Source organism: Manacus candei, unplaced genomic scaffold (assembly GCF_025592945.1).
Source record: "Manacus candei isolate 608988 ecotype Guabito, Panama unplaced genomic scaffold, ASM2559294v1 h1tg000014l, whole genome shotgun sequence".
NCBI lineage: Eukaryota > Metazoa > Chordata > Aves > Passeriformes > Pipridae > Manacus > Manacus candei.
This window is the reverse complement of record NW_026138062.1, coordinates 64,372,298-64,618,663: the sequence shown is the minus strand read 5'-3', so window position 1 is coordinate 64,618,663 and position 246,366 is coordinate 64,372,298. Positions and strand designations below refer to the sequence as shown.

Sequence of the window (246,366 nt, the reverse complement as noted above, 5' to 3'; positions counted from 1 at the left end):
TATGGTAATTTCCTTTTTCACATATTGAAAAGTAACATTCAGTTGTACAAATATTTTTCTTCCTCAGATTAAACTAAAAGCTGGATTTCTCAATTACTTTGGTCATCTTTAAATTACTTGGAGTAATCAAACATTTGTTTGAAACTCCTCATGAATCTTTGGCTAACATTTAATGACATTTTAAAAAAAATCCCAAACTTCTTTTACTTCCCATGTGCTAGAAGTCTCTTTTTCTTTTCTATCCTTTATTTGATTCTCTCTTTTTAGTCCTTACACATGGTACGTGCCAGCTTCATTGACAAATGTGTACATGAGCAGATATCTGTGATTTTTGGCTCAAGGAATATATAGTACAATACAGCATACTTAGGGGACTGCAAAACTGAGCACAGAAAATTATAGGACAACCAGTGATGAATACACAACCTAAAAGGAACATGTTTGAATGTTTAGAGCTTAAAAAGAGATACCTTAGGTTTTTGGGGTTTTTGTTAGCACTTGCTCTTCTCCACCCCTAGAGAATACAAATTTTTTTATATAATTGTCATTCAAATTTAGAGCATGTAAATTTATGATTTATTAGCGTTGACCTTTCCTTCCCCTTCTTAGCTATGAAATTTTGAAGTTTATAATACAAAACAATCCTCAAATGCTTACTAAATTCTAAAAAAATACTGAGAAAAATAGAGAATTCTCCCTTCCCATCTCCAAAAAATTGAAACCAATCATTAACATTGCATGAGAATAACATAAAAACTCTTGGTGCATTACAGATTGATGTAGTTCTCAAGCATGTACTAAAAGAAATATCCTGCTTTCAATAATGTGGGAAAATAGAAAAGCATTTTCACTTTAAAAAAGACATGCTGCAGAGAGGGATCGCAGAAGTTTCATGACAGAAGCTTTTATGGTCTTTTAGAAATGTTTTTCTAGGAAAAAAAAGTAGTTACACACAAGAACTATTAAAACATTGGATAAGCCCTCTCGAATCAGTGCTTTGCTTATGATTTACAAGACCCTACTCAAAGCAAGAATCTGGCCTATGTAGCCCATTTATTTACAAATTAAAGTGGAAGAGGTGAACATATTTAAGCTCTTTACTGGCATCACAACCAAATGCACAAGCCTTCCTCTCCTTCCCTGCACCAATGCTGACTGACTGAATGTGCTGTCCATATATGAGATGATCACAATGTAGTTGTACTTCATCAAAGATGATGACAGCCACAAGGAACAAGGCTTTTGGATGATTCATTGCTTTGGAGACTAACTGTGCAGCACTGATGGAGACAGCTCGCCTGATGCCCAGCAAAATACTTTTTGAAGAAGTATACACATTTTTTCCTCGCCTTGCTTTGTTCATTTTTGGAACTTGTGCTCCAAAGTGCAGACCTGGGGGTGCTGGCTGACAGCTGGCTCTGCATGAGCCAGCAGTGTGCTCAGGTGGCCAAGAAGGCCATCCTGGCCTGTATCAAGAATAATGTGGCCAGCAGGGCCAGGGCAGTGATCGTTCCCCTGTACTCAGCGCTGGTGAGGCCACACCGCGAATCCTATGTTCAGGTTTGGACCTTTCATTACAAGAAAGACATTGAGGTGCTGGAGCGTGTCCAGAGAAGGGTAATGGAGCTGGTGAAGCGTCTGGAGCACAAGTTTTATGAGGAGCAGCTGAGGGAGCTGGGGTTGTTCAACCTGGAGAAGAGGAGGCTCACGGGAGACCTTATCGCTCTCTATATCTACCTGAAAGGAGGTTGTAGCCAGGTGAGGGTTGGTGGGTCGGTCTGTTATCCCAGGCAACAAGTGACAGGACAAGAGTAAATGGCCACAAGTTGCACCAGGGAAGGTTTAGATTGGATATTGGGAAAAATTTCTTCATGGAAATTGTGGTCAGGCATCGGAATAGGCGGCTCAGGGATGTGATGGAATTTCTATCCCTGAATGTGTTCAAAAAATGTCTAGATGTGGCACACAGGGATACGGTTTAGTAGGGAACACAGTGGTGCTGGGTTACTGGTTGGACTAGAAGATCCTGGAGGTCTTTTCTAACCATAGTGATGAGGTTATGATTCTAAAGCTGGTGACTTGAGCAAACTGTTTATGGCCTGCTAAAACAAAACTCTCAATGACCAGTTTGAACAGGCATGGCAGTGACTTGTTACTTGAAATCAAGTTTCACATATGCTTGAAAGAAATATTTGTCTGTCTTTCAGGTTATCAAGGAAAGTCTTGAATGGGTTAGGAGTCTGTCTAGGAAAACATTATGACAGCAAAGCTTCATAGCTTGCATTCAGCCCTTTTTGTGTATTCACATCACTAAATATGCATGAAGATCCATGAACAGAGATATGTGTCCAGATATGGTACACATCTAGGGAGCAGTAAGTCCATATAGGAAGCTGTGCAGGATACAGGATGAAAACAAAGTTGTATTGCACCTAATTGTGTGATAAACTACTGACTAAATACAACTAGGGAGAAAAATGAATTTTTAAAAGCTACAGTTGTGATTCTGCAAAAGGACATTTTGGTTCTCTCATTCAACGCTATGGATGCGTCCACTGGAAATGACCCAGCAAGTATCTTATCACAGACTCTTCTAACTGCACCACAGCATCTCTTGACTTCTGAATGCATAAAAGAGCCACATCCTCAATGAGAGCTGTTAACCGTTTCCAATGAATAATTCAACGAGCTCCAGTCATGAAACCCACAACAACCACTGCAAGGAAGATGAAGTATTTTTGCTGCCCATCATTATGTATGTTCATGCCACAGGGATTTTTCAATTATTGAACAGTGTAGAATTGCCTTTGTTTGCAGAAACTGTCAATTTGAATTGTGTGGCTTCTATACATTCATTTATGTTTGCCAAAGGCTGCTTGACATTGGCTTGGCTTTTTATTCCTTTGCCACATGAAGGTGCAGATCAAAAGTACTGAACGATTACTAACATTTTATGAAGCATCTTAGGTTGGATTCTTTAGCTGTCAAGCCATTTCCAATAATTTCTTCAGATATTTTCTTATCAGCCCTATTAATTTTGTTTTCATTTACCAACGCTAACATTATAAACAAGTGCTAATGTTACCGAAGTTTAAGTGACACAAGTAACAAGAAATGAAAGGTGAAGTAGCTAGCATTAATTTTATAAGCTTAACTCAAAAATGTTGCTGCTTTTATTTGATTCATGTTGAAATTCAACCCCCAGCTTAAGAAGGAACTGTAGATTCAATTTACAAAGGGTATGAGAATGGTTTGAGCAGGCAACAATATTTTGCATCCATATATACTGAGCTTCAGTTTGGTGATATGAACAACTTATTTTAGCTAGTGATGACAGAAATGAAGGAGTTCCTGATGTGTGAGCTTAAAGACAAACATCTACCATTTCCTGGGGCACCAGCAAGAATGAAAACACACCTTGCAAATTACTGTTATGTGTATTGTGGGGCAAGAGCCTCTGCATTTAATTTATTTGTGAATTGTGGGAAGAAATTCAAGTTTGTTTTATAATTATAATTGTGGTGTAATCAAGTCCGTGCCTGCTTGTACATCCAGTGTCTGTATGCACTTAATTCCTTGGGTTCCAGGATTTTAGCAGATTCCTGGTTAGTTTTTGCACAGAAGAACCATTCGACTGGTAAGACAAAAATGGACATGAGGCCCAGTGTTGACCCCCTCCTAGTCATCATCACAGCAACACACATGACCAACCCTCTCAGGAGCTATTCAGGAAGGACCTTTGGAAAATGCTAGATTCCCCCAGGTAGATCCCTGCTATGGGCAGAGCAATGTCTATGCTTCAGTGTGCTGATGAGCACCCTGGCTGGGGATCTGGCTGTCCCATGGACTCCCCAGACAGCTCCTGCTGCATAACTGACCAAGTTCTGCATAGGTGAGACTCTTGGAAATAGTAGAAATGTTTCCTGCAGGTGCAGAAATGGTCACCATGTCTTGAACAGTTTGGTGCTTTGTGTTTAGATAATCAATAACCATGGATCCAGTGCTGGTACAAAGCTCTTACAATGGAGAATCCTGTTGCCATCCAGACTCCAAAGGGAAAAATCGGAAAAAATGAAGTGATATTGTTATATCTAAGGATTTCCAGAAACTTACAAAGATTCTACTAATTAGTACTCTGCAGCAAAAAAACCCCAAACATTGCCCATTAAACATCATACACCTTTTCTATTTCTAGATGTGTGTAATCATTGCATTTTTTCCTCAGTCCTGTAGTCTGTGGTATAAACATCAGAAATGCATAGTCACCCTAAGATACCTGATAACCATCCATCACTGGATAGCTGTGATATGGGTATCCAAATCTAATGCACTTACATGCCAGATGCATTCCTGAGACAGGAATGTGTGTATCCATACACATCCACACTCTCGCCAGATGCATTCCTGAGACAGGAATGTGTGTATCCATACACATCCACACTCTCTGCTGACCCAGCTTCCTTTTTGTGAACTGCAGCCTTTACCTTCCACGTCTGAACTCCTTCCTTAGAGAGACACCTAAGTGAGAGTTCCTCCTTTAGTAACTGGCCCCTTGCAGACATCACCCTTGCCAAGTTCACAGTAGCAAACCTGAACACACAGCCCCTAAGTGAAGGGAACACAACCATCACCACAGGCTTTCCTGAGAGAGGCAGAACATAATCTCGGATCAGCAGCCTGGGACAGCTAACCCAAAAGTCCAGTAAAGCAAACTACAACATTTAGTTATTGCTGGGGCTGCTCACACAGCCCCCCACCCTTACAGCCTCTGTGGTAAGATCTCAGCCTTGTGCAGTGGCTCTCATGCACACACTGATGCTTTCCCTGCGTGAGTGTCTCTTGGCAATCCACAGCAGGCTGAAAAAACAATTATTTGATTATATGATACAACAATCACTCATGGGCCTCATTTCTCCTAGGAGAAATGCATTTGAATATACACTGTATCTGACACCATAACACCAATGCAGGTGGAATTATCCACCTGTGGTAGAGTTAATTTAACTTGTGGTATGATCCTCTCTAGACACCATTTCCTGCTATCTGCTTATCAGTGTATTGTTCAAAGGTACAAAAGGACCAGTGGCAGAGGGATTAGTGAAGGGACTCATGATGAATACAAGGTTGTGAGCAGTCACTGTGTCCTGTTCCTGACCTTTCTGATAATACATCACTTCATAACTCAGAGATATTTATGACATCCCCATTACCTAAGCCCATTTTCCCCCTTCTAATTTGCATAAATCAGATTGACTGTTATACATCTATCCTCTCCATAGACATTACGACAGTGCTTCTAAAAATTTTTAAATAAGGTAACTAACAAATAACAAGCTCAGTCATTACCAAGTTCAGCTGCAATTCACGATCTTATCTTCAGAAAACAGTTTGTCCTGCCACAAGCAAGCCAGCGCAGCTCTTATTCCTTAAAAAAAAATCTGGTTTTCCACGTAGCTATGAAAAGAAACATACAGATACTCTTCAGGCTACAAATACCACAGCTTTCTTCTCAGCTTCTGCAAGCCCTTGTAAGCCTGGGGAATCAGCTTCATCTCTTCGTCCTTCAGCTCTCTACATACAAATCTGAGTCCTCTTTCTCCTCTGTTTTCCTGCAGGACAGGGTCCCTCCATCCTACCCACCAAGCCTAGCAGAGCTGGTTATTGCAGTCATTGATATCCCGGTGAGGCAGCGTGTTTAAGTCACGCCAAGCAAAAGTGCCAATTTCAAAGCCATCCTGGCTTCAAGCCATCATTGTGCCTGTGGGATCTGACACAGAGACACAGGAAAATTCAGGCTGGAGGCGACCCCAGGTGTCTCCAGTCCAGCCTGCTGCCTGAAGTGGGGTCTGGCACAGAGGGTTCAAAGCCTGAACGAAAGTGAGGCAGAGGCTGCAGTGCTGCTGTGCCACCAAATCATCAAGGATGTGTCAGACTAGGCTGGGAAGAGGTGAGAGGAGCCACAGGCCAAGTCTGACATCTGGGGACACAGACTGGTCTGAAAACGATGGACTGGCTTTAGTAGAACAGGAAATTTATAACAATGGAAGCATCATTTTGGGGCTACTAAAAATAAAAGAATTCATGAGCATAACACATGAGGGAGAAAAAATACATGGACCTACTGCGCAGGCAACACATTTCAACAAAGTAGGATGTTTTGGTCAACACCACCCTTCACCCAACCCCTTTTGCAGCTCTGAAACAGACTTTCACCCACATGGAGGTGCAGCTTGGAATGAAAAGGTACTTTGCTAACAGGAAATAGTGAGGACTTTGGGTTGCTCACCTGGGGAGATTTTCAGAAAGTGGCCTGACACGATTTTGGGTTGTTTTCATCACAGTTATTTGTTTGGGAATTTGTGCAACAACAGTAACAGTAACACTGTGCTTCTCTTATCGTTTTTCTTCTGTTACTCTTTTGTCATAAAAATACTTGTTGGCTCTACCATCCAACTTCATCTTTCTCTGGCTGCTACCCGAACCTTCACTGGTGCAGAGCCTTAAGGACCTTATGGCTTGCCTAAGACAACTTCTTTTCTACAGAGGCCCATTAAAAAGCTCATGCATTTTACTGGGTACTTATCATGTCCTTGTGACATATTTCTCATTATTGTAACCTGAAATTTCATTTCCATGTCAAGGACTCTCATATCTGTCTTAGTGATTGAAAAACCATAAACTGCTTTACATTTCCTAGGTACCTTTAGGACAAATAAAAGCTGAATCAGTCCAGGCTTTCATTCTCAAATGCATCCTATAGGAGCTTCAAATGGGTGCTGTGTGTTCTGAGTCTCAGTCCCCGACCACTGTAACATATAACTAACAAAAGTAGCACTTGAAGCCTGAGCAAAGATCATGTCTGCAGGGAGAAAAGTCATACTGAGATGATTTTCAATTAGCTTTTTAATTGGCCATACCGTGAGAAAGACGGGGCTATTTTTCAGAACACTGTATTTTTTCAACCAGGTCTGTTGGCAGCTTCCGTAAAATCAAGCCTTTGGACATGATCACTTATGTGGAACACCAGTTCCATGTAAAATAAACTCTTCTTTCATCAGCATCTTCACAATATGGCTGCCAAAGAGCATGAAAGATAGTTCAGCAGATATCATAGAAACTTTACTTGCAATAGATATGAGAATGCTAAAGGAGGAAAGATTAATTTCAAGGTTATGGTGCTAATATGCAAAACCTTTTTAAGGGAAGAACTCTGACTCTATTTGCAATTTCGTATCTGGGTGTAATTTGCTTATGTTATTAATGGTCTAGGTAGACACTTCTCCTGAGCCTTGACATCCATGTGTCCTAGCAACTACAACTTACTAGATTTATGTTCTGTACTTAAAAAGCTCCCTTGGGACTCTGTGCCTCTGGATAAACTCTTTTGGTTTTTATTCCTGAATTTTCTCTGACTTTCTATTTATCATATTTCCCCTTTCCAATGGTTGCACTTGGGGTACACAAGTGCAAACCATGCTTATAACAAGCAGGTATCATGCACTGAAGCAAACAGTTTGGCAAGGCTGAACTAAGAGGTTCATCAATTAAATTACTAGCACTGAAGGGAAGGGAAATCTGACCCAAAAATCCCCCCATAAACTCACATAGCAAATACACATATGCCTCAGATTTTGGACTTAATTCTTGTCTTTTCATTGTTATAGATAACTAACTGCAAACACCCATACCTTGCTCAGATATGGTTGTGGAGACAAAGAACTTAAGTTTGCATTAGAATAACAGTAAGGGCAGGCTTCTGAATAGAGTTGGAGACATGTGCCAAACTCTAGGAGAGTGCCACTTTCTACCAGGAAATCTGGGTCCAGCATGCAGTGCAATGACTCCACTGGAAAAATAGATAAAATAGATTAGGTCCTAACAAAACAAATAATCAGATTAAATGTTATTGTGGACAGGTTTCCACTTATTTCTTTCCACTTATTTCTAAGGCCAGAACTGAAGTGTTGCATAATAGGGTTTACATTACACAGAACTCGTGTAACACCGAGAAAGTTTGTAGCCATGCAAAAAAAAAGTCATTTTTTCTAAGCCTCTAACTTATTATTAGGTGCTCTAATGAAGGGGTTTTCCTTTCATCAAACACATTAAGTGAGAACAGGAGAGCCTTTCCCACTGTTCTTGTTTTGCATTACATATCCGTTTAAGTCAAGTCAGGAGTGTAAAGAGCCCACGCTGTTTCTAATGAAGCCATAAGCATTTTAAAGTGAGACAGAAAAAACCCTGATTTATAATCAGGACAAAATCCTTATTTATTAAAATTAGCCATTCTGGCTTTAACCTACAGAGTAAAAACTGGAATCATGTGTTTTTACGAAGACAAGGATAATTACAGCAGAAATATAAGCAAGTGAATCAGCAGCTTCTCATTTGAACAAGTGAAACCTGCCAAGTGTCTTAGGCCTATACAGGTTAAATTTTAGAGCATATTTCATTCCAATATTGTATTAAGATCAGTGATTTATTTCATCCAGGTCAACAATCCTTGCTACCTTTTCTTGAATAGCAGGGATCACATGGAAGGCAGGTTTCTTACAGGCAAAGACACTACACAGATGGATTTTTTAAATGCGTCAGAGATTGATTCTTAAAACCTCACTCTTTGCTTTCTCTGCAATCAAAACTTATCACACACCTCTGAGCTGATATTCTATTTAAAGTCTTGAGACTGCAAATAGCCAAAGCTCCTTTCCTGCAAGCCTTCATATGATTTTGTTACGTTTTCCATTCTATTACGTTTTAGCAAATTGCCACACTTAAACAAGTTGTTTTGACATGCTTTTAGAAGGGTCTGCATCCACCATAAGGACAGGTTTATAAGAAGTGTGATATTAATTTTCCTCAGTCTCAGCATGCTTGAAGAAGAAAAAAAAAACAAAAAGAAGCTATGTGAGTTACCAGCCTCACCACTCTTCACCTGGGCTCTTGCAAAGACAATGGACAGTAAAACAGTCTCAGAGTCATATTGAGGTGGATTGAGAAGGGGAGAGCAACATGATCCAAAGAGACAGAGATGCTCAGCCATTTCAAAAACAGGGATGCAGGTTTCAGCTTTCAAAAGACTAGTGCATGCAAGCCTGGTTACCATGAAAACTGTAGACCTTTGGTGATAGTTGAGGGACCTGTAGCACCTCCAATAAAAATACGAAGAAAATGCATCCAGCTACTTAGAAAGCAACCCTGCTTTGTTAGTACATTTTAAGCAAGTCTAGTCCTTTATGCTGTGGTGCCAGAGACTTTGTGCTCTGGCCCTTGCAGAGAAGGAATACAAAGCTCTAATATCTCTTTTTCTTTCAGGATCAGGAAAAATCAGCAAGCCCTGAAAAGATCTTAACAGACCAGCTCATACATAGGTGTCTGTTTTACACTCAGAATAGAAACTGAAGGAATCAACACAAGAAGGGGTGTTGCAGGAGTGAACAATAAAAAAGAAAGAAAAGAAACTAATAACATTATCAAGATATAAGAACAAATTAATTGAGTCAGGCCAGAATTCATAACTTGTGTGCACACTCCCTAGATACCTATGGTCATTTTGCCACTCTTATTTTCTAATTAAGATGAGTCAGCAATGTCATCTACTTTCATCCAGAGCTGGGATACATCTCAAGAACATTGCTCCAGGCCCAGGTGGGTCATTTTGTCTTTGCACACCTCCAAGAATCCACTTCTGAAAAAACCCAAAGTCTTCATTTTTTAGAAAATTTGTTTTTTCCTCTTTATCATGCAGTGTTTACATTGCCAGGCAGCAGCTGCTGCAGGCAGATAAAACATAGTTTAGCCTTACAGTGTCACATCTATCTCAGCTAAATTATTGCATTGCTATGATCTTCATAGGGCAAGGAGGTTCAGTAGCAGAAAGATGTTGTTGTTTATGAGACTCTAATGATGACTAGTTTAGGCTAAATCAAAAGCCAGAGAGTACACTGTATTGCTAAGTCTTTGACACCATTTCCGTAGCTGCTTGCTAGCTTTGAAAAAAATGTCTTCTGCGTATGGTTAGGAGCAGAAGTAAAAGCCTTCCATAATCCTGTGCTAGAGTTAAGCAATACTAGATTCAAATGTTTCATTTGTTATCTAAAAGTTTATAATTTGTCTTCGGTTCAGATTTCTCTGCAGAAGCAACTAAGTTTACCCATAACAAAACAGATCCTTACAACATAACTCAAGCCCCAGCTGTTTAAACAGCTTTTTTTTTTTAAATGAAACAAAAACCTAACAAAATACACCGCCCAAAAACCCAAACCAACCAAAAAAAACCCCAAACCAACACCCAAACCAAAACAAAAAAAACAAGAAACAAAAAATTCCCAACCCCCCAAAACCAGGAGCATCATCAGATCTATTTTGATCTATTTAAGAGCCTTTTTTGCAGCATCTGTTGCAAGTTCAGGTTAATTTGAATATGAGCAGAAAAAGCCAGAGAGGCAATGAGCCCCAAAAGGAGTGAATATGTGTGGCACATGTTAATCCTCCAACTTGCTTAAGGATTCAAATCCACCAGGGAGCACAAATTCCATCCGTGGCTCTGCTGCAAATTCAAGGCTTGAACAGCGAACCTTGCTGTGTGCAGCAAGGTGAGCACGGACAGCATCCTGCCTTCCTTCTTGCAGCAGAACAAAAATAGGGAAAGCTGAGACTGCCCAAGACTGGGATTGGTGCAGTTTCTGTTCCAAACAGCCTTGTTATACCCATCAGGCCACAGTGACCTCATGAAAGTGTCTGCACAGTGAAAACCAAGAAAGCCTTACCTGCATCTTTTGACATGAGAATACTGAGTGTTTTGGTTGGTTGGTTTGAGGCTTGCTTTTTTTGCTTTTCCCCTGAATTCGAAATATCTTACACATCTTGCATGATAAAGGAGGCTATAGGAGCATGAATTTAATGGAAAGAAGACTATGGCATTTTAACCAACCCTATTGTCAGGAACAGCAGCGTAAAGTGAAATGAGGACCATGGTAATTTAAGCCCATGAGGCCTTCAATACACAATTTACAGCTCATCAGTAATCCACCCTTGGCAGTCCATGAGTGGGGTTGCCTGTGCTGAGATTTGGTGACAGAAGTTAAAAACAGTAGCTATAAAACTGTTACTTTTATCTGGGGAGAGCTGCTGTCAAAAGCTCTTTCTGACAAAAGCTATTTCTGTCAAAACAGAGACTGCACAGCTACATAGGCATTTGGACAAGGTTTTATTATTATTTCTCTTTGATGAAGTTTCACTTCACATTCACGTTCTTGGAACTGAAATCTTTCCAGTTTTCTTAGAAAAAAAAAAATTAATTGTACTCAAACAAATTAGGGATTTAAATTTGAAAAAGCAAACTGTAGTATTGGGAAGTCTCCAGTGGGCTCTCCCACCTTCTGTTTTCCTGAGGCTCTCAGTATCCTGCCAGATAGATATGTGTCATGAATACACAAAGGGTAAGAAAGTCTTATCCACTGCATACAGAAAATAATACCATGCTTGGCTGGCACAGCAAGCTGCACTATTCTGTCATTGTATTCATAGCATGAAAAGAGAAAAGCAAGACACTGAATAAAGGTATCAGGTGTGACACTTCCTCAGCATAGACCTCCCAGTATGTCACCACTTCTATCTCTAGAACAGAAACAAAATCAGACTACAAACCCACAAATTTCAATCCATTCATGTTCCTGAATCTTTTTTTCAGTTACCAGAAGAAAGCCCCTTTATGAGAAAAAATTTCTCTTTCATTAGATGCATTACTGGCAGCAAGAACGGTTCTCCTGGGTACCAGCCTTCCACCAGCTTCTGTCCATCCATGAGAATAAACTTGCAGTCACCCACCTGTCACCTCCCTGCTCCCTGCTGGAAAGACAAGGCTGCATCCAAAATCACATCACCAGCCCCTCTCTCTGTTGCCAGGCCCCACATTCATGCCCACCACTTGCCAGCAGTCCGCTCTCGAGTGTCAGCGCAAAGACCTTTGCTGGGACTGCTGGTGAAAAGGATCCACTGCTGACAGAGGACAGAAAACAGGGAACAGATTCAAATCTCAAAGAAATACCTCAGGAGGGAAAAAGGGCTTTATTCAACAACAGCTCATATGACAACGGCCTGAAGAACACTCCCACCTGAATGCTGCTGTCTACCCAGTGGCTACACAGGACCATGAATTGCGCCTCAAACCAAGGCATTTCTATTCACACTAAGGCAGGTTGAAGGGGCCACAAGAAACAGCAAAATGTGAACAAAGATGACTCCTTACACATTCAGATTTTCCCTGTTGGCTTGCATGTCTAACCTGAGACAGGAATCAGCTCCTGCTGAATACAGGCTGACAGCTCGGTGGGGCACATTTACTTTGAATAAGGTGAACAAGGACAGTAACTCAAAACTGCCACAGTGGCAGATTGGAGGTCCGTGCAAAACACAACACATGAATTCAGTGTGTTTCCTAATCACAGGTCAGTGTTTTGCAAGCTGACAACCTTGGGCTGTCAGTCTGTTGACAGTAGTAGCCTGTACATGTGTTGGGCTGCATAAGGCTGAAGGTTCCCTATTCCACCATGAGAAAGCCTATCTGTCTCCCTGGTCCTAGTGCTGAGTTTTACCTTCCCAGCTCCAAGTGCTTTCCTGATTACCTGTATGTAATTCAGGTTTTCTTCAACTGCTTTGTGCCATGGATGATATTTAAAAGAGTAAGTCGTCATCTTCTTTTGTCAGCTTGTGGTGTATTTCATCTCCCATTATCTCATAAAGTGACAGTTTGATTATAATGTAATTACTTTTTTTTTAGTGAACCTAGTGCATAATTTTGATTTCCAGATGGGTTTATATTCCTTATATTTAAACTCATTATGAACAAGAAGACTGCACAGGAAAAATACAAAGTAAGCTGCCTTATTTTTTCTTTAAAAGGTGAACATTTTGAAAGGCCTACAAAGTGAGGGAAAATATACCAATGTCACATGGTAGAAAAGATTAATTTCAAACATAAGAGCACAAATGAGCTTGAGAGCCCTTCGAGGCATTTACATGGAAATTGAAAAAATAAATGTTTAATTTTCATTGCTTGGAATCTGGTAAAATCTAACAGGCTAAATAGCTTCTATATCCAAGAATCGAGAGCAAGGATCAGAGAGCAGCTCCAAACGACTATGGCAGGGGTTGTGCCAGTTCAAAAATTGGTGAAATGAAAGTCTTTTTTATACAGTCAAGTCTCCAAGCCTCCTGTGTCTGGGTACTTGCCAAGGAGCTCGTTTGCAAGTCAAGTATTATTTGTTGATGCTAAGAAGCACAAGCTGATACATTTTGCCAAAACATGTGACAAGAAAATCCATGTAAATCAGCAGTGCTTTGCTGCAGAAACTGTGGTTCCTCTCTGAAAACTGTCTTAGTAAAATGGCACCCTGGGGTCTCCTGTTTATTGCATCCCAGTGACATCCAAATCAAACATGATCAGCTCAGACGCAAGTGATAATGATTTTTTTAACTGCTGCTGCTTTGAAAATAGAAATAAAATTGTACAGTCAAGACGTGCTTTCTGGCTTACACATTGGCAGTGTAGATCCTACAACTGGTATTTAGTCAATAATCCTTTTTATGACTCACAATGCAGTTTCTTTTCTATCATCCTGTTTGCAGTTTATTGGCATTACGGGAAAAAACACATTCAGAAGAAAAAAAAAGTAATCCCAAAGCCAACACATTAACTTGCCCCAAAATTGAAATTAGATCCTCATAAGGGTCCATTTCTTTAGCAATGCTTTTACATCTGCTCAAGTACTTACTCATGCATCTCTTCTGTCCAAACTAGAGGTGCAAGGCAATGTATTATGTCGGTAACGTGTTTGCTTTTTCTGAAGCGAGAAATTGTTTAAATAAGAACTAATAGAATTGAACATTTTACAGTATGGGTGTAAAACAGAAGCAAGAGTACCATGAGTATATCCACTTCTTTTGTCGTTTTGCCACTCGTGACAGTGCAGATGGGGCTGGATAATGGTGACATTTGAAGTTTGTGACTTGTTTAACTTATCAGCACCACCAATCAGGCTGCAACCTGGGAGCAAAGGACCTGCTGCTGCAAACTGCCGTGATTTCCTCTTGCAACAACTCAGGCCTCTTCCTCTTTGACCAGAGGTTGGTTCAAAATATATTTCCTGAAAACAAACAGATTATTGCTTTAGAAATATATATATATATACATATGTTCTTTTTTTCCCCAAAACAGTTCTAGGCTCATTTTCCTGTATTTCTAAGTTTTAGGCTGCTGATAAGCAGCTTAATATGCTGTAACAAGAATATTGCTTGCTTTTCATGCAGTATCTGTCCAGCAGTTCTCCTGGGACACTTTAAACTAGCATGTAAGATTTTGATATTCCAGGCACGTATTCTACCTTATTCTATTGCCTTGCCACAGACCTCAGTACACCAACTTAATTGTTCATTTGTCTGGGCCTGTCAATTCCTCCATTTCCACACTCCCCCTTCAGCATGAGCCTTCTGTTAGGTGGTGGGAAAACTCAGAGATTATCGCATACCACAACATCATTTATTTACTCTATCAAACAGGAACTATTGATTGATTCAGCTTGTTCAATAGTAAACCTGCAACATTATTTTAGCAAGAAATAGCTTAGTTCTACATAAGAATTGGACCCTAGGAATTCAGATGAAAGATATGAAACACCGTTGCTTTACTGTTACCTTTTCAAGTGAAAAAATTAACACTATAATAACAAAATCTAGACATTGTTAAGAAAAGAAAAGGGGAAATCATCTGAGAGAAAAATCAGAGATAAAAACAACTTGTGTTAAAGCCTAGCAGCCCCTGGGGGTGTCATGAAAGCTTATGAATAGATGAAGCATTTCTAGTAATTACAATGAATTGAACAAATACTGTCAACTTCAGGTTTGCCACAAAATAGCTTTTAAAAAAAAGGACAACTGAATTTTAAATTTTTTATTTTTACTGAAACCAAGTCATTGTCTCAATTAAGTGACTAGGATCTGCCTAGCAGAAAATCTCTTTTGTGTGGTATTTTCAACACTTAAGAAATAATCCCAAATAATTTTTTCTCCTTTTTCTTCTTTTAAACACATTTCCTACACTAACTATTCCCTTCCTCCTCAATCAACTCAGATGAGCAGTTTTTGTAGATGATCTACAGAGCATCAGAAAACCAGTATCACTATTGAAATTACCTTTAAAAGAAAAATAACTGGAGGAAGTCAGACAGAATTCAAAGACTCATGCTATTGCACATTCGAATTTCATTTTAAAGCCCACAGTAAGACTTAAAACACTGTCCCTGCAGATTCCTCCAGACTCCGCTTCCACTTTGTTTCTCTTTTGCCACATATTTTGGTTATTAATCAATGCTGAGGCATCAGATTTTTTCCTGCTCTTCCAGCAGAGGCCACTGAACAGCCCAGGGACATAAACACCGACAGGAGGCTGTGGCTGTAGACTTTACACATCTACAAAACAAGGATTTTGCAGAGTAAAGCCATAGATGGGACTGGATAAGGCAGTGATAAAGCTGGGACCCTTCTCTTTATCCAACACTGAAGAGCAGCTCGACTTCAACTTGCCTGACTCTTTTGCCCACCTTCCAGAAATATGAGTAATAGTTGAATCTGTTTCCTTATGTATTTAATTATTCCTTTGTTTGGTTTCATTCCAGTCTGAAAAAGAACTGAAATAAAAATTATAATTATGATGGCAAAAAGGACATTTGAAAGCAGCACTTATCAAAATTTCTATTGTAAAAGTGCAAAGGATGCATCTTGAACTAAGGCCACAGCATCGGTCCTTCAGGTTGTAATCCAAAGCAGCCTTCAGCTTCTTCATATCAGTGTAACATGAGAAATTTATTCACAAGTGGCACTGGACTAGATAATTTTGCAGTTGTGTTCTCCTCAAATGTAGAATTGGTCCAGAGGTCAGAGCCTTGTCCAGCTAAGCAGCCATCAATATGGTGACAGTTTTACAAAACAAAATGCTGAAGTTTCTGTTAAAAAACAACTCCATCAAAGGAGAAAAAAAAATATGTCAAGAGTCTTATTATGTGACTACATTAAGAAGATTTCTTTAATCAATACATGGTATACAGTCCACATAATTCAATTTGAGAAAATTTTAACTAGATTATATCTTGGCAAAGAAGACCTTTTAGGTCATTTTAAACTCAATTTTTATCTGTCCAAACAATGAACTCTAGAAGGTTAAGAGATTAGCACTTCAGAGTATGTTTTAGTGCAATCAAAGCTTTCCTGAGAGGAGGCTATTGTACTGAAAATTGTCAGAATCTTGTCTGGATTATCATATAGACAAGAAAAACCCCAAGAATTAATATCTGACACTTTTCTCTGACAAGATGAAATAAGGCACAGACAAAGTGCTAAAAGAAATGCAGACAGTCATTTCCATTAATGAAAAAGCTTACCTCAAAGTGGTTGAAGGAATGCTAGGAAAAAGTAAAGTAACCATTTCCCCAGCACACAAGTATAAAGTGAAGATAATATAAATCTGTAAGAAGTTATTTAAAATATAAGTAAATATCTTATTTTTCAGAAGTAATTCTTGACTCTCTTTTTAGTCATAAATGATTGCTATCTTCCTTTGGATTTTTTTCTTTTCTATGTACGTCAAAATCACAACCCGACTTTTACTCTGTGTTTTTGTTTTCATCTTTAGGGGAAAGTAGCATGTGCAAATCCCAGCATTTCTGTTCCCTCTGGCTTGCATTTCCACACACAGAAAGTGGGAGGAGGAAGAGAACTGAGAGGCAGCCTGACCTGCTGCCCTGCCAGAAGGGAGGATCCCATCCTATGTGTGTCAGTTTGACAGTCTTGTGTCACATGCACTCTTTTGAAATCACCAGCAGCTGAAATGCCACCAGGTCCCCGGGAATTCTGCTTCCAACCTCCACCATCTTTCCTCACCGAGAAGTTTTATTTTTACTTCTAGTGCAGGGAAACCCACTCCCCCCGAGGATGGGGAGAATTGAGCATTTTCTTACCACCACAGTCCTTTACCTACCAACAGGTCACCATGTCACCTGTCTCACTAATCTATACCAAACTGTTCATGTCCTCCAGCCCTTTCTGATGCTGTCCAGTCTCTGACCACCTCATGGACACGGGAAAAGCTGCCTTGCAGTGTGCTGCCCCAGCTCTGAGACCCCATGCCCATGGTGGGGGCACAGGGGTACATGCAGAAGCCAGGCCGACAGCTCCAGCAGGCACTTTGGGTAAGGAGCAGCTGCTGCAGCAGAGCCACCCGTGCCTTGTCCCAGTGGGACACAGGGTGTCCTGGCTGTGCACTCCATGAGAACTGGGCAGTGCTGCAGCTCATGGTTCTGGACCCAGAGGAGGCTGCTGTCCTCACTGCTGCAATCTGCCATCATTCAACAGTGCAGCCCATCAGCCATGAGGGAAGGCTGATGGACACACCAGCTGCTGAGGAACAGCCCTACAGGACTCCTTGGGGAGCCACAGCCCTGCAGCTTACACTCAGGTCAGCAAGAATTGCAATCCAAGAGCCTTTTGCCTTTAAATTCTCTGGCTTCACCTGGCATTTGAGAAAGGCAAGCTGCTCCATGCTGGCATGGTGTATAGGAAAAGCCTATGGGAGCCTGGGGAGAATGGCTGTATTCCTGCAGGGACTCTGAATGGAAATCCCAAAAAACATTAAAACCAGGAAATGGTGGTGTAATCCCTCCATATTATGAAAACCACTACAGTCTGCATTTACTGTGAATGCTGTATCAGGCTGCAAGAAAGTTCTTTTGCTAGTGCCAGCAGACAGCCCATGTGTCATCTCCAGCCATCAGCCTCATTACTGTTTCTGGAGGGTCTGTTTTCCTACTGCCTGACACAGTCACATGTGGCTTACTTACATTCTCTGTATGATGAATAGGTAACTTTGGTTATCCAGAAGAAGGGCAATTAAAAACAACACAAGGCCAACCAGAGATAAGTGAATATTAAAGCATCTGGGCAGACCAGGTGCTTGAAGATATCACTGAAAAGGTCTTCAAGTAAAAAATAAAAAACAAAACCCCAACAAATTACCACCTTGACAGATTATTAAATGTTTAAAGCTTCTGGCAATAAAAGCTGCTAATAAAGAAACAGTGTAAACCAGAAGACAACAGTAGAAACAGTACTTATACTGCAGACTGATTAAAAAGCACACAGCTATAATGACTCTAATCTATTTTATGAGAGAAACTCAAAGGTTCAGCATTCAAAAAAATAATCAATTAGGGAGCAGGGGAGATGGAAAAAAAATCTATTTAAACTGAATTCCTAAAATCAAGTGATAAATCAGTCATGAATAATTGTAGGAATTACTGCAGCTCACCATGTTTTGATAACACTGGCTACTCCATCAGAGACTGAGGAAAAACTGCTCAGTTTCTCAGCATCCAAAGAGACTCCACAGAGTAGTCTGTGAGAAATTGTTGTGCTCAACAAACTGTGCTACTTGGCTGGAAGAATATCCAGCATGACCAAAGTTAAGATCTTGGTTTGGAGAACTTTTCTTGTTACTCTCAGTTCAGTGGCACCTAAGAGGCAGGCTCCTTAACTCTTAACCACTTTTAGATATTGTCTCTTTTCCTCTCCCTGCTCTTCCTTTACGTTTTTCCTCCCCCAGATAGGAGGTGTTCACCTATCAGCTTCTCACAGTGATGCTAGCTGAGAAAATGCTGTTCTTGGATATCTGCCATGACTCCTTTCCTCTGCAGAAGCCAAGGAGTTCAAAGGAAGAACATGAGGAGGATGCATGGGAAAATCTGTGGTGATTCCCAGCCCTTCCTCTCACAAAGCACTGTTCCTTGGAACAAGATTTGTGTGCTTGAACGTGGTATTTCACACACTCCTTCATGCTCATGGCCAGGCAGCAGGATCCCACCCCTCATCACTTCCTCTCTCCTTAGCTGCTGAACTTGGATAGCTTCTGCCTTGGGGGGAGGGTGTCCTCCAGACAGGCACTTATGTGATGAAAAGCCAGCTCTCACCCAGCCAACTGTTCCTGCTCCTAGGAAGTGATGCTCGCTGTTAGGTAAGGGAAGAACTTCAGGTGATGCACCCCCTGCCCCAATCCAGTGCAGGGTGGTCCCTGGGCAGCACAATACTGGGCTCTCCCTCCCCTTGGCTTCTCCACCCTGTTCCCTTCCAGATTCCTCCCACCACATCAGCTCCTCGTAACTGCACCAGTGTTCATGGTCACCTGCCCCTCTGAGAAACTGCCCTCAGAAGGGAGATTGTTTTCACTGCACTATCCCTGGGTCCTGAAACTATTGGCAGGGAATCAGCAGGAGAGACAAAGACCGGTGTGGGCAGCAGCCTGGACTTGGGTCAGATTGAGTGTGCAAAGAAAAAAACTTGTATTGAAAACTTTCTACACCTGAGCAAAGAACTGTATTATTCTAAAGGTAAAAATATGTTACTCTGTTTCCCTATTTGTCTCCTCCTTGTTCATTCTAGTGAGATTATTTTATATATTAAAAAACAGGGCCTTTCAATATCTTTTATTCCTGTAGCTCTTTCCTCCACTGTTCCATTTGCAAAAAATAATTTGAAACATAGAGAACCTGACACTATCAGGTATCTGCCCTCGAAATATCAGAGAAAAAGCCCCAATAGCTTCCATTCCACAAATATTGATATGTCTATATGAAAAAATCTTTCATATGGGCTCTTTTTAGCATGGTGGTGTTGGAGACTTGGTGTGACTGACATGTCTTGTTTGCTATTACCCCCTTCAAGGCCTGTGTGTGCCAGGATGAGATCCCTGCTCCTCCATCTTGTTCAGAAGATGCTGAAATGCTTCTGAGAGCAGAGGATTGGATTTGACTAAATGCACCAGATGCAAGGATTAAGTATGAAATATAAATAGCAAGAATGTGGATCAGATCACATGAAAAAGCAATCTGTGTGTCAAGATAAAAATATAATTTCTCCTTTGATGCTTTCCTACGTAATTTCTGGTTTTGTATTTTAAACAAATACATTAAAGGAATTTTTAATATTGTGATTGAGCACCTCAACTTTCTGTAAAGTAGGCATTATACCCTTAACAACCAAATATTTAAATATTCAATTTCAGAAGAAGGGGAGAGATAAACCAACTCCAGGAAGGACTTAGCTGTGCTAAAGCTAAGTGCAACTGCAGCATCTCCCTACCTGCCTTCAGCAACTATGCCTCTCACCTCTGGTATGTTCCCAAGCTCTTCTCCAGAGAGCTTTCTACGATGCAAAGAGGTCAATAATACAAATAATTAATGTCAAGTGGCTGTCAATAGATACTAGGTCTAAAAACATAGCACATGTAAACCCATATTAATTAATTGCATCCCACTCTGAAATTTGAACAGTAAGCAAATTAGGAGGGATAGTATGGTGATAATGATCAATGCTTATTTTTTCTGGGGAGACTGTTGAGAAGCAGAGCGGCTTTGGCTGCAGATCATGGAGCTATTTAATGATGAAATACCGTGTTAATGACCATCAGAACAGATTTAGAAGCTTCAAGCTTTAACAGCTGTCCCTAATCATTTATCACTTACACCCCAAGAAATGCAGCAGCAGAGCCTTTGTCTCCTTCCCACTAGGTGACTCTCGCTTTTGGGGTTTTTTTCCTTTTCACAGTCAGATGCCAGCTCACTCCTCTTCCTCTCATTTTGCTTTAGGCACACGATGCAACTCCCAGAGGTCTGCTGGTATCCTCTGTACCCCAAACCCAACCTCGAAAGCTCCCTCTCAGACTGAAATGCACGTTTGTCTCTGGCGGCCTTGCTCCGTTCTGCGGCGTGCTTCGATTGCCAGAGCAGCCAGCTGGGGCAGTAAGTTAGAGAAAGACCTCGTTCCCATAGTAACTCATTTTCTCTACCCACTCATTAGATTAACACATTTTAGATCAAAGGTAGACATGAAAATATCTCAGAAATGATAGTCCAAGGCTTTACTTAAATACGAACTAAATCCACTGCACTATCTCAAAAAGCACTGCTTAATATCAGCACATACATCTATAGCTGCCGTGCTCATTGTGCTCTCCTACCTCAAAGTTGTCAAAAGCATCGTGGATACTTCATTTTGTTGCTAGTTTGCAGGCAATTGTTTAAGTACACAAACGAACAGGTACTCCCCACTATCAGATCAGAGCTGCAACCAAGCGGAGAAGTTCACCGTCTCTGTGATCAGCTCTTGATGCACTCAACATTCAGGTAATGTTTGCAACTTTGCTGCAGAAAAGGTCTGATTCACACTCCCAGTGTGAGCAAATCTCTTATCAGTTTCGCCTGCCCCAAATTCTATTTTGTTACACTTTTAGTAGTCCAGCATGCATTGACTTAGTGGAAGTTCAAGCCCAAGGAATAAATTCATGTGCCAACACCATGTGTCCAGAAAATACAAAAAGCCTTTGGGCTGCTTCTGCTCCATCATCACACAGCAACTCTGCCATGCACCAGAAAGAGCAAAAAACAATCCTGATACTGCATGGATTCTTTGCCACTGAATATTTCCAATAATATTTTCTCGCAAAATAGGCAGGATACAAGGTTAAGGGATGAGAAACCCAGAGCTTTATGTAGTGTTTCTTTTTTGGTTCTGGATTAATTTTTTTTCCCCTGAAGTGCAACTCTACAGATGGAATATGAGCCAGTTCTTTTGATTCCCTTTCTTGTCATTCCTCTCTCCAAACTGATATTATGGTTCTCAGGGGGTTTCACCAAATATATATGCATACTTACACAATACGTTCAATGTATGCTGCTTGTGCAAACTGCAGTTGGTGTAATGAGTCCTGAACATGCCTGTTATGTTACTGTAATGAAAACACTAACCATGAGCTTGGTAAAAACACTGTCTTAATCCTTTGCTGAGATCCAAGTAAAGACTACTTAAACCTAACAACATAATTCAGAGGCCGACTCACACTGGTATTTTCATGTCAGTGTCCCCTGTCCATTTTTGTCTGAGAAATAGGACTTTCCCAATGACAGCCTGCAATTTCACCAATCTGTTAGAATCACCAGGAATTGAACTTGGCTCTTTTTTTTTTTTTTCTCTACACCTCTCCTTGTCAGAAATCTCATTTGTCAGCTGTGCAGCCTTGGTGCTTCAGCTTGCCCCAACAACATCTCACCTACTTTTTCCTTGGTATAGCTCCTCACAAAAGTGCAATTTGCAGGTGACAAAAAATAATTCTCATCTCAGAAAGTTGCCCCAGAGTTCCGTGAGAAAATTCATACAAAAGGTGTGATGTATATTAAGAACTTAGATGAGCCAATGCTGTTCATCATTTCTAACAGCAAAGTCAGTGCAACCCTTTGCCTGGTGAGGTGGGGGCAAATGTTACGTGTGTCCCAATTAAGATCTCTCACATCAGATATTGTAATGCCCTCACCTAATAGCTTCACAGTACTGACTCATTTTAATTGTTCCTTCATTTCCTTTTGTCTCATTTGGCTCTCTCACAGTCCTTCCCTTATCTGCTTTACTCCTGTAAAGAAAGGTATCACCATATTCTTGGAAGATAGCTCACATAGACTCTACAGTGCTGGATGGTGCATGACTGGGTCTTTGCTTTTGTACTGGGGGTTCTCTGCTGCTTTCTGTCACCTGGGGAGACTGAAACTCAGTCCTAGTTTTCAAGTAAACTGCAGATGAAAGAGACATTGCCTGCTTTGTTGTGCTGTAACCTTAGGCTAGAGCTTTAAAATATATATGATTTTGGTCATTAAAAAAACTGTAGCTTTTTCCTGTCATTTATGTTCTCTATACTTTGTGCCTCATTAGAAACATGAGAGGAATCCAGGCACTACAACAGGATAGAAATGCCAGCCAGCAGCCATTACATTTTGAGTGTTAAAATGCACACAGTAAAATGGTAGTTGAATGCAAAGAACAAACAGTTTTTCTCTCAGCTTCTATTATTTTCTGCATTTTAACTATAGTAGTCAGAATAAAATCACAGACTTTTGAAATGATGAAAGGAAGCCCAGTGGTAAAGCTGACCATGAATTTTAAAAATTCTGTTACTTAATAACTGTAGCCCACTGGTTCTTCGCAAGGAAATAGGTGCCAGCTGTGCCACTACCCAGGCAATAGTCATTCTCTGAGACTCATCTCCCTGCTTCTTTTTGTTGGTAGAGGAGAACTGGTTAAGCTGCCCTTTTTCTATTGGGAAAAGCTAAATACCCTGCTCTCCCAAGGCAGGCAGGCAGGCAGCTCCTGGTCTGTGTGGCCACACAGGGAGGGAAGGGACACTTCCTGCTTTGAACTACGTGCTGTTCCCTCAGGAAATGGTTACTGCCATTCTTGGGGCACAGCAGAGGGGGGTCATACCTTTGATCATCAGATACCAAGGTAACATTGACTGGTTTTCCTCTCTCTGCAGTCTGATATGTTGCTTTCCTCATTTTAAGCATCCAAAAACAAGAGAAGAAAGACAACTGCTTTCCCCAAAAGAGAAGTCTGCAAAGCACTCGTGCTTGTGTGAACTCTTTCTCTTGCTTCTTTTCACAAAAGGAGATGGCCAGCAATTAGAAGGCAGGCAGCGCTTTGGGAATAATTCTGCTATTCTCTCTGTTTTTGGTGTTTCAGAAGTTTCTGCTCAGTTAAATTCCCACAAACAGCAGACGGATGTCCTTTCAAGTCTGCCTCTGGACCAGACTCAGAGTCATTCATGCCTGGGAATAAGAGGTGCTTTCTACTTTGCAGGTAGAAAGTAACATACTACACAGATTTTCAAGGTTAACAGAGCTCTTCAGGGAGCCTGAGATTTTACTATAGAAGGTTAAACTCTGCTACACAGTGTGTTACAGGCTAAGGAGGAGGATAACATTCCTTAGTGTTTCTGAGGCGGTCATTTTTCAACCCTTACTCAAGATATTGGTGGGGCGAGCTGACCCAACCCCAAAAGAGCTCCATCTTTCTCACAACTCCCTATCGTTGCAAATACAGAGAAAACTCCAGCCACCTTCTTTTAAATCTCTCTAGTTCCCTGCCAGCCCAACTTGCTGCAGCATGAACACCTTTCTATCCCCTGAGCCAAGTGATTTCACAGCTGGCTGACAGGAATGGTGCTGCACTGACCAGGATCTGCTGCTTAGCCCTGGCGTCTGCGTGTGCACATGCAAAAAGCTTATTTTAGTGTCTTGACTTGTATCCCCAATTTACACTTACTACAGCTTTACTTCAAAGTGCTCTTGGTCCTGTCACAACCTACTCATTTGTACTTCATGTTTAACTGCACGACTACACAGAGTTCCTAAGCAATAACCAGCATACACCCTTTTTTTTTTTTTGGTGTAATTTTCTTTCTTTAATTTTTTTTTTTTTTTTTAAAGTAGACATTACCCGAGCTGCTCCCAGTAGTTAAACCTGTCTCTGATTAAAATGTCATGCTCTGGTACATGCTGTTTGTGTTCAGCCCCTGGGACCCATCCACAAAGTCAATCAATACATCATGCAGAACACAGATTACAAGAGGTGCCACCCAGCCACCTTTGTGCCTGCAGTTGCTCTCTCTCTCTGGCAGCTCTCCCAGCAGCCCTGCAGACGGCAGACGCAGCACAAGGGAGAGCAAAAGTAGTTTATTGGCAGAGATGCACACTGTAACACAAATTGCAGGCAGCTGCCTTAACACATCCTGACAAGGAAGCTCTGATTGGGCTTGACACCTACATGATATACAACTCTCCAACTATACAGGTCCTGAGGGAGTGCAGCAGAGGCCTGCTGCCCGGGAGAGATGCAGGTTAACATGCCAGGAGTTAGCCAGCACTGCTGCTCCCTTGTTAATATAAACAGCAGCAACTTGCCTTAAAGAAGGAAGCACAAAGTGACCTTCACCGCCTGGCAGTCAGCAGTCTTAAATCCAGCAACAAACACTACACAATACCTTACACGTCTCAGAATGGTTTTTAAAGAGAGCTAGAACATAATAGCTGCCTCCCCCACTGTACCTCAATTCACCCTTCGACTTTGGCTATTATGTGTTTTCTTGCTAAAGCTTCTGTGGCAATTTCCCCAGCTGCCTGATGCCTGAGGGCTGTGTCAGCTGCACAGCGAGTGCCTCCGAGGCACAGGCATGCTGTGAACTAACACTGCAGGATGGGGCACACAGCAGCCCCCCTTGCACGTACGTGTGCCCACTGCCCAGCTGAATGCATTTGCTTCCTGAGGTTGCCAAGTGCTACTGAGCCAAACAGCTCCTCAAACTGTTACTCTCCTAAAAGAGCAGCCAAGTTCAACACGAGGGTGTTACCCTGCAGATCAAGCAGAAAGATGCTGGCGACTTCAGCGAGGCAAGGATTATAACAGAGCAGGTGGCACTTGTAGGAGTACATGCCTGGCTGAAGCAGCCTGCCAGCGTGCAGAGCTGCTCACCAAGCATCTCCACGAAGGAGTGAAGCAATCCTGGATGAATAACCTCCCACCGAACTGTCAGACAGTGATTCACTTTCCTGAAACCAAAAGGCTTTATAAAGGAAGTGCTTGAATTTTAGTTACCTGTTTATTAAAAGCGGTTTGAGCCGTGGTGAGTGATTTCAGGAGGTTTCAGGTGGTTCCAGCATCTAAAGGTGTTCTGGACCTTGGCATTGCTTCCCGCCCCTCTTCTGACATCCAGTATTTCCTCTGTAGTGGTTGCCTGTATCCTATCAGCTGGTTTTCATCTTTGTCTCCTAGCACTCATGATGTAAGAAAACATATTCATAGGTTGTGACATTCTTCTCCAAACTGCCAACTGCTGACCCATCCCTGCTCCTCTATAATTTTTTTGGATGAGACCGGACTTCTCATAATGACACAAATCAGCTTTATCAGCTGATATCAGCCTTCTCAAGCAATAGATACTGATTTTTTTCTGAAGCTGTAAATCCACAGTGCCCAATGTGTGACAATGACATATATTTTTATATTTTGCTAATATTGCTCTAACTCTCAGAACCACTCTCCCATCTTGGAGAATGTGCAGTTGGCTGGTGACAAGTGTCACATTAGGAACCTCGACCACTGCAGCAGACTGCAAAGCTCTGCTTGACCACATCTCCTCAGAGGAGCCTGGCCTTTGTCCACCACAGAAAATCACAGCATCTCCACACTGTGATCCAGCTGACAGAACAGCTTCCTGCAGGGAGATACCTTAATAGTGCTTCTCAAGTTCAGCCTGACAGCTGGTAACACACACAGGCCCACTTGGCATTCACCTTCCATTTAGCACCATGAAAAACCTGCCGTTTGACACACATGACAGGTACCACCAGCATGAGCCATCAGCTGAACAGTATTTTTATTCCAAGTTACCCAACACACAGTACTTTATGAAGAGTCTCTGATTTAGGTCTATATACATATACAAAAAAGCATTTCAGCCAAGTACCGCGTTGGGTTTTTGTTTAGTTTAATTTTGGGTTTTGGATGAATGGATGGAAAAGGGATAGACAGGCTCATGCAAAAAGAGTATTAGGAAGCTGTCAGCTTCCCTTCGCTGTGATTCATGTGGTCCTGAGACACAAGGTAAAATCTTACATTGAAGAGTAATATAGCAAACCAAGATGTGCTGCACAAAGTCATTTATTTTTGCTCTTCTATTGCTTCTTAAGTGACAGTCACTTAATAAAGAAAATTTTTGGGAGCTCTGTGAACAAATGCACTAAATGTACAATTACATTAATTTTATTTCCAGTCCCATCACATCCATGCCATTGCTCTTAAGGCCTCTCATCACAATGGGACCAAGTATCTTCAGGTATGTGCTAATATGTTATCATTGGTTCCCTGATAAATAAATTATGCATAGGAAGGCAGCTTTTGAGTCAGATTCTGTGTTAACAGTCATTCAGCTTCAGAAGAGGAAATTCCATTAATTAAAACATATTTCAAGGTTGAAAAAATATAAATTATTTTGATGGTCAGGTGGTCAGGTTTGAAGTACATTTTTAAATAAAAGGAAGGGTACCTCTTAATCTTAACAATCTTCATGTTTATCAATCACCAGAAAGAATTAATGCGTGACCCAAAAAGAACTTGTTTGGCCTTAGCCTCATAGTTTGCCATAGTTAATATTTTGTAACGCATCCTGAAGAAACCACCTGGGGTGTCTGGGATACATACTTCGAAAGAAGGAACTCCCTGCAGCCTCATTACATGTTTTAAATCCTGATTTACAATTGAGAACATTTAAACGGGATTTTACCTAGCTGAAAGAGCAAATTTAATTCAGCTACTGAAGACTTATGTCCTCAGAATTTTGAAGTTCTCCACTATAGTATGAAACAGCCAAATAAATCACGGTGGAGAACCATGTTGTTGTTGTTTGGTTTTTTTTTCCCTCCAAAATGTGCAAACACAAACACCAAACATCCCCTTGCCCCTTAACAAAAGACAAAGAGGAACAAAACTCCTGACTTTGCCCCTGTGGAAATGGAGGAGAGCCCAGCTGTGCTCCACATGGGGAGCTGCCTGTCAGCAGCTGCTTGGCTGGGAGGCTGTGCATCTTTGTGTCACACCTTGCTCTGCCCTGGGCCTTCTGGGTGGCTGGGGACACACACTTGTCACTCAGTTTTACAGAACAGCGTGGGAGTCAATGTCCCTTACCAGAGAAGCAACTTGTGATCAGTTCACAAAGAGCCTCTGCTTCAGCACATGTAAAACAAGAGTTCATATTGCTGCTGGGTTGGTAGGCCCCGCGAGGCCAAACTCTTCAAAAAGCCCCAAGTACTTCCTTTCTAACACAGGAAAAGCCCTGCTCCAGCAGGATTTGCCTTTTCAGGGCCAGCACGCTGTGCTCAATAAGCCCAGCTGCCACCTACCACTGCTTGAGCGCGGGGCTAAGCCTGTGCTTTCTCCTGTGCCTGGACTTGCCTTCTGCCAGGGAATACAGGGAAAGTTGCAATCTCAGGCTGACGCTGAAAGGTTACGGAGTTGTCATTGCTCCAAACCAACTCTTGCCCCATCTGCTTCCCTAGCATCTGTTCCCATAGCAGTTCCTGACTCCCCCCAGCGAAGGAAATTGGTCTGCTGCACACTGTCGGTACGGAAAGGATAGGAAAGGAGGAAGCAAAACTGGCGCTGTACCAAGCTCATAAGTATTGTCAGGCCTGTTGAACAAATCTGTTCTGCACAGGGCACAAATCACTGGCAATGATGAAATTTCTACCTACCTCAGAGATCCCTATGGAAGTGCCAAGCACGAGTTTCACTTTTCTTCTTCCTGGACAGGCAGAGTAGCAGTGATACGCGACTGCACTGGGAGGAATAGTCACCTAAAGTCATTTGTGAATACAGTAATATGTGACTTACTAAAGAACCTGAGACATTTTGATTAGGTCTAATAACCTCACACCTTAACAGATGCCATAAGTATTTCTATAGTGAAAAAGAGCAGGAATGGGATGTACATGAACAGCGATAAAGGGCAGGGAAATGTAAGAAGAAGCAACTAATTTATTAGTAATTGATATTAAGGAAATACAGAATAATTTGAAATACAAAATTAAACAATTCAATTGCAGTCAGGAGCCAGTTCATGTTTTAAAAAGGTATGTGAACTTACAAATGCACACACAGATAATAGTGTCAAGATTGCCCAATAAAAATGACAAGAAAGGGCAAAACAAAACCAAGGTTCGATTTTGCTCACCAGAGCAAATATAATGTCCTGGCACTCAGTAGCAAACTGTGGTGACTGGGCTCCTAGTTGATGCTTTTGTAATGCCAGGGGATCAACTGTGATGTTCTGAGCACTAGGCAGCGGCAGCAGACAGTTCAAACATCTGAACAAACCCTTCTTTCTTCCAAGTCTGCTAAAGATCTGGACCTGTAATACCCCAAATTGTCATTAAATAATTTAGTCTTTCCTTTCAATTCTCAATCACAGAACAGGTACCGCATTTAATTAGTGTCTCAATTATCATTTAAATGTTTGCTCATCAAGTTCAATAAAGATCAAGCGGCTGAATTTTGAGACAAGTGGCTCTGTCATCAGTGATCTCCCAAGGGGTGACTTATTTAAAGGTTAGAAATTCATGCAAAGAGTTCTGAAAAAGCATTTAATCGGTATAAATTCTTTTGGTTGAAGACCCTGCCCCTGTGAGCAAGTGTTCAGTTCATCTGACCTTAATGGATTAAGATGTATTTCATGTGTCACAGGAACAGACTGGTCCTAAGCTGCACTCAGAGGCTTCTGAGAGGTCATATCTCTCTAAAAATATTTTCTATCAAGCAATTATACTGTAGAAAATTAGCAAGTGATTCACTAAAATAACCTAACTACACCAGCTGCTGAAATAAAGAGATAAAAAGGTGTGCAGCTGCAATTTCAAGGAGGTGTTCTAGTGGCTAGAAATCTGCTTCGCAAAAGAAAGAGTCTTAGATTTGCTTGATCTCCTTCCAACCACCAGTCATCAGCCTATTCCATGAAATGTTTGTCTCTAATCACTGGAAGGGAAGGAAAGGAAGACAGCAATGAAAAATCCCCAAACTTATCACACCTTTTTGAATGAAGATGCATCATCTTTGCTTTTATCTCTGGGCCTCCTACAAAGTCTGGTACTTGCAGAAATATACAAATTTTCTTTCAGCTTAGGCTTTTGCAGCAGCATTGGAGATGAAGAGAGCAGAGTTCTTGAATTTCACAAGCGTTCTTGAATTTCACAAGCAAGATACATAAGGAATTCTTACTGCAAAGCAGGCACATTATTTGTAAACCAAGTGTTTCTCTTTTTCAAAATCCTACTGGCCTCTAGTTGCCCCAGGCATTCCCTCAGAGCTCCAGCTAAAGACAGGACTTCTCAAGCTACCTCTTATCTTATTCTAGCCTACTGCTTTCCAAGGCAGAGTATCAGCTGTTAAGCAGGTCCTTGCCCTCAGTTCCCACATGCACTTATTACCCTACTGTTGGCTAAATCAAGAGGCACATCACCAAAACAGTCATACAAGTAGACAGTCTTGATTAGTGCCTCAGAAACCTCATATTTAACGTTTGTTGCTCAGTGATTTGCAAGGTATGTATTGCCTCAGGTTTCAAATCATTGGCAAAATGGCAGAAACATTCAGCAATGCTGAATCAGAAAACATCCATTGCTAGAAACTCACCAACAACCTCCCATCAACAACTATATTGGGGTATGCCAGCAAGCAGACCAGTTGTGAACTTATCCATTTTCTCATAACACCTTGCACTATCTAAGTAAGGTATTTTTGTTTTGGAGTTTTTGTCCAAAGCCAAAAATCAGATGTCATATGGCATTTATAGCCAAATGTTTGCCAAGCAAACCATAACAATTCAATTTTTTTTTTGTTCATCAGATATGTAATCCTACAAAGCAAAAAACCTAATTTCACCAAGGCCATCAATGCATGATTCAGATTTACTACAAAAGTTTTAGCCCAAGCCTTGTGGACAGAGTTCTAAATCAACTGCTTCATTAAACTATTCAGCTGCTGAACTAGCCAGTCCACAGTTCCCACTCACCATTTCACATTTATTTACTACCACAAGCTTTACCTGTTTTAAGCAGAGATTTGTTTAGCTGTCTGCAACCAATTATATTTATTGCAAGCTTCTGTCACAGGCTTTTTCCTCAGAATTTTGCCAATTACAAAAGAGGTTTAAAGATCAGCAAACTCCAAACTAATATGGCTAAGATTACAATTCGTGCTAATGACATTGAACTAAAACAGCTTGGCACCAACTGCAACGATGATATGAAATAGGGCTACACAAATAATTGATTTCTCAGATTGGTTGTTAACTTAACAAAAAATATTTTTCCCCTAATTAGAAGGATTGTACCTTTGTCTTTAAAACCCCCAACGAATTAAGACAAGTAAGTTAGTTTTGCTGGTGCTGAAATAAAGTGCTGTTTCCATGTTGATGATTTTAACCCATACAATGCAGTTGAAATGCCACAAGTATTATTCACCAAAGAAAGGACAGTTTTGTTACCCCAGTGCTTTGTTGCATTGTCTGCTCTAATTTCTAGGACACTCCGGGATCAATAACCTCTGAACCAGATGAAGGGCTGTAAGGTGCTGGGCTATGGCACACCTCCAGCTCAGGCAATTACCAGCTGGCATAGGTGTGTACAGGGGAGGAAAGATTTTCCAAGGTGAAAAGGATTTTACATCAAGGATTTTACAAACTTCTCACAGAGAAGTCTGCACCTCTAACTCTTTTATTTGGTGTTGGTTTGTTCAGTGATTTAAGAGTTATAGATCCATGAGTCAGTTCCCAAACATTTCAGGTCGAGGTTATCATTGAATCATAGCCTTTGTGAAATGCCCTGTCTCACTTTTCATGCAGCATTTTTCTTTCCTACTGTTGTTTGTACTGTTGCCTGAGCACTGCAAGCAAGCCTCTCAATACAAGAACAGTGTAACTTTCCCACCTCTCACTGCATAGAAATAATTTTGCCTTCCTTCATCCCCATACTCGGTGCATTAACATAGAGCTCATTCAAGACTGACAGTTTCTTATTTCTAAGCAAGAAGTATTGTAGAGGTGGTGGAAATGTACAGTGCTGTAGCCAGGAGAGAAGAAATATAGGCAGTACAAGCTAACCCCTGCTAGATAAATATTTGGGCATCACAATCCCTAATGTTGTCTTAGATGGTGTTTGAAAATGAAATAAAATAATTGTGGGAAGAAAATAGGGGGACACATTCTTTCCATCTTCCCCGTGCTACGGTTTAGCCCTCAGCCTACCACTTAAAAATGTTCTTACCTAAGCAGAAATGCTACAAAGAAACTTCCCAAAGCCAAAACCAATCTGCAGCCTGAGGCAGGGCAGAAAGGGAGTACCCTGTTTGGCTGCAGCCTGGCTCCTGTGCCTCCTGAAAAGGTTTGTGCACAGGGTGCTTTTGCTTTGCATCTGGGTAATTAAGCCTGTTACCTCCAAGTAATAATGCAGGAGTAGGTATGCAGACTATCCAACACCTCTTTAGCAAGAGAACAGGCTTATCTCTGCTGCATTTGCTCTAAGGGCAGGCTACACCTGTTGTAGCCGGGAATAGGCATTTCCATCTCATCTTGGCATCCCCGGTGAGGCATTTTAATTATCGCAGTTCAGGGTTCAAGCCTTAGACATACCTTCCAGAAGGAAGATAATAAACAGTGCAGCATCCATATCTTCAACACTCTGTAATTCAACCGCTGTATGAATATGTGTGTTTAGGGGCTGAACCCACCCTCAGGAAGACGGAGTTCCTGTGAGACTGCCAATACAGCGTCCAGACATTTTGGGATAACAGGTATCAAGCTCCCAAAGGAAAAGGCAAAGTGCAGACATGCCAGCCCACCTGTTCATTCAAAACTGCTTTTGAACAGAAAGCTGACTGCCACAAAAATCTCACTCTAAATCAGGAGAAAAACAATTATTAGACACACATATTAAGGGTGAATACTAATCTCTTGCTGAATGCATCCTCCCTGTTGCTGCTGTTCTGCAGTACTGAAATTTCTTTGGTCTTCTCTCTTTTATAGGTGAATGTCTTACTGATGAAGACCTCTAAGACCAGCACATTTCCTTCGGTAGAGCTCAAAATATTTGATCAAATGAGACTGGTTTCAATATTCTTATTTTATATGTAAGAAAACGGAGGCAGAAGGAAGTGATCTCTCAGCAAATCAGCAGCAAATCTTGAAAGAGGGCTCAGAGTCACTCAGCTCTGCCTCAGCACTTCAAGGAGGCCAACCCAGCACTGCCTCAGCCCCCAGGCTGGAAAAATACACCTCTGTCTGTCCATCCATCCATCTGCCCCGGGGCATCTGCAGGGCAGGGACCACCCCATGGGCTACAGTGGAGTCTCTTTAAAGGCTCCCATCAACCTTACCTATCATCAGCAGCCCACAGTTGAAAAAACCAAATATTAGTCCTTGGAAGCAATATCTTTTAAAGGGTAGAGAGAACAGATGTCCATGTGTTACAGTTCTAATATAAATATCAAGTCCATTGCTTCTGTTGCCAGGCATTCTGGTTGTGACTTCAGTTTTCCCACAAAGAGAGCGCAGAAGCAAAGCACAGATGGGGAAATATTAGTTAAACCACCAAAAAAAAAAAAAAAAGATATTGCTGTTTTTCTGCAAAAGGAAACAACATTTTTAGAAAACACAAATGTAGTTCCAAGCTAAGGGGTTAATACTTTTTTAAAATTCAAATGGAGTGGCAGATCAAATTTATAATTAGAATTTTAAAGGATGCAAAGTCAAGACAGCAATCCTTCTGGCTTCTGCTATGGGAATTGCTTTTAGAAAAATCAATATATATTTTTATATTCATGAAATCTGAGGTAAATCCTAGAATAGGGGTTGAATCTGTTCCTGCTTCTCTAGAAAATTTTTCACATGGAGGAAACGCTCTGATGAAATTTAAAAAATCAAAAAAATGTTGATTTTTTTTTTAACCCCTTCCAAGAAATGACAACTATTTTCCAAAAGCACTCAAGAGCAAAAATATTATTTTTCTGGGTGCTTTTTTTAAACTTACCCTTTTTTTTTTCACATGAGGGTACGTTTTCTCGAATTTTCAGTCTTCAAGATGATCTATGCACTGTTAGAAGTCTTCTGAAAATATACACAGTTACATAGAAAATTTTAAAGGTGCACCCCACAGTGTTAGTGAGAATAAAAATCTTCTCTAGTCTGAAGAAAAACACTGGATGGTCATAACCAAAGAGTAAACCATAGGAGGGACTGAGAGACACATTCTAAAGGAAAAAAATGGGGCAAGGAGCAACACGTTGGCAAAGAAGCAGCTTTGATAAGTATAACCAAGACAGCTGTTTTTTACATGCTACTTATTTGCAGCCTCCAGACCTTCATGTTCTGCTGCTTGTACATGGAAAAAGTATGTTTTACAGTTTCTGTTACCCTATGGCCTTCACCTCACAGGACAACAAATTCCCAGCAAAACAAAGGAATTTTGAAGTTACGAGACTGCAGCCCAAAAAAACAAGTGGTATCGGCAAACCCAGTAATCAAATAAATGGCTAGCAGTGTAAGTAGAAAAAGAAAATTAAAAGTTAGGACCTAAAAAGGAAAATTAGCATCAGCAGATGTGTCCGAGTATGGAAGAACTTTGTCAGTATTTGTCAGCAGGAGGCAGTGAATGCAAAATGGAATATAGGAGATTACACTCGAACAGAAAAAATAAAATTGCTTTACAGGGAGTCAAACACTGGAACATGTTGCCCAGAGGAGTTGTGGAGTCTCCCTTCTTGGAGTTCCAGTCCTGAACAACCTTCTCTAGCTGACCCTGCCTGAGTAGGGGAGGGGACTAAGTGGTCTCCAGAGGAACTTTCCAACCTTAACCTTTCTCTGTGTGAATTTGTTTAATGGGTAAAATCATATCCCTGAGGCAGCCCTGTTGCAGGCTACCTGCCTTAGTCCAGTGACTCTGGTCCAAACAATAGACACCTACTGCTTCCAAAGTTCATTTGAACTGCACTGACACTACCTCATCCCTTGAGAAAGCAGCGAAAGAAAGTAACTTTTTTTCTCTCAGATTGTTTAGTAGGGTCCTAGGCTGACTGCCAAACTCTTTAATTTCTTTTCAGAAAGTGAATCAAACAGATTTGTAACTCTAACCCTTCCCAAGTCTGGGGCAACAAGCTGTCATCAATGTGACGAGTAGGTTTACGTCACTGGTCACTGAGTCTTTGTCCACTCTGTGAGATTGCTCAGAAGGTGATTTAGTATAATAAAACACAACTATGTTAAAGGTTTTTCACATCACTCTTTAAAAACTCAGCTGGGGCTAAAATAGATCACAGGAGTCAAGCAGTAATTACTGTCTTTTTCTGCTGAGTTGAGCTAGTTTTGGATCACTGACCAACTTATCATGTTTTCCTTTCACAATTAAAAAAAAAAAAAGAAACAAACAAAATGAAAGGAATCAGTTTACAGGTGAAGATAGATTCCGTAAGCTAAGTTTGTTTGACTGTCAAAGATCAGACACTTGCAGCACATTTTATATGTAGATTTGCTTCAAAACCTGCCCTTTATCTCAACATGTGTCTGATAACCTAGAGAAATCAACTGATAACATTGACTGTCTCAGTGGGGAAAAACCCAATGAAAAGAAAACAAAATGTACCTCTTCTAATAACTAATTATCAAAGCCTACAAAGTCACACAAGTTGTCTCTTGTCAGATGTCCAGCAGAGAAAATTTTGTTTCTTTTTCTGAAAAATAGCTTAATGAATGTGATTTCAAAATATATACTAATGCTCTTATTGCAAGTTTATTTCCAAGTATGAATCACCAGCAGAAAGGCAGTTTGAGAGATTTTAAGGGTAGGAGCTGAAGGCAATGACAGCCCAGCGTGTACTTGCAAATGGGAGGAGTAGAAATCAAAGCCTTTGCCCTCTGCTTCATGGCTTGATTGACCTGGCAATTACACAGGCCATTGCCCTGAGCTGCTGCAAACTTTCTTCCACAGCACTGAGTCTTATTTTCTAAGGGTTTACATTCCTGATCAGACTTTTTTTTTTCAATAAGCACCTCTTTTCATCAAGCAATGCCTGACATATAAAGAGTGGGGTAGAAGCAAGGAAAGAGAAATTATGTAGGAGCAAATTATAAGTGTCCAAGAGCAAATTGACAGTGTTTGTTCAGGTGGAAGAAAATCATATTAAACACTTATTGTGTTCCAGAACATCACAGGGTGACACATTGTTGTGTTTTATCAAGGTATTGTATCCTTTTTCAAACCAAACCCATTGACTTTCCATTGTTCACAGACTCAACAGCCATATGAAGGCCATCAGTTTGGATTTAAAAGCCAGTGAATCATTTCTGCTCGCTCTGTACATAGTCTGGTCTTGCCCTTTAAGCTACAACTTCTGTACAGAAATTGGAGGTCACATATTCAAATGACTGTGCTGCAAGTGAAAAAAAGATACACAGCTGCTTTAGCAGCCCAGGTATTGAAAATGAGGAGTATAGAAATATATTTTTATTCCACTTGTGTCGCTAAGGGAAAAAAACGTTTCTGAGATTCTCCAGTAAGATTTTGCTACAAAAATATTCCAACATTCTGCAACTGACTACAAAGGAACACACATTTATTAGTCAATCATACTCCTTCACAGCCAAAAGGAGTGCCAAAGACTGATGTGCTTACAAATGAAACAACAGCAACACCAAGAATAGATAACTTTCATTTTCCCTTGTGGTCCATTTTGAAGTAATTAGACGCTAATGCTTTCTAATGGTACCCACAATCTGTTTGCTGCTCTTGCATGCTTTGACAGCTTGGGATAGGCAGAGTTGAAACTTTTTCCTCATTGAGGAACATTTTAACTTCAATGAAGGAGATGCAAACTCTTATTTTAAAGAATAGAGAAGAATTCAAATTCTGCTCGCAGGCAGTAGAAAAATTACATACTGTACTTTTCCAGTTCCACTGGGAAGTGAAGAAAGGTGCTTCTCCTTTCTAACAAAGTGAAGGAAATTGCTTTGGGCAGGGCACTGACTAGACCAGGGCTCTCTGTGTCCTGATTAACCACTGGCTGCATCAGTCTGGACATCATTTTAGAGGCCAGAGCCAGGGGTGTGAGGGTATCCTGCTGCCAGGTGCTGACAAAGTGCCAGGCAGCCTCTCCAGCCTCTGGTGGCCACAGCACTCACAGCACTGGTGAGGGCATGGAAGGGCTTAACTGCAAATAGGACTTAACTTATAGATCCTTATGTCTCTCCTCTCTATATTTGGTCTACTGCGATAACCATCACACAAGGCAAGCAAGAAGGGCAGGAATGGGGATCAGTTGTCATCCTTGTTTAAAACAAGTTCACAACACACGTGTCCCAAGCCAGTCCCAAAACAGTTCCTACTGATTCAAAGGTTGTGACAGTCAGCCCATGCCCGAGAAGGCTGTAGACTGGCAGGGACATAAGGATGAGCATGCAGCTCCTGAGAGCTCCAGAGACCCCCTGACCTACAGCTTCAGTCTCTCTGGCTCAGCTACCCTCACACCCAGCCACACCTGCAGCAGCAGCTGTCTGGCATAGCAGCATCAGTCTGGCACAGCAGCATCAGTCTTTGGCACACACCTCCCCTTGTACTTTTTTATTTTTAACTATGTCCTGGAGTTGGCTTCTTGAAATCACCTGGATGTTAGTCACCATCAGTGGAAAAGCAGAGGAAGAGCTATCCTCAGAAAAACGGAAGACAGCATACTAGGTAGCTGTTGGTCACATTTACCACTAAAAGACTGACCACCTTTTAATTCTTCCTGACACAAGGGAGGGGCAATCCTGCCAGGTCTGAGTGGCAATGACAAGCATTAATTTCTATGACCACCTGCCTTTTCTCCCTACCCTGGCTCCCCGCTCCCTCCAGCCTGCCTCTGTCTTCAGGCCCAAGGACACTCTTTTGGCTTGGCCAAGCCCCTGGTGCCCTGCTGTCCCAGCCAGGCTCCCTGGGTATCACCTTGGGGCTCCTGATAGAGCCCACTGCTGTCCCCAGCTCAGGACTCCCCCCACACTCAGGCAGCCCTGCTCCTCCTGCACCCTCAGAGCAAGGTCACCACTGCTTTCTCTGCCTTCCACCAGGCCACTGCACCAGGAGCAGACCATCAGGAAAGGGAGACAGCTGCTGTTACACGTACTGCTTGGAGAAGCCCACCCCTTCCACTGTAGGATCATCCTACCTCAGTGTGGATGAGTTATTCATCTACCGAAATGGGCAGCCTACCTGTGGAAAAATACTTTTTGCTTTGCTGTTGCATGAGCCACCACTGATACAGCTCTCAGCACAGGGCTTTGTTCTACTTCCAAAAAATTCCCAACTGCCTGTCATTTCACGCTCTCCTGCCTTCACCTTCCTCATCCTCCCTGTTATTTCTTTTGCATTTGACACCTTGTCTTCTTCCTCTACAAAGAAGTACAGCCAAATTGCATAAGCCTGTTGCATAAATCCCAATTGCAAACCTCAAGATGCCTGTCATGATGCCTTGTTTCTGGTATTCTCTTCCCTCAACACCCCTCCATCCGCCCCCGACCTCCTGATGTTCTCTAGCTCTCTAAATCTTCAGACAAGAGCTATCTTACTATCATTTTTCCCCTGATGTAATGCCAAAGGCCAACTACCTTGCCAGGTTATTAATGGCAATTATTACAATTACAAATTCAAGAAGAATTATTTTGCAACTAAATTAAACATCTAAAGTAAGGGCAAGTACATGTGACGAATACCCAAGAGCTGTCAAATCTCTGCAATTAGTACTCTGTTCAGAGCAAAAGGAAAAGCCTCTGAAGCAGCACTGAATTACAGATCTTTGTGTTCTTTTATTACAATTTTTCATTGTGGAATTGGAGAGAATATATATCACACAAGAATGACCGCTTCCAAGGCTCCTGTGTGCATTCACTACATAAAATCTGAAACTTCAAAAAACTTATTGAATGTTTACCAACCCCACTAGAAAACAACAGTCTTCATTTCCATTTTAGGCAATTTGTGTAAAAAATCAAAGCAATAAAAACAAACAACTCTGCTGCAATCAAACCTACTTTATTTTTTCCATTGTCTGTTCCCTTCACCATGTTTAAAGCAGGAACAAAAGGCTTTCAGACAGGGCTTCAGTATGCATGCCCAATCATGAAAGACAACTACTTCTTTTATCAGCAATGTATTGATGAGTAGACAAAGCTACTATTTTATTTCCCCTGCTAAGATGGAGATAAAGCAGTGCATCCATCAGAACTGCATACAACCTCTAAACTGGCCAGGCAGTGGGATCAAAAGAAAAAACAGACATGACTCTCCATCTTAAGACATTTGTTCAAAGCCACACTTTTTCCTTCCTCCACAGAGGACTTTGTAAAAACGTTTCAGAGGCTGCTGAAGATGCAGCATGACAAACAAACTGAGTAACAAGAAAGCTCCATGAGCGAAGTCATTCATGCTAAGCAACCTTTACTCCCCTGTTTGACAGTAAAGGATGTGGAGCTGCACCAGATGGGATAGAAATTTCCCCCCTGGGATCAGAGACATTTGTTCATCAGACATTTGTGCCAGCACAGAGGAAGTTGTGCCAGGAGAAGACATCATGAGCATTTGATTCTAGCTGCATAGTTTGTCTCTAGTGCAGGCAGCATTTCTTTACCCTCCTGTAAGTGCTGTTTCAGCAGCGCTGTAAGGACTTGCAAATTAGACAAATAGTTCCTGCTAAAAGTTGCCTTAATTTTCACCTACATCTTTCTGAGCTGTAATCTCAAGCAGCGAAAGAACTTTTAATGGTAGTAGCTGGGAGCTCAGTTTTTAAGTGTCATCCTTGTTATTGACCTTTCTATATAAACAGTGGAATCATAGAATATCTCAGGTTGGAAGGGACCCATAAAGACCACTGAATCCAACTACATTTGATATATCCATTGGACAGATTCAGGTCAATCAAGTGATTGGAATACAAAGAGTTAGGCATAAAATAAAATAAACCATCTAAATGATTTTCAGTCTGCAGGGAACACCTCTGGCTAGACAGAGTTGGCTGGAGTTGGGAAACTCACATGGCAGGAAGAAAATAAACAAGTGTATTCAATTAAGAGCAATCCTAAAAGCATAGCTTTTATAATTAAGGTATTATAAAGGAAACCCAAATTCTTCAGAGATATAAGAAATACTTAGAATTCCAGTGTTGTTTGTCTGCCAGTCAATTCTCCGTAGAGAATTTTCCTGTCAGCCAAGTTTAAAGGCCTGGGCTCCAGACAAATTGACTGCTCATAAAAAGAAAATCCATTACATCAGAACTTTTCGCTGTATGGTGAGCTTTGACAGGCTGGAGAATGATGTCCCCCACAGAGTCAAACCATGTGTAAGAACAAAGCCCATATGGCTGTGTTGCATTGTTCTTCTTTCTCTCATCTCTCTCAACAGATAATTTCCGAGCTTAAATTTGCTAAGATCCTTAAACAGAAAGAAATCCTGCAAAAATTGCCATCTCCAGCCTTACTGACATTCCTCAAAGAGCAAATTGATACTTGGAATCAAAAGACTTCTTTCAGGTCATAGCTTTTTAAGGAAAACATGGTTTTCTGTAAAAATTACTGTACTCCATCTCGTACTTTTCACCTGGTCATTATTCAGGCTGTAGGCTTGTTAGCACGAGGACTTCCTACAGGCTTTTATAGCCTGCTAAAACTCCCAATATGCATTATGGCCTTCACACATTAGAGCTGCACAATACTATTAATAACAGAAAATGGAAGGGAAATTTACTGACAAATTACTATAATTGAATACACACAATCCACTAACAATGTTTTAAGAGAAAAATATATTACATATAAGAAAGAAATATCATTTTGTGTTATAAGAAGGGACTGAAGTCAGTAAGGCAGAGATAACAACACCTATTAATTATATCTATTCCAGACAGACTCCTTCCTGGCTTGTTTTTAACTTTCATTAATGTGGACTCCACAGCTATGCCACTGTATGCCACTTTCACTGAGGCTTTGCTGCCTTTATCATTAGCAAGCTTTACCAAAGTCCTGAACCTCCTGTGTTGCAGTATATGCTGTGCACCAAGGACATGAAGGAAAAAAGTAAAATTCCTTTATATGGCAATATCCTTTTAGGTATGTGAAGGCTACTATTACACGAATCTCTCTGACTGATCTTTCTCTTTCTGAAAGTGTGATGTTCAGATCTGTATATAGCACTTATGTTGCAGAGTAATTTGAGATATGAGCTAACAGCAAACATCTTTATAGATAATACTTCCAGTTACACTATTGACTATTACATCTTTGTTACAATTAGTGCAAGCGAAGACACAACAGATCAGTGTAGCTGGAAATCAGATCCTGTGGTATAAATTAAATTTAAAAGCTCTTAGCCTCACACTTTAAAAGGACTCTCAGTATTACAGCAAGATGATTCATTAATGCTATCTCTTTGTGTTGGAGAGAGATAACTTCCAACAGTAAAGACTTCCCAAATTTTTTGCCACTGATTGTCACACTGTTGGGGTGGAATTATAAGATGTACATCTGATTTTTTTATACTGTGTTCAGCAACTATTATGAAAGGAAAATCCATGTCTTCAAGGATGTTTCTGATCAAACACATCCCCAGAGGTCTCCAAGAATCATGACCATTGCTTATTTGGCATCTTCACCTTCAGAAAATGAGGTGGGAGAGAGAAGCAGCCACAGAGCTGTTAAGCTAAGTGGATTCTCTTACACCACCACAACACAGTATTAGCAGGAGGCACAGCAATTGAACTGTGGATAACCAAACTACCCAGGTATCACAGACCAGAAAGAATGAATCACAAAAAATGGACACAAAGCAAAACAGATCCAGCTCCTCAGCAAAAGACCAGGAGGTATAAAAAATATCAAAACTACTTCTATAAAGAACGATGAAAGTATTTCTGTTAATCTATTCCCAACCACCAACCCCCTAGTTACAGCTTTCTCAGGTTTCTTGGAGAATTGGCTACTGAAATCAAACAGATGACACAGTTTCACACTGATTACAGTGGCACAGTGTGCCAGTTTCCCTCTGTCCCTTCACTGATGTGCCCAGGAACTGTCATCTCTTGGAATTTAAAGCCAAGGGTCACTCGCGTAGTGGAATGCACTTCATGTCTTTCAAAACATCATTAGGACATAATCACTCATCATTTCCAAATAAATCAATCATACCTCCAAGGCTGAAGACTTAATGCTATACTTTATGCCTAACCATCTCCCTCTAAAATAGACTCTCTCTCCAAGAAACTGTCTGCGGGAGGAATATATATCTATGTCAGACCAGCTTCCAAGTAGCACTGAGTTCATTAATTCCTGTTAAATTTTCCTTTATATTTTTCATAAGTGTTTCTCCACTCCTTGCCTTTGCTCAAATTCACTAGACAGATTACCATGACCCAAAGTTCTACCATATAACCCCCGGAATCATTATGAGAATATGTATTGACTTTTCACTTTGGAGCAGAGGCATAGTTTTTTGTTTCTTGTTTTTTATGTTTGTTTCCATCATTCATCTCATCTGGGAACAGAAGAATAATTTAATGTCTACCTACAAATTCTAAAAAATCTGTGAATAATTCATGCACTGGAGGAGACCAAATTACCACCCACCTGCACCTGTGGATGTCAAGGGATTAATAATCATTAATAAGCTCCACGTTCTCTTAAACTGCACTACTGTAGCACCAAATAATACATTTGATCAGCGTCACTGTCAACTTTGGAAAGAAAAACAGGTGCATCACTGGAAGGCAAATGTTCTTTTCTAGATTAAAGAAAATTCATGAGAAGGGCACACTGTGGATCTCCTCACCCCAGACTTTGAGGTCAGCAACTCATTTCACAGGAGAAGAGCAGCATGCACTTATCTCACAGCTTCAACCTGGGAGTCCATCTTTGCATTAGGGGAAAAAAACAGATGAAAAATACAACTCCCATGTCATGGAGTGTAAAAGGAAATCAGCATTTTCTTTTTTTGTTACCAGTCAGTGAAACAGGTCTGTCTGACCCCCTTCCACACACACTGAGCTGTTCAGCTTGAGAAAGTACCAGCTCCTGCTGCTAGATCAGACCAATTTCCTCCTGCCTGCTTTGTAGGCAAAGAGAAAAAATTTATATCCTAGCAGCCCTCTCACTCCAAGAATGGAGCCTGAAGTGTTGTCTCCATTGTGACAGTGGAGCTCAGGTCTCTCCAGCAAACAGGGTGCCTGGTGCTACATAATGCAGAGCTCTGTCACATCACAAGGGTCTTTGCCAGGTTTTTATACTAACCACTGTGAATTCTGTAAGTGTCAGCAATGCAAATGATATATTTGATCCAGAGTTGCTCCCTTTTGGAGATTCAGCACACCAGGATGCCCCCATCCCTCATCCTGAGAGAAGCCATGCTCCTGGGGTCTCCCTGCCCTTCCCCCAGGCTTAGGGGCTGCACTGCAGCCAGGAGGGTCTCTCAGCCCTGCACCCACCAGCTCCCCAAAGAGACACACCCAGCTGAGGACTTGGAGCTGCTGCACCAGCCCCTCCTCCTCCATCCCATCCTTGCCCTGCTAAGGGCTCTTGGCTGCACACATCACCGTGGGACAGGCCCAGGGACACTGCCTGGAGCACCTCCTGCCCCGGGCTCAGCCTGCCACAGGTCCTGAAGAGAAGGCACCGAGGGTGCCCTCCAGGTCAGTCCCAGCTGCACATGGTGTGTGTCCAAGGGCAGCACTCGGGTACTGCAGGCCCTGACCAGTGTTCTGCTCAAGAAGTGACCACTGATACCCCGAGCATGAGCCTCTCAGGTCAGCACCAAATTTACCCTTTCCACTTACCCCAAATATGTTGTCCACAGTCTTCAGCTGTTTATATTTGCCTTGTTTGGGGTTTGTTGGTTTTTTTTGTTTGTGGGGTTTTTTTTGTTCTGGTTTGGTTTTTTTGGGGTTGGGAGGAGGGGGGAGGGAGGTGTGTTATGGCGGTTTGGGGGTTGTTTTTTAAGGTTTCTACCCTATGGATAAAATATCCCCCAAATTCAAAATGAGATATTGAGAATATAAGGAATAATTAGTTTCCAAATATTTGCAAGGTAAACAAGGAACATTTCACTCCCCATGGCCTTAAGTACCAACCCTCAGTTTCCATTAAGTGTCTCAGTGTAAGCTGCTAAAGCATTAAAGTGTAGAAGTAGCTTCTCTGAGAAGCCTAAGACATTGTATTAAATCCATATAAACACATTAGGTTTTGATTGCTACTTAGGAATAGTCACAATATGTAGCTCTAAATTATTTAACATAATTGTTTACTCGGTAATTTCAGGTGCCAGCAGCAGGTAAAGACAGATGTGTATGACCTAAATCATCCTAAAATATCATGGCTACTGGAAGCTATTTACAATAGTGCTTTCATGTGAAAGATGCATGCTCTGGAGTTGGAGTACTTCTCAAGGAGGTCAGAATCAGTATGGACAGTGCTGTGTCCTTCACATCTCCTTACTTACTGCCTTATTGCATTGTTGTTCCTAATCAGTCAGTTGGCTTTGAGGAAATTTGTGGCTGGTTGTAGCTGATGCCAACTTCATGTCAACCTCCCAGTTCCATCACATGGCTGAAATTACCCATCTGGAAAAAAAAAAACTTAGAAAGAATATACTAGGAACATCTAGTGCTTCCCCTCCCTGCAAATGGGATGAAGCCAATCAACTGTGAACTAAACTAAGAGCAGAAATTGGCATGAATTATGCAAACTATCTCAACTGAACATTTTTTTCCCTTCACCATATCCCTGCTTTACCTAAGGCAGAAAAATTCTTTCAGACAGCTGTTATTTTTTTTGGCTTCTTTCATACATCACCAGGAACGCCTCCCACTGGGTTGCTCAGGAGATTGCTAAAATAACATAAGTAATACAGCACAAGTATTCTATCATTAGTCATCGGGATGAAGATCATTCTGGCTTTGTCTACTTCTCTCCGTGATTTCTTTCACTGCATCAGTACAGTCCTTTGTTCTCTGTGAACACACTCATCATTCTTCAATCCTCGTAGTACCCATGTGACAAGTTATTACACTCAAAGCCTTATTATGGGCAAAAGGGGAAACACCTCATTTGGGAAGCCAAGAATTCTATGTTAGACTAATTAAAATCCTAACAGCCTAACTAAAATACACTAAAGTGTTATTACAGTGCAGTTACAATGATATCAACCTTCGGAGTCCCAGTTATCTAAACAACACCATGTACAGCTCAGCAATAGAGTCAAAGATTGCTATACAAAAGTGTCCTCTGACAAGCTCTCCCTTGTTCTGCCCCTCTGGCTATCAAGTGTGACAGTAAGTTAGCCCCAAAGTCAGCCTGGGGAGAAGGACAGGGGTTTGAGTTTGAAATAATTTGTTAGCATCCCCAGTCCTTTGCTAGAAGGAGCATCATGTCCACGATAGGGTTTCTTCCTCTCCTTTGCTGAAGAGCATGTCATCAATGGTTTTTTCCTTCTCCCTCCAGGGCTCACATTTGAGTAATTTAATAAATTTTCTAGGATAATTGTACACTTAAATGTTTATTCTCTGATGTGGAAATTGCTATTGCATCCAAATTTGCTATAGGTAAGAAATTCTCTCCATAAATTGAACAGCTCTCCTCTTTCTCTTTGTTACCACTAAAACTGGTTTTGTCCAGCTCTACAGTTCTTTAACTGAGCTGTCAATAATCTTAAGTTTCCAGTATTATTCTTTGCCCCTTTCATTACCATCTCATGTCTCTACTCCTCTGCATCACATCCTCTGACTTTTTTATGGCCTCTACTGTCATACCACACCTACATTATCCCACATGACTTTATGCTACAGCAATAAATGTTTCATTTGAATAACTGCTTCTTATAATTGCCTATATAAAATTAAGGTAATTCCTAATGCTTATATGAAATTAAGCAAGAGCAAAACAAATTAGGCAACAGCTTCCTTGTCATGAGGAAAAAACAAAACTAACAAAAAAACTGTCATTGATAAACAAACAAAACTAAAGCCCTAGGATGGCTAAGGCAAAATCAGACAAAGCCTAACACAATTCATCCTGAGGCCTTACAAAGTAGGCAGGTTATAGGGCTATAATGACCGAGATATCCCACTCTTCCCAAAGCATCATAACTCAAGTCTCAGTGTCCTAGAGCTTTGTGGGCTCTTGAAGCCATTGAAACATAGTGGGCACTTGTCTGTGTTACTTCCAGTCCCATGTGGCCAGTTACATCCCTTCACAGGCAAAGAAAATGCCTAGGAGGTAATTAAAAAATGATTTAGGGAAACACCCCAGAACCCCACCACCCCAGATCCAGCTATAAATAGATATGAATGCACCAGGTTCTTCAATTTGCTCCAGACAGTCTCTGGTTTGCTTTTGCTTCTATAAGTGTAGATAAAATTGAGAGGGGTGGAGAGCATGTCTTTAGCAGCTGGAAAGGGGGAAACTGTGCATCTCCTGAACAGAAGGTGCAGTACCAGTCAGTCAGTTCTATGCTATTACTGGTTGGGCACCTATCACACTTGTTAGTCAGCCAATTATGCTTTTTCTTTTCTGCTGGATTCAAGATCTTGAAAGTTTATTGATGTATGTATCATTTGTGCTCATTATGACAAAGGTTTCATCTACGTAAGTTGTCACTTGGTTGTGTTTGTGGCCTCACTTTACCAAAGTTTGCCACCAAATTTCAGCCAAAATTGTCATCAGTTCTCCTGAAATACACCAGGTGAAAACAAACTCCAGCTTTAGCAGAGCACAGAACAGGCCTATGTGACTTTTCAAGCATCCCCTCAATATCCATCCCCAACTAGGACTGGGAGGGGAAGCTGCTGGTCCACTTTCATCTCCTGAACACAGTGTTTCATGGACAATATCTGAAGCCTGTAAAGTATTTGCAGATCTTCTTCTCATTTGCCTAGACTAACTGGCTTCCACAGAGACTAAATATAGTGGATCTTAATCTACAAGGCTGTGAAAAAGTCAGTCAAGTCCTGACAGCATAAACCAAATAAAATAGGCTCTTTTTCCCTCCCAAGTATAATGTAGTTTAGAGAAGCAGATGTTACCACCTTATGGCAGAGAAAAAAGGCCACATTTTCAGGCAAAACAGCCCCTTAATACATATTGAAGAGCCTGCACAGTGGAACACTTGGTGCCATCCAGAAAAGTCCAATTTGTGAAAGCAAGTAATTGCCTACAGCTATCTTTTGAGACCTTGAAGGAAAGAAGAAAGCCATTGAAGAACGTACCCTTCTATGCTCAGCAGGGCCTGCAGTGCTACATCCTCATTATGCCAGGCACCACACAGAGTGCAGCTTGTAGAGAAGACTGAAGGCTGTAAGGAGATCCTCTACAGTTACATATATTTACAAAACCAGAACAGTCGCTCCATTTTGAGCTAAGCCTATTCACTTTAATCCAATCTATACTTGAATGAAGCTGTCCTTATTCAAGCTTCCATGTCAGACCAATCCAACTCTGCTTTTAAAGAATTGTTGAGGGGGGAAGGAGACTCTTGAGACCCTCCAGTTCAACCCCTGCTCAAGCAGGGTCAGTGGGAGTGGGTTGCAAAGGACTGTGTCCAGTCAGGCTTTGAATACCTCCAAGAATGATGACTCCAAAACCTCTCTGGATCATCTGTGCCAGTGCTCAATCACCCATATAGTAAAAAAGTGTTTTCTTATGGAATTGGATGGAATTTTCTGTGTTTCCGTAGTGCCCACTGCCTCTTGTCCTGCCACTAGGTACTACTGAGAATAGTTTGGCTCTGTCTTCTTGACACTCCCATCAGATATTTATACACAGTGATAAGATCTCCACATGCTTTCTCTTCTCCTGGCTGATGAGTCAAAGCTGTCTCACAGCCTTTTCTTATGTGAAAAATGCTCTGTCCCTTTAGTTATCTCCATGCTCTGTCCCCTTAGTCATCCCTGTGACCCTTTGCTGGACTGTCTCCAGTATGTCCCTGTCTCTCTTCTACTGGAAAGCCAAGCCTTGGACATCTCTCCAGATGCAGCCTTGCCAGCTGAGCAGTGGGGAAGGATAACTTCCCTCAGCCTGCTAGCAGCTCTCCTCCTAATGCAGTCCAGGATGCTGATGGCTGCCTTTGCCATGAGGGTGCACTGCTGGCTGGCCATCACCTTGCTGTCCATCTGGACTCCCAGGTCCTTGTCTGCAAAATCACATGATCTGTGATTTGAGCCTATAAACACACATGGGTGCAGGAGAGAATCCTTGTTTCTTGCAGTGAACACTTGTGTCCAGAAGATGTGCAAGTGTCACACTGGGGTAATGGCACCAGGTGGCTGGAGTAGCCAGCGTGCTGTACCAGCATTCATTCATCACCCCTGAGATATTTGGTATATTTTACTTTCCTCCAAAGAACGGCAGGGAGCAGATGGAAAGCTTTTCAACACAACTAACTGGCTGATCCTCCCTGAAAGCTCATATACTATTCCCATAGTCTTCTGAATAAACTACTGTTTCCAGTGGGTTTGAGAACACCTGGCTGCCCACATGCTTGGCATATATGCAGTAAAATGAGCTCTTGATCCAGAAGCTGAGAACATGTCTTGAAATTTCCAACAGCAATCAGAACCACCTATAATCTAAACCTGAGAATCCTTAAAGGGTGCATTTAAGCCAAAAACTTCCCTGGCTGGTATGGCATCGTGCCTACGCTGTGTTTATTTCCTGTGCTTCAGACTCAGATTCAGCACCAGGCTGAAAACATCCACTGCTGAAAGAGGACAAAAAGCAGAATTAGTCACATTCGAGCATCCACACCTTCTTCAACTTTAAGAGCCTTTCGGTACTTGCCACATTGTTTCCCCTTTCATCTCTGTACAAGTCATTGCTGATTCACAGAGGTAGAAGAGGAAAATAATGAGGGAAGCGTACATTTTGCAACACTAAAAAAGAGATATTAGTGTAAAGAGCCCAGCTGGAAAAAGCAAACAACAGAAACACAATGAAACAGTTATGTTTCTAGTGGAGCCTTGTAGATCCTCCCACACACTCACAAAACTCACCCTCCGGGTCTGTTTGCAACCAAGTTGCAATCCACCACATGCCATGAGGACCTGAGTCTGCTCTGCATGACCCATGTGCACAAAACTCAACAGCAGTCCTCTTTTTCAGTTTATCTGAGAGAAAAAATCTGTGGTTTCTCTGCATACTAGTTGTGCTGAGCCAGGGACAAACAAGGTGGAGCACTTTGGAGTGGCTTCCTGCTAATGAGCTAAGATTTCCAAAGTGGGCTCAGGCAGATGAAGCTATAAAAGTACTGTAATTCCAATTCATTGGCCTCTAGTGGAAATGAAGCAATGAATAAGACAGCTGCTTAAGAGTTATCCAAGAAAGAAAACTATGATCAATGTTTGTCTTATTGCCTTAACATCTTCCTTTTTTTCTTTTATATAAGGCAATATGTGTGTTCAAAGTAACATTCAAAGAAAATATTTCGTTACTCATTTTTCTTCCATCCACAAAGCTAAATATCATCTACATCAAACAAATGTATTTCTGACCTACTGAGGCATGTGGATATGCAATGAGCATGTTTCCTCTCCCTTCAGTTTAGCTATGGTGCTGAAACGATCACACTTTCCACCCACAAGTCCTTCAAACCTTTAACTTCATACAACATCCAAAGTAATTCCTGCATGATCTAAACCAAGTTTGTAAAAGCTGTCATCATTTCTCATCCCCCTCATATAACTCGGTTGTTTGATCAACATGCCATGAAATAGCTACACTAAACCATCGACCCACTTGGCATGTAACCAGTGGGCTGAGCAAGGAAACCTCCCATTGCTTTAGTGCCAAGGGACGTGCTTCATCTGCTGCTTACAGTATAATACAGCATTTTTTTCAATACATCAGTCATAGTCTATATTGGGGTCACAAGTTCTTCACAGAATCAGCTCCGCCTTTCAGGAGCAGCAACCTCTGAGCACCAGCCAGAGGCTGGTACTCCATATCCTCTTGCATTCACAGAACTGAGTCAGGCTCCTGTGCAGTGGTCAAGGCACAGAGACACACTTTTTCTGGACACAGCTCATGTCAGCCCTCTGATTCCTCTGGGATCCTGCCCAAATTCTTCAGCTGCTATAGCTGAGGGAAGAAAGGTGTGGAAACACCCCTCTCCAGTAGCAAAAATGGAGGCTCAAATTCAGGCAAGTCCCATTCTCTAAATGAAGCTGAGAGGGATGCAACCCTTTGTTCTAAAACAATAGCTGCTCTGTCAAACACTTATTTTAGCTTATTTTCTTAAGGCAGAGAGGCTTCTTTGAGCCCTCTGAGACAAGTTGCACAAACCCTGGGCACATGCTAGATAACCTAACACATGCTCACAGCAAATTTTTTACCACAGCCACGTATTTCTCTTGCAGCCATATAAGCAGAAGTGTGAGGCTACTCTTTAGCCATGTTTTTACTTTCCAGAACAGTTTCAGATATAAACTCTAAACAGGAATATTATTGTATTTTGCAAAATTTTTTAATATTTTCTCTCCTGCACTGGCATCAAAGGCATCACCTAGATCCACAAACCCCCTTCACTTAAATATCAGTAGATAAAGCAAAGTGAATAGATGCAACATTTTTACATATATAGAACCCCCTAATGTTTGGCCAGGTAGTTTTGTTGGAGGAAGCTGTGCATGTCCATGTTCCAGCCTCTTGCACCCACAAGTATGCCTTTATCACCAGTTACAGTCCTTGCAGACTCTCCCTCCCCTCCATATTTACCAGATGGCCCAGCTGCTCACCTGTTCCTCCTCTCTTAACCAAGTTACATTTTGATTTTGTTTCTTCCACGCTTCTTGCTTGACTTTTTGCAGCTGGCACTTCTTTCTTCATCTGTTACTAGAGGCTATCAGGTGGTGTGTGACTGATCCATCAGCACCCTCCATGATCTCACTGTGACCTACAAGAGCTGACTAAGACATCTGTATGCCTGGGCCATGTCCTCTGCTCCTCTAGAGAGCTGTTGTCCCGTTGCAGTCCCTCTTTTGAACATCTAAACAAAGACAAAGCCAATGAATCCTCATACAAACTGCTCATGGCTCTACACCAGATTTCATGTTACATGCTCTGAGACTGAAAAGTCTCATGACGAAGTCTTCAGGCCCTATTCTACTAATGGAAAAAATTAAATGGGAAGGGGAAAGGGAAATGAAATGGAAAGGGTGAAAGGGGAAATGGAAATGAAATGGAAAGGGGAACACAACGACAAATTTTGAAGAATCCAACCTGATCATCAGCAGAAAAAATTAAACTTCATGTGCAATAAGTACCCTGGCATCAGTGTGCATTGCACAGCTAAAAGCATGCTTGAATTAGAAGTTTCTGAGTTATTTTTCAAGTCAATCCCTGTAAGAGGCAACAACAGGTTTTTACTGACATTTTAGTATTGCAAACAATTTTTATTATATTCCCTCATGTACTCCAGCAGCTGTGTTAGCAATGCCCTTGATAATAGACTTCAGACTCTCCAGTTTGTTTGCATCTGCTATATTTAGGTTTGTTGTTCAAACCTCTCGATCTGAATATTGGCATGACTCATCAATTGTTGGCAGCGTATTATTATAACCAATCAGCATCTTACAATTAGAGACAATGGCTTCTGAATAAAATTAGTTGACTGGAATCCTTTTTGAGCCAGTCAGCAGTAGCCATCAGAGAAAAAGCTTAATCATTTGTAATTTTGTGTTATTGATCCCAAAATGCTAGAGATAAAACACCGCTGGAAAACTTCCTGGAGATTATGTCAATACACACTGAGTATTAACACAATCATTTTTAAGAAGCCAGACACAATGAGTCATCCCTTTTAACACATTCCTGGACTTTGGAATTACCTGTTATGATTTCCATATCATTATTTACACTAACTGAAAAGCTTACCTTTCTCCCAAAATACTAATTTTAAGGTTTCACAGGAAAATTCTGCCTGAGCAACAGTTCCCCGAGTAGTTTCATTAAGTGTCCAGATCTATTTGACTTTGCAACCACATGGGAACTTTGCTACTACATGTATGAGCTCCACGATCAGCATTTTTGGCAAGTTCTCCTACACTGCAATTTGTTCTTGATATAACTTCACAACAGAGATCAGTCAGTGCAATCTTTGGACTTTACTGCCTCCGGCATGTCTGCCCAACATAGCCTGTGAGAAGATTGGAGTGACACACTACACCGGTGGAAGCTGTGGCATTTGGGGAGAGGCAGAAGCCTCCAGCTTTGGGCACGCTCTGAAGTTGGGTTAGCCAGGAGCCCTGCCTTCTTTCAGGGATAACACACTGCTTGTCGGCTGCTGAGTGGCATTTTGCCACCAAGAGGCAATCTTCCAGCTTCCAGTGCTGTCTACAGGCATGTTTCACCTATAATTTGGCAAGGCAAATTGTTATCTGGCATGGCAAAAAGGTTGTTGACTCCAGGTAGAAGCTATTTTAAAATGCTTTTATGTCAGTATAATTTTTCCTCATTTCCACTTCTACCAGGCCATAATTTTAAAGCTCAATACAAAGAAAAATATATCACCCTACTATCTTTCCAGAAGAACTCAAATGGCAATTAAACCAGCATCTTAACCAATACATCTTTGTTTGCAAGCCCAGCATATCAAGCAGTACCTTCAGAGCGTCAGTGAAGTTTAATTGATGGCACCACCTTCCCCAAGAAGACAGAACACCTCCAAAAAAAGCTGTAGGAATTCTGAAATATAATTTTTCAAGATTTCACACTCGACAGCATTGATTATTAATGATTTTAACTCATACGCGGAATTTGCTGTTTGTCAGCTCAAATCGTATTAACTTCATCTACGAGCATCCCTCGCAGCCTGTGACACCATGACAAGCCAGGGCTGTGTACAGGCTTCACATCAGTGTGGGTGCTCTGTCTGTAGAGCAGCCTCCCCAGGCCAGTGTCCTGAGCCCACGTGAGTTTTAAATGCCATCAGTCATCACTCATGCTCAAATGACAGCACAAAAACCGTAACACAGAGCGTGGTGCTTTTTTATTTATTTTCTTTTTTTTTTTTTCTTTCCCTTCACCCATTCAAACAATGCCATTTAAGCTCTGCTTTTACTCTAGTCATTGATGGCAGTCCAGCACTCAGCAGTAGGGAGATGAAAAAAAGGTACAGGTCAATCCTGGACCTAGCTTGCTGCAAAACACAGGAGTACAGATTATGATGCACTATTGCTAGACCAGCAGGGCATCTTCCTGAAGGCCTCACATTGCAATGTCACTCCTATGAGAGTCTGAACATCTTATTTTGAGACACACACTCTCCTCTGGGACATAGCTATACACTGTGGAGAATTTGTCCCTCCTTCCCACATGCCAATTTAGGGAAATGAAATAGAATGGACATGGTTGATGTGCAGGGAAAATACATCATATTAGTTTTCACAAATGGCAGATTCTGGAACAGACACTTGGGCTATTAAGATAGTTTTAAAAGAACAAATAGAAATACAGCCAGAATGGCAGTAAATGGATTTATATCAAGTCATAAAAAAGCAGAAAAGTAGCAAGCAGGTTCAGACTTCAGTCCAAAAATTGTTGGGACAAACTCACAGTAATACAACACTGGACAGCAGGATTCACAACAGCAGCATTAATTTTACCCTGAAAAGCTTACCTGTTACACATTTACCACCACTGTCAGCCAAATCCTAGCCATGATATCAAGTGTGACATGAGTGAGTTTTCGTATGCCAGACTTTATCTTTCATAGATGTTTCTCTCTTGACATTTCTATGCAATCACATTATGAGAACATGGACACACATGGATTTACCAGTTCCTCAGCCTTTTGCAGGATCCAACACTTGTACAATAGTTATTTCCATTCTGAACCCAAGTCCATCATTTTCCCACACGATATTTTCCTCTTGCTTTACTCATAAGTTCCAAAGGAAGTGGGGAGGAGGAAGACCACCTCTTCCAAAATATCCTTTTTCCAGGGGAGAGTAAGCTGTTTGAACATGGGCTGCCTGAGCAGTTCCTGAGGCTGAACAGTTTCCTTGATGTATACATGACAGCACAGGATTTCAAATGAGCAACTAAGTGCTGGAAGTGAATAAATAATTCAGTAGGAGAGATGGTGAGTGTGCCATTCAGTAAGATTAATTTTATTATGAAAGAAAAATGTTCACTGGAGATTGTGGGAAAACCTTTTGGAGGACAGGTTTTCTACCAACTAATGGTTTGTGCAAGGACTGCATTGGTTGACTTGTATTTTAGAGCTGTTGATAAGAAGTGGCTCTTTAATGTGCATGTTCACATTTCTAAAATGCTGCACTGCTGCCATGAGCACCACTCATGGAGTCCACCATGTCCTGTACAGCATCAATCACACACTAGGTTGCCTTGAGCTCAGAGATCATTCTGTTAAGCTTTGGGAGAGATAATAGCAGTTACAGATTCAAGCCTAAACAAATCAAGTTAATAGATTTGTTTCCTTAGTAGGGGGGAAGGAGATTTCAAATCCAACTTTTACAGGTAGCAAGCTTATGTTCAAACATCTATGCAGCAGAACACATCACCTCATGACACTATTGTCCTTTAAAGAGCTTTTCTGTAATTTCCACTGAGCTTTAATGTCTTCATGGAGAATAAATCTCAGCCACCAACACATGCTTAAATTTTCCACCACTGATCCCCGTGAGCAAATGAACCAGAATTTCTGACAGAGTTCAGCACTGCCCATGGAAAATTCCACTTTCTTCCCATTTCATAGTCTTATTTCCACCTGTCTGTGCACTGTGTAGTCTCTTCCGACTGCACTCGGTACAAGGCATATCTTGGCCAGATTCTCATCTTGGGTACAGCAACACAAACCCAAACAAACCACTATATCAATGAATATTTACTTTGAGAAGCAGTTCCACTTTTAGCCCTCTAAAGAATTACTGAGTATTTTCAGATTCTAGCAGAAATAGATTAGGACCTGAAAGTTTAACTAGATTCAAGTTTAATTAGATTAAGTCTGTAGAGTTATTGCTCAAGCCTATACTCTATCTCTTTTTTTCAGTAATTACTAGTCTCCCTGTAAGAAAGATTTTGAGGGCCAGTCCTTCCAATGAGGTTGATTAGTTTATGTCTGGTCTTTATCAAGAAGCAGCAATGAAGTCTCTGGATTTACACTACTGAAATGTTTTTACTTACTCATCTTTTCATTTTCAGGCGTTAAGTTTCAGTGGCTAGACCTTCCAGACTGAACATGCCTAATCCATCCAAACAGGAGCCTACTGCCAAAGGGGTGGGTTAGTGCCCCTAAATATCCTGTTGCTACCTGAATACTTGCAGTATTTCCCATTGACTGGATTGAGCAGTCAGGTGGCTACAGTGCAAACCTTTGATCCAGCCAAAAAACTCACATCCCTAAACTAACCATGGTTAGATTGGAGCTGACTCATCTGCCAGTTCCCAAACAGCCAGACAAGATGAACAGTTGGATTTGATGCATGGTGGAAGCAAGCAACTGGGAGACTGGTACAGCCTCTTTGAAAAATCAGTCACTATAAAACTGAGTTAAAACTATAATTTCTTACAGTGGTAAGTCACTAAATAGAGAGGTACTGGTAGGGAGTAGCTAGAGCAGGAATGTGAAAGAATTCATGGTAAGATGGTTATCTACAAGGAGAAATGAACTTGTTGGCTTGCTTTGTAAAAACCTGTTTCAGAGATTGGTCTTTGCTGAAGGTGCAGTAAAGCAAGTAAACGGAGCAACAAGAAAGCTCCATGGGCAAAGTCATTCCTGCTCAGCTACCTTTACTCCATTGTTTCTTTGGTCTAAGCAATTTATGAAATATGAAATAAAAACATCAGAGAAAACGCCTGTGTCCTGACTATTCCCATGGAGTTGATCACAATTGCACTTCCCATGTCAGAAATTCTGAATTAGAAAAAAAAAAACCCAACCAACAAACAAAAACTGCAGTGTTTTTAAAATGAAAAAAAAAAAGAAACTTCTGTATTGCACAGTCAAATGAGATGAGGGTATCTTGTCATAAATACCCAGAATTTGGAAACAGGATAGATATATTAACAGGTGAACATCAGAACTCAGAAACCACCACTTAATCACAGAGACAAATAGCACAATGTTTCAGATTCAAGCTTATTCACACATCTCTTTCCTCTCTATAGAGAAAGCATTTTTTTTTTGCTTTTCATGAGAAGGAGCGAGGAGAGGTTGATTTTAACTGAACTAAAGAAGATACTTGACTACAAAAATATGCCAAGAACCAAAAGAAATCATCTGTTAACAGGGACCCCCCCCCACATCTGTACCCTAACATCTTTTTGATTCCAGCTGTTCCTGTGAAGAATTTCTTTCTGCCAACACAAAGTAGCCCAGGAGCCTCTTCAGGTTTTTTTTGCCTGCTGGTACAAATCTACTCTGTGCAGAGAACAGTCTTTGAAAAACATAAATGATGCAAGGCCAGATCTAAAGCATGTTGGAGGCCTTTCAATTTTTTTATCTTTCAGATTTTTATGAGCCTGCTACCTGTCTTGACTGTTTTGAGACATGGTTTGACATGGGTAAGGAGAGGGAAGGTCTCCAGGAGATCCCTCTGGTGTGTAGCAAGGCAGTGATGAACTTGTTTTAGCCTCCAGAAGTCAGTGTGATGCAAACCTCTCCGTCTTCTCAGGCAAGACAACAGCAGTGACTGTTACCTCCTCTTGTTACTGTATTACCATGTGACACCGTATGACTTTTGAATTCAGCATTTCTATTGCTGTTCTCTATAAGGAGCTCACCTTGGGCAGCTAATTCCTGGCTTTTAATCCAACAGAGCTATTCTGGCAGCACAAAGGCTGTATTAGCCTCTAGGTAAGTGCTTTCCAACACAACCTCAGCTGGAACTCCTTTTTATTTCAGTCCATAGAAACACTGTATCCTACCAATTCAGTTCAGTACAGGTGCAACTAGTTTCCTCATTTGCTGTATCCATGAGTTTCTATTTCTATGCTAATTTGACTTTTCACTGTTCCTTAACCACAAGCAGCAGCCTCTCACAAATCTCTTGTTCTGTTATTTACTCATCTGCATTCAAGTGTTGCCTTGTGACCAAAACATCGTCAAAGTGTTTCAATGACTCTACTAGTTTTTCCACTCATTTCCAAGCACCACCCTTCTCAGAGTGTACCAAGAAACATCCGGATATTCTAATATCTGAGCTCATTGCTACAGAAGATAAGAAACAGGAATACTATGTAAATGCACTTCCATCTGCATTGTACCACTGAGCACCACAGCAATAACTGGGCAAAAAGAGCAGAAAACTATGAGAAAGAAGCATCTGGTTGCTCTTTTTTTCAATCTAAAAGCAATTTATTATAAATCAGATGACCTACAAATAGGAAGGTCTGCTGCATTGCAAATGCCTACTCTCTTCACGTGTCCTCTTAGCCCTACTTCACTTCGAATTGACTAGTTTTTCAAGCACTGGTATGACAATAAGTCTTGAGAAAGCAGCATTTGCCTCACTAGTTCAAACTATTGGTTAACCCAGCCCAGTAATTTCACTGTAATGGCAGCCAGGTCTTCCCACTGCAAGATACATGCAGAAGCAGAACAGGTTTGCCACCTGATGTCAGCCAGTCCATATGCACTCAGTCCTGGGCTCACAGCTGCACATCGTGGAATTGCCCTCCCTGCTGAATATACTTCCCCAAAATTAATAGTCTCATCAAGGCACCTGCTAGAGATGTTAGTCAGCAGAGAACATCCTATGCTCTACAATTCAAGGTCTACCCACAGCACCTTCTCCACGTGCCTTTAGCAAACATCAGTCCACAGCACCCAGCACCCCTCCTTGCCTGGTCAGTCCACTAATTATGGAAGGAGGGGGGCAGGAAACACAGCCAAGCCCCCTCATTAGTGCGCTGCTTTCCTCCTTACAGCCATCAGAGAACTGAGACAGGCCAGCACTGTTTGTAACAGCACACACAGCTGGAGATCAGACAGACCTCATTAGGCTTTGACAAATCCGCCTTTAGAACCCAAAGTGAAGCTCAAACACTAAAGCAGCTGCAGAAATGCATCTTCAGCCAGTCTGGGCAAATTCTCAATTTACCCAGCACTTGAAAGAGCCTTACAAGCATCCTGCTCAACATGCCATGGCACTGTGAAGGATTTCTCACAGGCCTTCTGATTAGTTGAAATTTTCGTTATCATTCAGTAACAGGTCTAGATGCTTGCTTTCCAGATTCTTCCATGCTGCTGATTTGGGCTCCACTGGAACTACAGACTGACATTGCTTACTGAGGTGCAGGAGTAGACATGCAGGGGGTCTAGCCAGACCTGGACAAGAACAACATGTGCCACTTTAGATTTCTATCCAGAGAGGACTATCCCGGCATCCTTCTAAAAAGCCCAGATCTTCACTTCAAAAGCATTTCTGAACATTAGATAAAGGAATGCTCTCTGCCCTTTTCTGCAGTGACTGAAACTGGTCTGAGCTGAAGAGTACACTGAAAGGGCATCCCAGCTCCCTTCTGACACACTAGCCTTTATGCTGTTTGTGGTGTCTCCCCTTTTCCTCTTCCCTCAATCATTGCAGAGTAAGGCAGGTTGTCTCTCTCATGCCTAACTGCTTTCCTTAACAATTAGAAATTCCTTTTCAAGATACAAGCAACTTGATCTTTTACCTCTTTCTTCAGCCTTCTGACATTTTTGATGTGACTGTGATGAGACTGATGAATCTCTTCATGTTACCAAGATTCAAAATCCTTAGAATTTACCCTTTATGTCCAGTCTCACAAACTAATGTCGTTATGGATTTCGTCAACTATCTATTTTTCAACACTTCTAGTAAAGTAACACTTAAACATGTAACATTCTGTTCCTTAATAATGCTCTTTAGCAAGCATCTTAGGACAGGAAGACAGGACTAAGGACTTTCCCAGCCAAAACCAAAAAGGGTAAACAAGAAAAGAAAGAGGGAGAACAGTCACATAAAAATCCCATGGCAATCAGCAAGTTCCTTTCATCACAGTATCATGTTTAGATTAATAATAAAATGACGAAGAAAAAAAAAATCTTTACGTATCTTCAGTTTTTGATCCAAGCATTTGCACGTTTCTGGGCATAAAACGGCCTTTTCTTCATTTTCCTATACCCACATTTATGCAAAAGAAGGCAGAAATCAGATGTGTCTGTTCACTCCTAAGTAGCTGAGCATCCACATCCTTGCTTACGCACCCATCGGTGTCTATATTTTCACACTGTAGTTGATTAACCAGCACTACATTATATCGAAGGAAGTACTGCTTCCCTGAAAATGGTTATTTGAATTTAATGGTAACTGTTTTATATCCCAGGGGTATTATCACTATTGCAGTCAGATTTCTACACTTAATTAGTTCATCGTCTGCCCTTGATGATTAGGTGGCGCTTCTCCATGGCAACATTGATTTGTGAAGTTTAGTTTCAGAAGGAGGAGAAAGCCACAAACCCGCAGATTTCAGCATAGCTGGCTACACCACGAGCAGGGATCGCTCAGGCTGCAAATCCTACGAGACAGGAGCTGTTTATCCAACTTGTGCTGTGCTTCAGCAACTGGCAGGCTGAGCACTGCCCAGTGCCTCCCTGGCCCTCTGCTGTGGGGCTTGCAGCTGACTAGTCATGTGTTGACTCATTATTTCAGATATGCTAGAAAACCAGCCAAAACCGAGGGTTATAACACTTCAGGTTCCATCCTCATCTAAACAGAGCTGGGCTACTGGGGAGGTGCCATTTATTTCTTGCCATGTTACAGACCAACTTGTCTCAAAATTTTCCCCTTGCCTGGCTTTACCATGCCTCTGATACCTACTATTTTGCTGTAATAATAAGAAACAGCAACTAGGCTTTAGACTCTTTTCTATGTTGGAAAATCCCAAGACAGTCTGTACATTTGGTGAAGCACACACAAGACATCTAATAACTTGCCCAGTAGTTAAATCCTCTGAGTTGCAGAACAATACATGCTTAGCTGACATCAAAGCTGCCACAAAGCATTAAACTCACATAGCAAAATCAGACAGAATTACCATGACTCTACCTGGGCAGTAAACAGTTAATGATGTTGAAAAAGCTTTAAGTAGCCAGTATTTGCTCATTCTTCAAGGAATTGGGGACCTATTGCTATTTTCTAAGAAGACACAAAACCTCACAAGAACGAATAAGTAATATGAGAATACTTACTATGGAGTCAAAAAAGCCAACCCCAAATTTTCATCTTCAAGCAACTTTAGCCTCCATTGTATAGGGTTGCTACACATGAGGATTAAGTAATGGCTACTCAGTCTGTTCTAGTCTGGCTCTGAATATCCCCTACTGAAGATTTGCTGTTTTGAAAAACTAGCTGGAGCAGTTTCTGCCCACCATGCAGATTAATGAGGGTGGTTAGATTCTCTTGCCTGTATAGCAAACACCTCATTATTTGTACAAAATAACACATTCCCACCAGAAGAAACCTTCCCATTTCAGCGGTCCTTGTGGTTCCTCTCCTGTCCCTCCCAGGGGGAGCCACAGGAACCCCACAGTCCCTCAAAGTGCAGGTTGACTCCTGGCTCTCTACTGGATGTAGCTCCACTGTGCAAAATGCTGGGGGGTTGGGTTGGGTCATTTAGACCTCCTGTGCACTGTTAACACCAGAGCTGTCTGAATGAGCTACATTAAACCAACATGGTTTCAGTTTCTGCTGCATGCTGCTGAAGTAAAGTCTCCTCCAGGGACATCATTGCTGTTAGAACCACCACCTTCCCGCCCCCGTTGTTGGTGAACAAAGTATCTGTATAGACCTGTGATCTATTTCAAATACAGCAAAAATCAGGCTTTAAAAGCAGCACAAATCATTGACTGAGCCCCCGACGGCAGGTCCCTTGCAGGCCACAGAAGAATGCCGGGTGGGAGCAAACAGGCAATTACAGTTCCAGCTATGCCTGACTTATCTAAGGTGCTCTATTGAACCAGCAGCTTAGCCAGCCAGTGACATGAGCAATGCCCAAAGAGCTCAGGGTACTAATTGGTAGGATTTTCAAGTGCACTAAAGGTCTGCTCTACAGGACTTCCTGGCCACTCTAATGGAATTAATTTCATCCTAATGCCTCATTGTTTGTATTATGTATCCTCCTCCTCCAAATATAGCATTTCAAATAATTAAAGCCAGGTTAATTACTCTGCCAGCCACTGGGAACACTTACAATGCCACCACATGTGGCAAAGGAACCACATGCAGCTAAAGAACCCCATGCTGTTTCCCATGTGTCTGGATAGTAAAAAACCCCCACACTCTTCTGCATTTCAATAAATAATACTATTAACTAAAATACAGATGTGTGAAATTAGATGGTGTATTGGGTATGAGAATTGAAAGTGCTCACAACAAAGCAGGTCATCTGAAGGTTCAGGAATTATCTGTCTCTTAGGGGGTTACATCCAACAGTCTGGCATTACCAACACAGAGCTCAAATTCTTAACCCAGCCAGGGGAAGGGCAAGGGGAAAATACAGACGTTGGGTACGTAGGCACTAAGAGGTCACAACACCAGAAAGGAAAAACATAAACTGAATGCAATTCATTGTAAGAGTAAGTAGAATGGATTTACCAAATACACCTGTAAGCTGGAAATCAGGATGTCCCTAGCCAGCAGAGACATTACCCGTTTGACCTTCCACAAAACAACAGCTTTACAGATGAAGTAATGACAGTCAGGGAAAGTGAACATAAGAGCAAGTACAAGTGACGGTGGGTAAGCTTACTTTCACAGCCTGAGATATCCTTCTAGTCTTACATTTAAGATCTTAAGTACTCCATGTGTCCCAGCAGACTTATTGGGACATTTTTCACACACTCACCTCCCCCAGACACCACTGTCTCAGAGCTCAAGTGTTTAACAACAGGGGAACAGTTCACCCTCTAGGCTTTTGATCTACCCATCATCTAAAACAGGGAGATGAAAGTATTTCAGCTCTCTGGGAAGCATGACCACTACTTACTTAGCTTTTCTACAGATAAAACATCTGGAACGACACAAAAAATTTCAAACTTACAGTAAGTACTTAGAAAGATTGGAGAGGTACATAGTGCAAGATCTGTTACACTTAAAGCAACAAGTGACCCATGTTTTCTCTGATTTCTTTTACAGCTTGGGTAATTCAGCAGCCAGGATTTCATTTGCTGCTGGCAATTCAGACAGCATTTGTCCCCAGATCCATAAATGTTACCTAAGTGAGTTTCAAACAGAAGTCTGCTTGGACATTAGGATGTTTAACTTGCAATCCAAAACTAATCCTTGTCCCTCTTTCACTGTTCATCACATCATTCACAGCTTGTTTGCACTGTCCATTTCAGGCAGCCTTAGTAAAGTCTGGGAACAGTCATCTTTACACTGCTAGTATTACCGATGGAGGAAAACCTCTTCTTAGACTGAGCCACTAACCCCAAGTAGCAAATTGTACTTTTTACTCTTTCCTTGCTGGTCAAATCTCATGTTTTCAGAAAGTGCAGAGTGCATCAACAGTTAAGAAAAGAATAAAAAAGCAGAGTATAAAATTACACAGTTCTGTAATGGATCATATTCCTCTCCCCCCCAACACCTTGACTTAATAACTTATGAAGCCAAATAATAAACAATTTGTTCCCAAACCCCACTATGCTGTTCTGGGGTTGTTTTCTGGGAGTTGGGTTGGGGTGTGTACACAGCACGTTGCTGCTATTTTTGGTGGTTTTGTTTTTTTTTTTAACTAGACTTGACACACACACAGAGGTACATCAGTCTTTATTCTGACAAATAGCAAGACATGTCCTTTTTCACTCATAATCCTTGACCCTCAATAGGACTTCCTTTTCCATAAACTCTGAATCTGGGTGCTCCAGTAACTCTGAGAGCAAAATCCACCTGTGACTTAACCTAAACCAGATTACATTCAAGTTCTGCCAACAGGGAAGGACACCTGCAGGACAGCAGAGTTCATTGTGTCAGGCTGCTTTGCCTTTCAAGGACTTCCACCTTCCAGATCTGAAAATGATAATCAAGCAGATTCAAGGATAACAGTGTTGAACAAGCAATTTAAAACACCTGCCAAGCTACAGACAGTTTCCCAAAAACTGGGAAAAGTTCTGTAAAAAGTCTTCATTAAAAATTAATTACCCAAAACATGAGAAAGGTAAAAAATTAGCTATTCTTCAATAGATATATTTACCACAAGTTATCCTGTCAGGAAACTACCTCTTACAATATGCCAAGTTATGTGATCACTTGCTAAAGTGATTTTGTCCATAGGACAGAATTTATGAAGAAACGGGCAACAAATGGCAGCATCACTGCTCCTTTTTCTACCCACAAATAATTTTTTTTTTAAAATACAATATTTTAGCTGGAGCAGGTCTCTGGAGATGATTAAGTAGTATTAAAGGCACTATTAAGAGACTGAGCTTGTAGTGCAGCTGCACCTTCCACAACTGTTTGGTTTGCTGATAACCTTTGACACATAACCATGGCAGCAAAGAGTGAAAAATGCCCCTGCAGTGTGACAACAAGTAAAGCACAAATCCACAAGTGTGGCCAAACACACAAAGCAGATTTTCACTTTAGAAATACACAGCCAACATATTTATCAAGGTCAAAGTTTAGTGACCACTACCCATCATAACGATATGCACAGCACATGTACGTATCAAAACGAGTATATAACAGCAGGATTCAATTCCTCAGTCACAGAAGCTCAACTTGAGCCATATGTTAAAAAAATGCAAGAACTGAGGAAGCAGAGAGCAAGTGTTGGGCTCTGCAGAAAAGTATCTGGGTGCCCTGGTGGATACCAGCTTGCAGCAGCATGACCTCACAGCCATGAGGGCCAGCTGCCTGCTGGGTTGTACTGGTAAGAGCATGGCCAGGAGACCAAGGGAATCAGTCAGATCCTCTCTGTGTTTGTGAAACCCCATGTGGACCTCTCTGATTATCTCGGTCCTTCCAATACAGGATAGCAGTTGCCAAGTCTCTTGCAGTGACTAAGGCTGACAAAAAATTCCGGAATTCCAAAATGAAGTGCAAGTGTACAGTTGAAATCAAAGTAGGACACTTTTTTTCAGAGAACTTTCTCCTCATTTGTAAATTCAGACCATCAGTTCAGTCTCCAGAGGCTATTCTGGCACCATATATAATTCTCTCTGAGAAAAGCATCCCACCAGTTTTTCCTGTGTTCACTAAGATGATCTTCATTATATTTTAAGCAATTCCTTAAGTACTTCAGGGCATTTTTAGTCACTTGGAACTGGAAGCAACTGCAAAAGAAGTATTCCTTTAATTGCACTCACACTCCATATGGTTAGCTTTAAAGGCACAGGAGCAGCCTGACAGGACTGACAGCCCATCTCGGTGTTCAGCAGGGACTTGTGGGATGCACAGTCTGCATTCAGTGCAGCTCACACTGGTGGCACACTAACCAAAATCACCTGCTAAGCTATCAGCTCTATCCAGAGACACTTAGTGCGCTGTCTCACAGCTGCTAGACCTGTGACAGACCACACCCCACGCATGAGCATGTTTAATGCACAGAGACCATGGCAATACCATTTTCAGCTGCTGAAGGTGTGCCATCCTGATGTTAAAGGATTTTCTTTCTTCAGCTCACTCTTTTGTCCTAAGGTGCACTCACACAAGTGGAGAGAAAAGGTATTACCGACAAACATATAATTAAAGGGAGATCTATACTCTGGCTAGACTATAACTTTCATTTGCCAGAAAAAAAAATCCATGGGAAATTTCAGAAAAAGAAAATTCTGAATTATTAGGAAATACCACAGCTGAAAAAATTTCTAAGACACAGCTACTAAGGGCACAGACATGAGCGACAGAAGATACTGATGAAGAATGCAAACTGATGCAGTACAGAAATAAAATGCAACTTATTCCTCTTGCAGGGCATTTTTTTCCTTTCAATCTCATATGCAGACCCCGAAGTGCAACTAGGTTTTATGTCACAATAACACTATGTAACTTCAGATTTCATAAAGGCTAAAGGAAGCCTAGGTTCTCTTGAAAAATTTTAACATTATCTCAAATTAGAATTCCATCTGTGTTTTTTCCAAGGTTTGCCATTTGGGAAACAAAAGAGTGTTTCAGTTTGGTGCAAGCAACTTCACTGAACATACAGTGTTCTCTCAAATAGGCAAAGGAGGGAAAAGCAACAGTTCAAGAAAGAAAATTCACTTGAAGGGGCACGGCAGTGTTGCATCATGAGGGTCAGATCATTTTATATTCCTCTATATCTTATAACTGACTGTGCAAATGTCAAACTGAGCATTAGTTATGCCAGGCAATCACAGACCACATACCTGGCAGTAACCATCAGCTTTCTTTTACTGTCTGTACAGGTCTGTGGGGAAAGACACCATCACTTTGTCCTCATATCTATTGTTTTAATTGAAGCGAAATAAAACTCATTACATGTAGTCACAGCAATTAGCCCCATGTGGTCACTCAATCTATTTTTTGAATAAAAGAAGCATTTTGATAACAGCAAAGCAATTCACTGAGGGAAACACACAAAAAGGTACCTTTGATACTTTTTGCCTAAATAAAAGACCTGAGTTTGGGGACTAACTCGAGGCAGGGGAAATCCAAACAGCAGAGCAAACGGCTCATCTGTATTAATTTATCAATTGCTCAGAGCTAAACAAATTTACACTTAGGTTGAATTTCATATTTATCCTTTCACCAGCTGACTTCAGTTGGTGACTTTCTGGAATTACAGCCCTATAGAAGGCCTTGCTGGCCTATTAGTCTGTATAAATATCTCAGAGTTTTCAGTCTTCTTCATTTACAAAACCAGGGTGTGCTCGTGCTGGCATTAGAGTCAAACATGCATGAAAAAAAAGTATCTGAGAGACCATATTATTCTGTTACTTTATAGGAACATTCAGTACTGAAGACACTTATTTGACAGTTTTCAAAGGATTCAAGAACATTCCTAATGAAGAGAGCCAGATTATATTTTAATTACTTCCTAGTACTAATCAGTGTGAGATACACATTCTTTAATAAAACGGAAGCTATCCTGAGATAGGGCGAGTGCTATCCAGCTGCACAGTAGTCCTCAACATTCACTATTCCCTTTAGCCTCATTTGTTTAGTGCTCCAGTAAACAAGTGGGACTTCAGAGGCAGTCCTTAAAATGGACTTCTGACACTGGGGTGGAAGCACATACCAGCATCCAATTTGGTGACTTTTTTTTTGGTGTGGGTTTTCCCACACCCCCCTTCTTTTCAGTTTCATCTTTGAAACTATCAGGCATGCTGCTAAGTCTAAATCAACTGTAATTCAAAACAAATACACTTGTTAAATGCACAGACATACAGAAAATACAAAACTCAGTAAAAATATTTCAGACTCCGAGTCACGAGGGAAGGGGAAGGGTTATTAAAAAGCCCTCAATAAAGGGCTCTTGTTTAGAACTTGTTAATTACCGTCAGTCAAGCATGGACAACAATGATCTGATCTTTCAAAGTGAAATTTCCATCTCCAAGGAAAGAAAACAATGCTTAGTTAAATCCAGAGGAGCAGCAAGCCTATCTTTGTAAGAGGAAGAAGTAAACAGGCTTCAGAAGAAATATGAAAAATATTTAGATTTCCAAGAGGATTCCAAAATTCCAGTTATAAAAGCCAGCAAACATTTGCCGTTAGAGTGTTGTTTAATTGATACAATTAAACTTATGAGAAATGCCAAGATGGAATTTGTGACAGGGAACAGACGGTTTCCTGAACTACATCAACCAACATGCATCTTGTCATATGTATATTCTGTGTAGGAAGCTTAAAAGAAATATTTTTATTTGAATTAGCAGTAACTTGGCCAACTAGAGTTAAAGCAACTTCAAGGTATGTAATTTAATAAAGTGTCCTCCCACTTTTTTGCAAACTTTGGCATCTCTATACCTGGGCACATAATGGTAAGTGCCCAGTTTCCCTGATTTTGTCTAAAATATCCCAAGTGGAATAGAGTCAGCTCCCACATAAACTGCATTAAGCATAGCCCTTTATGTGGTCATTTCAGATTCAAATTTACTTGCATATCACCTAAGTGTTTTCCGTTTTTTTCTCCCTTTTTACCGAATGTCTTCTCAGGAACCAGAAGACATGAATTATATGTACTCAAATGAAGATGCTATCTGCCCATTAACATTATGCTGTGAGCTGTAATAAAACATCAACAGCAGAAAGAAAGCACTACCACCTCTATGACTCTCTGTGGTTTCATAAGGAAGCTCTTCCTTTTAATGTACGTCAGGACTGTTTCAGACAGCACTTGTCAAATGGTGCTGGAGTAGGTCCAAAGCAGTTCCAAACACTTTCAGGGCATCCATTACCCTGCTGGTAGATAAGCATCCTGTGATCTGCCACAGGTTCTTAAAAATCAACATTTCAGAAGTGCACTGACATCGGGTCCTTTAACTCCAGAACATTACCAACTAAAAAAATTTCCCAAAATACTGCTAAAATCTCGACAGAGGGAATGGGGTGGGGAAAGGGGCGAGGGGTCAGGCAGAAAGAAATCCAGAGTTAAATCTGGTACCGGCTCAAACTGCCGACGTCGAGACAAGCCGAATTGCAGCAGAAGCCCTCCTGCTGAGGCTCCAGGCAGCCTAGCAGAGAGGGACAGCTCGGTAAGGGCACAAAGTCAAAGGTGCAGTGAGTATCTGCAGCATTCAGTCATCCCCATCGCGCATCTCCCCGGCTTTGTCCTTCGACACAAAAGGCTGATAGCTGTTTCAAGCAAAGGCTTGAAAAGTTCCGAATCGCCTTCAGGTAAGCTAGTTTACATTCTTGCAAGAGAAAGACTTAGCTGAAAGCTGAAGCTTCCATTACAAAAGAAGACAAAGTCACTACTTGCTGTGGCTATTCAATTGTAGTCGAAGTTGTTTTCTACTTTAAGCTGCCAATTTGTGTCTTGACAGCAGCTTCTTCCACCCCCCTCCCTCAGTTCTCTTAAAAAGAACAGATTCTCTTAGTTAATTCAAAATGACTGAATTATTTCCCAATACAGTAACTCAAAGTACTTACTATATAATCAATGCTTTTAGACACAAGTATCCACTGGGCATTTTATTTCACATAGATATCCACGGGGTCAATTACACTTGCTGTGCAAATCATGCACTCGAGCCTGATCAGTGACACTAGAAATTCAATTATATTTGGCTTTCTAGATGAATCTTTTGATGGACTAGGGTGCAGCTATGCAGCTATTTAATTTAATAAAGCTATTTAGATCCAATGTTAAGCAGATGGTGAAACTTGGATGTGATTTCATAGTAAAACATTTGAAAGTGACAAGTCTAAATCTCTCACTTCGTCGGGAAACCGGCTTTGGGATAACCTACTCCAACTTACGACAACCAGCTAAGTAGCGTCGACATCCAAATTAACCGGATTCTTCCTGCTATTAGGACATATCTGAAGGCAATAGGCAAGTAGTCTAAATACTGCCTTCTGGTATAAGCAGGACCATTTCCTCCAAGCACCATTCCGCGTTTGCCTTTTTTCTTGCTTACTCTGTGTCATGTATCACTTGAAAGTAAGGTGATTTAACCATTTGCAATGCTGCATCATTGTAATTTTTCCAGCTATAAGAAGGATAGCTGACGTTGATAAGTTACCCATTTTCCACTTGGAAAATGTCTCAGTTAAACATACATGCACACTCCACAGCCCTCATGCCTTTACACAACATGAAAGCGGAGGGAAAAAAATTATGCAACACCGAATCTCAAACATTTCCATATTGAGTCGAAAATTAACTAACACTGCCCCGAGAAGCCAGAGCAGAGAGACAAATATGGAACAAAATAGAATCTATTCTCCATCTTCCAAGTGCATTAGGTATTTTCTCGTCAATAAAGCCCTAACGAGGATTTATTAGTGAGAAATAAATTAGCCAAGAACATAAAAAGAATGGAAATCCTAGGGAAGAGACTGCCAAACCAATTTTTTAGTAGCCACTTTTAAAACCGCTTGAAGAGCCAACACAAAATACATCTGAACAGGTGAGACTTTTTGCCTTAACCCATAGTTGGTGTTTTGTTACTAATCCAGGGCTTCTAGCAATATTCCTGGTGATGGGAAACAGATCCAGCTGACAGTAGGCATCACATCGAGTCATCACAAGCATTAGTAAGAAAGTAGTGTACTCTGAAACAGTGTGTGCCTTCCTCCAGCCACCTTAAGCCTTTTGTTCATTTGCTTAGCCTACCTGGGTAAACCAATCTCCAACTGATGCTATCCATCACTCTGGATTTTAAACCTAATACAAAGGCATTTTATTTGCCCATAGCCATTTCTCTCTTTCCTCTCAATTCGTGTCAAAGAAGGAAAGGACTTTGTTAGTTGTGGGATTAAAGTCAGGCTGCTTCAGTTTTTATACTTAAAAAGAGCAGTCACATCAGTAGATGAAGTCTGGTCTTAAAAGAGCCAGTTTAGTCAAAAGACAGAAATACAACTGCTCTATGTTTTACCTACCATACCTTACAAGGAATTCAGCTTTTGCCACAGATAGTGCTTGAAAGTAATTATTCTCAAATTACTAGAGCAATTCAGAAAAGTTAGAGATCTGTGGGCTCTTTTTCTTGCAAGTACAATACACTGTGGTGGCAGCAGAGACCATGCTCAGACAGGTGTCTGTCTCTCCCCTGACCAGCCAGCATGTAGGTCTGAAGGGATGAAGCATCTTTAGCAGGTCCACTGCTGCACTGCACATGACCTAATACTGCATACAGCCATAAATCAGCAGGAAAAACTTAATTTTCTGGAGTTTGCTACAAGCTGAATTGTGTAAACAAATATTGGCCCCAAATATTTTGCTGTCAAGAAAAGAAGCTGTTCAAGCACAGAATATCTGAAGTCATACAGAGGACTATAACACACTTCTTAATGGGACAGGTAAGATGAAGTATTAGGGAGACTGAAACTGCAGGCACATGTCCCTAGGGACAGGATCGAATGCAGCAAGACCACCAGGAGCAAGAATTCAGAGATCCAAGACAATAATAAACAAGCAAAATTGAACATTGGGAAAAGGACAAAGGGAAAAAAACACGCAGTCTTAACATGTCTTAAATACTTCACTTGCAATCCTTAACCAATACAGCCAGACCACTATTTTCACACAGATGTAAAAATGAAGTTACTTTCCAGTATTTAGACTGAAGTCACATGGCACTGGAGTGGAACCAGAGGCAAAAGTGGTAGACAAGGATTTAGTCAAAGACATCTAATTTACTAAGTTACATTAAGAGCAGTACCTGATATATGGTCCCAGGCATCATAAAAACTCAGAACCCACTAAAGTTTTACCAGAACAGGAACAAATTCAAGTGGGGTGCAATAGCAAATATTCAAACTTCTTCCTCTGGCAATCAGTATCAAAAAAGTTATTTCCTGTAAATCTCTGTTGGATTATAATTCTAATTTAACCTAGTGGAAGAGTACATTTCAAGTTGGAATATAATAAATCTGTGTCTAGCCTCAGTCAAATAGAAATGACTTTTTAATATATTTCACATACTCTATGCATACTGTGTGTAGCCCTGCACAGAAATTCAAATTCTTCTACTTGGTTTCCAACTTGGTCCCAAAATTGTGAGGTAAATTCCAATTTACAGTCTTGATTACTAGTCATACCAAGGGTAAAAGAGTCACAGCTTGCCTTGTAGGCTCCCAAATAGAATTCATTTTCTACTGACAATTGAAGGATCTAGATTTCAATACAGCATAAAATTACGTCAAGTAAGATCACAAAACAAGACTAGAAAAAGTTTCACTGAGGGGTTGTCAGTGCCGATTAAAATGCTTAACACATCTCTACTTGGGTTTCACATTGTTTGAATAATTATTACTAAGACTTGCAACCTATTTTTTGTACATTTTCATTCAGTATAATTCAGCTAAAGGTACTAAGCTAATGACCAAGAACAATGCCACACCTTTGACTAAAGGCAGGAACATCAAATCTTTACTTTCTGTCAGAAAGGAACTCTGAGGTTGTTAGAACTTTGAACCATTACTTTTGCCAGGTAGGCTCTTTTTCAAGTACAGTTTTTGACTAAGGATGAAATCATAGGCCTCTACTTCTCAAAGCAGTGATATCAGAAGCAGAGTGCTGAACAGTAATATCTAGAAGCTGCCTAAACTTCAAAAGTCAAAGTTCTTTCAGAAAGCTCTCCCCACAATCAGGTCCTTTCACACACTGGTTTATTAGCAAAGACACTCCCACCTAGCTGTTCTTCATTGCTTACAAATATTTTCAAAGTATATCATCTCAGTTACACGTCATGACACACACAGACAAAAAAAAATAAATGAACACTGGTAGGTTTTAATGCCATTGAATTTTCTAAGCAATCTACCAAATACACCAAAAATTTTATTATGTGTTACTCTGCTGAGATATTCAACCATTATTCTGCCTTTGCTTTTTACTAGTTGTCACAGTTTACTGTAACTTTGACATATCTTTTTAGCACATTGTTAGAACATAACTATCTTCAAACACCTTCAGAAAAATGGGTCAAGTGCTTCTAAGTTTCCACAGTATTGCAGAGATCTATGCCACCAATTGCACAAACCCATCCAAACCAGCTTTGGAACACCACTGAAAACTCAGGCCACCTTGATTGATTTCAAGCCTAATATTTTAATGACACTGGTAAGATACGTTATGTGTGTAAACTGCAATGAAGCATCAGCTTTGCTGTTGGGAATAAATGCATTTCCAAAAGTCAAACCTAGTCTTCCAATACTCTGGGCATGTACCATAGGCGGACAGAAAACCCCAGGCTACCTCCCACAGTGAAGTGACCTGAGTTGTCAAAACAATTTTGACTGCTCTGCTGCTACCTGTTACTACAGCACTCACACGCAGAGCCTTCAAACAACACAGTGGTTCAGAGGAGAGAACAATTTCAGGTCTGTGGCACCCAAAAAGTTACTGTGATACATCTTAATCACTTATCTATACAACAGTATAGTTTCCTGCACCTGAATTTGTGTCACTCAGAGATGGAAACAGCAGTGACACTGCCAGAAAGAAGCTAAACTTAAGAACTCTGAAGGTAAAAACCTTGCCTCCACTCTTCATGAATTATAATGCCTTTTTATTGGGCTTTCCTTGAGCTGGATACCCAATACATTAGATAATTCTGTGACTGAACAGCAGTAGTCCTTTATCTTGCTTAGTGTTTATCTTCTTTTAGTAGTACATTTTCTTAGTTTTCATATATATTGTATCCACAAACATTTTGGATACTCCAAACATTAAATCTTATAACTTTCCATAATTGGACTAACCTGTAGAATTTAAAGATACTTGAGCAGAGGACAGCTTACATTTATCAAAGCTAGAGATGTGAATTACTAATCTTCCCCTCCTTTCCTACCTCCCTCACCAGTGATTTTGGGTGTTCAGTTTACCTAAGTGCTAGATTTTCACAAAGTACTATGTGCTTCCTGTTATGTAAAATAAATATTGAAAGGATTTCAGCAGGCAACACCACAGACATTCAAAAGTGGCACTGTAAGGAAAAAACACATGCTCTGCATATGCAACCACAGAGGAGGAAACTTATCACCAAAAAAGTGGATCCATTTTTCCATACCTTAAGCAATCTGAAATCTAAACAATATACAAAAATTTTATATTTTGAATGTTTTTATTCCAATCAAAATACAAATACAAGCATTTGAAAATGTACAAAAATAAAAAAGGACATTTTCTACATCTTGAAAAAGCAGATCAAACCTACTTCTATATGTACAATTCTTTCAGTGGGAAGTCCTAATCAGCAGACTTTTTTCTGTTCTCTTCTGAGCATTCTATGCCAAATCCCCTCTCCCAAAATCCAGCCACATTGAAGACTACAAGCAACAATTCAAAAAGCTAACACATTGTTAATGTCCCTGAACAGATTACAGAAAAAACATTTCTCAGAGGTAATAAACCTGTAGGTGATAATATATTTTGCTAATGACTTTAGGGCAAATTACATCCTGATGGGTAGTTTGCAATTCAAGCTTTCTTTGTTGATATATAACTTGGGTAACAGAGTTGGACTACATTTTTAAGTTATTTTTACAAATTCAAAAAAAACAATTATAGCTTTGTTGATAGCATTCTTCCTTCCTCCCTCCTTCCCCCAAAGTTTTAACTCTTCACACAAAAATGTATCTGCAAATAAGAATAAAAAGCCATAGAAAAGGTCTGAACCCAAAACAATTGTTTTTTACATCATCTGCCAAAATAACAAGGACTGAAATGACCACCTCCTCAACACCACCTTGTACTAATGAATGCAGAGGAAGCATTGTCACAATAGTTTTGAACCACTCTATAATGTATATCCTCATATTTTTGGTATGAAATTTTCTTCAGTAATATTGATCAAATTATCTCAAGAGGTACAATTCATTTATGGAATCGTCTGTCATTCCACGTGTTTTAATGTTTGGCCAAGACACTTTTCTTTCCATGTTTTGAGAGATGAGGTTTTTTGGAGCTGCAGTAACGTAAGGATAAGGTGAGGCAAGGCTCAGGGAAAGAGGTAGCTGATTAAACTGACATTGTGGGAACACATATTTTTGGGGGACAGAAGCCTTACTTTAGGTCTCAAATACAGCAGGTAGCTTTAAAGTTTAAAACAGATGCTCGGTTTACATGAATGTGCTCAGTTCCTAAAAGAAAAGCAAGGTGACAGTGGTGCAAAGATAGCTCCCAAGAAACAGGTTCTCTCCAACCTTTTTCCTTGCCATTCCTTCAGTTGTCAACTTCAACCACATCATATAACAGAAAGCTGCTTAGCAAGAGAACAGCTAATATCTGCTTCTACAGCATCCAGAACACAGGCACCTAAGCCATAATCTTCTAGCTGCTACCTGTAACAAGCTAGAAACATTTAATTTACCTCACCCTATTGTGGATAGGTATCTCATTAACTTTTACTACGATGGAGACAAATGCAGGTTGAATACAGGTTTAACAACAACCTCCTGCCTGCAGCACACTTCACTATGCTAGCTTTCAATTCTGCTGCTTCTACAGCTTTGACTCTTGCCTCTAAAAAATCCAAACATCTGCAGAGGAACACACTAACACCACAGAAGTCATGTTCAGTATGACATACCCATTCTTCTCAACATTTTGTCTTCAGGTCATCTAATGAAAATCATTATTCTGTACTTACGTGTACACGTACTTAGAGAATAAACGAGCCATTTAATTTTCTCCAGCAAATTTTAGACCCCAACCTATTTTCTGCTGTCTTAAAATATTTCAGGATTGCCCTGTGAGCTCATTTCAGCACTAATACATTATATACATTTTTTTTACTTCCTAAATATTTATGTTTTAGTCCGCAGGAAAACTTATTTTTCTGGAAAGATCCTGAGTACATTTTTTTAACCATTACCCCACACTCACAAGATTTCATGTGGGATAATGTTAGCACTGGTAACATCAGGATATTCTCCACTTACTTCACACTACTGGTTAAGGTTAAAGGGCAGTGCTGAAAAGTCCTTGAAGTTGACTGAAGTCTTTGTTTTCTTGCTAAGACATAAGAACACATCCCAGGCAGTTTTGCTGCAAACTGAGAAGAAAGCAAGGAATGTATTTATTACCAAGCAAGTAAACTCTTTAAAATAGGAGTCATATTTGGAAAAATGGCTAAATAGCAACTGATAGGTATGATGTAGCTTCACATAAGACACTTACAGAAAGTTCTGTCTTGTCTAGTCATCTACTTCTTCCAACCAAGTTTCATATAGACCTAACTGTAAAACCAAAACCAGCATGCACATCAACAGGCAGAATCAATAGAAAATAAAAAGTTTTTGATGTAAGGCAATTGCTTCACTTTTAACAAGATGGGAAGACACACAGCATACTTTATGAAACAGCCAGTCAGTATTTGAGAGGTAGTCTAGTTGTTCATTTGACTGGGAGAGGTAGAGCTAGTTGAGAAATCAATAGCTAAGGCCAGTCAAAATGATTCCCAGGTTTTCTAAGCTGTGAAAAAATGACTCTCAGCCCGAGACTATTAACGTCACAAGGGATTCAGCTGTCTTGCTCATATTAGTCACTTTTACATAGGTCAAGTTATTGTAAAAATATCCATCCAGGGAGAGAATGGTCCAAGAAATAGCCAGGGAAAAAGCTTAGCTACATTTTGGCATGTGTCAACCAATTAATCTAGTTTATGCATCTTAGGACTAAAGCTAAAAGGCTCTCCTCTTTTGGCAGGTTGATATAACTACAAAACCAAATACATGCCCAAGACTAGAAGCAGGTTAGGTCTCAAACTCCTTGTGGTTTACCTATATGAAATTCTCCATGCAATTTCTTCCCACAGGAAAAAAACACCAATTATTTTAGAGATGAAAGCCAACGAGACATATGGGTCATCAAGTCAACAGGTAATAAAAGCCTTGCTAAAGACGTCTGGGTACAGAATCATACATAATGCTCCCTTGGATTGATGTAGACTCTTCCAGGTCCTGAGTTTTGTGGGTATCTGCTGCTCCAGTTTTTGTAGTAAGTTTGCTGATAAACAGGATACATAGGCTGAAGACCTTCTTGTTCCTCTGGCTCTTCAGCCTCGTAAGTAAGTTGCCTTCCATTCACAGCTTTCTAAATACACATAAGAATCAATGAGTTTCATACTTCATGTATAGAACCTGCAATTCCTTTTCTTGTTAAAACTTTAAGCAAAATAAAAGATGCATGATCTCCAAAACAGTCCTATGAATAAAGAAACATGAACTTAAAAATTCTAATCACTAACAGACATGAAAGAAGCATTAGTAACTATTCAGAGTTAAGCTGAACTTTTTGTTTCAAGGGAAGTTAGAATTTAAAGCTCAATGAATCTAATGAGCAAATCACCAATTCTGAAAATGTCTGTTAGCAACTCCTGTGCTTTGTTATGTTACTCAACAAAAAAATCAAAGGTGTAGTGTTTAAATATTTAAATTAGTCAGTGAAACTACTACAGGGTATTAAAATGGTATCCTCACTTTTCACTTCATGAACAGTAAACCCACACCTCGAACAGTTATTGACCAGGATGGACAAATATTTTTTTGCTAATGAAAAACATCTTTATAAGCTTATTTTAAGGAACAAAATGAAATCAAAGCTTCATTTAGAAATTCAAGCCATTTTATTATTTACCATGTGCTGCAAGTTTCCAGCATCTTTCTCTCTGTACTGGCTTTGCAAAGCAAAATGTTCTTTCTGAAAGAAGAAAAGTTACAGTGGAAACAAGTCAAGATTCAACACTGCAGAAGAGGTTTGGTTTATACAAAAATACTAGTCATCACAAAATACACTCTGCCTTGGGAAGTGTCTTAACCGACAACCATTCAGAATCCTTTTTATAAACCAGTGGCTGGTGGAAAAGAAGATCAGGGTCAGTCAGGGTCCCCTGTTCCACCTGTGTCCCCCTCCCAACCTCCTGTGCACACCCCCAGTCCACTTGCTGGTAGAGCAGTACAAGAAGCAGAAAAGCCCCTGATGGTGTGTGAGCACTGCTCAGCAACAACAAACATCCCTGACTCACTGACACCGTTATTTCCACAAATCCAAAACAGTCCCAAACCAGCTACTGCAAAGAAAATCAACTCCTCCCCAGCCAAACCATCCACTGTAGGAGATGAGGTTCAAGACCATGTAAGGAATCTGGAGGTGCACAAGTTCATGGGATCTGATGAGATACATCTGCAGGTTCTGGGGAAACTGGTGCAGGAAGTGACTAAACCATTATCCATGATATTTGAGAAGTCATGGCAGTCCAGTGAAGTTCCATTGACTTGGAAAGAGGAAATAAACCTTCAATTTTTAAAAAGGGAAACAAAGATGATCTGGGGAACTACGGGTCAGTCAGTCACACTTCAGTGCCCGGTAAGATGAAGGAGTAGATTCTCCTGGAAACTATGCTAAAGCATGTGGAAAATAAGGAGGTGATTGGCAACAGCCAACATGGCTTCACGAAGGGCACACTGTGCCTGACAAATTTGGTGTCTGTCTATGACAGGGTTATAGTGTTGGTGGATGAAGGAAGAGCAACTGATGTCATGGACACGTGCAAAGCATTTGATGCTGTCTTGCATGACATCCCTGTCTCTAAACTGGAGAGTCATGGATGTGATGGATGGACCATGTGGTGGATAAAAAATTGGCTGGATGGTCACACTCAAAGAATTGTGGTCAAGGGCTCAATGTCCAAGTGGGAACCAGTGATAAGTGTCATTCCTCAGCGCTTGACATCAGGTCTGGCGCAGTTTAACATCTTTGCTGGCAACATGGACACCGGGATTGAGTGCAGCCTCACCAAGTTTGCTGATGGCATCAAGCTGTGTGGTGTGGTTGACATGCTGGGGGAAAGAGATGCCATCCAGAGGGACCTTGGCAGGCTTCAGAGGTGGGACTGCACGCAGAACCTCATGAAGTTCAACAAGGCCAAGTGCAAGGTCCTGCACCTGAGCACAAATACGGGCTGGGTGGAGAATGGATTGAGAGCAGCCCTGAGGAGGACTTGGGGATGTTGGTGGATGAGAAGTTCCTTAATGCAGATGACTCGAAATCTCCCTTCTTTCATTTTTTTTTTTCACCATTATGAAGGAGCAACTTTATCAGTGAAATGGCTTATTTCCAAATATCCAGATAATCACCAACTGTCTGAGTAATTGGCCAATCTTAATCACACCAAGCAATGTTAGCTGAGAATTATGATTTAGGATACATTTTATACTACGGTATCATCACTCTTAATTAAGTTCTTTCCCTTATGTCACACTTAGTAAAGGGGCACAACAGGATCAAGTGACAACTTTTGCACAATTTTATAATTTTTGTTTTGTAATTCCTTGTTTTCCCAATAGTCCCACAGTAGTAGCAACAACACAAAGTAGCTAAGTTGCTGGTCTTACGGCAGAATCCCTATGCAACAAGTATTCATACAGGTAGGTAATATTTGCAGGGGCTCTCATCTGAAAAAATTATTTTGAAAAGAACCCAATCTCAGTAATGTTTCTCCTTCTTTTCTCCTCCTTTCCCATAGCCTTTTACTTTTCCACATTTGTTTAGTTCAAGCTTTGAAGCAGCTTTGAGTTATTTAACTTTTAATATGACTCCCCAAATGCATTGTAAAATTACTTTAAAAATCATCTAATATTTTCTATCTTCTCCACTTCTCCAAAAGTTATTTTTCACCATCTTCACAGGTTTATTATTCCAAATTTTGTTTGTCAAACTTCTTGTCTTATAATTCCATTTCAAAGTCACGCTGCTTTTGCTTCTCAAGTCTTGAAATGCAATCTGCAGACCAATTCTGAGAATATGTGATTTACCACTTAACAGGATTGGTAAATCCTCTTACTGGTCTTTCACATCTGAGCTAAGAGCATGAATTTACCACACAAGAAGGCAAAACACACATGGGGAACAAGAACCCCCCCCATCTTCACCAAAGGCTAATGTTCTGTGAGAAAAAAAATCTTCCTGCTCGAGACATTCTACCAACAGTGGACTTAGACATGATTAAGACAAACACTGGAAAGCAGAAGAGCAAATTCCCGTTAGTTCATTTATTCAATTAAAACTAGAGACAAAGGAAATCATCTCACATGGCATGAAAAGACAACACCTTTGCTAGAGAATAAAGCTGCACATTTTACAGCCATGAAGCAAGTGATAAAACCAAAATCATCAGGTTCTGTCAAATAAAACTGGTGTTGAGCTACACTCTTTCTATGTAGGGAGAGATAGTGTATCTGGGGTTCTGTGCTGATACTTAACAGTAGTTTGCATTGCCTTACCTTTACATTTTGCAGAGTTTCATAAAAACACTGTTTTACTCTAAGCATGCTCCTTCTCAAACAGTCCTTCAAAACCCTAAACCAATTATCTCACCAACAATTCCATCTTGTTCCTGTTTTCATCAAGGAAGAGGTATTTTCATCTGCATGAAGAGCATTAGGAAAAGAACTAGAAGAGTGAAAGGGAACCACAATCTATAAATGAATCAATATTATGCTAGGTTTAAGAGTACTATGGATGATGTTTTCCAATTTGATTCAGAAATATTGTCATTTGGTAAATGGTGTTATATGCTTTTAACTATGCTAAGACAATTTCACCATTTTCTTTCCTGTTTTGAATAGGAACAGAAATACTACTGTTAAAGAGCTTTAGCATTTGACTTGTTTGTGTGGTTAAATAAGTGAGGCATTCTTCGAAGCTGCAAGTCTAAAATCAGTCTTCTCATGGCCAGAACTACCTACTGGGCTGTACTTCCCTTCATCCACTCTTATTTTCTGTTGCTACACAAGAGCCCTGTTAAATTCTGAATCCTTCAAGAACTCTGAATGTTGCATTGCATTATGCAAAACAATGTTTTTTTCCTTTTTCCTTCAGAAGCACCTGTCAAGCTAGTAATAGCTTCAGTTCTTTCCCATTGTCAAAGACTACCCATCTCAGTCACGTTTCAAGGCAAGCAAAGAAGTTCTGCTTCTTAGCAATATATCCTTCGAAACAGTGAATCTAATGATTCCAAGGACTGCCTGAATTAGTACACCCTCTCCCACTGCTTTTTTAAATATTACGCAACAGAAAAAAATCCTCTTCAAGCCACTGGAATTCTTCCATTGCTCAACTTCTTGATTTGCCTCAAAAATTCGGTTGCCAAGCAGAGATTCCTCTCTCACTAAGGACGTAACCTTCAGGCTGCTCACTACTCTTTCACATTACATGTAATAAATGGTTCTGAGTAAGAGAGTGGCATTTCCATGACAATGATTATTAAAAGAACACCCAGACAAAAGCAGTAGCTTTGTTGCTAAAAAAGGTGATAAAAGATGAACCAACAGTCTTCACAGTAAATTAAACTATAATGCTATTTTTCCTGTGTTCTACTTAATATTCCTGTGTTTTGGACTTTTGCCTCCCTCTTTTATAGCCTCAGTGAACCAGTTCTTCTCAGTTCTGAAGTGATTCACACGAACATATGAATTGGTACTTGCAAATACCAGTACAGAGAAACTATGAGTACTCAGTTTCACAGTACTTTTGCACCTTTGTGCAGCCTATTATTTCCACTCAGACTGAACCCATCATCTATTGCTGCTGACAACGCAGTGACACTCTCCCTACAGGTGTTTTCAGTGTAACCAGAAGCTTACACCTGAACTCCCCAGTGAGAGGTTCACCAGAATGCTTCTCATATGTGGAAGATAATGCAGTTTCAGCAGCATTTGGAACATGAGTTCTGTGGTTAGTACATACATTCAATCACACAGGACAAGACAGGCTGCTAATTAATTTGTTTCTTGAACCTCTTCACAGCTATCCAAGTGTTGGCTTGGTACACCAAAACAAGGCAACCAATCACTTCTTAGCTAAAGCCAGTATTTTAACATTCATTTCTGTTAGATAAAGCAGAAGCTTTTGCTTCAAGCTAACAGAGTACATGTGATCATAGGTAGTATCAGCTGGGAAGACCCAGCCTTCAGCTCCAGTTCTTTTCAGTTTTGGAGTTCCACAGAGAGAGAAAGAAAGGTACACTAACAATGTTATGCCAACATCCATTATTTTTAAATAAAGTATAGTTAACATCTCGCCTGAAGAACTAGATCTTTTTTCTTCCTCTCCCAAAACAACTTAAAACTGTATTTATTTATAGCTTGAGGAAAATGAATATTCAATTCAGTCTGTTTAGGATTTTTTCTCTATTTACAAAATACAGTTACATAAAACATTTTACTATTTCTTAGTTTTTAAGTATTCACTTACAGAAGCTACAGTAAGCACAACCAAGAAAGAATTCAAAGGCTGCAGAGTTCCAAAGAGGAAAACAATAAAGTACAGACTTTATGAGTAGCTCTGTAAAGGATAAATAATTGCATTTTGTTGTCATTTTCCCATCTAGCAGCACTACTGATGCACAAATAACACAACAGTCCATATCTTTTCATTCTATAAAACAATCTTTTACAAATACTTAAAGCACAGGATTGTATTAGCAGAGGCACGATTCATCAAAAATTGCATTTGTTGCATACTGTAGTGACAGAAGAAATAGCTACTACATAGTTAGCACAAGATGCCCAACCTGAGTACAGAAAAGCACTGGTTCTCTTGTGTCATCTTAGGTGTTGTACCACCTTCAAAGCAAGATGACAAAAACCTACTACACTTTATGGCAACAAAATGTTTTCTACCTTCACAATGTTATATTCATTGGGCTGCTACTAAAAGTAGCAATGAACCTTAGAAGAGTTTCTTGCTTCACTCAGCAATAATATACACAAGTATTACTGTAATATTTGCAACACATGGTATTGATTTCATGCATTCCTTTCATGAGAAAGAGGAAGTCTTTTATCAGCAACTGATATTTGTGAGCTTTAGTAACCATCAATCACACAAAGAAAATCTGCAGGAATATTTTCAACATTAAGAATGCCATCAAAATCCTTCTTGAAGGTAGGGGGTGATTTTTTTCCTTCTATCAAAAAAGAGTTCTATGGGTCCTTACAACTGCAAAGCTACACCAGAGTATTGGAAAAATGGTATTTGTTATAAACAAATGATTGTCTGAACTACCTCAGTCTTATAATTCAGCACAACAGTGGTTGGAATTACGTTATTTATACAATGTACTGAGGATGGAACAAAAATCGCACTAAAAACAGTTACAATTTATTTCTTAGAGGTACTAATAGGTGATGGAAGTTTTCTTCAGTGTAAGCAGAAATCTAAAAAATCAGACTGACTGATTTAGAGAGAGAGAGAGAGAAAGAGAGAGAGAGAGAGAGAGAGAGAGAGAGAGAGAGAGAGAGAGAGAAAAAGACACTTTGAAGGCTGCGGTCAGGATTCACGAGTTTTCATGAACAGACTGATTTATTTTATGAAATATAATAATCAATGATGTTAGCTGAAGCCATCTCCCATGAACAGATCTCTTCTATGCTGCCTAGTGCAAGAAATGCCTTCCACATTCACCTGGAGCTTCACAGTCCAGTCCAGCTCAAAGCCATGCTGGAACAAAGAAGGGCAGTCCTATCCTTCCTTGTCCCCCACTTGGTTTAACTGTCTCATATGTTAGAATTAGCTTTCCAGTGTATCACCTCTATGATCCTGTTTGATCAGACTACACCCACACAAACACTAGACATTAGTAAGGAACTATTTTGCCTATTGCTGTCTTGCTTGGACAGCATTACTTTAGATGACATGAAATTATCCCTGAAAGCATATTAAAAATTCAAGTACTTGTCTCAGATTTTGTACAGGATCTTTTGCTGCTGATAAATGCAAGAAAAAAAAAAGGATAAAAATAGAATTTACATAATTGCAAGCATTTCAAAGTGACTTAGTGATCTTCACCGAGAATCAAACCCATACTTTGGTAAATTAGCTATGCCAAAGCCCAAATTCCAATATAACCCTACCACTCAAATATTAACAGCTTGAAAGAATGTCAGTTGTTACAAGCAAGGAAGGTGATGATGAAGTCACTTTTTAAGTTTACCAAATATATTCCCCCCCCATGAAGACTGTTTTATATTCTATGTATATTCTCTTAATCCCGGTGGAATTTCAACTATAGATTTTTCTACTTCAAAAGGAGATGTGTCTGTCAAATGTTGTTAGGGATACAAAAATGATCTGTCTACTTGCTTCCTGACCTTTAAGGATGACTTTGACACCAAGAATAAGAGATTCAGATATCATACATGTGGAGAAACAGCTTGGCTGCAAAACAACTAAAAGGATCCATACATTACCCAGAAAGCAGATTCAGATTAAATTAAACATAATAAAGTTAACACTTCCCCTACCTCAGTTTAAGCTGTATATAACCACTTACTCACCTGAAGCATAGCTTCTTTCTGTGGGGCTGAGAATGCTCGCTCCTCACACGGAGATGGTTTGTGAGTGGGTGGAAGATCGATCCTGTAGTAAAGAAATCAAATATGACATGTCATGTTTGTGAAGTCCAATTGAATGGTCAGATATTATTTAACTGCCAAATCACCCAACACTCAGTATTCAGGGACACACACCTTTCAGTCACCAATGACACACGTGAAATATTGTAATGTAACACATCCACCACTGGCAATCATTCAGCCACACACTTTCTGTAGAAAAGCAGCACCTATAATTCACTCTTTACCCTATAAGAGGTTAAGTAGACTGAACCTCTCCCCATACACTCCAACTAAGTAGGGTTAGGAACTACTGTTATCTATCATGTTTTCTAGGTTATGAGATACAGCTTGAGCAACATTTTTAACTACAGCCTTTCTTTAAAAAGCCTTTGAGAAAGCCTTACTATCCATTATTGCATGCAAGACTTTTTCCATTGTAACCTTCTCAGTGAAAGCAAATGATTCTAAAAGAATTTAAATGTTTAAGACTGTTCATATAAATATGTTTCAGCTACAGAATCTAAGACAAACAAACAAGAAAACAGATTTTCTAACCATGTTAGAAATTACTCAGAAGTAAACACTTGACTCATCTTGCTAGCTCAATGCAAACAAGGAAACTTATTTTATGCTAAAGGCTCTAAGTTATTTAATTCTATTCCCCATTAAGTATATATACAGACATGACAGACATTTTCATTTCTCATTAAGAGTTCACTGTATATTGCATGTACAAAAATACTTCTATTTAAAGATATTTAAAGATATTTAAAGATAGATATTTAAAGCCATCCTCACTTTTTATGCATGTTCCAAACAGGGTCTAAACATCATCCACTTTAACTGATAAAATCTTTTCAGACTTTTTTTTGTTTGCTTCTTTTTTGTTTGACCATTTGGATGCTCAAAAAAGTAAATCACCTGTCTGCACCAGAGACTTGAAGAAACAACTAGAAAGCACATTAAGTCACTCATTTCTAAGTACATGTCTGTGGGTGCTTGCTTAATTTTACACATATATTAGAATAAATCTTAGCAGGCCTTCACTTCTGCAAAGCATGGTCAATCTGCTTTCAAATTAGACCCACAGGTACAGCAAACTAGTAGTCTGTGGCATCAGTCAAGAGGGAACTCTCCCCTGCCCTCCAGTTAAATCTATACATTTTCTTTCAAAAAAAAAAAACCCTTCTGAAGAGATAAAGCATTATATTACCTCTGAAGTCACTCTTATGATCTCATTTCTTTTACAAAAATACAAATGATTTCATATTTTCTACTCTGAAAATACAGCCCTGAAATCATGACAGCTGAATAGCTTTTAAGTAAACTCAGACATTTACATTCCTATATAGAACAAATGCTTTCTATGCATTATTTTCCATTGAACAAAAAAAAAAAAATTCCAACACATACTCACACTTTGTCAAGATAGGATGGCCTTTTTTTCCTCGGGGTCAGCAGCACTGTCACAAAGATGGTAATGATAAAAAGAGCAAGGACTGCCCCAATCACAGCCCCTGCTACAGCAACAGAAGATGTCTGCTTAAATGGCACATCTGCAATGTGATAGCACAGATTACACCTTTAAGAAGTTCACACACTTTCAATACTCAGATAAGCTACTTCAGCTTGTTCAGTTGCTCTGAGAAATGTTTCTTCCTTCTACCACCAAACAGAAAGCCTTGTCCTGCACTAGCACTCTTGCAGTTCTGGCTCCACTCACTAAGTTAAAAAACTGGTTGAATTAAGACAGTTAATGAAATCATAACCTGATTTTGAAAGTGTCATTGACTACTTTTAATAAATAGTAGCTGCATGCTTTTATTTTCCATTTCAAGGCAAGATGATGTTACAGAACACATGCTTTTGCACTTGCATGAGCTAACAAGGTTTTAATTCAAAAACCTAGACAACTATGGCTTTATTGGGAATCTTTCTTTAAAGACATTGAAGTCTGCAGAAAGCAAAAAGGAAAATATAAAATCAGGAGAAAAAAAAAGGTATATTATTAGGAGCAATGAACATGCAAACTTACTAACTACTTGGTTTGTACTTATAAAACCAACCACTAAGACCACCTATCATCTCCAGGACTTCACACTTCAAGCTACAAGAAAGTAATTTTCATAAATAAATTTTAATAAGGAGGGAAGGTAAAAAAAAGTGTCTTTTTCCTTCTAAAGCATTTTTGTCTGACCTTAGCATTGTCAAATCCGACGTTTAACAACTCTCATACTGAATTAACACACTTGTCAGTTTTTAAAGGTCACTCCTTTCACTGTGCTTGGAATTGAATGTTTTAAGTCTCAAAACTGAAAAACCCGCTAGCACTTTGATTTAAAATCATCAAGCCCAGTTATTTCAAACTTGGATCAACAGGCTCATCAAAAAGCTGCACAATTGGAATAGCTCATATTAGATGCACTAAAACTCTTACCTGTAAAATATAGGTAGCATACATTAGATAATGCTCTGATCTACATTGAATACTGAATCAGAAAGGGTAGCAGCAAAGAATTTGAAAATTAACACAGTTCTATACCTCAACATATTTCTAAAGCAATTTACTTCAGCTATTTTCCAAACAAGATATGACCATCCTCTATTTAATCTCTTACCAGAGGAAATTTTGAGAGCCTCTTCAGCTGTATGTTCTATTCACAGGTAAAAAAAAAACCCCTTGAAATATTCAATATGTTCTATCAATAACTCAAAATTCCAATGTTGTTCTGCCTGTACGCTGAAAAGCTGGACAGAATAATCTCTCATTAAAAAAACAAAACCCAAAACATTTAACTTGGAATCTAAAAAAGAGATTCCTGTCCTCTCACTGCATATGAAAGATGTGATATGAATACTACTCTGGGATCACACTCACAAAGGTATGTTTGAGTATTTATTAAGCTTGAATAAAACTAAGATTTTTTTTTGTGACTTCCTTAAAGTTGCGGAATAAAGTCATGGAGTAACAACTTGCAGAAGCTAATTCACTCCACAAGATTAATTAACATACCGCCTTCAGTGATCATTGTTCTAGTTTACATAATGGCTTTCTTGCCATAAGCTCCATTTGTGTCAGATACCAGGCTGAACACCATGAAACAATCCTGGTTTTGCTGGGAGAGACTCAATTTCTTCTCAGCAGCTGGTACAGTGCTGTGTTTTGGATTCGGCATGACAATAACGTTGATAACGCACTCATGTTTTGGTTTGTGCTGGACTTTTTTTTTTGTGTGTGTGTGTTTCAGAGGAGGTACACAAAAGAAAACTAGGAGGGAGCATAGCTAGGACCAGTGACCCAAACTGGCCAAAGGAATACTCCAAACCACAGAATATCATGCCCAGTATGTAAACAAGTGAAGTTACCCAGAAGGGAGGGGATCTGGCATTGGTCAGTAGGTGGGGAGTAACAGTATTGCACATCACTTGTTCGTTTGGGTTTCTTTCCCCTTTTTGATTATCATAATTATTTCCTATTATAATTTTAATATTTTACCTTGTTTTCAAATAGCAAATTGTTCTTATCTCAACATATAAGTTCTACTTTTGATTCTTCTCTCCATTTGACCAGGGTGGTCAGGAGAGAGGGGAGGTGAGTGAGCACTGGTGTGGTGCTTAGTTGCCAGCTGGGTTTAAACCACAACAGAAACATAAATCCTAGTTTCTTCTGAAGAATGGGCATATGAATTAGTGGAAGACCCACCTAAGCATTGCCTTTTAATTGGCTTAGGTTTAGTTTATACTGGGTACCCACTTCTTTAAGTGAGAAAAATCACAAGTAACTAATATACGCTGTTAGGTCCAGAATTCACGAAGAGGCTTTGATCTCGTGATTACACCAGAAGAGTTTCTTGACTGTTTCATACTAACTTCACAGTGCCTTTTTTTCCGGTAAATTCTGTTCTAATGTTGAAACACCACAGAGCATTATACTTTCAATCAAACTCCAGAAATTGAATCTCATTTTGCGTGAGACAACAACCACCCACTTGCTTCTGAACACCAGTAAAAATAGTGATATCCCACAGCAAGAGTAACAACACACAGGAACTGAAGTGTAATTACCACAGGGCACACTGAATTTACTTTCTTATTTTGCTTTGGCAAAAATGGAGGCACAAAAATTTCATCAGCCCAACCAGGAAAACGATCAGAAACCCAGACTACCATGCCAAGGTGAAAAAGCTAGAGAGCACCTAAGATCCATGGTGCAGCATTTTAACTACCAGTTGGTCAGAAACAGATGAGAATTGATTCACTCCAAGAAACACAGTTAAAGCAGAGCTACAGCAACCAAAAACAAAAGAATGAAAAAAATGTTGGGTTTTTTTTTTTTTAAAGCAGGATCAGCTATGGTTTAAGTGAAATTGTTTGGCAGCAACTGTCCCCATTTATCACTCTCTTATCTTCTTAAAATAGTTCCTGAAGACACTTGTTTTATAAGCTTAGGGTCTACAAGGGGAAGTGCTAAAAAAAGCCCATCTTAAACAGTTTAAACACTTCAGTTCATTCTATCCAGCTTCTGGGTTTGTTGTGCTTTTCTGTCTTCAATTTTTAAGAACATGCCTTTGAAACATTTTTGAACACTACCTATGTTCCAGAATGTAACAAAAAGTTTATTCACACAACAGCCATTTGTACTTACAATCAATTCTTTTTACAGCAGACATAATGTACAAAACATTGCAACACGCGTAAGCCCTACCTGTATTATCAACTTCAATTCCAGAACATTTCAACTTCTTAACCCATAGGAATTAAACATATATATATATTTTAAAAGTCAAAGCAAAAAAAATCCACAGAGACAAAAGCAAGATATCCCATGTGGAAAACTGGTTTATGGTTATGTTTATTTCAAAGTAACACCATCTTTTAAAGATGATATATCAAGTATTTTTATTTGAAGAGAGGTATAATCTCTTTATTCCAGAAATAATTTGGATCAGAACCTTCTGCTAGAAATTTAACTCCTTTCCTTGTGTTTGCACTCAAACTACAGATAACCACTTGCTATTGTTCTTGAGACTTTGGTCAATCATGTATTAGTACTCCATTAATCCAAACACAAACTGAAGTTGTTTAGGGATGCTTTTCCATTGGAATTTCAAACAAAGCTGTTGTCCTAATCTTTTTTGAAGACATGCAGTCATATGCAATCACAGTGTATTGTCTACAACGCTCAATACAACTATGTTCATGAAGCTCTAAATGCTGTAAAGCTACCAAACATCGTGAGGCTAGAAAAGAACTTCCAACATGAATGCTCATGAAGCAGCTGTAATAATGCAGCCTATTTCACCTCAAAGGTAGCAGAGACTTTTCCCTTTTCAGGTTCCAAATACTAATAGCCTTATCAGCTTCAATTTCCTTAAGCTAAACACTTAAAAATGGCACTTCAAAAGATCTACTATTCTAAGTATGAATTTATCATTGTTCTGTAATTCCTCTAAAGTTTTTTCATTCCTCCCTAAATAATCAGCAGATTTAGTCTGGTGAATCTGCTCACGACAAAGTAGAACTATTTCAGATGTCAAACAAGATGTCCTACATATAATGGATACAATGTCATTGGAAAGAACAAGAACATGTTGTTAAATCAGTATTGATTATTTGCAGGGAAAACAAATCCACTGCAGTACAGAGACTGCACAAGTCATCAGAATTCCTGTTTCATAGATTCTGTAGTTGCATCACTGGAGAGTGTGTTTTCAACAAATGAAGTAGCAGTGCAAGTGTCCACTTCCCTACTAATAATCTGAAACTACCCTCTTCAAAGCAAGCATTGTAACTTATTCGAAAGCAGCGTAAAACCGCTGTTTTAACCTCTGGTCATAAAAACTCTTAACTTTTTTGGCACCTGGGAAAATAAGAAAATTCACATTAGCCTCCAGCTTTGGAATATCTATTATTCTCCTTAGTTGTGTCCAATTCTCCAGCTTTCAAATTCAACAGTAAGATTCCCACATAGCCTCCGAAACAGGTCTCAAAAATTGCACCCTGTGTACTTGCAAAGAGCACCTTGTATGCGTTAATGAGTTTTGACATCCTGCCAATTACAGGCCTAACAAAATACCTTACTGTATGTATATACAGACACTAGAATAAGCTTTAGAAATCAATGACTATAAAAAAATAACTTTTCATCTTATTCAAATACAAGCCTTTGACCTGTTTACAGTTACTCCTCAAAATTTTGTTCATAAGTTAGTTTCAGTGCAACGACTTAACTTTTAAGTATATAGTTACAAGAAGGCTCATTGAAATGCTAAGAGGTATTCGTTTTTATTCAGAAAAAAAACCTAAAAAATAAAGCTTTAATTCTGCTGTAACTCATTTTAATTGGTAAAGTATTTGCTATATAGAAGCATTAAGTTTACCATGGATAGTACCTACACTGGAATAATTCAAAGCCCCAAAAGATTATATCTGATCATTGACTTAGGTAAACTTCTTTTTAAATCAGAGAACCAAGACAGCTACTTTTTATTCTTAAACAATATTGAATGGGAACTTTAATTTAGCCTTTTTTTTACCTCTGACATAGAGCAATATAAGCACTCTGCATTAAAACTCCAATTTTAAACAGTAGTACAGCATTGGGAAAAAAAGCAGCTCAAATACATTTTCCCCAGATTCAGTATTTCATTGTGTCAAGTTACAATATAAAAACCTTCAAAAAAAAAAAAAATTCAGTTTCAAAAAGTTTATTCCTCCTCTCTTGTGTAAGTATAAACAATCTGAAAGTGACCAGCCAATGAAATGAACTGCAGATACACGTTTAGTTTGCAGTGGTTACTACACATACCACTCCCTCCGAGATATTACCGCGCCATCTAAGTGAGAAACAAAGTCCTCATCATCGTATAATTCACCAGCCATAAAATTCAATCCATATGTTCCACCTTCATAGTAATCCATTCGTCTTTCATAACGTTCCTGGTACCTGTTAGTATTGTCTATATTGTTCAACTCAGGTTTTTCAGGGTCTTCTAAATAATCTTTAGATATTATGTTCATTGGATGATTTATTTCTTTTTTTATACTGTCAGGGTAAGAATCCACATCATCTGACTGAAGAACATCTATTTGAGACTCTTTTTGCATATCTGACGGTGGAATGTAGCTCTTAGCAAAGTAGTCACCACGGAACGTCTTTCTTCTCCTACAGCAGAGAATTCCACCCACAATACTGAGAAGTGAGAGTAAAAGAAGCCCACCCACCACAGAACCGATGATGGTACCCCAAGAGTCGTCCTGCATTGTTGGCAAGGTTGATGTTGGGAAATCTATTATTCTAGGCTGTGTTGCTAAACCTGTGATGCCATCAGTCGAAGGATGCCAGGGAACCGTGGGCAGCCGAGTGGTAGTAGTAGGAGGATCTAATGGAAAGAGCAAAGAAGTAGACAAGACACAGAAAAGGCACAGAATGTCAATGCAAGCTAAATCAGTTAAGGGTTTATAAGAAAGCAAAGTTGATGGGTATGTTCTACAAGAATAGTTTTTCATTCTCAAGTTCATGGCACTACAAAAAGTCTAACATTTTCCACAGGCTTTGAACTAGCTTCATTAAATGTGGTTTTGAGCTATGCTGCAGAAGGATAGAAAGTATAGGGAGTAAACAAAATAAAAATCATCTTCAAGTAGACACTTTGCCCTCCTCAGAGTAAGGAGATGCAGGTTTTCTGCTCAGATGTTGACTGTTCATTCATTATTTACCTCCTTCATGGAGGAAAAACCCAAGCAGTCCTCTAACTTTCCATCCAGCAGTTAGGAATACTGGATCAAATCAACTGATTATGCCACAGAGTCAATTATTCCACATTAAATCCCCACTTCAGAAATTGTTCAGGGCATTAAGTATAAGAATGAAAAACTATGAGTTGTGTGTTCAGTCAGCAACGCATGAACTACTGATTTTAAGCTAATCTCTCCAAAAACATTTATTTCATTAATACAACTTACTCAGCCTCACCTTGGGATTAGTGAAAGAAGCATAGTTAAAAATGGCACGTATTAATCTCAAAGTAACACTTATGTTGAGCAAGGAGCCTTGAGGTTTTTAAAAATAACAATAAAAAACCAGAACATTTCAAGTAAAAATTATTTCCATGCATTCTTTTTGAAAGCAATTTGATGCCTCATACACAAAGAAATTTCCATATTCATTCCTCAATATAAAATACCAATTGATTTCATGTCAGGTTATGTATGTAAACAAGAGACTGCCAGCTACCACACTTGTCCAGCACATGGCTTTTTCCTTTGTTCTTTAGGTCTACTGGAAATGTATGCATCTGTATTTACAGATCTGTATTGCTGACAAGGTTCCAAGTGATGGGCTGATGACACCAAGAAAGCCTCCTGAGATTATACCGGTCAATCACAATGTTTTATGCAACTCCAGTTCTTATTTCTGTGCCACACTGAAAAAAACCTACTTTCTGCCTTGCCCAATGCAAGCTAACTATTTTAAAAATCAATAAAGCAACACTAAACATGTTATTATAGCTTGAACCTTTTAGAGAGAATATTACATGGACAGCCAAGTAGCTCATTATACCATGTTATTTATTTAAATGCCCATAAGTAAGATTCATGGAACTACTACCACCACCATATTAGAGGTACCTTAGATTTAACACCACAAGAAGTAAAACAGATAGAACTAGAGATCTGTCACGCTTCCAATTATTTGACAAATCACAAATAGCCATAAATATGAGTTTTCATCTTACTACTCAGAGACAGACATACAATTCTCTCATAGCAGACAGAATCGTCACATTTGCAATGATCACTACACATCTTCAGACTGCATCTCACTGCTTAATGCAATATTTTAAGCTTAACACAATAAGTAAAGTTTTATACAGGTTTTCAAAATGCATAATTATATTATTTGCTATGTAAAAGTGATGATTTGTTAGGGAGCTATACGTAAATGAAATTAATTTGACAGAAGACAGAAAACCGAACAAGAAGGATGCACTATCAAAATGAACAAGAGGAATCCAGATTATGATTTTAGTAAAAACTGATTTATAGTAAGATTGATAATTTAACAAAGAAGTAGAGATTAAGGAATCCAAGTTTACCAGGCTTCCATGTCCCACACATCCATAAATCCAGAAGATAAGCTCAAACTCCACTTCCTTGAAAAGGTATTTGTTTTAGACACAAGATTTTTTAGCTCTATTTATGCCTTTTTTTTTTAAATTGTCTTTGCAATTGCTCATTTATTTCCCTCTGATAGTGAGGTTTTAAGTCCCATCTTCCACATGCACAAGTATGTAGTACTTGCATCCTGGCAAATTTAATCATCACATATGTGAAGTAAGCACAGTGGTAATTACACTGAATATATTAAAAAAAATGCGACAAACAAAGTGTTTTACAAAAGCTTTTCCTTAACTTCTGATTCATCCACCAGTTTTCAGGTTGTCCAGTTGCATTATCTAAAAGCACTAATTAGCACGTTAATCTTAAATTAATTGCAAATGTATGCTAAATTAAGCATTTGTTTTTTTGCATTCCTAGAATGTATATAACCATGACACCTGTACTGCCTGTGTCCATACCTGTTACTGTTTGAAGAATGACAAAATAAAGTTGTCCCTTCTTGTTTAAAAGGCCAATTACAACTAAGAACAAGTGAAGTTTTCTGATGTCACCCAAAGCTTTTTAAATGTAAAACTTAAGCCGTTTTTTTTTCCACTTCCTGTACCAAGCAGGTTTCCCAAACAGAGAACAACAGTAAGATCAGCAATGACAAAGTTTTTATGTCTACTCCATAATATCTTGCTTGGAAATCATATCTCAAGTGCTATCTCCAAATCAAGAAAATGCCACTCTTGTCCTTTGGTATGAAAGACAATACTCTTTCATATCAGAAAGCCGTTTAATTATAATACTTCACATAATCACCAATACATGTTTGAATTCTGAATGCTTTTTACAGAACATTGAGCACAAAATTTTCATTTTAATTGTTTCATATGGCACTTGATTCAAAAGCAACAATTTCCCACATTTTACTTAGGACCCAATGTTTAACAGCTTTCACTGATGCAGGCTTGTGCTGCTGGACAAACTACAACAACATACTAAAATGTCCATGCAGGTCAGGGAGCTAAAAGTGGCATAAATTCTGAAAAATATCTGGGCTTAAGTTAAATGCATCTTGATTTCAGTTTTTGTTTCTTATTGTTCTGGGCTCTGTTCACATCCTTATTACATGTGCCCTGCAGTAATGAGGACCAGCAAAGACCCCCACAAAATTTCTTCTCCTTTTCCATAGCTATCATCCCCATTAAAACAAGAGACACAATCGAAGAAAGCAAAAACCAGTTTTCTAGTATCAATATAATAAGTCAATCGACTCACTCCATGTACATAAAGAAGTTTTTGCTTCAAAGCCTTTGACACAGATTTCTGCCAAGTAAAGCAAGACTTGCTGTTCACTTCAAATGAAACTCTAATACCACCTCAAACTAAAGCACCATGGTCCTTGTATACTGCTTAGTTTTTCCTCTATTAATTATTTTTCCAGATGTTTCCAATAAAAGACAGTACCAACTTTCAACAGCATGAGTCTGATAATTTTATTTTTTCCTTAAATGACTATTCTTGATCATTTTCTCAACTCTTACAATACAAACAACTTTGCCTGGGAAGGTGAGTTTCTACAATTAATTTTAGTAAAGACATCCAATTAACATGACATGTGTCATGGCCCAAACACCACATCTTCCCACTTCAATCCCCCTGAAGTACCCAGACACTTGAACAATGAGGACCCACCTTTGCTTCTGTAGTAAGTCAAAGCCAACAACAAGCCAAGTGTCAGAAAGATGAATGTGAAAAGAAATGGATGGAGCATCCTTTGAACCAGATCATTAGCTTAAAAATCTTAGGTTAAGGCCTGTCTTGGTATCAATATCAACAAGCACATCATTTTAAGAAAATCAACTAGATAACACAGTATTTTTAAACTATAAGTAATTTTGGATTTAGCCCACTATGAAATAATTCAGAGGTAAGGTGACCAGCTCTATAATAGGTAAGATAATTCAATACTGGTACACATCTCCTTTGGTTAAAATGTCAGTTAAACATTACAGAAGTAGTTTAGGAAGGAAAGATTTCTTGGATAGTTGTTGTAAATTAATATAGACAAAGTCTGCCTAGATCCAAAAGTCACAATAAAGTGGTTAAAAGTAGTTCTCCTTATTTGAAAAAAAAAAAAAAAACAACACCCAAATCAAAACACAAACCCCACATGATTCAAGGTGCAAACATCCCTTTCTTTGCCAAGGACCTCCTATCTATTACTTATAATCCAAAACTGAGTTGGCTTTGCACAAATTACAAGATCTCTTTGAACTTGTAATTTTCCTAAGTGATAAGTATCTGTCTGTACCTGTATTACATGTATGTTTGCACAGAGACATATTTACCTTTGCTTCTTAACCTGCTGTTGTTGCTAAATTTCACTTACATGGCAAGTACTTAAAAACTGAATAATAATTCAATGTAGCTGGGTGTTATAAAAACAACCCTTTCTCTCAACTGATGAAAAGCTTACATAGCAACTCCTCTGTAACAGCAGGGAAAGCTGCCTTTCCATCAAAGGAGGCTTTCAGAAATGTCCGAGAAGAACTGATGTGGAAACTTATCATTCTTTCTCCAACCACTGCGACTCTAAAAGTCAAGAAATAGATGAGGACACTGTGTAACTCTCTCCCCACAGTTTCTTGTCTATGAAGGCTCCACACTGGAGTAGAACATTTCCCTTTAGATTATTTTTCAGTGTATGTGCCCCCACGTCTATTTTGGCAGCATGATATGCAGACAGGTACCATCAATTTCTTTCATCAGAGTCAATCATCCCCTTTCAAAGTTCAGAGTACTTTTGTAGGTTCTAGTTGGGATTTCCACACACCAAATAGAAGACTTTGGTATTTCTTTGGGATACAGGAGAAACTTATCATTAACATAAGCTGGAGCACAAAGGAATGTTCAGGAAGACCATTAAAGTTTCAAAGCATGCCATACCAGGGAGTAAGAAAGTTAACAGTCAGAATATCCTGGGAAGTCCTTTGCTACACAACAGAAAAAAAAAAAAAAGCAGTTTGTACATTAGAAAATAAACGAGTGCCTGAATTCACAATGCTCTCTCAGAACAGAAATTTATTTATGAAGAAACAAAAGTAAAACCGAGGATCAGCCTCTCCTATGTTAATCCTGACAATGCCCACTCTACAAGAGGGTGACCCTGTACTTACAAATCACACCTTCCCAGGATTGCTGGCTAACAAAGGCTGGCTTTACTTTTAACAAAAGTAGTGTCTCTCAAAGGCAGTCATGACAGAGGAAGTAAGCACGTTCCTATCTGAATGCAAGTCTCACAGGTCACTTCTCCCTTGCAAGTGGAGAAAGGAAAGGCCTCAGTAAACAGTATGAAGGTGAAGGAACACAGAGCCAAGAAAACAAGATACAATTCCTTGCATAAGAAAACGGAGTAAATCAATATTGCAAGAGGAAGTGCTTTACATATCAAGCTGACGGTTTGCTTTGAAAAACCTACAGGACTACATCCAGAACTTCAACACCTGAACCCCATGAGAAGCATGACTTGCTTTTGCTTGAAAACTACACAAGAAGTTTAACTTTATGTCACTGAATGAGTAAAAAATAGCAAAGATATCAGTGCCTTAAAAGCAATATAAAAAAAGTCTGTCTTCAAATAACATTTGAGTATTTCTCTACCCCTATAAAGATGTATTATCTCCTGTAAATAAAAACTGGTGATTTTACCATTTAGTTGGTATCAACTTCTCTTTTATTTCCCTATTCCACTTTAAGAGTACTAACAAAGTCTAGGAGTACACCAAAACTTATTAAAAATACAGCTTTATTTTTTTAACAATGAATATCAGGACCAAAGGCAACTTTTTTGCTCAGCTTACATTATAATCCTAGAACACATTTCAACTCGAGATATTTTTTTGCCAGCAGTTAAAAAAAAACCTTAACTACCAGCATTGTGACTGTTCAGAAGCATTAACATCATAAATCCTTTTTGACAGCTTTACAATTAAAATTTCAAAGATGGTGTGATGATACAGCTTTGTCCACTAGCTTCAAGCTTTCCCTTTGTTTTATACCAAGTTTCATACATTGGATAAAAGCAAAGATAGAAAAATAAGCTAATGGTTTATTTCATGTTATTGCTGATTGCTTCATAGTGCAGCAGTGCCATGTTTGCCATTACTAGATACCTCGTCAGTTAAGTCAAATATTAAAGGTGGTAACATTATTTCATAGTTACTTGTCCATTCTGCACCATTAAGGGCATTTCAGTTATTTAAAGAGCCAATCACAATGAAAAGTTATTCTTAAGAGTTACAATAAAATGTGCTTTATATTACTTTCTGAAAACAACACAGGTGTTACACTTACAATTGCCCCACCTCTCATTTTTATCAACTCTCCTATATATGCAAGGTTAATACACAGTGGTTTTAATCAGTTTGGTAGCATGATCAACATGAGGTTTTAAAAAACTGAAATTAATTTAATGTCAACTAAAGTATTTGTTGTTACTGCTGCACTTAACCAGGAGAATCACGACTATGATTTCTAGCTAGCTGAGGTTCAGTTTTGGTGCTCCCTAAAACCAGTTAGGGTTTGCTAATTGCAAGTAAATCACTGCAGCAAAACAAAGTTGCTGAACAAAGCTGAAAAGCAGCGCTCATGGTAAACAGTATCCATCAGTTCACACCACAGATCAACTGCTGCAGCTTAACTATCTCTGCAGCAAGCTTATTAAGCTCTGTTACATTTGCCATGGGCTAGAACACAAGCCGTCACCACAGCCCAACTGGCCTGTATGATGCTTCTGCTTTTCAAAAACTTGATTCATTTTAGGAAACGCCATACACGACTTCCTGGTTGGCCTATTTTGGTCTGTTAATTGCAAACATAATTTGAATGATGGCCTTATATCCTCATGCATGACAATCATGGTAAAAAGCATGAGTTGTACTTATAGCAGATGATATTCACAGAACTGACAACTTGAAAAGTGGTGCACTTGAAAAAACTTCCCCCATTCCTGAGAATTAGAATAGGGCTGAAAACAGCTATGAACTGTACTGTTATTTTCTGAGTAAGTGTATTTCAATGTTACAATGCAGGCAAATATTTCACCCTATTTAATGATGACATTTGAATTTTTTTACTTGATACTTCTTAAAACATGCCAGTCTTTGTTACTGTTTTGAGACTTCTATGTAGCAATGAATTCTTCTTCATAGAAGCAGAATTAGAACCAAGCATCCAAAAGTAACTTCTCACCAAAGTAACTTTCCCAACTTGAAATCTTTTAACTTATATAAAAAAGTTATATATAAAAGGTGTATAAAATTCTAGCTATTAAGTTGTTTACAAATAATTCCACTGTCTCAAACTACTTAGAAGTTAAGGGGAAACTAGGTCATTAACTAGGCAGTTAATTAGAACTTAACTACAATGTAGGCCATTGTGGAAGCTAGTATGTCAGTGTGACTGCAACTCCATCATTTGTTTTAAAGATGCAGACAACTATCAAAAATGAATTCTGACAGACGTGGCTTCAAACATCCTGGACCTTCAGTTTTAGTTGCAAGTTCTCATTCTCACCTCCACTCTTAAGTGTTCATATTGAGTTTTAAGTTCTTACTAAGGAGTCATCTATGTTTGTATCCATGCCAGCATGCACTCTGACACTTAATTCCCTTATCGAAACAGCAAATGTCAATAACTTATTGAAAAGATTTTAATTTTCATGTTTGTATTATCTTTCTTATAAAAATGACATTAACATTTATTGATCAAGCTACGTATTAGCTAATTTTCCTAATCCATTATGGAAACCTGGAGAGCTTTTTCACCCTTGTAGGGCACCATTCACATATACCATAAGTCATGCTGTTTTTTCACAAAGAAGGTGCCATAGTAAAACATTAATTACACTGTGTTAACAGATACAAGGTTGTGGGCTCCAACAGCAGTAATGCTAAACAGTCACACACCTCTGCTATATTACACTAAGTAGATCAGCAAGTTCTGCATGAGATACTTAACTTCATGATTACTGGATATCTGCATCCTGAGAAAATGAGATGAGTAACTGATGTGAAACACATTCAGAACATAACCCTAACTTCCTTAAAGAAGAGCACCTTTGGCTTTCCTAAATGTAGTTCATCACCTCCCAACAACATCTGTTTTTTCAATTTATTACAGACAAGGTGCTGTTTATTGCCATCAATATATCTTGTCAAACACAGGTTAACACTGTAAGAAACAAATCTCAGTTCACCTACCAAGAGAAAGTAATAATTTCAGAAGCACCTGAAGTTTAAGAATTTCTACTACATGTTTTTAATTATTAATTATCCCAAATTGTATTATAGCTCTTAAATCCATACTTCAAATAGGTTTTCACACAAAATGTGTAAATATTTCATGCATCAACTGGCTCTTCAGTTTGTTAATTCAATCACTGACCAAAACACAGTTAACACACTGTCTTTGCTGAGATGACTTACCTAATATGTAGACAGTCTTCTGATCGCTCCTCTGACCAAGTGAATTAGTCACCTTACAGATGTAAGTCCCAGTGTAGTTATAAGTCAATGGGCTGCTGAACTGCAGAGTATTGTTGACAGACAGCAATCCTTCAGGCCACTGTCCATCCAACCTAGAAAAACAGTTATATTTCAAATGTGAATCTTACAACTAGTTTAAATAGAACACTTTAAAACAATATTTGTAATAGTCGGTAAAGTGAACTTTTCACTGTGCTCTGACATTGTCAGTGGGCTTTTCTTGGACTTTCTCAGTGTACACCTGAACATTTATTTAGTTTTTAATTTCTGTGCCAAATCCTTTAAATGTCAAGTCTGCTGGCACTAGCAAGCTGTCTAAAAATGAAGACTACTACAGCTAAAAAACATCATCTCAAAAGAACTTGAAGGAACAAGCCAACTCAAGCTCTAAAAACTAACAGTCTAACTAAGAAGCACTTATACTGCTGTCAGGATTGTCTGCCTGTTCTTTTGCATCCAGTTGAGCTATCACAATAAATATTTCTGTCCATACATGCTTAATTTACAGGGCATTTTGACTAGAATTTCTGAGCAAGAGTTCAAGCAGTTTCCCCCTCTCTTGACCTGCTTTTTCTCATCCCCCATCACTTTTCCATCCAAATTACAGCACTGAAACAGAATGTGGAGAACATTTGGAGAAACAACTGGTTAAAAAAAAAAAATTGTTTCTGGTCAACTGGCCTTTCCAACTCTATCATTTCCCTGTACCACTCTGCCTGAGATTGCAGTAACAACTGAGTAAACACGATGAGAAAGGGGAAAGGGCAAAAGCACTGAAACTATTTTAACAGAGCTGCCAACTGCCCATTAAACACCTGTGTATAATTTCATGCTGTTGCATCCCATGTTTTATCTAAGTATCTATTAACAGCTAACCAGGCCTAAATCAATATGCAAGCATGTGCTCACCAGATCACAGTACCTTGAAAGCATTTAGAAAGTGTGCTTTTATAAACAGCATTGAAAAAAAGTCACCCAACACCTTAAAATAAGTACTCAATTAAAAAAAACTAAACACCCCACAGTTAACAGCAAAAATGATCTCCAACATATGTAGGTTGAAGACAACATTCCTACTACTTTGCTGTGATTATTGCCCAGAACTGCCTCAGCCATATTAAAGCTGATAAAAGTGATCAAGCACATATTCCATAATTCATTAGTACCAGAAGTATTTATTTCCAGAAACATTATAAAACAGCCAATTTGTTTGCCAGGTCCATGCTAATAAAATTCTCATACATTCAACATTTTAAAATTATTGACAATGAAAATATCAGTATGCCAGCAAGTACAGTGTCATCTTTGATTCCAAGAGATACCATTTTTTGGTATGGTAGTTCTAGAAGCTACTATAATTTGACACCAGTAAGACAGCACACAATTGAACACAGCTACTTTTTGGTTCCTTAAATACTCAAGCTACCCTTTTCTTACATGGATTCCCCACACACACACACACTTGAAGCTCCTCATGCACCAATATTGCAGCCTCTTTGATAGGTTTTGTTTCTGCTCAAAAAGGTACCCTAGTTTTGCTCCAGAAAAATCAGCTTTTTTGTAAGAGTTGGTTCCATTTTAACCTTAGGAGATATAAAAGTCACCTCTGAAGTTTGAAGTGCTTTAAATGTATTTAAATATGTTTATTTCTTCTGGAATTTCAGACAGAGGCAGTATTGATTAGTTTTTACATATGTCTCAAAATCAAATGAGAGAACTGAGAACCCAGTGCATCTGAAGAAACAAGTGGTACTGCTGTTTAGTTGCAATCCTGGCAAGCTTTTCTGAACATAGGAATTTTTATGTGTTGAAATTTCTCATCACACTGATTTTGAGCTAAGCCTGGGATGGGGATGGCAGCCCACTGTAGCAGTAGGTAAAGTACACATTTTACTATAGTTAGTTTAGCATAGCCATGCCACTCTGAAAATTTCAGTGGCTGGTTTTAAGATCGAGTCAGTTACAGTAATGTTTTCTTTTCCTGCAATGCTGACATCAAGCAACTCCAAACTTATCAATACAACATCTTCAATCCACGTCATGACTACTCTTCCTCTCCATTAAGTTATATCCACCATTGAGAAGGTAGGGAAATTGATTACAGCTTCAAATAAATAAATATTCCCAAATATTTACCAAGAGAAGCCACTATAACAGTTACACATAAATTCACACTATCCTTGGGAAAGTTATTTCCTTTTCTACAGGCAGCAAGTAAAACTAAAAGGGCTGAGTTTATTTTTTTTTTTCTTCACAGGAAAGACTTATCTGTGCTTGCTTTTATTGTCCTCCTTTGTCTCTTGCACAAAGTACAGCCATGGCTGCAAAAGCCAAGCAGTACACTTCAGAGTAGGGCCCAACTAATTCACATATTCATGAAGTGTGGCTGCTATGTTCAATTTTTTATTTTACTAGACACCTGTTCAAGACCTAGTTTCCATCACGATGGATTCATCTGACTTGGCAACTACTTGAGCACTTTGAAAAACATGACAAATTCTGTAATTCAGTAAGCCATCTCAACCGTAATTTTCAGATTTTAAAATGCAGATACAGAAAAGTCTGTTCCAGTGTTTACAATCTACTCTCAGTGATGATAAAACTGAACTAAAAAATAGTTGGATCCCTACTAGACTTACTGGTCTTTGTTCTACATGTTGCAGCATACACAGTTTAATCTACTTTGAGTAACTAAAGAGACTTTACCCTGAGAGTAATGACAAACTGTTCAGGCATATAAATTTACAAGATATCCACCCACCCATATTCATACATACACATATCTTGTATCCTCCTTTTAAAAGGCTGGATAAAATCATTACAACCCAATATAAGTCATATACTCTTTGTTTTCAAAACATGCATTTACTGTAAGCTAAGCAATTATACCACTTGAATCATGTGCCAAGTCTCTTTATATAAATATTTACCTGGTCCACATAAATTCCATAGGTAATGGATTTGCATCAGCATTACATTTGAGTTGAACGTTCCCTCTTCCAATGAACCAGTTTCCATCATAGCCAGTTACTGAAACTTCTGGGGCATCTGACAAAAAAAGATTCCATCTATCAATCACAATTTTTTTGTTAAGAGTGAATTGTGTCTAATGGTCAGATCAGTGGAGCAGAAGGGGGCTTTTTTGTTTTTTTTCTTTTTTTGGAGGGGAGTGAGGAAGTGGGATGTGTGCTTTCATTGTTGTTTGTCTGTTTTTAATTTAAAGACCACCAGCACCACCAAAATACAGAGAACACAATGCAGCTCCAAGCTACAGCATAATATGTAGCAATGAACAAGTTGTTTTAATCAGTGCAACTTTCCCCGTGTTTTCAGCAACCGTACAACACCTTGGGGAAGTGAGAGGACTTCAGAAGAAAAGAAGCTATTTCATTCTTTTGGGAAGTGAGGAACAGTAATTTAGAGCTACTTCTCACTAAAAAGATACAGCAAAGGGTCAGAAACAGCCTTTGGAAAAACCAGGTAATTAGGAAATCACCAAAAAGTTCACAGATGCCAGCTATAAAGATTAAGTTATCCACTGGCACCAATACATAAAATTATGTTTTTAAGGCTCTAAAAAGCAAGGCGGTGATGTCAGATAAGCCAGAGACACCCAGCTGAAATATTCAGAAGCCACAGAACAGACAGTATGATTTAGTATAAACTCCTACAGCAGTGAGGGAGAAGCAGTGGCAAAAGCTGTGTCAGGGAAGACTGAGGAACACACACTGCTGCTCACTTGCTGCTGTGTTACTATACAATTTTCTTAGAAAGTCTTAAACATGCCTTAACACTAATTTCAGATAAAAATATTTAAGATCAATTTGCATCCTCATTTCACTTTAAATATGAAACTTTATTCTCTTCTTCAGTGTTTGAGACAATGATGGGAAAAAAACCACCTTTTAGTTCTATTTCTGTATCAATGGCCCTTCAATCTAAAACTTCAAGACTGGTAAAATAAAGCCACACTAATCACTATTTTATGCCAAAATAAGTGATTCTTTACCAAACAGAATAAAAACAAACCCAAATTAGATTCTAGCCAAACCCAAATAGTAAGTCTACTTTTTCCAGCCACTACATTTCTTCTAATTGAACTGACAGACTTCTGTGATTTAGGAACTTTAAACCAGCACACAGCTGAGACAGGATAATAAAGGAACAACTTGAAAATAGTTGGGTTTGGTCACATATGCATTGTCTAACCAAAAAAAAAAAAAAAAAAGGGTCACATAACTAAAGTTCATCTTAACTGGTTTTAGGTAAGCAGCATTGTAAGCCATCTCACCACATATTTTCACGTGTTTTAAAGCCACACATTTGTTAAACAAGCCTGGTACACATTTGAATTATATGAGCAACTTGAAGCTGAATATCAAATGTTAAGAATGTATGTATTATGTTCTTGTTTCCTTATGTTAATTAGAGTGGACAAAGCTTAGTGATTAATCTGAAAATAACTTACTGACCATAAGGCCTACTTTCAACTTGTCATCTCAAACATGAATCTTTATTACAATTCTCTTTACTATTGCTGAAATTAAGACACTATAAAGAGCTTACAGATCAACTGAGTTTGTTATTTTGTCAGTAATTTTTGAATTTTATTTTTAAACATGAATAATAATGTCGACCCGTGATTCAATATCCAAAACAAACAACACAAACAAACATAACAGTGTTTTAGCTTCATGACCTTATTGGCAAAACAGAGACCCCAGGTTTCTACTCCTGCCTGACCTGCCTCAATCACAGCTTAGATTTCTGTAGAGTTTTCATTTCCTTCATTTTCCTGAAGCAGAAAGTGCTCATCTCCTTCCTGTGGAAGGTATACACCGATTAAGAGGGTGGTTGTAAGAGATATACCAAGCAGCATCTACCTTACAGAATACTTACACTGTATGTCCAACACATAAGGGTATCGGATCTCCTTTTCCAAAGCAGGGTGCCTCACAACACAAGTTATGTGTCTTCCTCTTGCAAACCGCGTGGGCATAATCACGTACTGGCTTACAACTGTCACTGTTTCATTTGGAAACGGAGTAGAGATGGGGGGGTTCTTATCACCAAAGTCTCCTTCCCAGTCAATCTGTGCAGCAGGTTTTCCAGTGGCTGCTGTACAAGTGGCTGCTATTGTCAAGTTTGCACCATCTATTAGAGGGTTTGGTCCTTTCGTTAAGCTCACAACAGGTTCAACTAGGGAGGGGAGAAAAAGTAAATTTAGACAAGAAAGACTCCACATCTTTGAAACTGTCACTGTGTAAGATTTAAACAAAATCTAATCCATTTGCAAAAGCCTAGGCTAATCAGATATCCCAGAAATAAGCTCAGAGGTGACAGCTTCATGAAGATTTTGCCTGCTGACACTATTCACCTTTGTCCGCTCATCCAAGTTCGGAGCTGTTCATTCACTACATTTAATGCACTGACAGGGAATTCCAGTGTGGATAGGTCCAAAACGCCAACTACAGTGCTCCAGTTGTAGTGTCTGACAACAGACAGCTTAAAATATTAAGTTGAAACTACAGTGCATTTTTTTTTTCAAAAAGCTTAGATTCTGCTGCCTTTTCAAGCATTCAAGTATTAATCTATACTGCCAGTTTATGTCATTTCAAAGCTACCTCAGTGTTTTAACACCCAACATTAAGAGTTTAAGCTTTTGTTCATCAGTACAATATAAATGACTTCCATGCTGCAAAGGAAATTCAACCTCCAAAAAAGCATTATTCTGTATACACACACCACACACTGAATATAGAATCTAATGTGTATGTGCAAATACATGTAATTTTATATAAAATTTATATGGTTTTGATACACAAAGAAATTGTTTTTAATTATTGATAAAATTCTGCCTATGAGTATATTTTTGTGAATGAATCCCTATAAAAGTAAAAAATTTGAACTCAGTACTACACCCAAGACACATGGGAGGATGTTACCTCCTTGTAAAACCACTGCCCACCCCAAAATTTTGCAGATTTAGGCAATGCACTTGACTATAACAGGAAGTTTAGTTCCTTATGTACAAGTCTACCGCTGAGGGCCACAGACTGAAAAGTTTTGAAAAATTTCCTTTTTCTTTTAACAGGGTTTTTTTTCAGCCCTGTACAAGCCATCCACCAGTTGCAGTCTAAGGTAGAAATACTATCTGGTCCTTCAGACACAAACCAAGGTTGTGCTTTTTTAGAATAGCCCATTTGTGTCACCAATATTGTAAGATACAGGTTTTGCAGTAGAGTAGCAGGCTATTACATAATGCTCGTCTCTTGCTCTTATCAGGCTGCTGGGAGTCCTCTAGGGCAGGTCATTCCTACACACCATAATTCTTCCGAATCCACCTCAGTGGACCAGCACTCACTAATCACAAAGCAAAGACAAGTCTTGCAACTTCTATGCCTTTCAGGACAAGAAGGAAAAATTTAGGTCATGGAATTTCTTTCCCAGAAGTTGAAGTTGAGCCACACACACAACTTGAAATGAAATAGAGCAGAGATCACCATATCTGGCAAGATACTTCTCCAACTACCTATACCTTCCAAAGATAACTGGGTATCAAATATTTTCTTTCATCTGGAGTGAATTCAGTGCCAGGATCAGTCTGTGACTGTTTTCTGCTCAATCTAACACTGCTCATGTCTGAAGAAAGTAGTTTATTATTTGCTCAATTACACTAAAGGGAAAGGCAGCTACTAAACGGATAACCTTATAAAAATGTCTTTTCTGTTCTATGATTGGAAGAGCTTAAAGAACATAAATCACCGTGAAATTGAAGGTTTTTTGGGCCAACACTGAGAGCAAATTATTTTCTACTTTGTTTCTCTGAATGCTTACCCTCTGTGATTTGTTAGTGACCTTACTGTAAATAAACCAACAGCAGGGGTTTTATGCCAAGTTCTACACTCACTCTCCTATATCTGAAGCATCTCTAATGGAGCTTCTTTCAAATCTGATTCCCTGCTCTCCAACACTAGCAATAACTAGAGCTTTCTGCAATAAGCCTGGAGCATTCTATCATCTGGAAAAAAAACCAACCCTTTAAAACCTAATATGGAGGACCTGACACTACACAGCTTTGTTATTTCACCCACAGTTTGGTTTCCATGCTTTTTCTCCCCAAATCACTAGCTGTAACTTTTTCAGTAGCTTCTGTAGTATTAATAAAGGCAGATGTAAACACTCAAATTTACATTTAGAATTTTATAAGCATAAAGATTTTAATTTTTGCTGTATCACTCCCTGCCTGAGATCTCTGTACAGTGAAATCAATTAAATAAGCAACTATCAGTAGCGTTTCATGCCAGCAATATAGAGTCAAAGAATTTCAGCTGGAAATAAAGTTTCATATATTCTATTCTTGTGACTAAAAAAAAAAAGTACCTACCTGCAGAATTTTTCTTCCACCTCTTTGTAAAGGGACATATAAGTAAACAAGAACTCTTAACTAAGGTAGCAGAGATCTCCAGATTTAAAGCAGACTAGTCAGTTCTCTTCTTTTAGAAAAAGAAGTCTACAAGTATTAAGTGACAGTAGCCAGAGAGCAGGATACACTAATTAAAAAAGCCCACTTTCTGCTAAGATTATCATTATTAGGAAAAAAGACTATTTTCTCAAGTGGTACCAGAAATTTGTGACATAAGCCAGTTTGTGTCCATTGTGTAATACTTAGTTTTACACTTGTCAACAAGACACAAACTTGACCTACTCAAAACTACTCAACTCTGTAAAATACTTATTCCCAATCCAATGTGTTCCAGTGCTTTAGTTTTTTTTCTATATTTCACAAATGTTTAGGCTTCTACTGTCACATCTTCCCATAAATTATGATTCTTGGACTACACACCAACTACAAGATAACTAAATAGCCACATACTAAAAAGCAGAAAGCAACTGCAGCTAGGATCCTTATTTCTATAGTTTATTGTTCAGAATTATCATTTGTCCCAGCAACTGAAGCAAAACCAGCAGAAACCCAGCTAGTTATTTTACACGTTACATATATTCTACATGTATACATATCTCATATATATATATATTCTACAGCCTCTCTAGATGCTTCACTCATGGATTTAGAGAAGTATCCAGCAAATGAATCCATATAAGGGATTCACACAAGGGGCCATTGGCACCTCACCTCTCTCAATGGGAAACAGTTATACCACTTTCCATTTGGATAAAGGATTACCCAAAAGAAGGGGGTTGGAAGGGTTTTTTGTGGTAGTCTTTTTCTTACCTTTCTTTTGGAAAGTGTAACTTCTACATGCACCAACTCTTGCAGCAGTCCCCTTTTATCCCAGGAGCATTCAGTGTGCCACCTGAATCATACTGAAACATGTCCTACAGACTTTCATTGCTCACAGTGGTGGTGGTGAACACATGAAGGCAGCTGGGAGACCATTAGAGAAGCTGCTTCACCCATTCAGTAGAAACATTATGCTCTATTGAGGTCAAATGAAAAAGATGGTGAAATGCTTTGTTTGGGAAAGGAAGCCACCAATCCCACGGAGATCCAAAATCAGAAGAGTCCTGCTTCCACAGTGTAAGAGTTCAAGGGCAGTGGTGGTTTCCTCCCTGACTTTAAATCATCAGCTGAGTAGATACACTGATTGAATGGACAGAGGTCACTGCCCACCGATCATTTCATTCATGTAAATTAGAAGAATAGTCACACAAATCTAAAGCAACATTATGGCATGAATTACATTTGTGCTATAAAGATATTTAAAGTCTCACCTAAATTGCACATACTGACTCATGACCATTACCTGATTTAACTCTACTTACTCTACCTTCATCTTATGTTCAACATGGACCTCTCACTGCTTAAGTCCTTACACTTCATAGAAAACCAAGATAACAAAACATTCAAACAAGAAAGAGCCTTAAATCCTATTGCATTAAGTTTCCAGGCCTCAAAGTTTCTTCTTGATTTTAAATATTTCATAAGCCTTTTTCAGCTGTTTCTGTTACTTTTAAAACTTTTCTTCTGCCACTGTGCACAGGAGGTCTGGACAAAATTGGAATGATTACAACACAAACAAGATTATTTCCTCTTGCCATTAAATTCACTAATTCCTTGGCAACAGCACGACACTGGGAATGTTCCTTCTTCATTGCAACTGACATTTACTTGAATAACTTCTTTCCAAAACAGTATTTCTAGCCTTTATTTTCTCTCCCCTCAAAACCAGCAGCTTTATATTTCTGTGTACCTTATCCTATTGGATAATTAATCCTTAATTACTGACTTTTAGGTTGTTTTGTTTTTGTGGTTTTGGTTTTTTTTTTTTGTTCGTTCATTTTAAGACCAGTCAGACCAGATAACTTTGTTATCTACTTGATACTTTTTCTTGACCCAGAATATCGTGTGGTACTTAATGTGTATATCTCAGGGACTTTTTAAACATCATTACTTTATTAGAAGTATCTGAGAGGATCCAGTTTCTATCCTGTCTGACACGCACCTTCTTCTGATTGCTAATTGTAAGAATTTCTACATGAGAGTGTCTGGGATCTATTCATGGTGACAGACACTCACCTGCACAGCTCATTGTTCACTTGCAGCATTGGTAAGAGCCAGGCTGCAGAAGAACAAGACCTCATTTATCGATATCTATGCTGAGAAATCTAACTTGGCAAGACAGCAGAGTCAAGCCAAACCAAGTATTTAAAACAGTCATGTACAGCACTCAAGTTGGCAACATAAAAATTATGTCAGCTGTGCAAGCTGACCTGTCACAATCAATCTCTTCTGCCTCAAGACACCAGTTTGGCCCATTTGGTCAGTGTCTTTTAAAAAACAGCATGCCACAAAACTATTCATGATTTTTTACTCTAGTTTAATGCAGTTAAGTTTGAAGAAACAACACTGTAGACAAGTTCAATATACCTGTTTGACCCTAAGAGCATTTTCATATTTTTACTGTCTTAACCTCTTGTTTTAAAATGCATTTTCTTTAAGACAGTATGGGGCACTAAACAAAGAAAACTGGGTGCAAGCAAGGTCACCAAATGTGGAAAGTTTGTTACACTTAAGAAGCATAAGAGAAGTTCTAAATATGGTGATCAGTACACTGTGGCAAAACAAAGGGCATTTTATCTTGTAGTTATTTTTTTCTTCTGTTTGTCTTCAGTGTCTCTGTCTTACAGTGTAGAAGCACCTACTACATGATGAAGTATGTCCACTACATATGGGAAGGAAACTAATTCTTTGCTAAAGAGGAGCAGATTAGGGACTAGGAAAAAAGGCAGTGCTGCTTGGATTGGAAACAGTTTCGGCCCTAGGAAAGGAACTTTTCTCTCCTCACTTAAGGGAGAGTTTTTTAGACCAGTGGGAAAATGCAGTCAGACTAAAGCTGGATTTTAAAGTTTCATCAACTTTTAAATTCCGATTACAGCCATTCCATGCCTTACGACTCTGCTGAGCTTGGAATTGCCGAGCTCAGGCCAGCAAAGCTCACAACTTATTCATTTACATGTATATTCTAAAAATCATTACTTCCCCAGTATTCTTACTCTTTAAGTCTACATTTCAGTGTAGTAAAAGGTTTCCAGAAGGACAGAAAATATGTAAGTTCTGTGGTCAGTGTAAGCCCAACCAAGGGTGGGCTTCCAAGCTGTACGTGCAAACCAAGCTGCTGCTAACTAGGATGGAAAGGCATGTTTGCAAATAATAGCTGGGTTTTGCAATTCAGAGGTTGATTTCAAATCACTGAGAGCCTTAACAGCAATGGTAACCACCTGCACCAACTGTGAAAAACAACCTATGATCAGAAGCACTGTATGCCTGACAAATACTTTTCCTACTCCATTACAACTGCATTTTTTTATAATATATATCTAATCAAGCAAATTGTGGTCCTTCCACATTTTCAAATGCAGAATAATAAACACATAGGACATACATTTGCTTTCCAAGTGTGTCCTCAGGTTCTCCATAAACCTGAAATTTCAAGGACAAAATGGACACAACTAGTAATGTGATCTGAAAAAAAAAATCTTGGGAACTGACTAGAAAAGATGAGGCAGAACAGTAAGAACCTCCCATGCATATTGGTAAAGTACAATAGTTGAAACCTGAAGTCAAAAGACTGCTACAATAACCACAGCCACAGCCACCTGCAGTACATGGAAAAGAGAGTCATAAACTACCTGCTTTGTACATCACATAGAATTTTGGTCAAGTTACTTGTTTCAAACTGGGTTAAGCCAGTTGCTTTGATGTGTTTATTTTGCCCCACCTTGTGGTGAAAACCAGTTTACATACTGTGCAACAGCCATCTGATTAATCTCATTGAGTACTCTACTATCTGTTTACAAAACCAGTCACTGAGGACCACCTCAGCTGTAGAAAGTACCATTGACTACTTGCAGTAGATACAGAAGTACCTTTCTCTACTACAAGAAGGAATACTACTAAAAGGAGAGGGCAAGTCAGTAATAGGTTTTCAAGTTTTGGGGTAATCATTTTACCTCGCACTGCTCTACCACCTAAGTCTACCTGTGCTTCAGTAGTAATTCCTTATGACAGCAATACTCAACCCTCAACAACAGGGACTAAATTAGCCTAAGTGAAAACCCAAGTTTATGAAAGCTTTGCATTATGACCACCCACAACCAGTCAAGAGCTTAAGTTGCCTCTTTCATCCCACAGCTCCCAGCAGTCAACTAGACAGTTTTGCTTTATGTTTATACTATGCAAAGAACAGTTTACATCACCAGCCCCAAGCAGCTACATTAAGTTACCATGTTAGCAACACATTTATAGAATAATTTGAGCTGGAGGGGACCTTTTAAAGGCCATCTAATCCAATCCCCCTTTACTTATATCAGGTTGTTAAGAGTCACATCCAACTCGACCTTGAATGTTTCCAGGCATGGAGCATCTGCCACCTCTCTTAGAACACTGACCTCATTACAGATGATGGATTATTTCACTGAGACAATTGGTCATCAGCAGGTTTTAAACAATACCTTTTTTTCCTGAAAACTTGTGACTACTCACAGCACTATCTGAGGGAATTTATGAGGGAATTTACCCACTGTGGTAGCTAAAGCAGCATTCAGCAGCTTCTCAGCACACACACACAAGCCCATGGTATCAGCACTGCCCAGTCAAAGTTGCAAAGCCATTAAATGTTTGTATTGGCACAACACTTAAATAGGAACTGGTTATTTTATTTTCAATATCTAGACAATCAACGAGCAAGTTCTAAACAAGCAAGACCTAAAAGAAGACTTCTCAATGACATTCGTAAGAACAAGAAGATACCTGTAATAGAAGACCAGCAAATACATATTTCGCATATTCTTTGTGTTAAAAGGTAAAATACAACTTATTAGTAAGTCTGCACAACTTCACCTTCTTTCATAAAGAAGCTGACTTACCCAGTACTGTTACAGTTGTTGATGACTGTGTATTTCCAAGTGGGAATGTAACTGCTTTGCAAATATATTCTCCTTCATCAGAAAAGCTTACATTTTTTAAAATGATTGTTGCATCAGTAAGCGAGTAGTTTTTAAATGTCACTCTTCCTTGGTATTCTCCTTGAATAGATATTCCATATTCAGGATGATGAACAGCAATAGTCTGTGAACTTTTACCATATATCTTCTCCCAAGAAACTTGTGTTATTGTTTCATTTACATCAATTATGCATTTCAGTGCAACCTTCTTCCCCCAAACTGCTGTCACATGTGGATCAACAACTGGTCCAGCTAAGGCACCTAAAAACAAAGCAATTGTTAGTTGGGACACAAGAAGATTATGTCTCTGAGCCTTCACATTAAAACTTCCTTTAGTAATTAGCTTGGCTTTTTAAAAGACAATTCCCACTTTCTTCTGAAACTGATTCACAGCAGTGTAGAAACACCACAGAAGCATGCTTCAAGCAAAAACATCAAAGCTAGGCATAGACTGACCATTTTTTAGAGAATACTAGAGAATACTATCACCAATACACAACTTCCTATAAAAACAACCTGACAATTGTGTAACTGGTGTAACAGTCTTGTGGAAATTTAACTATATATGAGCATTGTGTGTATTCAGATTCACTGAAAAAAGCAATAACCAAACAATGGTACTGTAGCAGTCTGCTTACTGATCCAGAGCATCAGGTAAAAACTGAAGTTAAATGACTGCACTTGTTTCTGTTTTCAAAAGATAGAACTCTTAATAAAGATTAATTCAAGAAAAATGAGAGAACAAGAGAACCCCTGTCAAACCCCCACAAACTACTCCACGTGATCACCAGTCTAAGAACTCAATTTTAACTTCCCTATCCTACTTCCTAACAAAGACATGTACCACCATACATATGCAATCTTTCTGCTATCCTGCAGTGTGGTGTCTTCACACTAGATCTTCCCTCACACAGCAAATACGCAAGAGTGGGCACAGTCAAGTGTTTGCGTGAGATTCAATGCATTTCCACTTAATACCTAAAATACCTTCCACAGAAGCAACTATGTTCTGAGCTCAGCACTTTACACCACGCTCCTTTCAAAAAGGGAAATCCGTCAGGACAAAACAGTTCAATCAATCACTGGTTCGCAATTTCTTTTGCCAAACAGACGCTCCAGAAACTTCACCCTAGTTCTCTTGAAACAAACTAACATGATGAAAAAGAACCAAAGTCTTGGTCCACACTACTTCTTTTTCCTGTGCTTAAGTTTTAATAGAGCCATTGCAGATGCTCCAATTCTCTCTCCAGTTACCGAATCAGTACTCAGGCTCTTACTGAGGATGTTCACCCATGGAACATGATTTAAGTCTAAATTTTAGTAGTCTCATTTTCATAGGCATGAAGGAGTCATTCAACCTGAGATATGAACCACCTTTTCACCCACCAAGTTCACACAAAAGACAAGCCATGTGTTCAGGACAGAAGTCTCTATGTGCCTTTATGTACGAGTCCATTGTTAAAAGATTTCCATTTCCCATCAATTGATTTTTCATTGTTCAAACCATAACTGAGTCCACAAAGACACTCAAAAAAGTGACTTAAAGAGTCAGCTATGGATTCCTTCAGTATAAAACTACTGACTAACATCAACAGGATGAACACCTTAATCTGCACAAATAAAAAACTAAGCCAAAACTTTAGACCAAGATTGTTGACATGCCAGTCACTAAGGCTGAAAAATTAGCCTGAAAACTCAAAAAAAAAATCTGAATGCATTTCATATAGAGAGTATCTGCCATGACTAATTCACAAGTAATGCAAGCATATTTTGTCTAGTCTTCTCATGCCTCTTAACTAACATTGTTGTGTCAGACACTGAAGAGAGGGCAACTATTTGCACACTAACTGAAATGCACAAAAATCTGCCCAAATTTTGTCTCCACTTGCCACTGCTACATTTAAGCATAAGGTGAAGTGGTTCTTAAAGAGTATTTGACTAGTGTTTTCTACATTATTTATAAGGCTCACAAGTTACATTTCAGCAATGTCTTCCAGAATGTACAGGATATATCTATTCTGTCATGTCATTTATGTAAAGAAAAACACACTTGCGTTCAGAAATCAGGATTTTGCAATATTTAAATCTAGTCAATCTGAACCTGTACTAAACTTCACCATAACGATCAGTCATATGTAACTCCAACAAACTTAGCACAGAAAAGCCCTACAAGTGGACTTACAAAAACTGCTCAGACTTCTGGGAAGGTAACAAAGCAAACTGGAAAAACACCCCAGTTAGTTGACCACACAAGCTCTTTTGTTTCCTTTTTTTTTTTTTTTGGACAATTCTACTCACAGTAATTGGAGGCTTTAGCTACATAAAGATGACCAGTGTACATTTAAAAAGTCAATACTCAACAATTTTTCCACCAAGGAATTCTTCTAACAGCTCGTTTGTGCTATGAGAACATTGTATTCTCACACAAATTGCATGAATATTTTCAGAAGTCAAACTTTTTCGTTGCTGCTCCTACTTTCAAGATTTACAGATTGAAATGAGCAACATAAATACACATTTATATACATAAACACACTTGCAGCTATAGAATGTAGATCAGTTACATCTTTTTCATTCACCTTTAACAGCAAAGGAAGTAAAGCCAATAGATCACTACTCCAAATTTTATGCATTTATCTTCTGACAGATGTTCAGACTCTGAAGACACAAAAAAAAAATAAATCAAACTTATCTATGCAAATCATTTAAACTGAACTTACATACAGTGTATATAACAGTACATAGACTCCAAAATGTTTCAAGTTTTAGGGAGACCACACTGATGCTTTCTATCCACTGACTTCCCACAGGCTATTTCCACAAGACAATAAAGCCAAACTGCAGAAGAGCAGAAAACTGAAGTTTTCCCCTCTATCAGCAAGTTATTCAGTTCACATCTGGCCTTAGCACACACTAATGGCAGGGAACTAAGAAGAGTTCCAATCAAGAATGGAGCAGAACAACAAGAACATCGCATTTTGGTGACAGCAAGTTGCTACGTCAGCAGAACTTCCCATGAAAAACCCTTAAGGTCAGGCTAAGCATTACTGTTAGGTCAGCCTAATTTCAAATTACATCAGAAAGCTTAGACTTATTCTTCCAGTCCTCCTCCTCCTGTGTCAGCACTCACCAGGCACCCAAGAGACCCCAACCTACAAAAACTCACTTGTTCTCTTCCCCATTTAACCTTCTGAATGAGCTCTGTCGATCACAAGCAGCAATGCAACAGAGGAACGAGCACAGTCACACAGTCCAGTGGTATTTTCAGATCTATTTAGCTGGAAAAGCAAAGCACTTAAGGACACTGCAGAAAACAAGCCTGAACTTGAGGCTTTATAAAAATATATGGTTAAATGACTGGGAAGAAGTCAGTGTGTGTGTCTTTTGAGTACCAGGGCATGGTCAAATTCCTGTGTCAAAAAAAGATCAGAACCAAGGAATAGAAGAAATTCAAGATTAAGTAGTACAAAATGCCTCAACACTAGCTTTCAATTAGAACTGTTAAGCAAGCACTTAGCACTTACATCAAAGAGATAGTATTATAACCTAGCATTCCTCCTGCCTAAGGATCTGCTTTATCACAATCCTTACTTGGAGTTCTAGTTCATCAATCAATTTTTTGGGGGAAAGTGAGCTTCTAAAAAAACATTTTTTTGTACTTTTTTTTTGTACAATACTTGCATTATTTTTTTAAAGAAGAAAACTGGAGGTATATTATGTCCATCTCAGAGAGCAATTCTTAAAACCTTATTCAGTGTTTATCATAGTAATATAACAGGCATGCAAAAGCCTGCCAGAATGCAAAAAGTTTTGGTGAAATGAGGCGTAGCAATTCAATAGTCTGAAGCCGAGACTATTGAAATCCTCGGGCTTTCTCTCAATCAAAAGTTAACTGTTGCTGAAACAGGGCTTTTACTCAAAACACCAAGCTCAAGACAGACAAATTCTCAGTTAAGTGCTGTCACTGGATGTTCTGCACAATTTTTAAGTACTCTGAACCTCCACCTGCTGCTCCTAAGGGTACAGATGATGACCATTCACACCATTCTAACAAGAGGCTTGTGTTACTCTGCTCCTTCATTCCCCACAGCTGATGGAAGGGATGGTCAGTTATCTTCCAGTTGTTGAATCAACATGTTAATCTACAGAGAGACACCAAGCAGTAGTAATATTTGTGAGGAAGGCTACAGTTGCCATTCATAAGACATCATCCAGAGCCCACAGAGAGGATTCACACTGCCTGTTAGAAGGCAACACAAGGCAACACTGGACAAATAACTCTCATCCTAACACAAATGAGTCAAGATGACAAAGTATGCAAACCTCTACAGCACCACAATGAACAATTATCAGCAAGACTCACATTTTCACCATGTAAAACAACAAAACAGAAGTAAAAAAGGTATTTTACTCCAGTGCAACACAAAGTTGTAACAAGTAGTTACAACTCGGGGTTTAACACTAACACAGCTTGGGCCCAACTCATGAGTTGGAGCTTCGAAGCAGCTCTGCCTTTGAAGTCAGGCTGGCTGTTACCCACTATTCTTATTTCACAATGTCATTTTCACATGTTAACTGATGCCTCTGTTCTAGTTTCAGTAACTCCACAGAAGACAGTGACTGTGCCCCTGCATACTCTGCTTCCTACCATGCTGCACAAACCTTTAGTATCAAGCAGCAGGAAATGAAATACAATCTCAGACACTAGAGGAATTTAAAAAGGAATATTAAGCTCATTTTTCAAATTCAGTTGGGAGGGACACTCTTAGAAAACCAATTTTATAAGGTTAAAGTTTTAAATCTAACTACTCACCAAGAATGTTTACAAAGTTCTGTGAACTTTAAAACTTCATTTGGCATTTCAATTTAAACCATATTAACATCAATGTCCATTTTTTATATGTTCTTACATTATAAACTTAGACATATATTAACACACAGTGAATTAAGACATTCATGTTTATCCTGATACTAAGCTTTCAGATGTTTACAAAGACATGCTGAACTAATAAGTGAGGCATGCTATGAGGCAGCTGGACGTTCTTCCGCAATGAATATTTCCAACTCTGTTCAACCAAATCTTCCAATCCCACCTCCTTTAAAAGGAAATAAGCAAGACAACGAGGTACTCTTTTTCCAACAGGCCAGGCACAAAAGCAGGACTGGAGGAGAACATCTCATTCTTAGTCCCACTCCCTTAAAAAACTAGTAGTAAGAGTAAACAAGTAGTTCCAAAGTTATCCATAAAAATACACACCACTAACCAACACAATACTCTTCCTAACCAACACAAAATGCTTCACATCCACATTTAAATAAGTTCAAATCCCTGAGTATCAGAGCAATAGGTATAAATATGCTAAAAGAAGAGACTGAAACAAGCAGTCCTTAATGTAACTGAAACCTCTGATTGGAAAGTTTGTTAAAGAGTTCCAGATGATCTTAATCTTTTGAAACACAAAAGATGAGTTAATAGTTCTGACAAACTGATGTGGTGCAAAATGTTAAAGTCCTCCTACAAGCACATCACCAAAACATCTAACAGATATGGCAGAAGGTCAAAAGAAGCATTGTACTTCTGAGTCTTGGTGGTGTTGCCAAGTAACTGCATTGTATACGGAAAACCAAATGAAGTTAGACACACAAACCTTTCCCAGGCAGGCAGGAAAAAACCTTTCAAGTTGTAGTGGGTCCAAATTAGAAGAGCAGTCAACATAAACAAGTGTAAGTAACACAGGCAGGATGACAAATAACTGGTTAGAGAGCAAAGACTCTCCTGAAAGCTATAGCAAGTATATGGTGATTATGTTTGGAAGTGACACTCTAGAGTATGCTAATATAGAAGTAAACTCTCTTCTCCAGCCAGCAGCACTGAGGCTCCATCTGGAGTTGTTCAGCTTGAACATCTTATATATCAGCCATCCAGAGTCTGAAAGCAATGTGTGCTCAAAAGCCTAGAAAACATGACCTACAAGAAAGGATGGAATAACTGACTGTTATTCTCCAAGAAGGTAACCCAATAAAGGTCCTGAAGTACTTACACTGCAAAAAGAGAATGACTGCAATACTAAGCATGCCTGCGAAGGTTAGGAAGAAGATAGACCAAAGCAAAAAACAACACCAAACAAACAAACAAACAAAAAAATCAAACAAAAAAACCACAAAAAACTTGCAAAAAACAAACCCACAAAGAAAACCAACAAAGCCCAGGAGTTCTGTGCTCAAGAACACCAGTGCTTTCAGCTAACACATATTTACTTAAGACAGAGCACTTTCAGTTACTTTTTTCATCCTCAGGTCTACTGCTTTTGGGTTTAACATGAATATTACAACCTGTTCAAATAGATACTTCCTTACCAAATGTATTCCTCATCTCCTTTTATTTGCATCTATTTGTATTCTTTACAGTTACTCTTTTCACTAAAGGTTTTCCTCTTCATCAGGGGGACAGCCAGCTCACAGCAGGCGACCAGTCTTCTCTATCACTTATTTTTCATATTCTGATCCATAAGCAGATATTCATCTTTTGTCATGTGATTTGCAAAAAGCTTTTAGCTCTTCAAAGTTGTATATATGAACGCACATGGAATCTCTATCAGCATCAGTCTGTCCTCAACTGAGACACCAGGGCATACTCAAATCATTCCTTAGAGACCAGTCTTCTCATTCTCAGCAAAAAATAAGACTTGGGAGAAATGACAGCCTTCAGCTTTGAGCAAAGTAACTCGTTCAATAATAAGCTGTGTTATAACCTGATGTTTAGACATAACTTCAGCCTTGTTTGCTTAAAATTTATTTTAAAAGCTCGATTTCTTCATTTATTTGCAGGGCTGGGAGTTCAAGGTGATGACAAATTCCATTCAGAAGATATACAGTTTTAGTCAGCTAGTGCTTCAGCTTTTCTGACTTCTATTAATCAAGTACACAGAACTTCACTGGCCTTTAAGTCAGCTCCATCACCTACTACCAACTGCCTTTCATTAATACAGGTAACTAAACAAATTACATAAAAATCAACGCTTTCTAGACACCAATTTATTCTGAAGAGGTTTCAAACCTAGTACACTCTTCAGAGCTAACTCTAGAAATTCCAATTTAAGTTAAAAGTAGATGTCAACATCATGACAGAGAACATGCTTCAAAACACTGCATTACATAGTTCATATCTTGTACAGGCAGCTGCCTGCAAGCAAGACCTTTGGCAAAGTTCACAGAGCAGACCATCACAAACCCAAGGTCATGTTTCCAATTATAGAAATATTATAAATATATTATAAATAATACATATGAAGTTTAATACTCTCCTCCACAAAGGACACTTCAGGAGCATCGCTGAACATCCACCTACACTTCAGCTTCTTTAACTCTTCAATCACTCCGTTTCACAAGGTCCTCTAAAGCCCTGTGTAACTCACCTTTACTCCAACTTATTATCAATTAGTATTTATGCATAATTAGGGCACCTCATACTCCAGACAATGGAATAGACAAGATCCTACTATCCTCCAGCATCACCTATAACTAACTATAGATTCCACCATAAGAATTCTCTCCAGAAAAAGGTCCTAGGAAGACCACAGAGACTGCTAGCTGAAGATCTGGTCAGATAAATACCCTCCCACTTCCTTCCAGGCTCCAGACCTCTCCACTCGAATTTGGAAAAGCAATTTAATGCTATTGAATGCTATCACAATATCCACTTTCTTATTCTTTGAGAGGAAGACAAAAATTGGGGATGAGGGACTGGGCACTAGGTATCACAGAAGTCTGAGGAGTTACTGCCCATCACTTCTGCTTCATTTCAAAACCTGGAAGTTACCAATGACACAGAAGCATAGTCTCCTCCACCTAGCCACAAACTTGCAAAAACGTGGGTTGCTATTCCAGATGTCACAAAAGTCCAACAAACAACTTCCCTTCCAAGTTATACCGTTGTTGTTTCAACACTACCATATAATTAACTTGCCATTACACATACTAACAGAAATAAAACAAGGCAACTGCAACCAGAATCAAAAAATACAAACACCAAGTGTCAGTATAGGATTTTTTGTCACTGCTGTTTGTTCTCTTTCATTATAAAGTAACAACTCCCTTTTCTAATACACAGCAGTCAATACATACACTTCCATCCCAGCCATGAGGGTAACTACAACGTGCATCTTGCTAATTACCCGGAAAGCTCAAGTCTATCCCACAGTCTAAGTTATGAGCAGCAAGACATTCTTGACTTAATCACACTGACTTCATTTGTCAGACTGAAATATTCAGACTCAAGTTCCAGGAATCACTATTCATCATCAGTACCACTTTGTAGAGGGAAAAAAAAAAAAACACCAAAAAAAGGCAGCTTTCACAGAAAGCCTGTGACATCTCTAAAGTGCTCAACAAGTCATATCCAACAAACATAAAAGCTATAGTGATCATTTCCACCTAGTAATTACCACAAACACAAGTGAAGTCCTAGGTACAAGTCTCTTCATAACACACTTATCAGTGGCAAAGACAAACAAGCTCTAATATTGATGTAGAGAATAATGATTTCACATAGGTAAGAGGCAAGGGATCTCTAGAGGCTACTTAGTCCTGCTTAAAGTAGGTCCAGTTATATAAGACTGCTTGGAGACTCAGCCAGCTGAGTCTTCAATATCACCACAGAACAGTATTTATTCCTCAATCACTTTGGCACGTGCTCCCTCAGAGAGAAGTATTTCTTCCTTACATTGGTTCAAGATTTCCCACACTCCAGCAGGGCTATGAAATTCCTAACTTAACCAAGAATGTAGTTTTAAGTACAAATAACTTAAAAAACCCCAACTATGTAGTGCACTTTAGCCATTTTGGGGAGAACAACGTAAATGAAAAAAATACTGTTGTGTTAACACCTGTGTCTTTGGTAGGATATTACTTTTACACAGGAACAATAAAGCAAAAATTCAAGTAATGTGGAAATGGACATCACTCCAACTTTCAGTGGAGAAAGGAACACAGCATAATGAGAGAGACTGCCCACTGCATTTAGTGGTGTGAGCACACACAGTCCTTACAGAAAGCTCAAGGACAAGCTACCAAGAAATTCTGTACAAGCAATTGCTTGACATAAATACCAAGTTATCAGGATTCTGGGGGCTCTGGGGGGTTTGATTTTTGCTTTGGTTTTTCTGTGAAATTAATAAGGAAGGACCTGAAATTCTGCTAAGTGTACAGCAACAGTTGTAAGCATTCAGCATTCCCTGCCGCCAGCACTCTACCTCCTACATTGAAACTAGAAAGTCATTAAAAAGTGGTCAGGAGCACTGATGTGTGTGATGTCCTTCTAGATGAAGCAACAAGACCTTTAATCCGTAGGAAAGTCCCGACTCCCTTAAGCAGACCATTCCTTCCCTTTTTATATGCTGTCATTCCACATACCACCTACTCTCCAGAGGACTGAGGTCTGGGGGAGGAGAAGGAAGGTTGTACTTTGCACTAAGTAGCAAAGTCTCGAATAAGTTCGGAAAGACAGCTAAACATTAACTTCACATTTTCAACTACCTGTAAAGTTTGAATGTTGTCTGCCAATATTGAACAACTGCAGCCACAAAATGACATAAAATAAACGCATTTTGTCAGGACCAGCAAATCTCAGCTGTCCATGAGAAGATCTGATGAGTTAACAGTTACATTACAAAGTTATGTGGATGCCTGCTGCCCCCTGCACTGCTGACACTGCTGACTTTTTTTTAGCTCTTAAGGCCGCCTTCCACTGCAAGCTACTTCAGAAAGTTAACCCTTTTTTGTCCAGGAACTGCATCATGACACTAAGCTTAGGGAATGCTCTTTAATAGCTGCTGGATTTACTGCCAAACTATATTTTCTATATGTGTCACACTGTCAGCCAGCTCGTGCTGTAAGAGACTGGTCTTACTGGCTCCTTACTGAAGTAACAGAAGAAATGTAGGCAGATCTTTAACAAATCCTCTAACAGTTATGACTTCCATTAGGAGTTAACAATGGGATCCAATTTTAAAGTAAGCTTTTAGCAACCAAATTGCTTTATACGAAAAACTTGTTTCAGACTTGACTTGGACATTTTAATCTGGATAGATTTCCAACTACTACTTTTCTTCCAGGACTAACTATAGTATACTAGCTCCTGCTTACCCATGCACAATATGAGGCTCATTTAGACTGAAAGGGACTTCTGGAGGTTATCCAATCCGACCCCCAACTGAAAGCAGGGCCAACTTTGAAGTCAGATCAAGTTGCTCAGGGTCATACCATAGTCAGGTTCTGAATATTTTCAGGGAGAGATCCCACAACCTGTTTCAGTGCTTCATTCTCTGTGTGGGAAAACATACTGCTAACACATTATAAAGATCTGCCTTGCTGTAGCTTGTGTCTGCTGCCTCTTATCCTTTCCCTCTTATCCTTAGCATAGCTAAGGAGAGTCTGTCTTCATTTTCCTCCTCACTACCTATTAAACAGTCAGAGCCAGCAGTTAGGATCCCCCACTCCAGATCTTTCTCAAAGCTGAACAAACTCACTCCTCAAGCCCTCTTCATACATCATGTGCTGTTGACTTATCTTAGTGGCCTTTCACAGGCACCTCAGCATCTTCCTTGTATTTGGGAATACAAAACTGTCCATGGTACTTCTGATGCAGTCTCACAAGCTCCAAATAGTGGAGAATAATTGCTTCTTTCAACTGGCTGACCATGCCCTGTGTGCTCTTCACCTTTTGCACCACAAAGACACACACTGACCCACAAGGACCCTTATGTTCTTTACTGTTAAAGGTACTTTTCACCAGTTGGCACCACATTTATGCTGCTGCATGGGGTCATTCTGCCCCAAAGAGATTTGGCTTGGCATTTGCTTTTGAACTTCATAAACTTTCCAACAGGTATTTCTCCAACCTGCAAACATCCCACTCAATTAGCCCTAGCCTCCAGCAAGTCAATTGACCCTCACAGTCTGGCAGCATCCACAAATTTGCTCTAAGTACATCAGTGACCTGGAAGAGTGGCTGGAATGCAGACAAACTGCCCCTGCACTGGTGCCACCAGTAACAAGCCTCCAGGTGGACTTCAGCTGATCAGAACCTTTCAAGTTCAGCACTACACACAACTTTTCACCCACTTAATAATCCACTTCCCGAACCATATCTCACCAGTTCGGCTACAAGCACATTTTAGGAAATCTTATTATAAGCTTATTAAGGTTAATAACACTCACTGTTCTTCCTTTGTCCATAGTCTTGTCCTGGGTACTTAGAGCAATAAATTCAGGACCTCTTTTCACAGCAGTCTCAAGTTGTGGAGACATCACCATAACTGCTTTTCCTCCCTTCACTTCAGTTTTCACCTTGTTTGTAGCCACATCAATTTATCAAACCTAAGCCATGCCTCTTGAGTCTCAAATAACACAGCTGCAGAGCAGCTCTGGAAATCTATTACCAAAAGAATTTTCACTAACAGTTCCACAGAGTCCCACAGACCTCGCCTCTTTCTGTAAGGCAGAACACTCTGCAGAATCTTTCAACGATATTAAATGAAGCTTACACAAAACTGTTTCTCAATAAGAGAGCACATTCTGATTTGTCAAAAGGTAACATAAGTTATTAAATGTTCATGTGACAGCACTGATGCATCACCTGTAATAATTAATCTGGTTATAGTAAAAAGCCTTACTATATTACAGCCACTGTACCTAACAGTTGTGTTATACATATAGAATCATAGAATGGTTTGGGTTGGAAGGGACCTTAAAGCTTGTCTTGTTCCAGTGTCCTGCCATATAAGCTGCGTGCAGAAGCCTGAACTACTTCTGATACCACAAACTGATGAAATATAGCTACACAGAACTTAGCATGCTTCTTCCTATAGAGGATATCCTGGATAAATGGGAATATTGCACTTGCTAGTTACCAGAGGTAGACTATTTTATGCTACCTCAGTTACCAATAATACATTGAAACCTTCAACAGGATGCATTTAAATTTCCCAAGTCATTAATGGTATGGTCACAACCATCACATTCTCATGGTTGACTTCTTTAGAACTATAGTCTCTTTAAATGTTAAAGTACCTTAATGAAGTCATAACAACATTACTTCTGTTTCAAGAAAGTTTACCTTTTGAAGTCAAAAGTGCATTGAAGTGTTTAAAACACAGAAATAGCATCACCAGTGAAGGGCTGAGAAGTGGGTTTTTATAATGCAATTATCAATCTTTACAAATATATTCAAAAATGTATTAAGCTTAACAGCTCTTGACATCGCTTCTCCAACCTCTAGTAATGATTTTTACCAGAGCTAAGTAGCTGTTTTGTTGTGGCAAGGGCCAACAGATGACGCTGGAGAAATTAAAGGAACTTGGGGAAAAAAATTACCCCAAATCAGAAGTCTTGCCCTTTCAGTTACTTGCATTTGATGTAATTTAACTTATGCTTGACTCAAGTGATTATTCTTCTACCAAATTATGTGCACTGAAATTAAGTAAAGCCAGTTATCCAACTTGAACATGATCTCAACTTGTCCATATTCTTTCTCCAGCATCCACTCATCCTGTTTTTAAGGCTGTTTTTCAGTGTGCTTGTCCCAGCAATAATTAGTTTTCAGCTTAACCACCTGCACCATGGGTGCTATTTCAAGTAAAAAAAGCAACAGAAGTGGGCAAAGAATGCCCACACAGAACAGGATTAAGAAAAATGTAAGTCTAACACTCACTTGTAATCTTCTGACTCAAGGGCTAATGAAAGTAACAAATCCAAAAGTAACTAATAAATTCATCAAGCTAGCTCAGGTGGTTTTTTCCCCACTCCTCTTTACACACATCAACTATGGAGACCTGTTTGACTAGTCTTTACTCACCTTCAGCAGAAGATTGCCATTTCAATGCCTCCAAATTTTGTACATGCCACTGCACTCCAGGGACAGCACTAGCACCTGCTAAGTATTTAAAAAAGTCACTTAAGAAAACATTCTGTTCTGTACAAACTAATCCCAGGACTAGTTTAAAAACTATCATGTTATACCAGCCTTGACTAATAGAAAAGGAGAAAACAATGAATCCCTGTAGACATAGAAAGTTATCTTAAATGTCAGATAATGAAAGTCTGACATGGGGGGGTAGGAGGAAAAATTGGCAAGAGCCTCTACTGCTGTAAATAATCCTGGTACAACAGTCAACTCCAGACAGAATGAAGGCTGGTCAAGTGTAGCTTAAGAATAAGAAAACATGCTATTCTGAGTTACTGCAAAACTAAGAATGTTTTTACTTCTGTACACTACTTGATAAACAACTGAAAAGCAGTAAAAATATTAAACAGAAGAATGCAGTAGTGATAAAATAGGATTGTCTGGAAGGTTGTTACTACTTTTCACTACTTGAACTAAAAGTGACCTTCTCAATAAATTTGACCTACCTTTTCCAACACTTGGAAAAAGCAAGGGTAAAGGACAGAGACAGAAGTTTCAGTACTTTTAATTTTTTTTTTATTCTTGTTGTTAACTTTCTTCTATTGCTAAGTCATAGACAGAAAGATCAATTTTTGAGTTCACATTTGAAACATTTCCAACTCTAAAAGTTAATTACCTGAAAGAATGAGGAGAAAAATAACTCCTGAAGCGTTCATGTATTGGATAATACAAAACAGTTAGTTCTGTGATTTTACCCTGACTTGGAAGTTGTGCTTTGTCTTAAAGCTCTTCATCACAAGACTGTGTACTAAGTTGTGTAATAAGCAGCCACTGGCCCAGCTTTTCCAGAACCAATGTAAATGTTGGCCATGAGCCCCCTCAAGTCTTACTCATATGTACCTACACTTCATTTTAACCCACTATCTTCACATCCAGGGGAGTAAGACAAGCTTTCATCTAACAGCTTTTTCATCTCTCCCCACTTTATAGATTCAAATACAATAATTATTTTCCCCAGCAAGGTCTTTACTGCACATTTCACTCTTTAATAGCTTCTCATATATTTCCTTGCATTTTATCCACATTCAGCTATTCTCATCTTTTCTTTCTTAGCTCATCTTGTGATTTCTTCCCACACTAACATGATACTCTTTTCTAAGCAACCCATCTGCTTCCTAACCAGGAATAAAGAATAATGCTAATGACCCCTTTACCTCTAATGAGAAAGCCTGATCAACTTATTTCATGCCTAATGAAGTAATTCATCATCTTCTCCATCCTCCCAATAAAAATACATTACTGTACTTCAGAGGGCTATGATCTCTGAGGCACTGAATACAACTGCCCTTCCAGTAAGTACTTCTTTAAAATCTTGTTTTAGACAGGCTAATCCTAACAAAATAACCCCATAGATACACAGAACCATAGAACTGTTTAGGTAAGAAGGCACCTTTAAAGATCATATACACCTCCTCCTCTTCAAACAACAGCAAAATCAAACACCACATGGTATAACAAATTATTAATGATTAAATAATTGCACCTATACCTATTCTTCACTAAGAAAATCTGGCCACTTAGTTCATATCCAACTATCAGGTCCCTTAGAAAATTCCTCACAGGAACTTCTGCATTACTATCCACATACCAATCAGTACAACAGTCATCAGGGGAAAAGAAAAAAAAAACAAACAACTTCAAATAATCCTGATTCAATACAACACATTCATTCAAAGCTGGAAACAAAAGTCCAAGTACAAACACAAACTGTGCTAGAGCAAAGTAATCTGTCATCACAAAGCCCACCTTTAAGTGGAAAGGTAGAAGGGCTCCAGAGCAAGCAGACAGACAATCTCAGCACTCTCACTCTGCACACTAATCTAACCAGGCTGTAGCTGTACCTTCAGATAAAGAACTTTGTTTGGACAAAGCCCCGTTCAACCCCAGAACAGCAGCTCAGGCCACCCCCACAGCAGTGCTCTGGTGTAAGACCGGATGGAAAGTCATACTCTTAAAGTTTATTGCTCTTCCAACAGATAACCACATCAACACTAAAAAAAGGACAACATTTACTAACAGCACTCCACGTAGCTGGCACTAAGTAAGATTATCTTTTAACAGTCTGCATAACAGGTTTCCTATTTCTCTTACCCTACTTTCATTCACTACTAATTTTGTTTCTACAAATTGAGATTTAGACACCTGACTCTAGAGCTTCTTACTTATTTTTTTCCTTTGAGCTCCACAAATGCTCCGCTTATTAGCCCCACACACTGATTACTGAAGCAACACCCCCCCAACTCCTATTCCCTTTTCACAGCAGAGGCAATTTACATCTGATTTTGCATACCTTAAAAGCTCTACTACCAGCACCTGAAAGGTAATCACCTGGTACAGGTGCTCTGTAAAGCCAACATATTTTTGCTGCTTCTGCTACAGAACAGCCCTTTGTTTCTCAATATCACCCTGGTAGCAATACTACATAAAAGGGACGGGAAAGAAAGCAGCCTAGATTTGACCATATTTCTAAACAGAATACCTGACTCTAATCTCACAAGAAATAAATCCTGCTAGAACTGCCTTTTATTCACTATTAAACAGTATCCATATTCCATGACATAAAATTAAGTTATTTAAGGAGGCAAGAGAAACACATCATTTAAATCAAGTAACTGTTTAACCTTTACGTAGCACAAGTGGATAAAAAACCATTGCAATTCTTTTATGATACTCCAAGTGGTCAGATCTTAAATAACATTGTACTTCACTTTCATATATATGGGAGCTCTTGCACAGCAGAAGCATCACAGTGTAACAGTAATCTTGACCATGACAGACCTACCACAACGAAACAGAGCTAAGAACCATTCCATAGCAGCACACCCCATAATCTAACTAGTTATCCTGAAGTACAGGCTGGACAAACTTCTGGCAGCTTTTTTTTTTTCTTTTTAAATTATCAAACAATCCAGATTTAAACTCCCCTATTTGAAGTTACTCTTATTTCTACCACTGAATTTGCTCTGTTTCTTCACACAGCAGTTTCACACACTGCCCAGCCTACTACATAGTTCACCACCACTTCATTCTTTCCAGCTTCTCAAATACCTTCTACAGTTTTTCTATTCCTTCTCTCACTATTGTCATATTGGCTCATCTAATGTCTTTTTAAAACTGCATTTTTCTCCATACCATTTTCAAAAAATAAAAGCATATTCAGACATGAATTTCTAAAATATTATCATTGACTTTGACACACAATGAGGAAAAAAAAAATACATTCTGTTGTCTTTTTGAACACTCTACCATGCTTCCCCATTTCCAAGGCAGTAACCTGGTTTGCCTGACCTCCTGTTTTTGCCATGACTTAACGTGAAAAATCAGTAAAAATGTTTATACTCAAACAGACTGTTTTGGTCAATAGTTCCTTGGCAAATTTCTTCTTTTTTTTTTTTTTTTATTTTTTATTTTTTTTTAATATATTGTATACTGTATACTTATACCATCCACATCTTAATAATCCAATCCTTCCAGCTCCACTACCATTCTGGAGCCTGTACTCCAAGCTGCTTTGAAAAAAAAAAAATACTATGAAACTTAAAAAGATATATGCCCCACACACTTTTTCTAGCCTCACTAAGAAACTTAACCAATAATTCAAATGGAAAATAAATAATTATTTCTTCAATGAAAAAAAACCACATCTTGAATATCTTTTCTTTCTATTCACCTCATTTTATGATTTTGCTAATTTTTAATTTGTACTTATATTCCAAAAAACTCTGCAAAACTCTTTTTACTGTGTAAAAACTAATGAGGCACTGAAATTATGAGCAATTCATTTAGTAGCACACAGGTCCTTGTTTACAACATAGCTGGAAAATATTTGTCACAATGCAGAGTAAGTTATTTTATAGATTTAAGGTTATGATGATGTTTCTTATGGATGCCATACATCTCCCCTCGTTTAAAGCTATACTGATTTGATCATTCAAGTTTAGTACCTACTTCATTGAATCATGCACTGTCTGACTGAGAAGTGGAACAATTACTTGTGCATGTTACCTGAACCCAATAGTCTTGCTTTCCTAAGAAGAGCAGTATTTACTAAAGCAGGTTTATTTTTATTCAAAAATCCAGAAGTTGCTGTTATTTCAGATGCCTGATATATTTTCTCTCTTTGTGCCCCCCTTCAGTTTTTTGGTGGGAGTGTTGAGGGGTTTTTGGAAATATTTCTCTGAGGAATTACAGATCAAATAAATCGTCATTTCTAATTGCCAGCCCAAATGATTGTATAAAAATAGTGGCATTATTCTACTAGGGTTTGTATTTTTTTGTGGTACCATTTTCAAATCTTCCTTTTGCTATCATTATCAGAATTGGCCGACCAATAGTAGGAAAGGTGACCAAATATAATCAGCAGTTTTGAATTCCATCAACACGTAATCATGCTCAAAATGTATATAGGAGCACTCTTAAAAGCCAGCCATAACAATAGTTTTCCTTCATACTCATGTGTTACAGTTACAATGATAATGAAAACAATTGTGGGAAATTTCAAGTGGAAAAAACCCCCAAACTAAAATCCGAGATACTGACAAAAAAAAAAAAAAAATCAATCTTCCCCTGCTGCTTATCCCACAGTCCAAAAGTCACTAGTAGTTTTTTTAAGTTTCCCCTTTCATCCAGAGATTATACTTCTAAACTCTGTGCTTATTCCCACACAACATTGCCGCTTCTGGCAGATGTTCTGAAGTGTTATCAGTCAAGTTCACATACGCCAAAAAGAATCTGGGAAGACTGACATCCGAATGACACTCATCAAGACTAAACCGGTAAGTCACTGCGTGACACGGGGCACGGATGCTCTTAACTTCATTGTTACTATTATCTTCACATTTAGATATAAAAATAGCTTGTCAAGGTTATGTCAAATCTGAAGCTTCACGTTTTTAATTGCAAAAGAGCAGAAATAACCTCAAAAAAAAGAGAGAGAAGCGCTAGAGCAAAAAAGTTTGCCGACCCTATGGAAATTAATCTTCAAGCCTTAAAGTTTTGAAATGTGATGCCTTCTCAATATTTACAAAGTTAGGAACAATGATCTTTTTTGAAAGCTGCATCATTGCCAGAGGGGGGAGACTATTACATACACGAGCACAGTCCTACAGCAGCAGCGCCTCAACTCCCTCCCTGAAAAAGCATTTCTCAGATACTACACAACTGCTTTACGGCTTGCAAGTTCCTGGGTATTTTTATCACATGAATCTCCAGAGACTACCTCCTCTAACTTGTTCCTCCTTCATTAAAGAGGGAAGGGACACAGTGTCTCCTATAATAAAATATCCTTGCCAACTACTCATTGCTGCATTGGGAATACAACGGCAGGATGACGGTTTTCGATTTGCTCTCGCCCAAGTCCACTTTTATCCCCTCTCTCATCTTCCACTGCTGTAAAAAAAAAAAAAAAAAAGACACCACGCACACCACACCGCACGCAGTAGTAAATAAATAAATAAATAAATAAATAAATAAATAAATTCCTGCTCAGTTTCCAGCTGCTACGTCGCTTGTTTGTTTCCCACAGGAAGATGCACGGGAAGGGGGGGCTGGTGATGGCACTTTCCCCCGAGCGGTCACGCCAAAGCCCCGCGGGGCCCGGCACCGCAGTGCCCCCGGCAGCAGCTGCTCAGGATGCGGGTGATGAGAAGCGCACAAAGCCACCGCACCGGCAGCGACCTCACCCCGCCACCGGCACGGATTTCAACCTCGGCGGCGGGGAACGACCACACGGGCCAACTGCGCCGGCAGCAGAGAGTGTGCTATCCCGGCCCCCAAGAGCACCCGCAGAACGCCAAGACCCTTCTGTCCTTCCTACAGGCAGGGAAAGGGGAAGTGCAGGGGGGGGAAGCACCCGTGAATTCCCGCAAACAAGCAAAATCCCGCCGTTCAGGAAGGGAATTTCAGCGGATAACCTGCCGCCCGCCGGGGGAAGCCCCAGCCCCGCCGCCGGCGGATAAACTTCCCCTGCTGCCCCGCCCGGGCCGCGGCCACCCGAGCCCGACCGCCGGGGAAACTCGGCCTCCCGGGACACCCACCCGCCCTCCCGGCGGCAGTGCCGGCGGTTCCCGGGGGGAAGCGCCCGCGGGTCCGCCCGGCGCGGTGCGGGCTCCGGCTCCGACCCTGCCCCGCATCGCTCCCTCCTGCACGATGCCGGCCGCGTCCCGCCCGGCTCCCCCCGCGCAGGGCGGCCGGCAGCCCCCGGCAGCCCCCCCACCCCGCCCCGCCGGCCGCCACACAAACTTTCCCTCAACTCGGCCGCGTCCCCCGGCGCTCCCGGGGCTCGGGTTTCTCTCCTCCTCTTCCTCCACCCACCCCCTCGCCCGTCCGCCAAGGGGAAAAGTTCCACTTACTGCAGCAGAAGCGAGAGAAAACCAACCCCAGCAGCCCCAGCCCCGGCCCGGGAGGCACCGCCGAGCGCAGCCGCCGCCGCCGCTGCCGCCACCGGGGGGAGGCACCGCCACCAGCCGCTAGGAAAAGTTCCCGGCGGGCGGCAGGAGCCGACGAAAGGGGAAAACCAGCGGCAGCCTCCGCAGCGGCTCCGGCCCCTGCCATGCTCCGGGCTCGGCTCGCAGTCGCCGCCGCTACGCCGCCCGGCCGGTCCCGCCCGGTCCCGCTGCCCGCGCCGGCGACGCCTCCCCACACGGAGCGTGTGTCACTGAGCGGGGCGGGGCGCGCCGCTCCCGCCCTCCTCAGAGCGGGCCGCACCACCCGCCGCAGGGAGGGGGGGCCGAGGGAGGGTGGGAGGCGTGTGCCGTGCGCCTCCACCGCGACCCCCGCCACCTCCCCCCCGCCCCGGGGCGAGTCGCCTCGTCCCCGCCTTCCCTGCCCCGCTGTGTGGGACTCGCAGACGCGCACCGCGCGCGGGGGGGGTTCGCGTAGGTATCGCGGGCGGCGGGTGGGAGGGGGTGCCACGGTGTCCTCCCCCGAGGGGCTGTTGGTACGTCCCGCCCCGCCCCGTCGCTCCCGCCCCCGCCCCGAGCGCGGCCGGGGGCGCCCGCCCGGACCCTCCGCCCTTCCCGGGCTCCCGCCCCCTCGGCATCCCCCCCGCCCCTGCGCCGGGCCGGCCCGGGCGGCCCCTGCCCCTGGGCTGGGGACGGGCCAGCAGCGCTCACCCCGGGCGGGGCGCCCCGGGAGGCGGTGGGGGACCGGCCGCATCCCGCTCCTCCGGGCGCGGGCGTTCCCAGGCGCGGGGGGATCCGGCCGGGGCCGCTCCCGGTGTCCCGCGGGTGGACGGGCCGGTTCCTCCTCGGCGGGGGCGCCTGCCCGCTGCCGCAGCGTCGGCGCCGCGGTTTTTGCCAACAATAAACTTTCCCGGCGTTGTCCCCTCGTGGGTCGCGCTGCCCGCGGCACGTCCCCGTGCGGGGCGCGGAGGGTGCGCTGCCCGGGCACCGGCGAGGGGTGCCCCGTTCCCTCTGCACCTCCGGCGTGGCTGGGGCAGCATCCCGGCCGCACGAGGGGAACATCGAGCGCTCGGGTGCGGGGCGATGCGGAGCCATCCCCAGCCCGCAACAGATGGCGGAATCCAAAGGCGGACTCTGGCAGAGCTAAGCGGTCTGAAATCATCTGGGAGCAGAGTGAGCCCTGTGCAGAAATCACCGAGGAATACCAAATACGGCCCTGTGCAGCCCTCGCAGAGGGGCCTGCAGGGGTCCGGGGGCAGCAGGCAGGGTTTCTGTCACGCTTGTGCCTGTAGAGATTTTTGGCCGTGGCACAGCACATAGCTGTGCTCGGGAAAGGCTGTCATCGACGAGGGCAGAGCTGCTCCGCAGGGAGCGATGATGCCCCAGCCACGGGCGGAGAGGAGTGCTGTTAAGTATAGCCAGGGCAGAGTGGCCACTCGCGAGGCGAAGAGGGAATTCATGCCTTTGCCCAAGGTCCCAGGAGTCCAGCTAAGGGCTGTCTCAGAATTAGAGCATTCTGTAACCAGGTCATAAAATTAAAGGTGACTTTTCTAAGAAATGCAGTTTCTTTGCTGCATCTTTGCGCTGATCATCAGTTTTGTGGGTACAGTGCCAATAGATGTATCCCCAAATTAGATTTTCAACAGCAAAATACAGAAGCTTGAAAGAATTGGCTTGAGAGTCTTGCTTCTTTACAATCTAGGTGTGCATTCTAGTTTCAGATGCACTATCCTTGCAAAACCTCATGGACAATATTGAATAGCTGTATATACACCATACCTGCTACTGAGACATCTACTGGGGACAGGTTCTACGTAAGCCCCACATTTTCCACAAACAGTGTAATATTTGATGATTTCCTTCAGCAGTGGGCATGAAGAGCAGTTTCTCTCAAAGCTACGCATGGCTAAGTTTATCAGATGCTCACAATAGTATGTTCATCCAGTCTTCAGCCACACTGAATGTTTGCCAATTAACTGGCCTCATTAATTTGTAACTGTGAAACAAAACAGAATTCAGGCGAAGAATTATTCCAGGCAAACTGCTGGCCGTGATGGACGTTGGACATTCATCAACATTTTGCTCTGAAAAACCAACATAACTGAGAGGACTCCTAAAGTTTTTTGAAATCAATGTAATTTAGTAAGTCTAATCCTCAGCTAGCACAAAGCTGTTCTCATGCCAATTTGCTCTGCGACAGGGACATGGGATTGCTCGGGTGGTACGGAGGATGCTGTCCAAAGGTTCATAGACGGGTTTGTTCAGCAGTTTGTTTAAAAGAGCTTTTCTCGCTCTGCTGATACTTTTGAAGCCTGGTCCTTTACTCTGTTGTTAGACTCTGCCGTTTTGATTCCATGGTAACCAATATATTCCACCATGCCAATAAACCTGGATAAATATAATACTGAATTAATCATTAGAGCCCCGTTTTTATTTATGATAAGAGCCTTTTTACATGGGAAAACTGATGAGCATAATTGTAGCAGAATAATTTATACTGGTATGGCTGTGCTGATGTAACTTCCCAGGTAGATGTTTTAATTGGGTGTAATTATTCCATTTCCCTGTATAGACGAGTCCTATATAGATAAATCCCATTTTATAGTTAACAGTCGAAGCAAATTACATTGCATAATTACATTTACACCAAGTTTAAGGCACTCTTAGGATGCGTAGGAAATATAATGGGGCCATAGTGTAATTGAGAGTGCAACCTTAAAATCCTATTTCTGACAACTATGATCAAATTGCCATCTGCTATAATATTTTTATTCTTTCTCACTCCAAAACAACAAAAGGCATTAAGCCTGTTTAAAATAAAATGGTTTGAAGGTCTAGCACCAAAATATGTACATCAATTCATGCAGGCTAAGGAAGCAAATGCAATTTGTCATATTTAAACAAAACTGTGCCCAGTCTGTAGGTAACATCTTCCAGTGCCAGATTCAGCACTGTTGTAACCAGGCATCCTGGGGACTTTGTGATACAAAAGGAAATTTGACTTCATGATATCAAGGCTAAATTTGGCTCCCCGATGCTTAGAACACTCCTGAAGGCATGATGCTCCAAACAATTAATCTTGCATAATATGGAATAAATGCGTATAGGACACACTAGCTCAGTTCTTGTAAATCCGTTGTTACTGGCATATTTTTTCCCTAAAAAGATGGTTTTGTGCAGTTGGCAGCAGTTCTGTTCAAAAGCATCTTTGAACTGTAGAATTACAAAAGACTGTACTTTATTTCCAGTCCCTATTTCCCTCTCTCTCACCATTGTCCACCCACCTGCCCTTCCCCCTTCCATGAAAAAAAAAGTCCCTTACCCTTAGTTTAGACTGGGGAGTTTGGCAAGTGTTTCCTTCTCCGTTCTTAACCCTTTTGGTAGTTTGAAAACAAAGTCCTGAAGCAGTGTGAAATTAACTTATATGCATATCATTTGAAGTGACGGCACAAATTCCCGCTGGAATGAAGGGCTATTCACTTCAGTGGGAATCGTCAAATAGATTTGTCGCAGAACAATGTACTTTTCTGAAAACTCTCGCTTCCATTCGAATGGATGGGACAGGGCCTCCCTGGCCATGGTTGCACACCACCACCCGTTATGACCCTTTAAAATAAAACCACACCAAACCAATCCCAAACAAAACCTGCCTTTTTTCTTTTTTTCTTTTTACTTTTTTATTTTTTTTTCCACGCACTTCCAGCTGGATGAGATATTTAGCTTGTTATTGCACAGGGTTTCTGCCGTTTGCTAATAGGTGGTTGTCCTTCTGCATCGTTCCTTCAGTCAGAATAATTCTGTCTCTGGGTGCGCCTCAGCAAAACTGCTACCAGAGTGACTGTTTTCTGTACTGTATGGAGAAAGGTGCCTGTCCAGTTCCTTGTCTAGAAAGCCATGGAGAAGGATCTCTGTAGGCTGTGCAGCAGGCGTGACTGACAGCGCTTCGAGCAAGACCAATGGACGTGGGCTGCATATTTATGTGCATGTATCTCCTGACCCAGGGGTGGACTTGGCCGATCATCCATGGATGTGTTTGGGAAGGGCTCAGACAACACCCCACAATCCACAGTTTGGCCTATCACAGGTGAACTATGTTTTTAATAGTGTTGGATACACTTAGGAATTTTTGGGGAAAGGATGCTCTATAACCTTGACTATTATCAAGAAATTACTAAGATTAGGAATATATTGTAAAGTTTGATTACTCTCATGTTTCCCAGCTCTTTGCATACAGTATAATGCAAAATGATCTGGATTGTCATCTCATAAAAAATCTATCATAATATTTTGATATAAATCATAAACAAGCTTAGCCAAGAATAACATACATACAGTCGCATGGCATATGATATTTTTAAAATCTATTTGCCCATCTTATTAAAGATGACATACTTAAATCTTGTTTCAATCAAAGACCCTTTAAGGAGATCCCTTTAAGGAGAAATCTGAGTGTCTGACTCATTCTTCATTGCAAAGTACAATTAGAAAACTGGTTATCTTGCTCACAGAGTGGCCCTGCTCTCACGTATTTGTGCGAGAACTGTTATGTGTCTCAGAAAAGTCCCAAAGCTCATGCTTTTTTTCACAAAAGAGTAATGCAGTTATTGACAATAACCACTCTCAGCATTATGTTTCATACCCATTGTCAGAAGTACATATCATCCAGTCTGCAGTGCATCTGAGATTCCCATTGTCTCAGCTGAGAGGTTTAAAACTCACAGACAACTAAGTGAATTCCTCATGCATTTCTGACAGAAAAAAAATAGGTAAGGAAATGGTAGACTTTCCACCTACATCTCTCTGGTTGCCACTTACCTCAATGACAAAGAGAACAGAAAGCTTAAGGATTCCTCTCAGAAGTAAATTTGCAAGACAATGCTTCCTCTGTTTTCTTTCTGCACTGCTTCCCTTTACTGCAGTCTCTTCCTCTCCTTCTGTATGGGTATTTTCTTGCCTCTCTCCTCCTCTTCAACAATTTATGTGTGCTTATATTGAGGTGTGATATTTTATACTAATGAATACAGAACACCCTTGATTCGTAAGTGTCTGTATGGACAGATGCACAACTTGCATACTTCATTCTAAAACTACAGCTTTTCTTTCTAGGCACAAGCATTAGATACTCAAGATGAACAGAAAGAGAAATGTGAAGGGAACAGATAGAGAAGAGAGGAAAAAGAGAGAATGAGTAAGTGAGGGCTGATACTGTGATGTTTTAAAAGCAGGAGCACAGTTAGAAAAGGGAAGAAACCCAGAGGACTGTACCCTGGGCTATAGCTGGGAGTAGCTGGGGCAGCAGAGGGAGGATGTCAAGTTGTATCGCTCCCCCTGGGGCTGATCCTTAGCCAAAACTATTAGCCAGAAGCTGAGGGGGTTGCCAGTCTGCTTGGGTGCCAGTTGGACATCCCTGTACTGCAGTCCCACTTCCCTGTTCTTGGCACTGGTCTCTCCAGTGGCCAAACAGATGCCTCCAGGCACACCTCCACAGTCTGGCTGACTTCCCTGAGCAAGAGAGAGATGCTGACCTACTGCTTTATCCAGCCTGGTGGAGGATGGATAATTATCTGACATGGTCCTGGTCCAGCTCTGTAAGATGATTCTTGGTGTCCTTGTAGATGTTTCTCTCACAGCTAAAGAAAACCAAAATAAATCTTCTTTTCTCAGCATCAAGAAGGAGAAAGATGATTTTAGAAAAGAATTGTATCCCAATGAGGTCACAATTTTATAGCGCATACCTACATTTCACAATGATATTTTAATTGTGCCAATTCACTGACATGATCCCAGCCCCAGCAGGAGGTTAGTTCCTGATTCAAGGAATAGGAAAAAGGAGTTCTAACATTCATTTTAATGTGAGCCTTTACTCATTTTTAGTATCTGCACTGTTACACTAGCTTCACTTAATTATGGGAGAAGAAGCAGGTTTAGAATTCCCCGGAGGAACTCGCTCTTTTTTCTTCTCAGACTTACTCTCTTCATCTTCTCAACTGCTCCTCCCTTAGTCTTTTCATTTTCCTTGAGAGTGCTTATTCTTATCATTAGAAATGAGCACATCTTGGCAAGATTTTAGCTACTAAAAATGGTGTAAACTTATTACTCTGTTTAATTCTTTCCCCCCAAATTTTCCTCCGTGGATTGGCTGTTAAACACAGCAGGTTTTCCACAGTATGATGAGTGGAGTACATGAACCCAAAGGTTATGCTTGCCTGTGCCCTAGGGATACAGCTTGGATATGTAGTATATGAAAGATGCATCAAGGTAAAGTCACAAGGCAGCTGCAGTGATAGGCATATGTGTGTCCAGAGAAGGGCAACAAGGCTGGTGAAGGGTCTGGAGCATCTGGGTGAGCTGGGGTTGTTCAGCCTGGAGAAGAGGAGGTTTGGGGTAGACCTCATCACTCTCTACAACTACCTGAAAGGAGGTTGTAGCCAGGTAGGCCTCGGTCTCTTCTTCCAGGCAACCAGCAGTAGGACAAGAGGGCACAGTCATAAGCCGCACCAGGGGGGTTTTAGGTTGAAGATGAGGAAGAAGTTCTTCACGGAATGGGTGTTTGAGCATTGGAATGGGCTGCCCGGGGAGGTAGTGGAGTCACCATCCCTGGAGGTGTTTAAGGAAAGATGGATGTGGCACAGTGCTATGGTCTAGTTGACAGTTCAGTCATAGGTTGGACTCGATGATCTCAGAGGTCTTTTCCAACCTAATTTATTCGGTGATTCTATGCTATGTATCTGCTGCTTTCATCCATGTTTTGTACTTGAAACCATTTTAACTTCTGCAAATTCAAAATCAGCATGAGATTGAAACATACCATGGTTCACTAAGCAAAAGTCACCTTGTTATACATGTAGGTTTTTGCTGTATGAAGCCTGTGTACATTGCAATTTCTATTCTGTCATTTTTTAATATCTGTAAAAATTAGTGTTGGCCTGAAACTAAATGAAGGTTTCAGTCTGAATGACTTCTGAGCGCATTTTAGCTCACTTACATATCAAATATTTTAAAACTTTGTGCAACAAAGAGGAATGCATATTAATTTTAGACACCTGTTTTTACCTTTTTACATGTGCCATTGAATTCCAAATTTCCCCTTCTACTTTCAGCCTTAAAAGGTAACCAAGAATGCACCTACATGCCTTTTGATCCCTTGAGAAAAAATTTTTGAGCTGAAGAACATTATTAAACTTTAAAAACATGAATCTGTGCACAAAGAATGCTTCATTTCTATATAGAGTTTTAATAGATGCTGTTTGAAGCACACTGAAAACCTCTAAAGCTCTGCTTTAACCTGTGGTCTGTCCCAGGGTGTGTCTTTACACCAAGAGAAGTAACACTGTACACATGGAAAGCATCAATGAGGCTGAAGATTTCATCTACGTAAATATCTTGCACCGCTTCAATTATTCCCATATACAAGAGAAAGCTGCATTTATAAAGAAGCAAAAAAAAACCTTATTCCTGTAAGGAAAAAGAGTGCCTTTATTGATAATAGCTACATCTAAATTGCAATTATATAACTCTTTTACCTAAAAATCACCTCATGATCAAAATTGTTACATAACAAGGACAAAATCTGTGTAGATTAAGGGCATGTAATAGTGGATTTTTTTCCTTTGGTTGTCCAAGGAAAAATGTAATTTCAATTGTGCCAAAAAAAAAATGGCTCAATATTTTGGCTTTTATACACATTTCTGTCCCCTTCAAATTAGGTCAGTTTCTAAACAAAAGCATCATTTAGACGTGAAGTATCAGTGTTTCATTTCAGAAATATTTACTGTTTCCTTGTTTCAGTCTTCCACATTGAGACATTCTGCAATTTTCTGGAAACTATCCCAAATTCATGAATGTTTTCAGATTCTGCAAAAATGGGGTTTGGATCTCTGGTATTTTAATTGGTGGGGGTGGGGGGTGTGGAGCAAGGGTACACCTACACATTATTTGAGAGTTCACAAGGCCTGAGAATTTTTTTCCCTTAATTTATAGTAATCCACTCAGAAAGGATTAAGTTATCTAAATCAGGCCACCCTGTAACAGAAATACAAGAGTCCTCTTTTCAACTTACATGAAATAAATAATTTTAAAAGAATATTTTATGTGAGGTGCACAGTACTGAAACACCTGGCATTCTTCTAATGTCATCCTTTAGCAGACACAGTCAAGGAGGAACACAGGCTTGACTGGTAGAACACACACATGTGTAACTTAAAGTATGAGAGAAACACAGTTAAAAGAAGGAAAACATGCTTTAAGTGGCATGTACATGTAAATACCTTGAGGAATACAGGCTGTAGGATGTATTTCTCCTGCCCACAAACTCACACCTGCTAATGCCTTGTAAAATTTGTTGCATCCTCAATACTATCCTTCTACAGCAAGTTTCGAGGCTTAATTATATATTTAATTATCTACTTTTTGTCAGTTCATTTACTTCCAAGCACATTCAACAGCATGTCATATGGGATCAATTCTTCAACAGTGATTTTATTATAGTCTCTATATAATGTTACTTCGGTATATCCACCCTGTTCCCACCCCTGAGCATATGGTGTCTCTTTTTTTAATACATCTGAATTAGAGAAAAGTGCCAGCATTAAATATGAATCTCTTGGCTTTTGACGCTTGCCAATCCTCGAGTTGTTTGCAAATGTTTTTGATATCAATTTCACTTCTGTAGCACAAGTGTTTTGTTAACATCTGTCCTGCAGCAGATGAGCATTTTTGTTTACTGATTTATTCATGTATCTATATTTTGGTGTGAAAACGTAGTTGTAACTCTTGGGCTTTAATCTGCGGAAGGAACGGAGCAGAATGAAATGCAGTCAGTCACGCTTTGCACTTGAAAGGAACAGCGCCATTATTTCTTTGTTTTCTGCTGTAATCCTAGGTATAATAAGCAGAATGGCAAAAATAAGTTGAGGTCTTTGTTGCAGTTCTCCCTCTCTCAGCCAGAGCAATGCTTTCTCTCATGTACGTCGTCTATCAAATGTTGTTTAAGGATCTTTTTGCACCAGCTGCTATCCTGTTTCACTTTTTACTTCAGCTAAGCTCTCTAAACAGTTTGATGAGCATGAAGAAGGATGCCAACCTGACAAATCCCGTTTTTCAGATTTTTCTCCCAAAGTTACTCGGTCGCAAAACACCACGATCGTGGCTGTATTCACTTTTGGGGCACTGAGACCTCTCAGCCCTGTTATCGTGGAATCATAGAATCACAGAAAAGTTTGGGTTGTAAGGGATCTTATAGATCCTCTAGTTCCAGCACCCCTGCCGTGGGCAAAGACACCTAAAATGACGAATCTGAGAAAAGCCATTATCTCATGGTTTTGCAGGGCGTGGAAGCATGGAATATTGTGGTGTTATTTTTTTTCTTTTCTGTTAGTCTCTTTATTTCTTACCTGTTTATGGTTATATGAACACAAAATCTTGTTAATATTTACAATTTGGATGTGTAACATGGTTCAGGAAGGGCAGCATCCAGTTCATGAGCTGCATTTTCAGAGAAGACTCCATGTTCCCACTGTAGACTACTGCCATTAGCATTGAGTGGGCTGGATATTTAACTCATCCATTTCAAACTGAAATTGCCATTTTATGTTATTTCTAGAGGTTCTTTATTTTTAGTCAGTTATCCTCTTCCTCTGCTTGCAACCAACTGAATTAAACTCACAATAAATAAAATAGGAAATACAGAGAAGTATCAGATAGTCTTGGTCATCCTTAACCTCTGCCACCCCAAGACTAACTCTTTTGAATGTTTCAGAAACAGATGGTTTTCCATGAGCTGTATAAAATGGTGCAATGCTTTTATTAGCACAGGGTTTAAATAACCTGTATAAATAGTTGTTGTTATATTGGTAAAATAGTGATTCTAACAGATCTTGTTGGGGAGAGCGGGTGTTAAGCATAAATGCCAAAATAAAAAATAGCCCCAAAAACATGTAGAAATTCAATGAGAAACCAAGCACATTTTCTCCAGGACAGAAATTTTGCACATTTTGATACAAAATTTAAAACCAATTGTAATCAAATTTTCCAAGAATCCTTGGCTGACACTGGTCTAAAATACTCAGTCCAAACCCTGACTGCCATTTTTAGCTGCATTGTTTGTTGGTTGTATCACTTCAGTTTCTCATGAGAAGCCTCCATCAAGGTCATAAGCTCTCAGAAAGACAAATGAATAAAAAAGCTTCTCCAAAATCAGAATGAATTGTATTATGGTTGACAATACTCTTATTAATAATCTTAGAAATGAGATTCATAGAATCATAGAATCCCAGGTTGGAAGGGACACAAAGGATCATCTGGTCCCAACCTTTCCTGGCAAGAGAACAGTCTTGAAAAGGTGGCCCAACTGAATTTTAAAAGTGTCCAGTGTTGGGGAATCCACCACTTCCCTGGGAAGATTATTCCAATGACTGATTATTCTTCTGAAAAATTTTCCTTTTGTGCCTAATCAGAATGTCCCCAGGAGTAACTTGTACCCATAAGGAGCCCATGAGAAAATATGTACTCTGAAACTCCTTTCCAGGAGCAAAAAAAAGCTATAGTCCTTAATTTTGGTGTATTATGAGCAGAGTTTTATGCCATTGAGTATTTATATGTCTCTGAACAGTAATACATAAGTATGTCTTTTAAGAGTTAAGGGCACAGAAGTAGAAGGCAGACAGTAATTTATGATTTTCTAGTTATAGTTTACCAGAGGAACATTTCCTGTGTTCCAAGCAAAATAGAGTTATGGTTGCAGTCCAGTCATCATTCTCATATGTTGCATTTATCTACCTGTGTATGGAGATATTTACCTAGATAGGAATGTCAGATGCAACTTGTCTTCTGAGTAACCTGATCCTGCAAAGACTTACAATTACACTTTATTTTATATGGCTGGTATGACCAAACCCATGTTACTGGCACATGCAGAGTTCAGTCTGTGTGTTAAACTTAGCAATATTGAAGCCCTGATCTGACTTGATTACAGTGAGTTGGGAAATTACACCAAAACTATTTTCTATAATTAGAAAATACAGGTGAATTTAAATCAGACTTTCTCACAAGAGAATATACACCATTTTCAAAATTACTGGAATTTGTGGTGCAAGTGAGAATCTCCAAGACTAAAAACTATCTGAAACATGTTAAACCTTGTTTGCTGAATCATGTTTATTACATTAAATGTCTTCAGTAAACAGAGAAGATGGAATGGGCCCTCATAAAGAAAGAAGTCACTAAAGTATTGGTGAAAGGATATATATTGAAGGCTCAAATGTAGACTCTGACGCAGGCAAGAGAGAAACCTCAGCCTGGGAGATGAAGGAATGTTTTACATGAGGTGCTGGAAGGTTTGCTTTTAGGTGTAGTTACAGACTACTCACAACTGTTAAGTGTAGACAGCTTGGGAAATGCCTACTGGATTACTTTTGTGAAACAGAAGTATTGTTTCTTATTCAGCTGTTATGACTGTGTCTATTGTTCCTGCTCCATTTTAAAGTGAATATTTTTACATCCTTTATTGTTATAACAGCAGGGATAGGTAATTTTTTTCTCAATTACTGTAAAAGTCGCTGAAAGTACAGTTTTAAAGGGACCGAAATCGTTCACACCAATGAGTGTAATTTGGCAAATAATTACAACTGAAAAAATATGGAAGCAGTATAAAAAGATCTGAAATGTTTCATTTCAGAAACACCAACTGCTTATTTTGACATTTTATAATGAATCATTTTGGGTTTTTTCTTTCAAGTGTTTTTTTCTTGGCAACTGGTCTATATTTTTTAAAGACAAAATAATTAGACGGACATAATCTGAGAACAAAACACAGCATTTCAATGAAAAATACTCAGAAAAAGTCCATTTCTATTTCAATGTAGCAGAAGAATTTTTCCTTATTTTTTATTTTAATTATTTAACTAAAAAGAATCATAATTTGCTCTGCTGTGTTAGTAATGACTGCAGGTGTCAATAACCCAGTGCATGTGTATCAATTTAAATCCAATTACGTTTTGGAAATAAAAACCACCTCATAAATATGTGGCAATGCAATTAATTTGGTTTTTCAATGTTCACAGGTAACACAATGAAATAAAGGTGGCTACCTCATGTGTGGATGCATGACAAGCCTAACTAGGTCCTTAGAATTGAAGTATGTTGGCGAACGAAATGAGGCCAGGACTCCAAAGAGGCCTGGCTTAATTCAAACTCTCCTTTGAAAGATGTACAGGGTATGATCAGGCAGCTTTGCAGCAAAAAACTTTCATGGTAAGAATCTCATCAAGACATCACAGAGTTCACTGAAAAATTAGCTTAAGGCCATCGTATACAGACAGATACAAGGGAAGGCATGGGCTTGCTTTATTTCCTGAGGTCTTGGAGATCTGCTGAAGAAGCAGAATGGAACAGCTACAGGAGCAGAAAGCTTGTTACACTCAGAAGAGGATATTTGGAAGACATGTTCAGAACACATCAGAGCCCCACTTCAGAGCTTTGGCATGGAAGTGGAACACGCATGGCTCATAAAATGGGCAGAGAAGAGTTAAGATACATGGCACAGTTCCCAGATGTACAAGTGTTAACTATTAAAGAAGTTGCGCTGATGCAAAAGAAAAAAAAAGTATTTGGACCTTGTTCTTTCACTTATTCTTTTCTGAACTGATGTAAAGCTGATCCAGTGAAACCCCACCAAGCATCTGTCAGCTCCTGGTTGCAGCACAGAAATCATCAGTACAAAATTCTCCTCAGGAAATGATGGAGTTCAGGCCTTTGTACAGAAGACCTCTGATCCATCAGTCAGTTAAGAGCCACCACTCTACAAAGTTTAAACCTTTTCTCCTATGTTACAGCAACACTCTAATGATTTTGTAACTGCATATGCAAGTACCTCTCTAAGTGAAAATGGCTCTTTATCCCTTTGGGTTCCCAGTAGTGAACTGAAGTTTTCGTGCACCAACTTTTTCACATTTGTGCGAAAGGAAAACAGAGAGGAAAACTGAAGGGATTAGTCTTAATACCTTAGAGCTAAATAAATATTTACTGAGTCTGATTCTGCCATCATTTCATGGCTGATGCTAAGTACAAGGTGACTGCAGGACTGCTGAAAATATATAAACAACGTTAATCTGCTGGTTTTTGCCTCATTTCGAAATGTATCATAGAATCCAATTTTATGGCATGTTTTGATTTTATATGTATCCCTTCCCAGGGGAAACAGGCATTTTTTGTCACCTATGACACTTATTTCTCATATGTGTTTCTAAAATGTAAGGCCTTGTTTCCCTATTTAGATATACCTTTATGCAAACTATGGCAGAGGTTTACTGCTGCAGCAGCTACTTTTTGACTCTATCAGGCAGCCAGCTATTTTCTACAAAATCCTCCCTGTTATAGGATTCCAGACTACCCACAGATCACTCCAAACAGGAATGTGAACATTCAAGACCAGCTCTCCTGCTAACAAAAAGAACTTTGTTGCTCTCTATGTAAAATTCAGCCGGTAGTTAATCAGATTCTTTCAGAGTAGATAACTAATGATATTAGAATACCCATGTAGGTGCAAATGTGTAACTTTCTGATATTTTATATGAGTAAAATTCATGAGGCTAATTAGAAAAAAAAAAGAAAAAATGATTTCTGCACTGTTCACCTCCATTTAGAGTTACTATAATTCACAGGATTTGCGCTGTAGGTGAAGATAACAAATTCATGTGTTGTAAAATGTAGCACCTTCTACTGACTAGCTTCAGACTTTTGCAAATGAGAGAGGTTTGTGCTGCTCTCCTTCTTTTGATTCCAGACCATTTCCAAAGTCAGCTGAAGGCCTTATGGCATATCCAGCTACCACGAAGAAACGTTGCAAAGGTGCCTGGCGATGCAGCCACAGTTTATGACCAGATGCCTTTTGGAAAGTTATGGCAACCACCCTTGGAAGTATATTATGTCTTCATGGAAGTCATGTGACAGTTGATAGCTTCTTAAAAAGTTTAGTAGTTTAACAAGGAGTGCCCCCCTTCCCTCAACATAACCCTCTAGGATAAAAATTTCACAACAGGACAGGAAAAACTCAACTAAGGTCATTAAACTGTCACATAGATTGTCTCTGAGGCCCAGTAAGACACCATGAGCACCTAGAGAGAGTGTCTTTTTCAAGATGTTCTTTGATTTAAAAAGCATAGAGGGATTAATCTGATAAAAAGTAAATTTGTTATTGCCATTCTGGGTTTCCCTTGCAGACAGCAGAGAGGAAAATGCATTTATGTGGTACAGTTCATCTCATCCTAAAGTGGGCAACAAAAATAGAGTAGAAGAAATACCTTTGAAAGTGTCTGCTTCTCACTTTGGACAACTAGAAAACCTGAACTAACTAGCTCAGGTGTAAGCATTGACATTGTAGACATATAAATTAGGGAAAGGAAGTCCAATCCTGATGAATACATTTTGGGCTGAGGCTCATCACAATTTGTGCAAGTCATTTACATAGGAAATTTATATCTTTTTCTAATGAACAAAGTATGCAACTGAGTAGACTTTATGTGGCTGAAGACAACCTCAGTGCCCTCTGTACAGGTGTGAAAATGAAGTGTGTGAGCATACTTTAACTGAAAACTGGGGCTATAGCTTGCAAGACAAAGGGAAGAGATGCTGCGTGCTCCTGACTCTTTGGTCAGTGCTGGCCATATGTGTTGCTGACTGTGCTATAATGCCAGTTGTAGCCACCACACATGTAACCAACCCAGACTCAGAACAGCTGCAGAAAGGAAGGTAGAGGATTTCTTGCCATCTGTTTCCCAATGCTGAATCTTTGAGCAACTCTGTAGTGGAGTACCAGCTCCACTAATTGCTAGAAGCAACTTCTGTTTTCTCATGTGCGCGAGAAATGCAGTAGCTCTACCTTTTAGAAGTCCTGAATTTTCTTACTTATTTCCATTTATCTGCAGTTAGATTCCTGTCAGGTGTTTTTCTTATTTTGTTGTCCTGCTAGAACATAAACATATAGCATACAGGGAAGCTATTGAGAGCAATAGTTTCATGGACTACACAAGAAGTGACTAACAGCCTGCCGTTGAAACCTTGGTTGCTCTAATAACCATCAGTCTTCTTTCTATACTGAGGTTTTCTCTGACATGAATCCCAAGCATAACTATGCATATGCAGCTTTTGTATATGCCTCTTTTTAAATAACACACCTTCAGGTGTCAGGCTCTAAAAAGCACAGAGGCTTGTTTGGATATTGGTATAATGGTGTGTGCTGTTACTGTTCTCTCCATGTGTATGAGGACATAAGCATACACGTGCATGAGTTCATCTCTAAAATCACTCTTTTCTGAGACTTACCCTTGACTAATTATTAAAATGGTGCCACAAACCCATTTTCTGCTCTAAGACTTCTCCCTTCAGAGGCATCCATCTCCAATGTGAAATCTGGATGGTGTTTTCTCTGTTTTCTGGCACCCCACTAGGGAAGTAATTTGCAAAACATACCCCTATGTTTTTAATCCACATGACAAACCCTTTAGTTCCACTGAAGGATGAAGTTAGCAAGAGATTAGCATTTTGGAGACCTATGCACACTGACATACAATCACAGCAATTTTTTATTGACCTCCTGCTGATGTCTTTTCCAGCTTAGTGCAATACGCTAAAACTTGTGGCATGGCGTTGAGTTGTACCTTCTGAACCTGAGCCAGGCAACACTTGTCAGGTTATTATGAGAATTTCTTACCCATATCAAACAGTGGTGATTCAGTATCAACTGACTCCACAGACTGTTTTAACATCTTTTATGTATTTGACAAAAAGGGAATATTTTCACTACTTTACCAAAATTACCACATTGAGATGGCCAATGATATGTCTTGACATTTTGATAGAGTTCAGACATTTGCTCTTGAAGAAGGAAAACTACTTGTCAAAGAAAATAACTGAAAGCAAAATAACAATTAAAAAACTTTACCAAACTACAATCAAACATGGTGACATTTCACAGGTGTCTGGGTGCTCAGCAGTCTTCTTTTAAGTTATGACATCAACACAGATGAGTTAAGGCAAGGGTGTTTGGAAGGGGTGGCATGGCTGAGATATTTTAAAAGAGTGAGAATTAAAAACCCTGTAGAAAATTTGAGAGGACTTAATGGAAACATATTTTTCTAAAATATGATTTGACCAGAGCTTGTAACTGATTCATTAGGTACTTTTCTGATCATTAGTGATCATTGGATAAGCTTGTCTGGAAAACCTAGCAAGTTAAGCAGAGAAGATCTCCTTTTGCCATGTTAAAGAGTTAATTAAATATTGTCTCAGAAAAAGATCTTGGTTGAAAATCTTAACATTGCTTAAATATGCTCTAAAATATTTTATCCTGTTGCTATTTGTGTCACTGCTTACTCAGGAACCTAAAAAATAGACCTTGAAGAACAAATAAATAGAAAATACTGATATTTAAGTAGATGTCATAGTCTCCACAGAATTCATGCTAAATCAGTATCCTGACAAGGTGTATTAAAATCATTCTGTTATGTGCATCACTCCAGATGCTTATATTCATTATTTCCATTTGGGTCATTACTTCTCACACATAGCAGCTAAAATCTTTATTGTCTAAGTGATATTCATTTTAAATAAAAACATTTTTTAAAAAATGGTTTCTTACTCTTCAGAGTATTGATGGTACAGAACTGTAATCTTTCCCACAGGGATGGTAAATGAAAACAAGAAATGCTCTAGTTATAAATATTATGGTGAATATCTGTGTAAAAACTATGAGTTTAATTTATGTTCCTTGTGATGAAGTAATGTGTGGCAAAATTACAAAATGATCAGTTTGAAAATAAAATTCAGTGTCTAGTCCTGCTTAATGTTCATATGTACGACAGAAAGAAGTGCAGTTCAAGAATGCAGTTTATGTTCTCTTTGCAATTCTTCTGCTAAAAAGCCATTGCAGTCATTAGACTTTCATTAGATTTATTTAATAAGTTCTATCCAGACAGTAATTTACATAGCCATCACTATCAGTTATACCACGGTTGTGTCCAGGACTTCAGAATAAGTTTAGAAAATAAGTGCAGACTCAAGCATTCTATAGAAAAACACTTTATTATCTTGCCATTCATCGAGACCCTGGAGATGTACAAAGCAGCTTGTGCAGTGTGCCACAGCAATAATATTTGCAGCATTTCCTGTGGCATGGAACCATGGGAATTCATGGCAGATCACCTCACCCAGTGGTGCTGGTGGGAAGGAGGGGATGCCCTACACCCAAGGGCCAGCGCAGGGACAAAGCTCGTGTCCATCGTTTGAAACTCTCCTAGGAGCCATAAATTTGGTATCTAAGCAAAGCATTAAAATCCAGGACCTCAGCCCTATAATGGACCATGTTTTTGAAGCACTCCTACAAGTTAATATAGTCATAGAAAAGACAGTGCCCCCACACTTTATCATTATCATTTGAACGATGTTTGTTGCAGAATGGTGCCTACAGAAAGTAAACCTCTCAAGTAAATTATTTGCTAGATGGAAATCACTTCTGTTCACCTTTCAGAGTAATGTGACTGAATTTTTCTTATGGAAGCTCCTTTTCAACTCTTTTGTGGGAATCTGAGTTGAAGGGAGAAAAAAGTGACCCAGCATAAGAGAAAGTATAAGAGTATAAGAAAAAAAATCTCTGTTTAAGGTTTTCTGTGCTAGAATTCAGGGGGAGGGAAGCTGCACGTGGTGCACATACTCAATTTGTTTATGCAGATAATGTTGATGCAATTTGAGATTTCTCTTTCTCCCAGTAATGTTTGTATGTAATTCTCACATTTTCAGTGTCCACACCGTTGTAATACCATGCTAATTTGTACTTGGTCTCTGTATTATGAGTCACTTCATTACATTTTACTGAAAACCAAGACTGACCCATGTTTGCATTCCCATGACTGAAATAGCTTTGGAATCTGCATGCAGGCTTCTCATTGTCTTTTCTTGCTTTTGTCCCCTCAGACTCCTGGTAAAGGAGATTTTTATAAACTGCTCATGGCTTCCTCTGTGGCTGCACAACATTGTACCAATACCACTCGAGAATTACAGACAGCTTCACTGAATGTGTATGTACAGACTGCAAAGGAATCTCTGATCTTTGTCTTCTGTTGCAATTTGAGCCTGTATAAGTTTGACATGTGAACTGTGCAAAATCTTTCCTGAACTTTTTTTAAGCTCTGGTTTTGTCCATGGGAATGCACGGCATTTTGTTACTTCAAATCGGAAGATCTTTGTTGTAACAAGGACAGAAAAGCAGAAAGCAAAAACTTGGTGAAAGAATTTTAGTTAAGACAACTAGCTAGCTAGGACTCTGATCAATTGTGAGCATAAAACATATAATGAGAAAATACTTTTATTCATAGAATACAAACATTAAAATAATAAAAGCATGTTATTAGATACACATTAAAATATTCTGTGTTTTACTGATATCATATTTGTTCATTCCAGCAAACTTCATCTGGTTACCTGAACTGATTTAATAAATGCTGAAAATAATTTCTTTATGGTTGGACAAATGCAGACACGTAGAAAGCAAAATATATAGCTTCAACTGACTTCTTCTTGTGTATGTTTTTGATAGTTAGGTTGAGATGCAAATCACTTCCAGCAGGTTTGCATTAAGTAAATGCATGGGTCCCATCATATGGTGCTGGCAATTAGTGGAAAAAAGAAGCTGATGTCATGTTCTGTGAAATCACATGTAACACTGTATGCAAACTACTGGACTGTTCAGAAGGTGATTGCTGGAGGAGGAAGGAACGGAGTTATTCCCCAAGAATCTTTTTATCCAGTTCCCCATGACAATTATTCTTGCTCTACTTAGCATGCAGCAAATTATTTTAATACTTTATTAACTAACCTCAGAGTAAAATATCACTAATCTTTCAGGGAAGATATTGGGTATTCTGATGAACATTTATATTCATGTAAAAAGACACAACTGTCTGAATACCTGTGGTTAAGACTTTATTGCTTTGATACAAATCAATCATATAACTTTGAAGCAGTGAATGTTTTTTGGCTAGATGTGCATTATTTGAGCCACTTAAACATTAAAACAAGGTATTTGTTTCTGTAAGCTGCAGATCATTTCCACTGAGGAACTGAGTATTGTACATTCACGTGTCAATTGGTTATTATTGAGGGTGTTAAGTGTTTGCAGTATCTGGATCCAAGGGAAGAGGTTCATATTATTTTCCTGCTTACTACATCTTTCCTCTCAGTTAGGTGATGGTTGTCCCAAAGAACATTTACTGGAATATTTACTGATGAGTTATATCACTACTGATAGCTTTCAGTGAACACCGCTGTTGTACAGTCAAAATCCTCTAAAGCTAGGATAAAAGCTTTGAAGATAAGAAAGATTACCATGGGAATGTCATTATTTGGAGAGAAAGAAATAACTGCATTACCATAAAAACCTTTAATGATTGTTTTACATAAATGCATATCAAAAAAGAAAGTACCAGGATCAGTAGGTGCTCAGTCTTTTTTGTTTTTAGTTGAGTCAGGGGTTTATGTACTGATTTAGTCACCTGAATTTAGATTCTCACTCAGTATAAAATGGGGTAGTTTTGCTGGAGTAAGTGATACTATATTGAAATATATAGAAAATACCTTCCCTTCCCTTCCCTTCCCTTCCCTTCCCTTCCCTTCCCTTCCCTTCCCTTCCCTTCCCTTCCCTTCCCTTCCCTTCCCTTCCCTTCCCTTCCCTTCCCTTCCCTTCCCTTCCCTTCCCTTCCCTTCCCTTCCCTTCCCTTCCCTTCCCTTCCCTTCCCTTCCCTTCCCTTCCCTTCCCTTCCCTTCCCTTCCCTTCCCTTCCCTTCCCTTCCCTTCCCTTCCCTTCCCTTCCCTTCCTCATCTCCTCAGACCATTTTCTGGATGACTCTTTTTAGAAATGTACCCTTTATAGGATAGGAGTATCAAGAGCAATAGACTTCATAAGATACTGTAATTCTCAAATATGAAGAAGTTAACTTCATACTAATAAATTATATCTCCAGTAGAAAAATCATCAGACTGAATTTAAGTTTTCTTTCAGACTTGCTGAGAATTGAAAGATTCAGTAAGTTTTTAATTAAAGCAGCCTAGTCTAAGTCCAGATCATATTCTCAATTATTTTTCTCACCCCGAAGCAGAGGAAATAACAGGTGTGATAAAACTGCTGTCTTCCCTTCAAAATAAGGAAATCAGAAACCACATTCCAACTTGCAGCTCAGAGTTGAATTCCCACAACTACCCAGAAGGCTGACAGAACAATGTCTGAGTGATCATCCTCAGCTTTGGCTGAAAAAATTCTTTGAAAATGAGATATTCTAATGCAGACAAGTATTTATCATCAAGAGCAGGAAAACTATTCCACATCTCCCTCACACATCCAGGACAACCAGGTGTGACAAGAGCTATGAGACTTAAGTTGTGAGTTGTAAGTGGGAAAATCAAGCTTGCTCTCTAGTTATAATTGTGGTGCAGCTGGGTAGCAGGGCTCTGCCTGTGTGCACACCAAATCATGAATTCCTTGAATGGCTCAGGACTATCCCAACCATCTCATCATGGATGGGATAATGGGCAAGCTCGAGACAATGGACCAACTTGAAACTCGGTCTGGATCTTCATAATACAGGAGTTGACTGATTGTTACAGGAGACCATTTGGTGGGAATTTTGGACTGATGTAGAAATTGCCCCTGATGAAACTCCTGCTAATGCCTAGTCTAATTTCTCTGCCTAAACATGTTTACTGACATCCTGGGTTGAGTGCACGAATGTGTCCTTGCTGCAGAAGTGGTTGGATTGTGCACAGATAAAACATTTGCAAACAGAAAATAGAAAGCATTCCTCCAGAAATGCCCATGTGGAGTAGTTTTATGTCTGTAGTGAGGACACTAGGTAGGGCACATGAGTAGCAATGACATGCATGTACTGTGCTGATCATGTAGGACTGTGGCCTATTGGGTTATAAGAACTGAGTAAAACTGTGGGTTTAGGGCTCTCTCCTGATCCAACGGAAGATGCCACTGCAAGGACCCTTGAAACAGTCACTGGGCAGTGACAGCTTGTCCTGCTTCAAAGATTTGATTCCCCATGCAAGGCCAACCCTATGCCACCATCCTAGTACATAACTTTTCATTTTAACAAGCACACTGACCAAAGCTCTGTTTGTGCATTAGTCAGGGTCTGACTAAAGAAGAAAAAAGCTGATTTCCTGATGTCTTCTGGACAGTGAGGAGTAATGAACCTTAAAAAAGGAAAACAAGAGATCTTAGGTCAGAGTTTCTTTACTGCTTCCCTGCTGGCTTGGCTGGTTCCCTTCTCCCTCCCCTCCCACTGCTGCTTCCTCTTTCCAGAGGCTGTGGAGTTTCGATAAACCCGTCCTGCAGGTCCTCCAACCCGCCCGCTGATGTGACTTTGGAACCAACTGTAAGAGACCTGATTTGACTGTGCAGGATTATTGGCTTGTAAATCTAAGACTTTGACCACTAAACAACCTTCCCAACTTAACATTTTCTCAGCCATTTTGATCTTCATAGACTTGGGATCCCTTTATTTGAGATAGGTTGTCCAAAACCATATGTCTATTTATAATGAGATCCATTTTCAGTCCTCAAACTGAAAACATGGACATATATTTAATATTTAATGCACTACAAGGCAAATTTATTTTTTTTATTTAAAAAAAAGGAAAAGAAAGGTAAAGAAAAAAAAAAGCAAAATGGAAAAGGAGGGGAAAGCTAGGCAGGGAATGTAGAAGTGGTCAGGGGGCATAGGCCCTGTTAAACACTTTTCATGTTTCGGCAGTCAACACGCACAGGCTGAAACTTCAGAGCCTGTAGCTCATATTGCCTCTCTCAGGAGCCTTACCACTGTGACTGCAGGCATTCGTAAAGAAACTGTGTGTGATTTTTCAGAGCTGAGGGCAGAGTAGGCCCTCCTGTAGATGATGATTACAGGTTATGCATAACTGCATTTGTCAAGTACTTGAAGCTGTTGTGAAGTGCTATAAACTTCTACTTCAGGGTCGTACTTTCCTTTCAGAGCAATCTCTAAAAACACAAAAATATCAAATAGCCAAAATCAATAACAGGAATTGTTCTTTCCAGAAACTGCTGCTTCACAGAGATTAACTCGGTTTGGCATCTTTTTTTGTTTGGATCATAATACTGAGGTACGTTACAGTGCTGAAAACACAGCTGAAATTGAGAAGATGAATATGGTAACAACCAGACTGAATCCTGAGAAATACCAACAATATAAATGTCTCAATTACTGCTTTTAGAACAGCAAATATCTGTAACCCATGTGGGCGTCCCGGACTTCAGTGTACTGGGTCACTATTAGGGAGATGAGCCAAGGGAAAGCTGGGAGGTTTGCTTTCTGCTCTGCTGGAAACTATGGGCATGCAAGTGTTGAAGACATAGGAGTTTTGGCACTTATTTTAGGACATAGAGCAGTCATGAAGAACTCTACACCTAAGTCACAGGAGGGATTCAAAGGGGAGGCAGAAAGACATGAAGTCAAAGCAGTAGTGCTTCCTCTCCACCATTATACTGGGGGCATAATAAAGCAGTTGCCACGATCTTCCGGAAATGATTTAAATGAAAAAAAAAAATAAAATCAAGGAATAAAATAGAAACAGGATTAAAAACAAATCAGCTGGAGGAAAGTCACAGAGGGCCTGATTTACAGTCATGTGCATATTCCATGTCTTAACAGTGTAAAAGGTCCTCAGAGTATTTGGGTGTTCAGCAGGCACTGTGCATACATTGCGGCTCACGTGTGTTGTTTGAGAGCTGGTCTTACAGTCTTCTCTGGCCAATTTAATAAATAGTGAAGTGCAGAATGCTTGGCATAAAAAGTAGCACCATCTGTTCTCAAAGCATGGATCCTTGTCTCAGGGAAGGGAGCTGCTGTCGTTTTTCATGAGCAGGTAGGTAGTTGCCTCACTGGAGGTGAGGCTGACCTGGAGTTCTCAGCCCATTATGTACAGTAACAGTTTTATCATTCTCCACATTGTTCCTTGTCTGAAAAGCCCCAGAAGTTATTTACAGTTCAAATCATTCTGAGGTTGCTGGCTATTTCAGTAAGAGAAGAGATTGTGAGGCAATGCAGATTGCAATACACAGCAACAAGACATTTCTCCAGGTTACTGTCCTATGGGGCTACATTCATTAAAGCAAAGGTTGGACTAAAACTCCCATGGGGCAGTGGGTCATGGCTGATTTTAATAGTGGTATAAATAAAGTAGTTGGCTTTCTTAGAGGGCATCTGCACTTACTCCACCTGAAGAAAGAATCCTTGTCTGCCACTGCTCAAGTACTTATCCCTTTGCAGGTACCAATATAACCACCAGCATAAGCAATCCTTGACTCCATGGACTCCCAACCACTTCCTCATTTGCCTGTTTGATCTCCACTAATTCTCCCTCTAATATCTCTTCAGGCAGTTTGTGCTCCGTAAAAGACAGGAGAAACTTTGACTCACAAAGGTTTCTTGAGCCTCACAGACCTGTGGGTTTCCCTTCAGCCTTGTGGGTGGACATGAGCCTGTCTGTAAGGGCCACTGCAGATTTCCTCCTCTCCCCCCATTCACAAAGGGTCTGACTCTGGCACTTTCTATTCCTCACCTCACCAGGGTCATGGTCCTGGAACGTACTTCATCTGTATCACTGTACAAAATAAACCACTTAATTTTTAGCTCTGTTTCTTACAGAAACAGGATAATATAATCCTTCTGTATTTTTCCTTTCCTTGAGTAGATTCGAAGTAGCTGGCTAATTTCAATAATCTTTAATAGAGAGATACAGGCTTAAAAGATAGTTCAATTCCTACAAATGTAAGGAAAATAAGTGGTCACAGAGGTGAACAAAATTCTTTTTTGCACCTTTTTATGGTAAATGCTACCATTTAAGCTCCCATCTTATTATGAACATGAAAATGCATACATTAGAGGGTGTGATAAATGTTTGTCCATGGCAGAAATTAACCTCGAGCTCAGAATGTAAAAGCCAAAGATGGTCAACACTTTGTTGTCAAAGAAGACAACACTTCACAGAAAATGAAGTTTCATCAGTCTGATGCTTGTGGAACCTCTCATGTGATGGATTTCTGACTGGGGACCTTCTTCTACTACGATAAATTTCATCTCATTTACCCCTCCCATGGGTAAATAACCACGAATAAATGGAAAGATTGTGAGACAGCCAGCCAAATGTTATAACAACAGAAAAATAACTAGTGTCAGAATTTATCAGTTCACAAGTGTTTTTTTTTTTAATCTAGTAGCCAAGTTAACAAGCCTCTGTGCTGCAGTCAGTATCTACACACCATAAGTGAGTGGGATTTATTTTGCCACCTAGGGTATCAAAGGGACTGTGCATACTATTTTTTAAAGTGTTCATAAATGTACCACTTGGTGTGGTATCAATTGCACTAGAAGATTACCAAGAGCCTTCTATCATGAAGTGTTTAGCAAATTAATTAAAAAATCTGAACCCTCATGAGTCTAAAAATTCTTTATTGTTTAATACCATAATCTTCTTGTTATAAATAAGGGGTCCAGTCATACAAAATAATCCAAAGCCTTTTGCAATGCATAATCCAGTGAAAAGACTGGGTTTGGTTCAAAGTTGGTTAAGCTGTTTTTAGCAGGTAGGGACAATAGCAGGGTTTTAAAGTGGTCTGTGAGGGCGAGCAGCAGTTCACTGTCTAGGGAGGACTTGAAATGCAAGTTGTTCACATCTGTGAATTTAAAAAGAAGCATCTCTGGAATGAGGGTTTTATAGACTGCACCTCAGAAACTGCAATTCCAATTTGCACCTGTATTTACATACATTTAAATACAAATAAAATCGCAAATCATCTTAGCAGCAGCTGAAGATGAAGCACAGATAAGCCAAGGAAGGGTGGACAACTGTCATTAATATTCATTTATCTGTGTTGCCAAATTACCACTTTTAAAATAAGGGTGGGAAGTCAAACAGAGATGTTTAATTGGGCAAATAACTTCACTGCTTCCTTATGCTGCTGAAAGGAAATTCAAAGGATTTCCAGACATTAATCTTTTCATTAATCCAAAGGAAATCCTTGGATGATGAGAAACAGTTATAAAGTGGACCTCAGGGATTGCATTATGTAAACTGCAGGACTAATCCAGGGATTCGAACATGGATATCATGTCCTGACTGTCTATTCAACTAGTGCATAAATTTGTATTGCACACTGAAGGATATTCAGTGTGGCTTTTAGTGCACTTGTGTGGACAATGTCTCTACCAAAAACCTCTACCAGCTATTTACAGGACAGTTATACCTGCACTTCAAACTCCTTTGTTCTTTTTTTCTGATGCTCTTCATTTTCTCCAGCCCCTTTCATAAAGACATATTCAAATGCTGATATGTAAAAGGAATATTTTAACCTGGACCTTTAAAGGATCACAGAAAATGTGCCCAGATGCAGCAATACCAGTGTAATCCATAGGATGAATGCTGCCAGCTTTTCATGGATCAAATGCATCATGCTCAATAAGGCACTTCTGCAGCTGGCTTCATAACTCCCATGAGGTCCTTTATAGCATTGTTAAGAGCCTGTAAGTAGGGAATCGCCTCATAATTTACCAAAAAATAAGAGTGTGTTCAACGCTCCTTGTCTACCAAGGGCCAAACATTTTTTTCGATCCCTCAGTTTACCTATTGTTGACTTTAATTAGCTGAGTGTTCCTCAATGATTTTCAGATAGATCAATATTAAAAAGTGTTGACCTGGACACTGCTTTCAGATAAGCCTTAGAAATACCTATAAAAAAAGCTTCACACATTTTTTTTTTAACTGAGGGCTTCTTCCAGTGATATGAAAAACTCATGAGTCAACAAAGAGACAGTCTAATTTTTCTCACAAATAGACGCATTCTAGGTTTTTAAGAAACCAAAGTGTGATGGGGTAGGATAAACTAATGGCTGTTGTCTCAGGAAAACTAAATTATACTTCTTCTGTCCTGTTTGTCTGGTGTGGGTTTTTTTAATCATTTTCACTTAATTTGTCAATGATTCCATATTGCAGAAGACTTTTGCCTCCTGATTAGAAGTAAAGCCTACAGGAACTTTAGTTCTCCACAGAGCAGTGGAAATAAAAGGAAATTCAGGAAACAAGATAACCATTTAATTTACCTCATGAGCTGTTTTTTTCCTCACCTATGTGTAGAGAAACATAGGAATATTTAAGGAAATATATTAAAAAAAAGCAGCATATGCAATCCTAGAATTTGTCATGCATTGCATTCCCAGGAGCACAAACTTGAAACAGGTAACAACGTTACAGATTGCTTTGCTTCACCCCTTCTGCCCGTTCTCTCCCCCATCCCAGTCTGTCTATTCAGGACACCACACAAAGCAAGGGCAGTAAATTGTTTTGATCATCTCTTGGGGGAAAAAGCACTTTGTATTCTATGGGCAAGTCTATGTCCTTCCTGCTGAACAGGCTTTACGTGAGGAGAGGGAAATGAGAGCTGTGTGAGAAGCAGGTTGGGCTTGGGATAGAGCCTTGGGCTGGGGAACAACGGTCCAAGGCTTGCCTTCGCCATCTGGCATTGCTCAGGAACGTGCACTGGTCCCCCTGCCCTGAGCCCAGCTGATGTGGTCGGACTGGGGCATGGTACTGACTAATTTTTCTTGTGAGAGGTGCCTCCTGGGTTTTTAACAAGCCAAGGTTTTAAGGTGAGTTCGTGGGGGGTGAGAGAAAATCCACCTAGTCAGAGGGACCACACCCACATGCAGATAAAAGTGTACCAATTAGTAATCAGCTGAGATAGTTTAACAAGAAATAAAATTGCTGTATAGTGTTTTTCTTCAAAGTTTCGCTCTGAGCTCTTAAGGCATCCACTCAGAGCATATTTTGTGGCCAGATTTTTCATCTTGTCTGACTATGGTTGGGCTCCTAAATCCGTATTTTGGCAGCTAGCTGGGAACTGATAGAGCACCAATAAACCCACTAAAGTCATCACTTTGAAAACCAGGCCTCCTTAATTTCTGTGCTGAAATGGACGTAAAAGCCTTAATTTAAGCACCTAAAATTGAAAAAACTGTCTAAAGGCTTTACAATGATCACAGATTAAACAGAACTGTCAGCCAAAGATGAAATAAATGAAAGTCATTCCCTGCCCTGACCAGTGTTGCTTTTCTTACCTAAAAAAGATCTGATTCATTGTTTGGCATGTTCCCCCTGAGGAGTTCATGTGTTTTCAGAGCCCTGGCTTGTTTTCCTCCTGCCCCTTTCACAGCCACATTGAAGCTGTGCAGTCAAGGAATCAGCCAGAGCTTACACACGCAGTGGCAAAGAGAGGCAAGCAGAAAACAGCAATTTTCTTTTTAATCCTCTTGCTTTGTCATCAGTGTAGCAGCTTTTTCAGATCCTCAGTTGTCTCCATTTCTGTGGAAGGCATACCACAATCAGAAACTACTTTCTTTCTTTACCTCGGTCTAAACAAACTCAGCCTAGCTGGTAATTTTCTCTCTCTTCAAACAATATTAACTTTAACATGTCTTGCTACCTCCTCAATTGTCTGTTTCACTTATCATTTCCTTTGTGTTATACCCCAGAAATATGAACTTCTAATCTACATCTTGCTTTAATTCTATTACACTTCTCAACACATGTGATCCTAATTCAGTGCCCTTATTTTTGGAACTTTCTAACTTTCCCATGGAACTCATTTAGAAGTCATTCATCATTTTCTGACTCAATTTTATTTCCCTCTTTCAATCTTCCTTTCCCTAATAAGAGGAAAACACAAGCAAAGAGGGAAAAAAAACCCCAAAAATTATTTCCATCAAAAAAGCCAGTCATTTATTTTCTAGTAGGTCTTCATGCAAGGTGGGCAACAGAAAAATGTCTGTTGTAAGTGATGAAATGGTAATAAAGCATTTGTAGAAGTGAAGTGGCATGTTTGCCTTGCAGTTGTTTAATTTTAACCTCTTCTTCAATCTTGGAGAACAAATAAAAAGCTCCGTGTGAAAATGAGTGTAAAAAGCACCTTTTCCTTTAAAGTCTTGTACTGAAATGAATGATAAATGCTAGTTCCCATCTCCTGAAAGCAAGCCTTTAGCAGGCAGACAGCCATTTCGGAGAGCTGCACACTTTGCAGCAGCAGCGGAAAAACAAGGAAAGTTCCTTGCAGATCAAAACAAAATACCAAAATCTTTACCTGTGTAGGTTTATGTTAAAGTGATGTCATTGAGAACAGCCTGCACCGCCTTCAGCTTGCAGGGTAACGTGCCTTCTCCACTCACTTCAGAAAACAATACCAAGAATGAAGCAGCAATACCTGAGTGCAAACAGAAACACCCAGCAAAGCACAGGGAAGTGACTGACTGAAATGTTCACAAATGCCCGAGGACTGATTCAGCAGAGAAACACACAGTGAGTGTGGCGACACATGAAAGAACTGACTAAAGATGAAACCGGTGCCTGTCTTCTCCATTTTCTCTTGGGACCCAAGGGGAGCAAACACCATTAGGATAAGTACAAATACTTTAACAATAGTATTTAAAAGTAGAAATACTAATCCTAAGGGCTGCAATAAATTAGGCTTCCAGTGTGGTGACTACTACAGGACATCCCCAAGGCAAAGAACTGCTGCAAAGTGGTCTCTCCACGGACATTTCCCTTACTGCTGATGAGTAATCCCCCTGACCCCCGGTCTGCTGTCACAGCCCGTTGTGATACCCTGACAGGAGACTGGTGCTGTGGGAGCTGCAGAGCCAGCTTGGAATGGCTGCTCTGGCAGCTGGGGAGATGGGGCAAGCAGCCTCTGGGAAACAGCAGCCTGGGAAATGGTCTCCCAGGTGAATGACATGAAAACTAAACCGTGCTTCCCCTCTCACATTTAAGTTAGAAAGCCTCTTGGTGCTCACTGGAGGTGGTGCTGTGCTGATGTGCCTCCTTACCAAATACACTGAGAGATTTCCTGCTGTGCAAAAAATGAGCTAAGGAGAGGACAGAAGAGCACACATATATATTCCTAATAAAAATACAAACACCACAAGTCTATGGCCTGATACATTTGAATCATATTGATTTGACAAGTTCCTGCTGGCAGTAAGAATGAAAGAGAAGTCAGCAAAGTTGCTTGAACATGTGCTTGCAAACCATTTTTTAACCACATCAGGTTACCTCAGGCTTCTCTTCTAAGGATGACTATTTTTTTCAGTCCAAAAATGTGTCCAAAAGTTTTGGCAAAGGGGGATCAACTTTATAGTTTCACAACTTGCAGATGTGCTTAACAACTGTCAACATCTTCAGCAATTTCAGGTATAAGTAGGAGATCGTCAGACTTCTTTCTTGGTGGGTCACTTGGCCTGTGAAGACTTACAGGTCCTGCCCTGGGGCAGGGTTGTTTAAGGGTCTAATGTATGTATTTTCACTCATACCTGTTTTGCCTTGCTGAACTGAAACTTGTTAACTTCTTAACAAAACTTATAGTCTAGGTCTAAAGCTCAGCTATTTAAATCATTACCTGACTCATGCAATGTGATTGTTTCACTTTACAGCTTCTGAAGACTAAATCTGGGAAAATTCTGTAATGTCATAATCAGTTTAAATGATCAGCCATAAATGACCCCTGTGGCTGATAGATGCAACTCCATTTATTCCCAACCCTCGTGGTATTTCTGGCACATAGAGTCTGCTTTTATAGATCTGCTGTTCTGGGGTAAGGAGTCCAACTCTGAAGTCTATTCAGGACATAGTCTAGGGATTGACAATGCTGAGTCCTACTTTTTGACTTCACAAAATTTCAGACACAAAAGCAAATGTGGGGAAGGACAAGATGAAACCTTCTGTCAGATTTAGATTCAGTTCAGAACATAGTTCAGATGGCAACTGATACAGAACTTCATTTGTAACTCCAGACTTGGATTTCCGTGCATCTAAGGTGCATGACAACATTCCTTTGTATATTTATCTCCATTTACTGCTTTGAAAGATTTGTTTGCATTCATCACTGAGGTAATTCATGTTCAAAATCCTTCGTGATTATCACTGACACAGCCAAACATAATTCCCATACTTGGGTTCAAAGCTCAAGTATAAATCCCCTCTTCACCCTCAGAAGTGAGACATGTAGCCATGCAGCATTTAGAAAGTCCTGTCATGGATGGTTTTGTTAATTTTTATCTAAGCATCTCAAAGAAGCTGTCAGCCACAACCATATAAATACTTTGCAAGCCTAAGGAAGGAAAAGTGAGGAGTGCCATCTTTTTGATGTCTTTGCAAAAGTCTCAGCAATAGATTCAGAGGAGACTACCTCAACACCACTGGTTTAACACACACTGACCATCTTACAGGTGTTTGACCTTTGTTAGGCTGGATTTTAGATCTCTCTTGAGCTTGGTATGAAAGAACTAGCAAGCTCAACAACTTACTCAACAGACGTTATGCAGCGTTGTTTGCTTTATAAACAAGGTTTCTATAGGGGAGTGTTTAGTAATGCATGCACTTGCTAGAACTCATGGAACAGGATGTACTTTCAAATACCAAAAGCAAGTAGCTGGAAATGACAAGTAGGCATTAATTACTCTTTGCATACTGAGTACATCTACTACCTTTTACAACATAAACATCAGAAAAATGAGAAATTAAGTAACACTAGAGGGAACCTGACAATACATTGCATATATATGTTTTTTTTTTTCTGAAATACTTGTTGCATTAGAGGTTTGAAGGCCAAGTAAAGACTGCTTTACAACTTTCTACTCCTGACTCCCCTGTGTGGTGTGAGTGTCCTCTCATCTTCCTCCTCCACTGCTGAATTTCCAGGTTATCCAGAGCTACTCCCCTCTGTCTACATTGTTTTTCATTGCCAGCCCAATGGACATATCTTAAAATAGCAGGTTGTCTCCAAGGGTGAGGTAGATTCACTCCTTTCAGCTATGAGTGGCTGATGCTAGCACCCCTGCACTAGAGTTGAGATCAACATCTTGACGGGTCGGGTCACAAGGTAGGTTCAAACCTACTTCAAGCAGGTTGAGATTATTTTCTTCTCCCTGCTATTCTGTCTTTAGCACTTTGTAACTACTTTGGAGAAGTTCTCAATTTTTCAATCTCTTTTCCCCATTCTAGTAAGTACAGCTCATTTTTACTTATGGCAATATTACTAGTCATCACATTAGCGGATGCTGATTATTAAAATATGAAGTAATAAAAATAAAATGTAATTTAAAAAGTAAGCTATGTATAGGTAACGTGTGAGTACTTGGAATGCACAGTTCATAAATGGTTCTGAACTGACCTTACAGATAATCCCACTACAGACAGTTGGAAACAGCTGCCCTGAAAACAGGACCTTATCTGACGATGGTTTGTAACTGGTGAGTCAGTTAGTGGATGATCTTGCATCAAAGTGCATTAGGGAGGAACAAATCCAAGGTCTGCTGATAGGAATAGAGATGAGAGACGGCAATAAAAATGGAATAGACCAGAAGGGAATGGATATCAACCTCTGAACCACTGAGCAACAGGCTGGCCATGCACACTGTGTGAGAATTAGCAGGCTAGCTAGTCTTACAGCCAGGAGGTGTAGAAACCCTCTTTTCCTCAAGAGGATTAAGATAAGATAAAGCAGTTAAGATAAGACCTTGTAATATTCGGTGTTTCTCTAATAGAAAACAAATACATGATGCTGCTTTGCAGCTAATAAGGGTTCTGAGCCCTAGAAGTATCCCTGCTATAAAATTACTGCAAACATGAAGCCTGCCCATAGGGCTGGGTTTCCGGTGTTACTTTATTACTGAATAAAGAACACCTCCAAAAGCACACTGCTTCCTAATGCCAAACTGAGGTCTTAATTCAATACGAACCCAAGGAAATATGACACCTGCTGAAACAAAACAAAAAAAAGGATATAATGTGTATTCATAAAGATCTCCCATCTAAGCTTGAATCATGCCCTAGGGTGCCAGACTTTGAGATCATAGCCCATCTCACCGTGGGGCACAAGAAAAGCTATTGCAAAGCTTAATGCTGCTGCACACAGAGAATGAATCACAGAGTCTGGTCATTTGAGTGGGCTGAATAAGGTTTGTTACATCAAGATATGGACTTCATTCTTCTGAACAAAGCAAAACATTTAATGAAAAACTGACGTTTTCTTAATATAAATGAGTAAGCACAGTAATTTGCACTTATATAACTCCTTTCATGTCCTCCAGAGCTCAGAGCTTCTTAACAGTGAAAGGTGATTTTTTTTTTTTCTTACGTTTTAAAGGAAAAAATGAAACACTTGGAAATGACTTGCACAGAGTTGAGTTAGAACTCTGGTCAGTCTCCTGCTGTCATTATTGTACATAGCTGCATCCTCTTCACTACCAATTTAATAGTTCATTGTTTGAGTTTTTTTGTTGCTGGCATAAAGAGAATAAGTTTACAGTAGTTGTAGAATGATTTTTTATTTCATTTTATAGATTTATCCTGCAAGCACTGGAATATAAAAATAATTTCTGTACTATCTATTGTAATTAATTTATAAATAATTAGGGCCGGCTTCATCAGAACTAGTAGAGGATGAACAGACATTGGTAGCACATACTTTTCATTTGTCATCAGCACTAGCTTATGTAGTTCTCACTTTGTTCTCTTGTATAATTTTTTCACGGTACTCCATTTTTAAATCTGATTCACTGCACAAACAGTTGTTGATTCACAACACAGAGAGTGGTGTGTAGGGAGGGAGTGACAATGGGCAATGAGAACTGCGCTGTCCAGCTCTGCTACTGATAAAAAAATGCATGAATATTGCAGCAAATTTGCTGTGTCCTGGACATACTGAATATAAAATAAGCATGTATTTTAACTGTGGAACCCAGATATCTCCAAGGTTCAATAAAAGCATACAAAGTCTTTATGTTTAGGTCACTAGTTCAAATTACAAGTAAAAGACCTGAGGTCCATTTCTTAGCAGAAGAATGGTAATAGCACTCCTTCCTGCTCTTCTCGGTGCTCTTATTAAAGAGGCAAGAGCAGAGGGAATGCATTACTCACTCTGCCCTAGAGGCGGGTCAAGGCTGAGCACATTGCCAGGTCTGTGTGTAGGATGCTGCCTCTTGCTTTGTCCCTGTTGAATAATGAGAAAATTAATCCCTTGTGTAGTGAATGCGACACCTTCTGACACCACAAATTCAGGCAGATGGAGGGAAAGGATGCAAAGTGTCTATGGATTCGTGCTGTGCAAATCAAAAGCCACTCAGAAGCAATTTGTATTAGACAAGTGTAAAACCAATACAACCCAGAGTCAGGCCAGCTCGTAGCTGATTGATCAGAATATTCAGTAAAGCCATTGCAAATGTCCAGCTTTTAATTGGCACATAAACTTTTATGAAACAGAATCATTGCATAAACAGTGACAGCATGTAAAAACTGCAACAAGTACACCAACAACAGCTTAATAGTAATTCTGACAGAACATATTTCATAAGAACCTGTTTACCACTGATATCCTTCCTGAACTTATATTGGAAATAAAGACTATTACATTGCAGTCAACTCATGAAATTATTACTACAAACATTCATTATTTTATGAAGCAGCCTATTGACATTCCTTAGCCTGCATAAAGAATTATGAACTCCTGTTACACTAGTACACCATGGCTTGGCTTTAGATTATAAGTTCATCACTGTGTTCATAAGCTCTCACCAGTGTTTCATTGCTTATGTGTAAAATGTGTACACATTTACCAGTCTTGCTAGAACCACAACTAGATAGAAATTATGTTAAAAATTCCACTGCCTGGCATTCATTTATGTGCAAAAATGAAGCTGTAGTTCTGATGAAGATGAATTATAGGACTGCATAAAAATAAGGCATACTTTTTTCAATGTGTTAACAAAAAAAGTGAAACTTAGTGCATTTATAACTGTACTGTGCTGGTAAGTCAGTCTAGAGTCTTAGGAGTTTAAACTGTAGGTTTGAAGTTTTAACCTGTGCATAGTTGAAGGGTTCTCAAGCTGGTGATGCTCAGCTTTCCAAAGTTCTCATAGTCATCAGTGAAAAAAAATGACTCTAAATAGTCAAAAGTGGGAAGACAGAAAAAGTCCAAAAGATCACAAATATTCCCACTGACTCTGGAGATCACCTCAGGGAGACAAAAGGAAGGAAGCAAAGAGTAATGGAGATTTTCTCCCAGAAAAAAAGCCCTCTTCCTAGACTTTGTGAGTAATCCCACAAGGAGATCTTTCTTTATCCCCTTTAGAGAAAAGTGCCATTCTCTGTCATACACTTCATCGAGTGGCAGGCGATGGTGCTGACCACTGTATTAAGCATCTTCCTGGTCTACAAGTTGTTTGGCTATGCTTTTCATTAAACAAAGTTTCAAATGAAGTCTTAGAAGAGTTGGTTTTTTTTGAGTAGTAGTCACTCAAAACAGATGGATCATCGGTGGTGTAGAGTAGCAAAATACTTTTCTCATCTTGAGTTTTGTGAGATACCACATGTACTTATGCAGATAATACAAGGCAACACTTTATTCAAAGAATACTGGAGACTTCTCTGATATGAACTGATAAATCAGTCCTGATAAGAGCAAACAGCTCCAGTTCAAATGGACATATTCAATTACATAAAATTTTCACTTGTCAATGCATTCTGACAGAACCATTTAATATGTCAAAGTCTTTTCAAAATGGAATTGAACATTGCTGACAGCATAAATTACATTAATTTTTTTTTCCTATTTGGGTTACCTACTTGATCTCTGTAAGTCTTGTGAATTTGGAAAGCTCTGCTGCTGTTTTGGGATGGACATTTCTATACATTTGTTCTTCATATTTTTAGTCTGAGACATTAAAACCATATGACTGGGTTCAGTAGTGCAATATGGACTTTCCACATCTCACTAGGTGGAAAAGCAAACTTGCATGTGCTTTGCATGAGGGTAGGGCAAGGTCTTTCGGCAAGCAAAATACAACATTGCTATGCTTCCGTGTACTAAAAAGGTAGCCAAAAGACTTTACTTGCCTATAAAGAATATATTCTACTCTTCTTTATCCAAGAGTGTTATAGTTTTTTCTATATGAGGTCTTCTCCTCCCATTCTGAATTACCTTGTGATAGAAGAGTCCTCTTTCAACTTCTTAATCCTTTCCTATCAATGTCCGTTCAGTCCTGTCAATGGATGTAGTGTGCACTGGTTGAAGGTATCTGTGCTTCTCTCCCAGGAAAGAGAGGCCTTGTGCTCAGGTGTCATTCCCCTCTAGTGGCACTTGTTTAAGTTCAGTAAAATTAGGGGGATGGCACCTTGGCAGGTAAAGTATTTCATTAGTGGATATCTGATATACTAGCTTTTGAGAGGTAACTGTGTATGACTCTTTTCTCCACAGCTGAAGATCTCTGGGTGTAGTGCCACTGGCTTACAATGTGAAAAACAGAATCCCATGTTGGTTTGATGTACAATTTTCCCACCTCTCTCTCTATATATATAGTGGATATAACTATGCATAAGTTATCTTATAACTGTGGATAAAGAAGCTCTATCTTCTGGGAATTGCTTAGAGTTATTTGTACAATTAGAAAAACCAATTATATCGCTAAGATGTTGGCTTATTAAAATTTTAGATAAATTTCTATTTTCTTTATTAAAAATGCCTTTATAATTTATTTCAGTTAAAGTTGACGTTTCATATTTACAAGCAAAGAGAAAATTCAGAATATCAAAAACCAGTGAGGCACTTTCTTGTACCACCACCCCTGGAGGCTGGGGCCAAGGTGGCTGGCTACCAGTGTGGGTAGCTCTGAAAAGCACACACTGCCTGGCTGGAGTGCCATCTCCACATCTCCACTGGCACCCCGTGCTGAGATGCTTCCTGAGGTGCTGAAACACAGCACCCTGCATGGGGCATCCAGCCAGGCTGAGCACTGACACACTGGAGGTGGCTGATGGAGACAGCAGACATGAAACCACTGCTTTCCCTAGAAAACCACATCAGCTGAAACCTAAATCACTGGGGGAGAATTCAGTGATGCTATATTTTCAGAATTATTTCTAATTGCTGCGTTAATCAGGAATGCAACCCAGTCTTCTGACTTCACTTATTAGTCATGCAGTCATGTAGTATAAACTGGAGGTGAATTAGCTGGCTCCATAGTCTGGCTTCCCAGATGTAAACATTTTGAAATTTTGTGATGAGAATCTATGCTTGCAGTCTGAGTTTGTTTGGAAGGTATGTGCTAGTTTGTGAAATATATCGTCAAAAAGGCAGCAATGCTACCAGAATCAGAAACATGTGTAGATTTTTGCCCCAAGTTAAGCATGTGTTTGGCCATGCATGTGTGTATATTTCAAAGACTGTCACAAAGACATTATAATTAATTTCTTTCTAATATGTTTAAAATATTTTCTTGTGCACTGTAAATTTTACCATAAGAACAACTAAGCTTCTGGTGAGATAGCTGCTTGCTCAGACATAGAAGTTTATTAAAAAAAAAAAAAGCATTTTCCTTCTCTTGAGTCAGAAAGTAAAAGCATATGTGCACACTTTATTCTGAAAATATTGCCTAATTCTCATTAAAAATCAGATGACATTAGAGTTACAAAGTGTATCCCATCATGCACTCTGCAAAACTGTACCTGTATCACTAAAAGTCAGACACAAAAGGAACATCTCTTTTTCAGTGAGAACAGGTGCAAAAATCATGTTTGGATATAGCAGGGCAGAAATACACTGATGAGTTCTTGTTCTTTTCCTTAAAATGAATACATTTCTTTGTTTCCTCTTGCTAGAAATTTCAAAGCTTTGGTGTTGAAATTAAAGCTGTGGTGCACAGATTTGGGATGAGATTATTTTGCTTCTGGGAGGGTTTGCATATTTGTTTTACTTAATTTCTAGGAATTAAGCTTTAAGATTTCTCATTTACTTTTATTAGCATTCTTCCTCCAGAAAAATGACCTGGATTAGTTTTGGCAACCTGGCCTCCAAAATCTTAATTTTGCCAGGCTAGACCATGGTGACAGGCCTTGCTAATGAAAAGATGTCGAATTATTTTCCTCTCATGCCAAATGCTTTCAAACAATTTTCTCCTTTTCTGGGGTAATGTGCAAGCCAAAGATTCTTGTTCTCATACCAACATTGTAGTGCAAAGAACAAAGTGAAATATTTCTATTAAAAAAAGGAGAAATAGCTATCTGTTAATTTTTATTGCTACACATAAGCAAATGTTAATAAAATATAAACTCATGCAGTTGTTCTTTTGGAATGAGGGATTAGGTGCTTAATGTGAGTCTGTTGTGCAGACTTATGTAGTGCTCCTTGGAATTCTGCTGATATAACAGAAGGAACACTGCAGCTCCAGCACTATCAGCTTCCTTAAGTCTTCAAGCAGTTGCTCATGAACAAGCTTATGGCTTGAGTTCATCTGATAATTCACACACACTGACATTGGCTGTACAAACACTTTGCTAGTGACACAGGTTCATTTGGCTAACAGGGAAGTGATGCCCATTTTCACTGTAAAATCAACTTTGTATATTCCAGTTCAATAGCTGGTGTTGTATCTCACCTCTCCATGAAAGGGCAAGAGAGGTACAGAGCCAGAGCCACAGTTAGCTGTACTTAGTGTGGAAGAGAGGGGATAAGAACAGAAAATGGGTTTCCAAAGGGTGGCATGTATTTTCAATCCTTATTTTTTCCCGTCTTTGACAGGGAATTATCTATTGCAATTTAATTGACAGTTGTTTTAAAAGTGCCTATATAGTACCTCAAACTTCAAGACTGCCATGAAATGACTGGAAATAAATATTGCAACACCGTTCTTGACGAAATGCTAGTTTTATTTGAAAATTGACTATCTTACTTGGTGTAATGACTGACATTTAACTGAAGATTAAAGATTTTTACTTGAAACTCCAAGTTTCAAGTGCCTCCTACAAGTAAAATGTACTACAGATTTATGATAATGTATAAATACTCAGTAATAAATGTTCCTTGATTACTGAAGAGAAGGGTGAACTATGAGCAGACTTTTGCAAATGTCCGGGTTAACAAATCCTACAGAAAAAAAGTTCTTAGTAATAGATTCTCTTCTATGGTTTTGTTAACACCCGTTCTTTAAAACTCTCTAATGTGTTCCACAGTGCTCCACAGTCACATATTGCACTCATGACTTTTACCGACTCAACTATTTTCCAGTCATTGCTTATCTCAGTAACTCTGAAATAACAGTTTCCTTCTTGAATGTGAAAGACTGGTTTTGTCCGAAACATGAGAATTGGATGCTTTCAAGCTCTCACTACTGTGTGACATGAGACCTAATGATGAGTAAACACCAAAGGAGATAAAATCAAGAGGCAAAGCAGTCAGTCAGGTACTGGGCATTAGGATATGCCAATTTGCGTTGCTCACCTGGAAGACTTTGTCCGTGTTAGTGAATGCATCCTTTTGATTCATCCATGGGTAATAGACAACAGCTTTGCAGACAAACTGACAACAATTGATAAAAAAACATCTGCAGAGAGAAGTTAGCTACAGCCTGCTAAACCCTTTCTGGAACAATAAGGGTAACCAGATGCTTTCCAACTTGCTTTAGTTTTGAGCAAGAAGTCTCAAGGACAAAATGACATTTTATGTCTATTTGAAAAGGACAAGGAGATCTGGTAAACTTGTTTGAATGGATGAAGGGAAGCTGATTGTCACTGCCTGGCAGAAAGAGCTTGCTAAATAATTAGCTTACCAATCACTGTACTGCTGGTGAGCTGTACTGTGACATAAACTGAAGAACTGATAATATTGTATAATAATAATTGATAACAGTTTATAATAATCTTGTAACCTGCTATAAAAAAAATTTCACTATTAAACACCCCTTCCTGGAAAGCTCCTTAAAGTCGTCATTTGCTCTTTTGTATCAGGTGGGAAGCTTGTGTCTCAGTGGTGGGACCTGGACCATCAATACTTGCATTCTTTTCACAAGACTGGAGACATGCTATAAGCATAGCTATCAACTGGTCCACTGATATTTGATGCAAAGATGATGACATTGATTTGGATGTTTCTAATGGTCCTTTCAGCTTGTGCTGTTGATCTGGAACATACATAATGTTGATAGCTGGGTTTGAATAAAGCATGCTTAGCAGAAACAGCTGGATGTTTAGGAGTCGTGAAGATGAAGCCAAACTGAATGAAAAAAATAATACTGAACCCATAGAATTGTTCATACTGGCACTTCCTTTTTTTTTAATGAAGAGAACAAGCCTTAATAAAAGACAGAGCCTTTTTCTGCTAATTTAAGGAAACTTGAACTTCAACATGTAAGTTTACATCTGTAAAGATGAATAGAGTTATATTATCAAGAGAAGTCTTATCATTACTTTTACTGGAGGTAGGGGAAGGGAAGCATGTGTTATAGAGTAGAACTCTTAAGATCACACTTTGATTACATTCATTTAGCACTGGAAATACGAAGAGGACTCCTGTGATCTCACCAGTGTTTGCTGACTATGACTGTTTAATAGATATGCAGCTTTACCACTTCCAGTTTTTCCTTACCCTCTTTATGGGCAGAAGTTTTGATCCCATAAAGTAAAATTTGATGTTAATTTTCCTAGCAGCCAATAAAGATAAAATGTATACTTAACCTGTTTAGCCTCTTGCTGTTGAGTTGTCAAGACAAATTGCTTAGAGGCCTGACTTGGTCAGAGCCAAATGGGGGTCAGCATCGAAGTGTCTGTGCACATGAAAATATAAGCTCATATTGCTATAAGCTACAGGGCATATTGCATTTATCTGTATGCATCCTAGGAGTATGATCAGCAAGAAATACAAATGAGCCTTCATTAGTAAGCTTGTAATCTCCCTAAAATTAATTGTCTTGTGTATCAGTAATCATGGATCACTCCCACCAATATGGCTGTTTGCATTTCAAAAAGAAACAAATTTATACAGGCCTAACAATGGACTGTGGAAAAAAGTATTTTCCTTTTCAAGTCTGTCATATGAGATATATGAAATAGTTTTGAATGCCATATCAATGACCATTAATATGGATGTTAGAAATTCAAGGACAAATTTCAAAACATAGCTTAGCTCAAAGTTGGTTTAGGAATATCTACATTAGTGTAACATCCAAAAATTATTTTGAGACAATTTGCCAGTGACTTGAAAGAGAGGATCTCATGATTCTCTACTAAAAGCTTAATAATATTACAATTATGAAGTTTAAGAATAATTTTTATATGTATGTTCTAAGATTATATTCACTCTGAGCAAAACCACAGTAAAGTTACTACCTGTATTTATATCTTCTTGAATAAACTTTCTAATGATCTCCCTAAACAGCAGAAAGAGGGACTGTGGTCATCGATATACCTGGATTTGTCAGCTCTACAATAATTTCACTGAGAAATGCAGGTGTCAGAACCTGCCCCCTGAGCAAGTTCTCAGGATCCTCACAGAGCTATAAGCCTAACATTAGACATCTACTGATGTTGCATAAGATGTGCCTAATTTTACTGCAATCACATTTTGTTTGATTTTGCTGTGTAGACCTAAATTCCATTTGGGTAGTAAAGCCTCTGGCAGGGAACAAAGTGACTCTTTCTTCCTCCCCAAATGGAGACTTTTTTTTTTTTCTGGGATTGAGGACTGTGGCTCATTTGTTTGAAAGACATTGAAACCAACTGGTTTCTTATCATGCTTCTCAAATGTAAGAGTAAGTTGTGACGAGGTAGAATGCAGAGTCTATACAACTTGAAGTAAGTTTTTTTTTATTTTTTTTTGTTAATTATTAACAGTATATTTCTGTAAAACAGAGATTTGACTGCCAGTGGCAAGAGCTTCAAAAGACAGTACTCATCCTTGTCTATGCAGAAAGGGTACCCTGAAGCTGCTGATGGAAATGAGCCACAAGACAAGTGATAGTCAAATATGAGGGAGAGATTGTTGGCTCAGGTTGAACTGTGGCTTTGGAGTGCAATGTACTTGTCAAAAGGTGGTTGTGGTTAACAACTTAATAACCTGACACTGCCTGTTCTAGGACTAGCAGGGCAATACAGCCTTCACTTGCTTTTTACATCTTATTCTTTCTAGGAAATTGGCTGTAAGATACATTAGATTTATTAATAGGGGAATGTAATTCTTCACTAGCTTCAGCAAAAAAAAAAGATATTGCAATTTTAAACTAGCTTCAACAGGAGACAAAAGTCTGGTAATATGATGATACATCACAAGTATGAACACAATAAAATATTCAGTAGAGATGAGGTTTGGAAACAGGCAGTAAAAAAATAAACTTCATGATGTGCTCTTGGTAATTCTACAAGCATTAAAACATACTACTAAATAGGAGTTCATTTCCTTTAATCTAAGGCTTTCTATGGCCAGAGAATGTCACTGTGATTAAAGAAGAAATGGAATGATGGGTAAATTACATGAAAATTATGTAAAATTGTTATTACTTACAACCCTGCTCAACCCTAGTTCAGAGTCACCTCTAGTTCAACATCAATAGCAGTGTAGAGAAACAACCTTAAACTTGCTCATTTTAAGTCTGAATACAGGGAGACCAAAAAAATCCCCAGTGCTTTCCAGTATTAGAGCTACTCTAGTGCTTCCACCAGTGAACTCAGTGATGGGAAAAGGAGAGGGTTCATCATACATGAAGCCACAGTTGTTTGAAGTACTTGAGCTATAGTATAAATAAGGCAATCTTTTAAAGGCAGCACAGCTATTAAACAGTAATGAAGAACTGAAAAGCAACTCTGCATAATCACCATTCAGCTAAATGATGATTTCACAGATGGAAGAACAGATGAAATTCAGCCAAATGATTTTAAGGGCAAATGAATAGGCAATAATGTACTTAGGAAGCATTAGCCTCTCTTCATTCTCAGAGACAGTGACCTATTGTTCACAATTAATAAAGCCTGAGGCACAGAGGGGACAGAGACAGTGGCTGCCTAAGATCTGTTCAAATCCACACAATAAAACAAGCATAGAAAACCGTGCGTTGCACTACATCTCAACATAAAACAGAGACTCAAATTATTTTCACGCATGCAGATTAAAATGTAAGCCCCACTAAATTTTGACGAGTTACGACTCTCTTCCTGCATGCAGTGAAAGTCACTTTTGCTGTAAGTTAAAGGATCATTGGTTAGGTAGCAACTTAGATCTCCTTTGCTCACAGGCCTTTCCAGGGCTGGCACAAAGCAGCACGCAGAATCACCAACCCTTAAATGTCAGCTTGTCTTTGGGAGCTGAAAAGTCAGAAATAGTGCGCTGTCATCTGCTAGTAGTAAAGTAATTTCAAAATGAAGAATGCATTGTGTGTCAAAGCACCTGAACCCGTCGAAACCAGCATGGGTGGCTTCTAGAGACAAGTAATTCTTTTAATTTCTGTAACTACCATACCAGCAACTCTGACAAAGGAAAAATATCTAACTGCAAACATATTACCACTGTGAGGAAATGCCAATGTTAATAATTCCAGTAGTTCATGTTCATAAATGAGCTTAGAGACATTTGTTACAAATTTGGTTCTCTGGGAAGCCCCAAAAGAAATTGATTTGATTTTTGTTTGTTTGTGGTTTTTTGTATTTGGGTTTTTTTGTGTGTTTTTTTTTTTTTGTTTTGTTTGGAGTTTTTTTTGTTTGTTTCTTTTTTTTTTTCTTTTTTTTTTTCTTTTTTTTTTTTCTTTTTTTTCCAGTGCAGCTATTACTTTTGTCATGGAAAAGTAGATAATTACATGCTCTCAGTTTTGAGGATATTTTGCCTCCAATATGTGTCCAAAGCTAGTTTTCACACTAAAGCCATCAGGTTAGCGGTTTAAAGCCTGCAAGACACCAAAAGGACAAATAAATATTTGCAGTAGCTATACTGTGGAAAAACTTGGTTTTGCACGTGACTACCATTCAAAATATTTTATATTTCTCTGTTAAACTGGGTGCTACAGGACACAATAAATGTAACTTTAGAACTACTATGATATTCTAACACATCTAGCCTTGAAAAGCAGGATTTCTTCTTCTGCAATTCTCCACCAGTTGTATCTGTCCTATCTCTGCAGAAGTTTGGACCTGTAACATTACAGACTTGATGCGAAAAAAGAGTAGGGAATTGATGCTCTTTTATCTGTTAAATACCAGAACTAAAGATTGTCTAATTAAATCATCAAGCCATGTGTTTAAAAAGCAATCTGAAGGAAGTACTGTGTGGCACAGTACAACTGGTATATGGAAGTCATTTGCACAGGATGCTGTAAACAATAACAACAAAAAAATGTAAGTGGGCTCAGAATAGCCAAAGTCATGAAGGATAACTCTGCTAAGCAGAAGGTCAGGCCTTGGGATGCTCTTGTGCAACTGAGGACCAATGCTGATTGCAGTTTTCTGGTTAGGGACTGAACTCAGGAGGCTTCTATCAGAGGGAGTGTTGCATTATGTTTGGTCTCTCATTGCGTTCTTTCCCTTGATGTTTTCTACTTGACAGTGTCAAGCATGATGTGTTCTTGGGTTTTTAATCCCACCTTAGGACAGGTTGTCTCTAGTTTTTGGGCATGTAATCATGCTCGTGACTTCATGCTGTCCTTGTATTCACGTAGTATGTGAGGTCTGTTTTCTCTGAGGGATTGTTCCCATCCTTAGGGGCAAGGAGGATGCCAAGTTCTGCGTTCACATTGCACTGTAAGCTTGAAAAACAGACACTAGAAAAATTTGGACTCAACATCCTAGATACCTAGGAAGAAACTTGGGGCACAGGCAAAAAGCCACAAATGACTGGTCTGCATACACTAGCCCCTAAATAGCATGTGACAACCAGCATCCTTCCAGATTTGAAAAATCTCTCCAGGTAAGCAAAGCACCTTATGGGATGAGGATGATGACAGTGCACAGAAGAAGACTTTGAATTGCCAACATAGGAGCAAAGAAGATGCAAAATGACTGTCATTGCAACCATTGAACCTGACTGGCCTATAGCAAAGCTAAAATGTACAAGTTCTCTCTGAGTTACTCTGATCTGAAATGTTGCTGAAGGCTCATGCAAATGTTCTACCTTATTGTGTAAATATGGTAAGTTGCAAGTCTGTAACAAAGAAAGCTTTGGTGTGCCTACTGTAGCATCTTAGATGGATGGTAAGAGCCATTAGATGGTAAAACCATTACCTGAACTCCAGAAGGCTTCCAGAAGTCCTGTAACACTGAAAGAATTTTGCTGGAAAACGGAGGAAGGACTTGGGGAAAGCTTGTGCAATAATGACCTAAAAAACCCTCAATACTAAAGCTAGTTAGCTGTATTTCAAATGCAAAAAGTAGATTTCTGTAATAAGTACCTTGGGTTTGTATTGTCACAGAGACAAATAGAGTGTGTCATTATGTCAGTACCAAAGAGGGAGCAATACAGAATGTCAAGATACTTAACGTATGGCTTGCTGGTTTTGAGTGATTTTCATCTTTAAAGAAATGCAAAAACAATGTTGGGGGTGGGAGAGGAGGTATTGATATTTTTGTCTATTAGGAAAAGAGGTGTCATTTTTTGGAGGACTGAGAAATGGTATGAAAATATCAGCAGAATGAGCATGCACATGACGAAAAAAATTCTTTTCAGAGATAAAGTCTATGAAATGAACATGTTAGGCTTATTGTGGTCTAGTCAGCACAGTGCTGTATTAAAGATTAATCAAAAGTGTCAGTAAATATTCAAATTTTATTAAAAATTCTGGTGTTGTGCTGTAATGAATGAGAAGCATTCAAATCCTATTTTGGTCATACATGAACAAACTGAAACTTGAAATTATTTTGTTCATTATGATTTTTTTGAATTGAAGATTGTTTATACTTAATATTTACAGCATACTTTGAGAGACTATTCCAATTACAAATAACAATTTCACCACAAACTAAATATCAAAAAACAATAGCCTTTTCCTTCCCTGAAGGGCATGAAAAATTAGATTTGTTTTCCCTGTATTCTCGCATCTCCAAAAAGTAATAGAAGATCCATATGGTTTGGCTTTTCTGTTACTTAATAAGAGAAAAAAAATGACTGCTGCTGCTGCAGTGAGAGGAAAAAATTGTATGCTTCAATGTCCAACAAAATGTCATGAAAAATGTGTCCTAATGCTGTAAAAGAGGTTAAACTGAAAGTTTAACGTACATTGCTCTCCCATACCATGGAGCTAAGAAACTTAAATGTGACTGTTTTGCATAGGCAAATTTTGGGAAAGGCTGAGAATAGAGCTTTGTGCATGTAAGTAACACAACAGTGAAACAAGTCAACTGTGTATTAAAGAGCAAGATTGAGAAGGAGAGGGCAAACATTTTAGATTTCAGTGTACAAAAGAGGAGATTTTTCAAAGTTAAATTGCCAAATTTTAGCTCTCAAAAATTACATACCTGGAGTACTCAAAAGCTGCTAACTGATATCCCTAAAATCTGTATAAGGGAAAAAATTGTCCTGGATTTTATGCCATTAGCAAAACTAAAACTAAATCCTTCATTATAAACATTGTTCCATACGAATAACAACTTCTTGAACGTGGGTCTGAGGGTGATAAGAAATCTATAAGGAAAATTAATGAGGGCTGACTACTAATGGGGTACGTGGCTGACCATCTTTGGGAACACTGAGGTCTAGAAGCATTGAGATGATGTAATTTAAATTGTTGGCCCTCCTGTGTAAGCACTAGCCCAGGCTTCTGGGAAAATATGACTGTCAGGATCCAGAGGCAAAGGAGCTCAGAGAGCTCTCCACATTGCTTGTCTTCATACTCTGAGCATAGTGGGAGCACCTTGGTGCAGCTCCAGTATCCTAACTTTAGCTGCAGGCTTCCCTGTCACTTGGTAGCTGCTTGGGCAGAACTCCTGTGTGACCACACGGATCCAAGTCCCCCCCACGTGTCCCCTGTGGCTTGGATTGCAACACAGTTAGAAACCTGCTCAGAAAAAAATGCGAAAAGTAAGGAGTCAGGCTACCTGTGGAATGATCCAGTATCATTCAGGTTTCCAGAATATGCCAATTATTGTCATTCAATGCTTGGCATGAAGATTTTCTCTTTTTAGTAAAAGAGAAAATTAGGTAAGTTCCAAGATGACATGTTAAGATCTCCACTAATAACTACAATCTGCAAAGAGATGTAGCCATTTATTCCAAATTGAACACTACATCCATTATTCTAAGCAAACTTATATAATTGTAGGGAGTTTGATGCAAAAAGCAATGGTCAGATGTCAGACCACCAAACCCACCATTATTCTCCAGTTTATTCAACTGTAATCAGTCCTATGGTGAAGTTTAGTACAAGAAGACAGAATAACATTGCCAGAAAGCTGGCTTGATCCTGGCTTAGTAATAGAAAAGTTAATCAATCGAAGAAACTGAAAAACTAGCTGAACAGGTTTTCCAGAGAACATTGTAAGCTGAGAAAAGTGACAATAAATAGAAGGGCTGTCCTGAGAATGGGAAGGACAAAAGAACTGAAAATACAAACCTTCACCGTTTATCACACACAGACACTGCATGATTTGCAGTAAGATGTTTAACCCATAAACTATAATATCTGTATACAAAGTACATAGATATATCTGGCGTGCCAGGCAGGGAGAGGGAACCAGGCAGAGGACATCAGTAATGTTTTCCTAGAGTGGTAGCCAGGGTTACAAGGAAGGGGGGAGAATACAAGCTGGAGTCAGAATGGAGATCCACCTGCAAGCTGTGCTAGGAGGAGTGAGAAAGTGCACCCTTTACTGCTGTGGGGTCATCAGTGGCACAAGGGAGTCAATGTCAGAACCCCAGTTCTGGTTGTCTGGAACAGTAAACAAGAGTTCATACATCCTGCAGTGTTCTGAGCCTGCTGTCAGCCTCAGATGAAGGAGTTGAAGCCTACAGAAAAGGTAGCAGGGCTGCATGAGGGCTGCTTACTTAGTCAGTTCCGCCACACAGTGTTTGGAAATTCAGTAAAAATTGAAATAGGGCTACCAATAAGTGGGAAACTGCTTATTTTGTTTCATGCTTTCTGTTGCAGACATGTGGCTGCACATTAATCCTTCATATAAAATGTTGACTATATAATTCTGATAGATTTATGGAAAATCCACTTCTACTGAATGAGTTAAAACTCAGACATGGTGAATTTCCTGTCAAGAACAGGGAACTTGTTTCTCAAAGGCAGGCTGTCTCCTCCTATGTTGGAGACCACAAAGAGATAGGCAGGGAAAGTTTGAAAAGGGGGTTTCAAAGCACAGCATGAGCTTCTAAAATGATTTCAGAATTTGTGGTATCCTGATAAACTTGTGACAATTCTTCCTCACTCATTTGATTTCTGTGTGACACTTCAATAGTTTGTTCATCATACTGTTTTGCTTAACAAGTGTCTACATCATGTGGGTGAGGTCTGTTTGTATGAGAGATACCCAGAACTGATGCTATAATGAAAACCAATTGTACACAAAACTTTACCTCAGTTAGAGGAAATAGGTAGGGTAACATGCTGGAGGTTGGGGTTAAACAGGAAACTCAAATATGCTTCACACAGGAAAAAATGCTTCACAAAAGCCAACTATTTGATACCAGGAAAACAACTTCTATTGGTCTTTTAGGGTAATGAAGAATTTGAAACTGTATACCAACATATACACTTACATAACATGATTGACTGAGCATCACTTGCTTTTGACAAGGTGTGAAGTGTAATGGATTGACAGAATAAATAGTTCTTTAAAAAGCAGCAGCTTCATAACTTAAACTGGTTTTGTAGCTTAAAATTTGGGTTTGTAAGTTAGTGCATAACTAAAGATATGAAGAAGAAGGCAAATGGAACAGTAGCCTGGCAGTAACCTTCGAATAGCCCTAGACTATGGGAAGCACTGAAGTATCAGGCAATAGACCAAGCAGTGACAGCAGACCGGAATATAAAATTTTTTTTCTGAATACTTTTCGTTAAGGACTGAAACAGTGATCCACATCAGAAACTTAAAAATTGACCTACTGAGTTCCTATTAACTCCCTAAACAGGACACAAAACAGTTTCTTGGTCTGCTTGAAAATGAATCACTGGATGTTCATTATTCCTCTTGGGAAACATGTTATCCTCACTTAGAGGATTGCTTTTTTTATAGCACCTTGATGTTGCTGAGTTGCACAGAGACTGTTCTTCACAGGCATCAAAGATCATTAATGAAGTATTTTTTTGTGAAGTTTTGTGTGAAAGGAATATAATATACAAATCTTTTTTTTTTTTACAAAGTACATCTACCATGAATTTGAGTGCTCTTATCAAAAGAAAAGTCTTCAATTATTTCTAAAAAAACAGTTAAGGTTAAACCCCTCCCAAATCTTGCCAAACAACCCACAGTCTTTCCAAGCTGGGTAAGAAATTAGGTGATGAAGCTGAACATTTGATAGGAATTTTTTTCAAGCCATTTTTGTGCTGCAGAAGTAAAGGAGTGAACATGGGCTATTGCTGGTACAGAGCAAGTTGTCAGTGTGCTAGAAGGCAAACCAGTGAAGTCAAAATGGTGCAGTTCAGGCAAGGATAGAAATTAGTAGAAGAGGTATAATATAGATAATCCTTCCTGATGAAAAAAAAAAAGTAGACTGTTAGAAATTTCAGAGGGAATTAACTAATTAAGTTTTGCAAAGATCTGTCAGGGGACCCTTAGTAAATATATATATTGAATAAGATAGGCGAAGCGACTAGGAGTATGGTGATAAAATGCACAAAGACAAAGGCTGGAGGCATCTTTAATAGAAAACAGAAGTGGAATATTTTGCAAAAAAATGATAGAGCAAAAATGGAATAAAATTTACAGTGCAAAAGGTCTTGTACTAGTGTGATAGGCAATACCATAAGCTGGTAGCCTCAGTCTATTATGGCATAAAAGGAGAAAAGCTTGGCTGTAGCAAAGGTTATTACAGACAATTCCAGAATTTGCCAAGTGGTTCTTTGCAGAGATTGAAGTAATAATAACACTGTATATTGCAGTTAGGAAGCGTCTTCAACCTCATTTAGAGAAACTTATGCACTGTTGCTTCAAAAAGTTGCTCATTTACACAAGGATAGGGATGACCAGCATAATACCTGGGAGCTTTATTTCATGTACTAATGAAACCTTGCAGAAATAATAGGATTATAGGTCTCTAATGCACAGGTACATTTAAAAATATACCACAAGGGGAATAGAAATGAGGAGAGAATAGGATGTTTTCTGTACCGTGTAGATGATAGCACAAGCTGAATTTGATGCCTGGAGGGGTATTTTATGTCGAACATGATGTAGAACATAATTTTTTCCAGGGTTTACAAGAGGCAAGTTGAAAGTAATGGGAGCACAGAAAACATATCAGTAATGGCAGATCATGTAATAACCTGGGTGTCACTTTGGTCAATAAATGTACATTGGTACTTCTTATTCCTTATTTAATTGCAAAAGAAAAAACCAGAGGGTCAGTATAAAATTGTGTTGTTTTTAATACTGGAAATTTAGAGGATTTTTGCCCTTTCACGATGTCACGTTTGTGCATTTTGAGGGTGGTGGGAGAGATCTCAAGTGAAACCTTCAGCCCCCCGCAATGATCAGCTTTGGCTTGTTTAATTGCAAGTGCTAGAGATGTACTTTCAAAAGCCATAGGCATGGATATAGTATTCAACAGCAATGAAGCAAATTTCTGTGGTTTAAATTTGGGTTCAATTAGGATATGATTAGGGCTGAAATATACAGATTATGTTGAAGCAGGGTCCATTTTTCAGTCAGCTGTTTATTCTTTAGCATCCACATTGCATGCTTCAAATAATATGGGCTTTAAGTTGATTGATTGAAGTGTTCATTTGATAAAATACAATAGAAAATTAAATTACAGTCATCGGAAAGCATTTAGACACTTTTAATAATTAAGTGAGAATTAACACAAGCCTATAAATTAAAACTAGGAGGACCATGAAAGGAACAAGTGTTATTTGTTGAGGGGAAATAATAACTAGAATTGAGTAGCCATGTGTTGAGGTGTGCCATAACAGCTAGGATGGCAGTATAAAATACCAAGCAAGAAAACAATTGCTTTTAATGAGGATTGCTCTTTGGTAGATGCTTCTAACTGACTATTTAAATGTTGAGTGTCCTGCTGTATTGCCTCCTCTCTGTTGAGGATTGCCAAACTAGGAATGAAGTAGAGCTAATTTAGGAAAAAGGAAGGTAAGTTCCTGGAGGGAGTGATTAGAAAGGTTAAATACTCCTCAAACAAATCTGTTATACTGATGCAGCCCTGTGCTATAAGGTTCAGTTCTTCTGATTACCATGTTCTTGCAGACTCCTATGGTGGAAGGAGCTTTGTGAATGCAGCAGCTTAATGAACAGAAAGATGAAGGAGATAAATATCAGGGCAAGCACTGCTGGTGTGCTGAGAAACTAATTACATCTGGGGTGTCTGTAGTACAGAATGGTAAAACTTTAAACTAGAGAATACTGGATAGTCATAAATGATGGTTTTCATATCAGAGTGCACAGGAACGGAGCCCAAACCATCAAGGCATAGGAAAGGGGTATGGCTGTATCTCTCTGAGACATGAACACTGAGGATCACTGTTATCAGAAACAGAAGTATACACTGTGTAAGGGACAGAAGAAAACAGAGGAAGTTACTTGCAATACATCCCATTAAAGTTAAAGACCTTGTGGTTAGTCAAATTACCCTAAATTACTGAAAGATTAAGGACCATGCCTAAGCTGAGTATCTGTCTTTTGCACAAATACATTAACTATAGACAATTAAATTTGCCTAATCAAGCTTAACAATGCCGCACACTGTTTCTCATTAGAAAGTCACTGTTTAAAAAAAAATGACTACTTGAAACGAAATGGTAAAGAGATTCTGTAGGGATCTCCAAGGGTGCAGCCATCTGACTTGCTGGCTTAAGAGTAAGTTGATGTCATTGCCTAGCATTTGCCTCAGGCAAAGGAAATTTTTGGTGTTAGTAATTTCTTTCTGCAGCTGAAATGCACAAGGAAAACAAAAGTATCTTGGGTAATACTACAACACTTCTGCTCATGTTCAGTAGACCAGGGCTCCAACTCCAGCCTTCTTAGTGCTTGTAATACTTAAGCCTCAGAGCAAAACTCAGCTTGAAATACGAGGGCTGGAAAAATATTGTGAGACTTGGTGGGAAATTCAGAGAAAGACTAACCAAATTTAGGATTTCTATGCTGAAATGAGCATGACTTAAGATGATGTAGAAATTACATCTCTTTTTAAAGACATAAGAATTATTATGGTCTTTATTTCAAAGTTCACTGATGCAAACACTTAAGGCTGCAGGGTGCTTACTGATGGCCTCAGGTGTGACTCTGCTTCCTAAGAGCATGTCAAGTCAAAGAAAGACCTATGCTTTTTCATGAAATACAACTTGCCAGAAGGACAGGAAGTTTCTCAGATATTCTTTAGAACTTTTACTGTAAATATATAATACAAACAGATGAGGTTGGCAAAGGTGATGTTACTTATTGCATCCATGTTAGGAATACATCCGTGTTTCTTCCCAACCCCACTGCATATAATTACTCCAAGGATAAACTTTACAGTTCCTACGAAGCAGGCTGGTGAAGGGCAGGGGCAGATCTGTCAGGAGCAGCCCACCACTCTTTATTTGTGTTCTGCCTATTCAGAGTGGGGAGGAGGAGGGATATCTTTGGATTTTGTCACAGCAGAGGGTGCCTGAAGGTTTCCTGGCATAAGTGTTCAAATTCGTGACCAGATTTTTCAATTTGGTGGTAAAAACAAGGAGGTGTTTTAGGGATCTGGGAAGTGAGTAGCTCCCCATGCCTTTCCAGGGATCCCTTTATGCTGCAAAGACACAGGGGATGATGGAGAGAGAGACAAGTTGAAGGCCCAAAGCAGGCCTTGTTGGCAGATATATGAGTAGCATCTAACTGGGGAAGGTGATCCCAGTGGGAAACTGGATTTTAGGAAGACAGCTAGTCTCATAATTTGATGTAGGAAGTATACACAAGAAGGACTTCTGTAGCCATGTATATTAATAGGAGACAAATTTACAGGTAGTGACAAAAGCATAAATTAACACCTCAATTCCTTAAAATCATAAAAAGCAGTCAGTCCTGACTCATGTTTTTCTTTCCTTGACCATCAGATGCTCAAAGAAGAAACAAAAGAGAAAGAAAAAACAAAACAACAAAACCCAGACTCTAAACACTGTCCTTCTTTGTCTGCACTCCCCCCAGCACGGTCTGTGGTGCTGAAGGTGTATCTTAGGTTGAACTCCAAAGAAGAAATAAATATGTGGCCCAGAAAGCTGATGGTTGGAAAATCCTTCCTCAATGTCTCACTAGCTTCAATCTTCTGTTGAGCTGGTGGAAGTTACTAGAGCTCATACACCAACCTTAGCAAAACCATGCTTGGACTAGGAGAGTTTATTAGCACAGAACTGAAGGGAGGTATGTTACCAGAATTAGCTTCTGACACTATAAGGTAGAGTCACCAAAAAAAGTCATCCATGAATACACTGCAGTTCATAAGAACATATTCCTCCTCAAGACATCTGCTCCTCTGCTCCCATGCTTTGGAAGAAATTTCTGCCTGCAACTATGCTACCAAACCTCAGTAACCCCTTCTGTCCTCCTCATTCAGTATGAATCCTAAGCTTTTAGTGAAGAGCCAACCAAACAGAAAGATATAGGACCACACAACTGTCCAGAGAGATCTGAAAGGCAAAACCTGAATACTAAAATACAGCCTTCCTGAATGGGTTTTGAGCATTTAGCTTCATCAGATGGTGTGAAAAAATATGATCTCGATACCTAAGGGGAGGAGAACCATAAGAGTTTTTAGCCATACTCCTAGTTATACAGCAAGCATGTTCAGTGTGAGTACCAATGGACAGCCCTTTATGTAGTACCTAAATGAGCTGCAAAACTTAAAAGCTATTATTGTAACAATTAAAATTTTAATAATATTGCAAAACTTAATAAGAGAGAAGTATATGTTTCTTATGAAGGAACAGTAGCACTTACTTTTTGAGATTTTGCTCAACTTACAAATAAGTGGCTGAGCTGGAGATCAGAGTTACCCATGAGCTTTTATTTCAAAATGATTCTTGTCACTTTCTGGAGAGAAAGACCAACCTTTGAAAGCCTCTAATTTGTTTGGAGTTGCCAGTCCTTGAGGGTTTGCATGTTGGAAAAACAGAGAATGCTTACTGCCTGTCAGTTTTATTTTAGTCTGTTTTATACATTTACAAAATGTTACAGTGAAAAACCTTACATTTTATACAGGTGAAGGGAGAGGATTAGATTCTTGATTACACAGATTAGAAAATATTTTCCTTCTGTTATTGTGAGTAAAATCATCACCTGAGACTCACCCTTGGGTCTAGTGAGCAAATGAATAATTTTCTGACCTTTTCCCTGCTTGCTGGTCTGATGGACACTGGTATTTTTTCCATGGCTATTTTTCTCTAATATAAAATTTACACAAAACTTTTGCCTGTGCTGAACTTGAGTGATGTCACCGGGTTCTCTGGTAACCTCCTGTGATAAATCTGAAGATGACCTGCCTCCTGTGGACAGAAGTCCTCTCCTCAGCTCATTCAGGTCTTCGGATCTCAGCAACAGTATAACCCTTTTGGATAATTATCCCAAATCAGCTGTTCAGAAGTCTTGCTTGTAAAGCCCCCAGGCTATTTCTCTGGAGCCACTGCATCAAAAACAACCCTGTTGACAGCAGTTGTGAATCAGTGGTAAGTTCAAGTGAAACTTGGAAGTAAAGCAAAGTCTGTTAATGTGGCAAAAAGTCAAATGAGCCAAGAGTTGTTTATTGGCAATTAAAAGCTTAAAAGCTTAAACTAGGCCTATAATCTGTACTTTTCATAGAAAGCACTGCAGGTCATACAAAATGAAGCACTTGTTATATAAATTGGGGATAGTTAATAGAAGTAAAACTTCGAAAGCTATGACTTTGACTGCAGCCATGGATGCTTGGCCAGTTGTACCTTTAGCCTAGGCAGCCTTCCATGATAGTTCATAGCCTCTCTGGACTTTCACAAAACTTACTTTGTTAATTGAAAACAATCTGGACATTGGACATGTTTGAAATAAGCTCCATCTGTTTTCATTGTATGTCCACGTTGCTGAATGAGAATAAATAGGTAAATTTTTGTTAAATAAAGAAGCTTTAAGTCCATTTTTGTTATACAAAGCCAAGTAGATTGGATTTAGAAAGGCCTGAATAGCCTTCATATAAGAAAGCCAAGGGCAAGATCAAGTTCGCTTGTGCTACTGATACAGACAGCACCAGCTGCTAAGAAACATTCTGCAGTAAAATGTGTTCATATAGAAGAAGAAGAGCAGAAGAGACTTACACAGATTTTCCAATTGACCCTGACCACTTACAAAAGCCTGTGGAAATATGAACTGCACTTCTACTGGGCTTATCGGATAAAATGAGAAAGCTTGTAATGGACATTTTGATACATTTCATTTAAAAATTTGTACCTATTTAATGTATTAATAAAAATGTTAACATACTGGAAGCAAGAAAATAAAGTACATGTAAAAATTTGAAAAAAAAAGCTTCAGTCTGTGAAATGTAGCATATAAAAACTCCAGATCAAGTGAGCAGGCATAGAACTGAAACTAAGAAAGAGTTGACAACAGCTCTATTTATCCTTTTAGAGGGTAAAAATGGGCTGGACTCAAATTCATAGTGAAAATATCCTTAAAATCATCTTCTGTTTATGCTTGTCAATATCTACTGCTAGTTACAATTTTTGTCCCTCCCTCCAGTCTTCTCAATCTGCAGCATTTGCAGTTGGGTAAAGCAAAAAAAAGAGGTAGAGTAACTTGGAGAACTTGAAACAACTTGGAGAAGCATATTGTCTCACAGTTCTTCATTCAAATGTTTTAATTGTCTTAATAATGGAGTATTAAGAAATCACATACATAAAATACTACCGAGTCTTTGAGGAAGAAATTAAACCATGCATGCAGGAAAGGCCATTCTCTATATATGCCTTTTAATGATGAATTGTTTTAAAAATTAGATATATTACTATCTTTTTTTTTTTTTGTTATAGTGGTGGTGAAACTGAAAGTTGCGTGTTGTTTAAAGTATTTTTTCTCTTTAGCAGTGATGTGATAGTCCAGCCCAGTCAGAATAAAAACAAAACATGAGTGTTTCCATCCATATTAGAATAAGCAAGGAGAAAAAAGGAGTTAGTAATCACTGTAGAATACAAGTGCATCAAAGGATAACTTGGATCAAGATAATTTCTATGACCTTTACTACTAGCCTATAATTTCTTGGTAAAAAAGCTGGAGTAATGAACTAAACCAATTAAAAGTACAGTCAAGCACAATATAGAGCTGTGTGGAAACACACTTGAACTTTTGACTTCTCTGATGCCTTTTGTTTGCTAATCCATGTGTCAGAAGAGCATCCAGAATTTCTGAGCAGTCCTGGGATTTAGGCACACCTGACTGACTTTTGGTCACTGTGGCCACATGCTTTGCATGCATGACAAGTTTGTATCTCCACTGTTTTATTTAGCACTCCATTCCACTGTGTGCAGTGGTCTGTGGAGGAATAGTCAGCTAATTTGGGGTTGGCTACCTTACACATTCCTGGCAACCCTTGTGTAACAGTCCACAGTGCATTGCAGCATACATGCACTGATTGATTTAGGCACTGCTATACTTCCACTGTACTTGGATCATTTTGCTGACAAGCCTGGATTTAGTTGTAGGGGGCTGATAATGATATCCTTTGGGTGAAGGTAACTAATGGACTGATAGCCTCTGTAACGAAAAGCATGACACCCAGCTATCCATCAGGGCTCTCTGTGATGTGCCCACAATGGTGCTTTTCTGTGGAGAAACTGAAGAATAGTCCCTCACTCGAGTCACTCACCTCTGGTATGTCAGCAGGAGATTCTCATTTTAAGATCACTTGCAGTCTTTTCCTCTTCTTTTACTCCTAACATTCAAGAGATTGCAGCAGGATCTTTAGTAATGCTCTTAACACTGGGCAGTACTGTAAAATGCTAGAGATGTGTAAATGTTAGCATAAGTTGCAAAACAACAGATAACAGCACAAAGGGATTCTTGCTCTTCTCTACAGAGGTTATTCTGCATATGCAGTTGTTCTACCGGCAAGGAGCCGCAGTGCTTCAGTCCCAGAAGCCAGGAGTGAAGCCAGATATGTGCTGCAGTGCAGTACAGCAATAGCAGCCTTGCCATGGCTTGTTTGATATTGTCAGGAGCCTGACTATAACCAAGAGTCCCTTCCCATCTGCTACTCCTCTGTGATGTACGTGGCACCTCTACCAAAAACCTTTAAGCCATATAGGTTTATTTGCAATACTGATTCATTTGTCGCTCAGCCTGAACAGCATGAGAGCTCTTCCCTTTTATTCTCCTTACACAGTACAAAAGACTCTCATTAAAAATTACACCAACAGTGAAAACCCTGAAGGATTTTAAAAGCAGGTAGCATGACACCTATCCACTGCCTCATGTGTTTTTCCCTGCATGAAGCAGCTCAGGAGACTATCTCACTAGCTAGGTGCAATCTTTCCCTGACTGTCCCATTACCTTCCTCAAAGGAATCTTTCCCTTCCAGAACTCTTTCATATTATGCTGTCTCTTTTTTTTAATTTTTTTTTTTTTAATTTTATTTGTCCCTGAATTTATGAATTCAGGGAAGAAGCAGAGATAAAGAGAGAAGTAATGAGTTGACACTGGTTCAACTGTTTGAGCGGAGTCTGCTTACCTCAGCAGCTTTATACGGCTCTGCAAACCTGGAGCATATTTGTGAAACTTATTTGAGACACATTTTTTACGTAAACTCTGTAACAAGCTGGTTTACCCTGACTTCTTTATATTTAACTGCATTGCTATTCTGAACCAAAACACTAGGAGGTATTTCTGGGCATCACCTGACAGCAATATTGCATTCCTCCAGCTCCGCATACCTTACCCTGTCTTTAATACCCAGTGGCTGCATGAGCAGTAGCACATCAAATAACTTGCCTGAGGCTGAACAAGCTTTAGAGTAACATTTTCACACTCGAGTTTCATTCTGTAATCAACAGACAATTAGGAATAGACAGATAAGTAAATATTCAGGATCTTTGATTTTTGTTGCAATTCAAAATTTACTGGTGAGATTCATTGTTGGGTTTTATACTTAGCAGTTTTCATTTAAGGAGCTAGCTAGTTTATTAGTTCCTTAGTCCTGTGGAGAGATTTAGTAAGAATACTTTTATGAGCCTGCTTCGGTGACAGTATAATCTCTTAGTTTAATTTTCCAGCTAAAGATATTTCCGCTGCTGGGGCCCCACTGATCAGGTATCTGATCTTCAGTATCAGCATCATGTGAAACAACATCACGTGGGCTTCTTTTTCCTGAGCTGTAAATAAGAAAGAGAGAAATAGTGCTAAGCAGTTATGTGAGCCATGACTCAGCTCTGTTGCCCAAATTAGAAGTGTGTTAGTTCCATTAAATAAACAACCAGTTTGGCCAGTTTTCCTGAGCCCTCTCCATAGCTGAAAGCATGTGTAAGAGAAAAGGAGTGAGGAGATAAAGCACACTTTGCTTTCTAAGGTTATATGCATAACTTCGATTTAACAAGCAGACCCTTGCTAGGGAAAGGCTGAAAGTTCCTCCCATGCCCAGTTCCTCCAAGCCACAAAGAGTATTTTTCAATTAGAAAGGAAGTTTTAAATTGGAATATCACATAATTTTATCCTAGAACTTCTAGTGTGGTGTTTTTTTTATTCGGTTGGTTTTGTTGGGATTTTTGGTTGGTTGGTTATTTTTTTTTTTTTTAATTCCATATTGGTACATCCTATGCAGGAGTCCATCTATATCACCATCAGGGAAGGATTTGTGTGATTGTGCCGACAGATTTGACAGACCTGAGGCACTACATTTCTACGACTTTCTTCCTATCCCACATGCAAAAAAATTGCATTAAGAAATCAATTTTTATTCAAATAATTTCCAAAAATGTCTATCCTCCTGTCAAAATCCCTGAATTAACCTCATTTCTGCATTAGATTTTCCCTATATCCTGCTCCAGACTTTTATAATTTCTTTCTTCTTAAAGTAAAATTTAACACACATTTTCCATTCCAGAACAATTTAAAATTGCACAGTTCTAAGCAACGGCCTCGTCAAGGTTTGTGATGGCAGAACCGAACAGGCCTGGCTAAGATTTCCAAGATGTGAGAGGAAAAAGTTGTAACTGCTTGCAATTCAGTAACCTGACACATAATTTCAGCTGTTACTTTAGCTTGTCTTTTTCTTTAATACATAAACACAGTCACTTGGATTAAATTGAGTTCTTTGCATCGTGCTTTTCAGACACTTTTATCGTAATCTGTTGCTTAGACACTGGAAACAAGCATACTTTGTCCCAGTTAGGAAAATTTAATAGATTCTACTAAGCAGTTCTTTGCCTTTCCTGCATCTGCTAAGAAATCAAATTCTTTGCTACTTGTTCTGAACAAGCTGTATCACTGCCTTTTTCACAGGCTTGGAGTTACATGCCTCAGCAACCCACAGAAGGATGTGGAGGCCACTACTTTTCCATTCAATTTTGAGTCATTTGAGGACAGCATACAAGCCTGTTTATGCCACTTGAAAAGAAGGTGTCGAATCTTCACTCCTGCGTGTTTTGATTTGGAGGACAGATACCAAATGGAGACACTGGAATCAATTTAAGAATGCAGCAGAAAGAACATTTTTAAAAAGCTGAAAGGAAAATCACACTTCTGGGGCTCTGTCTCTCCTTTAATTGCAATCACCAGTGAAGATTCTAATAAATGCACATAAATTGTCAAAAGAGTGTACAACGGCTGAATTTTTGAATCTGCAGTTTGGGGATTACAAGGGCTTTATGAAGAATTAGCGCTTGTGCTTATTAACTTTTTTTTCCTGAACTTTTCCATTAGCATTCCACCTCAAGGCTGCCCAGTGCATTCATCTTCTTAAAAAATTGAAACATTAGACCGATAAAATCAGACAGCCTGTGTGCCTATTCAGAATCTTGTGTTGCTTTTCTAATTCCTTCCCAAAGAACCTCTAGACGAGCTCACTGACCATGTCTGTTGGTTCCATGGCCGTGTCAGCTCTGCTTTACTCTTCAATAAGCAAATATTTGTCATCTGCTAACCCAGACTTGAAAGCACGGTTATTTTATTCCACTTTTTTCCTACTTCTCTACAACTTTTGGCTCAATTTCAGAGTAAAAACTGTTTACCCAGCTTTACTCAAGTGGGTATCCCTTCAGACTGTTTCAACTTGCCAAATCTTTACTCTATTAATTTCTCTTTTCCAACTGGAATTCTCAGTGCTACACACATATAAATTCTTATTTTATTGCCATCATCTATCAGTATCTTTGCAATCCGAACTAAAAAAGATTTTGGATTTGCTGCTGTATTACTCCCACTTTGAAGAAACAGCTCACATCTCTAGAGACCTTGAGTTTCACTGGATTATTCTTCTTTTATCTTTCCTTCTGAATGCATTACCAGATTGTTATTGCATTAATTTTCATTGTGTTCTCCATAGACATGCCTTCTTTCAGGAAAGTAGAAATTATAGGTAAGTGGATTTTGGTGCAAATAGGTAGCTCTTTCTAAATGTATCTTATCTTTTTGATATTAAGGTAAGTGCATTACTTCATTTAGGAGGCAAAGCACACCATTTAGGAAGGCTTAATAAGTGAGGACTGTACAGTCCATTTGAATTTCATATTTGTGCTTCCCCCTAAACTCGCTTAATTATACTAACATCTGAATGCAGTGCCCGCTTACAAAAGCTGGTTAATGAAATACTGATATTCGAACTCCTAGAGAATAAGCAACAGAAAATTTCTCTCAGAGCTAATATATAGCAAGATTTTAGTTAAGAATCTTCATATCAGTCCATTTCTGAATCAAAGCCTTCCTTTAGTTCAGTGATTCTCGTGTAACCATACTACTTTAAAAGACCATTCTGTACTTTTGCCTCTACAGTATTACCTTCGTATTATAGCCTTTATGTTCTGTACTTCTCACGCTTGAGAGAGTCATGGAATGACTTTAAGAAGGTGACCCTTTAGAAAGCCAGTAAACTTTCAGGAAAACCTTGTTGTACTATGTTAACTTCAGCCTATAATGAAAGATTATAGCAGTGCTTTAGCACCAAGGAGGTGTTCTAGGCAAGGAGAGAAAAAAAATACCCAAACCCTTCTGATTTTGTCATGTGGTTAATAGCCTGCCAGAAAGGAAGAGAAAATCTTTCTGGAGACTGTGTCATGCTTTCAGATAGTAAAACCCACATCCTTTTATAAACTGGGCCTAGCTTCTCTTTTGGTTCAAAATCTTTAATAGTATTAAGTAATACTGAAAAAATTTATTGTTAATTCAAATGCCTTAAAAACTCACTGTTTCTGTAGTGTCCTAAAAGATGCTATTGTTCAGTCAAACAAACTAATAAACTTTTGCTTTCTAGCTTAAAAATGCAACTGATACACCTGTCACTAAATGTTACAAGAGTACCAAGATTTTCAATGCCATTTACTAATATATTAAAATCACCTAAAATAGAGTACCTGGAAACCTAAGAGCTATAACAGATATAATGGACTGAAAGAAGAGTGAAACAATCCAAAACGTGCCATTAATAAAACATGACTTCAATTTTATTGTGAAAAATTGACTCATCTTTACTAGTTGAAAGATTTAAACAGAATTCAGGGAGGCTTAACATAATACAGTTGCCCATCAAAAAAAAAAAAAAGAAGGTTTTCAATCAAAACCTCCTCTTAGATATGATTACACTGATTTATAACTCAGATTGAAGCTGAGAAGAGTTCAAGGTAGGTCAGCTTAAGCTACAGACATATAGGAAGCTGTTGCAAAACAAGTTAAGCACACTACCTTTGGCCCCTGTTATCTCAGGCACAGGCTAATTGAACAGCACTTCCCTGAGCTCTGAGCTTTTCTCTCAGGTGGATAAGAAATATATTAAGCAGGCGAGGTTTCAGAGAGATAATAAGTTATTAGGTGTCAGAGAACTGTAACTTAGAAGTAAATGAGAAAAATTACCAAGACCATAAGAACACATAGTTAAAAACTGAAATTTTAAGAAAAACAGAGACGAGTCAAGACTGAAAAAGAAAAGACAAAAATGAGAACTACAGTGCAAAAACCTTTAAAATTAAGTGTTAGTTATCCATCATTATACTGTTATGTTTTGTTTCTGTAAAAATTGGTAGACAAAAGAACTGAATCTGCTGCAAGATGAGAAATGTACCATGCGACTTGCAAACTGTTAATTCTGACTGCAATGTTGTAGTGTCACAATGTAGTAGTGTCAGCTGTCTCCCTAAAAGTAGGTAAATGTGGGAAGATGTAGCAGAATGCCAAGCATCTTTCCCTATGAAAGGGGAGTCAGTCTCTGACAAACTTTTAAGAGTATTTCCTTGGCATACTAACAAATGCCAAGCAGCGCATGAAAATTTGTTTGCTTCCATAGCAATGAAAACCTAAGCCCCCAGACAAATGGGAGCTGTAAAACTGGAGCTGGGGTCCCATTCTAAAAGTAGCCCTCTGAAGACAGACTGTAGTTCAGTTGGTCATTTGTTTCCATGGCTAAGGGATGTCTCAAATGGAAACGATAGCTGGAGATTAATGTTGGCTGTATATTTAGGCTTCCCCTAAGCAAAAAAGTACTTTGAGGCACTTTTGTAATGTTTCCAAGTTGTGGCCAAGAACTCAGTCCCTTGTTTCCTAGAATAAACCTAGCCTTAAACTTGCCTGGTGTCAAATTACCTGGGGTAACCCAGCCGGCAGAGTGCATATCATTTAGATTTGCTGTCTCTGGACAAACAGGAGTTTTGAGGAAAATGACAGGGCAGAGGAGTTTTTTCACCCAACTGTGAGAGTGGGTGCATTGAATGCCCGGATATGGAGCTATATTTTTCCAGGTGAACCCACATGTCCTGCGGCTTCTGATAAAGGCAACTAGTCATGAGGTCTCCAAGAGTCAAGGAAACATCTTCTTATCCTGCAATAACTTGAAAGCTTCATGCCTCTAGAACTTCAAGTATCAGTGGTCCATGAGTAAAAAACAATGATTTCATTAACTCTTGATTATTTACTGATGTAGTTAAGTGGAAAAACCCACTATCAGCATACTATATTAAAATAGTATACTCTCTGGATGATGAAAATGAAGAAGCTACACGAGTTTTGTCTGCTGTTCTGATTTCTGAAAAACACTGTCCATGTGAAGTATTTTAAAATATTCCCTATGCCAGTTAATAAGCTGGGTTGCACAGTTGTCTGTACATCTCATAACTAGGCTAGTAATTATTCTGCTATTCTGCTATTTTGCTACAGTTCAACATTAAGTGTTATATGCTTGTCTCAATTTAATCTGACAATTTTCGTAGCAACATAGAGCTTAGTGTATCATACCCCTTGATGAGAATATAATACTGTTTTACAAGAAAGTAGGTCCCAAGAAAGTTGCTAATGACAGAAGAAAAACACCAATTAAATTCTTCATATTTTGTCCTGTTACACTACTGTGCTTTTTGTGTATGTGTTAATGAGATATTGGATAATAGAAGATTCTGATTTTAAAATGTTACCCGGTTAAAAAAGCAAACTTTTTTTTAATTGACAAAGTTCTTTTTATTAGCAAAAGAAAACACCCTAACAACAGCAAGAAAGGAAAATTTTTAGATTAAAGAAATAGGAAATAATTCAAACTAACAAAAAAGAGATATAGCTGGATTGCCTGGGGAATAATTTATGCATGTTCACCCCTATTTCTGACATTTTGATCTGGTTGCTTTCAAGTCAGCCTTAGCAAACTGTAATCACACACTCTTTTGTAATATATTAACTACTCTTTTTCCTTTCCACAGCTTTGGGTGAGTGCAGTTTCAAAACTCGGTCTAACATTCAGATATTTTGGAATTATGACTATGAATGAGAATATAATATTTTGTTAAAGAAGTCTTGAGACTATTGTAACTGTTGTCTTCAGGTTCCAAAGAAATTACAACTGGACAAAACACACTAAATTATACATATATATAAAAAACAAAGATTACTTTTAGCAGAAAATAAAGAACATAAAAATATAATGTCATGAAAAAGCATAAGCATAAAAGGTTGAGATAAAACATGTTATGTACAATGCCTAATTTTTGAATGCATTGTGCTTCAATCAGCTGTCCCTATTCTTTATTTAATTTCCTTTGCAAGGGCACAGAGGAAAACAAAGTGAGAGTGAACACATCAGACCATTCTTCAAGGGGTAATTTCCCAATGGCAATAACAAATCTTTGTCAATTGCAACATAATATATTAAAGTTTGAACTGGAGTATTTGAAAGTAATTTTTTAAAAACTACTCATCGCAAACACTTGGAAAAAGAATCACATCGATGGAAGGAAAATCTAACCTGTTTTGATAAAGTTTATAAAGTCTAAGAATTGCTAGGATTTGTATGCACTAGTTGAATAACAAAAATTTGCACTCTTCAGATTAAACCAGGTATTGCATCCAGGCTGAAACAGTGAAAAACAAACAAAAGCGACTTATCAAAAGGCCGTTCCCCTCTAAAACCAGTATTATGTTGGAGATGTTACTGCCATGAACGTGGAATGAGTAAATGATGTCTCAATTATATGCTTCTCAACAGATAAAAAAAATAAAGTAAGGAAAGAAATTCAGTTTGATGAAAACATTACACCAGGTGGAAGCCAAATATTCGCCTCTTGCAGCACAATCACATGTCTCAGAGACTTTGTGTCCCATAATCTCCCAGTGAAACAAGTGCAATATATAAAAGTATATAGCATATACAGTTAGCAGCTTTAGTAGCTTTGGACTAGGTAGAAGTTACAGGAATATTCAAAGCAAGGAACTGCTCAAGTGGTTTCCTTCCAACTGTTGCTCATTGATAAGCAAACTAAATGAAATATGAAATAGTTATGATCTTGGTTTTGCCCTTTTCTTGGTCTTCTTTTTTATTTTTATTGACTTAGTATCCACATATGATCACTGTTAGAGACTGGATGCTGGCTTAAACAGGCTCTTTCTCTGAATTACTACTATCATGACCATGGTCTTTTGTCTCTTGACTTAACTCTGTTGACTCAGGTCTAGTGGATTCCGTAGATCACTGGGCACAGACTTTAAATCCATGGTCAGGCTCATGAAAACTGTATGTTTTTTCAGTTTCACATAAGTCATTGACAGACTTAAAGGTGATGCGCTCAGTGTTTACTCTGAAGTGGATATATGTCTATATAAGGGTTCCCAAGTTTGCTCTTATCCTAAATTGTGCCCTGGAGTAGCCTTGTTTAGATGTGGATTTCAGTAATTTGTTTGTTCCTGTCAGAAGAAATAACTGTTAAAGAGACTTTGTTTGTGAGACATGGAAGCCACAGTAAATTTCCTGTGTTGCAGGATTTTTCTCAGGTACTCCCACTAGTGTGATTCAGCCGTGTGTGAAACCTGTGAGGTTTCTGTGTAACTATGGCTTCAGGTTTGGGTTTTTTTCTGTAATGACTGTTGTACAAACTGGAGGGGCTTTAAGTGGTAGAATTTCTGGATTGGTAGGCAAGTAGGTAACTATGAGATACTGTCACTATGTAAACTAATGGGGACCAGGCATGCCCTATTTTTATCTTGAGGAAGCTTGCAGGAGGCAACTCTAGATCCATGCAATAAACTAAGAGAGCAAAATGACCTTTTGTCTGACTGGGCACGAATAATACTGAGAAACAAAAATGCCATTAGCGTGTATGTGCCTTTCCAAAGAAAACCTGAATTAAGAGTTCATTCTTCTTTTCAGCAGCAAGAAATTACTGATAGAAGTTTACACAAAACCCAGGGCTTTTCAAGCATAGATTTCAAACCTGCAGTGTAGTAGGCTACAGCAAAGCTAGAAGAGTGGTGAAGTTTCTATTCTCAGTCAGGTAACTAGAAATCCACTGGCAACCCTCTACAAAATTAATTGAAGTCTCTCATAATGGAGGCTCTTGGTAGTGCTGGAGATGAACAAGGATAGGAGGTCTCTCAGGACCTCACAAGCAAAGATGGAATTCTTGGCCCCAGCTCTGCTCGGTTATGTACTGCAGACATCACTCCTCATATGTTTGACAGTCAAATACCTTTTTTCAGAGCAGCAGGGGCAGTGACACTGCAGTCCTGCCAGCCTGTGAGCGTGCACTGCCATCTCCATTTCCCACAAGTGCAACAGATTTGCTCAGGACTGGAATCACAGAAACATTGATCAGGAAGGCATTGTTTCATCAGGTCTGCCAGAGCTCCCAAAGCTAACTTGGGCACAGTTGATCCAGTGGCCCGGTCCTCATGCTGCCCTGGGCATAATTTTAGCCTGAGGCACGGCAGAAGAACATATTCCTTGGGCACTTGCCAGGCGTATGTTCTCTGGGAGACGGGTTTTTGCAGGGTTGCAGATCCCCTGGACAACATCCAGCTGTGAGGGCAAGGCTGCTGACGCCTCTTTGCCAGCCATGAGGACTTGTCCCAGGACAACTTGCTCATGCACCCACCTGTGGGAAGGTGCCAGCAACTTTACTGAGGGGCTGTTTCACACTCCCTGTGCTGGTAGTTGCAGCCAGTCCCACTGCAAGCTGCTGCCACAGGCTGACGTTCTCAGCTTGTGTTGGGAAATATTCCTTTAGTTACACAGCTCAATTTTTTCCCTTTCTCCTCCTTTCTGTCTATATACCCGGGACCGGGGTTTAAATTATTTGTCTCCAGAAATATTTGCCATAGGAAGTCTCTCCAGTGGCAGAGTCTATGAAGAAATACATATACAGACATAGCTTTTTCTCCTGCAAATTCTTAGGTGGTAGGTTCCTGAAACAAAATCCAGAAACAGAGGTGGAAACCAGTAACTGGAAATTTTAGCCATGAATAAGTCTTATGACACAGATTGTTTGCTAAACCTTAGTGAAGTGGATCTTTTACATCATCCATCATATTTTCTTCTGAGCAATAGAAGACCAGCAAAAAAAATAATCAGTTCTGCTTCCACATGAGGTGAGTCTTTTGATGAGAGGTGTTCTTAGCTGACTGCTCAGACATGTTCCCAAATGATAAGAGCACAGATCAAAAATCTTAGACAGAAAATGAACTAGAAAGCCCTTAGGACCAGAGTAAATACTATCTGACTAGAGAAAGAATTCTGATAGGTTCCTATCAACTTTAATTACTTAAAGACTATTATCCATGTAACAAGCTTCCCTGGCATTTCCAAGGAATACATATATGTAATAAATGAAGAACTTAGTGAAAAATATTCCCTAATTACACTCATTAGAAAATTTAAGCTACAAGAAAACCAGTAAAGCTTCTGCTGTATCTCACACAGACAGCAGTTAATGAACAGATATCTCAAGTCTGAATTAGCAAGCAACATTTGCTTTCTTGAATGTGACACCTTAGGCATCATTTCAGTGAAGGAGAATGTCTTATACATATTCTGAGTAACTGCTCATCCTCAGTCTGCAATTTGAAAACCATGTTGCCATTAATTAATGATGTACTCATGTCAGAATAATAACAGATATGGAAATGAACATATTGAAATTGTACATGAACCAAAAGAAAGGCAAAAGGCAAGTTACAGAAATGTTCATTTGGATTAATTATTTTCTTTGAAGAACTCCACAAATTAAATAGTGCATGAAGTCACTTGCTATCACACAACTTACTATATTGAAAGTTCTGTAGTAAAAATAAAGCTTTTTTGTCTGCCTTTGTACACCTCCTCAATAATTTTCTTTCTGGGCTAATTTCTGTCAATGCAACTGTATTCTCTATAAAAGATGACACAGGAAGGGAATATTTCTATTCTATATCAAAGGAACCAAAAAGAATTTCTTTTACATTTCTGACTTTTATTTCTTTACCAAGCTGTACTTAAATTCTCTAACTTCCCATCCCAAATGGGCAGGATCCTGTATTGCATCTTACCCCCAACCAAAGCTTAAGGCAGGCAGGACTTCAGTGTTAATTAAATATGTTATGAAAACTATCCTCTGTATCAAACACTGTCCCTAGGTGCTAAAATGATTTGACTTGTAAAGAAGTGTTAGCTGCATACATCGAGAAACTCTTTAACTAATTAGATATTTTATGTTGTAAATGCAAAGCTAAATACTTGAGTTGATACTTTGATCAGCTAAATGCTGATCAAAAGTGTCTTAAGTAAGCTGTTGAGACAAGGTGATGCTTAATATTATTTGAACCAATTACACATGTTTTGCTTCAAGCCTGAAAGTAAATAACCTCTCACCTTTTGATTTGATAACCTTTCTCTTTTTCAACAGAAGGTCATTTAAGGTTCCTGCTTTTCCTCCAGTTTGGTCCCTCTTGGAAGCAATACAGATTTCAACTCTCCTTTTTGTGGGTTATCTAAGTCTGGTGCAGGAAAGGTCCATTCAGGGCAGAGCAGAAGGAATAAAAGGTCATCCTAACCTTTTCAATCCTCTGCTTCGCCCTGAATGGGGTGGTATTTTGTCACTGGGCTATATAATTAGTACCTCCTTCACTTCATTAGCTCTCAGGCACCCTGTGGGGCTAGTAAAAAACTGAACCAAGTTTCCAGGGAAAGCTTTCTCTCCCGTGTGTAATGTCTTAATTAAAAAATTAAGTCATTTTGAATCTTAAGACTTGGACAGGTTTAATTTTGATCACAAAGAGAGATGCAAAGAAGAATTACTGTCTTCTACAGGAAAACCCTAAAAAGTACTGGAAAAGTGTATTAATCTGCCTCATTGAGGAAAGGCAGTTGAGAGAGAAAGCTCTAGTATGATTGAGAACTAGAGTAGCACTTGTGCAGGTTTCATGGCAATTAGGAAAAATGGTGAAAAGGGTGAAAACTAGTGCTCTGCTTCTACAACTGCATTTTTGTAAACTGCTAATTACAAAATGCTAAAGAGTGAAGGGGGCAGTCAGCTTCAACCAAGATATTCTTTGTCAGATGTAGTCCATCCTGTTTAGAGACAAATTTTGCAAGAGATATTGAAATGGCACAGTTTCCTGGTTAGCAAAGCCCAAGTCAGAGTGAAGAAACTGTTAATGAATATTATTGTTAATCAGTGCTGGATGGAATTAATTTTTGTGCTTATGTAGTTGACAAAATCCAGGTCTGGTGAAACGAAACCTGTAAGCATGCTTTGGGAGTCCTGTAAGGCAGCATGGTAGCCTCCACAGTTGGCAATGGTAGTTTCCATTGCTTCCTTCACTCTTCATCACCCATACTGAGAGTTGGGGCAAATTTACTCTGAGTTACCAAAAAAGAAAGAAGATACAATAATTGCAATCAACTAGGGACATCTAGATTTTTGCCCTTAAACTTTAAGCCTTTTTTTTTTTTGTAAAATATTAATATTATGGATGGAAAAACATTTAATATTCAGCTGAAAAATATAACATAAATAGGAAAAAAAAACCTTTTAAGAGGGTATTTTGCAAAAACACTGTACCCAAGTATCTACAAAGCATGGAGGTGTATATACAAAGAGTGAAGTAAAGGCTTATATGCTAGGTTTCTCAACTTCTGTCTGCTATGTGAAAGAACACAGTAATTTACACCAAATAGATATACAAAAATGCCCTGAAAAACCACACTGTTAGGTAACATGCCCATGCTAAAGAACACACAGATATTCTCCAGTCTAGATTTTGTGATGACCTCAGAGACAGCTGTGAAAGGACCTGCTTATGGTAACATATTCAGCAGTAGATTATGGAGATCTACAACTCGTGTCCACATTTTTTATGCTCTTCATGTGCAGAAAATGTGATGTGGGAATCATTGGACCCACTCTTTTCGGTCCTATCTGTGCTGGCAAATCTGCAAGTTTGACCTCAAAGGTGGTAATGTACCATGTGGGAGAGAGGAGGGAGGAGTAATTATCTAAGTTATATTAAATTAATTGTGGCAAGACTAGAACAGAAATAACAGAAAAAGCTAGTCTATGGCAAACACCTGCAGTCTGGGCAATTGCTACAGATTGGAGAAAAGCTCATGGAAATATTGAAACAGACACTGTTTTGCAGTACAAAACTTAATATGATTTTTCAGCTGTGGAATTCTAGTGCTTACAGGACCAAAAGTTGTACTCAGTTTGACCTAAATGTTATTAACATTTGGTTGGACTATTAATTATTTTTCCTAGCAAGAAGGTCATTTGTCTTCAGTAGCCACATTTTAGAAATTATACTCTTGGGATTTGTTTTAAGAGTATTGTGGTTTTTTGAGGCAAAGCACAGTTTCTGGAGGAATAGGATAAGGTGAAGGAGATAAATGTATATTAACAACATCCATTTGAATAAGCTTGTACCAATTGAGATGGATTAAGTTCCCTTGATGCAATACAACTTGCTTTCTGCATATACACAGAAGGGCTAAGATTTGGTGTCATCAATATGACAGGCTTTCTAGATCTTGAATTGTTTTTCTAAAATTGAGGTCAAAATACCAGAAAGGTCTGGGTTTGGTAAGACTCACCACGTGCTTTTGTGATTGGGAGATTTTAAACAGTAGTATGATGAACTTTCTGATTATGACAAGGGTTTTGACTTTTCCTGTTTTCCCAAAGCCAGTGAGCAAACTATACCAAAGGATGTGTCAAATGTATTAGAACAATTCCGTCTCAGCAAAGTATTTATAAGCATTTTGCTGCCACCACAACTGAATCAGTTGAGAAGTCTTAGGGAGTGTGTCTGTACAGATTGAGGAAGGCTGGAGCTCAGCTGGATCCTATCTGATCCAGATAGGCTTAGTAGAGGCTTAGTATTTGCTGTTAGTCAACTAAAGGCTTGAGGCTTGGACTGCATCCCTATTTTGTTAGTCTTTGTGTTTCATATATCTCCCAGGTGAACACAGGAAGATGAAAGGAAAAATACATGAGTAAAACTTAGGAAAGTTTGGAAACAAGGAAATTAGGAAAGGCAGATTATAAAATTAACTGTGCTGTGTCTATCTTGCTGCACAAGTGCAAGCTGCTCCTGGATCTCATGAAAAAGTTCAAGCAAGAACATAAGAGCAGATACTGCAAGGGATCACATATAAAGAAAGTGTTTAAATGTGACTAAATGAAGTTAGCATTGCTCTATTCAAAGCTTAAGAGCTCCTCTTTAGAGCTTCATGAAAGCTTTAAAATGCGTGTGTCAGGTTGCTATGGCATTAGGCAGTAGTCACTTCAACAGCTGAGCCTCTCATTTGGGTTTTATTCTTGGTTTCACTTGCTACAACCAGTCATTTTTCTGTTTGACATGCATAGATATATCAAAGCAAACAATCAAACAAGAACTCTTAGTGAGACGGAGGGATGGAATAGAGGTACTCATGACCGTTTACAAGTTCTTGAGGTATTTAACTGGGGGACCAAAAAGTCTTAAAATGAAAGGGATCTAAAAGAAAAAACCAAATGATGACACGGTCACCTCTGCTGTATGTGACTTACCTGAAAATGTAGCGTGCTAAAACGGAGTGTAAATGAACTAAGTAAGTCTCCAGCTGGCAGTGGGTAGGCTGTGTTTCTGCTTTCTTCAGTGGGTCTTAAGTGACTCAAACATTTGGCCTCACCGTTGAGGTTCAAAAGCTATGAACCTGAGTGAGTTAACGTTTTATGTGAAAATACTGGACGACCAAAGCCCTGAGTCAAAACAGTGAGGCAGAGTGACAGGTGCTTTTCCCCCCAAATTCTTCCCGAGCCTTGTGTTTCTCACCGACGGGATTTTCAGAGGGACTGCCAGAAGTACCCAGCAGAGACCTGGCACTAGAAAAGCAAAAGATGGTCCTCAGTTGTACTGAAACTTTTACAAATACTCAACACAAAAGTAAACCTCCTTTGTTGAAATGTTGGTATAAAAGCCATTAATATGAGTCCTACTAGTCCCTAGGCTTTCAAATGCCTTTGGAATATAGTAACAGAGAAATTCACACTGCCTCCAGAAGTTGACTCTCTGCTTAAGATTTCCTAATCCTCACAGCAGCTGCAGCTTTAGTACTTGAGAGTCGTCTCTTGCTGACCCACTGAACAACATATTGCACAGGCAACAAACTCTACTTTTGTATATTTGTATGCTTTTTATATTCACACCCGAGGAGAGGGACTGCACGTGCTTGACCAATATGTGATAAATAGCTGCAGAAGCTAGTTCAGCATGTAGGGAGCTGTGAAAATATATTCTGGTTGGGAATGTTGTGACAGTTACGATAAAGATGTGTTACTTAACTACCTTTGAGCATCTGGCTCTTCCCACAGGGTACTTTGTTTGGGAATATGATCTCTACAAACAGCTTCTTATTTCATGCCTGAAGAGTAGTAACTGAATGCGCTCAGACAAATTTACCATGAAAGTATTGTATTCCTTTTATCTTTTGGACAGAGGAAATTCCTCAGGCGATGTTTCCTTTGAACGGTAAATGCCAACCCAGCAGTCCACGGCTGGGGATGAAGCTGTAGGTATCTGTCTGCTCTGTCTTGACAGTATGGCCTAAACCAGAAATGTCTGAAATCCATTCTCCAAGTTCCTTGACCATGCCAGCCAGGCATGATGACAGTGAAACTAATTGTTGGAATAGTGCTCTCCTAAATCTAGGGAAAGGCAGGAGGCAGGCTCATAGCACACAGCCTGTGGGACAGTCTTAGGACTGTAGCAGGAACCCAGCTAACAAGGAAAAATCCTCATTGGCAGGGGGTACAGCTTGTTTGCTTTTATCAATTCCCTGAAATTTGGCCTGTAGAGCAGCAGCACTTCTGCCAACCAGGTAAGATTGATGCTGTAAGAATAAAGCAGTGTGGATCATAGCCAATAACAAGAATGTGGGATTAATAGTCCCTGTTGTTTAGGGAAATATGGATCTCTTTCTCCTAGCTCTGCCAATGGCGTCAGTCTATTTATGGCAAGGAGTCACACTCTGTTTTAAGCATGATTATCCTAACTTAACAACTTAATCTTGCTGCACAATATATTTTTTTTTCAATCTTACTCTTTCTAAGACACAGATATTTGCCTGGTGAGGTATTCTATATATGGGAAAAGTTTTATACTAGCCTATCTGAATAATTGACAATACTCAGACAGGTTACTGTTCTTTCTTGCACCAATACATTGTTGACACTGGCTAGGAAATTTTTATTGAGTTTATGTTGCCCAAAGGCTTCAAACGAACATTGAGTCACAGTTCTGACTTTATAGTCCCTGTAAACACAAAATGTTTAAAAATCATAAGGAAAGGGAGAGGTTCAAAATAAATATGTGCCATGTACTCTTAAATTATTTAACCTGTATAGTAAGGGTTAGGAAGAACATGTATTTTCTTATGAAGAGTGAAAATCATGATCTTCCAAACTTCTTTTTTGGGGGAGATGAAACAGAGAAATACAGGAGAACCTTCTAGATTATATTTTTCTATCAGGTTTGATAGGATTGGGAATACTCCTAACAGACAAAAGATGCAGAGAGCTACTGGCTGAGCTAGGTGGAAGTGACTTGACTTTTCTTGAATGTAGAACTGCAGCCAGTCATTACTGCTGATCTGCTTCTTCAGTCACAAATGCACATCTCATAAGTGTGTCCATAGCTAAAGCTGAAGTGATTTGTTAAAAGTTTTGAGATAACAGATGACAAGAATCAGCTGCACAACATAAACTGATTCTGCAGAGAAAATATCAGTTCTGAACAGATGGTGTTATGTCCTGTTATGTATACTCATGCTGGTTGTCAGAAATGTATCAAAATCTGGTACCCAAAAACGTGGGAGAAGTGATGGGGACATTGTTACAAATCCACTAAAAGGTAGCATGTGTGTTAATTGTACTGCAGGAAAAGCAGACCATTAACTAATAAAAAGATGCCAGTTTATTTCAGGATGAGCTGTAGGTCCACTTGAAGCACACCTCAACTCAGAATCGTGCTTCTAACAGAGCCAGTGAAAATGTGCTTTGTGTTACGTGGTGGAAAAGACCCAGTACCTCTGGTTGGTGCTCTCAAAACTTGCAAGACAATTAGGCACTGGACAAAATGTAGCCCTTGACCATCCCTCAGTATCTCACCTTAGTTGGGCATTTTAAACATATGATCTGTGTTGCTGGATTTGAGAGATGACTTGCCATGCCATTGTCATAAATGCTTGTGTTTTAGTACTCCGAGTCCTTCATGTCCTTAGGTGAAAAAGAAGAGCACCTGCAAATACTAACAAAAACATTAAAATGGTACCCAAACTGAATTTCTAGGCCAAATGGTCTGTTCTCTATCACTTTTATTTCTTTGTCATGTCAGACTGATAACTGTTATATTTTAATCAATGGATCAGCATATCGAGGGTGTTTTAGGATTCAAAGGCTATCAAAGTTAGGAACTCTTGCTAAGATAACAGAAGCATCACAGTTCAGACACCTTTGCAGAAGTGGAAGTTGCTTCTTGTGGTTCAAGTCCTGTGTGCTATAAATACAAAAGCTGAAAACTGTGAATTTATACTGACTGTGAACAGAGACAGAGTGATAAAAAGGTTTATATTAATCTGGATTTCCCTTTCAGATTGTTAGAACCAAAGTGGCCTATTTTCAAGGACCCTGGCAAGACCTACTTAGCTGTGGCTGAGGTATCGCTGGCTGTAGACAAATAGTACTTGGCACTTTCAATTGTGATATTATTTCCATTTCAAAACCACATGGATAGCACTCAGTCATTCTTTTGTGGTTCTATCTTGTATTTGACAAAGCCTGAAATCATACTGAAAGCTTAAATTTAAACACTGGATATTGCACTTGCCATACGAGAATGCCCTATATACAAATGTCTGCACATGACAGACTACCCCTTACTCCAACTAGCTGAATATATTGTCATCTTTATTAGCAGAAGAACTGAGGGTGAGACATCCTGTGTTCACTAGATGTCTCTTGAATACAGATGATGAAAACACAGGTGGGAACTAAAGTTTCATCAAGTCATCATAGACATAAGACAGATAGGATTTTTCATAGGAAGTCTAGCTCAGCCCTGGAAGGCCTTTTTGTGACAGGTTCATTCAGTAGTAGTTTCCAGCAGTTGAGAGTGCCAAGTTGGAGGGATGCACATTGTTTCCTAGGTTTCTGAAGGTGAGCTGCAGTTCAAGCAGTGGGTAGCATTGACTGGCAGGATGACCCTTTGTCAGTCAAAACACTGGTCTGTAGCAGAACTACAGCCTTGGAACTTCGTGATAATGAATTTTACAGTTAAAGTTTATATGGAAGGACCACTCAGTTAAACACCCAAGTAATATCCTCACCCTGGGAGTTTGCAATAGCATTGCAAAACATTGTCCAGGATTTAGTCTGCAGCACAGAGCAGGCTCTAAGTATGTTGAATTAGACACATTTCTTGCATACTGCTTAATGTGTTTATAAATGCTCACGGTGGATAGACAATAAGACAGTGCACTTAGTTTTTCTTGCCATACAACCAGCTTGTTGTTGAAAGTTAGTGCGGCCACTTCTGGTGATTACCCTCCACTATTTCAAATTAGAATTGGTTTAGTAGTTGACCTACGGATTTATAACTTCTGTAATATTAATGAAATGAACCTCATCTTCTTTTAAATATTGACTTGGAGGTTGAGAGGCAGAACTTACATAGAGACCTGGGATTTCTTAATGACTTTTATGCTACCTTAGTGAAAATATCTTTACATACACCTTTGCCAAAGGATAAAAACAATTTTGCACGTTTAAGAAAACATTATGTGCAATCACGACCCGAGGAACCATTGCACCTCGAAACAGAGAGGGGAACTGGTTAATCTAACTGAAATGAAGGGAAGAGGTGGCCATATATTCAAATTTATTTGAGAGGAGGTTGAAAAGTTCTAAAAGGAGTAAATTTCAGAAAGACTTTTTTGAATTCCATGTCCGTCTGCAGTCCTGCTGAAGCAAAGGATATCTTTCAACTGAGAGAGAAAATGAGGCGACTGCTGTGGCTTCATCTGTACCTTCTGTGCTCACATTCCAGGTCCTGTCCCTGCCCAGACTGTGCTGAGCTGCAAGTGATTTCTGTTGTAAGCATGTTGTGTTGCAAAAAGCTGAACTGTTAAAAGAAGAAAAATTTCTTCTGGCATTGCCAAACACAGGACACAGAAAGGGTGTGCAGGTGGGGTGTGCTAAATGGGTTTGGAGCTGTGCAGGGTGGTGGCAGCAGGAGGAACCTCTTTGTGATTTTAACATTACCTTTAGGCAAACCACATATATTGAACTGTCAAGTCTGAGAGAAAAGACACATAGGAACTCATTTTTCTATTTGATGTGCCATGGTAGGATTGAGGAATGAAAATGAAAAGCGAAATTAGATTCAACCAGCAGTATTTAGACGGTAATGCAGTAAAAATTGGAAGAGTGCTAGCAGCCTTTAGGAAAGAGTTGAGGGTTCAGTAACACAGGCCATTATTTGTGTTACTTGAAGTGTCTACACTTCTGTGATTCTACATTTTTCTCTGACATGCTTATTTATATGGCACTTTAAAATACTAACTGCCTTTGTAGCTGGTAAGAATTGCTTGCAAGCATAAAAACATCAAAATATTAAAATAACTATTTAAACAACAGATAATGAACAAGAGAAGCAAGTCTACCTTTGAAGAAGCCAACAAAAGGTGAGAAAATTTTGTTAATTTTTTTTAAAACTGACAATGCTTTTAGGGACAGGTAATAAAAAATGGTATAACATCAATAAGTACCTTCAAACAAATGTTTTGATTGGTTGACTAATTGATTGGTTGCCCTATCCATCTTTTTTCGTCAGCCTTCAAAAAACATTAAGCCTTGCAATGGTTGATACATTCTTAGCCATTAATTTATTTTTGACCATTCCTAATTTATGTAAGTTCCCTAATAGTAGATAAAAACATAATTTGAAGTCCTTAAGTTTAAGTTGCAGTAAAAAAAGAAAAATGTTTCTTTTATGAAATGCAGTAATGAATGAGATCTCTTATTTGATAAAAATTAAACAAGATAACTGGATCTCCTTTCTTCACTTACCAAAGCAACTTTATTTTTTAACCTGAGAAAATACTCTTAAAAGTGATTGATCATATTGGCATTCTGCATAACCTTTACCCACCTTGTTAATGGGGAAATGTAATCAATATTTATTTGGAGATATGCTCCTGGGATTAGCTATATATTAGAAGAAAAAATTTACAGTTTGTTGCACTGAAGATTAAATTTAGATAAACTTTAATAGAATAGAATAGAATAGAATAGAATAGAATAGAATAGAATAGAATAGAAAATTGGGGATTTCTGGTGACAGCAAAGAACCAAATGCCACTGTGTTCACATTGTTCTGACACTTAGTTTTAATATAGCTGGCCTTTGGAAAATTTCCTGGAAGTATCAGACAGAAGCAAAAAATCAAGTAACTTTCTTGAGCACTTTAGTTAAGATGATGTCTTCACCATTACCTTGCTCCATACAAAGAAAATATCTACTTGATTGTGTTTACATTATTTGCACTGAGGATAATTTCCCCTGGTTCAGACTCTCTTTTACCATGTGGTGGCAAGACAAAAAAAATCTTTCCTTTGTATAAGTGAACTAGTGCATCATTGAAGCCTGGGTTTTTTTGCACCTTTTCTGCAGTTTTGTGTTTGTGTTGAGTAGGTTAAAAATGAGCTGCTTGAAACTGTGGCTGTGACTTAGAAAGGATAAGAGAGTAGTATAGTGTGTGTTTTCAATAGATCTGCTTGTTGTTCAAGGCTGGGAAATGAGAAGTGCTAATCTGTTTTTCTGCATTTGTTCTCTACTTCATCAGTAAAATTGCATTTGAAGAATTGAACAAATTGCAATCATCTTGTCAGATAATGTTCCAAAATACACATGGGTATCCAGCTTCCCTCAGTCCCTCATGGTTTCAATGGTAACTTTAGTCTTGAGCTATTTCAGTAGATGCCCTATTTAAAAGAATGTACAGCTGAGAGTGGGAAAAGAAAGTGCAAACTGCCAGTGTTAACCCTAAGTGGGTTCATTTGAAATTTGTTTTGTTCTGAAAATTCATAGACTTCTCACAAGGAATATCTTGTATTCCAGGGATTTCTTGTTCATATCTGCTACACTTTCTGAGCTCCTCACCAACTGAGGGAATATAATTAAACTTTGACAAAGAAGCAAGCATCTTGAATTTGAAACCTGAAAAAGGAGAGACTGAGCTGCCAGGGGAAAGCAGACAAGAAGTTTACTTCATTGTGCACAAGAAAATGTACATTCAGATGTGTAGATCAAAGCATGCACATCATCATCAAGCCCTGGGTTGGAACTTCTTGCTTTTCTCTCAGTAAGGGGAACATACATTACACATATGTTGTCCCCCTTTGCTAGATGATGAGTATACTTCCTGGCTGTTCAGTGCTTGTTGTCCCTGCTTTACCCTGGCTCTTGGAAAAGAGATTAGGATTAAAACAGGATTCCTCTTGGTCCTAGTGTCAACTGGAAGAGAGCTTGGGGGGGAAATATTTGGTACTAATAGCCCTTTTTACATAAGATTTACTATTTTCATCAGAATTTGAGGGTATTCAGGCACCCATACTTTGGAGTTTGCCTAGGTATGAAGCTGCCCCTAATTAAAAGTTTTAAATTCTCCAAAATATTCAGACTGTCAGTAGCTTGGTTCTTGATAGGCAAACAAACAGTATTTACTAAAATGTGAATCCAAAGTATTAAAAGCCTTTTTGCATTTTAAAAAAATAATTCTCATGCCTAATAAAATGTTATACCAAGTTAAGTTTTCCTTTTAGAGGCACTGGACTCCAACAATTTTTTTTCAAATAATAGGTATTTCAAGATTCAACTGGGAAACATTATCACTGGTGTCAATTCCTGTCTCACTGCCCTTCTGTGCAATACACTGAGACTGCCAAAGTCTCTAATAATTTTCTACTCAGTGCTCCATCTATAAAATATAAATCATTAAAGTTGTGCAACTAATATTTCCTTTCACAGTACTATACCTGCAGCTGGTAGTAGTCAGAGCTAACAGATTTAGAGCTTTACTTTTTTTTTTTAAGGGAAGAAAAGGGGATTGATGGTGCTGTTGTATGTGTTTGCTTAGTACTGCCTGGACTGCCTATATCCTGTCACTCTGAAGAAAAAAATGCTATTAGCAGCACAGGAACCTGGTTTTTCTGTATTATTGAAAGGGGTTTAACTACCACCTTGGTCTGTAAGAATGGGAACAAAAATCTGTCAGCAAAAAATATTAATTTTTTTATGGGAAGCAAAACTCATTCTTAATGCTTTTTACAGTAGACTGCATTTAAATGAGGGAATGAAAAGCTCTACTGAGTAATTTTTAAGATCTCAGTTATTAGTATTATAGAAAGCTCCTCTAGATGTAGAGAAATTCAAATCAAAGCTGCAGTACTTTGAAGACTGGAGTAATTGTAGAGCACCACTTAAGACCACCTACAAAACCACTTGTTCTTCACTTACTTTTTCTGTAGATTTGAGCTCTGATTCAGTTACAGCTGATCTGTGATGGAAATAACAAAGCTGGCTCATTTTTTACTTGGGGATAGACTTGTCCAAAGCTGGTAAACTCCTAGATGAAAATGGATTTAGGGGAAGTGGAAAGACATAACAACCCTCCCACCCCCAGAGTGAGCAACAATAGTGCAGGTTTCCCCTTTGCTGCTGCAGAAGAGCGCTGCTTTTAACAGGAATGCCTGCAAACCACCACTCCCTGTCAGTCCTCTGGTCCTCCATTCTGGAATGGGCTATGAGGATGCTATTTACTCAAGAGCATTTCCTAGTTTATGCTTATCCATAATTTTGCCAGTTTAACTTGCTTTAGGCATGGACTATGAGTAGAAGGTGAAGGTGTCTGTGACATTTTCCTTTTGTGTTGGGCTGTGCTGGCTGAAGCAGTCGTGACTGCCTGCACTGGGATCAGTGAACTCATCTAGCTGGGGAAAAAAAAATAAGAAAAAAAGTGGATCATTTAAAAGATTGCTGCCAATTGTGAGAAACGAGGAGAGAGCAAGTTGCTGCAGTCCCGATGAAACAAAATATATCCCAAAGTGAGAGTGGGAGTCTCAGTCTACTCCCCAAGAACATTCAGCTCTTGCTGCCAAAGTCCTCCCTCTCGTATCTCTGGTCAGCTTTGGAAAAGCAGGATGCCCATTTGATATTAAGAATGTTGACTCTCACTTGCAGCTGGGGAGGCACACCAATGCACAGTTTAAGTGAGATGGCATTTGCACATGCAAGTCCTCTGCACAGGCAAGAAAATGTAGGTGGTCCATAGCAATGCAATTGTTAAAAATAGGCAAGTTTCCATTCTTTTGAGACAGTAACAACAATAACAGTGGATAACACGCTGGGACAGAAAAGGAAATTATCTAGCTTTGAATTCTTGTGACTTTCCTTTTCTCAGAAAAAGGGAACCGCTATGGAAGAAGGAAAACAAACTTAAGCTGCTGATGACATTTCAAAGATGTTTGTCAGTAAGAAGGTACATGTAAGCTGATCTTTAACAATTCTATAAGTAGCAAGTAATTTTCATTCGTAATATCTCAGCTTACTTTGTTTAAGATGTGCATTGATCTCTTTTTTTTTTTTAATAGTATGCTGCAAAATGCTTCAACAGCTACCTTGCAGCCACATAAATCAAAATTAATATATGAAATGTCTTAAAGGTAACACAGTTAAAGGGGCCGTCCTGAAAACCTGCAGCTGTGGTTTTTCTTATAACTAGTAAAGTCTGCTTATTCAACATGCTTTTACCTAACTGAGATGTTAAATTTAAAACTTCTTAAGCCTTTTACCCTCTTTTGGAAAATTTTAAACTGATGAGCACCAACTGCAAACACTATACCAACTACGCAAACAGTATGATTACAATAAACATATTGCAATGAAAGCATAATGGAATATTTCCTGTCATAAAATCTTCTATAAGCCCAGGTGTCATAAATTTCTAAAGCAGACAAATACTTAACGACTAACAGTGAGGTACTGAGTGAGAGACCTTGGCTGAAGTGTTGACAAACCAGCATAAGTGAAAGGGATTAAATTCAGCAGTTTTGGACTTCTCTGATGGGTGTTAGTGGTAGATCTGATGGATCTGCTGTATTTGAAAAGGAACATAAAGCCTCTCTAATTTGCAATTAATATATTGTGCTTGCACTGGGTGAACAAACCGGTTTTACTCCTGCCCTTGTTCAAGCAAAATTGTATGAATTGCAAATCTGTCAGTAACATTATATCTCTACTGTGTTTTTTTTAATTGACATAGATGTCATGCATTTCTCTACATCTCAGGGCTACTCAGCTCTGCAATATGATGACCAGGCTATTCTATTAATTTTGGCTTATTCTAATGTACTAATTTCTAATGCAAGGGAAGGAGAATGCTGAGCTTGGTTGTGTCTCTTTTCCAACCTTTACATGCAGATCAGCATGTGTCAAATAATATGTACGTATAAATTAATTAGGATAAGAAAAGTTACTTGTGGAATTAACAGTTTGGGGAGTTTAGATGAAATTTTAGACTATAGGGTATTAAAACATGTTAGAACTATCTGCCCTTGCGTGGTGTATTCAAACTACACTAAAGAAATTACTTATTTTGTATTTCATAGAATTACAGAATCATAGAAGGATTTGGGTTGGAAGGGACCACAAAGATCATCCAGCTACAACCCCCTTGTCACGAATTCACTGGATCAGGTTGCTCAGAGTCCTGTCCAGCCTGGTCTCAAACACTCTCAGGGATGGGTAGTCCACAACCTCTCTGGGCAACCTGTTCCAGTGTGTCACCACCCTCACAGTAAAGAATTTCTTCCTGATATCTTAGCAAAACCCACCATCCTTCAACTTAAGGCTGTTCCCCCTTGCCCTATCACTACATGCCCTTGTAAAAAGTCCCCTTCCAGCTCCCTTGTATGTCTCTTTAGGTACTAGAAGGTGCTATAAGGTCTCCTTGGAGCTTTCTCTTCTCCAGGCTAAGGAGTCCCAACTCTCTAAGCCTAAACTCGTAGAAGGGGTGTTCCAGCCCTCTGATCATTTTCATCGCTCTCATCTGGACTCTTCCTAACAGATCCACATCTTTCTTACACTGGGGACCACAAAACAAGGTGCAGTACTCCAGGTGAGGTTCACAAGAGCTGAGTAGAGGGGGAGAATCACCTCCTTCCACTTATTGCCCACCCTGCTTTTCATGCAGCCCAGGAGTTTGTTGGCTGTCTGGGCTGTAAGTGCACATTCCCAACTTATGTCGAGCTTTCCATTCATGAACACACCCACAGCCCAGCCTGTACTTGTGTTTGGGGCTGTCTCAACCCAGGTGCAGGACTTTGCACTTGGCCTCATTGAACTTCATGAGGTTTACATGGGCCCACCTCTCGAGCCTGTCAAGATCCCTCAGGGTGGCATCATTTCCCTCCATTGTATTGACTGCACCACCTTAGTGTAGTTAACTGTTTTGTTTTCAAAGAATTCTGCTTACAGATACTTTATAGGTTTAATTTTGATAAGATAGTAAGGATTTAATTTTACTTGAATAATCTTCTTTACTTGACAACATGGTTGAGGACTGAAAGATTAGATAATTTAAAATCTCAATGAATATTCAGGGGAGAAAAACAGTAATTTCGTTGCAGAAAGAAAAAAATCAGGTACATATTCAACAATAGTTTTCAAATTAATCCTCATGAAAATCTGTTTAATTATTGCAAATAAGGAATTAGAGAGACTGTACCTATCTAACAAAATGTAACCTTTGAACTAATTTCCTATCTTGATTTAAATAGTGAGATTCTGAAACCCATACATTAAAAAACCAGCACACTAGAAATACCAGCAGTCAAAGGAAGTTACCAAGAAATGCTTCAAACTTCCTTGCTCTTAAAAATCTCCTCACATCGCTACTTACAGGTGATATCATACATAATTAGTTGTGCAAACTGTCCTACTGCTGGCATCACAGTGGGTAGACTAACTGCTTAAAAAACATTCATAGCTTGTGACCTGAAAGCTTTCAGAAAACTTGCATAAAATTCAGCCTGTTTTTCTCTCTACCTCCACAGCCATGGAGAGCTAAACACATTTTAAAGAGACAGAAGGGATGGGAGAGGGACAAGTGTGGGACCAAGCAAAAAACAGCCCACAGATGAGGTGTGAAAAGCAGTTATTTTCAGTTGGAGCCATGGGGTGAGGTTTTACCATATTGTGCACTTAATATAATGGAAAGCAGTTAAATTGCAGCAGAACACCAATATGCCGTGCTAAGCAGTTGCTGATACAAAAACACTTCACGAGCTTCTCTCGGTATTGGTGCACTTTGTATGCATGAAGCCATCAGTGCCTACACATGTAGCATTCTGATAAAGCTCCTAGCAAACCCTTAATTATCATCTGCAAGACTGTGAATAAATGGAAGGTCACTGAAGACCACAGGTGGAAGGCTAGCCTACAGTAAGATAGTAGAGTCCTTAAAGCCTTGTTTCTTACTGATACTTTTGGTTTATTGGCTATCTTACCTTGAAGCATCCCCACCTCTCTCCCATTTTGGGAGCTTTTGACTACAGGGACTGAAGTTCAAAGAAGAGGGGTAGCGTGTCCAGTTTGAGGGTTACTGTGCCTTATCCTGCCTGGGTCAACCACAGACGTGCTACATGTGGGGCTACAGACACAGACTCTGTGACAGCAGAGGCAGCCAACCCTGCTCTACCCCCTTCCTGTTCCTCCCACAGGGACAGTGGGTGATGAGGCACAAGCCCAGTTTGACCTTACTACTCCCCTTCACTGGATCTTACAAGCTGTGGGATGCCTTTGCTCCTCTGGCAGCTGGCAGGGACCAGCCCTATCAGGGAGAAGCAACAGAGAACAAGAGGGGGAACGCTATCCCTATACCTGGAAAGATAACTCCAAGGTTTGGGGGACAAACATGAAAACCGTAACAGAGAAGTCCCTGGAGGTTGGTGGCCCCCTTTCCACACCTGAGAAAGTGCCAGGTGCACCCAAATGAGTTGGCTTTACCCACAGAAGGAACAGTTTTAAAATAATGGCTTGGAAATTGTGCTGGTTTAAAAGTAAATCAGTGGGAGAGATGAACTCAACTCAAGAGAGATTACAAGTCAGAGTCACAATTTACTAAAAAGATTACAATAAATATAACAATACAGAGAAAGTGGGTTTTAACCCCCAAAGACAAATGGATAACCCAGCACCCTGGGACAAGAACAGAATGGTGTTCATTAGCCTCTGTGCTGAGAAACATGTGGTCCCCTTGGGGGCAAAGTAAAGAAAAGGAGACCTATTGGTCTGGGTGATGGTGAACAAGAACAGAGTAAAAATTAAAATATCACCTCTTTTGCAACAAAGTGAGTCTTGGACTACTTGGTCTCCAAGGACTGGAGGCTTGCTTTGCAGCCAAGAGTATCTCCCCATGTTGTCCTCTTTCTTTGGCCTGCCATGTATGTCTTTGTTAGCCTTGATGAAAGGATAGTCTTCAGTATCCTCATAAGGCAGATATGAAAACATGTTTATCTTCAACTTCTTCTCATCACAGAAATATAGTTCTCATCCTCACGTGAAGAAAGGGGCACTTACCAAGACAGCTTTCATTGGAAGGAGACCTGCAGGAAAAATCTGTTGCTGGAAGAGACACAGTGAGGTTTTATCCTTTTAATGGACTTCAAAGAGTTCTTTCATGCTTCTCCTATTGCCTAATCCATGTTGGTAGGTCCTGGTAGATATAAGTAGTGGGGTTTTCCCAACAACCAGAGACAGAAGGTGTCTTTCTTTTGGACAGCTAGTAGATTTCCCCAGAAAAGGGGAAAATAAAACATGTCAGTGACTAATTTCGGTATATCCTGATACTTGTACGCTAATGTGGCACACAAATCTAGAAAAAGAAACTGCTGAGAGGGAAGTAAAACTTGTTACATGGTATCAGTAACATATGTGTGCTGTGGCTAATCATTGCACAGCTGTGTAATGCGGCTTGCATTCTGATTTTGTGCTTGATCCAGAGGCTTCCATGACTTTGGCTGTACTCTATGGTTGGTGCTGTATCTAGGAAGCTGCACCATGTGCATATTGTCAAAATACTGTCAAAATGCTCACTGGTAACTGCAATGAGATAGGGTTTATCTGTAAAATAATATATATACCAAAGATTTTGAAATTCTAAAAGGAAAATAATTTAGACATTTCGTACATGTATTTCAAATTTTTATTGCAAAATTTTAGCTGTGTGAATACTTTAGAAGAGCAGAATGCATTGGTTTAAGATGCTGATTGTGGAACATATTTTTAAGGAAATGAAATTAATTTAAAAAATAATAGTGACAATTTCCTGGGATCTACCTGTAGAGGAATGAATACTTGTGCCCTTGTTGTTTGTTGTCTTTTGGCCTTTCTAAGAAAGCTTTGATTTTTTTTAAAGCAGAATTTTGAACGTAGACTTTCAGGGAACCTTCAGCCCAATTCTATCTTCCTGCCTTTCTCTTTGAAGGAGTCTGCTATCTCATTTTTCCCACTAGAAACTTTATGACGTCCTTTATTATACATTCCAAGAAAGCCTATCTTCTGTTTGCTTTTATTTTTCTTAGACGCCGTTCTGAAGCTGAGTTACAAGTATAAAAATGGACGGCTTGGGAGGACAATACATTTTAACACATGAAGCCTCAAGCATGAAATCAGATCCATCGTGTTTTTGCAGGTATGTGATTTTTCTTAAGACACCAACAGAAGTTCAGCTGCTTTGAGATCTGCAGGGAGCTTTTACAAACATACGGCTTCTTCAGGCTGAATGTCCTGCTTAATCATGTGTTGCATAACAAGCACTGATCTGCAAGGTTTGAAGAGAGCTTTGTCCTATGTTGTAAACAAAAAATGTGTGGTCACCATAAAGGGCTATCTTAAGTAGTCACAGAGGCCACTAACAAGGCAGTGCAGCTCATCAACTTTCTACTGTCTGAGGTCAACCCACAATTTTATTTCAACGAGTATAGATGACTCAAATGAACTGCAATATGAACAGGTCATGAAGGTCAGAAACCTTAAGATGAAATGCCTTCCTTTTCTTTGCTCTTAAACACAGCTTTTTCTCAATTTGTTGTTTGCCTTTGGGAATGTGCAGTTCCTTCTGAAGTAGTATGTTACAGACCTCTATTTTGAGAGAGTAGTTTGAAGCAGGTGTACAAAAAAACCACACGCTGATTTGTGTCCCTCACTTGGAAACATTTCTCCTATTCTAAAGGCCATCAAATCTTCAAACACTGCACAAATTAGCTTTTAAAGGATGTTCAGGCATTTCTGTGCTACAGGAAGAAATGCAAGGAGGAAGTTCTAGGAAAAGAAAAAACAGTACGCCTGAAATTCTGTATTTAAATCAAATAAGCTAAATCAGCTTATTTGCTGCATAGGTTAGTTGCTGAAAGTCGTATGAATGTCCCATATAAAGAACCAAAAGGATATACATCGACCTTCATGTTTCATAAGCTTTAAGTATTCATGGAATTGCATGGGGCTGATGAAAATTCTTTTCTACCCTGAACATTGTATACATGCGCAAGAGCTTAAAATAGTTGCTTTGAACCTGCAGGAAAGGATATACTGTTTAAGAAATACTTTGGTTGTAGGTGACTTCATGAGAAATAACTTTGATAACTTATCTGCATTGTTCCAATTCATATTCTGATGAATCTCAGGTATTTTTAAATGATTTAATACTTAAAAACCTAAGAAATAGATTGTGTAATAGCATCAGTCTGGATTTTGCTGGAGGAAAATATTTTCTGTGTAGCTATAAAGACACTGAGTAATGATTCTGGGTAGCACCTTGATATACTAATCTTTTGTTTCATATGCTGCAACAAATTTCAGTAGCTACATAATGATCTTATTCACCTGTGGTCTTCCCTTTGTTTGCCCTAATTTAAAGCAATTGCAAGTCTTAGACTAGAATTTTAATCTTAAATACAAAATAGTGCTAAGGTAATTTCCACTTATTAATTTTTTTCAGCTTTGTGTATGACACTTGGCTAGGTCTGAATATGTTCCAAGCCTTAATTCTCATAGTACTTATTGATGTTTTCATACTGATCAAAAGGTCAGTGCAAATGAGGAAATTAATATCTAGGATCTCCATGAAATCATGAGTCTGCTTCATGCAGGTAGAAGTAACATGTAGAAGAGTTTCCTGGCAGAATACTCTATAGCAGTTCCCTGTTTTTGAATGTCTTAACGCTTTCTGATTCCACTAAATTGCATTTATTTCTCAGTTTTCCAGGTTACTACTAAGTAGCTTTTCTCAAAAGTAAAACACATGGTATCTTCAGCTCTCTTAAGGTCTGTATCTGTCTACCTAGGCTGTGAAGTAATGAGTAAGCAACCTCATTTTTATTCATCCAATCCAAAAATTATTCATATCTGTCAATAACTTGTTCAAAACAAGCTTAATCTCTCTTAAACCTTAACGAACTCTTTTTCCTTTGCCAATTTCCCTTTAAGTTTATATGCACTACTCATCTCTCTGTCTACTAGAAGAATACTGTTAAAACTGCTATAAAACTAGCATTATTAGGTATTTTAACTTTGAAGATATAATGTTCCCCATCAGTAAAGACTGCAAAGAAAAAAAGTCATTTATGTGCTACAGGCTGTACAATTGTTAATAATTGCAGGTTGTTAAAAGTACCTGCAAAATTACATGTCTGTAATTTCCTTAAATGATCTTTATAAATATTAAGAGATCACTCTATTTTCTAAGTCTTAATTTGTTCAATTATACCAAGGAAACAGGCATAATGATAGTCTTTGAAAATGCAAGCTCATTGAAAAATAGGCATGTAGTTTAATTTTTTTGTTAGTGTATAATGTGTGAGCTCTGAGACACACACTAGGGTCTGCTGTATAAGGAACAGGCTATTATGAAGTTTCCTTTGAAACTGGAGTGAAGTTTATCTTGGTTTCAAGTGAATTTATTTCTCTCTACTGATTTTTTTTCTTTGGTCTTTAAGTTTGATCTTGGTTTTGGAGCTTCTATATACATCTTAAATGAAAATACCTCTAAAGCTTTTACTGTTCTAACCACCTGATGCCAAGTGATAAAACAGGGATACCTGTGCAGCAAAAAATGCAAATGTTTAGGTTTGGGTCAGTGAGACATGAGAGTTGCTGTAGGAATATCCATTTGGCACTGACACCTAGCATGGTATCTCAGGTTGTCAACACGTTTGGTTAACGGATTTGGTAGCAGGTGGGAGAACAGATCACTGAGGGCTGAACCAGCTTGAGTCGTTTGTGGTGCTGTCCCAGAGAATGTGTTAGAAGCACATGGTACACAATAGATTTTTAGCCAGTAACAATAGAAATTCTCAAACTTAAAACAGTGTTTGGGTTAGGGTTTTTTTTTTTGTTTTTTTTTGAGACACTGTCAGAACTTGCAGGTCAATTTGGTGTTTATGTGGAGATGCCTTAAGGGGGTGACACGTTCACTGGGTATAGAGGAAGTAGATGTCCAAAGAAAATCTGATGCTTCAGTAGGTTCAGCCTACGATTAGAGGAGCTGGGCAGGAATTAGACTTTTCTGATGCAAAATTTTTTACTTGTCTTCAGTGGCATTGATAAATGCTCACAGTTTGTGGGACTGCTTCCTCTTGTCCAGTTAATGTGAAACAGATCAAATAGCAGTTCCTAGTATCAGAAAAGAAAAGGAAAACTAAGCCTGGTTTCCTGTGCTTTCATTATTTGAAAATATTCTGCTCTTCCTCTGACATGGTAATTAAAAAACACAGCAAGATCTAAGGCACTAAATATGGGCATAATGACATATACATATTGCATAGGGACCTTACCTTATAAATAATCACTAACAGAAACTTCAGTGGTGGTGGTACTTGGTGGGTGAGTCAGTTTTCTCTAAAGAGTATATCTTATGTACAATTCAATAGGCCCCAAGGTATTTGAGTTAGTATAAAAGGTAACACATTGAATCTGGATGGCACATACCTGGGTGACAGTATGTTGTCTTTTTGGCTGCACCTTCCTTTTCTGAACGTTAAATATTTAACAGTGAATGTTTTTCTATAGTTGTCATCTATTACGATTTTAAAACTTTTTTAGTTAAATATTTGCACACCCTAAGCACATACTTGAGGTCCTAAATTTAATGCCATCACAGCATTGAATGCATTGCGAAGGGTACTTGGATACTTCCCAGTTTGCATGTTCACACCATGCAATGCTCTGTTAAAAAGAGCAGATCACATGTGACGTGGGTAGAATGAGCATAGTAGTTTGGGCTAGAAGCACTTAAATGCTTAATAGACAGCCTTTCTTTTTCAGGTGCTATTTCAAGGCTTCTGTCCTTCCAGGTGAACTGCTGAAGTTATTAACTTTGTATATTTCTATATTTTTATATTTCTTTATAGGCAATCCTTACACCTATGTTAGGTTCTAGAAACAAAGTAAGAAAGCACTCTGTCAGACCTGCTGCTGGGTAGGTTGGGGTGAGCAGTGCAGCTTCTCCAGAAAGACGTGCCCATGGCTGGGGTGAGCCACTGAGGAGAGGTGGGGAAAGCAGTTTGAATGCCTCCATGATAACCTGGTAAATAGCATAGCCTTCTAAAATCCCAGCCTAGGCAAAGTGTTTGAAATGAGCTAACTGCTGTCCCACAGAATTACATTAATAAGCAGAAATTTATTCTGGTTGAAAGATTGTATCAGGACTCCTATCAAGGGCTAAGACTGTGGTTGCTGTACCCTCTGATGTTTTATGTGAATACAAAATCTTATGAATTCAGTAAATGTTTTGTAAATAGATTTGGTCTAATAGCTTTTGACATTTCTTGTGTGCAAAAGGAAACAATTAAAATAATTGTACTCTTGTTCATTTGATTTTTGTCAAGATGTTGATAATAGGATTAGTGTGGGCTGCTGCTGCTGGGTTTTTGTGGAACAGCATCACTTGGTTCAGTTCAGCATAGCTTGTTTCTTACCCTCCTAGCAAATGGTTAGAGCACTAGAGTCATTGTGTTTCCAATGTTCTGTAATGAACAAGCAAGTGCTACGAGAAGTTTGTAATTGTGATATTACACTGGAATACAAGCTTGTACTGCTCCTTGTGCCAGTTGCTGTTATGTTATTTGATGTGAATGTGTCTCTTGTCTATTTCCTTAGTTCTTGAAATGCAAATAATTTATTTTACTTAATTGTTTCTATAATTTATAAACTGTAACAGTTGTATCAGTTGGACGGCTGGACAGGTACAGAGGTTGAGGTGGAAATCTAGTATCAAGATGTAAAATTAGTGTTGTATGTAACCTAGTGCATAAGCAGGTTTTATTCCAGAAAAGCTGGAGGCTGCAGCTAAACACAACTTCATAAAAGTATGCTGGATAGAAAGATCAAGAGAACTACAGAACTGAGGCTAATCCTGCATATGAGACTTCGTAGTGGACAGTAAAGAATACAACAGATAGACAGGGGTGTATAAAATGGGGAGAAGTGTAACAAGTCAAGTTGGTCCTCAGATCCCCTCAGGGGACCCTGGTAGATTAAATGTGATGGTAGGGGTCAAGGTCAGCCCCGTGGGGTGTTAGGGAGAAGGCAAAGGAGATGGACCAGAGGAAGAAACTTGAATTCACTATGAAGAGATGGATGCCTTCCTACTTTGAAAAAGTTTTGGCTGTTATTGTGGGTTCCCTGAGGATGTTGATATGGTGTCAATAAGAAAGCAAATGGAACAAAAAGGAAAGAGATAAGCATATTTTCTCTTTACTTTTCTGTGCATCTTATTACATATCCTGGTCTTGAATGTTGTGTGTGGTTTTAGCCCCCATTGTCTCTGTCTTGGCAAATAAAACTTTAAAAAGCTGCAGAAAAAGGCAATTTTCATAGAATCAGTAAAATCCAAACATAAAAATTAAATTATGAATGGCATTGAGTACCTTCATGGGGTCCAACTATATAGATGTAGCTGTTTCGGATATAGCTTTCCTAGAGTTAGTACTAGATAACTGTTTTCTTGGAAGGAAAGGTGCACATATCAGCCATCATTCTGTGTTTGTATACATTCTATTGTATGTATACATGCTATACTGCTAATATTAATTTTAAAGTTTGTTTGCTTTTGCTGTTATAGAGATGCTCAACTGGACCCCATGCAAAAGTTAGTATGGGCTTACAATGAACATGTGAGCTGTAAATAATTTACCTGATTAAGTTGACTAAACAGTCCTTGAAACTTCATAAAACTATTTTTGTTCTTTGTGCTGGCTGTCTGATAGCAATGTGGAAACTCTTCAAATGCTAAATTCTTGTTAATCTAGACTTGACTAATGAGTGTGAAGCAAAGCAGTGTTCAGACTGCTCTAATTTGAATGAGTCATCATAGCCAACTTGGCATAGCCAGTATGCAACAGTCCTGCACTGGAAATTCAGATGCTGATGTCAAGCTTCTTTTATTTGTGGATACTTTTACTTTCAGGCAATGCTGAATCTTTCTTAATCTGACAGTTAAATTACTACTCTTTTTCCCCATGTCTTTGTGGCAGTAGAATCTGTACTTAATTAGATCTATTATAAATGGTGGGAAACTAAATTATGTCAGGAGATCTGGTATCAGATCAAGATCTTAAAGCATCATTTCTAGATATTTCTTTAGGTGGTTGGAACTAGTAACTTTTTTTTGTTTTACAAGATGTCAAACTTGGTATGTGGTAATAAATCTATTGGACAGAATACTGGCTCATAAAAAGCTGGGGTCTTAAATCTTCTATGTGAATGGCAGCCAATATAATTGATATATGGCATAGAAAAGCTGTACTGTGGTCCACTATCTGAATTTATTCAGTAAGCAAATGGAAACAGTTGCATTTGAAAAAGGTTTTCTGGCAGGTAAGAAGAACATAAACCATGGAGACTGTGAACTCTGTTTTGCTCTAAATGATTACAGTGACTTGGGGGTTATTCTAGCTTTCCAGCCATGTATGTTCTTATGCATCTTCTAAAATGCAGAATTATCCCATGCACTAGGGATCTGACTGGAATGATTCTTGTGAGCTAATAATGCACAGACTGGTATTTGCCTTGTAATGCTGTCATGTTTTGTTGCTATGCAAGAGAAAGCAGCAACTTGCTAATTTAAGTCTAACATTCAGATACCATTCTTCTTTTGTTCTTAACATAGGTCCTTGACTAATCAGGCACAGTCGGATCATTTGACTTGGCTGAAAGTTCCTGTAATTTACTGGCTTCTTAATTTAGTGCTATAAAACTGCATAATACCAGCACTTGTCTCATGAATGTGTAGCCTATTATATTTCATAATTATTATATTTGATTTAAATATGATAAATCTTTTAATTAAAATATTCCAATGAAGGCAATGTGAGAAATAAAAACAGTTTGTGTGGAGGAGCTGTTACTGAAGGGTTTGTGTGGCTCTTCCGCCTGCTGGGATTAGGTAGCACTTGTCAAAATCGTTAGATTAAAATAAGGCAGCGATGTCTGTGATAAGCCAAATCTTTAAAAGTGGGTTTCTAATAATAACTTGCCCACTTCTGTGTTCCCTAAACCATTGTTTAATGATGAGGGTCTGGAAGCACAGTTGTTTATGCACTGCTATTCAACTTGAGCTATGGGACAGCATGTGATTGGTATGCCTGTGTTCACCTCTGGCCTTGGTTACTGTCTGAGCAATTTCATGATAAGAGAGAAATTTTTTAGGACCAAATAGTTGGTGATCAAACAAGTTCTTAGGATGATCTCAGACTCTGTATGGCCTGTGCTTATGTTAATCCAAGTTTTTATTTGAAACTAGGCCTCATGTTTTAAACACCTTCTGATTACTCTGAAAGAACACAGCCTGAGTAACTAGGATGGCAATTAGAATGAAGAAGTTATGCTGCATAATACTGATTTCTGTTCTGAACCAATCTCTCAATTCTTCTATGTGTTGTGACAATGGTAAGATCAAGTGAATACTGATAGATAACAGACAGTTTTCTGGTGGCATTCACCAAAACACATAAGATAAGAGCAAATTGTATGCATTTATCTGCTTACCCCATAAGGACAATTAACTCTGCTTTTGAAATTGGGAAACATATTGGAATCATAGAAGAGTTTGGCCTTGAAGGGATATGTTTCACTTGATCATCTTGATCAAAGCCCCATCCAACTTGACCTTGAACATTTCCAGTGGTGGGGCATCCACAACTTCTCTGGGTAACTTCTTCCAGTGACTTGCCACTCTCATCATGAAAAACTTCTTCCTTATGTCCAAACTAAACCTATCCTCTTTCTGTCTGAAATTGTCACCCCTTGTCTTGCTATTACAACCCTTGGCAAAAAAGCTCCATCATTCTTATAAGCCTGACAGAGCTCAAGGAGTGTTTGGCCAATACTCTCAGGCACATGGTGTTACTCTTGGGAAGGGTCCTGTGCAGGGCCAGGAGTTCAATTCAATGATCCTGATGGGTTCCTTCCAACTCTGCATATCTGTGATATCAAGAGGCTACAATGAGGTCTGCCTGGAGCTGTGTCTAGGCTGAAAAACATCTACTATGTCTTCATAAATAAGATGTTCCAACCCTCTGACTTTTGTGACCCTCCTGTGGACCCCCTCTGTAACATGTCTGTCCTGTACTGAGGACCCCAGAACTAAATGCAGTACTCCAGGTATGGTCTCACAAGAGCAGAGGAATGTACAGGGAGAGGAAGGGGGGAAGGAGTTTGGTGCCAGGCTGCCAAGTGCAAGAATAATTCTAAATGCATGGTAAATGCTGCAGTGTGTCCTCTTACCATTAAGACATGTAGGTTTTCTCTTGATATGTGAACAGCTGAATTAAATGAACAATTAAATGAAGCAATATCATTAGGCTCCAAATGTTTTCCCTTTTATTCTTAGTTTCTGGCATTTCCCCTATCCATTGGCCCATAATTAGTTTATTTGTTTAAAATTCAGTAGGTATCTAGGGATTTAAAACCTAATATGTCCTTAATCATGGTCAGTAATTTTAATCCTATTCTCTTTGCAAGTGGGAGAAAAATGCAGCTGCAAATTAAATTGGCAAGAAGAGTTTGCCTCCTTTCTCTTTTCCTTCCAGTTGTTAGACCTTAGCCTATTGCTCTCTTCTCTCCTGGATCAGGTCACCTATATGGTAAATGGAGAAATGATCAGGGTCAGTTTTGCATGTACATGTCCACGTGTGTGAGGTGTGGTTAGTTTAACATGGATTACTTTCCCAGAGTTAGCTGTAGAAGTGCAGGGGAAGGAGTGAAGGGGTGAAGATGAGTGAGTGGGACAGCAAGTGGGGAAGGCCTCTTCCCAGGGTTCATGTGTTTTATCCTGACCAGAAATGCTTGTATTGCCCATGCAGTGCTCAGTGTGATATGTCCTGCCAGTTTTGCACTATTAAATGACAGTGACCAGGGGTTAACTTTTCTTCTCGTTGCTTCTCATCCTTCCATCATTTCTGCATATCTCAGGTCTGCAGGTTGTCACGTGCAGGAATATTAAATATGACCGAGTCTTATCACCTGTCCTGGGACCCTTTTAGTAGGACAAGCATGATTTTCCCTGGCTTTTAGTAAAACTATCTCCAATTAATATATCTCATACTCCAGTTAGATAACGGAGTGTTGTCTGTGCCACATAGTCTTTATGATGAGGAGCCTTACTAAGAGCAAGGTGGTGTTTCTGAAGTGTGTGTTTTCCTCCAGGAGATGGTAAGTATGTGGTCTTCATAAAACCTAATTATTTGGAACCTGGTGTTCCTGCCCATGCTATTCATTTCCACTGAGCTGAAGTTCCTAACTCTTGCCTCCCATTTCTTTTCCTCATGATACTGAAGTTTTCTGTGGTCATTGGGATATTGAAGCATTTCAGTAAATCATGGTGTGAAGTCTAAGCTGTCTGTTCTAAAACATGTAAATCACATCCTTCTGTGTTTAAGGGATCTGTTACACAGTGAGGACGATACTGGTTCAATTAGGAGCCCTTTCTATAGGGATCTAGGACAAAGCACTGACAGGGTATTTTGGCTGTGTCCTACAAAATAGGTTTTGGCCTTTCTGGAGGTCATATAGGCTAAACAATAAGAGAATAAGAGGGTAACAGTAAGAGCACAGGTCTTCATTTAGTAAAGAGGTGAACTTAACGTATCTGCAGTCTCCCAAAGGGCTAACAAGCTTACTGGGTAAGTAAAAGGATGTTTAAATTTTGGTATAAATCTACTTAAGTCTTCTAAAATGGGACTGGGACTACCGTTTACCGATACATGAAGTTAAAAATGCAAAATGAGATAGTAACTTGGGGATCTCTGGAAGTCTTCTAGTCCAGAGCTCTTCTCAAAGCAGGGCTGATTTTGAAGCTGTCTTCTGCTTTCCTACCATTCTTTCTGGAAGTGATCAGTGGGACTGAGCATAACTTAAAATTGTAAACCTCTGCCTTCAGATATGGGGGGCTCTTTCATAAAAATAGTCCTAAAAACATTCACAGGCAACATTTTGGGGTCTCTAATCAAGATGGCAGACTTTTGACTTGTCAAAAAAAATTTTTCAGATTTACTTCTGAGAAGAATTTTTAATTACTGATCATTTCAAAGAAGTCTTGAAAGCCTTTTCCTTCTTTCTATGAATCAATAACGAATTTGGAAAGAGACTCTTCCACATTTTATGATCAGATGTTTTCCACGTTGCTAGCAGCTGCATCTCTTCATGCACACCCAGCAGATAGGACACAAACATGTAAGCTTTACATGGATGTCAATCCATGGCTGCCATTACAATGAATGCAAGCTCTAGTGGAAGAAGTTACAATGAACTACCAGTATACACGTTTTTAAGTGACAGCATATGCATGCAACGAAGTCTGTGGTAGCTTGTGCATGTTGTGTGTTAAGGAAGTTGCTTTCAATAGACAAATAGGTGCTTTAATGACAGAAATGGAGCAAAGTATCTTGAAACCAGATAGGGAGACTGCAACAGCTGTTAAGCTATTTCTTAAAATGCACCCTTACTACTATGGAAGAAATGCAAGACACATGGCGGGACTGCAGCCACTATTTATACACAGTCCTTCAGTCCCAGGAGAAATTTCTTTCATTTATGAATATTGAAGCTTTAAAAAATAAGCCAACATATTTTATGCGTTACAATGGTGTATTCACAGTTGTGAATGTGTACTATCATTGTGTGGTAGATGCTAATCCTAGATTTAAAACTTTTTCTTTCGGGGTGGAAACACATTCACATCTGGAGCTCACTAGAAAGGGGCATTGAGAGTTGTTTGGCAACTTGGATACATAATTATTTCAGTACTGGAAGCATGTGCCCCTTGCTTTTACCGGAGACCCAGTAAAAGGGCACAGTACCTCAGACTTCATGCAGATAAAGCTCATATGGATGCAATGAAATATCTTTTATTGCTTTATTGAGTATCAATAGTGTAATTGACATTTATTAAACATGTAAAATGTCATAAATATTCATATCTAAAATTTTCTGTTCTCTGTAGGTAAAAATTGATATCTTAATTTGCCCAAATTAAGACCAAGCAGTGAGAGTACATTAGTAAATATTTTTTCCTTGCAAGAATAAAGTGGTCTAGGTATTCTTGTTATATGTATATCTTACTTTCAGAAGATATAGGTATTTCAGACAAAGCAAGGCTATTCAGAATCTTGCTAGAAAGACATGGATGGGTTTCTTTGAGAACATTCTGGAAAGGAAAACTGACTATTTTGGGCCATCAAAAAACCATGGGATTTGCATGTATTTTGGGCACTTTTATATGTCCTCTTCCATGATGTTTGTTGTAAAACTGCTTGGAACTGCCTTTTAAAGCATATCTTCATTCTAGACTGCTGCTCCAAATACATTTAAGTAACTGACTTCTGGATTTTCTTTCTAATTCTCTTTCCTCTGCCACGTCTGAGTGGTCCAACTAGACCTTTTTAAAATATAATGTCAGTATTATGCTGACATCGATATTTCTTTGTATTTTCATAGTTAGTATTACAGATTTACCTTTTAAAACCCGGTCTCTTTGGTAAAAAGTGTTGCAGACAAGTGGGAAAATTGGCATTCTGCTTCCAAGCAAGGGAAGACTCTCCAGGAAGTATATTTTGGTGTTTTAAGTAAGATATTCACAAAATAACACATACACGTTCTGCCAAATTTTAGGCTGTGGTTTATAGGAAGTAGTAATTTGCACTTTCCTGGATTGCAGAAATATAGTCAATCCTGGATCTCAGTATGCCTGCAGAAAGTAGGCATGCATCTGTTAGCTATCTAAAGTCCTATTTTAAAGCTTCAAGGAACCCCCAAGTAAATCTTAAAGTTTTGTCAAGCTTCTGTGCTTGTTGTGTCCACTGCGGTCCCTGAAGAGAGAAGGCTACAGGGTCACACCTGTTCCTTGGAATGAATCGTGTAATTTATGCTCAAGTGGCTTTGGGGTCACAATACAGAGAAACAAAATCCCCAAAGGAGAGAACAGATTCTTTCATCTGCATGATCTAAACAGGTGTTGCCACCTTTTATGCCAGCTGCCAAATCTTGGCAGAAAGCAATGCTAAGGAATAGAAGACAAAAATAAGGCAACAGTATGTTGTCCTGAAACTTGTGTTTCACTGGTTGATTTTTATTCCATGTGGGACTTGCGTAAGTGTATAAAGAGGAAGGAGATGTTGTTCTGTTTGCAGTATACTTTTCTGGACATACTTTCCTGAGTTGAATAATGCTAGACTGAAGAGTAAAGGGTAGAAAAATACTGTATACATTTTTGAGGGGGTCACCAAACTAGAAGTGAAAGATAAGGTGTTCCATATGGATTTGAACTAAGAGAGTGCTACCTACCTTGGTTTTGTTTTCAAAGTTCAAAGATACAGGTAAAGGCAAGAGCTTGGCACAGAAATTAAAATTCTGTGAAGGGGTAGGTTCTGAAATAAGTTGGTGTGACAGGTCTTCCTTAGTTTCAACAAAGGGTTTCTGCCTGAATTATTGGTTAGAAGTACTGGAGTAACATGGGTAGCAAAATACCTTGTTTACAATGTGCATTTTTGAGGAATTGAAGACACTTCTTTTTGATCACCGAAACAGCAGTTCAAATCCTGAAGAACAAGCAAATGTGGTATTAGAGAGATTTAGATCTTTTCCAGTTGATGTATATGAAATTCTTAAAGGAGAGAGTTAAAAATAACTCTATTCATGTAAACTGAAAAGAGACCTAACTTGATTGTATGGTTAACTTTTCAAGACAGAATTTGAAATTGATATGAAAAAAATCATAAAAATATATAGAATAATAGAAAAAGTAGATAACTTTTATTACTACTGCTGATATCTACTACAGCACAAATAATTTGATTTTTATGTAAACCTTGTTTCTTTTTTTAAGGAAAAAATGTACAGGCCTTTATCTGTAATTGAGTTGAGTTGGTAACATGATCGCTAGTGTACAGCAGATGTTGAAGAGCATTGTGATTCCTTATGTGGATTAGCTGAGACAAAATGACAGCTACAGCTTATCCCTTAAAGAAGATGGACAGAAGACATACTTTTTCAGGCCAGAGTAGATAGGCCAAGATGAGTATGTCAGTGCCAGTGCACTCTGAGGATGGGATAAATGTCAGATTGTTGGGAGAGGAAGTGGCTGAGGGTGTGATGGGAATGACATGCAATGAGAGTCTCAGCACTTCTCCTGGGCTTGTGGTTACAGCTGTCCTCTCCTGAATCACTATTTTCTTGACTCAGTTGGATGAGAGGCTCAAGCTTAAATTAATGTGTGGCCCAGTAAGTTACAGGTGTTTTTTGGGTATGATGAAGGTACACTTCTGGTTTTGCCTATCAGGTGTGCTTTCTCCGTGGCAAGCCCACTGATTCTAATGAGGGTGAGCAGAATGTATGTTGAACTTAAATGAAAAAGTGAAGAAAGAGAAATTAACCTGCCAATAAGTGAATATGTTCCCTTAGGAACCAGGTAGCTTAATCACAACTAGGAAATCAAACTTGACACCTTCATTTCTGTGAAACTTGATGTGCATCATAAAGTTTATGCCTGATTAATGTTCCAAGCTGAGGTGACATGGAAACCTCTTCTGCATGACACTGCAAACAAGATTGTAGGCTTCTGAGAACTGAAGTTTCTTCTCCTGTCTAATATTATTTTAGTGACTAAGTAGAATAATCTAATAGAGGTCTGCATTTGATAGGAATACTAGAAACCTTTGATATGGACTCAAAATTTTGCACACTAATTCAATATTATCTCTACATGTACAGATTTGTTTAAACTTGTATCCCAGATTTGGAAACTGCACTCTTCTGCTTCCCAGGTCATAACTTCATTTATTATTTTGTAGAATTGATTCCACAGAACAGAAATTTGACATCAAACTTGCTCCTCAGCAGTTCTCATTAAAAAAGAAAAGGCATTATAAACTAACAAAACAGCCTTTGAAACAAAGCAGTGATGCAAATCTAAAACCTGTGTGCCATATGTAGCCACCTTCAATTGTTATTTTATGTTGCCATTTGAAATATGTTCATGAAAGACAGAAGGAAAATGAAATTTTTAGTTATCCTGGTTAACTGTGGAGTTGATTAGGAAACTGTCAATAAATGATGACTCTCCAAAAAAACCTCCATCCATTTGTTATTTTGAAAGTTGTTTACTTCTCTTATTTCAAAAATATCAAAACTACCGTAGTTTCCTCAAAAGCAGTTTCATAATGAAAGACTCAAATTTTTTTTCCAGCTGAGTAAGGTGAAGCTGTCACATTATACTGGGGTGCATCCAAGATTTAGGTTATCCATGAGCTGTCAACCCAAGCTGCACATGCAGTACTTGAAAAGAACGCACTGGTCTTCATGGTGAATGAAAGGAAATGGACTTGTGTACTTGGGGACTGATGTTTGTTTTGGTTGGTTTTTTTCCCCCTGTGGAGAGAATTGGTTTGATGCTGTTCTGGATAAAAGAAAAAACTTTGATCAGGCTGCAAACTCTGCTTTTGAGAGGAGGTAACTAATACGACTGAACACACAAAATCTGGAGACGATAAAAGTTGCTATGTGGTTGGTTCCCAGACTTGTAGACTTCAGATATCGGCCATTCCAAGGCTTGACACTCGACCAAAGTTTTCTCTAAATGTCATGTCATTGTCCTGGTACACAGAGTTCACCTTATTAATAATACATTTGAAGAGCTGCCATTTCTATCTTGAAGTACTTCCTCTAGGGGGGAAAAAACCTGTGGTTCTGAATTGGCAAAATTCCCAAATGCATAAGTTTGCATGAAAAAAGTGTATGAAACCCTAAGGGATTGCTTTGACAGGATTTTAACATTATTGATAGTCCTTATGTTCTCTCATAATACTGAATATGCATGGGGTTTTTTCCCCCTTTCTGTTTATTGAAACTGTTTAGTATAACACCTTGGCCTAACTCACTAGATTAGTGTAGAGATGTAACTGGAAAGAACTCAGTTGCTCTGGTAAGTTTGCTGTCACAAAATAGAGGTAAAGGTTGCAGTTAATGAATGACCTGAAGATTGGACTTTCAGTCTTGCATTTCTTACAGACAGCCTGACTACTCAGTATCTGACTTTTTTGAAAGGTTAAAAAGTAGGAGAAGAATCAAATCAGCTGCACCCTTCCATATGGATCACATAGCAGGCTTTAAACAAACAAGAAAAATGGGTCTTATAGTATATAATTATATAATACTTTATATAATTATATATAATAGTTTATATAATTATATATAATATACTATAACATATATTTTGGTAACCTAGAAAAATATATTGAGACACCCCCCCCCTCTTCTGCTCTGTATAATTAAATATTTTTCTCCCTGCCAGTCTCTCTAAGAAATCCCACAGGACGATAGAGGATGAGTAGGGTAAGGATTAAGATTTCAAATGCATTGTCTTTAAACTTAGAAACTAATTGGATTCAATTTTTTTTTCTCCAGTTGCTTCCAGCTCTTAAACTCTTAGTAATATTTCAATTCTTCTGAATGTTCTCACTAAAAAAGTGTTCAAAGGCAGTTTACTGTGAATTAAATAGTTAACATGGAGGCATTAGTTAAACTTTAATATTTTTGCATTATTTGAAATTCTTGATCCTTCTGACAGATTTGCATCAGAAGTGAAACTGATAAATGGTTTCAAAAAAGGTCTTCCTCGCCTTGTTTGAAAAGGTTTATAAAGAGGTTGGAGTGAAAATTATGTAACATGATCTAGGCATCCTGGTTCTCCTAATACTGATGGATTTCTAACTGTCTATAGACAACTGTTTTGGGATGGGACAGAAATAAAAACTCAGAGGAAGTCTGAGGAAAGCAATTCTGGGAACTATTATGCAAGAGCAAAACAGGTATTTGAAAGTTTACCTATTACATTGTAGGCTCACTATTTTGAAATCAGCAGAAATCTATATTCCTTGTGTGCTTCTTGAATTTGCATAAAACATCAGTTTATGAACCTAGGGAAACACTGGTCCTACTGACCCATTCTAGGATGGTGCACTGGTATAAACAGTCTTCCTCTGTTTCTTGCAGTAGGTCAGACATAATTATTGAATTTTCTAGTTATTTGTTACAAGTTCTTCGTTTGCATTATACAAAAAATCTTCAATGCTTCATCACACTGGGTGTAACAAATATTTTAGAGAAAGCTGGAAAATAGGAGAGGCTTCGAACAATATTACATCATTTTGTACTTTGGGAATGGCCATAAGGATTTGCATTTTTTGCAGAAGTGAGGATAAACTATTAATAAGCAAATGTATATGAACAAAATTATATATTATTAATCAACTTTTGATATAGAGCATTTCATCTCTGCCAACTTATGCAGCCTACATTTAAACTAATACCTTGTTTGAGGAACTGCTTATACTAAAAACAGAATTTTATTCTATTCTTGATGTCTTAAATACCCCCAGCTGTGTGATTGACAAGACTATATCTGTGTTACCATTTTGGGTTTGCAATCAGATTTTAGAAACATTAGCATTTATGCAGAAGTCATCATACTTACCAAGGTTTTTTTAGGTGCTTGAGAAGCATCAGCAAAACAAAAAGCAGCACGTTTATATGGAAAGAAATACAGGACTTTTTTTTTAGGCTTAGCTAAGGCACTGATGTGGCATCCAGGAAATAACCATTAACTTCAGTGAGAAGAACGTGTAACTATTGATCAATGCAGCTTCCCAACAGCCTGGAGAGACACAAACAAGTGCAAGTTGTGAGCCTCTTAGCAACTATACTCCATGTTCAACCAGGCTAGTAAGGAGAGGCTTTTGAGCACAGACACATGGAGGAAACTTGTACTAGAAGGAAATGTAAGCACTGTTGAGCAAGATTCAAAGGTCTCTTGTGTAGTTGCCAGGTAGCTTTGCCATAATATATCAGATAACGCTTAAGCTGTTAGGGAGAAAAACCTCACCAACAACATGGGATTGGTTTTATGTCATGTCCACACTGGCATTCCCTGTGTAGCTCTCAAGGTCAAGCTGTAAATTTATAGACAGGACCACCTCCAACCTGATAGTAGGATCCACTTAGTTTTCCAGAGCTGGCAATCCAACTGGAATGTACCTCACTTGAGAATCTACAAGAAAGAGAATCCAGTGGTTTGATGAGTATAATGCTTCAGATGGCAGTGTTGCACTTTCAGCTACCTGCTGTCCTTGCCAAGTCTGTGTCCAAGAAGCTGGTTAGATAAAAGGGCAGGGAAGATGCAAAAGTCTGTGGGAAGGCTCTGTCTGGTCAGCTGCCTCAGTTGCTCTGGCATGAGCCTGAGGTAATCCTTGCTGGAGCACATACCTAGACACCTTCCCTCTGGTAGCTCCAACCTCACCGCTGCCAGCTGCCAGAGTACAGGCTTATGATGATGCTTGAGTGCCCTTTGTTGTCTGCAGATCTGTGTACTGTTTCCCAACCTGCTATCTTCCTCCTTTTCATCACTTCTTGCAAGGGAATTAAACATAGTTCAGTAGTCTGTGCTGTGTAACCACTCTCCTTTTCCTATCTGAAAAGGAAGAAAACTATTTAGTACTGAATCATTTCACCACTTTCTTAGTTGGCCTTATGTTAGAAACTGACCATTTAAGCATTGTTCTACCTGCTTTGAAGTGGTTAGATTCTATTTTTAATAATGTACCCTTGGATTCCTACTGAATTTTAAATTAACATAGTATTCTCCTGCAGGGTTATAGGCATTTTTATTGTTAGAACACTGAAATGAGACAAAATATGTACCATGATCTTGATATCAAGTAATGTTATGACACCCTTTATATGTCATCATTTTCATTGGAGATGCATTTCACCTGATCAAATTTGCTTTTTCAGCAAAAAGTGGATGAACAAGACAATACAGAAGTTTCAGTCAAATGTAGCAATTAAAAAACCCCACCTGTTTCCTCTTTATTTCTCAAAATTTGAAATTCCTGATAGTGATATAAAAATAAGAATCTCTTTTTTTCATTTGTCAACAAGGATGTGGTTGAACTTTTTTTCCAATTGGTTTAATTTGCTTGAACTTGAATTTAATGTACTTGTGCTAAGTACTATAGAATATAGCTCTCCAACCTTGCCTTCCAATTTACTGTCTTCATGACTCACAACTTTTTTATTTGCTGAATACTAAAAACTTTTCATTTGAGATTAGATGGAGAGTATGTGGTGCTTACCCTTCATTTATGTTTCCTTTTCCTGTGTTATTTTTTTGCTATACCAGTAAAGCTACTTTCTATGCTTGTATCTGTAGAGAAAACTTAAGCATTCTGTCTAACAAGGAAAGGAAAATTCAGTTGTTACTTGACCACTGTTGTCATTGCTCATATGTGAACTACTTCAGTGGTTATCTGCATTATATTCTTAAAAGGAATTCAAGGTAGTGAAGCTTCATGAAGATAGAATTATTCTGATGGACAAAGTCAACTTCTGCACTTTATTGCAAATGCAGTGTAATGTAGGGGGTGCAAAATTATCCTTTTGTCAATAGCCAGAATGGTTACAGTGAGGACAACAAATAGCTCATGAAAGATAAACCAGTTAATCAAGCATGTTGCCATTTTTTAAACAAAAAAATAAACTTGATTTCGGCATGTAGGTACCTGGACATCTGTGTACTTCCTTTCCATGTTTGAAAGCAGATAGGTTATTAATTGATTTTTGTTTTCTGATCTAAGTATTTTAAACAGTTCTGGAAAGAATTCATAGGAACATAAGCAACTGGAAGATAACCATGGAAGTTTCTCTTCTTTTCCAAGTTGCTTAAATGATGTAAATTTTTATCACATGTGTAGGAATAACTGCTAGGTTTTTATCCCATAACTGACAAATAATGAAACAACTGATGCTTTTCAACTTTGAAATGGGCAGATGGTGTGTTATACATCTAACTGTAATTGTGGTGTGGGAGACTTTGTTTTGGGTTTGTGGTGTGGGTTTTTTTTTAATTAGAAACTAATACTTTATACAAGGAGATAAACAGGATTGGTGTTAGATTTCACTTTTATATAACAACCATCGCTTATATGTCTTTGCCTGTATAGCTATTGTGGCTTCCTTTGACAGATAAATGAAACTGATGCAATTGCAAAGGAAACGAATGGGGAAAAAATCCTGTGAGAGGATTTTTTTATATGAGAATTTATTATTAGCTTTTTTGCTCTTGAAATATGGCTAGAGTCTGAGAATTAGGCATTTCTTCCAAGGCTATGATATGCTCTGTTAAATTGTAAAGCCTCACATTTACTACCTTCTGAGAGTGTTTTCTTGCTGTTTTCAGGGGGCCCTGTAAGTCAGCAGGTGTAGGAACCTTCATTAGTAGAATCAAGTAATTTGTTACTTTGATTTTTGTTTTGATGCGTCCTTACAAGTTTCATTTGACACCAGTGAAGGCTTTTTAGTTGTGGCAAGGACTGAAAGGTTCTGTTAACTGCTCCTTATTGATTTTTGGAAGTGTGCAAAAAGTATAGGTGGAGTCAAAGTATTTGCAGAAATATGTGCTAGTGAAAATCTGGAACAGACCTTTAGTCTGAGGACATGAGGAAAATTAATTGAAAGATATCTTCAGCAGTAATATCATAAGAATGCATGAAATATGACCTGAAGACAGATGTTTTGACTGGTAACAGGAGGTTTACTGTTGCTGTAAAATGAGTGTATAACAGCCAGAAATCCAGTTTGAAGCTACTTCAGTTATGAATTATTCAACCAGGGAGAGTTTGACAGTAAAGTATTTCTAACCCACGTGGTTGGTGGAGACAGGGTATTTTTTGTCATCAATATACAATATTGATTTATTCCCAACATAATTTGCAGGCCTGTGGGGCTGTATCACATGGTATTGTCTATTTTGCTGTCTCCTTTTACCAACCTTCTACTCAATGTGATTGCTCCTTGTTTTAAGAGACGATGTAAAATATGACATTTCTTTTTATTTAAAATTTAAAACTTCCAAGTTGTCAGATGAGGAGTACAATAACAGTTGGCCTAATTGTTTTTTCATAATTTGTGAAGTCACTTTGGCTCATAAGTCTTGTGGTGCGTGTCCCCCTGCAGGGAAACAGGACTTGTTGAAATGGTTTCAGAATCTCAGGAGAGCCTTTCAAGGGAAAAGGTGGGGATGTAATAGCAGAAAGTTATTAACCAGGCTCATTGCTGATCTCTGCTGGTCGTACAGGGTGAAAAAAGAAAAGTCCCAAAAAACAAACTCCTCAGTTTTTAATTACTGAATGGGTAGTGCTCTGTGTTGGTATTTTCAACAGTGTAGTCAGTGGAAAAATATTCAGTACTGCTTCCTACTACTCTCTCAGGTAATATGTGGTGTTCAAACTGCCCTGCCTACTATGGACCTATGTATTGCATAATTGGGAAAAAATAACTAATACTTATATAAAAGCCAAGTGCTATACCTCTGATTGTCATAGAAAGATAATTCGTTTAAAAGTAATGTTAATTTTCACAGAATGAGTCACTAACCAAGGAATGACACAAAATGTGTCTATGCAAGAAAGACTTTCTCCATGCCGGAAGGAGATAACAGAAAAGATATAATAGACTTTAAAATCCTTGATGAAATGTACAGGATGGGTGTGGATTTCTGACACAGAAATAGGGCTGCCATCTAATAAAACTTTAAGAAAATTGCTCCAGTATCTCAATAGAAGATTGGAAGGCTACAGAAGATTGCTTTAAACCTGTAGGATATTATAGTCTCAGAAACTGAAAAGTAGTAGAAATGGAGTGAAAAGGAACTGCTACTTGTATCTGAACAGGTCATAATAGTTTTGAAGGGCTCCTCACCTCTTTTAGAAACAAAGCCTACCATAAAAGCTCAGTGATTTTCAATAAGGCAAAAGTTCTGCATGTAGCCCCTTCTAAATTAAATATAATCAGCTGAACTTGTCACTTAATTTCCGTAGCTTTACACCTTTAGAGGGCTTCTGTCAAGCTACAACTACTGAATAATTTTTACTACTATTTCAGATTTTGCATACAACCTCCTTGTGTTTCAGAAGCTGATGGGTTTAAAGATGTATTGTTCTGTCTTTTGACTTTGTTGGTTGCAGTTCTAGAACAAAGACTTCCCTGTTGGTGTACTGCATCTCTGAGATCAGCTGATTTAAACAAAATACCTGATTATTGAATTGTAGTCTATTATTGTGAATGCTTCAGTCATGTTTTAAGCTGTATACTTGACTATGAAATATGTCTTTTGGCTGCCAATTCCTTCTCATGAGCCTTACGTTTTTATTAGTCCCTTCAGGATGGGATTTTTCCTTCTTTAGGATTTAAGATAGCTGGTAATTGATCTTGTCTCCAGTCTTTTTCCTTGAGTACCTCTCTGCTGAAGTAGCTGATGATGCCTTTCCATGGCTTATAAAAAACTTGAATTAAGGTAGGATATAAACGATGCTTCTCTCAAATAATTATTTTTGGGGGTTGCACTTTTTTATTTTTAAGAGAAGTTAATAAATTCCAAAAAATATTGCAGTGTTATTGTTGGTCTTAGAGTCTCTAAATCTTAACAAGGGCAAGCTTGGGGGAAATATCAGAAGGAAAACACTTTTTTGTGAAAAAAATGACCAGAAGACTTCCTTCAGTGTGGTTTCTTGCCTTTGAAGATATTAATGATTGTGATAAATGTGTTGGTAGTCACTGGAAAATATGTACTTATTTGTAATCCATGGAGTGAGAAGAGTCTGCTACTGATGTCTGAACACATCTTGGATTTTATGAAAGGCTGACCACAGCTTTTTTAAAAACAAATGGCAATTTGCTTGTATCAAGTACTGTGTGACTGAATGGGGGGGATTCTATGCTGCAGACTGGGGGCTGCCAGCTTAGGGGGCAGAGGAGGCGTAATGCTCACTGGCATCAGCAGCAATGCAGGTTGGATGCCAGTCCTGCATTTTGATAGCTTTCAAGTACAGGGTGTTAGCCCTTCTTGTCATTGTGCAAAGCCCTTCATCTGAACTAGCTGAAGTCAACAGCATATGGAAATAAAAACTGGAGTAATTGTGATGCCTAGACAGGCTTTAAGACCTGAGAAATAGTTTAAGCCTTAAAGGGCATCCAAAACCTTAAGTTTTGAAAACTTGGCATTGTGTTTCTGATGACTGGCAGGCAAATATTTTGTTACTGATTGTTGATTTGTTATTGTCAAGATGTGGGAAATGCCTTGATACAATGACTGGAAATATTCTACAATAAGCAAAAAAACCACCCCCAAATTATAATCCTCGCTTGCTTAGCCTTCAAAATTGATTGAATGGTTCAGCTTATGGGCAAGAAACCTTAAGCTGGTACTCCACGTAGAAACAGAAGATGCCAGTTCAACAGCTGGGTTAGGTTAATTGGAAAGAATGACTTGGAAGCAAAGCCACACATTTAGAATTCAACAGAAAAGTTCAATAGTTTTAGGATGAAGTTGATTTTAAAATGCCTACCTGTATTACTGTTATGTTGCTAAAAACATCCCGACATCCACCTGGTGAAGAATGGGGGTTCTTAGTTAGGTCTGTATGTACCTTAAAATGTGGGGCATGTAGATGTGTTTATTGCTGTTGAATTACTAGATCCAAGAAAGACTTGAAGGAATCTTTTCACATACCTGAGCTGCCTGCAAACCTACCTCTCTACTGATATCTTGCAGTTTTAAGTAATCTGATCTATATGAAATGGATCAAGAAAATAGCCTAAGTAAATTCTGTGATAGGAGATTTCAAGAGTAATTGCTAAAATATTTTTATACTTTTGATTGTTTTCTTCTTTTTTTGAAACTTCCACTTCCTCTGTGGGGAAAATAGCTTGGGTAAAGAGCTTCACTGCCTCTGGGTAGCTATCCTAATAAAGTGTTCTTCAACTCTTTCCTATAGGGTAGTTCAATTTAAAAAGCGATAGAAACTCAGATCATAATTACACAAGTGCTGGAAAAAACACCTACCCTTATGCATCAGCTTTGAATGCCCCTTGTTCTGGGGGTCATCAGGCAAAGCATCGCCAGCTGGTCAAGGGAGGTGATTGTTCCACTTTGCTCTGCACTGGGCCGGCTTCACCTTGGGTACTGTGTGCAGTTTTGGGCACCACAATGTAAGAAAGATATTAAGCTATTAGAGAGCATCCAGGAAAGGGCAATGAAGATGGTGAAGGGCCTTGAGGGGAAGCCGTGTGAGGAGTGGCTGAGGGCACTTGGTCTGTTCAGCCTGGAGAAGAGGAGGCTGAGGGGAGACCTCACTACAGTTACAATTTCCTCGTGAGAGCAAGAGGAGGGGCAGGCACTTATCTCTGCTCTGTGGTGACCAGTGACAGGACCAGAGGGAATTCCCGAAGTTGTGTCAGGGAGATTTAGGTTGGACATGAGAAACAGGTTCTTCCCCTAGAGGGTGGTTGGGCTCTGGAACAGGCTCCCCAGGTGTGAGATGCTCGATCTGAATCTCATTGAATTATATATTGCTATGGGTTGGAACTAACTCACTGTGAGTGTGTGTGTGTGGTGAAGGGTTAGGCCAGGACCTGCAGGTACGTGGTAAGGCCTGCTGAGATCACACAGCCTGCAGCCAGCAGGGCCAGGTTCCTGAGGGCACATGGCAGAGCTGGAGGGGCTGCAGCCAACACAGCTGAGCCCACTCAGAGCACACGGCATCACTGAAGGGCCTGCAGCTGGGCTCTCAGCCAAGGCACCTGCCTGGTAGCCCACCCACACCACATCCCTGGAGCCCGTGACTGGCTACACACACCTCACTCTGGCCTGGAAGGCACTGAGTGGTCAATGACTGGATATCCCACCTGGAGGCAGGACCAAACTATATAAATACACGACTCCACCTGAGCCCTCTCTTCCTCCTCTCCTGCAGTCTGTGCCATGTGAACCACTGAGTCTTGTAAGTAACCATTTTTTCTCTACTATTTTAATCTGTTTTCTTCTTTTACTCTTTTCCTTCCCTTGTTGGCAACTTAAAACCAATGAATTGTGTTTTACGAAAGCTGGTATATTGGTTTACTGTAGTGGGTGCTTTCCATGAACTGAGTTTTTGTGCTGAGTGTTTTAGTTAAAAAGCCTTTCTTGGTTGCATTTTACTCCTGTAAAACCTTTTGCCAAAATGTCTTATTTTTCTCACTAAATTAAAAGAAATTCTCTTAAAGAAAGAGTAGTAGTGTTTTCTCTGGATGCAAACTTGAGGTTCTAATGAAACAAAAGGCTTTTAAAAAGTCTTAAATAAATGTAGTTGCTCTGGGCAGCTTGTGGCTTAAAATCTAGAGTGTAACACCAAGGAAGTGGTTCCAGCACCAAGCCTGACAGAGTTCAAGAAGCGTTTGGGTGATACTCTCAGGCACATGCTGTGACTCTTGGGAATGGTCCTGTGCAGGGATAAGGGTAGGACTCAATGATCCTTCTGGATCCCTTCCAACTCAGCTGGTTCTGTGGTTCTGTGATTGTTTGACAATGCTAATAAGTGATTATAATTGTTAATAAGATCATAATGTTAATAAGAGTCATAATTGATATGCCTCTTGGTTTGTCATCAGTAACAGAAGCCTTAACTTACATCTTGCAGACTTAACTACATCTACTTCAGTCAAGAAATTTAGTATAGAGTGATAACTGAAATGTGCTATTTTTGCTTCACGAATTGCCTTGTGTTCAACACTTGTGCCTCATCCTCAGCACAGTGTTATAATGGAGGCCTCTAATCAGAACTATTTTGTTTTAATGTTTCTCTTTAGTCTCACTCCTTGACAGCCAAATCTTTGCTGATGTAATTGGGAAATGTTTTAGGGCTGCTGTCTGCTCACCTAATTAAGAAAATGATTGGTTCCCCAGAGGGACATATCTCCCTAGGTGAGACAAATGAAAGAATTGCTCTCTTGCTGTAGCAAAGCCAAGCTGAACATTTTGAGAATATCTCTAAGATCAAAGTATATTTTTAATTTTCTTTTGTGACTCTGCTGAGTTAAACCAAAGAGGAATGTAGCCCAACATACACATTTATATTGAAGGAAATTAACCACTATGATAAGTCATGTATAGAGGGTTTTGTGGCATTCACAATGAGTTCATCCCTCCTGTGTCTGATGAATAAAAAGATAATCGTTGGTCTTTAGACTCTCAAACAGGTTACAGTACTCACCTCATACTTTCTTTTTTGTTATTGGCTTATTTTTCAGGAGAGGCTAATAATATACTGTAATTCTACCTAATAACCTACACACTGAAAAGTCAGGCCAAAATTTAAATGCAGGCAAATAGAGAAAAACTTAAATACTAGTTAAATGGAAATTTCCAAAACTCTCACTGATTTTAAGGAAGTACAGGCATTAGAAAAGTAAGTTGTAATATCCTATTGAATCTTACCTAGCTTAAAACAACCCTGCCCTCCAAAAACAAAAAGGCAAACCCAAGAAACCCAGAAACAAAAACCTCCATTCTGATCTGATGCTTGAAAGCAATTATTTTCCTTCTTTATCTAAGACCAGGACAGAAACTGTGTTTATCCATACCTAGTACAGTAAGCAGTTAAGGAAACAAAGCATAAATGTGTCACTCTAATGGACTTGAAGAGATGAGTGACTAGTAAGAATCTTAAAACATAAGCAATGAGATTTCAGAGTCCCATATCACAAGGAAGAGTCTAGAAAACAAATTTCTCCAGACTTTTTAATTGTGCTCAACACCCAGAGGTATAAAATAGCTATGGCATATGGCTTACACTATGATTAGTCTCATTTCTTGAAATACTTTAAAAATAATCATCAAGAACTATGTTCCCTCTATGTCATCCATCTGGATAGTAAAATTAAGCAGAAAGGCAGTCAGACCTATTTAAGGACTGTGGCATTTTCCAGCAAAAAGGGTAGAGCTAAGGAGCACTAGGGATAATCAGTATTCAGTTGTTAACAGCCATCACAATCTAAGTCTTCATGTTCATCTTAAAAAAAAAAATCTAGCCATGATGGAAACTTAATTACCTTTGGCCTGTGTCATTACAAATTAAGTTCACTTAGCCAGTTGCCAACAAATTATTGGAAAGCTAATGGCCTGTTGAATACTGCAACCATGCTTATATTTCCAACACCTGATTATCCTTGCTTTTTGAATAACTTTGGTTTGACTGTCATTCAGATGACTGGAAATGCTGAGTCAAACTGCACAAGCAGCAGCTTTCTAAGAAAGTAAAATTATGTACTGACTGGGAACCTGCTCATTCCAGAGAGAGTACAGCAAAGGGCTTTTAGCTCTACTTGGGTGGAGTTGGTTGAAATGAATGTACAGCTTCAATTGCTGGGAAGACTGTATTGCTGCTCTGAATTAACAAAATATTGTAGGACCATCAGATCATCCTACTGACATTTCTAGAGTTTAAAATTACTCAAAATATCTGCATTTGAGGAATTGTCCAAGAACATGAGAAATTGATTCACAAAATTAAACCCCTAGTGAAAGAAACACTTTGGGAAACGTGCATCTCTGACATATTAGGAATAATTAAATTTTATTTTTCAGATTGAACCCTAGGAATAAGTTTTGTGATGTATAGAGACCCCTTATTCTAAAGGAAGACCTAAGGAAATGAGAGTTATTAATGAACAAAATATCCTACATGAAATTTTAAGCTGTTTTAACCTTAAAAAGTGTATTTAAATATACTTTGGGGGAAGAGGAAAAACCCCAACCCTGTAAACTCGTGGTTTTGTTGTACTTTTAATAAAAAGTACAATTGAAAAACTCTAAAAGATAGATGGGAATCTATAGAGCAAAATATTGTTCAGAGAAAGTAGTTTCACAGACTAGTTGCTGGTAATTTTTCTCCCTGACACAATTGGCTTAGTATCTTTTATGGTATACAATTTTTTCCTCATAATTTTAATTATAATCTGCCATTTTATAATTTTCTCTGATAATCATGCTAAGGTAACTGAAAGTAATTTTTTCTCTTCATGAAACAGTAACCAATAAATAATGCTAGTAATAAATACTGAATGAAATATCATCAGGGATTTGCTGTTTTAGCTCTGTCTGATCCTACAGAATACAGGCGTTAAAATTGTGGTTGAATGATAATGGGAACTATGTGCACTTGAATAAGAACCTGATGGAGATATCTAAACAAAGGTGAACTTGAGCAAGAGTCAAGTGTGATTAAAAGGCAATTCATGATGTATCATTCTGGCCATAAAACAGGATTGTTAGTATCATCAAGTGGTGTGCTGAACTTAATTTTCTGTGTTTTTTTTTTCCCATATAAGCTACTTTGTGTTGGTTTAGATAATTTACATTGTTAAATTATGGAGGAGACCATTCTTTAGAAAAATAGTGTTATGAGAAATAGTGGACTGGAGAGGCAGAATTGCATGCAGCTGATAGCTAGGTAACTGTGAAACTAGGTAATTTGAATACATTAGGGAAGTGACAAACACATGCAATGTAGTGGGTCTCAAAGGCAATTGCATTCAAAATGCAGCCACTTGATTTTTATGTAGTATAGGAAGGATTATTGTCCATAGCATGCCTTTCATGTCTCAGGAGCATGAAATAAGACAGTTGCACTCTCCCAAATACTGTTCATAAACAGCCCAATGCAGCCAGGTATTTCTATTTCATCATGAAATATTTTAGGTGGCTTCTTTATTTCAGAACTTCTAATCTGCAATTAAGGTGCATTTCAAAGTATAATCTGAGATCAAGTGCTACAAGATGCACAAAAATGTCAGCTACAAAAAACCCCAGATCAACATCCTGTCACCTTGCTTGTTGGCTGGTACTGACAGCTGTGGAATTACAGATTGTGTCTCTTCTGCCTCAGTAGCACTTTGTAAAATACAAGACCTGACACCAGGTATGGATTCATTCTCAAAATGATTAATTCTAATCAGTGTAGATCACACTATACATAGTTTCTTGTATTGTTGAAGTGATAGATGCAAGTCAAAATGGCAATTATGAAACTAACACACACGTGGGTCTCCGAATGCAGAATGCTACACTTTGGTCTCTATAAATTTTTTATTGCTTCCATAATTTCAATTATATACCATTTCTAGCAGTCAGTCACTAAGTATAAAGCAAAACAAGTGGCATGGAAATAGGAGGCAATCCAACAAGGTCGAAAACCATCAAGTTTGGGATAGGATAAGAAAGGGAGACAGTAGGAAGATAAGCAAATATATTTGATAAGGCTTAAATGTATTAATTCTGGCCTCAAATATGCTAGATGCTAAATACTCCAAATAGCAAAATCTCAAACTTATTGAATTTTTCAAGACAATAAATAAAAGCTGCTGTACAAAGGCACATTTCTAAGTGGATTACAGAGAACGTGGGATTGCTGATCCAATGGACCCACACAGTTAACTTGTAAATATAGACAAATTTTCTTTCTTGCAGGACAGCTTTTTTATCATTAGTGGTCTGTGTGCTTTTGGGCATGATCACAAGCAGTACTGGCTCATACATGTGTTAGTCACTTGATCTGGCTACTTCACTTTCACTGAATGTCCCGTTTGGAGATTCAGATCAGCACAAGTTTATCTTTCTATACCTGATAATGTTTGGCATGGATTGAGTCCCTTGTCCAGAGAAAGCTCTAAAAGAGGATTTGTTACCCTATTTTCCCAGAATTTAAGTGCAGTAAAATGATGCTGAAGAAAGACAATGATTTGTGTAGGAGTTTTTTCGTTGCTTGATTTTCTAGCAGAAGTTAAGGATATGAGCTGTCTGTCACCTTTCACTGAAAGCAGAGGTGTGCCACTGTTAAGCCACTGGCAGTATAGGCCAGGAAGAAGAAATCCAGTCCAGCCTTTGCTCTATAACATCAATATATTGTACTTGACATTGCTGGGAGGATATTTGCACCTGTCTACATTGACTGCATAGTTATACCTGCAGGCAAAATTGTTTACTCTTGCCTGACCTAAAAACTCTTTGTTAAAGGTTGAGTGTAAGATTAAATTAAGACCTGACCATAGAAATAGAAATAGAAGCTGGCCTTCTGTTTCTACTATGTGTAACAGAAGATTGGCTGCACAAGTGCAAGGAATTTTCAACACATGTTGCTGATTGCTGGCAAGAGATTATGGTGAGCTACCAAAGGCTCTGTATAACTGTGCAGCTCAGAAGACACCTTCCTGCTAATAACATTTGTGTCATGTCTAGAAATTTGAAACAACTGATATTCCTAAACACAAGAGATAAAGGGATGTTAAAATGATCAGTTGCTCAGTAGGAATAATTAATGCTTTTCTTTTACTAACCAAAATGTTGGAGTTGATTCTGTGATAGTCTGTTGTCTTACGTTTAACACCACTTCCAAATTTTCTTTGTACAGTTACTGTAAAAACCAGAGGACAATGCCTTCAAGCTTAAGTATGGGGTGATACTGTGCCTCTGGTGAAATGGAATCTAAACCAGACATATCTCTGAAACAGTTTGGGGTTGCTATGTGATTTAACCTGCACAGAATACCTAAATTTTCTACTGAAATGCACAGGCCTCTTCTGATAAATGCTCATGGTGTTAGAAATGAGAATGGGGGAGGAAGCAATTTGGTCACTTAACTCTTCCAGGAAAAAGATAGATGCTGAAAGAAATTATGAGTGAAGGCTAATCTAAGGTATAAAAAGGAATCCAAGCTTTTCAAATTTATCAGAAGGGAAAAAGAATAAGTATCCCATCTATCACACGCATAACTTGAAGATGTTCTGAGACTTGGCTCTTATTTCAAGGATAATGAAGAAAGTTTGTTCAGTTAAGTAGTAATGAAGATCTTGAGAATGTATATTACATATTGATGAATATTAGATGAAGATAAAATGGGAAAGCTTGAAGATATGCAAATGACTTTCAGTTTATGGTAGTGAAATTACATTATGGACTCATAAAGTTCATTTTGGGTTAACTCTATGGCAGCAAAATTAAAAATAAACAAGTGATGTTAAGAAAAGTACAGTCTTGAGTTGTAATTGAAACATCAGTGATTTAAAAGGAATTGCATTACATAGCCTCATAAATGCCTCAGAATATATTGTGATTTATGGCAGGGCTGACTTACACTTGCAAAAAATAGTGCTGACCTTGCTAGTACTCTACTGTAGCTACTAGGAGACAAGTAGAAACTGTGACAAGTCAAAGCTTTTTTATACAATTAACTTGTTTTCCTGGCATCGTTTTTGGACATTTAATAAAGTACCTATGAATCTACAAAGTAAAGACTGTAGTCTTCTGCAGTGCTGGCAGTTGCAATAAGCAAGTGGGAAATTATGTAGCAGTGGAAATTTTGAAATACTTTATTTGTGATTTTTAATCATCTGCCAAATGAATATTTATCTCTTGTTAGGATTGCAGTGAATGACCCTTTAGGAAGGCTAGAGAACAAAATTCTTCCTATAGTACTCTTCAGTGTATAATAGTCATGTATTAACCATTTATTTATTTTTGAGGAAAAGTATATGGAAGAGGAACATGTCACTTTCCTACTGGTGAAGCAGATTATATCTTCTTAAATGCACAGTGAACTCGGAGGCAGAAAAGCTATCTAGAAACAGTCAGGACTGGACACATGCAATCTAAGAACAGGGTAAATTGTCATAGTACAGAGCAGGCATGCTTTGTGAGAAGTTTGTTAGCTACCAGAATGAGTCATTATCTCATTTTAAAAGATGCCTCCTGAAAACTGTTTGTCCTGTCAGGGAATATCAGCACCTTTCAATACCTGTGCCAAATTGAGCAGGGATTTAACAGGCACTCAGCAGCAAACCTTGTACTAGAGGTAAAGCTGGAAGATGAGGATGTGGTTATCTTTGGCTTGGTTACACAGTTACTTAGCTGCAAAGTCCCAAATGGTTACAGGGCAAGTAAAAAAATGGTAACAAAAAGACAATTTAATCCATTAGTGTTTACTGAAATTCTGTAAGCTATTAACATTTGCATAGCTTGAACATCGGTAGAGACAGAAGCCAAATGTTGTGTTTCAGGCTATGGGAACCTACAAAAAGGTGTTGCTGTACTGGTACTCAGCTGGCTAAAAGGTGTTTTTAATGTCAAGTATTCATAAGAAATAAAGCAGCTGTCTAATCTGTATTTCTAGAGAAGAGGAGGCTTTGGATAGAGAAGGCGGCTTAAAAGAAAGGTAAAAGGTAACAGTACTAGGTGCATGTGAGCATGTCAGTTACTTAGTATAACTTCTATTTGTGTCACTTTTTTTTCTTTTTTTGTGGGGAGAGAGAGGGAGTAGGAACCTGAATGAAATTGGAGCCGTAACTAAAAACATTGGCTAGGATAGCCCCTCTGTATTTGCATATATCTTGTTAATCCACAAACTTACCTGTTTTGTTAATGGAGCATAAATGAACTGTGACTTCATGTATTCAAAGCAGGATGTGTTGAAATACCTCCTGGTAAAAGGAAGGTGAAATTCAAATTGATGTGGAGTGATGATATCCTCAGGAACCAGCAGGCTGCTTTACAGTAAGAGACAAACAAATGATGAAGAGAAAGCAGTGGCCAATGTGTGGCAGTGTATTAAGCAGCATCCTAGATTACAGAAAAAATTACTGTGGAAATTTTTGATTTTTAAATCAGCAGTGAACCTGTAGAATTCAGAAGGTCAAAGTGTTTTTCAGTGGTATATCTGGATAAGTGGCTTGTGTGAAAGTTGCAGCTAGATAAGGAAACCTTAACAGTGAACTTCTGCAATATTGCTTGCACTCTTGAATCAATATGGTCTTTCATTTGTGTGAATTGCTGTAGACAGCATCTAAATCAGAGATAAGAATCTGAATGTCCACATAGGAAAAAGGATTTCATCTTACTTGGTGATCTGAGACAGTGCAACGTCCTCTGCCAAGGTCATGTTTGCAGC

At 39.1% G+C, this 246,366-nt stretch overlaps 1 protein-coding gene and 1 long non-coding RNA gene across 10 annotated transcripts; both read right to left on the bottom strand.

Moving 5' to 3' along the window:
• Positions 1–11,841: 11,841 nt before the first annotated feature.
• Positions 11,842–130,202, bottom strand: NECTIN3 (nectin cell adhesion molecule 3). Of its 9 annotated transcripts, XM_051779997.1 has the most exons (12): positions 129,915–130,201; positions 123,457–123,534; positions 110,526–110,864; positions 103,035–103,334; positions 101,066–101,183; positions 98,076–98,227; positions 83,897–84,035; positions 82,420–82,501; positions 75,719–75,781; positions 75,005–75,175; positions 74,261–74,319; positions 74,037–74,135 (listed from the first exon to the last, which is right to left on the bottom strand). In XM_051779997.1, exons 1-11 carry the CDS (start codon positions 130,114–130,116, stop codon positions 74,278–74,280), a joined length of 1,686 nt encoding a protein of 561 aa, XP_051635957.1. In that variant the 5' UTR covers positions 130,117–130,201; the 3' UTR covers positions 74,037–74,135; positions 74,261–74,277. The 9 variants fall into 9 exon arrangements, with proteins under 9 accessions (XP_051635954.1, XP_051635958.1, XP_051635960.1 ...); XM_051779998.1 differs by lacking the exons at positions 74,037–74,135; positions 74,261–74,319 and adding an exon at positions 43,922–44,094; XM_051779996.1 differs by having other exon boundaries at positions 52,519–74,319.
• Positions 25,131–42,655, bottom strand: LOC127467747 (uncharacterized). The gene is made up of 3 exons (XR_007903273.1): positions 42,481–42,655; positions 42,312–42,392; positions 25,131–33,577 (listed from the first exon to the last, which is right to left on the bottom strand). It is a non-coding gene; the product is annotated as an uncharacterized LOC127467747 (long non-coding RNA).
• Positions 130,203–246,366: the final 116,164 nt, after the last annotated feature.

Excerpts from the sequence above, each read along its gene's own strand:
- NECTIN3 (XM_051779992.1), bottom strand. The coding sequence starts at position 130,116 with ATGGCAGGGGCCGGAGCCGCTGCGGAGGCTGCCGCTGGTTTTCCCCTT. Across the intron at positions 123,535-129,914 it reads TTTCTCTCGCTTCTGCTGCA|CAGGTGCTAGTGCTGTCCCT; the intron begins GTAAGTGGAACT and ends TTAAATACTTAG. Across the intron at positions 103,335-110,525 it reads AACAACTGTAACAGTACTGG|TTGAACCTGTTGTGAGCTTA; the intron begins GTAAGTCAGCTT and ends TCCCCTCCCTAG.